Raw genomic sequence first — 288358 nt, forward strand, 5'->3', positions numbered from 1 at the left:
GGAACAGCAGGCTTTATCTATAGGACCTTTTTAGACTCTACTAATTAACAATGTCTATTTACTCTTATGTCCTGAGGGTATTTTGGCTATGTTTTTGACGAAACAGGTGGCTGTTTACTTTTTGGATTTACATCTATAGGTATATCAAAGCTTTAGCCATCTCAGACCTGAACCGTAAAAAAACCACTTTGTAAAAGATTTTAACACGCACAAATCTTTTCTGATTTCGTATCCTACGTAGTACGTACTAAGTTACTTCGAGATCGCAACAAAAACAGCAATGTGTCTCCGGTTGCCGAAACACTGTTTAGGAGTCCGTACTCAAAGGGAAAAACGGAACCATACTACTGAGTCTGTCTATCCGTCCGTACGGTCACCAAGTTGCAGTTTCAGAAACCGTGATAGATAGACGGCTAACGGCTAGCAAATAAATTTAAAGTTGATAAAAACGTCTTTACCACCCAGCCGATTTATTTATGTATATTTACTCTATTTATACGGAACCTTCCGGGCCATGAGTCCGACTCGTACTAAACCGGTTTTTATTTTCCAATTTAGTGTTCAAAGAACATTCCGAAGTTTTCGGTAAAACTCAGGTCAGGTCTTTTTACTTTGTTCCTAATCGAGTTTTTCGAAGTGGAAATGTCAGTCGTTAAGTATTAAACCTTGTATTTTAGGGAGCCATTTCCTAAGAATGTTTATTTAGTTGAATATTTTATGAGTATTTGAAGTTACATTTTTAGGATATTACCAAAACATTGACAACAAAATATGATTTATTATTGTACTGTTTTATATCTGTTAATAATGTGTGCCTTTGTCAATGGAAGGTACACATTTTTTTATGTCAGTTTCTGTTTCTATTTTTCAACCCACATGGACTCCACAGCGTAGGGATGTGTCGGACACACACTAACTAAAAACACCTCATCACTTAAGTACAGTTTACCAAAAAAATACAATAGGTAGGAAGACCAAACCTTTGATAAAAAAAATGTGTAAATCACAAACTTACAAAAATAACGTATTTTAATTTTAACATGCGCACACTTTAATTGTACCTACGTGTCACTCAAATCATCCTAAAAAGCAGGACCTTTTTTAATTTAATATCTTTTTTATATTTGGTTTAGTTCGTGAGGGCAAAGTATGCAAGATCACACTATTCGCACTTAAAAAAAATACAACACGATATCGAAGAAACATAAACAAGCGCTTTTGAAAGAGAATGAACATTAGAATTTTATTACGAGATTAGCATTGAAACATTTCAAGCGAACCAATATTTCCAATAACAGATGCGGAAGGGTGGATACTAATATATCAACATAATTTTTAACGATACGACTTCTATATGATAACGATCACAGAACAAACGTGTAGGGGAAGTGCCTTCACATTTCATATTGCCAAAGGCTCCTGTTTTAAATATTCATATCACAGTAGGTGGTAGTAGTAGATAGCACCTACAAACAAGGTGAATTTGATATAAAAATACAAAAAATAAATTGAAATAGCTCAATCAAGTGACAGGGAGACAGTCACGTCAAACTTATGCTACATTTATTTTTGGTATGGGGATTAAAAACACCACTCAAAGTAATATTAATGTAGTTGTGTTTGCTCTCAACCCACAGTGTGCACACAGTGTCCAAAACTATAATAACAATACTTTGAAAGATTGTGGTAGGCTTATTCTGAACAGCGACACCCATGGAATCCATTAGGGACGAGTGACTTTTTGTAATGCAATCTCTGAGGTTTATTTGTGTGCGTCGTTTATTGATGTTTAAACTAGACCAGCCACCATTTTAATATTTTACGAATTGACGGATGACTAGCGGGAGGAGAATCTTTTCAGACAGCGTACTCACAGAGTTGATCATTACCTCCTAATAGTAGCACGCGTGTTGCCCTGTAGCCCAGTTCCCTCATCGTTCCCTGCTTCTCCATGTTTTATTATAACGATACTACGTACCAATACTGTCAAATAACAGACTATAAAATTTTATGCAAAACATAATTCCCGGCTGAATTAAATTGCAAGTGGTGAAAGGAATGTCGAAAACAAAAGTGTATTATCCAATTTATTTTTGCGAAACGAGAATTCTATTGGTATATCGTTTTTGTCACATTTATTTGTAATATTAATTATTGTGAGCTTTAGTACAAAATAGTTTACCTACATGTAAAATACCTGCTGTAGGTACTCATAAAATGTCGATACAAAATCCAAATGGATACTATATTAATAATTACGACTAGAAATTATGCATTGCAATAATTAATAGTCATGGATAATTATTAATTATTTACAATTCATAGTAGTTAATCGAAACGTCATCATGTAGGTACCTATGTTTTCAACCGAATATTATTTATTACTTTAAAGCATCGGACGAAAGATCGGACGGCCGATAGGGAAGAAAAGTTCTGGAGTGGACACCACGTACCACCGAGCGCCGCGTGGGAGCCGGCCACCTGCCAGATAGACCGACGACCTGGTGAAAGTCGCTGGGTCTCGTTGGATGCAGGTGGCAATGAATCGGTCGCGCTGGAGAACGTACGGAGAGGCCAATGTCCAGCAGGGCACAGCTATAGGCTGAGATGATGATAATAACTTTAAAGCATTTGCTAGACAAGTTTACGAAGTTATTAAAAATGTGACACTGTTTAATTTAGCTTTATGCTATCTTTATATCTATAAAATAGAATATGGCAAAGTATATTTAAAAAAAAATACAGTTAACCAAAATTAGAACCAACTTTCAAATGAAAACTACTAAGAAAAACTTGGTGATATCTTTATGGGACCAAATAACTTTTTACTTTAACTGAAGAATCAACGGAATCACTCATCACTCATCCAGAGCAAAAAAACATTCAACGATCGTATTCAGAACCTCCTCTTTTGATAAGTCAGTAAAAAACAACGATTAATTTTGCTATGAAACACGGTATTCTCGTATTTCAATTTTTGAACACAAAAAAATAACAAAACAACCTGTTTTAATATCCTTATATATGAAAACAGTGTTTAAATGAATTTCAAATAGTTTAATAAACACGGAAAAGCAGAATTTTGTGTAACGTAAAACATTATCTACTATTCGCCAAAAAAATATTTTGTTTTCTTTAACGTAGTAAATTTCGATACTACTCTTTTGTCCAATATTTTCAATTTCATCGCGAACCGAGTAGCGATCGAGTTGATTTTAAAAATTTAAAACCATACCTGTCTGATTTATTATTTATTATAAAGTGTATATTTCACTTTTTATTACTATCGTGACGTAAGAGTGAAATAATGATATTTTATATAACTATAAATATATTTTATATTGTTAAATGATAACGGTTTACTCATGCGTATTTATAGGGATTGCCTGACTAGTTTCGGACCCCACCTCATGATTAAGGACTCTCGTTACGTTTGAAACTAGTCTGGCAATACGTGTGAGTAGTCAATTGCACCATTTAATAATTGAATTATCCTCACGAAAGTTCATTCATCATTATTGCCCTACCTTTATTTCAATTACTTTCTTTGGGGTCGGCGCAACTCACTTCTTCCATCGGTACCTTTTTATCTGACGTCATCTCACAAGAAACACTCTTTGCAGCCATATCGTATTTTACGCAATCCATCCATTGTTTCCTTGCTCGTCCTCTTAGTCTTTATCCATCCACATCCACACTCAACACCTATCTCACCACATGATTTTCATTCCTCCGCATAACACACCATGACAGCCGGTTGCCACGTAGTTTATCTGCAACCACTTTCAAACTTCCACTTTACATTCAATTAAATTAATTTCAGATATCCATATACAATAACTTTTATGATTACCTGTACTATAATAAGGAGATATGTAACTGAGGTAAAGGTCTTTGTTGTCAGAAGTGCCACAACAAAGTCATCAGGTAGCTGCCACATATGTCGGTACGATGACTTAATGGCCATATCGCATCATGGTTTGGGAGGTTTTTGTGCATACAGGTACATTTGTACTCATACTCGGTAAAACGCTCGTTTTACCTTTTCAACGGCAACGAAACACCTGAGCACTGCATTTCAGCCGAGTTTTTGGGACGATTGACGTCAAAAGATAATGGTGGAACGACACATCAACACAATACCAATTTTAAATCAAACTTATACAAGGATTTCTTTGACAAAGAACGCATTTAGTATGTAATTTAGGACGCATTTAGTAGCATTTATTATTGCTCAAAAAACCGTTTTAATGTTTACTTCTGTGTATTTATGGACAAATAGACAGACAGCAATGCCATTACAGAATTTCGTTTTCAGCTTAGGTACATAAAATTTAAATTTATCCCCAGTCAAATTTCTAAATTATTTGTGTAATTTGTCCAACTCTGTAATAATATGTATATGGGTTGTAATTTATTTGTTGAAATAACGAGTTGCTACCAACCTTTTTGCGTAGGCATCAAGTTATTAATTTCTATGAAATGAAATGAAAACAGTGTGTTACAAAAAGTGATTTCTGAATCTAACGCCGTTGTTATTGCAGTGAAATTAATTTAGTTTAGTAATTGTTTTCTTGCTTAGGATTCGATATAAGTTAGTGATATTAGTATTCTATTATTAGAGTTAGCAATATGGTATATTGTTTGATCAATATGTGATATGGCTTGTTTTCATAAATGTAGTGGTTTCTTGGGTAAACATAAAGCGACAATAAATATTTGCAATGTGGTATTGAAGGTATGGAAGGTTTTCATCAAGTAAAAATGGTGACTGATTGAATCATGCAAAAGGATGGGATTCTTGGAAAGGTTGTAAGAGAGGATCTAATTATAAGTTTTTATAACGTTACAAACATAAAAACCGATCAAGTGCAAGTCAGTTCCGCAATTGAGGGTTCCGTTCAAAAAGACAAAATAAAAACGATTAAAAAAATGGTCGCCCTTCAAATTGATAATAGTACGTTTGTTTTTATCATTTGTTGTATAATTTACCAAAAGTAAATAACTTCTGAAAACTTGAACAATTTAGCTGCCACGGTTCACGAGACCCAGCCTGGTGATAGCCGGATACACAGACAGCAGAACCTTAACAAAAGGGATGTGGGAGAGAGATCACGTCATTCAACGCCATGGATTTAAGTGTCACAGTCCAACAACTCTAATAATATTACTTTGAGACCTGATAGAGCCTCAGTTCCATCTTTTCAATCCTGGGCCCGTTTTTAAAAAAAATCTACCACGAACCACCACAAAACAAAACTGAAATAGCAAAATACCAGTTTAATTTGTTATACGCATCAAAAGGAAAACTATAATCTAATCAGAAAGCAATTAGTGTATCACTCATTTATCACCAATTAAAACTTTTTAATGTGATTAATGTTTCGTGTTTTGGATTTCGGAGCTAATTTGTAAAGTGGTGTATTTATTTTATGTGGAACCTAGTTCGTAATTAGTTATGTATTTGATGTTTAAATTCTCTGCACGCTTAAATTAGATGCTTTAATCGTATGTGATGATACGTTGATATTAAAGCAAAGTTGCTAGAAGCTATTAAAAATAATTTGAGAGGTATTATGACGCTTTTTAGTTTGAAACAGTAATCTATTGAATTTCTTGCCGATTCTTTGCCAACGGAATCTAAAGAAATCAGTTTAGAAATATTAGTTACTGGTTTGGTGACTCTAGGTTAAAACATCTGATTGGGCTACTAGTCAACTAATCAAATGTTTTTATTTCTAGTGGGCCTAAAAAGGCGCACAAGGAACATTTAATTATGGAACTAGTGATTAGTTATAGGTGCCCGGTTCCAAAATGTCAATCCCATTTAGAGGAATGTAGAAGGTCTAACTGCCCCAGATCACCAAAAGATAAATTATAATAAAAAGGAAGCTTTGAAAACGGTAATACAAAAATGATAAAAAATTCTATAAATTAAGAATTTGTAATCTATGTAGTCAGCTTGAAAAATATAATTTGCAATCCTCCCACTAGGTTTTCACAGTAGAATTCGTTGATTGAAACAACAAATTATTTTTTTCTGGTTAGGTTGTAGGAGTATCCCTGGGTATTAAAATATTATAATTCTGAATCTAATATCAGTTGTCTTTCGCATTTTATAGGTACTTTTTTGTTAATTAGTAAGTTAATTCACAAACTGATATTTACACAGTGATATGCATTGTTTATTTGAAGGATATATCTGCATACTTTGAATAAACGCCATATTATTCTAAATTTTTGATTCGGGTTTTACAATTTAATACATTTAGGATCGTCAAAAACGAGCATATATTTTAATTCGTTCCAATTTTCAAACTGAATCCGTGACTTTATATGCTACTTATAATAATTTATGTATATACAATTTATTTGCCGAATCCATCGATTATAATGTCAAGAAGCGTCAAAACATTTCAATAAATTTTATTGAGCACTGAACACAATACGGCGTTGAAAGCCATACGGAAATGACAACATTAAACCATTTGTAGCTCAAAATACGGCAATTTCCCCGACCAAGGTAACTGTCCCGTTTAATATTACCATGCGAGGTCGGTTATTGAAGCACTCGTAAATATTTCGTATTCGATTCCTGTCTTTGGAGGTATTTTTTCGATTTGTGCGAAGAGTGTGATATTTTAAGCAGAATTTCGAGTAAACTAGATGTTTTTTTAGATATTTTAAAATACTTGAAATATCTACTTGACTCCCGCAGTAAGGAATTTAATCCTTGTGTCGCGTGAGGTTTACAAACATACAAATCACATGTACAAAGACACCCAGACTCGGAACAAGTATTCGTGGATCACACAAATGCTTGTCTTACGCGGAGATCAAACCCGCGACACGATATATTTTATATTTTTTACATTTTAAATTTAGAGGCGACTACGTTCCAAAGAGACTGAATAGCTTAAATTAAACAAAGCTATTATCACCTTTAACGACAAACAATAGTGAATTGTACTCGATTTGAGAATACACCCTCATTTGCACTTCCCTGGTTAAACATTTGTTCTGCTTGCCTGGTGTATTCTAAAGGAGCTTTCACGAATAGGTGATTCGTTTCACCATAACATAGAAAAGATACGTGATATTTTACCTTCAAAGAATTGTTGTTACGTTTAGGCAAGTTATTGGGTCATATAATTCCAAAATATACGAGGAATTAGAGTCCAGACAAATTATTCTACTTATATTTTCCAGAAAAAAAAACATTAAAATCATAATATAGGAGAGAGGTGACTTAAATCTCTCTAACTCTTTAAATTATTTTATTACATATTACTGACAATGGCTGAATTCTCATTAACAAAATCAACCCAGCATATATTTCTCAATAACTTCAAGCAAACCAGACTCAAAAACACTTGGTATCCAAAATAATGAATACAAGTTCCATCTGGTACTTCGATGTATTTGCAAAAACATTTTTGTATACGAACAATATTGATGCCAAGTCTGATAGCCTACCACTATCTCTCAAATTAAAGCAATGCCTGTAGAGCAAGCGAGATGGAGCTCCACTTAAAGTATAGTGCTATCTCGTTTCCTTAGCTGCAGCGGTCTTATTTTTGGCGTTAATGGTAAGGTCCAATATTTCATGTATAGCATTCGATACAAGTAATTGTATGTATGGATATCATGTTAGGTCCAAGTTACGAGTTATCGAACATTGGAAATAAATACATTTTATGAGTGTATACTAGATGTTCTAGAATCATCGAAAATGATTAAACGGGGACATAAAATCGGGATAAAAACAAACTAAACTATGTTAATCCTATTTATAAACTGTTCACCAGTTTCGACAAATTCGTTCAGTGAAAGCGTGAAAGAGATACAAACATCACAACTTTCGCGTTAATAATATTATTAGGATGTGTTCAGTTATTTATTTTAGTCTAATCAGTATGGACATAATATTTTAAAACTACTGCAGAAAAAATATGATATTTTTACCTAAAATCATTTGCTACACTGTGATACAAAACTAAGGGTATTCACAAACGAGTTTTTCAAAATTCCAGGTCTAAAAAAATTAATAGTTCGTGTAACGAATAGAATACTTCAATATTCTACCTAAAATTCGAAAAATATGGATGGAATGGTAGAATATTTCTTTTTTTTTATGGTTCGGAAAAAAAGAGGAAAAAGGAGCCCCGTTCAAAACTAAAAAGCGAGGATAAGCGACGATTACTCCGGTCATAAATTTATTGAACAACAATTGACTACAAATTAATGGATACCCTGAAATTTCTTTCTCACCACCACTTTAGCCTATTTGCAAGGAGAAACGCCAACTTGCACTTTAGTTATTATTTTTAAATCCTAACAGTAATCGTAACAAAGAAACTATATTATTTCCAATTATCAATAAAGTCTTTCTAAGTGTATATGAGTGCTAATACCAGCTAATGAACAACTATTAGAAACAAATAATACGTAACCCTATTCACTAGATGGCCCTATATAACCTCTACCAAAGTACTTAGTTTGGTTAGATTAATGTATCACCAACATAATAAAACAAACAATCCGAGTAACAAAATACAACAATCTGTAAATATTAGACGTACAAACAAGACAAGACTTAGCTCTCGTTTATAGAAGAGAGTAATGCAAGGATTCTTGCTAATACAGTGTGAATGGGAATGACCGTGCAATGACCGCCTTTTAGTCAATATGTAGGTAAGATATTTAGGTGTTATAGGTAGAGGTCATCACGCCAAACCCACTGAGCGCGACGTGTCACGGATTCGATCCCCACGTAGGACAAGCATTCGCGTGGTCCACGATTGCTTGTCCTGAGTCTGGGTGCCTCTGTACATGCGACTAAAGTCCCTAAAGTTCCTTAAGGCCGATATAAAAAAATAAAAAACCGGATAAATTTGTAAAGGAAATTGATTACTCATTTTAATTCTGACCGTTGCTCCACCCTCGATGTTAATTTTTATGTTGTTCGTCGTTATTTTCATACTTTTTTGTTGCAGCGTATTTTTTTTTAATTATTACTGCCTAGCTATCATGATTCAAAAGATTATGTCTAATGGCTATCATGGTAATATAAGCTAAAAATAATATTTAATCATAATTTTTTCCATGTAAATTTCTTGACGTGGAGGTAGCGAAATGCGATGTTAAGATTTTTCTTTACTAGCCTTTGCTGTTTCTCTTTTCAATGCTGAGATGTGTCCTCTTTTGTAAAAAGATTTGAACAATTATCTCGAAAAATCTAATAAATCTTCATACATGGATACGTCCATGTTCAGTGAAATGTCATAATATATTGTTGGAATATTTAAAGTTAATAGTTGTTGAAAACTGTTTTAAAATCTACTGTACCAGAAAAAACACAGCTAGTTTTTTATCAAATATTTAGTTGCACAACCAACATTTTTCCTTCTTCCGAATCAGGGGTAAACTGTGGCCCAGACGTGTGACAAAAACCGCACTTTCCCCCTAAATATGGAAATAAATCCAATAAAAACAAACGTGCAGCGTGTATCCGTTGTTTCCCATCCGTCAGATACCCAAATCTATTTGATATGAATATTTCAAAACGGCATGGGAACGCGTAAGCTATAGATAGGAGAAACATATGTGCAGTGACGTCATCATATAGATTTCCTGACGGTTTTTAGCAACTGTTAATATAAACTTTCGAACTGAGATTTCCGACCATGGACGGCCGATAAACCCATGGAGAAACATTACCAACGATTGGTCTAAAATAGACTTCAGCGAGGCAGGCCCAGACGGAGGCGGGATGACTAAGATTCGTTACACATCATGTTACTTGCAGGTCAAGAGAAAAGAAAGCGGAAGAAAAGTGTTTGGCAGAAGCCGTATTTTTTGGTTAGATATCTCCTCATGTTTTTGATTAAAATTCTTAACAAGGCCTCTGCATGTTGGACCTGTATTTCCATGCAAAAGACTTTTTTTTTCATGAAGTGGTCCCGTGAAATGAATAGTTAAATAATCACTAACAATATTGTTGAGTATAACACTGTCTAATTAAAATTAAACCATCAAGTGCTGGTGATAAAATATGAATTAAATGAACCATATGAATTAAAGCATCATATTAATTAATTAAAATTATTACATTAAAGCTTTGTTCAATAAAACAATTTTTTTTCTCATTTCGGGCGGAATTGGCCGAAATTATAGATTAAAATTTTAAATCCATGACAAGAACAATGTATTTTCACATAAGAAAATTTCTAAAACCCGAACAACGTAACAAACACCCAAAAAATATAAAACAAAACAAAAATCCGGAAAAAACTTTGACATGTTATCCATCTCAAGACAAAATTTGCGAAACAAGTTCGTAATCAAATGATTGATACATTGACATTCGGAAAAGAAACAAAAATTATTGTTACATAGAAGCTACAAGTACAGGCGCGTTCATCAGTGGAACATTCGAAAAAGCAAGGAAAGGCTTTTAAATGTGTATTCGTTTAAAACACGCGTTTTTGGAGACGTTGATTGATGCCATCCTTTGTTTCGGCTCGGTAATGATAAGTAATATTATGATGAATGCTTTCTGTGCCCGTAAAATGTATTTTTTAAGAGATATGTTTGTTTACTAGGCTTTTATTGTGCTCGCGTTGGATGTACTATATATATCATTCTTCATTCGGGTACGGATTGGGGAGTGAAGATTAGTCTTTAATATAATAAACAATACAACAGAATAATGGAATGGAACGGTTTGATTTAGATTTCAGTGTACTATGAGCTATACTGTGTACGGTTTAAGAATAACCTTTTGAAGGGTCAATTGACAAAAAAAAACGATCAACACACTGCGGATTCAAATCAAAGTATAATATAATTTTAGTCTGAATTTTGCTTTGAATTTGACTTTTTATCATGAGGAATCTATTAAAAGTCAAATTCGAAGCTAAATTCGCCTTCCATACTGTTGTAAATTTAGTAACCAAAAATATTCCAATTATGATTAGCCAAAATAAATAAGTATCCACCTTCTAGACTTAAAATTGGTAAAAGACTTGAATTATTTTACAGTTGAATATTGTGTTTTTGTCTATTATCATTTTGGCAGATCGTAAATGTCATCGTTTAAACTTATTCCCTAATTTTTAAAAGACTTTATAAAGGAGGAGGTTCTTAATTCTTATTCTTTTGATTTCCTTCAGCTGTACCGTTTAGAGCGGAGTTTTTTGGTGTCAACACAACATGACAAATTAAATTAAAAAAATAAGTATCTTCTTCTTAAAGCTTACCGAGCGGACTGGCTCCATGCGGCCCAGAATAGAGAATCTTAACGATTTGCAGCAGTGGGACACAGTGGGCTAGAGAAAAAAAATCTTCTTGAAACAATTTTCGTCATTTTACCTAGATACAGAAATAAGTGCCACAAGTTGTCCGTCAATACATGTTCGAGAACTCGCTCTAACTATATTACTCACAATTCAAGTTTGTTCAGGTAACTTGCTAGTTTTTTAAGTGGCGCTACAAAAACTTTAGTATATTGACGTTCAAGTCGTTGTACCGTTGACTTTGTATTTCAGGGATATTTTTAGATCACATATTGTATGATGTTCGAAAGTAGCCGAAATATATAAAGACATTTAAGTTTTTTGTAGACAAAGCTTCGCATGTCTCCAAGCAACTATCGTAGTCCAAACAATAGGGATGATATATTATCACTTCGTTTTTAATGTTCGTCATTTATTTAAATGAATACTATAAATGTGAATATGAATGAAAATATTTATTGTCTTTTTTGTCTAACCAAAAAAAAATGATCAAATAACTGTGTATAGATTTTGCAAAGTCTTTACGTCACAAGCCAGTAAAATCCTCTCCTGAGCTTTAAAACAGTTTTTCTTGTTAATTTTATTCTGTTTCCATATACCGTCACGTATCGGATGAACGTTGGGATAGGCGTTTGATGCTTTCCTTTTTGTTGATTATAGAATATTAGACAATAAGGACTATAAAACATTTTCTCCCCAATCTCTCTGGAAGAGTATGACAGATACTCCAGTGCAAACATACAAAAACGACGTAAACTTAAAGTTCAGTACATAAACTCTTCATATCCAAAGTGAATTTATAGCGAAACTATTATAAGAGAATCCATAAAAGCTTCACTATTATTCTGCACTAAAAACTCGAGTGATTACTGAAACTCGCGGCTCCAGGGAAACCGCTTAGCGCTCAGGTGTTGCCGAATCCCCTTGACAAATAGATGGCTGAGGAAATTTACGGAGCCAGCTTTAGCCAACTGAAATTATATTCCGTTTGCCTTTTTATTACGATGGTGCTATTGGGAATGCATTTCGTGTGCAAACTAGCGTCGTTAAGCTTCATATATGAGTTATGCTACTCCTATAATTTAACCACGGCTGTCATTTATTGCTGTCCCAGTAAAAGTAGTTTTGATGAAGTTCTGGAATTGTTGGCTTCTAACGTACTACCCGTAATGGTAATGCTTCAGCTTTTACTGGTGATAGAACAACGAGCCGCTCGCTGTAATGTTCTAGTGTATCACCCTTTCACGAATCGAACATTTTTCGCTTTGCTATAAGCAGTTGCGATACTCCCAGTTTGGTACAGATGAGTTATTCGAATAGAAATAAAATGTAACAACTCTTATAAACGACTCCCGCATTAAGGAAGGAGAGTGTCTTATACTCATAGTTTTTTTATTCAAACATGACATCTTAATACCAAAGTAGGTTCTCAAATTTCAAAATGAGATACTGAACCTATATTTTTATTATTAACATCAGCTTAATAACATATTCTGCTGAAGAAAAATGTATTCCCATTTAAAAAAACACAGATAAAAATATGAAGCCATAATTTCGGTAGAGAAAACTTTTTTGATTTTACAATAATCTTTCTCTTTTTGCTTTTGCTATAATCTTTTATATCACTACATAAATATGTTATAAGTACATACACGTATAAAACTACTTCCCTTTTTTCACAACGTTGTCGAGTAAATAACAGTTCAATTCGCACATGGATTCGTTAATACCTTTACGTGAAATATTTCAATTGGAAGGACTAAAGGATTGCGAGCGATTTAGTTTTTGTTTGGTACTTTTAACAGCTTAACTTTTTTTATTTATACTATTGAACATTGGATTTCAGGTACCCCGTATATGGGGATTTCGTTGAAAGGCTGCGGTTATTTTGAGGGTATATATTCCTTAGTGAATGTTATTGTCCATTATTTTTTATTTGCTTTCCTGGCTTGTATTGGTTCCAGTTAAACCCATAGAAGTGGGTTTTGATGGAACAAGCAATACCATTTTTAAAACGTTTTTATGAATTCATATTTCTTGGTGTTGTATTACGCAAGTATTGGATTTTTGCTTCGTTCAGTAAATGAGCAACTGCAGGGAATAGACGTAAATATATGACAAAAACATGTTTCTATGAAAAGTAAACATTTTAACAAGACTTCAGTAAGTTATTTTGATGGAATATGAATGAGATTATGTCGCTCTATAGCAGTATGTCATGTTTATATTCACGTAGTGTATGTAGTCATATATAAAAGTACGTAAAATTAGCTGAAATCGAAAATTTAAAGAAATCGATTAACCAACATGTTTTCACTCCATTCAATTATTTTCCAAATCGGTCCAGTCTATTTTATTAAGTGTTAAATTACATTGTCATCGGGTTTGAAGCAACCCTGAAAAAATCAGCCGGCTAGCTTATCGGGAAGTGTTTCAAAATTGAGCTACAAAAATCCAATCAGAACCTCAAGCAAACGGACAAGAAAAGTGAGTGTATACAAACGTTAGAAAATAATAATTAATCTAGTCATTATCTGAAATTAGTTTTCCCCTAAACCAACTCCTAAATTATTCAATTAACGTACGACTAAACATTCTACATCTAAAAACCAAATAGCAAGAACACAACATCTCGGATACAATGTGTTGCATCTGAGACACGAATCGCAAACACCGAGACAGCGTAAACATGAGATGATTAATTAAAACATGGCGGATTAGGTTCCAAAACGTCTAACGTTTAGTCAACGTACGATACGGTTTGAGTAATCTTCTAATGCTTTAGTTTCAGGATGGTTAAAAGCTTTCAGGGTAGTGTATTTTGAAGAGGAAATAGGTTTAAAGTGAGTGATCTAATGGAGATTAGATATTAGTAAAGTGTGGTACTATTTCGGTATCAATCGTGGGTGAAAATAGGTTCTGATTGGGTAACAACTTAGCAGTCAGAACTGGGTCAGTTTAATGAGTAAAATAACAGCTTTTTGAATATGTATTTTTAAGCAGAAAAATCGTAAAGTTCACAGAATATTATTAAATAATATGATTTCAGATTGACGACTATCTCTAGAATATTAAAATAACGTTTTTTTAACTATATTTTTCCGCTGGCTGTGCGTCTGATCGTCCATCTATCAACAGGCTGCATATGATGAATGTTGCCAGCCAGAGAATCACCATTTTCTGAAGCAAAATTTCATAAAATAATAACATAAATAAATAAATGCGAACAACATCACATACATTGTTCTGAACCCAAAGTAAGTTGCTGAAGCACTTGTGTTATGGAATTCAGATACAACGAAGGTACCGCAAACACCCAGACCCGAGACAATGTAGAAATGTGAATTTTGACCGGGGATCGAACTCGGGACCTCAGAGCTAGCGACACCTTGAAACCGGTGCGTACGCCACTCGACCACGGAATGTTAAATGAAATTTTCTAATGAGGTAACAAACATAAAAAAACAAGACGAATTGATGACCTCCTCGTTTTAAAGTCGGTTAAAAATCATATCCAGCGACCAGTTACAAGTTACATACATCCATGTCTTAACAAAACAAACGACACACGATAATTTAATCAAAACTTCCAAACTCTGTATTACACTCGATCCACACACATTTAGAAACGTATCAATGATAAATGAAATTAAATTGTTAGTCAAAGTTGTACAACTAATCTTGTTTAACTCGAGCTGACACAAGCAGCGTGCATATTAAATGATTTAGACCCTTAGAAATGTGTTGTAGAATTTGATTTATGATGTTTTGTCTAAATGTTGTTTTCAGTTTAAGTTTGTAAGGTGATGAATGATTTTAAATAGGTTTAATGTGATCAAAAATGTGTTGACGAAAAGTGAAGGGAAAATATCGTCAGGACATCTGGATTTGAAACAACGGTACAACGGCGTGAGTAGAGGTTTTTTTGGGGTTGATAGAAACAAGTTTTTAAAAAGACAAATTATAGACAGATAATACGAAAATTCTTAAGCATCTTATGTAAGATAATATTCTTGACCCCTAAAAAAGACCATTTTCTATTCATTTCTTGAAGCTCTATTCACCCCGATTTACGGTATTTTAATGTGAAATCGTCAATTCGAGGAGAGAAGTGTGGTGATCAATGCTTAATCTTTCTCTATAAGGGAAGGTTTTTGCCAAAAACTGAAACGATTACAGGGTGGTACATTTTTTCTTCACTATTTTGTGTTCCATGAGTGGTTATCAAAACTTGGTTAGTTACAATTAGAATTTTAACATCACAGCGACGGTGACTGGCTACAAACATTTCATAAAAAATTAAAAAAAAAATATGTTGTTATGTTTAGTCATGCATTTAGTTTAAATTGTTTAATATTGGAATTATTTCTGTACCTACAATGTACAACGTTAAAGTTCAGAACATGAATAAAGTTAGTACCTAACACAAGTACATAAAGATCGTTTCTAAATTGAGTTGCTCTCAAAGGGCCAGTTACCCGACTATTGTTCACGTTATAACTCTCACTTGAAACTTAAAAGTCATTGACTTACGAGTATGTTCCAGTATTTCTTAGCTTTTATAAAGAAACTATGGTCTTAACTCTAAAATATTGTTGTTGTATTTTGATAAAAAGTACTTTAATGCGACGCTGGGGAATAATTTTAAAATAAATAAAAGTTTATTTTTAAGTAACTGATATATTCTTTTAACAGTTATATGATTATGTGTATTTGATACTTATTTTAAAACGCTTACATTACATTTATCAATCAAATCACAACATCTTGCAAAACGACAATAGCTTTTTTCTAACTCCCATTAAAACTATCATTCTATCAAAGACAATGAACAATTTCAATTATATTCAAGTATATTGTTTACAAATAAAATCGTTTGTTAAAAAAAATAGATTAGCTAGGCCATCACTATTTTATTCAGTACTCGAGGTGACAAAAATGAAATAAACGAAACAGTATACATGTATTCATTTGTCAAATCTTCATATCAAACAAGTGCGCTAATCTTAGCTATTTTCTTTTCTGTCGACCACTTGTTTGTAAATGTCGTAAATGCGATTCATTTAATCATTCATTCATTGGCCTAGCCTTTTCCCAACTATGTTGGGGTCGGCTACCAGTCCAACCGGTTTCAGCTAAGTACCAGTGTTTTACAAGGAGCGACTGCCTATCTGACCTCCTTAACCCAGTTACCTGGGCAACACGATACCCCTTGGTTAGACTGGCTGTCAGACTTTTTCAAGCTTCTGACTACCTGTAACGACTGTCAAAGATGTAGGAATAACAGCCGGGACCCACAATTTAACGTGCCTTCCGAAATGCGATTCATTTAAATGAATCAAAATTATAATATTCGATAATGTTTTATTATGTATCGAATCCTTAATTTTTTTTTTAAGAAATGGTAGACTCAAGTAATCTGGTGCATCTGGCTTGGTTGGGTTCCATCAGAACAGAATCACTCCACGTGAGTGCAGGACTCGGCAAACATTACATGGTGTCATACTTTACAGACAACCTTTGGATAGCATTCATTCAGAAGGAGCGCTAGGAGCAATATTTGTACAGAAATACTAAGTTGCAGCTCTTAGAGACGAACTTGAATTGAACTGTGTGACTTCGCCTTAATAATCGAAATCAATGTTCAATAATACGTAGATATTTATAAGGTGTATCAAAGAGCGAGTGGTATTTCGATACACGCCGCTATCTCTTGAGCTTGACTTCGGTAAGTTTCGGATAACTTCGTACCCGCTGAGATATGTCAATGCACCTGATAACTGTCGGGACTTGGAATTTTAGTGGTGGATAAGAATTTATTAAAATTTGTAGAAATTCAGTTTATGAAGTGATTTGATTTATTTATATATTTACTATGATCCGTTGTTCACATATATTAAGGTGCTTAGGCTGGTTCAGTTAAATTTTAAATACTGTTTCTTTTTGTTAAAATAATCAACTTCTTTTAAGATAACCATGAGATCCTTCTTTAAAAAGACGCCGAAAATTATATTAAAATCTGTGGGTAGTAATTGTGAGTAAATATTTAAATACTCGTGTTTATTTGTTGTTGGTATATCCACGTTTATCGAATCCTGATTTCATACAGTGTAGAGTCAATCTAAATAATGTACATGCATGCAGAAGTTTAGAGGTATACCTACATGTTGCAGACTTCGTATTAATTTCGGTATATCATCTAAATGCCAATGACGTCAATTGAACGCTTATGTTATGACGTCAGTAAAATCACGTGTCTTTCTTAATAAGTATTTTTTAATATTGATTGGAAAATATCGAAGTTACTTGGTTGTTAATACTTATAAAAGTGATTAATACGAATTTGATTTCTTTTGTTGGTTAAGCTTTTCTTTATTTTGGGCAACTTTGTGCATGAGAGTTGAAGGTATGTGAAACCCAAGCGACACATGGATTACGGAGTGGGGAGTTTATGCAATGGCTGGTTAGGTCATTTGGCGAGACGAGGTGACGATTTTTGTATAGTCTGTTTTTATTTAGCCCTAGTGTTGTGACTCGAACTCGCATTTGACTTTTACCAATAGAGAGCTACCTAAACAGTGAAAAGGACTCAGTCACTAACATGCACGTTTCTAAACCAAATTCGTTAATGTCATTATTTACTTCGGCATTCAAAAATAAAACTTCAATCTTAATATATATCAATCTCGTGTCACAATGTTTGTCCTCAATGGACTCCTAAACCACTCAACCGATTATCATAAAATTCGCACACCATGTGCAGTTCGATCCAACTTGAGAGATAGGATAGTTTAAATCTCTAGTTATTGTCGCAATTTCTTCTAACCACGCGTACGAAGTCGCGGGCAACAGCTAGATCACTTATAGTTTTTAGTAGAAACGAATGTTCTAGTAACATTACAGATATCCCGTTTCCATGACAACGCTGTAACTGTAATACTGATGACCGTATGAAATATGAATTAATCATTATAAGTTGGTCTCATGAATAGGTCTTACCTAAGTACTTAATGTAGTCTCGTCCTGCACATTCGACAGATTTAATTATTTAGTCAGGTTCTGAAGAAATTGTATAACATTTTATAACAACCAGTCCAGTGCAACTCGCGACAGTAAGTTCGTTAAAGTTTCGTAAGTGTATACAGGCCTGAGAAAAAATATCATCATCGGTTCTATGATACAAAGTTCTAATTTATGACTGTAAAATCCGTTGCTTAACCTCGGTTTTATTTTTTGTTATAAAGGTAAAGGAAATGTAATATTATGATCTGTAAAACATAAATCCCTGTGTTTATGTTTCTTTTTGTCATCTCCTGTCGCAGGTCTGCTGAAAGAAATTTCTTTAGAAATAAGCAGTACCTTTGTACCTTCGGTGTTTTTCTTTTTATACGTGTTTTACTCTGTGTTTGTTGTGTGTACATAAATAAATAAATAAATCCCTGAGATTTTTGCAACTGCACAACCATTCAAATATAGAATGAATCACCTTAGATTTTCATGAATAAATTTTATACTTGTTTTATAGATGTTACACTTTTCAAGTTCATCAATAAATTATTCAATCAAAGGTACAATAACTCCACGACACAAAGATAAAATTATCATAACAAAAACAAAACTACTACAAAAAGTAGAAAATTGGTTACTAGAACCAAAATAAATTAAATAGAAGAATGTTCGTTTGAAAACAGCAATACATTTAACTAAACTATTTAAGTTAAAAACACAAGTATTTAAAGTTTTAGAAACAGTTTTTGCTATTTAAAATTCCAATCGAAATCTCTTAAGTTTACAACTTAAATAATAATTGTAGTTCAAAACTGCAATTTTGTAAACACATCTGAAACATGTTTTTGAAATCAATTATCATTCAGTTGAGCTGTTTCAATTGTTGTAGTTTCGAAAACTTGTTTCTGTGATAGTTAATTTGATTGTTAGATACATTCCAAAGAGTTAGCATTAAAATATCTAATCGTTTTTGTGTAATTCGTTACTGAAACTAAATTTTATGTGACTGCTATACCGGAGGTCGGGGGTTTGGTGTCTACTCAGGACATTTTATTCGTGTGACTACGAAATTTTTTTTCTGTTTCAAGGTGTTGCTTAACCTTCAATTATGTATTATATTTAAAAATAAGTATGTTTATTAGTTATCTAGTACTCGTAATACAAGTTTTGCTTAGTTTGACACTAGACGACGTAGTGGTAAAAGTTATTAATATCTTGTCTCCTATCTCTACACTAAGCAACAGATATTTTAGCTAAGGTATTTCAATAATAATACGAGATTTATCAATTAGCTTCAAATAAGTAAGTGTTCCATGAATTAAGATTTTATTTAAGTGATTAGGTTAGGTCAGGTTAGGTTAGTTACGCGCGCGAGTGTCGACGCGCGCCTCTGAGGCGGTGCACGGGGTGGGCAAACACCTCACTACCCCGTGCACGAGGCGAGGCCTGGACTGACCGGGCCAGCACTAGTGCGGGGCTGCGGAAGAATTTGGACTCTCGCGGCCCCGCGTGCCCAAGTGCGAAGAGACACACCGCGCCGGGGAGTTTTAGCCGGTAAGAGTCCGGCACACCCCTCCGCCTCTCCCCTGGCGGAGGAAGTCCATGAGGATTTACCCGCGAAAAAAAAATGTTAGGTTAGTTAAAACTTTTTCGCGTTAAAAAAAAGAAAATGACACACAGTTTGCAAAAATGAAGTATTTATTATATACTATTTACTAATCCATCTTACATGGGTTCTTAAAAACAATCAGTCAAACAAATCAGTGTCCATTTGTTACTCTGAAAATATAATGATAAATGAAAATATATGCTTAAAACTACCATTTTTCATCCATACTATATCTGCCTACAATATAAAAAAATAATAGTATGAATATAATCCTATATTTTCCTCATGCATTTTAATTTTTAAACTTTGTCAGAAAAACTCTTTTTAATTCAATTCTATATGTTCAACAGTCCATAAAATACAGCAAAGGTTTTTCCAAACTACGTCATCGGTACGTAAGCAAAATCGAAGTAGTATATCCTAACCCCGTCATTTGGATATGGGGAACGAATTGCAGAGACAAATCCCTAACACATTTACCTTTTTGTTTACAAGGTAAAAAAACCGGTCAAATACAAGTCTGACTCGCGATATTGAGGAATCCGGGTTAAAAAAATCAAATAGCAAAAAAAATTGTCACCCATCTTGTTTTGGCATGAATTCAGGTTTAATAACAGCTTAACTTCGTCTTCTTTTAGTAGCGATGACAGAAATACATCTGCTGTCAAATTTCGACTGTCTAGCTATTAGTCGTAGCACGTTTATGAGATATTGCTTGGTGTCAAGCGTAAAGAAAGCCTACTTACCTAAGATAGAGTTTTGACCGTTTGGATTTGAAACTTTAAAAGCAAACTGAACGATAGAAGACAAATTTACAGAAAACAAAACATATTTTGATTTATTAATCAAAGTTTCTTTGTAAAACGAATTTTATTTTTTCTGTATAACTATGGCATTAGGTTGTAAATAACGTCTATGTTACAACAATCCCTTTTAAGTACAAATGTTTACTCTACAGGTTTCAGATTTATTTCGTTTCAGCAAAAACAGGGGTTCAAACAGAATTTAGTTTAATTTTCAGGTGGAGGTTTTGATAAGAAACATTAAATACTTTATATAATTACCTTTATACCTAAGTAAAACAAAGGCGAGCTTAAAGTCTTAGACAGTTACTATAACACAACTAAGACTATATTTATTAATTTTATTTTAATTATTTTAAAAACGACTCCAGTTCTAAAGAATTTTAATCCTTGTGACGTGGGGTTCCACAAACATACAATTCATATGCTCAAAGATATTCAAACTCAGAACAAGCATTCGTGGATCACATAAACGCTTGTCCTACGCGGGGATGGAACCAGCGACACGTCGCGCACAGTGGGTTTGGTGTGGTGACCTCAACCACTTGGCTATCTATATAACTTTCTTGATTCAGATTTATAATTATTTATAACCAGGAATAATAATTGGATAGCTTTACCCATATTTTATGATTTCGTGGGATCACTTTCGATTTGTAAAACATAAAAACGAGGTACAAATTTTAATCTTCATCAATGGCTTTTATCGTATGTGTATGTACATATATTATATGGACTCTAATCTAGACATTAATGTACACAAAAGCTGTATGTATGTATGTATACACATAGAATCTCTAAAATATCTCAATACACCGAGTAATGTTGTGCCTGTCTATTACAAGACGTATGTGTCTATCTAACTGTTTTAGTGGTCGATTCAATCGGGCCGTTTGCGTGCTTCCCGCTTTTATTGAGTTTGTAAATCTTGGCTTACTACTGATAAAATATGAGCCACATTTAAAATTCAATTTAAGGTATTGTTTTCTTGCTATCCCGAAATGTATTGGTACTTTTTGTTTTTCAATTCGGTGTAATGGGTTTGGAATTTAAATAAGTGTATTATTTACTTTTGTTAATGTTAAAATATTCTTTTCTGTTTTTTAAATTAGAACAAATTGGAAGTCTGGTAATGTAATTCTATTGTGGTCAGTAACGAAATGGGCACCTTTCTTGAAAAAAACTAATAAAGGCAAGAGACCGGTGCTGTCGTAAGGTCCGGAAAGAAGCCTTTGATTAGAAACAGAATACAAAGGAGGATTTAATAAAGGTCATTACAAGTTACTAATAGAAAAAAAAACTCCATCATCATCAGCTTTGACTAACCCCGTGGTCGGAGGTTTGTTTTTATTTGCGTTCGGAGGTTTGAATTTGCCCATTATTCTCTTTCTTTAGCTCTTCTCATCTATCCTATTCCTGCTATCTGTTGTATCATCTACTTATCTCATTCTTGGCCTGCCAGGATTTCATCGCTTCTAGTTTTTAACTCCATTCTATCATCCCCTAACATCATCAAGATAAAATAAGTGAAGTAACGACACCCACTTGTCAGTGAATAGAAGACGAAGACTATAAGGACAGCCTTCCAGCCTTTCGAAGAAGTGAGTAACACATACCAAACCAACCCTTTGGTTTGAGGTGGCGATGGACCATTTTTACGGGGATTTTCTCGATGATTATACAATCTATACTCTATACTAATATATAAAGCTGAAGAGTTTGTTTGTTTGTTTGTTTGTTTGAACACGCTAGTCTCAGGAACTACTGGTTCAAATCGAAAAATTCTTTTTGCGTTCAATAGATCATTCATCGAGGAAGGTTTTAGGCCACCACGCTGCAACTAATAGGAGCGAATATACAACGGAAAATGTGGAAAGAACAGGGTAGATATAAATCATAACTTATATATTCTAACCACGGGGACGAAGTCGCGGGCAACAGATAGTAAGAAATAAAATTGAGGAGTCTAAACACAATTCTATTCATTCTTTTGTTTTGTCAGCGAAAAATAAACCATTATTATATTAATTAACAAATAAAGATTTCGCGAATTCTACCAATAAGTAAGTACCGAACGCGAAGTAAGTAAGTCGTTGTTACGCCAATTGAGCCTTCAATTAAATAAATCATATTTCACAGTTAATTTCCGTTGAACAAGGGATGGAGCTTAATCAAATATTCCTCGGAAAATAAAGATGATGAGATTTATCATTTGACTAACAGCGAAGGAAGTAGCTAAACAATTGAATGTTGTGAAAATAGAAATTCTATTTGTAGATGATAATAATAACGACATTTATGCTAAGTACAAGGTTTCGACAGTGGATTTCGTCAGCAGAAATTATTTTTGGGGAAAGGGTAGTCAATAGCTCTTCTGTACCAATTTTGATTAGAATAAATGAGATGTTTGTATCCAATAATCGTAATAGTCAAAAAGACTAGCAGTTTTTATGACTTCTTTCTGCGGATACCACTGCATACGGAATAAAAATCATTCAAATCGGTCCAGCCTTTTAAGAGGATTCAATGTTATACACATACCGTCAGATTCTATAATTCGGTATAGTAAATGTATCATGGCTCGTTCGCGTCTCTGGACAACTAAATAACTAAATTCACAATACTCACAAACGTTTAGAAAAGAAAAAACTTACGTAATTTTTACCTAACCCTCTGTGAGCGTTGTTCTACAAAAACTAAAATAAAAATGCGAACTAAAGCGCGAGTGTTTTGGAAACCCATTCGCCCCTAAAGGCAAAAAGAACATAGAATTGTTTTAGCAGACAGGTCGCATGTTAAACTGGTGTTTGGAGTCACTAACAATGCTAAAAACCTTCCTTTGGAAATTCAAGTATGTAATATTAGCTTTGTAATAGGCACCCACTTTGAACTTTTTTCATAACAGTATGACTAATGTTTTTCTTTATGTTAGTAAACTAGATAGGATTAATGTGTTTTTGACTCGAATAGAACTCAATTTATTAGGACTGAACTAGTTAACTATTTTATTAATTTTAGCTAAGTTTACTACAGGAATAAAATCATAGCCTCATAATGAGCATATAATTAAAAAAAACATAATCAAATCAAATGTAGTAAGGTATAAAATGTCAAGAATATTTTGATAAGAAGAAAACAGTTCTGTGGGATAGTAAAGGCATACCCGCATCTAAAACTAGTTCTCAACTATCGACTGGTAAGTAAAAGTCTGAAACGAAGGCGTTGAAAACATAAATCCCTGCAGCACCCCTCAAAATCCCGAAGCGTTCGTGAAATTTCGGCCTTTTTAAAATGCACTAAAGTTGCACCGTGTTAGACATCAACTTAGCAAGTATAAGTTCAGAAGTTTACGTTGGTTAGCTAAGTGCCTTGGAGTTTGAGTATTCTATCTGAGGAACTTAATGTAATGTGGTGTTCGAGGCATTGTAAATGAAATTATAAAATGAAAATGTAACGATAAATACTGTGTTGAAGGAAAAGACTGCCAAGTGCAAGTTGCACTTGGGGCACCGAGTGTATCTATAAATAGGCTTAAAATAGGTCACCTATCAAATTTCTGACCGTAACAAGAACTTGAAAATTTCGATATTTATTTTATTTAGTTATGGTTATAGCGGCAACAAAAATGCGGATTTTGTCTACGCATTTTGGACACGGGATTATTAACTAAATTCTTTCTTAACCTTTCAGAAACCAAGGGTTTGTCCAGCGAGCGTCTAGTTGAATGAAAGATTAAATAAATCAACGAGAAACAATAAATTACAATCTATTAATGACCATTCACCCAGAAACCAAACCATATTTAATTACAAGCCCAAGTCCCCACACTCGTAAACTTGTGAGTCACAACGGATTCAATATCTATGATGAAACGGTCTCGATGTAGCAGATTACACTCGCTGGGTCAGACGCTATCTCAGAACAAACAATGATCGATTAACCCCATCCCGGTTAAGTAAGGACCATTAGCGTCGGCAAACATATTTGTATTATATCTTCAGACCATTAGAACTATCAACGAATATGGAACGGTGATACATTGAGATCGAGGGTGAATTTTGATGTGTTTAGTACAAGATTTTATGTCGCTTTAAAACTTTTTCAAAATCTTAATTTAGTCGAACAATCTGCATCTCCCTACCATGTAGTGAAGTGTAGTTTTTATAAAAGTTAACTTCAATAGAAAATCGTAAATTAAATTACACGAAGATGGCACGTCACATGATTTATCGAAATGAAATGTAATTTCCATACAATTTCAATTTCAATTACATTGCCACTCGCGTAGAGGAGCTGTGCCTTTCGGTAAGTGATATTCCTAAAATCGTTAAAGCTAATCATATTGATTGATCTTATGAAAGTAAGAAACCTATTCTATGAAACCATTAAAAATACTCGATGATATTGGTAAAATAATAATAAACGGTTTTTTTATTAACAATCGGTTACTCAAATGCCTAAAACTCAAACTCAGTAGGTACATTTAAATTCGTCTGTGCTAGGGTGGATGAGATATTTTTTGTAGTAAACTATAGATCACTATTAAATGTTGCATGATTTGCGATAATTTTGTTTCTATTTTCTTTTTTAGTTAATCAAAATCTTTTTTTTTTTAGAATACATCTGTCAGACTAATTAAATTTTCAGTTCATCAAACAACATTCCATTAAACTTAGAATTAGAATAACGTTCACCTAATTTCACTTTCCTACCTTCAACTCAACCGAACGTTCCAAAAACATCAACAAAACGAACATAACCTAAAAACATAATTATTAAGACTAACCAAAACCCATTTCCCTAATTCAAAATCTAATTACCTTAAAACATTAACCCAATTATTCCCGTAGAACTATTTCGTTTATTAACTAGTACATGTCCAGTGAATTATTCGGTAGAAAAGCTAATCGGGCTTTTATCCTTTAGTTCACTGAATATTTTAATAGCTTAGAACTGTGTTAATTAGACCAATGCGGAAGCAACACGTTTGTTTGTGTTTGCTTTTCAGCCGGGTTTGGTTGTAATATGCATTATTATTCAAACGGTGAGGGATTAGGCAATAATTGGAGGTGAAGGAATAAATTTGGGAAAAGAGGTCAAAGAGAGTTATAATTATTTGAGTTGTTTTTTTGGAAAAACAACTATTGTCACCGTTGTTGCTGAGACCATTAATTTAATCTAATCTAATATAATACATATTAATTTTCAATAATAAAGCGAATTCATATTAATACGAAACGCAACAACCTCCAAAATAGGAACAGAACAAAAAATACTTAATTGGCGCCCAGACAGGGGCACAGCGAAAAACAAAAACTACCCTCCTTTTCATAAACTAGACTAAAACTTAATCTCGAGCAGAAAACATTTACCTTGCATAAAACAACACTATTAATCTTATGAACCAATTCTACATGCACCATACAAACAATTAAACCACTCATACAAAGTGCCACATAACTTGCGTTCGCAAACAAAACTGCGACAAACGCTGCGACATAACCGCTTGAGTAATATTTATTGCGACACTTTTGTCGCAAAAATACGCGTATTACTTTTTACTGAACTAGTTTATTACAATTCGTGTTCAGTTTGTGATATTTGGACTGGACATGTAATATATTAGGGCGGCTGTAATAGTCATTTTTTATTAGTTTTTGAATAATAGAAAAAGCAAATCACTTTCGAAAGCATACAATTACGGGTAGTTATTATTAATTAAGATTTTAGGATAAGGTGGGTTAAAAATAACGACGATTAATCGCATCAACGTATTTACCATGATTCCTAGCTACACGAAGAAAAAACGAAACTAGCAGCTAATATTTAAGTAATAAACACAACAAACAGACCAACCTACATGCATTAATACACAATCATACACCTATTTCTAATTACCTTAATAATGTTTTTGCATTAGCTTATTTATTTTGTTGAGTACCAGGAAAATGGCTTGTTGTGTTCAAAAAGGATTCCAATCCTAACTTCTTTTCTTTAATAGATACGGTTTTTATACACTCACTTTCTGGTATGTTTGTTTGTCGTTCGTCGCCGACGGATTTTTACAACACAATTTTGAGGCACTTGCCGATAACTTAGCAGATTGAACTTTTAGGGTGACTTCAAACTCAACGACGATGCAATTTACAATTATAAAAACGGCTGGACCCATTTTGGCAAAATTTGAATGAACGATTAAAGTTTTTAGATTTTTAGATCAGTAAAGTTGTAAAGTCAGACTCTGACAGTGAAGAATCGAGACATCTTTATGCGTACTGTTAAGTGTTTTGCTTTTCACGTAAGCAAAGTCATGGTTCTAGTTATAGTAAATACTTACTTAGGCAAAGCTCGTCTCGAGTGTTTTGTTTTTGTTCACATTATAATAAGCAGTCTTTATTTTTAGGATTTAAAACCTCTTTGCAATGATGTTAGCAAAACCTTTTTAATTAATTAAGTTGGCACAAAGAGTGAACGAAGTTTCTAATTCTGAAACTTGTCATTAGTTTATGTAATAAGGTGACTTCTAACTTCTACAATAAATAACTTTTGATATTTATTTTTATTCAGAGATTTTTTTTTAGTTTTTGTCTGAACTGGAATCTGCTTTAATTAATCCTTAATTAATATTGTTTATATTTATCTAGTGCTGCCATATTTACGTTTTCATTTTTCAGTAATTAATTAGTGAAAATGTTTTAGAGTGACAGTGGTTTAAATTGATTTATGATTGATTGAGAATTAATACCTTTACGTTTCACAAATTTAGTTATCGTGAAACGATTTCTGTTGAATGCTGTAGGTTTTAGCTTTGGCTAAAAATCTCAAATCTAATCAAAATTTTCTCAGTTATTTTATATCCCTAACATGATAGTTAACTCGAACCACCTCAAAGGAAGAGCACTATCCTTCCTAAACGAAGACAGCTTTATAAGGGGATGCAGCAAATCATAACACTGTTCATTAAGATGTAAGCTCGATTGTAAAGCAATCCGCAAACAATGAACTCTGCATCTGTTACCGTCCTTTGGTCAGACAAAACAGTTTAACAATAAGCCTTTACATAAAACCTTCCGTCTCTAATATCCCTCAACTAGTTCCGCAGTCGCAAGAACCACAACCTCCAGTTTTTGCGGCATTTGGCTCAACTTTCAGGTTGGTAAATACGAAATTTGCAATGGAAACGAGTAAATAATATAAATTAGTGTAGGTACAGGATGTCTAGATGATAGATATAGGGGTAAAAGAAAAATGATATCTGAAAATGTGTTTAAAAATTAATGTTAATGAAATGGCAATGTTGAAAACTTTTTTTTAAAGTCAGCTATCAGAAGTGTGACTTTACATGGTTTCGTATGATCCGCTTTCGTCAGGATTCCAAAAACGCATGGTACTCGACTTAACCTTGTGATACATTAAAATTTGATATTAACAATTGCTACTGCTACTGATATAAAGGATTACCGCCATGGATGACTATGTAGGCCAAAATGTCAACCATTTGATTAAGAATCAACTGGGCACCTTTCTTCAATGCGTCCCTGATTACCCAGTCACCCTGTATACGGGGCAAACGTCCTATAAGTACGAAGTTCCCTTATCGCAGTATCTGTGACCTCTCAAAGTTATCTGAACGTAGTAACACCGGCTGACAAGGGTCTATTAAGTTAGACGCCCAAGTTTAGCTTTGAAACAACTCGAGCAATCATTTTTAATAGGGTTACGTCATTGTTACTGAATAATTATGATTTAAGATTCGGAAATCAAGGTCTGTTGTGAAGATTAGGATAACTTAATGGAGGTCTTTAATGTTTTAGGTGATTAAAGAATTTGGGGCAGCGGATCTTTGAGATTACAGTGGATTTTGGTGATTAGTAAAATGATTGGAAGTTTTTTGAAGGTCGGGATACCAGATTATGCATAATTTTATGTTCAAATGAATATTTTCGCTTTATATTTATTTAAACCGGCTACAATGACTCGTTTTTATAAATCGAAATAATTGGTAAAGATGATACGATAAGATGATGATTCCTGTCCAAAATTATCAAATCTCTTTAAATATATTAGGTTCATCATCATCATCATCATCATCAGCCTATCGCAGTCGACTGCTGGACATAGGCCTCTCCAAGTGCACGCCACTGAGATCGATTTTCGGCTTCTCGCATCCAGCTCCTGCCAGCCGCCGTGATATTAGGTTCACTGATCTTAAATTGAAATTTTCTGCATACTAAAGGGTCAATCGTTTGCATCAAACCGTCACTCAACTTCAAACGACGCCGCGACGCTTGCCTTCATAATTGAAAATAGGGTTGTAGGTTCAAGCAAGTAGTTTTTAATTCGTGGAAAAGCGTCGAGGAAATATTAAGAGGACTTTGAATGACAGGTTTCTGATTAAAAGGGGAGATGGAGTTTTGATAAGGTTAGATTAGCTTAAGATTAAGCGTGGGGATAAAAGAGACCATTTATCGATACATGTTTTTGAGTTGTTAAGTCTGGTTTATTGTTACTGGGAAACATGATAATTAAAAAAATACTGAGCAAAACAAATACCCATTTACATTTAACGAACAACATCAACAGAAATATTAAAATTGTTATTTAAATATCCCAGTGGCAGCTGTAGGAAACATTTCAACGAAACTAATTAAGGGTTATTTAAAAGTTCCTAGAAATTCTTAATTTTAATAATTAACCTCATAACTATTAAATGCGATGCATTTACAAAGATATACAATGCACAAATAAAGATCTTTTAAAACGTAAAATTCTCCAAATGGTTTAACGAATCAAATATTGAAATTCTCGTCATTACAAGTATTTTCCCAACCAATTTCACGTCTATCGGTTGTTCAATCTGTAGCAGCCATAATTATGACCACCCTCTTTACATGGGAAACTGAAAATAGGACGATCTAATGTCCTCTATACCCTGAATTCGCATTTTCGTTGAATAAGGGTTGCCAGATATTTACATAAGCATAGATAGAATGTTAACGGGATTTTGATCAAATTATGACAAGGATTTCTGTTTGGCCAATAGCAAAAAGGATGAGGAAGATGCGTTTTAATGTTATTACGAGTATATTAAATAGAGTTTTGAAGGACGTATGAGAAACTTTTTCAGTACAATCAGGTTTAAATAAAAAACTTGACTTGATTTTTTTAAGTGTTTTGAAATGAGATAGTGTTTGAATTACAAAAGTTTCAAAGAGATCTTACTTATTCATGTTTTGTTTAAAATTTGAAATAAAGTTTTTCATGCCGGTTAATAAGGAGACTTTACAGAAGTCAGAAACTAGTTATAGATGACAGAAACATGAGAAAAGAAAGAAGGAATATATTTCTTGGATCTCAATTATAAAATGTTATTGCAGCCATTACTTAAGAAGAAAAACGTCATTTGTCATGTATGCTGTCACGCTTTCACAATTTCAATAATACTAAGACATAGTTGTGACCCCCGGACTGATAAAAGGCAAAATAATATGTATATCCCAAATCATAAGAAAGTCTCCTATTTGAACTTCCATTGCACTATCATGGTAATTGCTAATATAAGTTACCTGAAACATTTAACAAAATATTAAAGTTGGAATATAATTCCGCTTAATATGACACGCTAGGAGCATTATTTATATGCATAGCTATGAGAATTCTTTTAGCAGAAAATTTTAGCTGTAAACAGCGAAGGCCCAAGAACTATAGTTACAGTATAATAAAAGGAACATTATGAATTCTTTTCCGCATTTTTGCGAACACGGTACGGCAATATGGAGATTTTAAAATTGAAATTTATATTCCTTTGGGAGCAGTTAAAATTGTTACTGTGGGTGTGTCTGTAATTTTGCCACGTATTGTATGCGTTGTAGTTGGGTAGTCGAATTAGGAATTTTAGGATGTAGCCAAATGTTAAAAGTACGGGCAGAATTTCTTCCTGTAAAATTTTCTTTAAATAAAATAACTAAATATAATATTTTAGAACGGATTCAAATTAGTGAAAATATAAGGTGAGGTTGAAATAAGGGAAACAAATTTTCTTTCATGAATAAGTGTATCAATGAATTTTCAGCCTTTACCGTTTAGAACAAAATCTTTGAGTTTACTTATAATAAAATAAACCAAATAATTCTAACGTAACTGAATACAAAACTGCTTTTTTATCTGATGGGTATTTTTTGTAAACACTTTTAGTAAACAACAACAAACAACCAAGTGGGTCAAAGTCAGGAAGAAGATTAAACAGTAGTTGAATATATAACTGTGTAAAAGAAAAACTTAATAATACTGTTTATTCAAAACTAAATTTCAAAAATATTTCAGAATTCTTGAATTTGACTACTCGCTAGCGTACCTAGTTGTCGTTATTGCATTTTGTGGAATTCATTCTCGACTGTTTTTTACCCCAGTGTAGTTTAATTATTGGACTCTATTATTCTATTTTAAAACTATTGGTGTGGTGCTTTTTTTATTGGTCGTATAATTTTACAACTAATGAATTATTTATTAAAATCATCATAGTATGCTAATTGATGTAGTTCATAATTCAAACTGGTTTTTCAATCTCTATGATATTTTACCGTTTATTATAAAGGACACAAGCAACAATCATGTTGCAGTAATATACATAGACTAGTCTATAATTCCCACAATGTTTATAAATTCCCACAATGGGAAATTGTCAAATCTAAAATGAACATAATCCACTAAAATTGTTGTATACATTCACACCAAATAGATTCAAGTTCATAAAGCCAACCATATTTTTCTACGTAGACAAGATTCAAGCCTCGTTTACTCTACATATTTAGGGCTCCCGAAAGGCAAAATATAAAAAAATACATATCTATAGATTAAGGTTTTAGTGTTGGTGTCAAAAGAACAACACTGTACAAATTCGATAGATGTATACAGCGGTAATGAGAGCGTTTCTCATTCGATCCGCGCGCCGCTACGTTGTTTTAGCGTTTGGCTACGAAAGTAGCGAGATTGTGGATTACTAAATAATAATAATACCAGTCCAATCCCACTGCTGGGCACAGGCCTCTTCCCGTACAGAGAAGGTACAAGTACAGAACAATTTGTTGCAAGGGTCAGATGTTGTGAGTCGGGGAATATGAGAAGCATATGGGACATGGGTTACCCTGCAGTGTGACATCATAGAGGGCACAGAAAAATAGAGCATATACTTGCTTTCTTTTTTGAGCACAAAAAAAAATATTTCGATGCATTAAAAAATCATGATTTTGTTGGACAAAGAAAAACTAAAAATATTCTTGCTTTGTTTTTTGACCATAAAAAAAATATTTCAGAAAAAATAAATGTATTAAAAATCTTGTTGTTGACTACTCTCTGACATAGGAACTCAAAAGATGTAACTTTTACTCACGCGAATTTTCATCTTTGATGTTCTAACCATCCTTAAAAAAAAACTTAAAAAAAGGGGAATCTGTTAATCTATCGATTTCCTTGCTCTGTATATGAACCAGATATACAAAGCGAGAAAATCGCCATATTCGCAATCCACGCCAGTTTCGCAACAGAAAAAAACCAGCAATATACAAGCAACGACGCACGTGACCTGGCGTTGCGATTGTGTCTAATGACGTTGTAATGTTTGTTATAAAAGTAGCACAAACAGATTTCGCGAGTGGTTGACTAATGTATTTTTTTGAGGATCGTATAAATAGTTGAAATGTGATTTGACGACGAATTTCTTGTGATTTATGAAGTTTTGCTTTCTCGGATATTGTTCTGTTGATCTTTTGTTTTTTTACCATCGAAATTGTTTCGTACTGGATGAATACTGAGTATCGAAGTTGGTTTGAAATGTTTTGCAGAAGGATTTATACTGAAAATCGGTTTTAAGCTTAAAATCTTTATGATATTTTTCTGTTCTTAAGGGATTGATAGGCTCTAGTAAAATACAAAGTAAACATTAGTCTAGCATTGAAATTTAATTTATGATAATTATTCACTGATTTAGGGTGATGTTAAATTTTACAATATTTTTATTCCAGTGTTGTTTTGAACCCTGAACTTTGTATCTATGGAAAAAAGGTGTGATTTTTTTATTCTTAAACATTCACTGCATTTAGTTAGTCTTAATGTACGGCGTTAAAAAGCAGAATCTAATAACGAGTTTTTAACGTTTAATATTCTCGATTCACCGTCGTTTGCGAACCCTTCCCGGAAGGGAAACATTGGTTGTAACTATTATGAGAAATTATAGACATTTTCCTTGCCCTAAGAGCGTTTGTCCACTGCTGCCGACATCTGAGTGATCAAGAAATATCGCACTGACTTAGCGACTCCCACTTAATTAAGGATACGGATGTCGCGGTCGTCGCGATGGACTTATTAAGCGTATCATTAAATCGGAACAAAATCGGACGCGGTGGACAAACTCGCTAATGTTTAAAATCCCATGTAATAACAGAGGTTTCCGTACCCAAACTATGGTGTAACGAGGGATTTATATTCTATTGAAACCCATAAAAGGAAACTACTGATAAAATTGGTGTTCTCATTTCGGATAGCATGTTTGGAACCGTTACACGTTTTCTTGATGTGGTTTTGTTTGTGACATGTATTTGGTATGATGTGAATGAATACCAGTTTTAGAAAGTGCCTTAGAATGCTAATTAAATTGTTCCAGTCTTAAAGGATGACGAATATTTTGAATACGACCTAATACTTGTCTTAGAGAACTAATTACGGTGTTATAGATTTCTAAGTATTTTAGCTGTATGAAAGGAAGATTACGTATAAATTTTGAAATTAATAATAATTGATTAGTAAAAGTAAAAATTAGACCATTTATTGACCAATTTAGACATTAGACCATTTTTAGTCCATAGTTCATTTAGAATATTGTAATAGTCCGTTTGTTGTACCGTTTATTATTGACAATGAATTTTGATTAATAACAAAACTTTCTTCAATTTTGACCGGTGGCACTAATAAACGACACTTAAAATACTGGAACCTACTGGAACCTACTGAACCTACGGAAAATTGAGAAAAACAAGTAGCTTACAGCTCTACTCTTTACGTAAGTTTTTATTTAATTTCATCTGTCCATTTGTCTGTCTATCGATAACCCATCAATTCTTGCAAGCTGAATTAGTTCCACTTTTCGGTTGTTATTTCCATTCGGACTACACATGCTCAATGCAATATTATATATTATACATAACATAGAGCTAATCGGATGCTTGAGCTGGAATATGGCAATAGAAGCTTTTCGAAAATCACCATCCAGTTCAGATTCGTTTGAATTTTCAAGGAAAGCAATCTAAAAATTTGTCTTAAAATAAATATTTTTTTTGTTTGGGTTAAAACGGGTAATCCTGGTGTAGAGCTGTATAACTTAAACTTTTTGAACAAAGATGGTAGCAAGGATAACAGCTTAATTACAACAAGCATACTTGCATATCCAGTCATTAAGACTACTTGCACTCCATTTAAGTTCTAATGCAACAAAGTTAAAACAGTATCTGTAAATTAAATTTCGCTCCACAAACATTTGTTTTTCTAAATTAAATGAAACTTATTTTGTACGAAAACGGGTAGGTATGAAGTTGTTAATTTATCGTTATTTCTGTTTAATCAAAGTCATACTCATGCATAAGGTATAAAATTTGGACTTAGTAATGACGTGTTCTGTTGATTTACAGAAATAAGTGAATATGAGTGTCAAATAACTATATTTTTTTATCCTTTATATCCATTTTTTCTTTGAAAATCGGAAAACCCTTTTTATAGTTGTAAGTTGCATTGTCATCGGGTTTGAAGCTGCCTTGAAAATTTCAGCCTACTAGTTATCGGGATCAAAATTGAGTTACAAATGTCCAACTCGAACGACAAACAAACAATAAAGTGAGTGTGTAAAAGCGTAGGAAAAAAATACAACCAATGAAAATAATCTTGATTTGAATTCAATATGGTAAAATTACTACCAAAACCAAATTCCCGTGTCAAATTTTCCCACACACTACTTTTTTGCAATGAAAAAAGTATTGTAAAGCAAATAAACCCCTAAACAAAACGCAGAACGAAATCGCTCACATTTGTAGCTTCAAAGAATTTTCCGCTTCACCGCGCATCGATGCGCCTCTCCTGTATGAATTGGCCTTTACTTCGGACTTAATAGTGACGTAATAGACGCCGAAAAGTCTGCAGCCGCGGGGTCAACACTCAGATAAAAGTGAGTTGTTTGTGAAGCGACCGTGAGTTCGAGATGTATTATAAGTATTATTAAGTGGTTTACGGATTTGGATGGACAAGGTTGTATGATGGAGAGATGGTATTTCGTTTATTATTAACGTTTATGTTCTAACTATCTCAGTCTAAGAGAATAGAGAAGTTGAAATTTACATCAAAAGTCTACTTAAGGTTCTTTAAAACTATAGTACTGAGCTTGTTTATTTATTTAATATTGGATCTTCAACAAAGAATACACAAAAATACATTTGCAAAACAAAAAATAATTAAGTTAAGTTGATAATAAGCAAAGGCTACTCTCCATGTACATATAGAAAGGGTTTTTTCCAATCCACGTTTCTCAGAACATCTATCCTAAGTTCAAGGTTTGTGCGACACGCTTAGAATAAATAAAAGGGTACTAAATCATTAAAACAATATAGTTTGTTGCCCACTTGCTTTAAGTTTGGAGTAGCCGACCCGTTCATAAATCCGCAAGATCGATTTGTTCTGAATTTTAAACGAAATTAATCAATCTAAATGCTAAGACCTTCTTTAGGAAGACGCCTGTGCCAAGCATTGGAACTATCCTTCTCTGGTATTATATGTATGTCTGTAAGATGTTTTATTCTAACAAATTATAGGCCTTATAGGCAAAACCCCGATCCTGGTCGAGCGATGACCCTTCACTGCGGTAGCCAGGAGGCATCACGTGGCTTTACACAAGTTACCTCATCTTGAAGTTAGACCAAAGCCACAGCCACCAAAGTTAGTAAAAGTTATAGGCACATAACCTCCTTTATCAGCCTTTTCCTTTTTCTTATCATAGGATAAAACAGTTACCTATCTTGCGGTTTCATCTATACATATGAAACTATTTACATGTTTACCTACTAAGAATATAATACTCAAGTGAACTTGGAAACCACCAAAGAAGGTTAAAGTACCACTCAGTGGCCACTTTGCGGTCAAACATACCTTTTGATATGAATAAATAAGCTGAGTTATGGAGAAGGCCCATGGTTTAATGATATGTTAGACATAGCTAAAAGTCGATTTATTTATACAGAAGTATTTGTGCAAGTGCGATTCATCTCCGGAAGAACGACAACAATGAGACCAGGGAATAGACGCGATGGAAAGGAGTTATTGTCTCTTGTTTATTCCAACTCCACACAACGATAGACGGTAACCAGCTGACCCACACTACTGGCCGGTGGAAGCCCGCGGCCGGTATATAAAGGATTGCAACGCATTGCCATACACCGACACAAAAATGCGGATGGCGTAGCGCGGCGGTTTAGGTGTAGTCAGTAAGAGTCTGAGGATGAATATGCGGATTCCCTTGCATTACCAGAAAAAGGAGGTGATTGGCACACGCGTGCTTACTATTATGTATAGTAAACTTATTTTAATTTAGATGAAAACTTAGGAGATTTAAGCTAGTTATTTAAGAAACAATTAAAGTGATATGACATCACCCACAAACTTCTAGCTCCATTTACTAAAGAAGTACCAAACTTTAAAGAAAAATATTGTAAAACAAAGTATTGTCGGGCCTAACGATGTGTAGTCATAATGTTGAATGCTGTTAAGACCACCGTCGGCGAGTCATACACACGGACGATAAATACGAAGAGCCATTAGTGATAGAAGGAATTAAATAAGGAAGCAAGCATTTAAAGACAAATTATTACTGCATTTAACTCAATCACGAGGCGAGAGGTTGAGGTCATGCCGCCAAAATCACCGTGCGCGTCGTATCGCGTGTTTGATCCCCGCGTAGTACAAGCATTTGTGTGATCCACGGTTGCTTGTTCTGAGTTTGGGTATTGTTTTGCACGTGAGTTGTATATATATGAAATCCCCGCCATATCTTCGGCCTTCGGGAATGAAAATAACTCTTCTTTAAATTTGATGAAACCAAGTTTCTTAATTGCTCAGATCTCTCGAAGTCTTAAAACAGCGTTATACTAGGTATGTCTCAAATACTTCTATCTGACAGCAGCAGTTTCATTAAAATCATTACAAATTTTAAAATTAAAAAAGTCAATTGAACCACCACGCCTCTCCCCGTGTGTCAGAATCTCCTCCATTGCCCTCACCCGCAGGAATTTGTCCCTGACAGTTGTCGCAGCTGCACCGACTTGAGACCCTCAACTCAACGAGAAAAATCGAATTAATTTATGCGGTAAAACTTGATAACGAGATGCAAATTGACCGTGTTTGTTATAAGAACCCAGATTTTCATGGAGAAATATAAATTAAATTCGTCATTTGAGACGCGGAGTTTTTAATCTGCTTTCGTATTCTGATTAGATTTTTGTCTTCTAAATGTTTTTGAAGAATTTCTTTTATTTATTTTCTTGACGACTGTGATGTTTTTTTGAAAGAATTTTGATTTCAATTTTCTTGAGAAGACAAACTATCTGTCTTTGGTTATGTATGTTTACCCAAATAATAGTATAAATAATAAATTTAGGGAAAGGATAACGTCAAGAATACCTTGTTTTTTTTTAACTAATCAATGTTTCAAAAACCTGATGAAACTGCGTCGTTGTTACAGCCCATTGCGGCCCACCGCTGAACTTAGGCCTATACCAAGATGCGACTCCGAGCCTATACGCAGACAAAAACAGTACTTTCGAATTGCCACAACAGACAAGGAAAACAAAATCAGTCGAAAGTAACGCAGCGTCGCGATTCTGAGGGTTCTGTACAAACAGGCACAAGAAAAACAGCAAAAAAAATAGATCACCATTCAAATTTACGACCATACTAACGATGCTTAACCTCGACATTTATAATTTGTTTTGCTGTCTTCCGAAAATCTTAACTGTCTAGCTATTAATGAGATAACTAGTAATTAGAGGGAAACTTACTAATATAGTTCCATTTTAGCCCTCTGAGTACGAAATCCTAAAAAACGTACGAAGACCAAAAACTATACCTTAAAACTAAAAAGAAAAATACCAACAACACACGAAAATTGAACTTACGTGTGTGGTTTTTGGGATTCGAATGAGCTAAATGGTCCCATCCCTCCTAGCCAGCTGTGTACCTTAAGCCTCGCTATATCTCGTCCTCAGATTTTATAAGGAACAGCTGAGACCCCAAGTGTTCCTCAGCGCAGATTATCTTCAAGCATCCCGCTTGCAGTATAAATGGAGTTTAAAGCCGTATCATATTAAAGCGCATTTCTGCTGAACGAGTTAACTAAATAGAGCGTATTAAGATGTTGAGGAATGCTTTTGAGATGTTGCTTCGTTAAGTGTTTACAAAATTTCGTAATTCAGAGTTTGTGGGTTTATATTCGTGTTGAATTACGGAATGAATATAAAGGAAACGAAGTTTTTTTTTTATTTTTGCAGAAGCTTCTGCTTTTTAGTTAGAATAACATTTTAAAATAGTTGCGACTGATATTTGCGCAGGTATTGGTGGAATATTACCATCTGAATGTCCACAATAAAATTGGTCTAGGCTGGACACAGGCGCAGGTTTCAAATTAAGGTGAATGCTATCTTAGTATGGATATTCTTAAAGAAGTTCAGAGTAGGAATTATAACAATTACCGGTTTATCTATACTAATATATAAAGCTGAAGAGTTTGTTTGTTTGTTTGAACGAGCTAATCTCAGGAACTGGTCCCAATTGATTGTTTTTTTTGTGTTGAATAGAGCATTCATCGAGGAAGGCTTTAAACCATAACGCTGCGACTAATAGGAGCGAAGATACAATGGAAAATGTGAAAAAACAGGGCAGGTATAAATCATAATCTTCTACCCACGAGGATGAAGTCGCGGGCAACAGCAAGTTATGTATATAACTATAACGACGACGACGAAACAAACATCACCAAATTTACCCCTTTTAAATAACCTTATTTAAGAACAACATTAACCTTGGAACATCAATACTTTTCAAGGCGAAAGTTCGCTTTAAGCGTAATTTAAGTTAACCGCAGGCCGGGTACGGGTGATAAATTACTTTTAAGCACCTATTGGTTTAAGAGATTGGGCCAATCTGAGAAAACTATTGCCGTAATAGCTAGCGATGCCCACATTTTGTTTCGACGGCCCATTTTTGTTGAAGGATGTGTGATATGTTATTATCGTCTAAGGTAGCCCATAAAGGAATACATCAATGTTAAATAAGTGACCAGTGCCCATTTTGATGATACTTACGAATATCAATTTCCAAAAAAGATTAATTATATCCTGAGGTTCATTCCCATGACGACATTTATCAAACTTTATCTCTTCAACATCATCGTCCTATCGTTTTCTGACTATAGCGTGGTCGGTCAGACTAACCAGTGATGTAGGTAGGTAACGAAGTCAAAGAGCGCCTGCCTATCTGACCTTCTCAACCCAGGACAACATAGGCAACGCGATAGCCCTTACTTAGACTGGTTGTCAGAATATCTAGCTTCTAGCTACCCGTAACGACTGTCGATGATGAGTTAATAACAGTCGGGGCCCTCAATTTAACGTACTTTTCAAAACACGGAGAAACTCGTTGTGACGTTGATGGTAACCCATCTTCGGACCGATCATGTTAAGTGTAGCTTAACATCTGATCGATCAACGATATATGAAATAATAGTCACGGATTTTCTTTCATTTCAATCTCGAAGTACAGTCCTTTGGCAAATAGAAATAATTGCTATTCGCAATCACTAGAAAAATCTATTTTTATTACTATTGTAACTCAGCAAGAGACAAGGAAATAATACGTATCCAGGATTGATGTAAATATTCAAACAGTCACGTTATCCTCAAATGTAATCCCCATCTATATATCCTCAATAGTTGTCGTTCGAATTTTATTTGTAGCAAAAAAATCTCGAGAAGGTAAATCTACAAGGAAACGACAACAAACCAAATCTCTTGCTCAACATAAAAAAGTGTATGTAATTTCGGCAATTTCACCTAAAAAGAATATTGTAACATAAACCGAATTCTTATTGTCTGAGTAGCTTTTGTCTTTGCTTCCTTCACAAAATTTGTTTTCTTGCCATTTATCATTGAAGGACCCCTTTTTTCTGAGCATTAGTACATCGTACTCGGTGACGTATTATGAATAGCGTCGTTTTCTTAAATAAATAAATGCGAACTTCGGGTTTCTCCGGACGACATCGGGATTCTTCGGGAAATTTTCACAGCGAACGACACTTAAATAAAAGTTGATATTTTAATTAATTTCCTCTCCTTAGAAATTCAGGTGGAACAATTTTGCGTGTTTACATTTCTGCTTGATGTTAAACGTGTTTTTGGAATGTTCTGTATATTTTAGTTCCGAATAAAGTCTCAGGTCTTGAGTTTATTTTTGGTTTTCAATTGATTTATTATTAGTTCGTGCCTTTGAAGCTTAGCAGTCTTAATTATTGGAAAAAAGCTTACCTCTTTTTCTCTCTTCATAATAATAAAAAAATACCACAGAATTATCTTAAGCATGTTTAACTTATAAAGTGTTAAGCTCAAAAAGCATTATCGAGAAAATAATGTTATGTAGGCGTAAAGTGCCAGTATTACGTAATTTTCTTGATACAAGAATGCTTTAGCGTGGTAAGCATTAGCTTTGTGCGTTTATTAAGCTAGCTACTACGTTAAAAGTAAGAAGCAAAATACAAAAAAATATCCACTTGCCTTTATTTTTAATTTCACCTAAATATGACAGTCAACTGTTACATACGAAAGTAAATCTTGAAATACTGTTATCATATAAGTAGCAATGCATTTTTGCAAGCAACGCTTGTTAAACATACCTTTAATGATTAGTCTGAACACCTATTTAATTCATGTACATATACTTCCAAAAAAAAACCTATAAAACCTATATACCTAAATCATCACAATATACATCCTCAGTCTGACCATCCACTATCATCAGAATTCCATCCCAATAACAATTCTCCTAAATCAAAATTCTGTTGCATTCCATCATTAGGAATTCTCTGATAGCAAGTCATACAAAACGTAATAGCTCAACTGTATATGCTCTCGAATTTCCAAACGTAAATTGAAACTAAGATAAAACGAGCAGAATGACTCTTCTGAATTCAGTCAAACAAATTCCGATGGTAATTTTAAAGGGTAATGTCTATAGATTGCTGAATTCTAAACGTGCCTTTGCTGAAAGAAAAGGGGAAAAATCTTTAAGATCTCCGATGATACTCAAACTACGTGAGGAATTGCTATTAGGGAGCAATGTTCTTATAACGTGAACTAAAGCGAATATCCGACATTTTCAACGATTAATTAATGGACGGTTATGATTTCTTGGTTATTTGGTGGAATGGATGAAAATTCGGATTCTAAATGGATAGAGGGATTCTAAAAAGTAGATTAACTTACCTAACGAGACTGATTTTTGTTGAGGCTTCATGGCCTATTTTTTAAAGAATGTGTGAATTAATTTTATCGTTGTACCGCTCGGATTTCATAAACTTGCAAATTACATGAACAAAGACAACCAGACTCTGGACAAGCATACGTGGATCACACAATCCCTTATCGGTACAATCGTTTTGACGAGGTGACCTTAACTAGTCGGCAATGCTGTTCGTTGTTCAATAGTTCCAACCCGAATTTGCCGTATTAGTGTCTGTTAGACCAAAAATGTTCTTCTTTCCAAATGTACTCCCTCAAAACTCAACACATTGTTAATCATTTTAAACATTATTATTGCAGTAATCACAACATCGTGATGTAAACAGTCGTTTGGTGCTTCAGAAATATAAATACTAATCAATATCTTTCAACTATACTTTTGTTTGCACAATAAAGTTCTCTCAATCGAAACCAAACGTCGACAAGCAAAAAAATAAATTTACTATCTCCAATATTCACACATCTGTACACAATGCATTTTAAACTTTAATGGTCTGGTTTTAAAGTGTAATATTGAATGGATTCATTACATTCAATATTATCAGACTTTCTGATTGGAAACACCTTTCCTAGGGGACTGGACTCAGTGCAAACAGCATTAACTATGAATTATTTCCTCATTTTATCTTTTTACAGAAATTGTTGGTAGAGAACTAGGATTGGTTTGATTTCAAAATTACAACTTGCTGTTTGGTTCAAGTTTATTACATAACATTATATTTTTCTTTAATAACGTTCCATTGTATAAACCTTCTTAATAAAGAAGGAGGTTTATGTTTGTCACCTCCGAAATTCGGAGTAAATGAACCGATTTTGTAGATTCTTTTTAATTATACGTGAAAAAACTGTCATTTAGTCCTATATATCATCAACCCGATTTCATTAAGTTTTGGCTCCGTAGTTTTGAGTCGGTGGTCCCATGAATTACCCACCTAATTTCTTTGAGTTTGGCTGTATAGTTTCATATGAAGTGCGGTGTATGTTTTGCTGTTAAAAAAATATTATTATCTGCTCTCAAAAATAAAATATAGTTTTAAATAAATTATTAAGTAGTGACAATCTTCTCAAACTTCAACCAATTACTGCCTGCAGGTAAAATAAGTTTTAATGGTGGACTTAAACAAAACAGACTCATCATCATCATCATCATCATTCCCCTGCCCTTATCCCAATTATTTTATTTGGGGTCGGCGCAACATGTCATCTTCTTCCATACCTTTCTATCGGCCATCATCTCACAAGAAACACAAATTCTGCCAAAACTCCCAGCAATATGGACAGAATAAACAAAACAGACTAGCTACCAAAAAAATAAGGACAACAGCTACTGTGAGAGGAGGACAGCTTACTACTCAACGCGTAGCGCCTTCTCACTCCTGTAATGTCGACATCAGAGCACTTATAGTGAGCGAATACAAATAAATCACATCATTGTTTAACAACCTTCGGTGACTGAACTTGTGAAAGTACGACAACATGCATATTTGAAACATTTTCGTCTGTTAATCAATTATTTTGTAGCTCGAATTGAATTGGTCTATTTTTAAAGCATCGAAAGTTCATGACATTAAAGGGATTTTTTTTTTTATTGAAAGCCTAGTCTATGTTACATTGTAATCGAAAAGGAATATTTATAAAAAAGAAGTGTTAACTGAACACTTTAGAAAGGAGTTCAGTTAGATACAGACAATCAATACAGACTTTAACAATGCTGTAGTCGTATGCCTGAATATCAACGGGACCATTTTTTTTTGGCAAGGGGACTCTTCATGTACACCCACCTCTTCGTAGGAGTAAGTGAGAAGTATCAAACTCTTAGGGACTAAAGACTCGACCATCTTGCAACATCTCCCGCATTCTAGCCACTGGGAGCAACACGTACCATTATGATCTTGCCCGCATTATACTTTCGACAACTTGCACACGATACGTATAACTTAAAACTTATTACTAAAAAGTTATTTATTATAAACAAAAAAATCCGAGAAAAAGAAATCATTTTTACATCTGATGAATATGTTTCCATTTTTACAACTCAAGTGACGTGACTTTGACTTGTCAGTTAAGTACATTTCAGCGATACATTAGGCCTACAGGCCCTGTGGGCTTGCGTGTGACTGTTGCCGTTATGTCAACAGTTGCCTTGGACCTCAATGGATCTCATTGTATAAACACAAGTATTACATTTCTAACGAATTGCTTACGAATGGAACTCTGTTATGCAGTTGATGCAGCATACAATTCAGCTGTAAAAGTTAAAATATAGAAAGCTTTTTGGAGCTCCCAGAGTCAAATGAAGCATTTAATATTTCTCTTGAGGTTAATTTCAAGCAGCCAAGTAAAATACCTAGGAGCCCGGAGAAGAATATTCTTGATACCTTTTTATTTTAACTTCATTATTTAAGTGCGGTTACAGACCTGTCATTTTGAAAATCATTTTTAAGTAATTGCTTTAAAATTTATCTCAAAATGAATCAAGGTTGCCGTTAAAAAACCAAGGATAGACCTCAATAATTAAATAGTGGGATTTTTTTCTATTCTAATAATAAATAATAATTCTCGTGTCTTAGCTACAACTGCACAAGATGTTCGAGCATAACTCGAGCTTCCCTTGATACGGTCGGTCTGTTAATGGGGCAGCATCTATGCCACATTAAGTTCTTCCGTGTGTCCTAAGGCGCGTTTAATTTTGGGTCCCGGCCGTTATTTACACATCTTTGACAGTTGTTACTGATAGTTGAAATCTGGAAAGTCTGGCTGAGTCTGTCTTACTAACGGATATCGTGTTGCCCACGTAGATAGGTTGAGGAGGTCAGATAAGCAATCCTTATATGCACTGGTAAGCTGCATTCACTTAGACTGAAAGTACAACACAGTTGTTAAAGGCTGGGATGAACATGTATCCCATCCAAAATATCCTCCATATTTTGATGTTTTAGTATATTTTACCGACGAACACTAAAGAATAAACACCAGTTTTGTTTTAAAAGCCAAAAATTAAATTTGAAATACTACGTCAGTACAGCAAGCTTACCGTAACTCGCGCTATCGCCACGCCTTCAGCAGAATAAATCCTCGCTAAGTGAAACTTATATACGTTTAGTGTGAATCTGTCCTCGATTGAATCGTAACTTGCAGACTTATCTATTGCAAAACCGTATTTATTCTAGACTGGGAATTGTATAGGATGTATTTTGTTTTTAAATTTGTTGAATGGATTTAGTCTTTGTGTGTTGTGTTTAAATTGATTTTTATTTATGAGATGAGGATGAAAATCACAGTAATAAACGCCTCTGCTGGTTTCTTTACGAATTTATCTTTTATCACCTTTAGTAAGTGATAATTACTTATTAATATGCATTGGACGGGATTTGATGCCACGAACTGTAGAAGTCTATCCAACAGACATACCATAATCTATTGGAGTAATGAAATTTCCTTGAAATTTCTTGATAGAATGAGTCTCATACTCACAAACAATTACTTTTAATATTAGCACCCTATAAACCTTACCAAGGGTGTTTCTAATTTGGGATACCTTACTTCTTGAGACCAAAATTTTCACACATGGTCAAGTTAATATTTCACCTCAAGTTTTTTTATAGCTGTGATCCGAAACAATGGAAGAAATGGAACTCTTGACCAGTGACCTTGATAGTTTAGTTGGTAAAGCGCCTGATGCGTTGAACAAGGATTCGCAGATTCAAATCCTGTCTGCAGTTAAATATTTTCCATTGTTTTATTTGCTTTCTATAGCAAACGTCCTTCACAAGAGCACCCTGTACGTATGGATTGTTTTGCATAGAATACCTGTTTCCGAACTTTATTTCAGCGGGAAGTTTTGGAAAGAGATTTTTGTTTGGTATTGCGTAAGTTATGCTTTGTTTAGCTCTCGTTGGCATTTTGTACGTTTATTCCACGTATTCACTGGAATTGGTATTCAGGAGTGAATTGTTTAACATTGGTTCAAACATTCAGTGTTCTAATTAAGTTTATATTAGAGCTTTATTAAACGTCTACTTTAATTCAGTTTTTCTTATACGTCTGTTTTATGAAGATCCGATTTAAATCATTGAAAATATGCACTTTATGTTAATTTAAAAGTTAAGTAAGTATTTAAATATTAATCTCGATTGACACAACAGACATGCAATGTGTCACTACATTTTAGAGCTAGATTAGTTTTGTCGAGAAATATGAATTTTAAGACCTGTCTCACTCACCATATAGTAGTGAGTGAGACAGGTCTTAAAATACTACTAAACTTAACTTGACTCTTAAACTACGACTACAACAAACTATGATCGCTACTCCTACTACAACTGGTATAATTAAAACTTTAATAATTACTAATATGATTGCTAAATCAGCTACGAAATTGCTACGAAACTGCTACGACTCCCTTGTTCTTGCTACATTTACTACTATATCTGACGACCTCCGTGGTCGAGTGGCGTACGCACCGGTTTCAAGGTGTCGCTAGCTCTGAGGTCCCGGGATCGATCCCCGGTCGAGTCAATGTAAAAATTCACATTTCTACATTGTCTCGGGTCTGGGTGTTTGTGGTACCTTCGTTGTATCTGAATTCCATAACACAAGTACTTTAGCAACTCACTTTGGGTTCAGAACAATGTATGTGATGTTGTCCGCATTTATTTATTTATTACTATACCTGCTATTTATACTATAACAACTTCACGGTATCCGAGTCGCGAAGGACATCAGATCCAATTGTAGGAGACATGTCATAGGTTCGACCCTCCTGTATGACGAGATTAGTGAGATTCGCAAATGCTTGCTCTGAATCTGTCTTTGTGAATGTGACTTGAATGTTTGTGAAACCCCCGTAACATAAAAATAATTATGGCAGCTACAGCTTCTAATATTAGTATTACTGCCGCTACTAATATTATGACTGCGACAACTACTAATGCTACGATAACTGCGACCAGAATATAGTATTCCAGTCTAAACTACATTCACTCTCATTTTTACTTTGAAAACAAACGACTGAGCTACTCGTGTCCAGTTCGCGTCACGAATTCATATTTTATACCCCTGTCAGGGCAAGAAAAGAATGTTTATATTTCGTAGAAATGTTCAAAGCAACGCCTCACGTTGTCTGCTACATAAGGTCGTACAAATATTAAACAAAGATTGCATAGTCATGATGGTTAAAATGGGAGAATAGTTACAAACTATTTTTTATTTTATTTTTATTATCTTCGTGAGATTATCAATTTTGTTTTTCTGAAGTCCAGTTAATTTATTATTAAATTATGTAACGGTTTACTCACGCGCATTTATCGGAGGTGCCCGACTAATTGCGGACCCAACCGGAGTCCATAATCATGAGCTGACGCGGAGGGATCGCGAGTTCGACTTGCGATCCCGCCGCGTCATTATTCGTCGTTACATCATTTAATAATGAATCAATCTCACGATAGTTATTATAAAAATACAGTTAATTTATTTATTATATTATACTAGCTGTTGCCCGCGACTTCGTCTGCGTGGTTAGAAGATATAATTTATGACTTTTTCTTCGCTCCTATTGGTCGCAGCGTGATGATATATAGCCTAAAACCTCTCTCGATGAATGGTCTATTCAAAACAAAAATATTTTTTCAATTTGAACCAGTAGTTCCTGAGATTAGCGCGTTCAAACAAACAAACAAACAAACTCTTCAGCTTTATATATTAGTATAAGTATATTAGTATATATGTAGATGCCAACGATATCTTCGCTACGTTTCATCGATTTTTAATTTCTCGCGCGGAGATTTTAATATTACGATAACTCATTACCTATTCACTTTTTTGGTGTAGTGTAAAAGGCAATTTTGTTCTATATTACATGTATAATATATCTAACTTATTTATTTGGATAAGGATTAATACTGTATTGTTAAAAATAGGTTCGTAAATAACCCATAATTTTACTGTATTAAGAAAACACATAAAAATGGTTATTGTGGGTTATCCTTGGAAGATAGACATATACCACCACGGACTTTTTTGTAGATTTATTAAAGAGGTACAAACCCGCCATACATAGTTTTGTTGTAACTCAAAAGGTTTTGGCAGCGTTCTCGAGGAAAGCTCTCGAATGGCTTAATTTTTTCCGACATGTTTAACTAATATCGTTGTAATATTGTCAGTTTACACAAAACCTAAACTTATTATACACTAAAACTTTCCTCAAGAATTGCTCTATCTATTGTTGAAAACCGCATCAAAATCCGTTGCGTTGTTTTAAAGATTTAAGCGTTCATAGGGACATACAACATGATGACAGAAAAAGCGACTTTGTTTTATACTATGTAGTGATGGTCAAATTTAATTACCAACAGACTTTTTTTAATAGTAGACAAACAAACCTTCGTGGTATTGGAATGGCATGGAGGTTTGTGGTTGTCTTTTCAGGGAAACGAGGATGTCTTACTAAGTACTTGAACTAATGGGATAGAATGGGTGAGAGATGAAATACACTAGCTATAGATAAACACAAATTTTACAGAATATCACGCTTATTTAAATAAAGATAATAGAGGCAATACCCTAACATATTAATTTACAAAATGCCTTAGTTAAACCCTAAACCAACGGTCGATACCAGACTAATTCAACAATACAGACACAATCTTCATACTTTAGATAAACCCTCTCTAAAACTGCTGACAACCACCAAATGCTTTGTTCCAACTGATATGGTTTTAAGACACTGCTTGAATACACACGATGTTAATATTTGGACACGTATTTTGATGAGTAAATTTAATATTAGGGTTCATGCGCAATATTCATTTTCGCAAGGTTAATTCAAATGTATCTATTACTATTGCAAATATACTAATAATATTTTACTAATTCATTTAATAGGTTACTTTCTTACATAAGCGGTTCCAGATATTCTTGAATAAAGCTTTCACCATGGCGAAAAATTGTGGTGTTCTAGAATAATAGTTTTGAATCTGCAATCTCAAGCGTTCATTGTACTTAAATTAAATGTAACCAAAAAAAGAACTCAAATATCTGACAGTCAGAATTTTGTACTCAACTTCAATATAAAAAAGAAAAATAAGTCTATATGTCAAAAAAATAAATTCATTGAAAGCAAATAACTTGTAGATCGAAATAGATCTCTCATTTTTATATCTAGACATTTACGAGTATATTGTATCTCTATTCACAAACTTTTGCATTTTAAATTTTGTCGATTCGATTGTCATTCCAGCTTCGTACCTACGTCTGGTGTATTTCATTACACACCCTGTGTATCCCTCAGGGTGTAATGAAGCGCTAACAAGCGAAGAGACTCGCTATTCGTTACAACTGCTCAAATTATTGGAAAACATCACTTGTAATAGTAAGGTATGTTGTTTTCGTCTCACAAAACTATGTGATGTTGGATTGGAGGATTAAAATGCCGGTTTGGCATCTGGCAGCTACTTTCAAATTTGGGTAAATTAAATGTTTTTTTTTCGATAAATGGTGACTTACTCTAATATGTACATATAATGTTCAAATCTTTGAATTGTTGGGTGCATTGTAATTTGGAGAGCCAAATGATTTTTTTTTATAAATATTCCGCCAGGCTTCTCATTTGAGTCTAGCCTTTTTATTGTGCACGTCGCTACATTGTATGAATATATACCTTTCTTTTCGCCTTTAGGCCTACAAGAATACTTCGTTCTTCGTTTCATTATTTTAATTCATCCACGGGTTGACAACTGGGTTTTCTCCGCTAAGAATGAATTCAATTTCATTACTTTAAAAAGTTCGATCCAACTGCAAGTTCCCAACAAGTATACAGCGTAATAAAAATATCTTGTCACCGTTTTCCTTATTGTCCTACCCAAGTCCCTTTAAGGGCCTAATGTTAAGAACGTTTACGTTTAACATAAATAGAAAACGTTGAGGGACTAAAAAATAAAAACAGATGTGACAACCCTATGTCATTGTCAGTGTGAATCAGAAGATCAACAAAGAAACTTAAATAATTAAGATTAAAAAATAACTTTATGACTAAGTTAATTCTATCCAATGGGTTGTGGAGGTTAGATAGGCAGTCAATCGATCTAGATGTAAAATAATAGTATTTATATGAATAACTCAATCCAGCCCTATAAAGCGAGGAATAAACGTAATGAAAATAAAACTCTACCAAAAATGTATGAAGATTTGGCTTCAGGTTTTCTGAATCTTTTAAAGTACTTTTTTTTTCATAGATGATATTTTACATCTCTATTAAAAATAATACAACTAGCAACAAATAAAATAGATTACAACAATAGAACAGCTATTCAAAAAAGATAAAGGCATTTTCAGGGGCTCTAACTCAAAACACAAATAGTTTATTTTAGGAAGCGTGGGTTTAAAAGCAAAGCAGCCATGAATAATTGTTTGAACAATAGTCTGGAAAAACATTTGACCTTGAACTTTGAGCGAAGATATTCCAAAGGTTATGCAAGATCACACCGGATTTGTTTTGTAATAACAAAAATAGGACACCTTTAAAAATTAAGATTTTTACCAAAGATTTAAAACAAATTGTACAACAAGCAAAAATATGAAAAAAATATAATATTACCTTGAAATTAAGTTAAATTTAAATCGTGTATAGCAATAGACCTTTAGGACAAAACAGGTTTGACAAAATACCTGAAATGTTCTGCTATACAGAAATTGGTAGACGTTAGTGCGAAAACGGCAACACGTGTCAAGAATTTAATATATGTAATAACCGAGAATAGTTCCAGGTACCCGCTAGGAAACAGCCAGCTATTATTTTCCGTATTACTGTTGCTATATCATTATATTTGCATGCTAAATATTTGTAAGCAGCTGCAAGTAACCATTGCGAATTGTACAAGTATTGCTGAAAGCTTTCTTAGGCGACAATGCCTTGTCTTGAACTGAGAAAAATGTAGAGACGATCGCAGAGAAAATGATTTGAGAAAATAATTTAAACTTGCACTATTTAATAGCATCCTGGACAAGTTTCAGGCTTCGAAGAAAGGCGAGGAAGCATCAAAGAATCTGAAAAAGCAGTGGAAACCAGCGCCAGGCAAATTATGTAGGCTTGCGTTTCCATACAATACCATGCTCATCGAATCGCTCGCAATAGAAAATGCGTGAAAATGAGTTAACAAATCTTTTAATGAGACGTGTGAGTGTTAAACAGTTTATAGTATTTTTACGTTTACTTTATTCTTCACACCTTAAAGACAATACCTTATCACGCTAAACATAGACGCTGACCAAAAATTACGCTGTATAAAACGCTGAACATTCACACTGGAGTCATCGTTCTCTTCACGTCATATTCGGTGACTGACTAGATGACTCTCCTTTAATAGCTACTCCCGTATTAAGCAATTTCATCCTTGTCTTGCTGTAGGTTTATAAACATTCAAATCACATGCATAAACACACCAAAGAGCAGGCGTTCGTGGATCTCAGTGCGCTTGTTCTACTACGCGTACATCAAATTCTAACAGAGTGTTTTGGGTTGTCAGGCCTTTAGCACTTCCTAAAAACTTCAAAGACATAACCGAACTGCTTTTCGTATTACTCTGTCGCACGTAAGGTCCCAGTGTCCGTTTTCACTAACGATGTTATGATCGCCGATCCTTGACGTTTCATCTTACTCTCCTTTCTTAGAGTGTGTGTCAGCTAATGTTTTGTTTTCATGTTTTTTTCCGGGTTTACAGACCTGTTTCGAGGGTATCATTTTCTGAGGAGATAACTATTTCAACGTGTATGTCCCAATATATGTTTTTCAATAGTGAGACTTAAGAATTATTATTTTGTCCGTCCGTGTGACTGCATCACGAATTTTAAATTTTAATCGTTATTTTATAAGCAAGCGATTTATATAATATTCTATAATGCTTCAGAAGTAAACATGTATTTTAATGGAAAAAATAGAGAAAAAAGCAAATAGAAATAGAGAAAGAATTGCACATTCATTTATTTTAGATTAGCTTCATTTTCATGAAATCTAACTGCCAATATATTAATAGTGTACGACATCAAATCCAAGCACTAAAACAAAATAAACTATAAAACAAATCTGAATAAAAAATACTTAATAACATCACTCGAACTTTGACCTTGGTATTTCTTTAACACTCGCGCTACATATAGTAAATACATCAAAAATATACCCCAAATAAAAGCAATGTATCATCAAGAAAAATAAGCAAGAATACTGCCAAGGGAATGGAACAAAACCCGTATCTATTCAAAACCAATGGACTATCAACCCTTCAATATATAAAAAACACTTTCATTTTATTCTTGCATGGCTGACTGACAATTTGTGTTTTTACAACTAAGTGTATTTTGCTTCGTAAGACTCGAATAGCAACATAAATCCAACAAACACTACACAGTTATATTTATATAGTTTTATCACGTATTTTTAGATAATACAGATGTTTTTGTTTAGAAAGTTTCGTGATGCGAATTTGTAATGCGTATTAATATTATAAATGCAATAGCAAGTCCGTCTATGTGTCTGTCTGTGATGCTTGCACGGCTAACTATGCGATAGATTTCAATTAGATGTCATGGCAATAATTTCTTGAAAAAACTGATTTTTAAGAGTGTAACATACCTAAATGGTACAACGGTTTATGCAAGCATATTTATCGAGATCTTCCGATTCCCTTAGTCATTAGCTTTCTTGTCAACTCATTATAATTTCTTACATAGTACTGAAAGTACTCTAAACTGATAATATTGTCATTGCCATTGTGTAAAGCAAAAACATCTGGGGGCACGGTAGTGCCCCCGCCAAGACGATCTTACTTACACAATAACAATATAAACTCATGGTGTAGGCGGAGTTGCAGTATTAAACAATACATGAAAGTTCTTTTTATTTAGTTACCATAAACATATTTACACAATTAAGCACAAAATACTTCGTAGACTAAAAATAAAATAAAGTTTTCGATATTTCTTAATATTTCAGGATCTTGTAGAAAAATATGATAGAATAGAAACCTTAGAAAGCAAAAAGAATATGTTTTCTTTATGTGCGATAAATGACTACTCAGATTTATACAAACAAGTTATTTGGCTGTCATAAAATGTGCCCCCCATATAGTGGGATCCTTTTTTATCTTGGGTTCCGTTCAAATGGAGCCGTATTCTTATGGTGTCGAACCATCAGGTCTATCCATCAGGCAGATGAGTCGTGATGACTAACACGTGTTTATGTGTTTGAGGGCACGTCAAATTGTTGGTGATGGCTGTTAAACTTACGTCTTTGACAACCGTTACAGGCAGTCAGAAGCTAGAAAGTCTGACAACCAGTCTAAGGGGGATCGTGTTGCCGTGGTAGCTGAATCCGTTTAAACTGGAAGCCGACCACACAACATAGTTGGGAAAAGGCTAGGATGATAATATTATGTGAGAATAGTATGAGCCCTTTTTTACGAAGTTTAAACTATATCAACTTATGTTAATGAGAAATACCTAACTTATAGGTATAATATTTCACCAACTTATTTTCATTCAAAATAGTGTATACAGAGGCACATAATATTGTTTTCTCGAACAAAATAACGACTCTTGAAAGCAAAACACAGTGTGTGTAATACATTATTTTTACCAACTGGTAATTTTTTCTCACGGTCCCTAGTCGCAAATTGATGTCAGCGTGTTTACTCCTACGGGGATCGTTTTGTAGTGGGATCATGCCACAGAATAAAAGTAAGGAGTTTGCTTACAGTGTGTTAATATACACTGTAAGCAAACTTTTCTCTTTTTTCCTAGACAAATGCTATTTAGTTTTTTAATGAAAATTAAATGATTTAGCCATGTTTTTAGGTCTACAATAAGACAGAAACATGGATTTTTAATTCATGTATATTTTTTAACAACTGAGAGAGCCTGTATTATCGCAAAGTATTTGTTGAAATGAAACTACTTTTACGGATTTTATCGCGGTTTAATTTTAGATTTTAGTTCCCGACGTTTCGAAACCTTTGCAGGTATCATGGTCACGGGCAGACTGAGATGGCGTTCGTCTTGACAGGAGATGTTGCTCGTTCTACCTTCATATTTTAATTAATTATTTGTGGTCCGACCTACGCAGTATGAGCTCACTGTGTCTTGATGTCTTGCAGCGCTGCTCTTGGGTTTGGCCTTGAGTTTATTTATTATTGGATCCCAAGTAGGTGATATCTTCCAGCCATCTTCTCTATTGAAATTAGGGTGTTTTTTAATCTCAATAGCCTCGCGAAACATCCTAGGTAGGAATTTGGATTCTTTAGCGAGGATCTGTGGTTGGTCAAATCTAATATAATGGCTGGAACCTTCAGCATGTTCGGCGACTGCAGACTTCGTTGAGCGGCGGTGTTTCACGTCAGCTATGTGTTCTTTAACGCGGGTCCCTATGCTTCGTTTGGTTTGACCGATGTAAGAGAGAGAGGGAGGTCTCTTACGGTGGGAACTAAAATCTAAAATTAAACCGCGATAAAATCCGTAAAAGTAGTTTCATTTCAATGTCTAATATTCGCGTAAACATAAGAAACCACTACACAAAGTATTTGCTTTTATGTCTGCCTTTGTTGTGGCTTATATACCTTAGACGAGCAAAAAATGTTCCAGGCAAACAAAATTTTTGTTCCCCTGATGATGCACTGGTAACACCAAACCATTTAAATAAAAGTTACACTCCTATACACATTTCTGACTGAAACATTTCAAGACAAATCTAGAACTAAAAACGATTTAAACTTCAAACTCACAACCAAAACCACTTTGAACCAAGTCCAAATAGAATCAATACATCAATGTTCTAAATGGCCAAGATCTTGATGTATGTTCGAATATTAGTCGAAGTTAACACTCGTTTACTAGATTAGTAACGTTGGCTCAAGGTCCGAAGCAGACGTGATTAATCGCCGTTAATGAACTGAGACGGACCAATGCTGATGCTGAAGTGGTAATGGTTGGGGCTGTGGATGCGGTAGTTTGGGCAGGCGTTTAAATTGAATGAAAGATCGCGACTGATGTGTTCAACGCCATTTTTGAAATAGGACTTATATTTCAGCTTCAGATCTCTTTAGATCAATTTTATTTTGTAAAAATCATGACCTGGTTCAGGAGTTAAATCCTTAGCGGGGGTTATTATAAACATTCAATTCACATGCAAAATACACCTGGACTCAGGTAAATCATTCCTGGATCATACAAATGCTTGTCCTAAGCGGGGATCGAACTCGTGGAATTCAGTTGCCTTGCCGTGATGACCTTAACTACTGCGCTATCCGTGCCAATCCGTCGTTGTAGAAGTGGTACGTCCAAAGCTGTAATTGATTTCCCCAAAAGGTGGTTATTAGCAAGCTGGTAATAGGGTTGATTTATTATGAACTGTTAATAATTAAGATAAATGAAAACACAATTAATTCCTGACCTGAGCTGGTTCTTTCATTAAGAATAATGTCCAAGAGTCATCAAATAGTGTGAATGAAACCATATCGAGGTCAATTTTTAAGCTAACTTCACAGTCAGATAAACTGAACACATATATAATTGAACAAAAGTTACAGTACACGAAACCAAAATGACATTAATATAGGTATTGTAAAGTTATCGAATAAAAGACATCAGATACCGCTATTGACTTGAATAAAGCCAACATAACCTTCAAATCCACCAGACTTATTAATGCGATCTCCAATAGATCTGATAACAAAAAAACCTTAATCTAACAAATTAAATTCAATATTACTTTTGGAGAAAATATTAACTATATTCTATTTAATTAAGAGATATAAACTTGGGATAGAATCTTTCAATAGTTAGATTAATATGATTCGTGGGCATTAGTCGAAATTAAGTTACCAGACCAATTACTTTTATTAAGCCAGAATACACAAAGTTTCTTGATAATGGAATCTAAGTAAGTCAATGGTATAATAGTCATAAAAAAATTGATGGAGATGGTTTAAAATACCGTCTTTTAAAGTAATGTATGTATTAACGATTAAAGCTTTTGCAATATGGTTTGGGTTTTACCCTTTCAGTACGAAAATTTAATGCAACACAAATGTATCTATAGCTATAATTCTATAAAACTCCTAAAATCAAGTTCATAGAAAAGCTCTTAAAAGCATAGTCTTCCAAGAACAGCAAAAGGCAGGAATTACCCTGCCTTTTACTGATATTAACCAATATCTGAAACGGGAATACCAAATCGTATCGATCCAGGGTTATTCCAAATATACCTTTCCAGGATGCGTCAGACCACTTATAGTGTATTTACCCAAGAATTTACAACTAACACTGACTGTTGTTTTATTTCGACGAGAAATTCTGGGAATTTCCAGAACCTTTTATAGACATAAATGAAAAAAGGAATTTGTAATGTATCTTCTTGGTATGTTCTTCGTATTCTGTTTAATGGTAAGTACAGAACTTACCATTAGAGATGAGATGAGAAGAGGAAATACAAAAAAAATCCTCGAAACACTATTTTTTATGATAAAGGGTTGCGAACTTCCAAGAAGCCTTCTGCCCTTTTGGAGGGAGTTTGGATGACTGGACTGAAAGTCACAAACAATGTGCCAAACTGGAGCCTAAGTGCGGACTAGGGAGCCCACCAAGTAGCAAGCGGGGATAAAAAAATATAAATCTGTATAATAATATCCTCTTTGAGGCTAACTTTATTTTTCGTAGAAGCTCTTCCACAGGTAGTAGTGCTGAAAACACATCCACTGTTTATAGTCCAACAATTCAGATCTCCACTGGATTTTTATTTCTCCTTTAATAAAAATCTCATAAAAGGAAATTTTCATCAACAGGAACAATAAAATCTCCTAGAATCTTATTTTCTACGGTAGCTCCATAACAATTCGTAGGTGCACGTCGCAGCCATCTGCACGGGTCGTCTAGTCGAGATACGTTCCGTATTTAGCCGAGTTCTCGACTTGAAAGAGCCACATTAGTTGGTTTTACTCTAAAATCTAAGTTCCTCTTGTTGCTTTATGGTCTTGAAAGCTAAGGTTGGAATTATTTTAAAACAAGTCGAGCTGTAATGGTTGTAATTGCTGTGCTGTTACGCAGTGTTGTTGTTACATTGTGTAGAATTTTAGCTGAGTACTCAACGTTATTAACTACTTTGTTGATCACGTGGAACATTTTTTGTTCATTTATTCTATCTTGCTCTGCTTATATTTTTTTACAGCCATACAGATTTAAGTGGTTATTTTTATCCGCAATTTACCTTCTTATTGGTTTTCGCGTCTGATATCATTTTGTTTTATCAGACAAAGTTGTATTTCGCTGCTTATGACCAAGATTAATGCAACCTGGTCGAAACGTCAAGCCATCAAAGCTAAAAGAATGTTAGCGATAATTTCCCGTTTACATAATTTAATATAACGTTATATTTTACTAAAATGATTCGAATTGTACTCACTTTAATATGTATTCCTGAAGTGGCCGCAAAATAAAGCTACCAGACTATTAAAAAATAACAACATTTAAAAATGTATTAATTATCTCAGAACTTTGAGATTTTACTAGATTATGTAGTTTTTTACATCATTCTATTTTTCAACCAAGCATTTTGAATTCAAACAAATCTCTGGATACATGCATAATGTAATTCATTATTTTGCTCCAAAGGAAATATTGCAAAACTTTTACATTTACTCATTGCCCTAAAGTTTACAAAGTTATCGTCTTAAACTTCAAACAATAAAATGTTTTGTTAAATCTTGCGTACATCAAGAACATTCATTTGAATTTCAAAACTTTGATGAAAACAACAAATTAATAATTTACAAATGAAATATGTAACTTACATTCTTGATAACAATGTATTTCATTTATTTGACTCAGCTAATTATTTTGAGTCGGATTTTTAATGCAACATTGGACAGGCTGTAAAAACGAATGCAATTTCTACAAATGTTATAGCTGAAAGCTTGTTCTAAATATTAATTTTGTACCTATCCTAGAATTCTAATGCAGTGAATTTTGGTTCTTGAAAAAAATTCACCGTTTCGGAGATATTATAGATCTAATATAATGAATTACTTATTGTTTATCATCAATGCCACTATAAGGTATACCCTACTCCAACTGTATTCAAAGCTACCTTACGTGAACAAAATAAATCTGTATGAAAACTATTCAAAGCAGTGTATTGTGAAACTGCTGACAAAAATACTCGTCTCTAGAGTACGACCGTCGTCGATGCAAATTCTGCAAATCTGAGCTTTGACAGACAGATAGACAGACGTCCTTTGTTTTCCTGGTTGGTGTGTTTCAAAAATAAGAATCAATTCCTCCTTTTTCGTATTTGTATTTATTGCTACCTCTTATTTCGTTTTTGCGTTTTCTATCCTATTTTTTGTATAACAGTGGCAGTATTACTGTGCCAATATATTTTTCCAATAATGAATACATAATTTAAGACATTTGACTGTGGAAGGAAGACTAATGAGTCAACCAGTCGGATTTTCGATTCAAAATTTGATATTTAATTTTTATTCTATTACGCAAGATAACAAGCATCAAATATGGTGAAAAGTGTGACTGTAAAGGACAGGTTTCAACTTACTGTGTCATCTTCATCTTGTTAAAGCGATAAATATGTAACTTACCAGGATATTCGTATCTTTTTTAAAAATCTATCTGACGGACTTTGTTTAATCAACTACCCAATTATATTAAGAAGAGTAATGTTTTAGAAAGATAAAATATCTGATGAAGTTGATTTCTAAACTTACTTGATAATTTTGCGCATAGTATCAATATTGTATACTAATCCATCCAAAAGGCCTTCGTTTTATCGTCCTTAACTACATTTTCCTCAAATCCCATCATTATTTCCTTAAAAAACTTTCCTCATTTAAAATGCAACAAAACACAACCGTTGTAAAATTCTCAGAGAAGTAAGCCTTGCAAAATCTTCAGCGAATCCTGTGTTCGTGTGGTTTTTATTGTTTTCGCAATCCTCGAAGCGAGTTGGATTAGTATTCTCTACGTACCCTCACAGCTAAAACGATTGTCTGGTATCTGTTTGTGTTATTCCATTTTCTGCAATAATCCTCGTGTTACCTTTTTCTATACCCTTTTACCCCATATTAAGGTGTTCAGTGAATTTGGGAGTTTTGGCCACAACTTTTGGGTTTGGTTACATTATAGGTATTGGACTCGGTTTTATGGTAATAGAGTTAGTCTAGTTCAGGTCGAATTATCGTAGCACTCATGCAGTTATTTCACTCAAGATACCCCGAGTGAAATAATTGCATGTTTTACGATAATTCTAAATTCTGGCTGCGTTTAAATGATCACTATGAACTCCTAATCCGGAGCTGTTTTTCAAGACATTGGTTGGTAAGGAAAAACCAGGCAACAACAATTAACATCAAATTTGAATTTGAGTTCAGTCTGGGCTTGTTCTTCGTGTGTCGCAGTTCTTGGAGTTGCCAAAGTTACCACGGTTCAGTTTAGGCTATAGACAGGATCCAACTCATAAAGTCTTTGCACCTCAGACTACAGGATGTCAATCTTTCTGGACTATCAGAACATTAACAAAATCACTTTTCAAACCAATAAACATACAACACACAACTGGACTAAAACATACAATATAATACTCGTTAAGTGATGAAACATAACAACTTAAAGGTTGGAATTAAAAGTGACAAATTTCGACATCATAACACAAACTCCCACACGCATATTTGTCTGTGAAACTCATTCTGTGATTTGTACACTGAAGGCCAAAAAAATATACGCCCCGGAAAGTTTTTGTACATTCATATTTTCGTACGAATATTTTTAGATTGTATTAAAGTTTATTTTTAGTTTAATTTCGGCTTGTTATTTTTGTGTACGCAAACGTCAACTGATTGTTCTTTATCTGCAGTGTTAAAGTTTTAACTAGTTTTCTGTTAAATATTTGGAATATAATTTATCACTGACTACCATTCTTGAAAGTGTCAGTAGGTTTTAATCATTTATTTATACTCCAGGTACAAGGATACAAGGAATACCACTTGCTATATATTCCTGTTATCTTTAAGGTATACCAGGAATTCATAGAGAGGAGTATTCTTACACTTACAATTCCTCTAACAAAATCAACTGCTTTACCTAGTTCTTATACATTATTTTTTCATTTGTTTTGTAGAAATACATTTGTACACTCTAGCCGTCACGGTTCATGACGGCCTGGTGACAGAAAAAGACCCGGAAAAAAACAACGGGACCGCAATAATACTCTTCAGTTTTCACCCTTTAGAGACGGCACCCTGAAAAAACAATAAAATTAAATTAAACCTACTTATTCTGGCCTCAATTGTAAAAAACGTAATATAAATAATGCGTACGGTTTGATTCACAGAAATTGTGAACATCTTAAGTGTTGTTTTGAATTGGATCCCCCGTTCTTGTTATTTACATCGCGGCTATAAATCTTGCAGTTGGGAGATACCGCTGTAGACCTCGTTATGCTAAAATGAACCATTTTTTAAAAGAGGTTGAGAGTTCCGATTTATTCCTTTATAGCTGGTCTTTATGTTTTTGTAGCGAAAGCAAACTGTCGGCGACTTTTCAATTTGTTTTTTTTTTAAGATTGTATTACATTCTTCTTTGCATCTAATTACAGTGGTTTAAAGGCAAATATGTAACTGTTTTGTTAGAAATTATCTGATCTGATCTTTGTATATTAAATCTTGGATAAAGTGTACTAAAAGAAAGATTCTATAAAGTCTTTTTAAATTTATTCTCACATCACACAATCAAACATTATCGGTGGATATTTTCAATAACACTTATACTGAACGACTATGAAAAAAAACCTTAATGGAAAGTTTTGAAAAATATACTGCTAAATAAAGTTGAGATAGAGCAACCGCCTATTTAAACCTCACATACCATTTACTGCTTTGAAAAAACTTTAGAAAAAAAAAATACTTTTAAGGGTCACTATGAAAATGGTTAAAAGGGAACCTTATTTCTAAGGTTTTGCTGTCACCAGGCTGTATCTAATGAACCGCGATTGCAGAATACCGAAGAAACAACAAAAAGTATGTTTAAAAGTGGAGGTTAAAGCAACGGTTGTCACCGAAATGAAATTGATGGTTAATCAACTTTCTAGTCTTATTCGTTTTTTCAGTCTATTCGTGCGGGACCCTCAGTTTTGCAAGTCCAAATCCCACTTGATCGGATTTTTTCGTTTATATCGATACCAAAGTCTTAACGGCCAACCTCACCTGACTATCTCGATACGATCTTTGAATGATCCATTTTATTTTTATCAGTAAACATTATTTGGAATCGTTCTCTTTAAATCTGGAGGATCTAAGAAATCCCTCATTTCAGTAAGGGTTACTATGATTGCGTCATTCGCGTTATGGTTAGCGATAGTTTTTTTTTATGTTGACTCTTGTATGTTTTGAATAATTGAATAGCTTATATATTTGAAACCAAGTGCTTATCTTTTCAAATTAAGTACCATGAGGTAAACATGGCACACCTGATAATTTTGAATTTGATGAGTTGGTAGTCGCTTTTGATTTTTTTATCACAGCATTCAATTTTTCAGTACACTTCTACTTCATTTCAAACAACACTAAAACTGAATCATCATTCAGTAATCTTAATTTCAAAGCATGTTTAGTAAGCATAATATGCTAACATAATATCTACAAGTATTATAATAAACACTTCGAGACCCAAACCGGCACCAGATACCGTACAAGCCATATCCTGACGTCATTCAACGTTGAAGTGTCAAACATGTGTACCCCGAACGTTTCAGGGTACAATAGACCAATATAACTTGAACTACCTCGACACCCCGCTAAACTATTTCAATACGAAGCTACAAGGGAACTTTGTACCGAACTAAGGATCAAGTTTAAGTGGTGAATTCAGACGTCTCCTGATCTTGGCAAACTTATTTTCTATTTCTATCTAAGCAAAATAGTTCTTATTGTATTTGTTTAAGAGTGTGTTTCGTAGCAAAAGTAAGTTGGTTTTCTGTCCGTGTCGACCGCATTCCTTTGGAAAGGAACTCAATTTTACGGTAAACATGCACTCACAGCGAAACGGAGATGTGTAAACTTTCAGGAAGTGTCGAGAGCAACCTTATGCGTTAAACTTACTAGATAAGAAAACTATTGATCGCTTTATCGATAGAAACATACTGCCTTTGACACAAAACACTCGAAATTGATTAGCAAATTGAAATTAATAATGCTTCAAGAATAGTTTTCAAACAATATATACTAACAATTTTCAAGTTTCATATAAACATGTCAGATAATATGCATCCCAATAAAAATCCTTGTTTTTGTTTCACAAACATTCAAGTCACATGCACAAAGACACCCAGACTCCAAACGTTCATGGGTCGCGCAAACACTTACCCTGAGAGGGCATGGGACCGAAGACACGACGAGTACAGAGGGTTTGGCGTGGTTTCCTGTTGTACGAAGTCAATGTTAAGGTGAAAGTTCAAATTACCTCCATAGTCACTAAGTTGACCTTAGTTAGTGCTATCTCTGTCACTGTGAAGTAGATTGTACAGACAAATAGCTTCTTAAATTAGGTTATGTTGAAACAGCGTTTATGGGTCTGTGCATGTGCAAAAATATGGTGCAACGTCATAAACATAACAACAACAACGTGCGTTTTAATTAATAACGAACGCCCATCGACGATATTTTTATCAATGCCAAAAAAATATCGAAATATCCTTCAAAATACTTAAAACAGTACAAAAAGGTTTGTCACCAATCCACCACTGTCACTTACCAACCACTACAAAGGTTTTATTTAACCAGCAGACGAGGCCTACGATTATTTCTCACTTGTTTTTACCTGGAAAAAGAGGCACTGTGCCAAACAAACAATACAACACTCATTGCCTAAACAATCTCATCTGGATGCGTAATGACGGAAACTGAGGCATTATTCCACATCATTCAGCGAAACGAGGTACTAACGAAACACACTTTTTTCTAGATTGGTTTTCACTTTCGAGTTTTGTGTTTGTGTTTTGATTTGTTTTTGATATAAGTTCTTCTTTTGTTCAAAATACAGAATTTGTTAAGTATGCGCTGTTTAATGCATCGAAATCGGCATTAAAAATATATGCTGAAAATAATTTTCATTAAAACAATCTTTAAAATTGAATCCATTTCGTTTTGAATAATCAACAATTAAATATTATAAAAAAAAGTTGATTCAAAAATATAAAATAAAATCTTTTTGCGTAGACTGTTTTCGAAAATACGTTGACTTTACTGTAAAATATCCCTCGTTTGCGACTTCAGACAAGAATTAATAAGCATTGGTATAATCTTGCAAATGACAGATGGGTGGCGTGTTCAAGTGACGTTTGATTCCATTATTAATGTCTATAAATAATTTATAGATCACTATCACTTCAAAATCAAGTGATGGTTCTAATTAATTAATGACTGAAGTGTGATATTAAAACGTCGTGTTTTCAATTGAGATATGACACTTTAGATCTGAGTAAGTTTTGACACGACTTTTTCAATGGAATTAATATAGTTCTTTTTATGACGTCATTCTGAAGTAGAGTTAAGTAGTGTTATAAGTTGGAATTGAAAATTAATATGTTTATCCTAGTTTAGTATGGTCTTGTTTTTTAGTATCGATAAAAATAATTTAATGTATTGACTAGTAATAAGCTTTAGCTGTTGTCAACGTTGCATATATCTTGACTAAGTTGTTTTAAATTCAGTGAATGCTTTCACAAATACATGAGTTGTGTATGTTGGTCATGAACAAAATAATACAATTAATTTTACTGAATGTAAGCCACTGGAAGAATTTATCAATAATCTTATCACTACGTAGTAGATTATATATTATTATGAATTGATTACGAGTACATAAATAGATATTTTTATCTGAACAAATACTTAATTTTCCATCTCATGATAATTCATTTTCCTTCTATTGATTTACAATTTTACGACTTAATGTTTGGAATCACTGAAAAAATAATTAAATACCTATAATCTTAAAAAAAAACTTATCATTAATCCTTTATCTATGTCTTTCCTCTACACCAGGGCCATCTTGTACTTCAACAAAAAAAAACGTTGAAAAAAATATTTCGTAACTCATTTCGAATTCGTATCACACGCTCGCAATCGAACCATTAGTAGGGGTGAAGTTCGGACGTTAGTGCCTCGGTAACTACTTGTAATTTGTTCTCTTCGTGGCAAATGAGAAACGAGTGGGCCCGTGGGCGAAGTGTGCGATTCTCAAGAATAACTCAAAAGGTATTACCGGCTGTGGGTAGTAGCTTAGTGGGTATAAATCAAGACAAGTAGGTTTCGATTCGAGATGTGAGATAGAATAGGAATGAAGTTTGAACTGGTGTATAGTTATGAATTAAGATGATGTGTCTTTGTTTTTAGTTTGCATTTCTAATGAAGGAGGCAGCATCACCCAATTGTGAATTATGCAATAAAGTTGAGGACGTGCAGCATTTGCTGATGGATTGTGTCAAGAATAAAAGGGAAAGGGAATCACTGATTAAGGAATTCAAATTAAACATTTTGGATGTTGGTCTTCTCATAATTTTTTTGTCAAATCCTGTTTCAGAAATTACTAAACGAATATGTGGTCTGGTTCGAGTATGTATCAGTGATTCCCTATTCAGTAGCGTGTAAGTAAATTAAGTATAAGGTACAATGAGGTTGACGTATCCGTGTGGATAAAAACCCCTTAAATATAAATAAAGATTAAAAAAAAAAACTCTCGACGCGAAAAAGCGACGTGAGGTGTATTATGACTGCTATCAGTTGGATATATCCATCTGTCTGTCTGACTGTCTGTGCGATCATAGCTCCCGCAGCAAGAGATTTCAATTTAATTGGTTTTGTATTAAAGGTGAATTATTTGTGTTGAACTTAAATAGCAGTGAAAACCTATCAGTATGACAATTGGACTGCAAAGTAAAATGTCGAAGGGTTGAATCCTAGCACACTGTCTTTTCGGATATGGGTATTAAAAATTGAGTATTAAAACAAATGTAAACATCTCTTCTTGTGAAGCAAAAATATCTAAACTACGTCATGATATTTGAAACAATTGAATACATTTGTCTATTGGGACGATTTTTGCAGGACTGGATTTTCGGGTTACATTCACAAAACATTTTGATTTCGTATCAAATTGAAATAATTTACAAAATACCTCTACAAAAAGAACGTAAATCAAAAGAAAAAACTGCAAACAAATAGCGTTGATTGTGAAATACATCACTCAATGGAAAATGAATGGCACAAAAGGCACAAAATACATTCGCGTACAAAAAAAATCTTTAAAAGCCCGTATTTTACCAAAACCGGGCAAGTGCGAGTCGATATCATGAGACAGAAGGTTCCATACAAATTGTCTAAATAAACACCAAATTACAAAAATATTTAGTCCTCCATTAAATTTGGGACCTTACCAACAGCTGTTTAACCTCATTTTTTTTTCTTTTCAACTGTTTTGCTCTCGGTTTATGCAATACAGTTTATCTCCGACTTACGGAGAGGACCAGACAGCGTTGCCTTAATAATATTGGTTTAATTTCACTTTTTGCGTATGGAACCCTAAAAATGGCTAACACGAAAAGCATGTAACTCATTAGCATGACGAAATATGATTGATTTATATTTCGCGTGTCGACACTCACTAATCAAAGTTGAATTATGTACAGCTGAAAGTTTCTAAGAACGAATTTCGACCGTCTTTTGTTTTATTTTTGGTGATGCTTCGTATCTTTGTAGCCATCAGAGGTAGGGCTCGAATAAATGTGCTGAAAAGTGATCGAATATTAATTTTAAATGCTAAAATATTTCAAGGTAATTTATTCAGTTGAAAAATAATATGCTTTACGCAAGTGGTAGCACGTTTCAAATATTCTTACATAAACTAGCGCCAATAGAATGGACCGAAAATTGGACCGTCCAATTGTAATATAGGGAACTTAAATTTCGTTACCATAATTTTTCAAAAAGTCACATTTACACCTGCCTACGTTTGGACGAAACCTGCAACATACATACAAATCCACACATACAACCGAAGGGCTATTACGTAATTTATCAAAAATAATCTAAAGAAACCGAGAACCTAGTATCTGATAAAAACGGCTATGAAAATGAATCAGGTAAAACATTAATAAACACTGAAGTGCTAGTCGACAATCTTTTTATTCAACACCTTAACTTAACCTCCGCTAAAGAAATGGTAATGCGGTTAATGGCAGCAACTTGTCACTTTTAATCGCCAGAGCTCAGATTTCTTTTGGCGAAGTTTAATGTAAATCCTCCTTAGATACCCACTATTTATCAGTGACAGGAATTAGGTGGCAAGGAGAAATTGCTCGTAATAAAATATTATAATTTGTGCCTTTTTATTTTTCAGTTTATTGACTTAGGTTTTGGTTCGACTGAACACTTGAATAAACTGAATGTGGTGAAATATCGTCTCATTACCTTTGGAGTTTGTAGCAGTTTCTAATCACAGTGATTTTTTTATTTGATTACTGGGTATTGGTGTTATTTCTTCACGCCTAAACCACTGGATTCATGTCGTCAACATCACAGGCTACTTTTAACAAATATAACCGATAATATATATATCTTCCTAGGCAAAACTACGGCCGAAAGCTAGAAATTCAATTATATCTGCGGCTACCAAGGCGCCTAATATCTTCAGTAAAAGCACACAATTATTATTTTTTTAGGTATTTCTGCTTATATTTCGATACGAACGACCATGACAAGCAGGCAAGAACATTAATAATTCTCCATTCATAGTCCAAAACTTAATACAAGTGAACAAAAAGCATCCTTTGTCTTCATTACAAAACAGTTACAAAATAATTACAGTCTAAAACAGTCTAATTTGAAGGTTAACACTAGTTCAGAATACTTTTGAGCTAAAATACCTCGTCATGCGGTTAGATGTACCACCATATCGTAAAATAAGACAAATGAAGGTGTGGGAGAGTGATAGCACTCTACATGGCGTAGCGGCGTCTCGCTTCCACAACGACAGCAGCGTTACTTTAAAATGCTGGTATTCTCCAAGGACGGACAATTTACATATAATTCAGACAAAAGCACCTAGAATTAATGCTTGGGCAATGTTGAAATGGAGATTTTAGCAATTTATTCTTTGGTAAGGATATTAGTGTGAAGCAGGAATATTGGATTAGAGTAGGAAGCAAGGTGCTTCTAGCTTTTAATAAACGTGGGAAAATATTTTACTTGTAGATTTTTTATTTTAGCTTTAGGGTTTGAGAGATTTTAAATGAATAGTTGAAATCACTCGTGTACGGTGATAGCGTACAAAACAGAATGTTATGTGACAAATATACGAGTAAATTAGTAAAGTTTCTGGAAAACATAGTGAAGAAAACTCGTAAAATGGCTCGTCTAACTCGTACTGAGAGTTCCGTACAAATAGGCTTAAGATACACAAATTTCCAAGAACATTGGGCACCTTTCAAATTCATGGCAATACCAAGCACCTTGCACATCAGTTATATATTATTTTTAACCGTCTAGCTATCACAGTCTCAAACAAACGGACAGCGGCAGCTCAGGAAGAAGAAGAGGATGAAAAAGAAAGCACGTAACAAAAATATAAAATTAAAAAGGTAACTCAAAGAAATCGGTTAGAAGTTAAACTGGCTGACCGAATACGGAACAGTATACTTCGTTCCAAATCTCAAATCGCTGACGTTGGTCTGAAAGCTGCTCATTACAATGGGAAAGGGCCGGCCACGTTTGTCGCTTGCCCGATAACTCCTGGGCCAAAGTCTGTACTGTCTGGGTGCCGTCAAACATAAACACGACGAGGACGGCCTCTAATGAGATGGCGCGACGAACTGGATGCATACCACAAACAATGGATGGAAAAAGCAATAGACCGGACAGACTGGAAGAATCTAAGGGAGGCCTTTGCCCAGCAGTGGGACAGCAACTGCTGAAAAAAAAAATCGCTAATGCATTGAAGTGGTCAAGCATGGTGGTAAATCCTCTCAAAAAATGTTTTTTTCTATTTAGGTAGCCATCGAAAAACATGACATAAATCGTTTTCAACAAAATTTATTTGCATTTGTTGTATCTCATCACAGCAGTTCACGACGAGCGTTAGTTTAAAATTGAATTACATTCAAACACTCTTCATTGAGAATTAAATTTGGTTTCATAGTGAGTTTTCCTCTATTTGTGCATCGTTAGAACAATATATTTATTTAAAGTGCTTATAATTTTTTTGAATTTGAATTCTTTGATTTGTTAGTAAAATTGTCAAACAAATATTTTTTTTGCAAAACAGTGTTAACAAGCATTTAAGTCAGTCACAAAAAAACCCTTAACTTTAACTAAGTATTTATGGTATATTCCAATGCCTATTACTTAGCAGGGATCGAACCCACGACACGTCGCGCATCGCAGCTAGAATTGTGACTTGTCCTGACTCTGACCTGTCGGCTACACAATCTTTTTAATAACTGATAAACCGTTTTTTCCGAAACTTTAAACATAAGGTCCTTATTGCTGGCATGATACATAAAATAAACCACAGACAATAAAGGTTTACTCAACGACAAAAACAAGTAAAATTCCTAATTCAAACTTGTGACATTATTAAAACAATTTGTTTTTATACATAGTACAATCAACCACACGACTTTTGTTATGTGCCAAGTAGCCTTAGTGGCATAGGCTTAAGGTCCATTTTTGTAAGTTTTTATTGATAGTTGTGTGGTCGACTGTACAAAGGTCTCTAAAAGAAGTTAGATCGTCATCCTTTATGGTTATTAGTGAAATAATGGCAGCTATGGTCGCGGTAATCTAATGCTGTGGAAATTAAAGACTAAACAGTCACTACATAAAAGTGGTACGGACGTGCCGACGAGGGAGAACTATGGAGAGTCCCTTTTTAAATATTTTATATTTTCTTAACTAGGCAAACTTAAAAAAATGTGTTAGAAGAGTCATCAGCTGTTACAATTTTGTGGTTACAACTGTTACAAGTTGGTTGGTTAAATTGCAATAAATGCGATGTTAATTCAATACGTAGTTTTATTATGTCTCCCACATAATTACATTACCCCTCAATATTGATAAAAAAATCTAAATAAGGCACCGAGAAATCTATCTACCACTCTACATTGTTAATAGACCGGATTGTCTTAATACAAAATATATTCAAATTTACTTTTATTATTAAGCAAAACATAACTCTAACCTCAAAAATCTCGATCACAAACAAAACTAAAAAAAAAAATTCACACAACCATCTCCATACATCTCATGTTCTGAAACACTGTTTAAAACATCAACCCCGTCCCGGGGCCATACAGTAGTTTTAAACTGTTCACGAACTCACAAATTGAGGTCTCTATAGCGCTAATGTACTCTAAATAACTGAGCGCTAGTTTGATAGTTGAACACAGGTGATGTCGACTCCTGGACTATGTCGTTTATGTAGATACTAATTATTATTATACTTTTCTATGTGGATTTTGATGTTCGAGTATTTAATTTGTCAGTCTAGTTGTATGTCATCACGCCAGACGTGATCAAAGAGTCGTCTCTCGTCGACTCATCACGCGTAGAGCAAGCATTTGTGTGATCCACAAATGTTTGTCTTTAGTTTGAGTGTCTTGTACACGTGTCTTGAATGATTGCAAAACCCCCGCCATTGGAAAAGAATAAGAAACAGAAGACTTTAACTGCCTTATATAGTAGAGTCTGCTAGAGGCTTACTAAAACCTTTGGGTCGCTATCTTTGTGATTATCAAATGGAATAGACATTTTAGAATATCACTTAGGTATGACGTTCTCTTTTTATCAGTACCGGTTGATTGTTTGATTAAATTCGTTAAATATAATTCTAAAATAATGTATTCCATACATAATATACTCATATTACTAGTGTAGTACAATAGTCGAACAATGAACGCATAAATAAACTCTATACAGTATATTGAAATGATTACCGAGAATACCATCCAATCATTCACCAAAGTTTGAAGGTTTTCACAAAACGTAATAGAGAATAAAACGCACACATCAAAAACAAAATTGAAACTTTACCCGTTTCCAAACAAATTGAAGTCTGACAAAAACCTAATTTATACCTTTCATAAAGTAATTTGTACTAACAAATTTGACCTAACGGAAGCCCATTGGGGGCATTGAGTACTAGCCACTAGTCACATAGTAAACGACCTTCACAGTTCATTCGTTCCCGCGTACCATATTTGAAATCACTCGTGCAAAAACCGAGAATAATTAAAGGGGTGCGCTCACAAGCGAAGCTTATCCCGAACCCTTGTCAGCCGTATGACGGAGTAGACAAAAACAGGGTGTCAGTGTGAACATAGCCTTTTTGTATGTCCACCCTTTGGCCAAGGAGAACGTTTGTTAGAAATTTTTGTTGTTCGCAATTTAGTACTCCCCTTTGCAGTAGCGTTCCTGGGAGATTGTTGAATTTGTTACAAGGATTTATGTGTTGAAATATTGTTTTGTTTTTGTTAATCCGTGTTTTTTTTTAGGCTGGATTATATTTATGTAGGTCACGGTAATTAATAAAACATTAGCTTATGAGAATTTGTTTTGATATTATTCTACTAATTTTACACCGAAATGATCTCAATATATGGCAACATATTTTGGCCCATGGCTTTAATTAGTTAATTTATAATTACTAATAACGTATAATAATGCACATTTTTATTAATACATACAAAGGTCAGTCCATGAAAAATACTTTGATTCTCGAAGCGAATTTTAAAGCCAGAAAACAGTTCAGAACATTGTCTACATTATAAATTTATCGCATATTGCATATATCGCATGGCATATCGAGCGCTGATCAATATGTTTGTACGTACACCTAACTTTCCACAATGCAATACGCTGATCAAAATCAAAATGTAAATGTTTTTATTTTCAGTAGGTCTAAAATAGGCGCTTCAAAAGATTGTACAAGTTCACGATGTTCCACAAAAACCGCAAGAAAGGGAAATGCTGGTGATGATATGATGTGATTTCCACAAGCAACAACAATCTTACTTAAAGTTGTCAGTAAAGCAGCTAAGCCTAATGTATCTCCCATTGTTCTGTATTCCCCCCAAAACTTGTTAACTATGTGGATGGTAGATAAACTTTGTGGGCTTCCCAATGGGCCAAAAACTAGCATTGATCAGACGCCTTTGTACGCACACAATTCACAATTGAAGGAATAGAGTTTATTGACTTGAGTACTTAGGCTGCCCTTTGTGTAAAGCTACAGGGTTGTCTACGACGAGAAGTGCTATTTTTAAAGCAGATACTTTTTCTTTGGAATAAATTTTGAGCGAGGCTAAAAGTGTTTAGAAATATGAGATATTCATATCATTGTCTCTAGAAACGACTCATTTCAGAACGTACTTATAGGGAATTATTTTACCCTTCAATTATACGACCTATCTTCAAATTAAGTTCGAACAAGAAGTGGACCACCTTTAGACAGATGTACTTTGGGATAAATTTCTCGTTTTTTGTACCAGATTTAAGGTTCACCTCATACTTGACCGGTAAAGGAAACCACAGGCATTTAATCTACTAGCATTGAACATAGTTCATGTGCAATAAAAAAGTTACAATTTTAATGTCAAATAACACATAATATTAGGTAGAAAAAAAAATGTGATTTCCATACTCGTGCCTATTTGATACAGAAATAGCTTTCTCAAGGTTTTATCTCCAATCAATTCTATTCGTCGCTAATAAAGTGTCTACAGAGCCTCATAGCGCCATCGTCGCCCATAACAGAGTATAATAAAAACACTTCTCTTTCACAATCTCACAGACGAGTCGTAAACCTCCTAAGGAATTACGTGGAAGTGACAAAAACACGCTCCAATTTTCAATCTCCTGTAATCTACTTCAGATTTAGTAGATATCAATATTATATCCATTAAGTTTATTGATTGTGACTTTTGGAAGGAAATTACATTAAATAGTATTTAGAAAAAGCAATTCTAAGTTTTCTTTTAGTTGACGACCTCCGTGGTCGAGTGGCGTACGTAGCTCTGAGGTCCCGGGTTCGGTCCAATGTAAAAACTCACATTTCTACATTGTCTCGGGTCTGGGTGTTTGTGGTACCTTCGTTGCATCTGAATTCCATAACCCAAGTGCTTTAGTAACTTACTTTGGGTTCTGAACAATGTATGTGATGTTGTCCGCATTTATTTATTATTAAAGTATTTTAATTAAAATTAAGATTCAATGAAGTAATTGTTATTAAAATACCATCGCATAATAACATCATTTTATAAAACGGGTGGAAGTCGTCGCATCGCATCAGAATAGATCACGAATGCACAACTTTGAATGTATGAGAATGGCATTCCTTTTCGACAATAACGTAACTTGTCCGTTGAATATATTGGATCGATTCAATAAGCGTTTTGTCTACAAAACAAAAATAAATAGATTTTCCTTCTAAAAAGTTTGATGGAATGATGAATTCTTATGAAGTTAGCCTTGTCAAGAATATTAATTAAAAATTTCAGGGTTTTTCCCATTTAAACGGATGTGGAATCTGGAAATTGATGCCTTATCAGAAGTAGATTTAAATCACTGTGGTGCAAACACTCACTTTTTATCAATTCCACTTTTATCTGAACGGAAATGAACAGTTGCCTTACAAAAGCAAATAATATAATATATACCTATTACACATAATTACATCCGTCCGTAGTTATCAATTAAAATATCATACAATTCCGCTCGTACGATACTATCACCACTTTGATCGGGTCACTAAAATGTCTACAGTCAATACCAAAACCCACATAAAAAAACTACTCCCGCACAAAATATGTAATGCTTGTATTGCGTTGGTTCCACAAGCATTCAAGTCACTTGCATGATGATATATTAAGAGAGGTATTCGTAAATTACACAAACGCTTGTTCGCTTGTCGCGAGTTCGCGACCTGTGAGTTTGGCCTAGTACCTCAACCAGTAGGATAGTATTGTTATGGCTACTATTAGCACTAGTTAGCTACTAAGGTAGGCACTTCAATCAGTGCCTACCTTAGTAAAAAGGAAATGTTAGGTCAAATACACGTGACTAATCGAACTAAAAGTATTTTTTATACATTTTTGTTCGGCTTCTGTTAATGTGTATTAATGTTAATGTGTAGCAATGTCACTTGGGAGCAGAACTGAAAGGTCAAAATCATGTCACTTGTGGAAAAAGAATGTAATTCCAAGACAATTAAAGTACGTACGTTACCTCCTCAAGGTCTTCCTAATTGTTCCTTAACATTATGACAAACGTAGAGTAGGACGCCCTGCGGCACGATGGACCGATGATTTGAAGAAGGTGGCTGGCAGCGGATGGATGCGGGCTGCCCAGGACCGGGATAGTTGGCGCTCTTTGGGGGAGGCCTACGTTCAGCAGTGGACGACGATAGGCTGAGATGATGATGATGATTATGACAAAGCAGTACAAATATTGCTAGGAGTTCTTAAGTCTGGTTTTGATGCAGACTGTACTGCATCAAAATATATTTTTCTCTTTCTGCGCTAAACATTATCCGTACGCAATATGGCGTTGTCGCCGCAAAACAAATTTACCTAGCAGATTGTGGCATGGACTATGAACGTTGGAAGTGCACGCGCCTCTGGAAACCGCTACACTGTATTTATTTTATTAAGAGCACCTGTATTTTATTTTTAGTTTTCTGTTTCATTTTTAGTTGAGATTATAGTGGTTTTTGTATGAGACACGGGGAACGGTGAAACCTTTAAATAGATGCTTATTTATTTAAGTAAATTTCATCTTTTGAAAAAGAATATGGGGGTAAAGTTCTCACTGGATTTATTGTGGTTCAAAGTTAAATAGTAACTCTTATTTACGGAGTAACACCAAAAAATTGGTTGGTAACACTTATATCATCATCGGCCAAGCCTTTTCAGAACTTCCCCCTATTTTGGGATTGGCTTACCCCTTAGTAAGACTGGTTGACATACCTGAGTTGTATTACAAACACTTTTATATACATAAGTTTATTCCTCTTGTAAAAGAGAGCATCTTTCTCTAATATATTTCCAACATAGTCTGGAGGAAGTCTTGGGGACGAAATGATAGACCGCCGCATTCTCGACAGCGCTATAGAAAATTTAATGAATATCTCATGGTGTAAATAAGCAACGTTTAAGCTCCACCTTTGCCTTATAACCGTATAAAAACCCAACAATATGACTCCCGTATAAAATAATGCAAATAACAGGTAAAGAAGCGAGGCACAAAATCCTACAAAATATTCCCGTATTTTTATTTCGTGCGTACGATAACCCTCTTTATATTTTTATAGCAGCGTCTAAACATTGGGGTCGAAAAGATCATAATGCTGGGGAAAAAACTAAAGTTAAGACATCCCTAGTTTCGTATCAAAACCGCGGAATCCAGGAAATCCCGGCCGAGGACTTTTGCCCATAACGACGTCCCAGGTGCAAACCCGGGCACACTACCCTAAAATTCCTTTTCAACCAAATAAACTGGGTAAGTAATTGATGACCTATATTTGGGCGAATGTTGTCATTATATGAACGTAATAAGTCCTAAGGGATTGTGATTTAGTTGGCTGTAAATTATTAGTTCATGACGTCATTTATGTTATATGAGATAAGAGGATTTATTGCGCGTGTGATGTGTAAAGTTGGTTTATAGGCTTCATTTTGCTGAGTTAACAATGCCTACAGAATATTTTATGAGCTTAAATCCGAAGAAAATAATATAAGGTTGAAACTTATGTTATCCATTTAAATACGAGCTCTTGTTCACAAAAAAATGTGATTATTAAATAACCTATAAATATTCTTATTTTATTTTACTTACAAAGTTAAGATTCTTTGAAAAGCCATAGATTTGTTTATGAAAGCAATTGTCATACAAATTAAAATGGTACCTATAAACCATAGCCATGAATAATTATAATACTCTTTGCGCTGTAGCATGGCGCGGGTGACAGTTACCTGTATGACGTTGACATCTGTCAATACCACATGACTAGGGATGTGACCTTATGCAATTCATTTTTATCGCTAACGATACTCGCGGCATAAACCTAGTTCTCTTTAAATATTGTTATGAAAATTAGTGTGTTATTCAGTTCTGCAGTGTAACTACATGTATAAACTTGTCAATATAAATGTTTTAAGGCTACATAATTATCTTTGTTCTTATATAAAATAATGAAAATCGGGTTTTTTTTTTTTTCGTGACAACATTTTTGCTCTATGGCGCGGCGGCCATCCTGAAGACTGGTCGAAGGTCGTGAATAAAACAAAAAGGGATATTATGTCTGATTGGGATCGTGACATACATATTGACAACATAATTGAGTCTTCGTTAATAATATCCGTCACAGATTCAGATGATGAATTGAGTGAGAATTCAGATGTTACTGACTCTGACATGAGTTTAGACGAATAAAATGTATTTTTTCTCTGCAACCATGCCCTATAAATGTTCTGTTGTATAATTATAGACCTTTTAACAACAAAAATTGATATACGCTCAATACACGTTTTTTATTATAAAAAATATCGACTATCCATCGTAGCAGTACATTCCATCACTAAATACGTCTATGGCGTTACGTTATACGCATAACACTTTGCTTAATTTTTCATTCAATTTGATTTTATTTATTTTATTTGTAGACTAGAACATTCTGGTTGGGTTTAATTTAATTTACTACAGTTATTAATGATTTAATATATTGCGAATGTGGTACAGCTGAAATACTAAGTCATAATTTGTAAATCGCGGCAACTTTCAAGAGTGAAACGAAATGTTACTGAAACTGTCACCCGCACCATGCTACAGCGCAAAGACTATAGTAACACTAAACTGCCGATAGATGTCAGTTGTCCGGCGCCATCTTTGGGAGGAGTCAGAAATTACAACACCCCAACACTTGATCCCAGTACTCTCAGTTTCCTTGCGATCCTATATTCCTTTTGATTCTACATTACTGATCAAGATGGCGCTGTTAACCAGTTACCGAGATTTTAGCCATTATAAAAGAGGATGTGTACCTAGTAGCCAAACCAAGGGTAGACACAAACAAAGTACAGGAATAGGGTGAATACGTGACACTTCCTTCGACTTAAACCAGACTGGAATTTCATCATTTAAAATCCGAAATAAAAGGGTCTAGAAACAGGAGGAAATGGGTTTAAGTCCTTGGTTATGATGATGATGAATTATTTTTGTAAATAAAATTATAATCTAAATGACGTGTTGAACCAAAATCTTTAATTTTAACTAAATGACATCCTTTTACGATAAAAAAGACACTCCCAACTTAAAGAATCAATAATCTATTTACTACTTAACAAAACACCGAAATAATGTGATATTATCTTCTGACTTTATAAAATTCTCCGAAATACATATTTTGATCATCTTATCTTCGCAACCTAATTCATAATAAGTCATTGTATCAATTGCTTTTTATCACACTGATAACGAGGTTGCAATCATCCGAATAGTTGAGGAGTCTGCTCTAACCGAAGGAAAAGTAATATTTGTCTACTAGATAGACGAGAGCGCAAATAGAAGCTTGTAAAATAAAATCAGACATTTCAGATTAAGAGTAAATTTTGAAAACACAATTCTATATAATGTTTTGTCGTCATATCAAAAGAGACATCACACAGTCTTGGTAATCTAACTTTTCCCGAAAAATACTCGATAAGGTTCTTTTTTGGTAAAAACATCCTTTATCTTTGAAAACTAGCTTTCGCTTTGCGCAGAAGACCATCACATTCACTAAGTAGTGATGGCTCCTACTTTCCCCTTCTTTCTTTCTTCCGTCGCCATTTTCTTTCTTGGTTTGTTCAAAGACAGTTACCATTACTAAGCACAATTTTCGTAAAATTTCCTTATTATAATCGGTATTTCCGTTTCTCACTTTATTTCGTTGATGGAGTTTAACTATAAATCAGATTTGAATCAACTATCAGGGATATGGAGTTCCGTTTTTGATAATACTAATCATGCAATTGGCAGGTAATTGACTGAACTTATCAGTAAATCATTAATGTATTCTATTTTTGTTAATTATGTTGAGGTCAACAATTTTAAGGCTAACTTTTTTCAGAAATTTTGATTCTAGATTTCTAGTCGTCCACACAATGCCGCTAGTATTATTTCTCTTAAAGAATACCAATATGATATAAATATTAAGAATAATCATCTGTAAGATTCAAGTACAGAAAACAAAAAAGGTCTTGATTACTTTTCAAAAAACTTCAAAAAGCAAGAAGATCTAGATTTGCACGTAATTTTTGCCGACAGCAACTTGATTTTTTGTATGAGTCATCATGAAACAGTTTGCAAAGTCGAGACCAGTGAAAAAATCTCCATGTGAGTGATTGGATAGATAAAAAAATGGTTGCCTGTAAAGTCGGTTTTACGGGTGAAGATTTTACGTGACAACGTCTTTTTCTCGGTAGAATATTTATTGATATGAATTTAATTAAATTGCACAAAAGGAACAAGGAATTGAATGAAAATAAGAATTGCACAAATTTTAACTATAGAAATATATTTTGTTTACTAAAACATTGTACATGTAAGCGCCGATTCAATGCGCCTAATTCTCTAGTGCTGCGCGCGCGGCAGACCGATCATAGTTGAGTGGGAGAGAGACGCAAGGCATTCGGCGGGCCTCTCTCTCGTTCGGTGACTCATCGTAACGTTACCGGGCGTTACACGTTATCATAAGTGACTCCCAGCCGCAACCTAATTTAAGACGTTGTCACGTCAAAAAATCCTCACTTAGAAAAAAAGACAAATTTCAAAAATCTATATTTTTCAAGAATCTCTTTGTGCTAGGCTGCAGATACCTACTACAGATAAATCAATCATATTTAAGAGAACCTGGCTTAGGGGATGTTCCATGGGAAATTCTCCTTAACATGTTAATGATGGAAATAAAAAATATCAAAAACACCGACCGGAATACGAAAAGACAAAAATAACACTAAAAATCAGTGGCGTTTGATAAGATAGGAACGAGATACGTTTATAACAAAAACGCATTGATTGTATCTAATACATAGATAAAGGCAAATAGTATATATTGACAAATGTTAATTATCTCTCATTATTTAATTTACAAAACGATACGATGAAGTTGCTAGGATTACTGGCGTTACTTCTTGTGGCATCAGTGTACGCTGATGATGAAGACGATGGTCTTGCAAAGGATTGTGACCCTGAAGTCTGTGTTCTACCCAACTGCAGATGTTCGAGCACAAACATTCCCGGAGGATTAAGTCCAAGAGATACGCCTCAGGTATGATTTTATTCATCTTCCCATTACAGTGTGTACGATATGAATTTCGGTCGCGGTTCGTAAAGTTGTAAAATACAAGCCACTTAGGACATAATATAGTGTGCTAGCGCATCTATACTTTTGCATTCTCATAGTATAATGTGAGACACAACTATTCTCCTAATGATTTGAAACTAGTCAGTGTGTCATTGGCTTACAATTTAAATTAGAAAATTCTTTTTTTTTCTTGATTGGGATAACAATTTTAATTCGAAAGTTCGGGTTGACTAAATTATGTAAACCTTCGATAAAGCTGCCAGCATGGAGAATTGATTACGGCTGAAATGTATGACTATTAAATCCAAAGCATTACACAGTACCTGATCTTTTTCTGGTACTAATTTATATGTTTCTGTTAGATGGTACAGGAAGGAAAGACCTTGATTAATTAGTTCAAAATCCTTATAGATGAATGTATCACTTTTCAGTTCGTCTCCGTGACTTTCGATGACGCCGTCAACGTCGTTAACATCTTGGACTACCGTGAGCTTCTCTACAACCGTAAGAACAAGAACGGCTGTCCCGCTGGAGCCACCTTCTTCGTCAGCCACGAGTACACCAACTACCAACACGTCAACGAGTTGTACAACAATGGATTTGAGATCGCTCTTCACTCAATCTCTCATCAAACACCTCCTGCTTACTGGGCGGAGGCCACCGAAGAAATCTTAGAAAAGGAAATTGGAGAGCAAAGAATTCTTATGTCTCACTTCGCAAACATTCCTTTTACTTCTATCAAGGGTGAGTTTTTCATTATCTTTGACAGTCGTTACGTGTAATAAGAAGCTAGAAAGTCTGACTAAGAGGTATGGTGTTGCCCAGGTAACTGGGTTAAGGTCAAATAGTCATTCGCGCCTTGAAGAACACTGATACTAAGCTACATCTGGTTAGACTAAAAACCTACACCAAAATAATTGGGAAAAGGCTTAAATGATGATTAAAGGAGTAAATGTCAGGGATCGGGTTCGGAATTTCAATGATAGTACTTTTAAAGGTAGTGCTAGGCTCCCTGAACTCGAAACTATTCTGAGTGTTTTTGGGAAAGAAAAATTGACGTAATTTGTTTACCGTATAGTAACACATTTCCTTATCTGGTATATTTACTAACGTACGAATTCTCAAAAATTGATATTATATCTTCATATCATGATTGTTTTTTGATATGATAAAAATGATTATCACTTAATGGATAATAAAGCAGCTACCTAATTATATATGAAACACTCTACTTCGGCGTAACAACAAAAAAAATTTAATATTTGGTACATCGGAACTTATATTACTCAAAATGACCAAATTTGACTCATGAGATCAAAATTATAATTAAATATGATAGATACTGCGTTTAATACCAATCCACTCTCATTTAAGCTAATTCCAGTCTCAAATACACACTTTAGTTAAAATCGCAGGAAAAGCGATATAAAAAAAAATATTTACTCAACATTAAGCACGCATATTATAATTATAGTTGGTCCCCAATTTGTAGATCTTGTCTTGAACACAGTCTTACTATTCTTCTGTTTTCTTTCTAGGTGTCCGTATGCCTTTCCTTCAGCTGGCTGGTGACAATAGCTTCAAAGTAATGGCCAAAAACAACTTGCTGTATGACCTGTCTTGGCCCACTGTTGCCCACACCAACCCTGGTCTGTGGCCTTACTCCCTGGATTATAAATCAACCCACGACTGCATCATTGGACCCTGCCCTACCGCCTCTATTCCTAACGTGTGGGTCTTCCCCATGGTGTCTTGGACTGACCTGGCTGGATTCCCCTGTTCTATGGTTGACGCTTGCTTCCAACCGTAAGTCTATTACTTGTTACATTTTGTTAATTAGTCAACTTAGCCTATCTCAGTTCGCATAGGCTTCCTTCAAGTTGTGTCACAATAGAAACACCAGTCTTCTACGTTCCGCCTTCATTTAAGGGACTATCAAAATACATGCTCGTTTAGTTTTTTAATAAGTTGTACTATACTCAGCTTACTTGATCAAATATAGATTAAATTTTGAAAAGGTAAAAAGAGCCTTTTAATCACATTTCTTTGAATTTACAGTGAAATTTTTAGAATTCATTAACGTATTTAAAAAAAATACAAAATCAGTCTCGCGCTCAATTATATCCCGCAAAACGTACTCTTGTTCTGACTTAGAACAATGACATTTTAATCTCAGCTCTAAGTTCTTTCGTATTCAATCTATATCCATCACTTTAAATAGCATTTTCGGTATTTCCCATTACAGTCCTGCTGATGATGATGAAGAAGGATGGTTGCGGTTCATCCTGACCAACTTTGAGAGGCATTACTTCGGTAACAGAGCTCCATTCGGTTTCTACGCTCACCAGCCCTTGATCAGCCAAGAAAAGCCGGCTATCCGCAGGGCCTTCAGTAGGTTCCTTGACATTATCAACAATTTGGATGATGTTTTCATGGTAAGTACTTGAGAATAGTCATAAATAATAATGCTTATACAAAATCCTCTTCGGCCTTGCCAGGTTACACATATATGAGAAGATAAATAACACCCATAATATAAAAAAGGATATATCATCACTTGACAAAACGTTTGAGTCTACATTTCCTAGAGATAATTTTAAATATATAACAAAGGAAAAGTGATGCTTAAGTTCCACGTGAATCATTATATCTACTCATACAATCGTCTACAGCCTGCGAAACAATATGAAAGTCAAAATCAAGGATTTTTTTTTACTAAGTGGAAATGCAAAAATGTATTAATAATGGTATTTATTTGATACTATACAATATTTTGTACTCCATAGCAAATAACAGTAATAGCAATAAAATATATTTCATCCCCTTCAATGGTATATTTTCTTCTTCAACAGGTCAACGCTGAACAAGTCATCGACTGGGTAAAGAACCCGGTACCCGTCGACGAGTACAAGAAACAGAGCTGCTACCATTTCGTTCCCAGCCTTTGCCCTCAATTCAGCTGTGGAAACCTCCAGTCAAGTCATAATCCCGTGAGTACCAAGCATTTTGTACAGCGCAAGAATCAGAAGAAGAAGAATAGTAGACCCACGAGCACGATACATGGCGTTTCTTGAGTAGTTCTGGGACTAGATATTTACTCTAAGGCCTTTCTTCATTTTTAGAATAATGTTGGTTGTCCTTATGCCTGTGACTTGAATATTTGTGAAGCCCTAGGCAATTTTAGGATTAAATTGGTAGGGCGTGAGCCATATTCCTGTAAAAAAGTGCTTTTAACAAACAGTAACACAGTAACCACATATTAGCAGGTATTACACTGTACTTCGCAAGCTTTGCTCACCGGGCGTTTCCGATCCTTAAATCTTACACATTTTAACAATATTATGATCATTAATGTGCGTCTTCGTCGGCATCTTAACTTATCTTCCACGTCTAACTATACGCGTTATTAAATAACTAACTCCGACAAATCCTTTAAAGTGTATCTTGTGCCATATTAATATAATTGTTTGTTTTCAGACTAACGCCTACTGGATGCAGACCTGCAATGTTTGCCCGGCCACGTACCCATGGGTCAACAACCCTCTTGGACAGTAATTAGGAACGAACTTGTTACGATTGTGTTAAAGATAATATATTCTTATGTTTAATTCATTTCTTTGTTTTATTTCAATAAATAACCGGTAAAGTGCTGGTACAAATAATCTTAGAGCAAACAAATCAGTTGATTCAACAGTTTTATGACCTTACTTTTTATTTTTTGTTCAATGGTCACAGAAATACATCAATGCAATTTTTTTTTCTGTCTGGCTATCACGGTTCATGAAATACAGCCTGGTAATGCTCGGATAGAAATCGGTGCCTCAAAAACAAGGGTTCGGTTTTACCCCTTGTGTAAGGAAACCTTAAAATCACTTGCAGCCTGCTTTTGTCTAGTATTTTAATATTGGTGATACACTTGAATACTTTCTTGTAATGTAACGTTCGTGTGAATGCTCGGCGCTCTTTTTTTAAACTGTAACATTTTCTTGCTCTTGTTAAAATATCGAACCTCGTACGACACACAGCGAATTCTCTCGTGCTGGAGTACACTCACAATATTCTTATGGCCAATATAAATTCACATAAAAATGTTTGAACATTGCCGTCGCATAGATACACATTCTTTAGCAAACGCGGTACCGTTCAAGGTATTGTAACAGTCGTCATTTTCTTGCACTTAATTCCACGTATTTGTAATTGTAGTGTAGGGTGCCCTTTAGCCAGGTGGAAGAAAATATTTGAAGGGTAGCACGCGGGGATTAGAGCGGGAAGCCTGAAGATCGAGCTCAATTTCGTTTTATGGAACACGCCTATGTGCAGCAGTGAACGGAGACCTGCTGATGATGATGAGAATGAATTACGCTTATTTTGCTTGTATTTTATTCTACGACTTCTCAACAACGAGCATTCACTACCTTTCTATCTAATATCTATGTATTTAATGATTCCCGCATTAAAAAAATAATCCTTGTGTTGCGAGGGTTCATCCATCTTCTAGTCATCATCTTCTTGTAGTCACAATAATTCACTTACTGGTCTATACTGTATATGCCGTCTGCAATGTATATTCTAAAGTCTTAAAAAGTTTATATAGCTCATGTCCCATCACCACTTTACATTTACATTTACTATTCTCATTCGAGGTCGGCTTACGAGATATAGCCAGATGAAAAGCTTAATTCTAAGGATCTATCTCAGGAGCGCAAATATTTTTCATCTAGTCCTTCCATTTTGCAAAATTCTAAATTATAAGTCACACTACCGTAAGGGCTTTATTAACCATCTTGCAATTTCACAAGACCTCAGTCATCTCTATCATTATAAGTGTCGCTATTGAAATCAACATTGATGACATCGATTGACACTAGTTCAATCTGTTGCTAACATTCAAACATACCTGGCTCCACAAAACTTCACAACTTTCCCGACCACCTTATACCTTTGATAAATCGATGACAATATACTTGATGTTAAGTGATTTTCAGGTACTTTTCGCGTAGCAAAATTAGTAAAAAAAAATCTCATCAACAACTTTGTGAAGAAAGGTCTTTTAATTTTCATTATCACTCTCCGAATCCCCACTCGCGTGCTTGGTGGTTTCCAACAATACCAATAATCCAGTTCTTGGTAGTCTTCATTTAGGTTTCCATTTAGATCAGAATTGTCACGATATGAAGATGAAATTCGAAGATCGGATACATCCTCACACCGATGATTATATTATCTCACTAGGACAAATTTCATGTAAGTCACTTGGGTATTTATTTTTAGGTCTCCGAAAATTAGTTTAGCCTGCGACGGTACAGCAAAACAAACTGACCTACTCGTTATGTTTTGCAAAAGCTTATGCAATATTATAAAAAAACGAAATTAGAATGCCTATCATCATGAGGTGCATTATTGGTTTTATGACTAATATTTACCGCGGCTATTCTCGTCTAACATTTCAATTTGATTTTAAGAAATGAGAATTCATTTAAAAGTAATTTAAAATTCAAGCAACAACAACGTAACTGTCAGTAGACAGATTCGGTCATTACCTATTACTACTTCGGTACTACCTGTATAAGACCTATAAAAAAATAAGAAATTAAAAATACTTGATGAGGAAAAATATAACACAATCACCAAAATGATTAAACAATTTAATTTGGTAAATACCTGATAAAAATATCCCAATTTGCTAAATTTCTGCGAAATGGAATCAATCAATCCGGCGTGAACATGTTATTTTGTATGTAACAGATAAACACACCCTAATTAGAAAATTATCAGGAAACTGCATGAAAACGCATAAGAATACAAAGATCGATGCGATAGTGGCCCTAATCACAAAGATAAATGGCCCATATATATTGAAGTGAAACCAGGATTAACTGATTTGTAAAGGAGTCGCCAAAATGAAGTGGTCGGTGGTTTTGTTGTTTGTGGGTGCAGCTGTAGCAGTGGCTGAAGAAGTAGTCCTAGCTAAAGACTGTGATGTGGAACTGTGCAAGCTTCCTGACTGCAGATGTTCAAGTACCAATATTCCTGGTGATCTATTGCCAAGAGATACGCCACAGGTAAGCGGTCCTTAGAGTAAATTGGTGTCAAATAAGTGGAGGCAGTGACGAAAAATGAATACATAAGTATAGGATTTGTTATTTGATTATAGATTAAAGCCGCATTTTTTTCCTTGATATTTATGATGTATTAGCATTTTGGATTGATCGACAGTTCAAAGTACCAATAAACCAAAAGTATTTTTTGTTGGTGATGAATTCATATTTTAAAATTTACCCTTATACAAATTCACTTTCGATAACAATACATAAAATTTGAATTTTACAATTAACTGAGACACGTGGCGTATCAAACTGATGACATACTATTCTTTCCAGTTCGTCACAGTAACCTTTGACGATGGCGTGAACAACTTGAACATCATGACCTACCGCGAAGTTCTCTACAATCGTAAGAACTCTAACGGTTGCCCCGCCGGTGCCACCTTCTACGTAAGCCACGAGTACACTAACTATCAGTTCGTCAATGAGCTCTACAATCAGGGTTATGAGATTGCCCTCCACTCCATCAGCCATCAGACACCACAGACCTACTGGGCCACCGCCAGTTATAATAGCTTGAAGGAGGAGTTTGCTGACCAAAGAGTACTAACATCTCACTTTGCTAACATTCCTATGGATGCCATCAAGGGTCAGTAAGAGTACTGTTTTTTTTTATTTCTATACGTTTTTGTTGACTATTGTATACACTGTCAAGAAGACATCGAGGAAAGAACTTGGAATAACTTTCAAATTCGTTCATTATTCATCATTTCAGGTGTCCGCCTCCCATTCCTGCAAATGTCTGGCGACACCAGCTTCCAAGTTATGTCTGACTTCGGCCTGGTTTACGACTGTTCCTGGATCACCAACAACTACTCTGACCCTGCTCTTTGGCCATACACCCTAGAGTACAAATCAACCCAGGACTGCGTAGTGCCTCCATGCCCAACTGCCTCCATCCCTAAGACTTGGGTAATGCCCATGGTCTCATGGACTGACTTGAACCACACCAAGTGCGCAATGGCCGATACTTGCTACTACACGTAAGTAGTGATTATGATAATATCTAATCTCTAATGCCTTTTAACAAATATTTAAAACACCGCAACATATCGTTAACGTTAATAATTATCTTAGTAACAAAACTGGTTCATACGCTAGTATGGAGTAGATGTTATCTGCTCATTTTGTCCAATAGTAAAACAAAACGAAAAAAGTATTCTAACAATGGAACAGCTATTCTCCAGATTCGCACATAAACTATAATTAAGGGAGTCGTAAATTTTACCAGCTACTTGAATGTACGTATCCGATTTACTGGTATACTTTAAATGTCAGAATCGAATACTACAATATTGATCTTTAACACTAAAACTACCATCTTCAACGAAATCAAAAGCAATAACTACAAGCAATATGACTTCTTAAGCTACATTATTTTTTGTTTCTTCAGTCCTGAACTCGATGATGAAGCCGGCTGGTTCCAGTTCATCCTCTCAAACTTCGAACGTCACTACTTCAGCAACCGAGCTCCTTTCGGCTTCTACATCCACGAGTGGTACCTCTCCACCAACCCAGCTGTCAAGGCTGCCATGATAAGGTTCTTGGATGTCATCAACAACTTGAGTGATGTTTTCATGGTAATTAACCACTTTGAGGTTTTTTTTAAGATACTATGATAATTCAAAATTATTAACATACTTAGCTATTGTGTAAGCTGAGTCATCATTAAAAACCTAGGAGAAAGTTGAAAATCTGTTGGTTTAACATCAATAGTTTTTCAGCATTCTCCTTTACATTACCAATTTATAAAAGGGACTAAGGTATATCGTAGATGCAAATATTTTCTAAGTCAATGTTGAAGTGAATTAAACACTTGTGACCTTTAGGTAAACTCCGCCGAAGTCATCGATTGGGTAAAGGACCCAGTTCCCGTTGACCAGTACAGAGAAAAGACCTGCAAATCATGGATCTCATCTGTCTGTCCTCCTAGCAGCTGCGGAAATGTACCCGCTACGCACAACCAAGTAAGTTTTGCACCTATTTTATAACAGTTAAGCATAAAGGCTTCAGCAAAGTTACCGATACGTAAGCCAGCCTGTAATATATTATAGATTTAGAATTTCTTAATTTCAATATCTATAATTAATTAATCCATTTCATTTAATCGAGCTCGATAATAGAGATCACAGAGTCTCAAAATACTAAGAAAAATAAATTGTTGGAAGAGTTTTATTCAACCTTTCAATACTACGAGTAACTCAGGTGAGCAAAAATTGAGACTAGTCATTTTGCTCATAGCCAATCCCAATAGAAATTTCATGCCAATTTGGTCATGGGTATATAACGCGTAAGGAAAAAAATTACATAAATAATTTCACACGGATTTCATCAGCTGTTTCAATTTCTTTCTAGAACACCTACTGGATGCAGATTTGCAACGTGTGCCCGAAGGTATACCCTTGGCTAGGCAATCCTCTTGGACTGGAGCCTGTAACTGAAGCACCTGAAGCTTTATAATTAATTAATTATTTATTTAACTTATTATAGAGTACAAATACTTTTTTTATTGCAATAAAAACAATCACACTACAAAACTGTTTTTATTCTCATTCATCAGATTTTAAGACACGGAAAATAATTCTGAACATGGCGATAATAAAATCGGGAAAGATGTTACGAATTCCCTGTCCAGATGTCCTTGTTGCAAGTGCCGTATTAAATTACTTAGTGATTATGGCTAGTTAAGGTCAGATATGTAATCCCAAGATTTGAAAAAAGTTATTCATCTGAATCTGTTAAGGCATCAAACTGATCAACAGCAAAGAATCTTAGGAAAGGGAGAATACTCCAAAGAAATGGAGGTATAAATTTACAATGTAGGTTGTAATGACTTGACCAAAAAAATATGTAATCGTAAAATGCGGAAGGCTTGATTCGAATCGTAAATTTGTGACTTAATTGATTGATATCACAAAACAAAAATCACGCCGAACTGATAAACACTTATAATTTTCAAGGCTACTGATAAATGGAAACACGTAGGAACTTAAAGGCGATTTAGACGGTGCGTAAAATTACGTGCAAGATGCAATATATTCCGATGATGATAATATTTTTTTTTTTATTATCAGATGTTATTCATCTGGCACAATGTTTCTCGCATTATCTAAATGAGCCTTTATGGAAAATGTAGTTATGTAACAATAGATCAATTTGGCAAAAGTGATACAAATCTCTAGATTGGGGTTTTCATGTAATATACGGCAAACGAGTATTTATTAGTATCCTCAAAATTTAACAAAAAATGAACTCTTTGGCTATTATAGATCTTCACATAATCGAAAAATATAATAGATCTTACCAATAATTACGTTTACGGTTACAACCTCGTAAAAATTTTTTTTTTGGGTTAGCCGGGGTCACCCTCGTGGACACCCACCTTCTCGGGGGAGGAAGCGGGTAGTGTCGGACTCTTACTGACTAAACATGCACCGCTGTGCTACGTCATCCGCATTTTTGTATCGGTGTATGGCAATGCATTGCAATCCTTCACCCACTACTGTACGCATCCTGTCTCATTTTTGTAATCCACAAATGCTGGTCCTGAATCTGAGTGTCCAGTGACTTTCATTCTTATGTTACCTCCCCACGACACATTTTCCAAGTATTGCGCAATATTTTCTGAACCTGAAAGACCTTCCAATGAACTTTGAACTGGTGCAACAAATCCTCTTGAAACTATTTAGCCATTACTTTGTTTTTATCATTTAGTTTGAATGGCGGTTTTCGTTTGGTGACAAAATCATGACAACCAGTATCGAATAGTGACAATAATGTCTCGTACTCAAAAATCAGTTCACAAAAACAAGTAATAAAATCAAAGTATTTCATAATTATCTTATCTTTATTATGAATTGATTATAAATGAATAATTATTGATAATTTTTAAAACACTGTAGAAATCTTTGAGCATGCCGAAGAAAAACAGGTCGGTAAACAAAGTCAAGGATTTTTCAATGACTAATTAGGTTTAAACAGTAATTTGGCAATTTGATTATTTAAAAGGAAGCTTGCAGTCGCCACTGGCCTTGACGTCAGACTTACTTAAAATAATAATATCATGATTAATGATTATTGACTTAGTTAAGAAAAAAAGAAAATAACTTGACTGATTTGGATAATATAATATTTTAAAGGACTAATTTTTAACTAAGGCTCATTATTTGTCGAAATACAGTGGACCCCCGGTAGTCCAACAAACATTTTGCAGGGCAGTGTCGAACTATCGAATTTGTCGGATTATAGAGTACTGCCTATGACCCCCTATAGTCCGATTTTTTTAACAAAAGAGTACCGTGTACTCCGACAAATTACAGATCTACGGATAAGATTACAAATCATACTTCGTTATATGTATATGTCAAATTAAAGTAAGTTGAATAAAGCATTGGAAAGAATAATTTGTATTATAAAATAAATGTCATTAATGCTATAGAATTTACTAGAAATATGCAATAACTTTACATTAGGAAATAAGTTATATACAAGTTGTAACTTGTTCAATCGTGAATCAAAGCATACACGTATGTTAAAGACGATGTCGGATTACAAGGGGTGCCGGATTACCGGGGTTCCACTGTATAGGAATCTCATCGGTTCAAAAAACTTTGAACTTTAAAATTTGGAACAATTGATTACTAGTATATCATAGGTGATTAACATACGTTACCGCGCACCGACGGGATAGAAGATTGAAGTTAAAATGAAAGCACCAAAAACAGATTTTGGGCATCTGCCGATATATGAGTTACCAATGACTAAAGATAAGCTGCACCAACGTGGTGGCAGTCCGCAGTGCTGTGTGTAAATCTCCTTACACAGAGAGTCGTTTTATTGGAGCAATTCTCAGCCAACTCCTCGTGCTGATAACTGGTGACCCACCAGCCAACATTACTGGCTGGCGGATACCAAGGGTGCTCATTAAGGTATGAAGTTTGATTTCACTCAATTGGATTTAAATGAAATAAGAACGCTGATCTAATACATTTACTTTATTTTCCATTTACATCAAATAGTAACTATTCCATATCCAAAATGGTAAATATTAAGTCTTACTTCGAAACAGTTTATTTAAAGTTAGAAGTTATCTAAGCTTTAAATTATTAAGTTTAAATACTGTTTGCCCTATCTTTCATTGAAGACGCTTTATATTAGAAACTTCTTTAATGAAACTAGGACATGGCAATTATCCGCCTAAGTTTTCAAGCCAAAAATATAAACAATTAGTGTTTCCAAAAACTGTAGTTTAATAGACAGAGAACTACTGAATTATATTAGAAAATGTTTTTATAGACGTTTTAGAGATGACAACAATTACTGTTCTTATGACAACATTTTGCGAAGTCACTGTGTCCCACTGTAAAGCAAAGGTCTCTCCCAAATCCCACGATGATTCTCTATCCAGGACCACATAAAACCATCTCACACAAGACCATACCGCCTGTGCATCCTAAGGCGAGCACAGGGATTTTTTAATAGGCTAGTTGACGCTTTACTGCGGCCTTTCTATGTATTCTTTAAGACAAATTTCGATGTGGAAGCGAAATGCCGTTATACGCAGTGTATCTCTCCATCTCTCTTCCACAATAACAGCAGCCCTACTTCAAGAGTTCATAATACTGGGTATGAGCCTCTGTCCAAGTTAAGAACAAGTTTATTGGAAACACTGTTTGACTTTCGTTCTCTACATACATATTAAGTACTTAAATATCATTGGTGATACGTTCGAGTCAATGAGAAAAATCACTTAAAACTAAGTTTATATTTGACACGTTATGTTAAGTTGGCAAGTGTAAAATTTTGATTCTTGCTGTCGTTGCCAAGTTATAAGAAAACGAACTAAGTATTGATGATGATGACTGTGAAGTAATGATAGTATTCGAAACAGATTCATCAAAATAACGACTTCATATTTGTGAAAAAAATGGGATTGGTTTACCCCCTTGATTTTGATAATCGATACCAAAATTTCCAATTCTCCTATAAATTGCTGTTTTAAACACCCCAAAATCGCAATCTTATAACTTCGCAACGACAAAATCTTATAAATACCATAAGTATGTTACATCTATTTTATGTTACATAATATCACTAAGAATATTTACAAAACACCGACCGGTTACATACCAAATGTTAGACAAAAACGTTATTTCTAAAAGGAATAAAGCTATCACATTCCTAATACAATAATTTACTAAAACTAACTTATTTATATTTACAAATGATTTAGCAAACAGTCCTGCTGTACCTAAGTATTTAAAATTTGAATTCAGATTCTGTATTTGAAAATCTTTTGGCCAACCGACATCTGATAAATTAGTGTTGTAATAGTAATGAAAGCGAGACAGCATAATTAAGAATGTAGAGTGCCATCCCTCTTCTACAAATGTAGAACTTAAAGATTTGGTGGTTTGCTTTTATTTTATTTGTAGTCTAGTCAGGTTTCTGCTAGTGATATCATTGATAGATGCTCAATCTGGGTTTTAGGCTCGTTAAATATCGACACAAATGTAACTTTACAACATTGGGTTTTGATCGTAGACATTTTCGCTTGAAGGACTGTCAGAACTGTATTTTAAAAGCAACTGTTTACTAAATCATAATTATTAGACATTAATTATATCATGGCATGAACGAAATCATCTTCCTCATGAGGTAGAAAATCAATTTGTGTAAACGTTTACACGATAAAAATATTAATATTTACATTCGGCATATAAATAATATAAAAAAACCTTAAAGTCTATTAATTATTACCGGAATATTAACAAAAGCACTATATACAACTTTGTACAATTAAAAAATAAAATAAGTTAGTAATACTGTAAATAATTTTAAAGCTTAATATTCAGAAAATTAAATGGTATCTAAAAATCTAATTAAAATTAATAATCAGTCAGCGATTTTAATTGAAGACGTTTTAATTGTTAAAGATAAAATAAACATAACAGGTGATAAAGGAAATTAGAAAGAAACAAAACTGATAGTAGTTCAAATCGATTTTGAAATAGATTTTAAATTTACTAAAGGAAAGACGCAGAAATAACAGAGAAGAAAAATTGAAACAAGTATCAAACGCTTCTTTAGCAATAGAATCAATTAATACAAAGATATTGTTACTTTCTAGAATAAATTATTTGATCGTTAAGTAGCAAGTAACTCGTATTAATAAGAATAGCTTCTATCAGCTTTACCTTACAACAATAGGCCTGGCATCCATAAATAAGTTTACAATGACAATTTCCCAAGTGAAATACACTCGTCGAAGTTTAAAGACATCGATATAAAAGACAATATTACAGATAAATATTGCATCTCGTTACAAACACTAAATTATTAACCAGTACAACCATTATTATTCTTTCAAATCTAGGTTCTGAAATGCCTGTCGTAATTTGAATTTATTCTTCTTCACTTGTAGTTTTGTCTTTACTTCCAAAATAAAAAGGGGTTTCCATGGCAACGACTGGATTGTTGACATCCTTGTTATTAATTACAAACGTGATGGTCTCGTTTAAACCGACAGATTTCGCAGTGTACTCTGCAACACCAGACGAAGCGGCAGCGGCATTTCTCTTCGTGATCTCTCACTCGCGTTTGATAGCCTCGTCCACAGCATAGCAACCGGCAGCCGTCGAGGCCAGCTGATGTTCTGTTGCATGTACGACCACGGGTACCGAGAATTCCAAGTCTAGAAAAGAGAAAAGTAGGTTAGTATAATATATTTATGTTTGTATTTTGTTCAAAGTACATGACAAAATATTGGAGGTGTGAGTATAGGCCCCAATACAAAACCCTGAAGCAGTCAAGATATCTTTTATGAATATTAAGATTGTTAAATATACGGTCTCATTAGCAGTCCTTGGTTTGAAGGCTAAAACTAAACTAAACAGAAACTGATTATTCAGCCAGAAGAATCCATTTTTAATCCCCTCAGAAATTTAACACACTCATTAGTTTTCATATTTAAATAATACTTACTCGTCGTTTGGTTCACAGTAATCAGGTGAATCTTCTAAATAAACAAGATCAGTTTTATTCGGTTTCTTCATATCCATGTGTAACGGTCGTAACTTCCTTATATTCTTGCCCCGTTTGCGTTCAACCACCTGCAATTGAAAGTTTTAATTACGTACTTTATCAATAGATGGCGCTGGCAGTCCTGTAGCCGTAATACACAAGTTAGGAATATTCAGTAGATTAAAGTGTTTTTGAAATATTTATAATTGGAAAATTAAATTAATGACCGTACTATTTTTTGTTTCTATAGCGATAACAGAAAAATATCACTTGTCACAATTTCAACAAGCTCTAACTGTTTATGAGATACAGCCTGATGACAGACGGAGAGATAATACGGACCCTCAGTAATGGGGTACCGTTTTAGCCCTTTGAATACATTACCAAAAAAAAGAGATCACACAAAAAACCACAATGATGAAAATACGGAAACTAATCAAACCACTATCTACATGAATGAAACAAATCATTTTACATAGTAGACCTTAACGTGGGAAGCTCCCTCGTATCTCGTGGACAGCGCGTCGCCGACCAGCCGGAGCTGCGGCAGGCGGCGCCAGCACACCCGCACCGAGCACGACCCGGACATGCCGTGACACTTGCAGACACGCTGCATGCGACCGCGAACAGCCTGGAAGGTAACAAAATATTGGAATTTGTATATTAAAGGTTTTATTTTCTTTTGACCATGTATGAGTTTTCTGAATGTAAAGATTGGTGGATGGTAGATTTTTTTGCAGTTTGGCGATGAACAGATTCCGATGGTCAAATACAAATACGTCATTAATGAGACACCGTCGTAAGTCTCATGCTGTCCCTTTCACTGTAAGGTCTGAGGCAACGAGAAAAAGTCGTTAAGAACATCTAAAGCGTTTCAGTATTTAGTTAATTAAGTCCCACTTATTGTTAATTCAGATTTCCAGTTCTTGTTTATAATTTTTGTTTGCCAATATTGCCTATAGATGTGACCTTAATTTCAAACTTGTGGGACAATGTCTTGCTATCGAAAATTTATACAAAATGGCTACTAGTTTTGTTGGTACTTACTCGACGCCCCGCCTCGTTGTTATGCAAGTTGACCAAACCCTCATCAGTATTTTTATCTTCTTTGGAATCCGAAAAGTCTTTACTGAACATTTCACCGTATCTTATGTCCTGGAAATAAAAAAAAAGAGCGAAAATTAGACTTCGTAAAAATAATCTCATTGGGGACAATTTCGGAATCATGTTTTCAAAATTACGACCTGAAACCATTTCAATTTTATGATCGAGTGGAGCCATCATGCTACATATGACACATATGTACATGATACACTAAATACACTTTCTGTTTATTTATCTGTTTTGTACCTCTCCAAACAATCATTTAATTATTTGGGATTAATGTAGATATCATAATAAATTTTCCCAATAAAGTGTATACCGTCATCGATCAGTGTCATATCAAAAGATGAATAATAATTACCTCAGAGCACCCTCCCCACTGCCAGTGTCTCGGGGTACGTTTCCTGACACGAGAGTCACAGGAGCACTCGTTGAGCTCCCCGCGGCTGCAAGCCCGGGCCACTGCATGCGCCAGCGCCGCCGCCGACAGCGCGTGCACGAATGCTGACTCGCGAGATTCTGAAATTGAAAGTCAAAGACTTAGAAACTAAGTCAAATTAAATAAAATTTGCTTTACGTGCGCTTTCATTTGGGTCTTCACTCGAGTTTAGAGATATTTGCAGAAATGTGGCTATTTTTCCCCATTTTCACTTACTTATTCCTGAATGACTCAAATAAGTGACTCAGTACTACACAACTTTAGTAGCAATGGCCGAGTGGTCCGTGGTCCTTGTGGCCTTTTATATCATGACGAATAAGAGAACAATACCATCCCTATAAGTAAAGAATCCTGCAAAAGTCTGTTTGATACAATATACTAAAGAGAATTTGATAATGTTGAATGCATGAGTTACGATTATTTAAAGAATGATATACCGAAGGGTGTTGTTATTACAACACTATCCTTAAAAATGTTAAACAAAAGACTTACAACATGAGTCAATAAAGTAAACTTCATTAAAGTGCTAGTCAGACGAGTCTTGTGAATTTTATATTTTTCATTGCAACCAGGTGTCTTTGAAATTCTCATAAGACATTACTAAGTACATCATCTTTACAGTCACGTGTAAAAATCACAACACTCAACAGATGATTCACATTTCATAACAGCCCGCAGCCGATAATCTAAGCTAAAGAGTTCTCGAAGTTAATAATAGCTTCTCAGAATTTAGAATACTTAAAACTGATGTACTTCAAGAACATAAATACGAAATTGAAAATTTGTACGAAGTTCGTTGACCACGACTGTAAGGAGCGACCAAATCTTAGATCCCTTAAAAGGCATACAAATACAATTTGGTACCCATGATCTCTAAGAAGCAAAGGGGGGATGGGAGGTCAAAACAAGTGGTTACGGTGCTTGTAGTGAACAGTAAACAAACTGAGCTGCTCCATCAACAACACACGCACGTGATCTCACTAAACGACATATGAAAATAAACATTTCACCGTCTTACAAGATGAAGTTCTATGAAATGGGTCTTCATGTAAACTCGTACACAAACGTTTGATTTTGATCAGCAACGGATGAACGCGTCAAATACTACAGTCGTGATGATTCGTATTAGTTCAGAGAATAACAGAGTGCATATCAATGTGCACCTTATCTATTCGCAGGTTGATATACAAAGGAAGCGGAGTGGATCAGCTGGGTAACGTCTCATTGAAGATAGAAATGGGTCACGATTCTAGTGCGTAAAGTTAGTACAAGTGCATGTTCAATGAAATAGTGGAACAGTAATACAGTAGGCAAGAATTAGAAATATAAGATTTTGTGTAAAGAAAACTTGCAGTCACTTTTTAGAGTATTGGGATTTTAAATACAACGCTAAAGGAATTCCATTTCTTTTTCTAGCCCACTGTGTACCCACTTCTGGGCAAAGGCCTCCCCCAAATCCTTCCACGATTCTCTATTCTGGCCGTCATGGAACCAGCCTGTGCAGTAAGCGTTCCAATTCCAATATCTTTGAATTTCTAAAATGTTTTCTTTTGCTCTTGATATTTAGATTTTTTCTTTAGATCTCATTTTTATTTTGCCCGCAGTATCCCAGGCCACTAGGCCTTCCCCAAAACATTCCACGAATCTCTATCTTGGGTCCCATGGAATACATTATTAAATGCTTCTCCAATAAATGCATATTTAAATGAAATCTTCTTCCCATAATCACTTTCAGCTCTAAGAAAATGTTTAGAGCTCACATCGTGACGACTGACACACGATTAATGGATCCCGACATCAAAGGGCATTCTTATGATATGTGAGCTATTGCAGCTCGCATCGAATGGGGATCCTTTTGAAGTAAAGCATTTAGCAGGATTAAATATTTCTCTAAGTGACTTGCGGATCAACAAACGTTTGAAATGTAAGAATACACCTGCTAGTAATGTAGGTTCGTTTTCCTTACTCGGGTAAGCTTGAAAAATTATAGATTCGTTTATATGGAATGGAATAGATCTAGACAATTAGCCAATGAATAATGCTAAATGTATTTGCATTGAATGGGTTAAAATAGTCGAAAATTAGGAGTGATGGAGTTATAAAAAAAACAAAAATAAGTTGACTGTCACCAAGAAAAACTAATAGTCTGTTTGCTGATTTTTTTAAATTTTCATTGAGATAGTTTATTGATTATGTGAATCGGTATATGTAAAATTAGCGTCTTAGTACTCTTTCATTATCATTAGCTACTAGCCCATCATCAAATTATTTGAAATCAGCGCTACTAATTTCATTAACTTCATCACTTTTTTATTTTTAACTTCATTATTTATGCATGCACTGGCTTTCTTTTACTAAGCTTATACAAACAATGTCATATTTGAATCTTCTGAAATTATTAATAGATATTTAAATTGATTACACATTGGAAGTCATGAGGTCAGTCTATTAACAAGATTGATGACAACAATGTGATTAATTAGAAATTCATTTGACTTTGCGAAGGCAATAGAATTAATAATCTTGGCCCTGACCAACAAAATGTTTTAACTGCAAATACTTTTAATGAGGTCCATAATGAAGTAATAATTATAATAACAATACAAGACATTTGTAAATTTCTTTTCGTTCATAGACAATCAAAAACTTTTAAATAGTTCTCTGAATAAAATCAGAAATGAATCCGATTTAGATTTGTTTTTCAAGTATTAAATCCTAAGCTCGTTATTTTTGGTGGTCGAGTGGCGTATGCACCGGTTTCAAGGTGTCGCTAGCTCTGAGGTCCCGGGTTCGATCCCCGGTCGGGTCAATGTAAAAATTCACATTTCTACATTGTCTCGGGACTGGGTGTTTGTGGTACCTTCGTTGTATCTGAATTCCATAACACAAGTGCTTTAGCAACTTACTTTGGGTTCAGAACAATGTATGTGATGTTGTCCGCATTTATTTATTTAAAAAAAAAAAATTTTTTTTTTGAAATATTGTTCATACATCAATATTAAAAAAAAAAACAGGTTTACATGTTACAGTCCATTGCAGAATTATAAAAATATTGAATGGTATCAATAGCTGTAAATATAAGCATAATTACAGGTTATATTTTACTGGGATTAGCCCGCCACACATACCCGTCATTGCAACGGCCAATAAGGCAAGCAAGCCAGCATTCACAACTAGACATTTTACATTTCGAAACACGCTATGTCTCAGGATCAACGATCAATTAGCTTGGAACCCGCAACGAAATTAATCAGTGGAATAAAAATTTATTCCACTTTACATAATTACAGGTTATAATTTTTCTTCTATGACTAAGTATACAAATGAAATAGAAACCCAATGTAGATCAAATACTTACTGAACTTAAGAACACCACCAAAGATATCGGTGGAGTTCTCGACCGTACTGCAATTCCACCTGCTGTGTCGGAACTGGTGCTGACACTCCTCAACAGACTGCTGCGCGCCTGTCTGAAGAACCTGGAAATGTGTGATGACCAGTTAGAGGAGAAACAAATGCAAAAGAAGCAGATGTGGAGATATTGATAGAGGGTAAAGGGAGTATTTTTTTCAGTGAAAACGAATCGTCTTGTAAAAATTTGACTTGACTAAAAGTATAATTATAATCACGTAAATGAAAATAAATATTCTTTAGTGTATACCATATGAGGACAAAATTTGAGGATATCTTATCACTAAGAGCGATCTTTTACGTACGTCACACTTCATAGGTAGATTCCAAAGCCAACCATAAAAAAATCTCAAAGTTTTGACCTAATTCGCATAAAATTCTCATAACACGTTACAACGCCCTTTTACAAACTTGTTCATTTTTATCAAGTATCTACTGCACATCAAAACGCCATAAAAATTCATACCATGACGTCACTTATATTAGCTTAAACGGTAAAAACTTAAATCGTATCCGTAATCGGTAGTTAGATACGAATACTTCGAAAATTTTGTTAAAATAATGTCAAAGTTGTACCTATTTGGTGGTGAGTCAGTTATGAATATGATTAATTTAATGAAACCACTGAATGATAGTACAATTGAAATCAGTATAAGACAAATGAGGCCAACCTTTCACCGTTTTTGCTAATAGAATAGTGTTGAGCATAGGTCACCACGCTAGCTTAATGCACGTTCGCAATTCCAGATTCAATTTTTTGTAACCCAAAATTCCTCACCATGTTTTTCTTCATAATGATGTTTTGATAACATTATAATTATAATACCAGCGTACTATATAATACGTCCTACTTCAGAGCCCTACAATGTCCAATGACCAACGTCCATCCGTTCATTGGCCATTGTGAATAGCGGTATGGGGAATATTTTCAGCATTGATCATCAGCTCACTGTTGTCTGGTGATATCAAATTCCGATATTTGGAATCTAGGTTTTCACAAATACAACATTATCAGTAGCATAAAATATTTAATTCAAAACTTACACCAAGAACCATTTATTTAAACCAAGTATTATCGTAACAACCGCCAAAACCTTAACCAAAAATGTACTCAACATAAATCAATACAAATACACATTAACTCCGTATCGAAATGTAAACGAAACAATAACACTTAAAGCGAAATTAAACAATAAATTAAATTATAATGAAAATATTCGTTCAATCCGTAACCACTTATTTACCCGGCGTCGATACTATAATAAATCAGATCGATTAATTCAATAATTCTTACATTATCTATAGTGAGATCTCAATTAACTTTGGAATCGTTAAGATTACATTTTACGACGGTATCGCAGTAAATTGCGAACGGTAATTGCATGTTTTTATTAACCAAAATAAAACTGTCATTATTGTACGTTAGGGTCGTCTTTGTTTTATGCGATCATTGAGTTTGTTATTGGTAATTTGGTCGATGTTATGTTTATGTTATATCTTAAATGTTCAAGGTATTATGTGAGGTATACGAGTGATTCTTATGTAGCTACTTAATACTACGGTATGTTTTCATTAAGGCTTATCTGTCCGTCCGTCCGATACGGCTGTATCTCATGAACCATGACAGGTAGACACTTGAAATTTTCATAGATATTATAAAAATACATAAATAAACACCTATCTATGAAAAAACCATTTAAGTCGGACTCGCAACACTCAAGGTTCCAATAAAACGGAATTCAAAATGACAGGTGACCAATAAATTTGTGGGTGGTACTCAAATTATTTGTAGTTATATCGAAAACTGAAATATCTTCGCTGAAATTGTCTATTTATTTATTGAATAAATTGTAATTGTAATTTGTATTTTAACTTGTTAAGCAAATATAACATTTGCGTAAATTAATCGTGGCCTTTATTTTTTAGTGGAACGATCAATGTATAAAGCTGTTCATACCATATTCGTATTTTAACGTTTATTTAATTTGATTTTAAACATGTCAATAAAATTATCTTTATTTTTTATACAGTAACAAATCGAACTGGTTGATACAAGGGTACATTTATTTATGTGTGGGAAACCAATTACGCATTACCTGTAGAAAGTATTTCACACCAGGAATCTTTGTATCGCAGGAGGTTTCACAATCTTGCAAGACATGCATAAAGACACCCAAAATAAAAATCTGAACAAGAATTCTTGCATCAGGCAAGTGCTTGTCCGACGCAGGGATTCGTGATGAATTGCTATGCCTTGCCGCGCACCGACTAAATGCGGAAGACGTTGCATTGCGGTTCAGGTTTAGTGAATAAGAGTCTGATACTACCCGCTTCCTCCCCCGAGGAGGAGGGTGTCAATGAGGATTCCAACTCATTACCAAGAAGCAAAATATGTGTGTGGAAACAGCGAACAGCGTCGCGAACGTTGTTTAATTAATTTGTTTTGTTTTTTCCTATTGCGAGTTCGACGTGCTAGTAACCGGTTTTGTATAATTTTCACACAACTACTTTCGTACACTTTTCATCATGATTTTTAGAACCTCCATCAATGTAGAGCAGACTCTCAGTTCCGTTTTGTACGATACAAATATTTTGCAAACATATCGGATGTTTTGGATGTATGATTGAAACATGACCGAGCTACAAAGGTTAAACAAATAGCATTGTGTAGGTACGAAATAGATACAATGTAGATTCCATTCTGAATTCACACTCATATCATCCGCCTCTAGGTTAAGGCAAAATTTATATTTAAAAATTGTTGAAAAGAAAAAAAAATATAATTATACCAGCCTTTATACGTCCCACATCTAGGCATAGGCCTCTTTCCGAGGTTTGAGCATTAATCACCGGGCTACCTCACTGCGGGTTGGTGATTTCAAATTCTAACATTTAGAATCCCGGTTTCAAAATAATCAAGAAAGTACAGTAACATATACAACTTTGAAAAAGAAAAATGATTGTTTAAAGATAGGTGTGCTATGAAAACAATTTTTAATGTTCAAAGGCAAAATCTCTAAACGAGAATCATTATCATCATCATCATCATTATCAGCCTTTAGTAGTCCACTGCTGGACATAGGCCTCTAACAATGAGCGCCATAGCGCCCTGTCTTCGAATATTGTAAAAACGAGAATGTTGTAACAAAATTTGGATTCAGGTACAAAGGTAACTAAGGCAAAATGTGAGTAACAAATCAAATTATTAATGCAGAAAGGATTGATTTGACACAGTAGTCTCGAAGTTATATGCGTAGGCGAGTGACACAGATTATTAAGTCACTGGAGTACTTTGAAATAATCAATGAAAGTCAAAAACTGTCATTTAAAAATGGAAATCCCGATCAAATGCATGTCGGACTCAGAATGCACAGGATTCCGTACAAATTAGCTAACGGAACAACAAGAGAAATACAACATCCATAAAAAATTCCACCGTTTAAATATTATCACACTATCTGAGAAACTACCCGGTGACCGACGGACATACAGCGGATCCGAAGAAATAGGGTTCCGTTTAGGTTTACTCTTTAAATACGAAAACTACAACAGACTTAATATTAAAAAAATCTAATTAAATACCGCAATATATGTATTTGCGTCAATTGTATTATTGAAAAACCCTAGGCACTAGTACAGTTGTAGCCTAGCATTACAAATTAGTATAAAGGAGGTTTGTCATATTATGCGATACTACTCCATTTATTACATACTCTGTGACAATAAGCCCACACATTACAAGTATTGAACTTAATCGTTGTTTATGCACGACCTGTAGTTACAATTTACTATCATGTGAAGTTGTTTAGCCAAGAGTATTATCCTATTTTGTTGTTGCGAGTATTTGTGTTAGTCAGAAGTCTGAATACAAAAACCGGGCAAGTGCGACTCGGTCTCGCAAGACTTGGGTTTTGTACAGAAAGGCTTAAAATTAACAAATTTATGTCCATAACCGTTGCTTTACTTGGAGACCGTATTTGTTGTTTCGTTGCAGCAAAAAAATACATCATCTGCAAGAATTTCGACTGTCTAGCTATATTGGTTTAATAGATAAAGCCTGAAGACACACGGACGTACAGACGGACAGACAGCGGTGCTTCAGTAATTGGGTTCTGTTTTTATCTAATATTTTATCATTTATCTCTTATTTTCATTTTATCTATTGGGTGCGCAACCCAAAAAAAAACATTATTTTTAAATATCAACATAAAATAAATAAGGCTCTATTAATTTTGAGTTCTCGAAATTGTTTCAAGTCGAGAATATTCCTTTCTAACAGAAGCAGACTCCTTACCTTGATCATAGTATCAGAGAGCATGCACAGCTGTTTCTGTCGCTCCACTAGATATTCTAATCTGTGGCAGGCGTCTTTGTGTAGCGCCGTGAACGTCTCCAGCGATGTGTTGCCAACCTGCGTGGTGGGGCGGGGGGCGGCTAGGTTCCTGAAAAAAAAGAAAAGGATTTTAAATACTTCGTGTTTGTATGTAGTCAGTGGAGATAAATGAGGTGTAATCTCATTTCAATTTTTTGATATAACGAGGGTTGTTGCTATTGTTGATGTCTTTTATTTAGCTTACTTATATTAGCTATTAGGTTTCCAATTAATTTATGAAATGGTAAGTCCTTTTTTCGAATGTGAATTAATGGAATGACTCCAGCCGCTTTTGGTTGAGTGGGAATTGTGTCAGACTTTTACTGAATAAAATCCACCCATTTTTGCCGTGTACACCAGGGCCGCGGTAACCCTTTCAGACAATCCATCTGACAAAACTTGAGTTCTTAAATGTGATTCTATTATTTCAACTATAAAGATTAAATTAGTTTAGCATGTGTACGGCCAATATTTATTTAGCTTAATTTTACAAAACATTACCAAAAAATCAAGATCACAATAAATTCAGTCTAAACTCACATCATTCACGAATAAAACTTTCTTATCGATCTGAAACACCTATGAATGTCAATTAAGAAACAATTTTGGCATATCTCGCTAATTAACCACGTAACATTGTAATTCTCAAGCCCGTTAGGGGTAAGGGTCAGTCGACAGTCCTCTCAATAAACGGTAAACTCGATATTCGAGCTCTCAACGTACTCTAATAATTATTATGCATCTCATAATTACTTTTTAAATTAATATTCTGTGGTAATTATGAACCTTTAATAGGGCATAATGATAATGAGTCTTGTCACGAAGAGAAATTGTTTTCATAAACTTCTGTTAAAACATACGTACATGTATGTTATATATTATATACTAACTGTTGCCCGCGACTTTGTCCACGTGGTTAGACGATCTTGAACTGTTTTCGTATTGCACGCAACGGAAGCCCTCAAAGATGAATAATTTTCCCCGTTTTTTCCACATTTTCATTGTATTTTCGGTCCTATTAGTCGCAGCGTGATGTTATACAGCCTATAGCCTTTCTTGATAAATGGTCTATTCAACACAAAAATAATTTTTCAATTCGAAGCAGTAGTTCCTGAGATTAGCGCGTTCAAACAAACTCTTCAGCTTTATAATATTAGTTTATATTATTTTTATAAAGGTAAATTAGCGTAAGTGCACTAGCGTAATTCCACTCAACAGTATTGTAGCCTTTAGTTTTGTAAACTAAAACCTGTTTCTGATTGAAATAAGAGTGAAATATCTTAATAAGAAATTCGTAATGAAAGTATATTTAAAAGGCAAACTCAAATATCTTGGACCCCTATTCCTAAATTTGGATCTTATGGTAGTATGAAAGTAACATCTTCACTGCAGTGAAATAGTAACCCTATTTTTAACCTGTCAACACTTATTATTCAACAGCACGGTACAAGCTGACGACAAGTTAAAAAAAAACTTGACCGAATGAAAAACCAGTATTGTTCCTTACAACCCTTCTGCATTAACATAACTATGTATGAATAGAGACGTGAAATGTATCCTGTGCTTTGACAACAAACACTTGAATAACGACAGTTCCTGACAAACACGGGATAGTGGTTAGTAAGAAATAAACATAGCTAATTTGCTTGTTTTGTAATAAACCCTCGCACTGAAGTACTAAACGAGTTCCGTGTAATAAAATAACAATGTTGAACATCATCGTCGTAAAATGAAAAGCCAGCTTAACATACGAGTGTCCTTAAAGAAACAATAGCAAAAATATAAGGTAATTAAAAGTCGAGACGTCCGCTCGGCGCGGCCTCTGCCACTCAAATGCGAAATGCCACTCGAATAAAACAAAACTCGCTATTACCTACCCTCGGCTTTTGTTCCATTTTTTGAAAAAATATTCTCTATTCAAACGGACCAATGCGAGGCGGGCGCGGCACGACCGTTGATTGGCCGACGACCTCTCAAGTGCAAGTGGAAATAAAAGTGCTTGGGTAAATGAGGCATACTGTCTCTTTCTTGCTTGTTGACTAAGTATAGCGTTGTTTCGCTCGGTTTTTCGTTTTAATTGCAAGCTTGAGAGGATGTGTAAAGGGTTGTGGGACCTTGAGTGTTGCACGTGCACCGGGGAAGCGCATTCAACGTTTAAATAGGGGGTACGGAACCCTGTTTACGTCAACCTTCTTGTCAGATAGGATTTGTGTCGTAATAATCCCGCGTATTGCGAGGTCAATGGTGCTCAACAAGGAGGTTTAATGTAGACTCTTTTCCTTCGTTTTATTAAGTGGTTTTCAGGTTTAATTAGGTACTTGTGACCCTCGGTATAATTGTTAGTGTAAATTGCGGTACGGCATGGTAATGGCTGTATTATGTATTTATTCCGTAATATTATGGTAGGCTGTTTTAATTTTTTCCGTAGTTTGTGTATAGTGAAGCGATAGCTAACGTAATTGCTAACGTTGCTCTTAAAACTAGTTTTAAATCTGACTTGATGAGATATTGTAGATAATTTTGCTTCCTATTTGTATGGCACCTTTGGTGCTTGAATTAGACAGCCTCAAATCTAAGTACAGATTTTAAATAACAAATCAATTGGATGTTTAGTCAAATATTAGATATAATTCTAAAACATTAACATATTTATGAAATACACATAGAACTTAAAAATAAACTATTGAGCAACATATCGCGTGTTAACAGCCCATCACGTTGGCAACACTGACTAATAGTGTTACCAACTTACAACCAACCGATCCATTTCCGCTTCTTAACATTTCGAAGTGACTTCCGGTCGTTTTTAATACTAATGCTCGTTAGAGGAAAAAGGTTTTTGTCCTACTTTTAAGTGCTTTAGAAATGTAATTATGATGTACCTAGTAAGTTAAAGACGTCAAATCAATTTTTTAAGTTGTTCATTATGTATATCTATGATTAAAATGCTCATAAAAATAGCTAAGTTGTTTTCATTGTATTAGCGTAGTTTTTAATTAGGAAAGAAAAGCGTCAAAATATTGTTTTATCTCGTAATTAAATGTAGACACAGATATTCACATGTTCTTCAGTTCTTTTTATAATCTTTCGCCTTCAATATTTAACTCATTAGTACACGCAAATAAAAACATATCAATAATAATTTATAGTCAATATCCCTATTAGTTATATCAAAATTCGATTGAATAATTATCGATGAATACCGGCTAAGCAAGTCTCAACTGTGAACTACCAAAGGGTCAACAAAAAGTTCCCACAGCTCACATAAACAAAACGCAATCGTTTGCTCAAACTTTTAAATATTGGACGTCATAAAACTGTATTACCGGTATCTTAAAAATAAGTGACGAGAGATAAAAATACAAGTTTCCCAAGACAAGCGATAAACGTGCATTCACACTGCAGTCCTTTTGTAAAGCAAGGCTCAATGAATGAAAATAAATAAAATAAAAATTGTTTATTTTTCATTATTCAAACCTTCATATTTAAACTTACGTAGAGAAATTCTTTTAAGTAAAAATGTACTGTTAGGAGGTCTTTGATTTCTTTAGCTTTTTGATTCATCATTGTTGGCGTACTTAGTATACCTATTGCCAATCAAATAAATTAATAAAACATAACAATGGCTTACTTTTCTACGTAAAAGCTGTTACTGGCATATATATAAATTTCAAACATTTTTGACAATTAGTCATTCATCTGACTGTACCAACTATGTGCCACCATTAACACCCCGACTCAAAATGAGGATTGTTATAAGTTTGACTTATAATTATCTGTCAGTCTCTAGTCTGTCTGAAACATCGGTATCTGCAATATAGATACACCTTTACTCAGTTCACACGTGCCGCTCTCTGCTTAAGGCAAGGCAATTACTTAAAAATCTTTAAAGTAAATATTGATAATGTATGACTTTCTTATCAGCGAGGTGCGCGACGAAAGTAGAGCGATGTTCGAGTAAAAGTGCAGTCTGAAATGTAACTAGGGAATTGGTTAAGAAAGCCTTCGATATTTTGAGGTTTTTGTAGGTTATAATTTAGAATTATTTATAACAATTATTCAGGTGCACATAAATTCAATTTATTTGTTGTAAAAGTTTGCTTGGAAGTGTTTTTGATGCACGTGTGATTGTTACCTCTTCACGCCTAAACGCCTGGACCGAATTCAATGAAATTTGGTATGGAAGTAGCTGACACCTTAAATTAACACATAAGCTACTTTTATCTGACTTTGTTAGGTTAATAGTTTTGCAGCTATATAAGCTAAATTAAAAGCAAACACGTAACGAAATTTCATTATTCTTAATAAAAATCTCACCAACATCTAAACAGGTAAACGATGTACTGACAAAGTGACATAAAATGTATAAGCAACTTAACCAAATTATATTTTCAACCATCACACAATTAAATTAGTGATCTCACATTTAAGACTGCAATAAAAAAGAAAGTTCTCATTCTCTAAATTCATTATTGTATCCCGTGTTGTACTGTCATCAACTCATCTGTGCTCGCGGGTCTATGTGTGCGTGCGATTGATTATTACTAAAGCTATAGTTTATGCGATAGTCACACACAAATAAAAGTTATATTAGTACGCAAGATCACTAAATATATACAAGGGTTACCCACACATAGCGCCGCGCGCAAAGTTGAGTTGATATGACTGACGTAAATAGTCGATTTAATCGAATAAAAATAATCGTAAATCGATGCGTCGGTGTTGTTCGATTATCCGTGTTTATTCGATAGCTGTGTAAGAGTCAATGCTTACAATATTTTTTTAAACTTAGAATAGGTGGCTTTGAACTTTACGTTGTGACATGCTGCTGAATAGAAATGCGGTTTTTGTCTTGTTTATTTTAGAAGCTTTACGTATAGTTAAAGTAAGTCTAGAATAAAATATGCAAAATTATTAGGTACTTTCCAAATGGAAAAATCAAAATCAATGAGAAAATCACATCGATTTTTTTAAACTTGACTTTTAAAATCCTAGTGCTGAGGAAATGCCTGCCCCATTTCATTGTCTTTAAAGTCTTTGTAACTTCCCGAATTTTGTTTCAAAATAATTCACTTTTAATTCTTTTGCAAAACTTCGCAAATACCTTAGTGTATTATACTCATTTTATATTCACACTAGCTGTTGCCCGCGAGAAATTGCGACTATAACTTGAGATTTAAACTATCCTATCTCTCAAGTTGGATCGAACTGCACATGGTGTGCGAATTTTATTATAATCGGTTAAGTGGTTTAGGAGTCCATTGAGGACAAACATTGTGACACGAGATTTATATATATTAAGATAAAAGTTATGATATGTAATATTACTTTCATTTTATCCAAAACCCTTTCTTACTATGGGAAACAAAATCTTTATCCTATTTCTATTCACTTCTGTGACCGATTGTCTCTTTTCTGTCTAATTCGTCACACTAGCCATTTACGTTTCATAAGTTACCTTTAAAACGAGTTTTTCAGAAAAGGCCCTTTGAAAGCCAAATATAGGTCGGCCTCAAAATGGCGACTCTTTTGTTTTTCAAATTCATTGACTGGTAACGAGTTTACGCTATGATATTAAAAAACTGAACTTAATAGTGTAATTAAAAAGTACAGAAAAGTCTGTTTTTGTTTTGTTTAGAGATCCGTGTTAAGTTTGTGACTAATCATGATTTGTTTTAGGGATTCCATAGGGTTATCGGTGGTTTTCATTATTGGTGGATGACATAAAAAAATAGGATGGCTTGTAGAAATTTTTTTGGCACCCAAACGATTTTTTCGTCTTAAGCCTATTCCTAAGGAACCCTTCAATGTCGCGAATCCGACTCGCACTTGACATTTTTGTTTTATAAATGAAAGAATCTACAATTTATCTTTGTTGCCAAAATAATAAATTCTTTTAAATGATAATAATACAAGTCTTGTCTTAAAATGTCTTGAAAAGCCACACCTCTACAATTTTCTGTATAAAACGCGTCGCAATCACAAAAAGCTGACTTTACCTTACCTTTTATCCCTAAAGTCATATCTTTAAAGTGTCGTCGTGTGTCTAATGCCTTACGATCCAGACACAAACTCTATTAGAATGTGTCGAGGCGTGAAATCGGTTTAACCTGCCGATTACTGATTGTTGCAGAGTGCATATTACCACCCACACTGGTGAAAGTTATGTACCTTTGAAACCTCTTTAGTATATTTGCTATATTTTTTTGCGTTTTTCGATTTGATTCCGTGGTAGGTGGTTTGGTTTTTAAGGGAGGAAATTTTAGTTTAAAAGTTGTAGGCTGTGATCGGGGGTTGGTGAAGCTTTTGTAAGATTTCTGAAAATAATGGCTGCTAAAGATGTAAAGACCTAAATCACAGTTGTTGAGAATAATCGCATAACAGAATAAAACTATTTTATATTACACTTACTTGTGGGATGATCTTAATATGCAGTGATTTTGAAGTTGTGTCCGTGTTATGTAATTTTGAAGACTTGAAACTTCTGACAATCGATCCAGAAATATTATGGGTCGGAATTCATTGTTTTTCAGGCAGATACTTCCTCGACGTTTTCACATTAAGACACCAGCAGTCATAACAGACAGCATAATTTAAGAACTGAATCCAATATCAGAAAAAATAAAATCTTTATCAACCCGCCAAGAGAAAGAAATTAGCCAGGTAACCCGATATTGCAAGTACGGCTAACCAAAAACCTCCGCAAACCACATTGTTACGTGTGTGATCTAACCATGAAATCGAAATTACTACGCATCCAAACGTGCCTGAATAGTGCATAAATATTCTTGGAAGGCAGTAAGGAAACGTGCCACATTTTGATACAAAACGCTTCGGCAAATCTTTGTGAATTACCAAAATTTTATAGTGACATTTTCTTGGAACTTTCACTTAATGGGGGTCTATCACCGTATCACCACATCTTAGAATTAAATGTGGAAGCGAGATGCCATTTTTTGCGTAGAGCGGCATCTCTTTCTTCAACTGCAAAAGTATTTAAGAGTTGATGATAGGACCCCAGGATAGTTTCCTGAAAGCCTTTTTTATGTTAACAATGCCTGAAGCGATATATCGGTATGCTTTGTTATTTATTTTATTGCTTTATTGTGACTTTTCGTGTTTATCGATGTTTAAATTACATTTTGTACGTATTTGTTTGTTGTGTTATTTAACTCTAGAGTGCAAGCGGTGCTTTTTGTAATTACCCAAAATTGTTTACTAATAGAAGAATTTTTTATGACTTTTATAATATAACGATTAGAAGAAAGGAATATATATATAGTCCTCCTTATCGTTTTCGATAACGGCGACCATTGGCAATTCACCTCCTAGCGTGAGCCCTGATGTGACTGGCTAGACCGAGTTTGGATCTAAACACTCGGTCACAAGCGCTGCAGTAAAGTTGACCCGCAGAATTGAGAGTATAGGTGTACGACGGCTTAGGCTTCTCTTTTTGGGCTTGGCGCTTTTCGTCTAGCTTCTGGAGTCGTTTTACATCGAACGACTTGACGTTTTCAAAAACAGTTTTGCGCCAAGAGGACCTATTTAATGCAAGCCTCTCCCAGTCCTTAGGATCAATAGCGCAAGCCTTATTAAGAAAGGAATAACTCTTTGCATGTATGAGTATTTTGAAGACATTCAAATAACACGCACAAGAACAGTCTTACAACCAGCATTCGTTGACCTTTGCAGATGATCTTTTTGACTAGTGTTGGTGTTCAAAATTTGCAAGGCTAATTTCCCAAATATTCATATTGGTAGTATTTGGATATATAATTCCCAAATTAACGTACGATACAGCGGCAACAATTCACAAGTACAACATAATTTCATACAACAATATAGCACATGTATATCATTTTAATAATATATAAAAAACAATCTTAAAAGCCTTAAAATAAAGCCTATAATTGGCGGCAGCTACTGCCAATGTTAGATGATAATTAATCACTTCACTTTTCACTGAACCTTTCAAATACCGCCTACATACAGATTTTTTGTATCGCAACATTTATTTATTGTCTAAACGTGTCTACAAGCATACACCAACTTTTCTTTTCAGTCCATTTTAATTAAAATCACCTTATTTCAATGACTATAAGGTTGAGACAAAGTGCAAAGGTTTTTCGTGTATGTGTGACGTTTCGACACCGGACGCAAGTCAACAATTGCCTTCCTGTTGTGATAACGGTAAGTAAGCTAATTACCTGCCAAGTGTTACAGTTATAAGTTTTAAAAAAAAAAGGTTGAACTGGTTTCAACATACGGTTTTCCTTAAGAGATTCCATTTACTTTACTTTTACATTGATTGGTTGTATAGACTTGAATTTGTGTATGGTAATCAAAGTACCATTTTAGGACTTTAAATGATTGTAAATAGCCTGTTTAATTATTTTTTGTTTTCCTTTTTTTACTTTATATCAGAGATATGACGGATCATTTTTTTGTCAAAATCTTTAACCTATAAAAAATAACTCCCGCCTAAGAAATGTATCCTTGTATCGCAACTGGCAACTGGCTTGACAAACGCGGGGCTCGAACCCATGACACGTCGCGTCGTGGGTTCGATCCGATCCGTTCGCTCAATCTTCGGTGCGCGGAAAGTGGGTGTGGTCTTAGTAACTATTATACCAGTCAGCTATCCATGTAATCGAATTTTAAACAATCCCTACTAATATTATAAATGCGAAATTAACTCTGTCTGTCTGTCAGTCTATCTGTCTGTCTGTCTGTCTGTCTGTTACGCTTTCACGTCTAAATCACTGAACTGGTTTTAATGAAATTTGGTACAGATATAGAGTTGACCTTGAGAAAGAACATAGGATAGTTTTTTTCCCGGATTTTTGAAGACTTCTCTTGGAAACGCGATATAACCGACCTCGACGCGGGCGAAGCCGCGGGCGAAAAGCTAGTATCATTATAAAATCACCTTATGGTCTAAGGCTCTTTAAATGGCCTATGTCTCTAACTACGTCTATCGCCTGAAAGTGTAAAGTAGAGACCGCTGGATCCTGGTGTTACCTCTAGTGTGAAGGGCCAACAACCTACCTATAATAATTCAAAATTATCAACAATTTCCATGATGGAATGCGTCGTGAATGACGGTCAGTAAATATCATAAATTCAAATAATTTTATTCAGGAACACAATTCACGTTGCGTGATAATGCGTTTGTTTTATTTATTACTGTTTTGGTGACTTGTGTTTATATTGTCATAATTTTTATGCTTTATGACCGAAATTCATAATTTTTTAAAAATATAAAAAGACTAACATCAACTCTTGAACTCTTGGTAACTTGGTTTAGACCGGCGTTCCTCTTCCAGAACTACAATTATAATGTTACTTTAGCACTGGTAGCTTTTGCCGAAGTTTTTGCCTGCTGTTAATGTCTAAAGTATTTTCTCTATTTCTCATTTTAATTCAACATTTATACAACTTTTATTCATACATGTAGAATGCCTGTAAATTATTCCTGCAAGTCTAATTAAAGATTGCTTACGCATATAATACTTCAACACTACCGTATAACACCTCACTTAGAAACACTTAACTATACTTATGCAATTTAAGGCTATAAAGTAAACTTACATAAGCAAGACCCAGTTCTTTAGAGTACTGTAGACAAAAGACCCGGCAATTGTAAGTTGGACATGCGAACCTGAGGGTCTCGCACAAATAAGTTTAATTTAAAAAAACAGATAGGCAAAAAAGTTCATCCATCACATTTCTGTGGAAAACGCAGCTTAACTTTACTTTGCTTAGCTTAACTTAACTTTTAGCAACGAGAATACATCACCTATAAAAAAAAATCAACTATCTATCTATTAAAATACGTAAAATACTGTAAATACAGCAGTCCATTTGAGTTCCGTTTTTTTCCATTTGAGTAAGAAACCCTAAAAAAATATTCCGGTATCCAATCAAGATAATAAACAGTAATCTAATTTATAACAGATAATAGAATCAAGTGCAGCTGTTAAGCAATAAAATAGCCAACTTAATAGCCACGCAAATAAAACTTATAGGCGGGCCAATTGAAATAATGGCTGTAAAACTAGGTATGCGTGCGTCTTATTTAAGCATTTATTGACTAGAATTAAAACAAATTAAATTTCATGTTACAGTGCCATTAATAGGAATTATGCATGTTTTTGAGAAGCAACGTATGTATACGATGCCTTCATCTCTAATTATGAGAAATGGTTTTTGGCATGAATCGTTAATATTGTTGGTAGAATATTTAAAGTAAATAGTATACTCTATTAACGAACCAGCTGGGAAGAAACCTTTTTCGATTTAGTGAAGGTTTGAGCTTTCATCACCACGCTAGAACACTGTGGATTGGCGATTCGAGACTTCAATAATTGGAATCTTATATCCCTTCCGATCTTTTCCTTCGCCGTTTGTCAGTAACGTTTTAGAATTAAAAAAGTCCAAATGGCTTGGAAAAAGTCAAATTGTAACCTGTCTCTATTCGAATCGAACGTATAACCTCATGCATAGAAATCTGTATATTATATACTGCAAGAGAGAAAACTAATTTGCGAATTTTTTAGTCAATACTGTACATAGATAGACAGTAGTTACCAGGGCCCCAATTCTGCTATTTACAATGGCCAATGAATGAATGAAAATTGGCTTAAAATTACACTTTTCGTATTCTTTTAAGCATTTTTCATCCACAATATTTGGAAATTATGCGCGGTACACTCAAGATCAATACAAAGAATTTCCAATGATTGTGTTGGCAAAATGCTTAAGAGAATAGAAATAATTTCAAATTTAATCCAATTGTCATTCATTCATCGCCCATTGTAAATAGCAGAATCGAAGCCCAGATAAAGTCTTCTACACATTTATCATCGAAGCCATCACTTTCAATCTCATTATTCAAAGCTTAAGATTAAGTCACTTTATGTAGTGATTAAAAAGGTTGTAAAGTGCGATCAAACGCTCTTGAATTTATGACCAATCATTAAATGGGTAATTTTGGTTACCCATCAAACTTTCCCCGTATTCAAGGCATTTAAGTGAGTCACACTCGTTCATCGATTATGAGCAATTTCCTTTTTATTGTTTCCTTTAAGTTAAGTTATTTCAGCGTGTGACTCAAAGACATTGTGTCGTTTGTTGTTGGTCAAGAGTTTAGAACTGTTCTTCTTTTCTGCTATGATTTTTTTTATTAATTCGTCTTGTATTATCTATTATTTTGTAATTTCTTATCCATCATTTTGGATTGATAGAAGACTTACATTTACAATTTTAAAGACAAATATGTCTACTATTAAGGCCCCTTGATTGAAAAGCTTATCAAACCTACTCATGCTTACCAATTAGCACAATCTGCACTTAATAAAAATATGAAAGAACATTTCCATTACCCACCTTAGTCAAATTTGGCTAACAAAAATAAAATCCGAAAAAAGTCATGATACCGAAGCACCTATAGCAGTAACAACATTGTTTCATCAAACCAATCGATTCAAGTCCCCGCCATCGTTAAACCACCATCAAACTGTACAATATACTCAAAATCTAACGTTACAACGCCCATAAAGTGAAAAGCCAATAAACAGTTTATTGAAAAAAGTAAAAAGCCCCATCAAAACGGTTTACGATTTAATAAAAGGCGATGAAAATGACTGGTTTTAGGTCGCTACTGCTATAGGTGATGAAATCTTCCCTATGTGCCCGTTGCGTTATTACACAATTTGATGAAGCCTTATCTAAGGCTAGACACATTATGAAGACAATATCATTGATACAATTTTTATATCAGATAGTGTTATTTTCTTAGACATTTTTTAAGTATATTTTTTTAATAATAGGTCTTTAGTGAAGGCGCTTTTCAATATAGATGTAACGGTTCTATGTAATATCCTTATTTGCATAAAAAATGCATTTTCAAGAAAAAGACAAATATGCACTGCCTAAACCTCAGAGTTTTTCAAATTTCTACTCGAAACCAAACCAAGAGAAAAAACAATATTTTTTTGAAAAAAAAAACGATTAATAAGACGTAGCTGTTAAAACGCCTATAAACGATACTGATGTTTATAAAAACACGCGTCCTAACAAAACTAAACACGACGTTCCAACAACCAAAGAAACAAAACACGTACGAAATACAATACCCATTAAACAAATGAAAGAAGACCTTAGCCCCACCTGCCTGACACGATTAGAAACGATAACTATTCATAAGTACCACTAAACACTATGATTAACAATTAAACTTAAACAATATTAATAAATAACGAGCATTGTAACACGATGTCTTCAGGCCCACGCCTTCGACTCAGGTAATAAACTTAATATATGGCTTTGATACCACGTAAAGCGTTATAACTATCAATAATATTATGTGCGTGCCGAAAATTATGCTAAAGGCGAGGTATACGGTGTTCATTTTGTTTGTAGTGACAGTGTTATTAAATTTTGATTAAATAGATACTTACAAATAATTGGGGTTCTCCAAGGCAACATTTTTGGGCCTGTGTGATAGCTTCTTAAATTTTAAGTAGAAATTATGTTTCGGTAATTAGTTAAGTGCTGTCAGGCCAAGAATAGTCCACTTAAATATTTATTTAGGTGGTAAAATAGTTACACAAAACACTTTTCTTAAAAAAGTAAAATTCAAAGCCTAGGATTACATTGTTAAAGAAGTGAAAACAATTCAAAAACAGTTAATTAAAATACCATCAAAATTTTTCGAACAATATTCTTATCTTTATCTTTTCATAGATCAAAAAAACTCTAACCGTCTGACTAAGCCCCAAGAGTGCGTAAAAACACCGTTATAAAATGTTAATGAGATATTAGAAAATATTTTGGAAACGCAATTTGCTGACCATAATTAGTAGGCGTTATGATTAATGAAAATTGATTTGATGATGATAAGCCATTAGCATAACATTTCGTCATTATAAAAGAACATCTCAGGTAGCTTGTGTCCAAATAACTTTAATTACATCAATATAATACGTTATTTATAGATTTTTATTGATTGCTTTCGAAAGATTTTCAATAATTTCATTAAGAGGAAATTTTCGAAGCAAACGACCGATGCGTGCTGTATCATTTCTTGTATGTTATTATTTTATTACTGTATTATGACAATTAACAGTCAGTGCCTAAACAATATAGAGAAAAGGCGACGGTACCTAATAGGCCACCTTATTGGTCAAGACTCAATTATTACTAACGTAACAGAAGGAAAGATAGAGGCTTGAAGAGGCATTCGAAGGCTAAAGAGGAAAGACCAGCTGAAGGAAAAGACCGAAGGGTCAACACATAAGGAAGTGAAATAGATGACACACGATCACAAAGTTGGGCACTTTTTTATTTTTCATTCTATTTATCTTGTTTTTCTTATTCGTTTTTGGCATAACTTTATTCTATAGGGAGCGCGATATACCGGTTTCACACCCCATAAGTCTCAAGCTGCACTGACGTTAATGGGTGCTCATTTGTAATCAAATACACTTGCAGTGTCATGTTTAATTATATTGGTCTCTTTATAGCTTCAGTAAGTATACCGTCAATGGAACTAACATGTGATTGACGTGAAGATTTTGGCATTCTTACAAAATTCGATCTTAATATGTTTCTGATTAGTGGCTGAAACTTTCCGTTCACCGGTTCATTGGATGATCTGATACCAAATGCCAATTAACATTACCAAGTTTTGGATTCAAGTACTCCAATCGCCGTCTTTACAAACATGATTTAGTTGAAGGTCGATCATAACTATCATGCTTTAACTAACAACTGAACAGGAATCTTAAACAAATTATAACACAGCACCAACCAATACTAAACTAAGGGCTAAAGGCTTTATAATACCCTATTTATCTTAAACATTCATGAAAGTATGAATAAATACATGAGACACGACGATATTGGCGCCGAAATATTAGACAAACCAGGCTCTTTATCATCCGTTACTGGCCAACCCTATAATTTAAGTGTTAAACACAAATTGATATTTATGAGTCAACGTATGCGAAAATTACATGGCTCTCGAGTGCGGTCAATATATTTCATCCGTTGAAATTTTTATGGATTACGAACAGTTTTTGAGAAGATAATTGCGGGTTTTAATTTAATACTTAACTCGGATTTGAGAAATCTGAACGACCTTTTCTGATAAATGGTCGTTCAAAAGTAAATTGGACTGGATTTCTTGTTAACCGATTTTACGTGAAAATAAGAAATGTAGTGAAAGTTGGTATTAAGATTAATACAAAATTATTGTTAGTCGGTATCTAAATATTTGTATATAAATTCGAAAATACACGCTGTGATAAAAGGTGTTGTATTTTTGTATTCGACGTAAAATTTCTTACAACGCTTGAGCAACTTTCGAGCTTACAACAAATACTCAAATTGAAATATTTATTTATTCTGGCTTAACTTAAACCTTTACAAAATAAAGATGTTCTTGTACACAGGAGTACAAATAGAAAAAAACGAACTTTTTCTTTAACTGTCATCTTTTGATGGATCGCTGTATGTTGGGATCAGATTTCATAATTTGTTTAGTGAGCATTCAGTTTTGATTTCGATTGTGTTTCTTGATTAAATAGTTTTTTGTTAGTCCTGCTTCTTTGTTCGTTGAAGGAATTATGATTGATATTATTACATGGATTTATTAATTTTCTTATCTTAGAATCTTAACTTTACCTCTGTCATATAATAAATCTTTTCCACATAGACCGTCAACTTTTGGTTCACTGCCTTCCACATTTAGTGCAATCGTGCAGCGTTTTTCTTTTGTCTGTACATTCTACTTTCCAATACAAGACAACATCACACTCAAGCGCAATATTTTCTCCGCTTACTAATTGATGAGGTCTGTATTTTTTGAGATTTTCATCTTTCATTTCATAATAATGTCTCCATTGCCAGCTTCCACTATTTCAAATGCACTCTAACTTATATTACTCCCAAGTATACGTTTATTGTATTCATAATACGGTTTTAAATGACTCTTAAGATAAGTTAATTCCTATTTCCCAAGGCCAGTGACAATGGCTCTCCGATTTTACAGCCAAATTAAAACGTTCGTCGTAAATGCCACCATAAACGTCTTATTAAACTGTTTCAACGTATTTTATTGTAGAAAGCAGCTTAACATAATTATCGTAATGTGTTATAACTTTTAATTCATTTTTAATATCATTATTTTCTTCGTCTTCTTTCATTTTTACTTCTATATCTACTGTTAGATTAGATGATTATAAAAACCAGTCCTTGCTGCGACTTTTAAAAGCATGTTTCTTAGCCATGTGGAAGCGAGATGCAGGTCTACAAAATGTAATACGCCATCTCACTTCAGCAATAGCTTCTATCGGTCTTTGAAAAGTTTAACTTTGGACCTTGGTAATTATGTTGCAATTAATGGATTACTGTGGTTCAAGATAAGGTGTAATTTTAAATCATTGATAGTGTTTAAGGGTATACTTATGTAGCAATTACAGTAAGTGTATCCTGTCTGTCGCTAACCACTTACATTTCTTTAATTCAGGTTTCGTTTTAGCTTTTTATTGCGTTTTCGATACAACTTACTCAAAGCGGATTTCATTTGTTTTAAGTATAACTTTTTATTGTTTACCTGACTGCAAAAAATAGTTTTTTTTAAGTTCCTGTACTTTCAGTCGGTTATTATGATAATTAGTATTAATGCTTTCGTCAAATACAGTACAGTTTCTATATTTTTTCAGCATTACCTATTCACGTGAAAAATGTTTTTTTTTAAACAATGTTTTTGGTGTTAAAAAAAACACTATTTGCTTCATCTTATTAGAGAGGTATATATATATATATAGGTAGTATATTTACCATAGTAAAAAACGAATGACAAAATATTGACACAAAAAATTACCAACTTTATTACCAATCACCCAAAGGTTTACAAAACCGGTTCTCCCTAAGCAATAATACTTGGCAAGCAATAGAAACATCCTTTTAATTCCCAGTGGACGTGGAATGTCCTTACATATTTGTGGATATATCAATCATTATAGAATATTCGATGTGGAAAGGAAGCGGTTACGTAATCTCATTCAAATGTCAGAGATCAACAATCGGTGCGGTCGCTGGTAACCTTTGTACTGTCGAACGCAAAAGTCTGTAAATATAAACAGACACATTTGTATTTGTGTTTTCCATGTGTTTGCGTTTTTGATTTCTTGAGAGGTTTATTTATTACATTTTTAGCTTAAAATACAATAAAATAAAATACTTTTAGTTTACTGGTATTTCGTTTCTTTTTTCTCCCGAATATGTAAGGTAATTTGCAGTTAGCATGTTACTTAAGTCAACAAAGGTAGATGTATTTAAAGATTACGTGTTACATATGTAATTATTTTAAATAATTTGTTTATACGATATTTTCAAGTGCAGCGCTAAATAGGCAGACAGGCAAACTAGTACAAAGTTTATTTTAAATATTAAACAACTGAAACAGTAAAAGCTTTTCTCCTCGACTGTACAATTGTCATCAATCTCAAACGTCATTACATTATAGTATTTGGTTTTTTGTTCAAATATTTAGTTTTGTTGAAAGCAACGCAGGCAGGTGGCCAGTTATAATTCATAATATAGGTTTTTTTTTTAAGTATGGATGTCATAACCAAGCTTTTTTAATTGATGGATTTTAATCTTATTCGAAGGGTGCATGACTAACAATATAAAAACTATTTAATAAAAAAAAAATTTAATTCAGATTTTGTACGTTTTCGTTACGATAGTACCGTGAATTTTAATTATTTTATTACAAAAAATTAGATCGAAATAAAATTTGATAGCAAAAAGTTTATACCGGAACTTATTTAAATGAAGTTGCCAAAACGATTATAGCATGGTATAATAAATTTGATTTTAACGATTAGCTTGTGAAGTATTGCTATCATCGGTGTAGAAGTGAGATGACGCTATGAACAGTGTAAAGTGCTGTCCCGCTTCCACAAGACTAAAACCCGTGATTTTGGAGTTTTTGGTACGGGGACTGTAGTCAAATCTGGGCATTGAATAATAAATTATTCTTTCTATAAGTATAATATATTTTTTATAACAAAAACATACAACCGACTTAAAATAAAAACTACTGAGCTGAAGTTGATGAAATTTTTATGGGATATGACAGCTATTTCACGTCAGAATCTTCAGAGAAAACAAACATAAAAAAATACAGACGAATTGAGAACTTCCCTTTTTTAACGTCGGTTGAAAAAACAGAAATAAAGTCGCATTACTTAAACCAAACCTTAAACTCAGATAAGACTCAAGAACATAAGCAAAACCGTTCATTTCACTATTAAATTCATACCCTTGTTAATCCGACACATGAATGCTTAACCATGTACTTTAGCACCTCGTGATAAGGTCGATTATTGCTCATAGCTACGCAAACGTCACCTCGTAAAATCATTCAAATATTTTCATACAAAGGAGGTTTGAAATAAAATATGCGTTTTATGATTTTCACATGAGCCTGTTATCCGTACTTGCGATTTGCTTTGACAATGTATTGCCGATATAATAGTAAGGATTTCATAAAATAATATCTTAAATATGCTTACAATGTCATGGATGTAAAACAAAAAAGGTCGGATGTCGAAAAAAGAACAGAGTGCTAAAAGCTATCGATATAATTTCAGCTTGCTTGAGGCACATCACTAACAACGTAGTTGAGTCAAAGGTATTTGATCGTTAAAAATATATTTTAGATGATAACCCAGAACTATAGACCAGTGTAGAACAGTAAGTACCTTGGATAAAAAACGACGGTGTTTTAGCATCATCAGAAATACAGAATCTGTGAAAATTTCAATTGTCTAGTTAACACGGTTCCTGAGATACAGGCTGTTGAAGGACGGATGTATAGACTATACATCCGTCCTTCACCAGCCTGCATCTCCAGATTGGCAGCGGTGCCTCAATTCAGGGTTCAATTTTTACCAAACGGATACGGAACCCAAAAACAATATTTTCTTCAACCTATTACAGTCTACAGTTAAACGTGAACCTCTTCTTACACCTTTGCCGTAATTTCAAGTTTTATACAAAAAATATCAAATATACAAACAAACCAGCCTATACACTCGTAAATAAATAATTAAGCAATACAAATTCAATATAAATCAATCGTGAGATACCATAAAGTGATAAAGCATAGATAACAACAGATATTGATAATATCTTGCCGCTGGGTCCCGATTTACTCAGCGCAGGTCAACTGTTTGAGTTCAAACTTCAAACATGAAATAGGTAAACACTAGGAAGTAGATAATAAACCTCGATTGTTGAAAATTATGGCATAACTGTAAGGAAACAAGGAAAAAATTACAATACAATACATACAACTTTGTAAAAGTGACATTAGTATTTGCCTGCATTGGGATCGAACTTGCACCTCGTACGTCCATAACTGCAAGGATATGACTTATATGATCAGGCAATCACAAATCACATAATGTATGGACTCTCCTTTTTGGGTCATCGTATGGAAAATATGTATGCTTATTTTTAGAAAATAATAAAATAATGTAATAGTTGTATAGAAACAAAAACAAAACACTATCAACGTCATTTTCAGAATTCTATTAACATAGAACAATTTCCCTTTTAAAGGTAACATCAAAAAACAAAGGACAAATTGCATACTAAATAGACGCATTCATATGAAAATATGCATGAATGTGACCATTCAGATTTATGCATACGTACATCCATGAATATGCGCATGGTGCGATTAGCGAAAGTATTTAAGGTTTGTCGTAAGGGACAAAAGATTCCAGACAAGATAAAATGTATGGAGGTAATAAAATTAGTATTTTAATTATTTTGAATGCCTTAATACAGAACTCATTATTAAGTTTCCGAGAAATATTTTTTCCTTAAAGAGGTTTTTATCAAAGATCAAAACACAACATTATTTTTTCGTAATATAAGTATATAAGTTAGGGGCCTAAGAGTGGTTTAAAAGTCTGACAACAGATTGTTCTTCGACGATACTATAAGAAAATCTCAAAGTGATTTTACGGTGTAAAGTCGAGACAAACATAATTTTTCATACACTGCAAATGCAAAGTTAAGTCACTTTTAAGCTGTACTCCGTCACAATGTACTGTCAACTTGTGAATCTTATGCAAAAAAAGTGACTATGTAAGTTTTGTGACATATATCAAAAGTCTTTATTCCATTTCGATTATACCAAACAGCTTCAAACTCAAATCGCACCTGATCCACACAACACGTCATTCTATCCGCACTAGTGCTGGCCTCGTAAAATGCGGTGCTATCAGGAGGGCGTCAATTTCCAATTTATTTTTTCCCCACCGTTGCAGGCCCGATGCAGTAAAGTTGAATCGTAAAGTTACGATGTCTGGCCCCTGCGTTCCCTCACCATGCGATAGAGCTGTTTGTGGGGTATTATTTTAGTGATTCAGTCGCGTTTGGTGAAGTTCGAGTTATGTGAACGATTTTATTTTTGGATGTTGTATTTTTGCCTCGTTTCGCATTTGGATAAATCAGTTTTAACTTTCCTAAAAATAATTTAACTAGAACGAACATAGCACCAGAATTTATATTGAGGTACAAATTGAAAACCCTTACGACATCTATTTAAGTATTGTTAATAAAATATTTTCGAATCCTTGTCCCGTATTTGTATCAACATTATATTACTCATGTCAGGTTAATCCAATATTACACAACCTATAAAAAATATTTCCATACAATAACGCGATTAGCTACCAAAATCCGTGTCTCGATCGCTGACGTTCGCATGGTACAGGGTGGTCCTACAATAATTTAGTAAGGATAATAGACATTCATTTTTCACTAGTTCAAATTGGACACGGTGTCTGCCTATTTTTTGTTGCATCTTCGCTTGGAGGGGGCTCAGTAAATTACACCTTGGATTATATATTTTTTATGATGGGGAATAAGAATTTTAGTGTTTTTTGAATCGGGAAGTGGAGCAGTTTTTGTGATATCTTAGGTAGCATGTCTTTTGATGATATTATAATTTGTAAATGTTAAGATGACGGATGCTCCAAAAAAAAATGTGACGAATGTAATATTGGTGCTTGAAAAATATAGAGTAGACACTGTAGATGTAATATTTACTCGAAGCAACAGCTTTAATGACTTTCACATTGTGTTCATAATCAAATGGCAAAATAATAGTTTTAAATAAAGGACAAATCCTAAATATACATACATCAAACTAGCTGTTAGGCGCGACTTCTTCAATTTTCAAATTGGGACCAGAAATTCCTGAGATTATCGCGTCCAAACAAAACAACAGGCTCTTCAGCTTTATAACATTAGTATAGACATATCCTTCTCAACGAATACATAGGCACACAACTAGTCTTACGCATCGCAATAATAATACAGAAAAGGAGACATTTCATGTTGAAAGTGACGAAATCTTACCCCTAGCTAATAAAGAGACCCATGAAACATATTTCGATGTTCAGGGGTAGAATTATGAGCAGGGGATGTTTACGATCACTTACGTTTTTACAAGCTTCGCGTAACGCAACGAATCTAAAGGTATCGTCTGTTGACGGTATAGCCGAGAATATTACGTTATCAACAGTAATTTTTTCTGTATTTGGTTTGGGAGTCTAAGAAAAATGTGAAATCTGATCAAGTGCGAGTTGCACTGACACAGCTGTTGGTGTTGTATCTTAATAGATTTAAAAGTTTAAATAAATGGTCGCCCATCAAATGTTTTGTATTCACTTCTTCCTATTTGTTGTTACAGCAGCATAAAAATACATTATATAATTTTTTAACATCCTAGCTATCACAGTTTCATGAGTTACAGGCTGGTTCAGCAGTCAGTATTTCGTTTAATCCCTTGAATATTTTGGAGGCTCGAAGAGTTAAAACAAGAGTTGACAAATGTATGGATGAAACCAATAAGTATACAAAGATTCTAAACCAAGCAAATCACAGCAATTACAAACCAAGGCAAAAAACTTTTTTTTTTATCATCACATACATTGTTCTGAACCCAAAGTAAGTTGCTAAAGCACTTGTGTTATGGAATTCAGATACAACGAAGGTACCACTAACACCCAGACCTGAGAAAATGTAGAAATGTGAATTTTTACATTGACCCGACCGGGGATCGAACCCGGGACCTCAGAGCCAGCGACACCTTGAAACCAGTGCGTACGCCACTCGACCACGGAGGTCGTCTGTACAATAAAATAACTTCTTACACCAAAAACAAATCACACCATTTACTTCCTAAAGAAACTACAGTCCTATACATGTCTTCAAACTCATAAAACAGGACAGAGCGGGACAACACTATACTGTGCCTATCGACGTCTCACTTCCACAACAGCCTTAAGAACCCATAGTAACTGATATAGGCACTATAGACAATTGAATGCCAAGGATCAACTAACACGATTTTACTTTCAATATGTACCTGACGCCTACAATCTGCTTAACCTTTAAGTTAACGTGTAAAGTCAGGTTAAAACGATTTAAACTAGGTAGTATTACTGATAATGTGTCGTTTAAACCTAGTAATGATAGTATTGTTTTTCATTGGGTTTAGTGTTGTTTGGTTAAGAAGGAGCTTGTGGTGGTGTAACACTTAGGGTTAAGTTATTGAGGCAATACTTTTGTCTAACATCTAAGAGCAAGCTCATTTGCGACCGTTTCATATAACTAGACTGTTATTTGATTCTTCTTCTTACAGTATATTTATTTGCTTACACAATATTAGTAAAAAGATTCCAACTACATTTATTTCTTAAGAAATCTTCAACAAACCCCTCTTGTTCTTAAAGATAATAATTTTAGATATTAGACCGTATTTTTCAAATGATTATATGTTAAAAAAAAATTAAATCTGTTTATTTCCATGAAAAAAAATCTAAATATTACATAAGTAGCAAAAATCTACGTCTAGATTGTTGTTAAACTTTATGTCTTTAAAACGTTTTGCGTTAAATGAGAACTTGCCGTTACTTACGGAGGCGTGGTCGACGATCATTCGTCACTTGTTACTCACTGATTTGCACACAACATGGTTTACTTGTAATTACAATCCATTAAGTTCATAAGTTTAAGTGTTTTCTTGCATTTTTCTTGCATGTCCGACAAGTAATTTATTGTTGAGACGTTTACAAATAATTGTTGCTTTAATTTCATAATTAGCTTTTACATTGCGGTTGCATTTACTTTTATTTCTCGTGTTTTATATTAAACCAGCTGTTGCCCGAGGGACAGAACATCAAACCGGAATAAAAACTGTCCTGCGTTAATTCAGGTTGTTATCTATCTCTGTACCAAATTTCGTCTAAATTTGTTCAGCGGTTTTTGCGTAAAAGACTAGGTAACGTACATCCATACATCCCTATTATTAGTACGATTTTATTCCGCATATTTTCGTCTGTATTAACCGTTGAGTTCCTAAAGAGCCTTCTTTCACTCAGTTGTCATATTACTGTTTATAAGTCAACAAGTTAATTGTTAATCTTTTGAAGGCAACCGCTCGGAATACAATTAATACGACATTGCTCTTAATATTTCCATAATAGAGGTCCGTTTTAATCTCCAAGCTTTCGTTTGGAGCGACTTCGCTTAGTGGAGTCTTAACAATTTGGATCTTTAAATTCTGAAGTTAAATCTTTTTTCTTTCAATTTGTATTTTAAATCAAAAAGATACATGGGTACTTGGTTCCAGAATTGATTCTGAACTTTTGACACATCTTCTAAAATCTACTTTCTACTCTATTTTTTCAATGAGTTTTTAACTTTAATACTTTAGAATACTAAAGTAAATAAATGAGTAGAAAATAAAAATCTACGATTTAAAAAATTGTCTTGAGTATCAAAATCGTACAAAAATTTTTTTGTCAGCCCAATTGTCAGCAATAACATCAGTCCAAATACAAACGTTTAATCCGACATTAATTTCGAACTATCCACTTCAAACCATCTTTATAAAACACTTAACACTAAAACAAATCTCAAAGACAAGCACTTTTGAGAGCAATAAATCAATTTTATCAATTGTAACAGCGAGGCAGTGGAACCTGTTCAAAAACCAATTAGTTGATATCAGGGAGCCTTCTACCAATTCAAAGTAACATAATTACGGTTGCGGGAAAGAGACGGCGTTCTATGTCGAGTAGCACTGTCCCACTTTCACGACGCCAATAATATTACTGCTTAAAGAAGTGGTAGAAGGCCCAAGTTGATATCAGAATCGAACTAATTAGGACGCACGCATCAATTACTATCCGACTGCCTTGTGAATTTATTGAGAGTTCGTTATTATCGGATTTGAAATTCATTTCATAGAGAGCTTTTAATTATTTGGGTCGGTTTAAGAATGGTTTGTGTCTAAGAGATGGTTGAATGGTCTTTGTGGGCAGATTTATGGTTGGAGACTGCGGTAGGCCGTTTGATACTTAACACAACTTTCTTCATTGATAATTTGCTTGATTTCTTCTTTCTTATCCTAGTTCTCAATCGTTTCATATTGGGGTGTTCATATTTATCATATTTGGTTGCGAATTCGTCATTTTTCGTGTCGTGTTCATCAATCATGTAAGTTCAATCATTTCTTTCGGCTAATTTTTCATTTTTTATTGCAAGAGCGTTGTTTTTTAACTTATTTATGTTAGTTTAAATTCTAGAATCAAAATGTTATACTCCAACAGAATTATACTTTCAGATTTAAGTCCCACGAAATCGAAGGACAAGTAATAACCACTTTGTCTGTCAAGTCCAGTGATTTGAGTGACCATTTAAACCTCATTATTAACAGATAAGATTGGACAAATACGTCACCGTTATCACTTAATACTACAACTACGAGACATAGTGTATTCAAAGCTTTATCAATTCCAATATCTTTGAAATCGAATAGATCGTATGCCAATTGAGCACAAGTCCGATCCCAGATAATAAATTTATTAGCCAATCCTTGACGAACTACAGAATTTGCGTTCACTATACATAATCTTGACACTTTAACCTTCCCAAAATGGTTGTTTACGCACCATTATGGCGTATCAATTCGGATCTTGCTGTTTGCACGCAAAGCGTAAATCTTCTGAATCGACGCTTAAATCATAAATCCAAGTCTGTTATTTGTATTCAGTGCGTCGATAGTTTAAGATTGATTAATCTTGTTTAAGTATAGGATTATTTTAAGTACTTGATGATGTTTGGTACATAATTTAGTGATTTTATAGCCTTTTCAAGATTGCGTTGGTTGATTTTGTCTGCACGGGTAGCCGAGTGGGTCACGACGCGAAACACACTATGCACGACGTGTTGCGGGTTCCATCCCCGCATAAAACAAGCATTTGTAGCATTTTTGAATGTTTATCCTGCGTCTGGGTGTCTTTGTGCATGTGTCACAAGAATTAAATTCCTCAGAGCGGGAGTCGTCTTTTTTAAATAGATCTTTTTAAAAAATTGTCATTAAAAATTCCTCATGCCTCATACCACTGCACTGATATTAAGAACGGTAACTAGAAGTTAAGTTAAGAAGTAAGACACCCGCATCCCGATGGAACGATGACTTAAAACAGGTAGCAGGGTCGGACTGGATGACGGAGAACCAGGTGTTGTGACGCAACTTGGGGGAGGCCTATATCCAGCATTGGACGTCGATAGGCTGAATTGATTAATTGAAGTGCAGTGGAAATAACATTGTTTTTACAGATTTGATCCGATCATTTGTCACTTTCATACATTTAGATAGAACGCTTGGAGTTATCACGCTTTTCTTAAAGCTCGATTGTCATTTTTAAATTAATTTTAATTCCTTCGTGAATCGTTCTTCTCACGCACATTACCATTGACAGTTTCCGCCAATGTAAAATTAATTAAATTTCCAATCACTTTGATGTATAATGCGACTACATTAATATTTATGTGCACCTTTCGTTGACACAGTGGTGCGATGCCGGCCGTTCCGGACAAAAAACGGTTTTAAAACGTTTTCATTGTAACCGCAATGTGCCGCCGTTTACTGGCATACATGGTCTTGATACTTGAAAAGTTGAAAGATTTACTTAAAGCTTTATTTTTAAATCAATATAACAGGAACTTTTCGTCCTTTGTAACAATCTATAAATGTCCCATATTTATAGATTGATATTATTAATTAGCTAAGCTTATTTATGAAAGCATCATAAATATCCTAAACTTATGTTAAAGTTTGCTGATATATCAGAACTTTAAATAAACCAGGAAAATATAAGAAATATTGTCTATATGACTACCAATGCCCTTAAGTTACAAACAGATAGAACTTTGAAAAATCACTTTTGCAAGTCCATAACTTTCACCTTTAATTTCCTTACAAATCAAAGCGAGAACAAACGACCAAGACGGCCCAGTTGCCCTAACCAACCCACTGGTCAACATATTCGATGATGCGCACAAAAAACATCGGACAAAACCGCCGCCGCCGACAAAGTGACGAGCGCATAACTCGGAGCCCTTACATTGTGAGCCTGCGATTAACAGTTAATAATACGGTGCTACGGTGCCTCGAAACTTTTCAATGACCACGAATAATTCAAGTTTTTGCCCACTATTTTCGTAACAATGAACACTGTGCGAATTGAAGACGTGCTAATCTAAAACCGTGACGGTGGTAAAAAATTGAATGCAATTTGAAATGAACATTTCAATATGCAGCCTTCATTTGTTTTGTGTGCTTGTTTCCGAGTCGTCCGCGTCGGTGGGAAGAAAGACAACTATTGTTTGATCAGTTTCGCTTTGATTTTCTCACAAAATTGTTTAAGAGAAGCAAACTTGTTTTGAGTCTCTTGAGATCTTTTGCAGAATTAAATATGGCGGCGTTTACGTACCTATTTTAGGCAACCAAAAATCTATACCAGTATATAAATTCGAATTATTCACAAAAGACTTGCTAACAGAAACCAGTAAGACAAAGGCAAACAAGCTTTGAAAGAGATAACTTTTAAATAAAAATGTCTAGTGTAAACAAATTAATTAACAGTAGGAATTATCATGATGGCGTTAAGAAGGGTCGAAGCGAAGCGAACTAAAAAGGTTGGTACCATTGGTAGCGAACAGCTTTGAACGTTGTTGTTATATAGCAAGGCGGATGATAATATTAAGGAATATAGGAATTAAGAAAAAAGACTATATTGTGCTAGCTATTGCTCGCGGCTTCGTTCGACTGAATGTTCGTTATAGCTCCAAAACCATGATCCGACTTTATTAGAGTCGGTTAAAAATAGCCCATCCTAAATACCAAATTTCATCGAAATCGATCCAGCAGTCTTGCGTAAAGAACTAACAAAAATGTACACAACAACAACAACAATATTTTCGTTTTTTAATAAAATTGTGATACAATTTGGAGACACTGCAAAATCAGTAGTTATGGTAATAATTGAAACAGTCAGTTCCTAAGAAATTAGCTAGAAAATGAATGAATCTGTTAGCTGGCACGGTTCAGAAGACACGACCTGGTGAGAGACGTACGGACAGACAGCGGTACCCGAAAAACTCAATATATCTTTTCCGTTAGGCAATCATTTCAATAAATTATAGAGGAAGCAAAACAGTTACATTTTATTCTCCAAAAACCCTTTTGTCTAAACAAATTAGCGCTACACCCAAGCAAACAGTATTCTTTCACTTTTTACGACTTTAGTCCGTCAATTCAAAAAGTATCTGTAATTGCTGAACATTCTTTGAAACAACTTTAGCTGCATTCACCGTAACGCGGGCCTCGCTAAACGAATGACAATGGAACGATTACCTCGACGAGTTTTGTTTTCGCAAGACCAGTAATAAAGTTTTCTTTGAATTTTATTGTGAGTTATATCAATGCATTTTTATATTAATTATCAGTTTACCGGTTTTGGTTATACTGTCATACTAAATGCATTTTATTGTAGTTTTATTTACAAAAGTAATTATTGAATGTTTATTATTAAAGACTCGCGATGTGTGGGTGAAAATTATTACACTAACTATGTAATAAAAAGGAATTAATCTCAGTAAGCGAATGTCTTAAATAATATTTGGAAGTGAGCAAAAATAAATGGCATTTTCAGAAAATTTAGCATTTGTCATCAACTTACAAGATTTCACACCAACCAAATATGGGAGACATTGCACGGCGGTTCAGATTTAGTAAGAGTCCGACACTATCCACTTTCTCCTTCGAGGAGGTTAGTATACATGAAGGTTTACACGCCAAAACAAAAATCAGGTAGTTCTAATACATATCTGCTATTTAGCACCTAAATTATGCATAGGTATATGCACTTGACAACGTTTTCTAAATTCTTTCAAACACGATATCTCTTCATAACTATCTACCATATACTAGTTAAGTCTCCTAACTTTAATACCTGCTTCGACAGAGAAAAACTGCAAACAGGACCACCGCAAAGGACTCTTAGCACCAAACAAATCGCTTGGTCCAATTCACAAGGGCTGACGTTAATAGCTGCACAATGGCAAGACTCCTACCGAAAACTTTTAAGGTTACACTGGCAATTGTGGAAGCGAGAGAGCGCTACTTTATGTAGAGCGCTATCTCACTTATACATCTGCAACAATATTACTTTAAGCAACGATGGTAGTGCTTCCGGTCGTATTGTCACAAGAAGTTAGCGTTTTAAGGAATGTGGTAAAAATGTTTGTAAAGCCTTATTTACTATGGACAATATTGTGTTTGATGATAGTTCTTGGTTATACCTAATATTTATTTTCAAATAGTACAATTTTACGATACTTGAACTAGTGTAACGGTACGCATAAATGCCGACTCAGAGAAAACCTTATTTTTAAAGACACATACTAAACACACAGTCTTAAGACAAGCATTGGTGGATTACTCAAACGCTTGTCCTACGCGGGGATCAAACCCGCGTTCAGTGGTTTTGGCGTGACCTTTACCACTCGACTGTTCGTGCAGTCAATTATAACTTATCTTCAGATCATGGGTATCATTATCATCATCCAAAATTCGTCCACTGCTGGACATAGGCCTCCCCAGGTATATTTACATTGTATTTGCTACAACTTCAGCAAAAACCAACCACCACGTCGACAAAACCACAAGTTAAAACTAGAACTACTAATAAACTTAATACTAAGCCAATGTTACGCCAGCATCAGAATAAAGCACTCGATTGCCACAATCATCAACTGCTAGTTAGTCACGAAGATCACGACGTTCAAGCCTTATAAGTCAGTAATATATACCACTATCTCTTACAATAAGACTTGTAGGTGTGCAAGCAAGACAGCACTCTACGCTTCAGTAGCGCTCTATCCCGCTCCCTCAAATGCAATTTTTTTTCTTTACTATTTTGTGGTACAAGTGCACCGAAGTAATCTAAATTATTGTATTATGCAAGGAATTGGTTTGTAGAGGTGTAAGTTTCTTTTTATTCGAAAAGAGGTTAAAAACCTTTAGGACTCTTTGGATCGAATTTGTAATTCTTATGTTTTACACCTACTGACCCGCCAAACGTCGTTTTGTCATACAAATATTTCGAGGTATATTTGGTGTAGGAAAAACTATATGAATAAAAATAAGTTCATTTTAACAGGGGTATGAAAAAAAAACAGTTGCCAATTCTCAGACAGGTAAAATTTCATAAAAATCGGTCAAGCCATTTCGAAGGGAGTGTAACAAATACAGTGACACGAAAATGTTTTGTATAAGATTTTACATTTGTGCACCTCCGTTTCCATACACACTTTTATTTAAAACCATCTTAATATAAAGCTATATTTGTCTTATAAGGTTTCATTTGAATCTAAATATAAGGTTACTAACTTAATTGACCCCTTTTATCTATTTTCATATTTCCGTCTGACATTTAAGATTTTATCAGTATATCTCTTAATTATTAACATATTACCGTCCCTTACTAAGTAATTTCTGAGGTTCTGTTGCATCAGTACCATACAAAACGACCATGCAACACACATGAAAATAAACCTTAATGTAAAATGAAAAGAGATGCTTTTTGTATGAATATATCCCATTCACAATAATTAGATACAGTCAGCAACGAAAGTAGTGAACTTAATCAGATTTACGATTGCGTTGTTTAAAATAAATAACATTATTGTTCTGTAAGTGATTGGTAGAAATCGGTATAGCTTAAACTCTTGCATAATCTGTGATTTTATATACATAGTATGTTTTATGTATTCTTTGTCGTTCTAGTGTATGACAGGCGACTGCCCATCTGTCCTCTTCAACCCAGTTCTCCAACCCGAGCAACACAATACCCCTTAGTAATTAAGACAGATGAATAAATAACAAGTGGGAACCACAATTTAACGTGCCTTCCGAAACATGATGGAACCCGTTATGATATAGATGGTCACCCATCCACGGACTAGCCGTATCAAGTATAGCTTAACCTATGATCGATCAACTTGTACCGTTGTAGCTTAGCCACGAGCGCCTCCTTCCTGGTTTCAAAATCCTCGTATCTACTCAACTGCCACATATTAGATGTCATACGGCGCGCTACAAGTTCCAGAGAGTTGGCTGGCAGAAGCCTTGTAAATCTTATAGTGTTAAATGACTTTCGTCGTTGACTATACAATGGGCTCTTGAGCATGTAAGTACTGAATGCTTGAGATGTAATATATTGCGGAATGCTTCACCTATAGCACTGCCTATTGATTTTAATACAAGTTTAGAAAGTCTAGAAGATAAATAATCAATCAGTTATAATGTTTCTGGTTTTGTATTCAAGAGGAATACTTCATCAAAGGTTTAGTAGATTTATATTTGAGGAAAATACTCTACTTTTGCTTGAGGGATTGTGGAGTGATTATCTGTGCAAGATGGCTGGCTGGAGCTGGATGCGGGCAGCCGAATATAGATCTCGATGGCGTGCAATTGGGGAGGCGTATGTCCAGCTGTGGACGAATATGGGCTGATGGTGATGATGACTCGCATTTATAGTAAAAATAATAGCAAGAGGACTTTTTAATATCCAAATAAAATAGTAATCATTTTTTTTCTTCGATTAAAGATGTTTAAAGGCTTGATAAAACAATGCATTCATGTCGTATGAGCGGAAGAGACATTATAACAAAAGTCTCAATTATCAAACAATTGACAACTATAATCGGATCTCTTTACACAATGACACATTAGTGACACCGCGTGTTACAATAGGTCAAGTTCGGTTATGTAACTGATGGCGGATCGGATTTATATTACAAGATTAGTATTCCTAGGCCTAATGCTGGTAGGATGTCAATACTGATTTCAGGAATACCATAAATAAACATAAGAAACTTAGATAGTAACCATTGGCAAGTCATTTCAGCAGATTTGCGAAGATTGAGATGTTGTAATCATAAAGCACGAAATACAACTATAATACAAAACAAACTGAATTGAAATCGCTCAATCCATTCGCAAGCTATGATGCCACATAAAGGCAAACTCGTCAAAATTTTTGTGCTTTTTTGCGTCGGGGATTAAAAACTAAAAATCATAATGACATTGATTGACTGTCATCGTCAAAGTTTAAAAAAATATTATTTATCTACTGTCTTACAATCCATCTGCTTTGAGTTATTTTAATTTATTTGTCTAGTTAAGTAGAGCTGTTAATATTGATATAATCTAAAGTGTTATCAGTTAATCACCAAGTTATAAAACCGGGTTATTTGCGTAACTTAATAAGTCTTATAACTCCACCTGTCGCATTACGTTTTGTAAGTTTATTTTAAAATTACTTGTTTCCTGTAAAATTATGCTTTAAGTCATTTAAACTTAGATGTATTTATTGATAGTGCTAGTAGCTTTACCTACTTAATACGTTCTGTGTATACTATAATCCAGGTATGAATGTAATAAGGTCACCAGTAATTAATCCGGGATTTAATCGTCGAATTTTCAAAGTAAATGGATTTCTATTGGCTATACATCTCGCGTTCACATATGCAATATAGGCCCCTGCACATAATCATTTACAGAAAACGTTTTAAAGCCAAATAAGCAATCTATATCTATACTTAATATATAAAGCTGAAGAGTTTGTTTGAACGCGCTAATCTCAGGAACTACTGGTCCAAATTGAAAAAATATTTTTGTGTTGAATAGATCATGCATCGAGGAAGGCTTTAGGCTATAAACCATCACACTGCGACTAATAGGAGCGAAGATACAATGGAAAATGTAAAAAACAGGGCAGGTACAAATCATAACTTATATCTTCTACCCACGGGGACGAAGTCGCGGGCAAAAGCTTATTTAAAATAAAATTAATACAGCTATTAACAAACATCAAATTCCACCTAAACAACAACCCTTTAACATCCAAAAACGAATTGTTCCCAATAAAAGCAAATCACCGGACATTCTGGTTGCAAGGGATTATAATTATGACGGTTACATAGGCGAGACATGAGTGCTAACATCCACCTGGGTCATTACATAGGGTCATAGTCCCCTTAATATCACCGACGAGGTCGTAGAACGATGATGGTAATACACAATTTCACGGGCCACCCTAGGTGTGCGGTGTAAGTGGTGAAGCGGTAGCGGGTTTGGAAATTGCTGCTTTAGCTCTCTTTCTCTCTCCCTTACATTTTTTCGTGCCCAATAGGGTATTTATTGATCTTAAACCAGTTTTTTTTTACCACCTCTGTAATTTATTCAATGAAATAAATAAATAAAAGATAATTATATGTTAAATAAATTCACCTTAACTTTATCTTAAATGAATTGAGTGTTGATGTAAATTATTAAGAGTTTGGACTTTATATCTAGCTTATTGAAAATTTCATAAACAATGTGATCACACAATTAGATTTTTTTTTTAAATAGAAACTATTTAGCCAAACTTGATAACACTTTTATATAACAAAATCGGCTTACCCAGTTTAAAGTTATGAGGCAAAAAACATCAGTTAATATAACATACCATTATACTCTCTACTCGGGTCAGAAATATTCACAGGAAACCAAACTACCATAAAAAACAAAACTAAACTAAAAAGTATTTACCATAGCTAATCCTCTAAAATTAGAAAAAGTGTGTACTACACACCTCGCTACCGCTTATGCCTAACGCCACAGCCTGACGTATGCACCGTCACGACCCGCCCGCCACCTCTAACGTAAGTGTGTATTTTAAATAGCCCAGCGATACACTGTTGTTATTCTCAGTTCGCGAATAACATACCCAACCATACATAGAAATGGCTTCTTTAGATTTCAGCTTCAAACTATTCGAAACATTCGTAAGAGACCGTCTTTACAATAGAATTGAAATTGCTGATGTTCTGTAAGCGTTGTTTTTAAATGTACGTTTTGCATTTTGAAAATAATATTACAAACTGTTTTGCTATTTGTACCGAAGGACCTGTGTTTCTATTAAACACTTGTCCTTCGGTACAAATAACAAAATTATTAAATAGCCGGTAAAGGATATGACTCAACTAATGTTGCATTAAGACAAGCGTGACCCGCCAAAGGGTTCATTTTATGCCATTCCTACTCCTTGAGATAGTATTCGATAGTAACTGTGCTGGATGAGATCAAACTAGTCGGTCGACTAGCTTGTTTAACTTCAAATATTGAAAATGAGGGTTTTAGGGAGGCTTTTACCTAGAAGTGGGACACCGTGGGCTACAGAAAAAAGTAAAGGATCTAACAGGATGGCGCCTATCTGCGATTCTTTTTCGCAATTGGCCTACGAAACCCTAACAATGACTTTGTGTCAGTAATGCAAAAGTCAGATTTATACTTAAAAAATTTACAAGAGTATATTTCAAGAATCAAGAATTTCAAACTTATTCAAACCTTAAATTCGACAAACTATAATCTTACTATAAATACATAGATCGATATCCATTAGCCTCTAACTCTCGTTAATAATTATAATTACGAACTTACATACTGACGATTATAATTACCAAGTCATCAACAGAAATCATTCCTCTTAAGAATATCTATTAGAGCACTCGAATCACTTAAAGCGATAGTCAATTATTTAACTGTGATTATAAGTATGAAAAGTGATTGAGGAAATAAATATTGTAATTATTATTTGGAGGACTTGAAGGTCGGTCTTGTTGAATTGATTTTTTGTACATTGATATATGATATGTAAGGAAAAGTGTTTTATAAATGAAACAGTTCTAAATAAGACAGAAAAAATTGCCGGGAAAACGCATTTTTTTATGTACTAAATAACTTTTGCGTTTTGGATTTTTACAATTCCTATTCTAGTTGTTTTCTTTTTTAAGAACTTTTGTGAATAGTAAAATTAAATTTGAGAGTTTGAAAATCGTGGACTTCAATAAAAAGGTCGTGCTTCAACAAAACAAATGTCACTATTTATTATACGTCTTTAAAATTGGTTTTTTCTGTGCTTTATTCGAAAATGTTAATGTACTTCGAGTTAAATTTTATAAACACCATTTTAGCAGAAAGACATCCAACACAAACACGATCCATCAACACAATGGAGCTCGGATATTGTCCCAATATTGGTCCAATGTTTGTTCCAACATCAAACATTTCCCAACAAGTCAATATGTTTGGATAAAAGGTTCTCAGTACCAATCATCCATTTTAAATTGAACTTTGGCTTCATAAAGTTAGTAGCTGCAGGTAGGTTTAATAAAAATGGTAGTTTTGTATACTTAGTCATTTAAATGGTTTTAAAGCTTAAACAGATAAGTTTGGTTCTCAAGTAAAATGTTCGATGTTTTAAACCTATTTATCGTGAGATAAACGACAGTAAAACGAATGGAATAGCACTTTTAAGTGTCACTCAATTTATTTTAGTTTTTGTGGCACTTTACACTAAATGTTTACCCTTTTTTGATTCTGTTATCTATAGCCCGAACACTAATCTTCAGTCAATGTAAACTGCTGGTGAGTATAGTTCTGTCTCTGTCATTTTAATAACTCAAATAGAGACAGATGGACACGTAATAACAAATTAGCGATTACTTTCATACATAGTATTTCAATCTAAAACTTCTAAATCAAGAAGCAATAGTAGAAAGAAACAGTAAGCAACGTTATTCCTAAACACTAACAAGAAGACCAAATTAATACGCTTCAATTGTTTAAAATAATCGAGCCTAACAAATCGGTCCTTCGGTACGGCTAAGGGTGTGGCCACATAAGCGAAACAATACAGCAGCGACTAAACAAATCTCTTTCGCTTTCGGCAATGGCAGCTCAGCATTCAATGTCGTGTGCAGCGTATGACTTTGTTCCTGTTGTAACGTCACGCTGAATGAACAATGTGTCTGCAACTTTAGGTTATAACAATAGAATGTCTATTGTGTATAGTCGTAGGTATTTTAATAAGTTCCTTGTGTTGTATAAGATTTTAGGTCTGTTATTTGATACAAACGGGTATTTCTACTTTTTAATTTTGTAGAATTGTAGAGCGTTCGGTTCTACTTCACCACTAAGGACCAACTTAAAAGTATGAAATGTAGACCCTAAATTATAAATAAACTACTCAAATAACAGGGACAATAAAAGCTACATTTTATACAAAAACAATATTGCTATTACCATTCACATAAGTGAAACAGCAATATCACAATAAATTATGTTGTTTGTACAAGAAATGCGACAAACCGTGGCACTTAACCTAAAAGAAAAAAAAACAAACCTTATTATCCCTCAACGAAACAAGTAGTCCATTAATAGCCTCACTTACATTCAGACAGCTTTCTCCCTAATACCTTTATAGACTGATTAGGTCAACACACTGAGCGCAAATCGACGATACTCGCCCAGTCAAAACAATCGACAACCGGTTTACAGCTTGTGCACTTGGGTTTGTCTGTCTAAGATTTATTGCTAACTTGTTTATTGATGACCTAAATCGCAGTCTGTGTGAGTATCTTGTTAGTGTTAAGTGTTATTATTAATTGTGTCCGCTGATGCTCGATGACAGGACATTCTTGTGTAATAGAATTATAATTATTGTGATATTGCGCGTTTTTGGTCCCGATTGCTGTGTTAACTCTTGGTTTTTTGTTAGATTAAAGGACCAGGTTTGAAGTAATTTTGACAGACTTTCTTTGTGTAGCTTTCGGTTGTAAACCTTACCGAATTTAAGTATTAACAGTGCAGCAAAAAAAACACGAACTAAAACTGTGCTCCAAGAATTTTAATCTAGAATTGTGAACCTACAATTTATGCTTAATCTTCCTCTATGGAAAAAGGTCTGCCAGCAGCGGAACATTTACAAGTTAGTATCATAACAGCCATGTGGAGATTATTTCCTTCTCTGCATCATTCCTTGAAAAGTAGACCGCGGGAATACAGACACAGATGAAATTATTCGTGCCAATAAGTATGGAATATAGACTGTGTTCTAATTAAATTAATGAATCACGATGTCAACTGTGACACACATATGTTAGTGTTAAATAAAACAGATACATTCTTTAGACTCCTTTTTGTAATCTGAAGATTGTTTTTTTTGCAAACATAAACGGAATTACCTCCTTCTGTTACCTCGTTCATTAGCCTATTTTTCTTGTTTCTATTCTCCTGTTCATTATGTCCACATTGCTAAAAATGCATAAAAAAGTAAAAGCTGCAATTACAGCGAATTCACATTTTCGATACTTGACAGATACCAGCTGTATACGAATAGCCGAGTGGTTGAGGTCACCACGCTATAGTTACTATATGCACCGTGTCGTGGGTTCGATCCCCGTGAATCAAAACACAACAGCACACTACCTGAAGCCATTTCTTGTGGCTTTATTGGATTTAGATCTAGTATTTCTACTTAAGTTCTAATCTAGTGAGGATTCGAACATTGACTTTAATACTTATGGAGCAATTGTCTTACATATCGTACGCAAGGACCAAAAAATTAAAACCGAAAAACAACAACACCAGACCTGTGTGAAATAGCATTAACATTCTAATTATCTGTATGCTTTTTGGTTTTGCAAATAAAATATATAAATGACCAGTTTTATGTTTAAGATCAAATCAGTTTTGTCAAAATAAATATACTTATACAACATCCAAAAACAACAAGCATAAAACCTGGTAGAGTACGAGTTACAAGCGACATTCAGGGTTCCGTACAAAGAGGCTAAAGAAACACAATTTAAGTAAAAAAATTGATCACCCATCAAATTTATCTTTTAAATGACATACATGCACTTGATAACGGATAGTGACGCCTTAGCAATAGGGTTTTATTTTACACTTTGGGTTCCGAACCCAAGAAGAAGGTACAGTTCATATTGAATCCCGGTCTTTATAGGTCCTTCGCGTCAGACATCTGGGCACTAAACACGGCAGTCATCAAATGATTCACATGCACTTGTTATTGTCATAGTAATACGATCGTTTTATGTCAGCTGATTAAGCCCTAGTTCGGTTTGTGACTCATACAGTCATATGTTCTGGAGATATGGAAAGTGCATGCAATATGCAATAGCATAACGGTTTCGGAATAAACTTGTAGTTGGGTGTGTTTGAGAGGGAGAAGCTTTTCAGAACTTTAGCAGTGTGAGAAATATAGTGTTTTTAATATGACTGTGATTTGACAGTGATTTGTTCATAAAATCATTTACTATGGGTCTAAAACTCATATTTAACGGCATTTTACAAAAACTAGCAATTGCTTGGAATAGACAGACAACAATTGTACATACTTGTTCATTTTTCCTTTGCTCATTTAATTTATGTTACTTATGAAGTGTTTTACGTCCTTTTAATTATACTTTAAATTCCAATCAACAAATAATCATTTAAATTCAAAGGCAAAGTGTATTGAGAGCACCAGTTTTAAATTACATCGATAAGAACTCACAAATATTAAACTTGTCAACACAAACCTTTCTTTGTGTAACCAATATACTAATCCTTAAAATAACAAATGCTAAAAGAAACTTCCCTAAATTCAAAGGTAAGGTATAATACAATAGAGTAACAAAAGGACCCTATTACCTACTCTTAAAATAGTACATTCAATTGTGTGAGCAAGATGCCGTTCTACGCGTTGTAGAGCACGATCCCGCTTCCATAATTGCAAGTATGTCTTTAAGAGGAGGTAATAAGCTCCCTTGGTCCTTCTGCGTCACAAAATTGTATACTTATCGAAGTTAACTCATGGGTATAATGAAGATGTATAGAAAGTTTAGAGACCGGTTTTAATAAAGCTTATTATGAGTTGATACTTGAATTTATAAATTAGGTTGTTTAAAGACGTGTCTTTATACGTAAATATAAATAAGCTTTTTTTCAAGTGTTTCCGTACTCAAAGTTATCAGGCTCGACTCGTAAGTAATAATAAGCGATTCATTTGTTTTGTAATAAATTAAGTTTATTTATTTATTTTATCAAATAAATACCTATTAGTATTTATTAAGTGTGAAAAGACAGGCAGTACAGTTGTAAAATAATATAATTAAACTAAACTGCTATGATTTAATATTCGATATTGAAATTTACAATGCTAAAGAACCTGTTTGATTCTTTGCTTTGAATTATTTTGTACCTAATCTTATCATCCAGATGTTGTCACATCACTGCCATCATGTTAGCATTCCCCCTGTACAGACAATTAGCAGAGGATTAAAACCACAACTATTTGCATATACAATACACAAGGAGGGTTTAGCTAACAGTAATAACAGTAGTCTACCAGCAAAGCTAATTTAATACATCTTAATAGGCGGGATTTGGTCCTTTGAGACGCACTGTATAGCAGGACCAACATAATTAAACAAGACATCGCAAGATATTTTCCAATCAGTACGATGATAAGTCTATTACATTAAGTAAAGAAAATCATGCAAAGTATGACTAACACCAGTCATGTGGAGATGGGATAAATTATGCTATCAAAGTTTTAATACTTCTATAATATCTAACGGAAATAAGTCTAGAGAACTTAGTTGAGAACGAGTTTTAATGTACATGTAAAATGGGCTTAGGCTACGTTGCTCGCTGAGCGGTAAATTGTAGCTTATGTGTTTAAGTTTTAATCCTTATAGGATTTATACTGTCTAGTATAAATCCTATAAGTAGGATTAGTAGTAGTAAGTATAGTAATTAATATTTTTAAACACGCTATATTGGTTTTATATCTATATACTTAATATATAAAGCTGAAGAGTTTGTTTGTTTGTCTGTTTGAACGCGCTAATCTCAGGAACTACTGGTTCAAATTGAAAAATTATTTTTGTACTGAATAGACCATTTATCGAGGAAGGTTTTAGGCTATAAACCATCACGCTGCGACTAATAGGAGCGAAGATACAATGGAAAATGTGGACAATTATAAATCATGTGGGTAGGTACCACGCGGACGAAGTTGCGGGCAACAGCTAGTCAACAATAAAAATAAATACATTAGACATGCATAGAGCTTAAAAGACCAGGAGTAGAAATTTCGTGGCGTTATTGCTAGTTAAATATTTAAGTAGATTTGTTAAAACAAAATAGAACGATCAGAAACCGGGAAATAGACAAAAATGAATTGCGACGCTTGAATGCTGGCCGATATACATACAGGCAGACAACAAGACAGGTGAAACTAAATAAAAGCTTGTAATAAAAAGCACTAGTATGTCAATAAAAACTTTTTTAATTTTTTTTAATTTTTTTTTTAATTAATATAAACATGGTGGGTATTAGGTTTATTTAGCTTCAACTTATTTGAACATGGAGAAATTTATTTTAACTGTTTGGTCAGATTTCCTTCTGTAATGAAAATGCATATAAGAAAACTATAGCTGTTTGTTAAAATGTAATTAGTAACATAATTAAATAGTCTTAATTACATAATGACAAAAAACTAATAACCTTTTTCAAATCACTACACTATCGCACACAATCAAAGCTTCCTGCACACAAATTCTTAAGGACCAAAAAAAGTTAAAGGACCAAAAAAGTCCTCGATCGGGCCCCCATAATTTTTACAATACATGCGTTGTATGGGAAAATCTCCTGTCTCCCTTACACAAGGGGCGTGGCCACGTAAGCATTTAATCACATACATACATTATAATTACCGGTTGATGGTCTTACCTGCATGATTAAGGTACGCGTCAACGTTTCGGGATTTTCGTTTTTTACTCGTTTATACTAATTATTTCCTTACTTAGGCTGGGTATAAGGACCCATTAAGTATCGAGTAAATTAATGGGAAGCGACGTTTTAAATACACGGTCGTATTCTTTTAGATACTTTGGAGATTCGATTAATATGAATTAAGACTTGGGCCTCATGAATATCGCAAATCTGGTCCTTTACATTACTTGTTCTCCGTCCATTTATTTTAACTTATGTATGTTAATGAAAAACAAATTAAACTGTACTAACCACGTGAAGACAAACCTTTTACAAACAAATAAAATGAAACATGAATTTATCTTAAAATGAACTTCGTATATTTTGATGGAACAATAAAACAAAATTAAATTGAAATCCGCTACGTATTTAGATCGAAGAAGACAAAGAGGTCGCTATCGAATCCCGGCAGTTGTTTAATTATAGGTTAAATATAACTTGGCATTAACGAGATTATCTGAGGCGGTGCTGGTTATGTTTTGCGAACTTATCTCGTCTTTTGTTAATCTGTGAATTATTTTGATGAAGATTTGGTACATTCAGTGCTAATTAAGATGAGACGGTATCTACAGATGATGAGCGTTTCAGTTGATTTTTGTTGAAAAGAAACAAATAATGTCTTATTATAAAGAGTTATTGATGAAGTGAAATTTCTAAAAAATATGAATAGAAATAAATGTCTAGATCCTCAATCATTTTTGTCTTGCCTTTTGCCTATTGGTTAAAAAACGAATTAATAATTGGTTAAAGAATTGATCTTAAGATTCCTCCATTCTCCAGTATAGAGGTTGTTTAATAACGTTTCCAACTTATCCCTCAACAAAGTACTCTCAAAATAAAACGAAAGCATCTTATTCTATAGAAATGAGCTGGATATTGAAAATGTATAGAAAAGCGTAAATTTACAATTAACATAGCGAGTGCCGCGCGTCGCGACTGCCTGTTGACGCGCGATAACCCTCAGCTGCCGCTTAAATGCACTATTCTTAAGATTAGGGCTGGCACGCACGACAAGACATATTATTTAACATGAAAGATTGAAAAGTGTTTTTAAACCTAAATTCGTTGTTTGCTATAATGTAATGTGATTTTAAGTAAATCGTCATTTTTTTGTTGCTCGAATGTTCTAAGAGTAAAAAAATAAAAATAAACTGGTTAAACATTATTAATCTGGTTTATTCCTAAAAAAAATGTCATCTTTAAAGCATCCTTCCTTTTCCTTTCTGTTTAATGGCATCGGACTATTCAGGCGCGATGGTATATGTTTGGCTGTGGACTGGACTGTCTAATTGAATGTTATATAAAAATAAATACAGAACTTTTAAGTGCCATCCTTATTTCTAACAGCCAACACATCGAGCGTCTGCACTTGCCTCAATAACTGTGTCTTTGTATCCGCAGAATTTATACAGCATTGTCGTGAATTGAACATTCTTTACACAATCATGTACTAAATATTTACTACCAATATACATGATAATTTGAAAAGCTATTCGTGAGGAAATACTTTCTCCTGCAGAAGCTGGAATGGTTAGCCTGGATAATAACAGGAGTTATTATTATTCGGTAGCTTCGTAACTGCTTATTATTTGCATACAACTTGTAGCAAGGAGAGAAATCTTGTATGATTTGTTTGTTTTGTTGTTAATAACAGTTCTGCATACCTATATAAGATAAACTCATGTACAGATTATTGATTTTAAGAGTATTGATTTTTGATGTCCTTTCTTTCCCTCGAATATACATTTATTTGTCGAAAGAAACTGTACATTGTTTTTTTATCAAATCCTTAGCAGAATATGTTTTAAGTAATCATATCATATTTCTAATTATATTTATGAAACTAAAGCAATCCAAAGTTTCCAAGCTAACTTTATAAAAAAAAAAACATTTTAAAACTCATAAAAATGTAATTTAGCTTCGGAATTTAACATCCCTGCATACCAATCCAATCTAGATGTTATCTGCGCATAAGGGCAGCTAGGCAACCTCAAGAATTCTCGCATCAACCAGTAATTAACACAAGCGCATATAATTTCGCATAATTATTTAAGAAACTGTGTGGTCCTTCTGTCCGCGAATGCAAATAAAGTTTTTAATAAAAATAGTTTTTGTATTACTTGACTTGAAGAAGTTATAGGAATCTACACTAATGATTGCCTGCGACTTCCCCTTTGAATATTAGTAGTATTCAATAAAATTAACATACCTATTTATGATTTGCATAATGGAGACATTGGAAACTACTACACGGTAATTATAGCTATGAACTTAGATATTCATGTATTTAATACACAAACTGTTAGGTTGCTGTTTTTCGAGAACGTTACAAACATTCAAAAACTTGGTCGTAGTTGATGAGTTATAGATGGTAGAAGTTGTTGATGTTATATCCTACAGTCTTTATAAACTAATAATCTTTCTAACACTGGAAGAATTTTCACGTAGGACGAGTATTTAATGAAATTAGCTCGTTCAAACAAATACTTTAGCTTTATAATATTCGCATAGACTACCTTAAAACGTATTCAATACCTACATGCTCATAACTGATCTTGTAAAATCTGTTAACTTAACCGTCATTTACAAAGAAACTCGAATTCATAATTAAAACCTAATACTGCCAACAAGCCAACCTCTTTTGAATAACTGACTTCATTCAGTAAAGTATTCAAAATCTAAAATCGAACTAACTACATTTTATTATCGTTTTGTTTGTATCGTTTTCACGCCCAAAAATAATTAACTGATCTTTATAAAACTTTACACATACACTTTGAGGGATTAGAAGTAACATAGGATATGTTTTAAGCAACTTGAAACGGGAAACGGGATTATTCTTACTACCATAATCCACGCAGGCGGAGCTGCGTTCGACCGCTAGTGACTTATAAAACAGCCGGTCTACACGGACCTTAACCGATAGATTCATAAGACGAACACTGATAATTAAGTCTTCTTCGTAATAAACTACTTAATGGAGAATTTATACTATCCGGCCGGATCGCAGCGGTTAAATATATAATGTTAATATATCCATAGCATGATGGAGGCTTGCCGCGTTTTATCGATGCGTTGACATGCGTTTAGTTTCTTTATGTTGGTATAACGTTTTGTTTTTAGTGGTCCTGTTGGTAGTATTGACATGTCTGGAGTTTAAACACTGTGGATATGTGAATTGTGTTTTATTTATTGTTATTTTGTAATATTAAGAGAATCGTAAGTCTGTTTGATGTAGTTTGGTTATTTTTTATGCGTTTGCTATTTTTAAACGACTTCAAACATAACGTTTTCTCATTTCAGCCTCTATTTCTTAATTTAATCATTTTATTCTAGAAAAAAATATCCAGCCATCTAGTATTTTTTATATTAACTAAACATTTGTATGACCTTTTATGATCTTTATGTAAGTCTTGTCCTTCAAGTATTTGACGGTTAAATGCCCGATCAGTTTCAAAATTTTACGAGTCTTCATAATCAGACGCCATGTGAATAAACTTTTCTTTATGCACTATTCAGACATAAATTTAAAGCCTATTATCGACTAGCCCGTTCTTGACTAATACCTTTAATAACAGTACCCAAAGGAATGCTTTTCTTGCTATGTTGCTAAGCGACCAAGGACCAAAACACCTTGAAATAAGACATGTGCGAAAGAGAAGTTGCTCTATCTCGTGTATCGTGCCGTCTCGCCTCCGCAGCTGCAATAGTCTTGCAGAGAGGATGTCAGTAAGCCTTCAAGACATTTCTAAGGAAAGCCAAAGAAGTCACATAATAGCCATCCAAGTTTAGAATACTTATGCAAATGAAAGTACCCGAGCTTAGACTTTACTATAAATAAATGCGAAATCTTAGTTAAAAAAAAATGTAATAAAACGGTCGTATAAATGTTGAAAACCTCTATAGTCCAGTCTTAGTAATTAAGTTAGGATTGCAGTATTAATAATTTCTGTATCGTAAAAGTAACGTTAGGAACTTCTTATAATTGTATATAAATAGTTTACAACAAGAAAACCTAGCGTAGAATGAAAATATTTGCATATTCAAAGAACAAAAACATTTAAATAAACGAACGTGAACACCCGTTTTCGATTGCTGTTATCTAAATGACGTGACTTAAATGCAAAATTATTTTTATTAATTTAATCAAATAAAGAACACCTTTTAAATATACAAAATAATAAGAATACTCAACAAACACAATTAAAAACATAATTATTTTTGCTAATTTATTCAAAACGAAACCAAAGCGTTCTTTTTTTCAAAACGATCGATAAACAACAATTAGTGACATTACAGAAAAATAAAAATAAATGGCCAGTGTTTGCATAAGCCACACACAGCCAACACTCCGTCGGTAAGTATGAAACCTCCTTCACATAACCTGTTGTGTAAAATAAAGTCTATCTTATTGCTGACGAGTCACTCAGCTTTTAATACATTAGTAGGCTGTAATAGTTACTGAGCTAGAATATTCAGTATTAAATACTAACCTAAGGACTTACGTATACGAGGCAACTTAAATATTTAGCACTCGATGACTTTTGCACGCATGCTTTTATCATTAGAGTTAAAATCGCTGAGTTTCAAAAACTTTTGCTCGTGTACAAAGGGGCTTAAATGCTGGGTATCGAATTTCAGTGTTCATATTAATATTGGACCGCAAAATATAATGTTAAATGTAAAAATCTTGGTCATTAAAGAAATATAATTAACTAGGTATTTTTGTATTCCGCGGGTTCAGTAAGATCTTTTAAATAATATGTACGCGAAACATTAGTCCGCTGAGTATTTTTTTTTCTATTTTATTTCGTTTTAAAGGCCAAGTTGTATGCTACTTTTAATTTTATTTTTTTATTATGAGTTGGTATTTTGTATGTTGCTGTGGCCCGATGTCCATATACTTGAAGACAATGAGAAGGTTTTTAACAAGCTAGCGCTTGTGACATTCCTTTTTCATATATTCTCTTCTGACATTCCGTTAGACTTGTCACTAATGCATTTGTAAGATTCACTCAGCGTTACATAAATGTTTTACTCCGTTCTTAGGAGAACCTTTTGACAAGTCATAAAATTGTCCAAAAAGTGTTGCATTGTGTATAGTTGCTGATTATACTTAAAGTAAAATTCAAAGCAAAGCCTTATTTCACTTAAAATCGAATCAACAACAGGTTATGTGAAGGAGGTTTCATACTTACCGACGGAATGTTGGCTGTGTGTGCCAACATTCCGTCGGTAAGTATGAAACCTCCTTCACATAACCTGTTGTGTAAAATAAAGTCTATCTTATTGCTGACGAGTCACTCAGCTTTTAATACATTAGTAGGCTGTAATAGTTACTGAGCTAGAATATTCAGTATTAAATACTAACCTAAGGACTTACGTATACGAGGCAACTTAAATATTTAGCACTCGATGACTTTTGCACGCATGCTTTTATCATTAGAGTTAAAATCGCTGAGTTTCAAAAACTTTTGCTCGTGTACAAAGGGGCTTAAATGCTGGGTATCGAATTTCAGTGTTCATATTAATATTGGACCGCAAAATATAATGTTAAATGTAAAAATCTTGGTCATTAAAGAAATATAATTAACTAGGTATTTTTGTATTCCGCGGGTTCAGTAAGATCTTTTAAATAATATGTACGCGAAACATTAGTCCGCTGAGTATTTTTTTTTCTATTTTATTTCGTTTTAAAGGCCAAGTTGTATGCTACTTTTAATTTTATTTTTTTATTATGAGTTGGTATTTTGTATGTTGCTGTGGCCCGATGTCCATATACTTGAAGACAATGAGAAGGTTTTTAACAAGCTAGCGCTTGTGACATTCCTTTTTCATATATTCTCTTCTGACATTCCGTTAGACTTGTCACTAATGCATTTGTAAGATTCACTCAGCGTTACATAAATGTTTTACTCCGTTCTTAGGAGAACCTTTTGACAAGTCATAAAATTGTCCAAAAAGTGTTGCATTGTGTATAGTTGCTGATTATACTTAAAGTAAAATTCAAAGCAAAGCCTTATTTCACTTAAAATCGAATCAGCATCTCGTTGCACGTCGCTTTTTGGTCAATTCTATGACCTGTCAAAAGGTTGCTCTTAAAACGGACAAAGTTTTGATTTCGGAATATCTGCTTGTAGAAAGCGTAGCGTGTATTACAAGACTTGATCTAAGCGTTCCTTTACAATTTCTTCGTAGGCGTAAAACTACTATGCAAAACGTTACAGTCATGACATTATGCCAAACGAATATACTGTATTAGTCAAATAAATAACATTACAAGATCTTTATTAGGCTATGAAAGTACGTTCAACCATACGAGTAAGTACTTTTAAAGTTGCAGAAAAGAGATGCTGCTCTACAGGGCGTATAGGTGTGTCCCTCTCGCACATCTGCGATAATATGACTGTTAGGTATCGTGGTAGGTACTAAGTATTGTAACAGGTAACCAAATAAGTAGTCACTTATATTATATTACTAGGCAATAGGTATTGGTTAATAATATTGTATGGTAAAAATAAATATAGAGTTTGTTGGCTTGAATTAACTAAATGCAAGTGCTTAAAGACCTACTTTTTTCATGTCATTGTTGAACATTCATTTTTTTTTTGTATGAATACTAATTTTTCTTTAATTGCTTCTCATAATTGTCGAAAAATATAATTCCAAATTTCAGAGTAGAATGTCAAATATAGTATTTTTGAAGCAAAAACGACTCTTTATTACATTATTTGACCTAAGATAGTTATAGCTTAATTGTACAGATTTTAAGTCTCATCCATAACTTCTGAACCCAACAGTTTGAGTGCAAAAACCAGTATAAACTGAGCCATACTACCAAAATTGTAACATTTCATTCAAAGACCTTTAAAATACATGATAAGCATGTCGTACGACAACTCCGGAAACAACAAAGCAAGAATGAGCCTATTTAAATGATGCAACGATTTACAACACGCGTATTTATCGGGATTGCCCGACTAGTTTCAAAACCAACCGGAGTCCTTAATCATGAGCTGACGAGGCGGTGTAAGCACAACAGTTACTATAAAAATATTTAAGCTTCTTGGCTATCCTTAAGTCCTCGTAAACGCTAATAACCATATCATGTCATGATAATTATAGATTCAAAGATTCTAAATGACAATGTTGCGTCCTACTATAACTTTTTAAACCTGATCATGAGAAAATTATTGACGATCAACTCTAACGACGTAATTAAGTCATAATTATGGCGATAATTCTGAAAACTTATTACAACCTCTTTTGTAGCAGAGGCAGAAGCGAGACAGAGTACTAAGTCGTAGAGCGCCATGTCTCTTTCGCACTTATAATCATTTCTACTTTAAGAGCGATGGTAGAGTCAAAGTCGTTATCGCTCTCCAATCGTGGAGGCATCGATATCAAATTATGATGTACTCAGATATGTTAATATGCATGATGGACATTATTCCCGATGCATGATTAAATTCACTACTAATTACACTGTAGATGTTAGTTGCTGATAATTAAATTGTCCGGTGTATCGATTTTGTGTGGTGTAATTTATAGGCGTTTAGTTGCAAGGATTCTATTAATAAGATTTACCAAATACAAAAGCAGTATAAAATAAAATTACTCTTTGTAAAAAAATGCATCAATATGTGCAAATGAGATTAAAAGGATTTTCGCATCGGTAGTCGTAGTGTTGGAAAAGGAGAGCTGAAGATTGACCTCAGTGACGTGTCATGAGAGAGGCCCAGGTCCAGCAATGGACTGAGAGGGGCTTGTCGAAGCTGACGATGATAAGATAAAAAACATTTTTCTAAGATCTTTCGCATTCAACTAAAAGCTTAAAGCAACGTGGAGTTAAGCTAGTTTTTGTGGAAGACAGACGCCGTTGTATCGCCTATGTAGTGGGTAATCAGGACTTTTAAATTATTAAGAGTTACTTTTGTAGGTATTTCAATTATTATAATGCCAGTATGAATATTATAAGCATCGTAAGAAATTATAAAAAACAATGCCGCCTCAATCTTGCACCAGCTTCTAACTTAAGCTAAATTAAGTATTAAAATTCACAAGAGCCCACCTTAATATCGGATGCACAGTAAATTGTGAGCGATGTTATCAGCTTAATAACTTCTTTGGTAGCCAATGTTAAGAAAAACGACTTAAAAACATGATGGAAGTGGAATTCTTGAACATTACGGGTCCAAGGGCCCAGGTTTGGGTCCCAGACATTACTCATTCTTGATAAGTGTTAATGGGTGTCCGTATACTTTTTTTAGGCAATAAATATCTTGAAACTGTTAAGGAGTTGATGATTTTAGTTGTGAACAAGAATTTAGGAATTGATTGGTTTCATTAATTGATTAATTAAGTTTAGGTGTAGCTATATGTAAATACAACGCATGGTAGACGCATAGCGCAATGTCAACCTCCCTGTCTTTATCATAGTCCAGTGGAATGTAGAGTCCAATGCGAGTTGAGGAACTTTACTTATCTAAGTATCGTGCTTGTGTACTACGCATTTGTATACTACCCATGCCAAGCCATTGAGTAAACTACAACTTATCCCGGCAGTGGACAAGTTTTTGTGTGATCCGCTAATAATTTTCTTCTCTAAATCTAACAAAAAGTGATTTTTTGAAAAACAAGAAGGCTTTCTAGTCGCCTGTCGACATGCGTATTTTATTCCCCCATTCTAGCCATTTTTTCTATAATCAGGATCCGAATACCTATGTTTAATTAAAAAAGGGTCGTCTCCTGCCCTCAGCAATTTAATTCTTACTCATACTTAAAATCCAATGAAAATTCTTTGTATCGTTTTATATTAAACCAAAACTGAATTAACATTCTTAAAAGTATATCGATAAACATCATTTGTTTAAAGCAATAGTAAAATGAGGTCATCGCTAAAAAAACAAAAGAATCTTGTTGATTAAAACAAAAAGTAATCTCATCTTAGTAATGAGGTTTTAATAAAAATACCTGTATTTTGTATGACTCACTACCTGTGTTTAAAAGGACATGACATATTATAAAAATAAAATTTATATTGTACAAAAAACTGAACGGGTTAAGTGCCTAAGCCAAAGTAATAAAACTAATAAAAACCTAATAACGAAACATGAAAAATAAATTAATACGAATTCAAGGAACACAATCAAAACACATAAATCGTGTAAAATTATTATCGTGAAAAAAAGACGTTGGCCCAACTGTTGACAACTACTGACATCATTTAAAATTAATGGCGGTCGTAAGTTAGGTGGCTACCAGAGACAGGGGTGGTCCACCTTTTACACTTTTATGTAAAAAACTACAGTAAAAAAGACATTACTTGTGCGTGTGGGTTCCGTAATTTCCTCGTTTAACATAAAAACCAGTAAATTACATACTTGTACGAAATTATGTTGAAATTTGATCTCGTGGACGATTTTTGTAAGCAATTCCTTTTCAATCAAGTTGTTACTTACTTGGTTATTTTAAGGAATGTTGATAAAGGCATTATTTTTGTTAACAAAATTGGATATTATTTTTTCATCAGAGGACTTACCACCAAGTTTTTAAGTAATATAATTGTACTTCTAGAATGGAGACAGAGCACCACGCAGCCTACAGCTACAAATATTTTTAAACGAAAACATAACTATAAGATGTCGAAAAATGTATCTAGGAGTAATTTTAGTTAGGACACGCAGTGATTTCACTATTACTTATAAAACCAGGATTATAACCTCTGTGGGAGTGAAACAGCGCTATCCGCAATCTAATCCACCATCTCGCTCGCACAAGCGTACAAGCACAGAGCAATAGAAACAGTCCAGTTTCAAGAGCACATAGTACAGGCACTTCCTCTTGCGGTTTAAGAATAAGTTTTCGTGGTCGCGGTCGATTACTATCGCCACGGCCAAACAATATCCCATAGCTTGTGCTTTGATAATAAAACACGTAATTGATTTATGAACTAACCACAAATGTAAAGCTCTATGCACACAGTGCATACGAGTCAATGGAAGAGACTACGATATAATCTCCAGAGAGTATACAATATAATAGTGCTGGGCACTTCCATTTTTTTAATGCAAGGTTTATTTTATTCTCTTGTATCACTTCTGCCTATTCTGACTGAAAATTATTTTTGAATTCGTAGCTTTAATAGCGTTTTTGTAATAAATAAATGAGATCAACTATACCCGTAAACAGCTTTATTCGCTTTTTTATTATCAATAATGTATATAAAATATATCCAGATACAGAACATTGATCTTACGCATGTCATATAAATTTGACATAAGTGTGAATCGAACCCACGACCTCCGTTACAGGAGTCAGGGCCAGTAACCACTAGACCAACAGGCCAGTCAAATTTAGGGGATTTGTAATTATCCAATCCTTTGATGTTAAACTTCTACGACTGGTTTCGGGACAGAACACAAACGTCTTTAATATAGGGATATGTATTTGAATCAAGTTATTTTAGCTTTCTTAGTATCTTATTTTAATTTAGAAAGGTATTTATATATCAGACACTTTTCATTTCAGATAAGAAACAGCAGAGTACCAGTACAATTATCATCATCATCTCAGCCTATAGCTGTCCACTGCTGGACATAGGCCTCTCCATAAGTTCTCCAGCGCGACCGGTTCACTGCCACCTGCATCCAACGAGACCCAGCGGTTTTCACCAGGTCGTCGGTCCATCTGGCAGAACTTTTCTGCCCCATCGGCCGAACAATTATACATTTGAAAATAAATAGAAAAATTAACAGGAAACGCATACAATAACAAAATTTTCGTTCTGTTATTCACTAGGCGTAGGCAGAAACTAATAGGTTTTCGCACTACCCACACAAATTGCAAGAAAATGTTAAATATAACAGTTTTTAATGAAAAATAACGTACTGCGGTCTTTCAAATAACGAAAACCGCTATTTTTATGAAAAAATACTGTTAAAATGAAATTAAAATTCGGTCAAGTGGGAGTCGGACTCGCAACATTGGTTCCGTACAAATTGACCTAAGAAAACCAATCTTAAAAAAAATAGATTGGCTCAAACTTAAACCGATTTTTTATCAAAATTTCAGCAGTATACACTGTTCCAGTTCATGAGATACAGCCGGGTGACAAACAGGTTAATGGTAGTAATAAGGTTTCTTTTATGTGCGGAAACCTAAACATTAGATGTGACATTTGTGAAAGCATTCCGTAATTGTTCCATTAAATTCAAACTTAACTAATAAAAGTAAAAGTACAGGATGTATTAATTATATACTAATGAAATCCTATAATTACCTGCAGAAATACTGCATCCTCTTGAATAACATTATTGCAGTTGAAGAAGCGAGACAGCACTATAATCTCGTAGTGTCTCTATGTCTTTAAGAACGACAGTAATATTTCTTTAGGAAGTGGTGTAAGCGTTCTCTAATTACTTGTCTTTTAAGTTTTAATGCTTACTGGAGCATAAATCTATACAAATATATAAAGTTGAAGAGTTTTTTGTTTGTTTGAACGCGCCAATCTCATTAACTACTGGTTCAAATTGAAAAAATATTTTTGTGTTGAATAGACCATTCATCGAGGAAGGTTTTAGGCTATATACCATCACACTGCGACTAATAGAAGAGAAGACACAATGGAAAATGTGGAAAAAATAGGGCGGGTATAAATCATAACTTATACCTTCTAACCACGGGGACGAAGTCGCGGGCAACAGCTAGTTTTAAATAAATTAAATTATAATCAAGTAATAATACCAGCCTATATATGGCCCAGGCACAGGCCTCTTCCCGTATAGAATAGAGGTTTGAGCACTGATCACCACGTTAGCTCACTGCGGGTTGGCGATTTCAGATTCCAATATTTGAATCAAACATTCATTAAAAAATACATCTAATTTTGAAAACTACCATTTATTATTAATATATTTATAATTATTAAATACAGGAAATATAAAACTTATGTTATTAGCATTAACATATTTTCTGCTTTGGGATCGAACCCGTAACTCGTGCGTACAAATCCATGTATAGAACCGCAAGGCCACCGCGACACCAATGTATAACGGATAGTGCACAGATATTCCTAGATTTAATTTAGTGATTAAAATAAAACTATAATCGTCGTAATCGTTGGGTCGTTATTTAGAAACTAGCTCTCAATACAAGTTTAATGATAACATTGCAAAACAAACTTTCGACGTCTGACTTTTCCAAAGACGTCGGTCTTTGGAAAAGTCAAAGTGGCTTGTGTACAAAAGGTGTAAGCGCTACGTATAAGTACCATAAAATATTAAACATCAAAATCAGATGAAACATTGATTTAAATAACGGTCAAAACTTATTTGCTACATAATACAATATAACAAAATAAATTACATTTTATTTTGACAGTTTCACAAACTGGCCAGATAAAATTTTAAACGAATTGTCTCTTTAGAACTTTTTTAATCAACTCTAGACTATCAAAGAAAAGAGCAAACTAATAAAAATCTATACATTATTAGCAAAAAGGAATCAAATATTGAATCTTTATTTCTAACTAAGTTTAAGTTCGTAAGTATTCGACTTCAAAAGTTATTGTTTTTCTTAAAGCTCCCTTTATAGACTGGTAAAGTTCCTATTCATTTTGACTTCGGTTCAAAGACAAACAGAGTGCTGCAAACACCACAAGTTATGGGAGAACTTTAGAATCTTTGACTTCGTATACTAATATTTTCCGATTGGTACAATTTGAGTTTTATTAATGAATAGGTTTAAGTAAGAAAGGCATTTATTGCTTCTGTTTAATACTGGTTTATTGTTTTCTAAAAATATTGTATGTAATAATAATAATACTCCACAATACTCCACAACTTACACACAACGCCATCTAGCCTCAAACTAAGCATAGCTTGTATTATGGGTACTAGACAACTGATAAACATACCTATATATTTCTAAATACATACATAATATAGATAAATTACACCCAGACACAGAACAAATGATCGTGCTCATCACACAAACATTTGCCCTGGGTGGGAATCGAACCCACGGCCTCCGATATAGCAGTCAGGGTCACTAACCACTAGACCAACAGGCCAGTCAAAGAGGAACTTGTTAAGATAAATTATGTGTGTTCGTTTATCCGTAGCTACCTAATTTACAGTTTTCTGTGTGATTGGACTGTCTAAAACTTTTGAGACCAATTTTTTTGTAGTACTCTAATTGTTGAGACTATGGGTTTATTCTGCTTCTTGTTACTTGATGCATTAAGGTATGTTTTTTTTTATTGTATCATTTTTCTTAATGAATGAGAGACATAAGTGGAAGAAGAGTGGGGAGGCCTTTGCCCAGCAGTGGGACATACCAGGCTAGTAATAATATTTTTTCTTAATATTGACTTCACAGACAAAAAAGGAAGTCAGATTATTATTTCAAGTTAGAATGGAGCCCGTGGCACATTGCTTTTAGAACAACTTTTTATTTTCGTGGTTACCTATGGTCTTTCTCACGACTCGTCGTTATCTGCTATTTTAAAAATGTTTATATTATAATAAACTATATTACTCTACCGGTAATAAGCCCCTTATATCTCTCTTTTATTAGAAAGATACAAAAGCCCATCAACTTGGTAACTCAGTATATATTTAAGTATTATTAAAACCAATGGAAAATTACACTCCCAGGCTATTTCTTTAGGAAATACTTAGGTAACTAGCCTGACTACTTTGTTTTACGAGACATTGTTTGAACTCGGTAGTAAGTTCTATCTTACAGGCTTAATGAGAAAACATACGTTGAAAGATATATAATGGAAATGAAAGAGCTTTCCGGACTATAAATTTAATATTTTTTACAAATTACTTTTTGGTTCTCGCATCCAAAAGGTAAACGGAAGTCTATTACAGAGAGACCAGTGACAGTCCGTCCGTCTGTCACTAAGCCGTATCATATGGAACATGATATTGGTACTCAATAGAAAGATCGGAAGGGCGATGATAATTTAAACGAAATATATTCAGAAGTTTATGAGATAATTTGAACTTTTCTGATAGATATAAAAGGCTTCTGCTCATCCCCTGCAACGAAAAGCGAGATAATAAGTAGAAAGTATTTTGACCGGACGTCTTGTCGATATTCTCTGATGTTTTTCTGTTGCCGTTATTACAACCAATACTCAATAGAAAGATCGAATGGCCGACCACGCGCCCACGCTCTGGCTAGCAGTTTAATAGAACATCAACTATCGGTTACCATATAAAAAAAAACTAAGCAAAATATATTGAAATACCAAAATGTAACAGTGCAAAGTTGTATTGAACGCATCCCAATCAAAATTCAATTTATTACAACATATTGCCAAGCAAATAAATTTTATGAATACACACCTAGATTAATGATTAAAATAACTCCCAAATCATACAAATAGTTGATCAAAATAATTAAATGTTCAATCAACCGGCAGTATACATGGATGTATGATAATAATAAAATAGTGAGGTGACATGCAGGACGCATATCGCTTCGATATATCGACCGCAGGACATTGGGGTTTAGATAGATTTGCATTCCTAGATACGGCTTGTACTTTATTATAATTGGCCGGCTTTAAGTCGTTGCAGAGTTAAAGTTTATTGTGGAAGCGAAAAATAAATTTTAGTTTTTACTGCTAAAATTTGAAATGTCTGTTAAAAATACAGTAGCTGCGAGTCAGACTTGCGACATGATTGGTTCCGTACATTTAAGACACAATATTGGTCACCCGTCAAATTTATATCCATGACAACGTTGCTTAACCTTGTTCTTTATTTGTGGTATTTGCTGTTGTAGCGGTAAAAGGAATACGTCTTCTGTAAAATTTCAAAGGTCTAGCTATCTTGGTTCATGAGAAACAGCCTGATAGAGACGGACAGACATGAGCGCTGCATACATACGGGTCCGTTTTTACCGCTTGGTTAAAGTACCTACCTGAAAAACTAACTTAATAAATAGCCAGCATTTTTTTTTTCAACACATTTAAATGTATGTTATCTTACACACTTATTTCTTAAATGCAACATTACATTTAAACTTTACGACTACCAATTTTACTTCTACCGATATTCTCTTTCAGTATACATACTGGTTATAATAGCTTCAACCACGTCCACTGAAAAAACTATAAACATTTTTCTTATTTTTTTTATCTAATGTCACTTCTAGCAATTGTATATCTCGTCACCGTTATCTACGTTTATTCATTGCAACAGAAGGGCACCCCAGCATAATTTGGACAGCGTACACTAACGCGGTAACGCATGCAAATTCAACCCCGGCCCATGAAATATACGACCAATAAATAAACACGCAGAAAGGGGTGAAATTAAATATTCATATACGGGTGATGGGTCGACTATTTGATTTTGGTATCGATGGTTTCTTTTTATTTTTAAAAGATGGAACTGGGGATTTTCTTATCTTTGTTGTTAAGGTCGATTATTATGGACCAATTGTGTTAGATTTTTTTTTTAACTATGAGGTGCTTTTCATTTACTATATCAGTGACTTTACGATCTACATAATTCAAATATTCAGTGACTTTATGTGAACATACATTAATATCATTCGTATGTACGAAAAATCGGTTCATTTAATTGTGACATCGTCAAAATTAGTATTTTAAACGACCAAAAATTTAAAACAATGTAACAGAAAACCTCAACAAAAACAGCACAAACCTTTATCTGTCAATTCCCATCAAGTCGTCGTGAAAGTATCGATAATCATAAAACAGAGTACATCACTAGGGCCCAATATCGTAATAGGCAGACTAAAGAGTGAGTCGACTTGTATAACATCACCAAATTAGCCAAGCGATGTGCAATAGCCCTTAGGCGGTGCTAGGGTTGTCAATGTACACTATATTGTATTATTATTTGATTAAAATATAAATTGTCTTGTTATTTTTCTTTTGTCATGTTTAATGCGTTTTTTATATTATTTCTTTAGTTGTGTAAATTAGGGTTTCCGTTGTAACGTATATAAGTCAGGATACGCCACGTCGTACGCCTTAAGGAAACGATTCAGAAAGCGTTGAATTAGACTCACAACATGCGTGCATAAACTATCACCTAGAACGTCCCATCAGTTGCACACCCTTCATTTGTATTTGATACACCAGGTGTTTCAAATTTCAACTGCCTAGCTATCATACTCCATCAAACATAGCCCGATGACAGGCAGACAGACAGACGGACAGCGATGCCTTGTAAATACTAACGTCTAGTCCCATTGTACACGCCAAACTTACTTTATTGAGCTATCCAACAACTATGTATAAAAATTTGTCTCAAATATTGCTAAGAACTTAACTTAATTATTTTCAATACAAAACTACTTCTGAGTAATGCAAATAAAGAAGGATGCAGAAATTTATTTGATGTTATTTCATTACTGACAATGCTTTCAAGAACTTTTTCTTAATGCAACTGTCAAAAGTGCTTTTAATAATTGTTGTGTTGATATGTTTTGACATGTATTTATAGTAATGTTGACATTACAATGTTAGACTATTTTTGCTTTGATTAAAAAGGAGGGGTTATATTCCTGATTGTTTTGCAATTTCACGTCTTAAAGTATAATATAACATGTGCCGGAGTGTGACAAACTACACTGTATATAGCTTCATCTCATTTCTACATTTGCAATTATATTACTACAAGAGATATTGAAGTTTTCGATAATATTGAAAATTTGCTTCATATTATTTCATTTTCCCATAACAATATAAAAGTTGTAAAGTATCTTTCGTCAGTATGTTTCATTCAATGATGCAACTGTTTACTCACGCGTATTTATCGGGATCGCCCGACTAGTTTCGGATCCTACCGGAGTCCTTAATCATGAGCTAATACGGCGGCGGGCGAGCGAGTTGCCGGATCAGCAACGGTTGTATCATTTAGTGATATTAAAGTTTTTTAAGTGAAAGCTGAACCTGAGAATGGACTACGGTTTGCACCGGAACTTTTCCAAAGCATATTTCTTAATAGATCCGAGTAACACAGGATACTACTACAAATTGTATACAAACATCACTCTAGTATCGAATCTTAAACATCCGTTCTGTTTATTTAAATATAGCTAGATTATTTTTAAATATTCATGCATACACATAATATAGTGTATATTTGCATAGCCATGTTATGAAATGGTACTATGGTTGTTTTAACAAATTTAGTGCTAAGAGTGTAACGTAAAACCAAGTATAAAAAACCTGAAATGCGTTGAATCGTTTCAGAATCACAAGGAAATTCATTGATATTCTAAGCTTTTTTGCTGCGTAGTTTTTTAAGTAAAAGAAAAATAAACATTTTCGCACACGGTTTTTTACTGAGACAACACAACTGGTTTAGGAAATAACGGTCTATATTTTTTTTTTATAATGTTCCCGAAGTTAAGAACCATCATTTTTTTTTAGGTATATCAAGTTGAATTCCATTATAAACGACATTAATAACAAAAGAAATATAATAATCGTATCGGCACAACCCTACAACAAAATACATCGCTTAAATGTTTAGTGACGCCTTACAAATGATTTTATCTGGCGAGTTTTGTTGATATATTACACAAGTAAATTGAATAGACACAATCTGGACGACCGGTGTAGCACACATGTGCTTTTCAAATCCCCTGGGTAATACAATGTTTAGGTTAATCGATTGGCAATTTATTTGGAGAGTGCAGTGGGATTTTGCATACGACTTTTTTGATATTGACTGACAAAGTTTGTTATAATGAATGTTATTTTATATATACCTGGATACTAGATGGGTGCTAATTTGTAATGAGATTATCTAGTGATCTACTTTCATTTTTGACTGTCAATAAGTTATCTTTTCGCATTCGTGGATCACACAAACGACCTACGCGGGTATCAAAGCCTTTACATGTCGCGGTCACTGGGTTTTGCGTGATTTCCGAGATTCCTAAGGCTGAACCGCACACGCAGCGGTCGAATTTAAATATCTATAAAGTCTATGTTAACACGCACCTTTTTTATCGAAATGAAATAACAATCCTCTTCTCCCATCTACTTGAGAAGTAAAGGGTTAGTGTCAGAGTCTTACTAACTAAACCTGAAACGCCGGTAGTCATTGGAGGCCGACGCTTAAACTGTGTCAGCCTATTCACCAGGTACTAGGCTACATCCACTGCATAACATGGCCTAACCTCGCACACCCGCGATTCAGCCGATTGCACGACAACTGAGCCGACAAAGTCTTCATTCACCTAAAGAATTAATAAAATAAATTCAGTACTTACATTCACCATTAAAATCAACCACACCTCACAGTAATAAAAATAATTAATCCATAAATACCTCGGTTAATATGATAACAGTGTGATATATCAATAATAAGACATTTGCCCAGCGTGATATTGGTGTGTAATTGGAAACTGCTCATTCCTTTGATTAATTACATATATGCTTGTTAAAATGTGATTATTTATATTCCTATAAAAACCCTCCACCACGTCAGCTCTACACCAAGACCTCCAATTTGTTCTAAAATAAGTTTGACTATCTCGATAAATACTCGTGACTAAACCTTTTTTTACCCGACTGCCAGGAGGGTTATGTGTTTAGCGCGTATCTTGTATGTATGTAATATTCTTTATTACCTTGTATCTCTAGAACCGTTGAATGGATTTTCACACTTGAGGTATCGTTAGATTTGTCTTAATAACCCGAGTGTTCTTAGGTAGTAATAACATTTCTGTTCCAATTTTAATGGAGATAAAAACTCTTTTGATTTTGCATCGTTTTTTGCCGGTTTGCTTTAGTATTGTAAGTCTGCCTGACTGCCTGTCTTTAAACGTAGTGGTATTTATAAAACACAGGAATTCAACCTCTTTGTGGTGGGATTAGGAGACAAAACAGTAATAGCTATAACCACTAGTACATTGTTTGTACTGAAGCCAAGTTGAGACTCAAAATGTCACATATTTGCTGGTATTTTGTTATTCGCTTTTGTATCTGATTGTACTTCGCGGTTGACTAATGTTGGTAAAAATTAAACTTCTACACTTTTAATACAATTTTAATTGCATTTTATTTTTCCACTCTCATCCCAAATGCGTTGTAGGCGTATGGGACGTGTAGGGACACTATTGTGTTTTTTTTTTTAATTTTGTGCCTATATGATCACAACTGCATACTATAGTTACAATATTTTATTATCAGCAAAAACCTCCAGTTTTAGCACTTTTACTAACTTCAAAAATTATGTTTAAAATATTAAAAAAAAACACAGCTCTACAAACTACGCAATACGCAAGGGTTGTTTGATCAAACATTGGGCCAACATTCACAATGCGTCTCTTTGTATTGTAGACAGTTTGCATGTTATCGCTTGTTAACATTTATCATAAAAGAGAGAGAAGGAAGCGACATTCACGTTACTCACGCGCGGCCATGTCAGGAGATGACGATCAACTTTTTCAATACCACAAGAATTAAAACACATTTTTATTGCTGCCATCGCGCTTGCATATCAAAACCGAAAATCAAGGTTACATTTTAGAATATTTATGTATTTAAACATGGGCCAGATCAGAGAGTGAATGAGTACATTCCCATTCTCAAATGTTAGTCAAACTCAAAACACTTGTCGAAAACGAATGTCATTCGCGTACATTTAAAACTTTTAGATTCTAATCCGATGCATCATTGTTTAGACCTAATCATTCACCTTTTAAACTAATATAATTTTAGTAATGAAAGTGAGACGGTGCTCTACATAATTTAGTACACTATCACGCATTGCAGTCGAGTGACTGCGATTTATTACTTTAAGATGTGCTGGTAGTCCTCTGTACGCTAATGTTGGGGCACTTCCCCCGTATATCTCTTATGTTCCTCGCTTGTAACATTGTTCGCAACCATTGTTGAGTCTGCTCACATGTTTAATGTCAAATTACGGACTAAATTATAAAACAAGGGTTCGTGACATACGATATACAAAGTGCATGTTACCCTATATCGCTTGGGGCATTCTGTTGATTGATATTTGAAACAGTTTTGTAATGAAATTTTGTTGTATTGATTTTTAATTTGTTATTTTACCCTTTGTGAAAAATGCTTGTATGCAAAAAAGTAGGTATTGATGTTTTAAACATTTATTTACAGAAAATGCTTCTACAATGTTATCTGAGTTTAATAATTTATAGAAAACGAGTTTGAAAAACACCCTCTTGAAAAAACCTCAGTTGGGCTGATTTCCTCCACCGTTTTTAGCAAGTGATGATTTTCTTCTAATAAATACATAATATAATGAATTTGAAAAAATAAACACTTATCCCTGCCCGGATTCGAACATAGGACCTTTTGAACAAAGCTAGCTGCAAGACTTGAGCTAAGTCCATTCAACCATCTCCATAAAAGATTTCTAGATTACGCAATGTTAAAAACAAGATAAAAACCATACTTATTATTAAATAGGTTTATAATTACAAAGTTTAATCTTAATTACTACTCATATTCAAATATACATTGAAAATGCAGAAAATAAACTTTAAGTAAACACAATAATTACTATTTACAATAAACATTATTTGCAAAGCACTTACAGTACTTGGCAATGTAATAATAATTATTAAAACCCTGTACCAACACCGCTTCAAAGAAAAAAGTTTCACTCCTAGAAAAGACATGCCGATATGCCGCTCTACACCATGTAACTTGCTGTCTCGCTTCCGCAAATGCATAAATATTACTTTTTGATGTCGTGGTACGCGGTCAGGTAGTCATAAACATAATTAGTTGCGATACTAAAATAACATAGTACTGGATGAGTAAACTATGTATATATCAAAGTAACTTAACGTTATGGTTGATGCTTTCGTTTAAGTATTGTAGAGGAAAATGTTTAAGATGGTGATATCTATACAACGAGCTTAGAAATATATGTCACATTGGAGATGTCGATAATTTTGTTGGGATTTAAGAATTTGCTCTAAGAACTTATCATTTAGCAGAAGCAGCTTTTGAATTCTTTAAGAGAAATTTAAGACCATACAAATATTCTAAGAGAGCAGACTTTTCCGTGGAAAAGCTGCCTTAAAGAAGGTCAACCTTTTTAACATAGGCATGCGTTCTTAAATCCTTTGATCCGTCACACATCACGTCGAGATATTGCCAAGAGATACTCAATTTCTTCTTCTTTTTCTATTATAAAGTAAAAATAATTCCAAATTAAATAGAATATTTCCAACTCAGCCGCCGCATCAGCCACTCATTAAAGACTCTGGTTAGGTCCGAACTATTCCGGCTATCGCGATTAATACTCGTAAGTGAACCGTTATCAAATAAAGGATCACGAAATTTATTATTACAAAATGGAATATTTAATTAACTACACAGATGGAAACTAGAAAGTAATTGAAAGAACACGATAAACAATAGTAATTTCTCGAACATCAATATAAAATTCAACAATAGTATTTCCAACCCTAAAACGCGCCACAATTCCGAACCCTAGTGAACATTAAGTAAATAATTAGTCATACCGCCAGTAGGTGGGCTCAGTCGCAATACACCGCTCAAAGGGGAGCCGGACTACGTCATAATGCAAATTTCAAATGCTCTATTTGCTTAAAACGATTTGATTTTGATTTGAGGTTATGTTTAGATGCGAGTCATTGTTTAAGAGCACTTTACTATACTTTTGTTATAGTATATGTGTGTATATAAATTATCGTCTTATAATGTTTTTACCGTACTCCTCCGATACAGCTTGAACGATTTTTAAATAATGTTGTATTTTTCATATCCCTAAGGATTGTCCACATCTATCAAATTATTATATTGTTAATCTTGCAATATGTCTTTCGAAGTCTAGAAATAATTGGAAAACATCTTTTGCAGTTTTTATTTGAGATAAATTAAATATATTTTTTTGCAATTGGTCGTCGTAATTTAAGATATTTTCCGCGTGGAGCTTTAAAAAGGGCCAGGTCTCTTCCCTTGAAATTATCTCCTGAATGAAAAACTTTCTCAAATATTGCCTGTCCATAAAATACAAATTCAACCACCTTTCCAAACAAATACCAATTCCCTAATTCTAAATAATTATAAATGCCAAGTAAGGATAGGCAAAATTAGTATAAATTCAACATAAGACTCTAACATTAAATGTCGCAACAAGATGGTTACTCGCAAGTTCGCAACAACACAATAAAATATCCCCTTTGACATTTACCTAAAACGTTAAACATGTAAATAATAGTATAAACCTTCCTTATACAATGCAAAGAACATGCAAATCGCTAATAAACCTTTCAAAACAATATCGGACACCTAATTTTAAAACCGACCTGTACTATGAAACCGTTAAGTAAGATTGTTTTAAGATATCATGGTACAGTGTCGTTGTGGAAGCAAGATGGCGCTCTACACTTGAAAAAGCAGCGTTTCATTCACACAACGACAAGTCTTGTCTTATAAGCTCATTGTAGAGGTAAATGATGTGCTATCGTACCCAAATAAGCAATAACGAGATCGCAAAACAGTGTCAAATAATATTCATAAGTAATCACCACTTATCCTATATTATCAGACCCTCAATAAAGTTGTCAGTGCGAACATCTGCGGGTCAGCATATTTTGGTTATATAAACTAACTTAATAATAGGTTGATAATTTTGTTATCTCGTGGAAAGAGTTAACTTGTGTTTGACGAAGCTCTGTTTTACATTTCGAAAGACTTGGTTGAGCTGCTTTCTTTTAATTCTAGAGAGATATCCGTAATACAGGAGACACTCATAAAAGGCAACCAAGGATAATTTTGCAGGACTTTCTTCAATCAAGAACATCTTAAGATTAAAATCCTTGGTTTTTTCCAATCGTGAGCTTCCGTCATATCTCGGCGCAAGAAGAGCCAATCGAAGACGATATAGCTAAATAACAATTGGACTGAAATATTGGAACTCCTTGCCATTGGAAAGCGATGCATCTACTAAGGAAAGAACGAATGGTAAAAATATTGTTGTAAAGATTCCAATTTGTGCAGTTTACACTAAAAAAAAAGTTTTTTTAATATCGCATCTTGGACTTTTTACTTATTGGTGGTAAAAATGTACCAGCTGAATTAAGAAACTCTACCTTTTGATGTCGCTGCCGTACCAAAAGCCAATGCATAGGACTATAGGAGCCAGGAGATAAGCTTTATTTACAAGATCTGTCTAAACATGACAAAACAAAAGCAAAACGTTTTTATTTATCTCTAACGCTGTTTCATTGTTCAATACAATGCCAATTTGAATTATAGTGACATGCTTACGGAATAGTCACTTATGAATACCCAAAGGATTCGAGTGCGTCGTCGATAAAGTGTCAGAAATAGTACCTTCGAGGGATTTGGGTGTTCACTTGGTTAATGCAATTTCTGCAAGGATTATAGAGTATTTCATAAGCTTAGGTGTGGTTGAAAATAATTTGGTTCTATGGTCGTCTTGTGCAATCCTGTGGATGTTAAATTTAGTTTGAAATGGACTTGGACAATAAAATAAGATTTTCTTTTAATTTGGAATAGTTACGAAAGTTTGATAATAATGTTGTTATTATCGCATTGGACTTAACATTTTTAAACTCCTCCCGCAGTAGGGAGATGAATCTTTGTGTTGCAGGGGGTTTCATTAATATTTAATTCACATGCACAAAGACACCCAGACTCAGGACAAGCATTCGTGGATCAGAGAAACGCAACGCGGGGATTGAAACCGCGACATGTCGCGCACAGTGGGTTTGGCGTGGTTACCTCAACCACTCGCCTAACCGTGCAATCAAACAAATATTTTCAAACAAATATTTCATCATATCGTCCACGAAGTCCTAGATTAAGTATCTTCATTACTGATAGGAATTCTCTGATTAAGAAACTAACTTCACTTATCAGACTCTTTACCAAGAATTGCAATTTCATTTCCAAATTAGCTCTAAAAAGGACAGAGAAAAACAAAAGAGGTCCCACGAGAAAAGATGACGTCACATGACACTAAATACCAATAACGTAAATCAAGCAAACCTAAATTGATACGCTTAATACGTTAGAACAACAAAAAATACTACGATTCTTAGTAAAATGTTAGTCGCGGTCCGTTTGAAGTTAACGTCCCGTAACAGCATGTGTGTGCGTCTGTCCTCTTGTTTATACTTAAATATTCCCATTTATACTATTATTAGAGCCGTACAGGATGCAAGTACTGTATTGCCGTCTAAACTATGCTAAATACAAAATGGAAATGGTGAAGGTGGGTTTAATAAAATCAGGCGGCGTAGCGAGGGCTGGGTTTTTGTAGTACATTGAGAAAAAAACTAAGTGAATTTTTAGCTATGGAATTTTTAACACTTTTTTTATTAATTTCGGGATGATTAACCATCTTTTGGCTGTCATTTTGCATCCAATAAAATTATAACGACGTCAAACGATTGGTTTTCAGCAAAATATTATTAATTTACGTAGGTTTAGATCCATTAAATGAGAACCGTTATGAATAATCTGGTCGTACTATATCATCTTTTCTTGATTTGAGAATACATGCCAGTCACACAGACAGCTTCGTTATGCCATACAACTTTATCAAGATGTTATTCTAACTTATTGTGCACCAAAATTGCACTAAACGGTACTCATAAAAAATCTCTTAAAGGACATTCGTAATTTGCTATAAGCCTGATATACTGATCGACTAAAACCTCATTACAATTAAAACTTCTTTTTGGGTAATCGCGCGGGCGTAAGCATATTAAACAAAAGACTGTCTTGCGATCTTTATACAAATTTTACGAAAGGATAAACGTTTTGGGATCATCATTTACCATAGTAGGTAAATTAGGCCATTTCGGTTCGATCCAAGTATTTAAATGCGGTGATTTGTGCACTATTTTTGGTACTTAAGGATAAGACAATAGACTCTAAAAAGTTATTTGAGATCCTTTTTGGATGGAAGATGATTTTGCAAGCTTTTGGCGAAGTATTGAACCTATATAGATACAGGTATCTAGACACATTTTGCAATTACAGTTCCTTCAATATTATTCAACACATATCGTATGTCACGAACGTCTTTAAGTAAAATATACCAATGTCTAGATTTTTTCTGTAAGCCCCGCAACAAAAAGATTTATTAAATACCTTAGAGCGAAACTTTTTTTAAAATGACAATTGTCACCCACTAACAAATGTATGACCATCGGCACATCACTTGCACCTAGAGTAATTATTGTAACGTTTTAAAAGTGCCTGGAAAACAGAAAATTTTAAATTTAAACTTCTGATTTTAACCTTGATTGTTGTTATTACAGCGGATACAACGGACAGCGAAGCCTCAGTGAACGAGTTCAGTTTTTACCCTTCAGCTAAGGAACCCAAGAAACAACAGGAAGGTTTGTTAATAGCTAGTGTAGTATGTAGTAGTAGTAAAATGTGTTTATCACTAGAAGTAATTAGAATAATTGTTTTACTATTTAAGAAACGTATCGTGATGTTATCATCTTTACAACTGTTTGTAAATAGCTTACGTTTATGTTAAACGAAAACATCTGTACTGTAATGATTTATCAGTTGACTTGCATTTTTCGATTCATGACGTCACAAAGTCTTTTTAAGGTAGGGTTTTGTAGATAGACGCTGTTCTTCACTGTCTTTATAATAGTTCTGTGTGTACATCAATTACAACGCCTTTTCTTTGTGCTGTAGTAGGTATATGTATAGCCTCGGATGAGTCTCTAAATTTTGTTAAGATTTGAAACCATCCTTAACATGGTTCATTATGAAACTAAGAAGCAGAATTAATACCGTGATGTTTGCCACTAGGCCGTTTCTCAGGAATCGAGATAGATAAAATGTTAAAAAAGATCGTATGATGTTTTTGGCTGTATTTTTTTTTACTTTAACTCATTGTACGTAACCCTCGGTGCCATGAGTCCGAGTCGCGCTTGACCGTTTTTATTCATTATGAATTCTTCATGTATTTTCAAAATAAAAAAGAGGAAAAACATTAATCTTCTAAGGTAATCATGCAAAAAGAAAAACATTACAACAAACAAAAGCAACAGCACAAAATAAAACAAAAGCGAAAGTTATCGTTCGTGTACAAAGGTATAAATAATTTAACTAATCGGTGTAACTTACAACTGTAAGAGAAACATCAAAGGGACACTCCTTACTGCTTATGTTAAACGTCTGGTGCTCCCAGTTTATTAGGTCCCGTACACCAGACAGATTTAGCAAAAGGGATTTGGTCATTTTGTTCCATATTCACCCGTTTTTGCTAAATATGTAGGAGGGCTAATGTGGAAACTATCAATTCACAATAGATGTAGTCTGGTTCGAGTGTCTAATCAGTAATTCAATTTTCAGTCGCATTTACATATTCAAATAAATTGTGTGTAAGTAAGTGAATTTTGTATAAGGTCCAATGGGGTTGACGTATCCATGTGGTTAAAAACCCCTTAAACATTAATAAAGATTATAAAAAACAGTGTTATTTTGGCTTGGGCTTCTTTTGAGGACTAAAGTTTTTGCCAACGTTTAAGCGTCAGCTAATATAGAACGTACTTTTTTAGATTTGATGCTATGTTTATTATCTTTTGACATTATTATTTTGTCAACCAAACAACAAATTCCAGGACAATCCAAATTTTCCTTAATTATTTCTCCGAACCACTTCAGATGCTGTTCTAAAGACAAAGTTACTGGCCAATTAAAAAATAAACTTATATTCTGAAACACATGATGCCATTAGATACATGTTCCTCGAAGCGATTTTTATTTCATGCTGTAGCGATTTCCTATATGTCATACATTTTTTGCCAATTAAGAACATGTGCTAAAATCACCAAAAACTAAAGGAAGTAGGTGAGACATAGACATCCTGCACTCTATTCTAATTGCTTTTACTGTGTAACTTAATTGTAAATAGGTGTTTGACACTTAAAACTTACCTAAAGTGTTTCTGTAAAAAAACTTGACATAACGTTAAAATGATTGAATTTCTTTTTTAGAGTCTCGCTTACCGATGGGGTTTTAAAGTGATGCCTATTACAAAGGCTCCGCAATATTTACCTATGTAACCAGAAGTACATATCCAAGGAAATTCATAGATATATAGTTAGATATTTAGAGTATCAGCTGCTATTAGAGCATACAAAAAAAATAGTGTTTGGTAATCCTTAATAGGATATAATATATGTTGAATTTCTTTCGCAAGTTTGATTTTCTTCAGCCTGTTTATACGGGACCATCAGTCTCGCGAGACTGACACGCACTTGACTGTTTTTTTTATGTTTTTAAATTAAGTTTAGATTAGGATTAAGTTCACACCCATTTTCTAATTTATGATAATCTTTAATTCGTCTTCTTAACACCATGTTTTGATTGCAAACGGCTATCTCAATAAAATTGGTTTTAATTTAATCTTTATCGACATAATCTTATAATCTTTTATTTCTATCTATTAAATCATTTTTGGCAATCTCAGAAAGTTCAAGTTCTTCAGTACTTTCCCTTTCTTGTTTTACTTTATCGACGGGTTTGGTTGCTACAGATAGAATTATGACACAAAGAATGTTATAATTAGGAGAAGAGAAATTTCAGTCCCATATTTGAAGTTTTCGATCCGTTTTCTCTTCTACTATGATTTAATCCGCAGTCTTGGTCATTTCATTCTTTATCATATAAACTTCGGCATTGCCATCTTTTGTCTCAAGATTCTTAATTATACTAAGTTTCTAACTATAATTACTGTTTCTAATTGTTTGTAGTTCTCATCTTTATGAAGACATATTTAGGTTTATCCTGCCGATGGTCCGTATTGACTTTTACGATACAAAAGGATTATTTACAGCCGTCGTTTGTCTTGATTTAAATGTTGCTTTATTTAACCTTATTTATTAGTTGTCTTTCTAGATCATGATCCTGGTTTCACATTACACTGGTAGACATACTTTGGTTTTAGAAAATTGTTTTTAAGTGGGTATTGTCTCTCTGCTAAGCACAGGCCTTTTTATGTAGGCAACTGTTGAGCATTGATCACCACGATTGCTCACTGCGGGTTGGTGATTACAGAATCCAATATGTGGAATCTAAGTTTTATCCTATTATTTTACTTCACCGTTTGTAAGAAATTCTTCTATAGCGGATAAATTAAAACTTTTAAACAGATTCTCTTTATTTCTGTAGATGTTAGTACAATAGTCACACATTTTATTGCTTCATTGAATACTGACACAAAAATGACTGAACGTCAAACAGAAGTCTCGGTTGTATTCATCAAATAAATCATTGCACCAATAAATTATATGCATTTGACATAAATCAAAAACGTATTTATGCCAATGTAAACCCTAGTGCGTTACATAAATCTGTTTTGTTTTTCAACCAAATGTCAAACAATGTTCAGTGCAATGAGAAATGTAAACAAATATTATTTATGCTAGGGATGTGCTATTTTTAGAACGTTAGGAATATATTTGGAAATAAAACAAAACGGTTAAAACACAACACGTACGCTGTTGCGACATCAGTTGTTAAACAAATATGTGTTGCAATAGTTCATATTTTTAGTTTGTTTTTGGGAATATTTTAAATTGCACATAATTATATTTTTTATATTTTCTTCAGTGCGATCATCTATTATGACAGTTGATATTTTGTATCATGTTCTTAGACTTATTGTTGAAAGACACTGTTTTAAAATTAAATAATATTGTCATTAAAAGAACCTAGAACATTATTGCAATGGATTAGATTTGAAACCAGTATGCAAATAACTTTGATATCATAAACGACTTATTTCAATTATTTTTAACTCCATGCTCAAAGATAAACTAGCAAACTATTAGAAGAATTCAAAATAATATATTATATCACACTCAAAAATGGTTCTTGTAGAGGCAGATTATTTTTTAATCAAGTTTTTTTATTAATATTTTCGACATAAAAGTTAAGACTTTTGCAAATCTTAAAGGAAGTGACGGATAGACGAAATATGTATAATGATAATAGTTTATCTAGCCTCGAATTTATAACACGATGTACCGTTAAGCGTACTAATAGTTATAATATCAACATTAAACATGTCTTTGTAACTATTGATAATATTGATAAAACTATTTGAATAGAAGATGCTATTGAATGATCTTATCTTTTACCAACTGACAGAATATGCATAGATGCCACATTATTGCAGAAATGTTTGTATGTAGAGTTGGATAATTTACGTTTAGATAACGGAAGGCAAGAGTTAAAGATATTTTTGGTGTATCGTAAATAATAGTAACTTGGTGGACGAATAAAAAGTTTGAAAATTATAATTTGGTCTAGAATTTGACCTGAAATGTCGAAACGATTTACTAAATTACTTGAGTAAAAAGAGAGTTAAAGAAATATTAATACAAAACACTTTCTATACAAATGACACGATTTGCGCTTGCGGTAAGTACCGGGTTCGATCGTAGTCAGATGTAAAAACGTACTAACTAGAATTTAAATTCGTAAATTAAAAAAAAACATATTTTTAAATGTAGATTTAAGATTATTAACATTAATAATTGACTTACCACCAGTTCCCCGTAACAGCTTGGATAATCAGTAGCAAAGTACACAGAACTTTCCAAATAAGCTTCATGGTGCCAAAACTTCAACGTACAATGTCACTTAACAAACATCCTATTTAGTTAACCACAAAAGTTAAACTCCCAACACTTCACATTAACACCGCAAAATATAAACAAACTGAAACTTTAATTTTTAACCGCCAACTTAAATATAAACAAAAAACAACCACCAACAAAACCACAAAGTCTAAATAACAATGTAATCACTGTAATGCAAACAGAAAAAAAAATACCAAAAAGAAATAAAAACTTTTTAAACAAACTTTGCGAAAGTTTACTTTTTCCAGCACTTTTAACAAAAACAAAACTATCGACTCGAGATACCATAGATCGTTTTAAAATTCGAACTGTTAGAAAAATCGAAAAAAGATTTTGTGTGCAGTCGCTTACGTTTGGACGCGACGCGCTTGCGATCCGCGCGCATTGAAACACAAAACCAGACTGGCTTGCTTTAAGCCGTTTGTAAGTATTCCATAGGATTCTCAGTAAGGGGAAGGGTCGAATCGGAGGGCGTGTAGATGCAGTACACTGCTGCACGAATTCATCCTTCCGAGCCCTTACTACGAACCACGTAAACTTTAGAGACCGGAATGTCGGTCTCGCGAAATGTCAACGGGCATTTACACGAAAATAATCATCGAGTCGTGTGAAGTTGCGACAACTTGTAGTAGGATTGTGTGCAGCAGAAAAATGTCTGCGGTCATCAATTGTAGGCTTATCCTCAACTCATGAGGTTAATACCTTGAGTTATTATCATTTTTCAAATTGATTCGCTGATCGAAAGATATGATTTAAAGGCGTTAGTGCCAAACAAATTGTATTTATTGAGGAAATTATGAGGACCTTAAGGATTTAAATCCGAAATATATTTTGTTTAAGCCTTTGTGTATGTTTATTTCTTTAATAAAATTATCCCAGATAATCTTTTGGGTTCGACTATTTATTTTGACACTAAAATCTAATCTTGAATAATAACAATAAACATTACAATCACTTTGGATTTATGAAAACGTCCTTGAACCAATTTGCGAACAGGAATCTTTATTTAGTGCAGTCATTACGGTGGAGTTGCGCAAGGCTGCATTATGGGCCCTTTATTCAGAAAAACGTTTTGTTCCACAATAAATATCTCACCGTTCCGAACAATTCTAAAATGAACGCTAAACCTAATTTGCTTATCTTGGCGCTCATATCTATTACAATCTATGCAAAGCTTATTAATTAGTTTGCCCATTTATGTAGTGCGGACGTATAATTAATTTAGATCATTGAAAGAGTTCGTCTACTGTCCGTCATATATTTATTAATAATAGCGTCGAACTTATGTCTTAAACAGACTCTCATGATAATACAATATACGTCGTGGAAGTATACATAGATGTTTGACCATAGGCATGATAAAACATTAATTTATTCACTTGAGTCATACATTTTCATGACTATAAGAGATATAATTACTAATAGTTAGTTTATCAAGTGTTAGTAGAAGTACTTTAAATGTTCCACTTTTTATCAGTTTCAAAACCTTCACTTCACACTACATTTTAACATGCGAAGCTTTTAGCAGATAAAAACATTTAGCAGATGTCTTGACATACCTTCACGACTTTGCCCATAACTAATTTTAGAGAGCCGATCTAAAAAAACTCGTGGAGGGTAAAAAACGATAACAATAGGGTTTACCTGCAGCCATTTTGTTTCCCGTGTTTACGATCGCAGTAAAACTGTAATTGAAGCAGATCAAACGGACCGACGGGCTGACTTAACTGTATAGAATATTGTAACTAATATTTTGCGGTCTATTTTTAATAAAGAAAACAATAATGACCCTAATGACTATATTAATAAGGAAAATAAAAATTTGGAGCATCCGCAATTTCAATTTGGTTCCATAGATGCAACTGATGCATTGTTCAACGATTTTGAACTTTAACTGAATGGCAGTAAGATTTATAGTGCCGTCAACATTAACAATGATATTTGCAAAATGATCGCAAAGATGTCAATTCGGATTTAGATTGAATTTTATCAGGATTAATTTCAATTGTGTCCCAATGAGATTAAAGTTGATAATTGAATGAAAGAATTGGAGCAAGTGGAAAGAATGTTATTCGATTTTCTTAACAATTTAAAGTATTTAAAGTCATCATTTAAGTTGGAAGTACGGTATGCGATAGGAAATAAATAAAGTGATTCAAAGTGATTGTACGGTGTCACTGTAGTATGTCATTCAATTATATATTTTTCATTTGTTTTGTAAGGAACTGTGGACATACTCAAATAGTTGGAGAGGTGTTAAGTTGAACTAAAGATAAATCGTTGTACTGAATAGAATGTAAAGGAAGTATTTAAATGCAGTGATTACTTAAGGATAATAAATATTTTTTGGACCTTTGTGACTAGAAAAACTAGGTACCTACATTCGTTATGATGATGTTATGATATGTTCGTTATGATGATGAAGAATTACTGATGATTTAGGGACATTAAAAAAGTGACATTATGAAATAAAAGCCATCTAAACGCATGCCGCGTGGTCTGGTCCCAAGTAGAGATAGGGAACCGTGGGAAGATTTGGGGGAGGAATTTGCCCAGCTTTGGGACACAGTGGACTTGATACAAAAAGTCTAAAAAATCATCAACCAATTTTACCAAAATACAGAAAAAAACAACATTAAAAACGAACTATCAAACTTATAGTTTTAACTGATTAGAAATTCCAATAGAAAAACCACACGAAAAATTTATCACCGTAATTTAGACCTGAACGTTTCCAAGACAATTTTACTCAAACCAACCTCATTCAGACTATCTCAACGCGTCCTACATCAGATCATTATTATAGGCCGGTCTGCAGACCGATCTTAACTCCTACTTCCCTTTATATTTATAAAAGTAATCCAAGGTTTGTGCGAGGAGTAAATAGTCTTCAATTGTTACTAATCTGTGTTAAAACGTTACAAGAATTGTTTTGCACCATTATTTCATTAGCTAGAATATTTCTGCAACTATGTCACTGATGTTCTTGTTCGTTACAATGTTTAGTTTGTATAAACTAACTACTACAGGGACGTAGGACGTATTCAAGTTTTTTTTTTAATTTGACCTGAATATTCAGTTATGACTTTCCTAAGATGGATTCATTATATTTTTTTTCAATAAAGGATTTTCTACATTCCCGCTTACTTGTTGGCATCGCCGTCTAGTTTCCGGAGTTCTTAATCATGAGCTGATGCGGCGGAGGTTTCGATCGACGAAGTTTTTAGGTAAACATAATATATTGGATATAATGATTAATGGGATTACTCCATAGACTCCAGTTCCCGATTGCATTAAAAAATTTGACTGTAGGTCTATTTAAATGTCTCCTAATTAAAATTGAGATGGTATCCTTTACCTACCATTGACTCATACAATCTACAATTCCTTCTGAAAAACATCGAAAACTGTATTAATAGCCAACAATAGATCCAAAACACATTCCATCGAACGAAAACGAACAAATCCTAATAACTAACATAACTCAATACATTTAAGTTGTTAGAAGAAAACGCATTGAAACATCTGCCAACTTCATTTGCGGACGATATAACATGAATCGTTCACAAACTGTTTGAGATAAGGGTGGATGTGACAGAAAAATATAAGTTTGTCATACGGTAACTGGCAATTACGTTTGATATCTGTTAAGGAGACAGAATGAACAAAACAATAACATAAAAGAATCGATATTGCGAGATACAAATGAATAATCTATAAATGCCTTTAAGACATTGATTGGCAGACTTAGGAATGGGATAGAGGGGGCGTTTACAATTCTATATTCTTTTTTTTTAGATAGACTTGAGCGTGATGTGTCGTGTGTATGAGTCTGGTGCGTGATGAATTTCCCTGCATTCCCACGAACCGAGCAAATGCAGTAAGAGTCTGACACTACCCGTTTTATCCCGAAAAGAGGTGGGTTTCATCGGAATTTAAGAACTCGTAAGCCGTTACTCTACCACATGTATACATTTATTATTTCTTGTGTTAGCGGCAACAAAAATACATACATAATCAGTCTTTTTTTTTATTGTCTGGCTATTACGGTTTGTCAGATACAGTCTGTTGACATAAAAGAAGCAGAGCGCTGGATTCCGTTTTTGCCCTGAAGGTAAGGCACAAATATATTTGTGAGCATAGATAGAAAAATACGGACAGTGGCTATCTTGGACTGATTTTCATCAAACAGTCAAGATCACCTCGACTGATTCAGTTTTTAAATTCCCCAAACGAGATCAAAATTTGTGCATCCATGCGAAAGCTATGATTCCGCAGACAGACACACACTCGTAAAACTTATAACATCCTATCCTTTATACGTCGGAGGCTAAGAATGTTTAATGATGATTGAAATCAATTTAAATGTATATGAATAGAAAAGTCAGTAAGTTATGCTTTAAACCTTACCATAAAAACTGTCGTTAAACAAAGTAAGAACATAAATAGATAACAGGATATTTTATGAAAATGTACCTTTAAAGAAAACTTGTGGTAGTAAAATATTTGCTTAGCAACTGAATCTCATCTCTGTAAATTTTATTTGTTTTAAACAGTATGCTTACCTGAAAGGAACATTTTCATTATTGTCCGTATTATAAAGAATACCAAATAATCCTTCAATACTGACGGCCCACCGCCATTTCTAAAGTAATATTATTTCAAACGTGGAAGAGTGACAGCGCGCTACGTGGCATAGTGGCATCCCTTTCCCACAGCGGCAATTTTATTACTTCAGTGGTGGTACTCTCTGGAACCTCTTGGTGACGGAGAGAACTATCGCTTAACCATCTTAAGATGAAACAAAATATTAATTTGTGTAGAGTATTCAAACTTACAGGCAACAATAGTCTATTGCTATTGATAGTTGAAAGTAGGAAAGGCTATCCGCAATTGGACAGAAGTTTATTACTCCTGTTGCAAACATGTAGATCCTTGTGATCTTAACTTTTTTAAATCTTTTGTAATTTTCCGTGTGGGAAAAACGTTGGAATACGATTTTTCATTGATTTAAACAAACATTATAATATCGGTGTGAAAAGGTCTATCTTTCAAAATAAACTTCGTAGTCGTTTTTCAGGGATATTGGTAAATTATAAATGCGGTTGACGTCGCACGGCGCTTCGGGTTTAGTCAGTAAGAGTCTGATACTACCCGCATTCTCCTCCTAGGAGGTGGGTCCCTCCCTAACCAAAACAATGGAGAACTCTGTCGAGTCTTATTGGTTAATAATCACCCGAGAATTTTACCCTTCTCAATAACCTGGGCTTACAAGAATGCGGTGCAAACCACCACAATAAAATACCCATCCGTTGCAACATCACTCATTATATTAATACGCTAAATGTATAAGAACAATTTCCTTAAATAAAATTAAGATACCTCTTAAATCCGAACGTGCCATCTCTATCCATTTCGAACTCTTCGCCCCGAAGTTAATACGATCCAGTTATTAGGCGAATAATAACTCGACATATTCCATAGTCAGCCAGTTCCTTCGATATCATCTCTTACTATTTTTATTTTATTCATAGGGATTGTGTCTTTATTCTTTTGTTTACTTCGAGCGTTCCCGTCTGCGTTTAGTAATATGTGTGTTTTTGTTTTTTGTTCGAAACTTTCGTCAGCATATTGAAGGTCGTTGGTAGAGGTAGATCATTCATCGGTAATGGATTGCGTATGACCTATTTCCGTGTCACTGGATTAAGTGATCTGCGTGCAATAAGTTGTAACTGCTATTACTTGTTTGATTTTGTAGTTCGGAACTGTTTCTTGGAGTTACTTCATGTACATTCATCCTTAGTGTACTTCATTTTTGATCCTTTCAACTATTTATCTATCGGTAAACTTGGTATTGAAAACAATCCGAAGGGTTGAGGCAAAAAACAGAGTACCTCTATACCTTGCTTCAAATAAAACCTACTTGCGTGACGTAGATACAAAATACGATACGTTAGTCATACATATTTCTATACTACATACTCTTAGTCAAATTAAATTTTATGACTAAATCCAATAGAAAAAATATGTGAAATTTAAGATTGCAAAAACTTAAATACTAGTTATCGAAGCGAAAACTATTCAAATTCGGATTTGAAAATTAAGGCGGAGTAGATGTTGAAAAGAAAATAATCAGAACCTTAACAAGATTACAACAGAAAAACCTACATCAACAATAAGTAGTTATTTTCTTTTCCTAGATCTCTTAAGTCAAGGAACGCTTACCCGGAAACTCAAAAAGGACATTCAATTAAATAATTGGCCATAGGACATTAGGACCATAACGAGAAACATTTTAACACTCAAAGGACGGACGCACGTCTTCAATTAGGTCGTTCTTTACCAGGAACCAAAGAATTACTTGAGCACAAGATCCCATCTAGGTTTAAAGGTTTTCTAGGAACAGCTAGCTCATGAGGTCTGATAAGGTAGAAAGTGCCGACTTAAAAGGAACATTATTCTAGTGACATGTTTCGATTAGTGCTAGCTATGAGAAGGGAGTATGTACCTAAGGTAATGAATTTTCGCTAACCTTGACTATTCATATTTCTCCTCACGCACAAATATGAGTTAAAAGAAAATTAGATGAGGTACAAGAGCTACTGCAGGCATACAACTTTTATCACAAGAAATTTCTGCTAGCTAACCTTTTAAAGTTAAAGTAGTGACATGGTTATCCTTGTGTACAAAACAAAAGCTTAATGATACCTTTAGGCGGGTCCTTAAATCCAACATGATTTCTAAAGGACCAAAACAATACGCTGTTATTTTTAATTACGTTTCTCTGGACAAGTAAGTATCCTCAGTGTACACGCGTACATTTCTATCTACAAATCACGTGAAAAACGTAAAGAATTCGAGGCCAATGCAAGACAGGAAGAATAACCAGACTAAAGAGGCGTTTAAATACTTCTCAAAATATATCAAACATTCATTCACTGACTCAACAACGAAATGGAAATAGAATCACAAACATATGACGGCTACTCCATCTATTGGCAGCATATGGACAGCTACTGGATGGTATTACATGCGGTTTAACGATGGCCTGGCGAGTAAGTATGGCCCGAATAATAACACAACGCGCAGGTAAACGAGTATCGTTTACACTGAACTGATTTTTACGCTAGTGATGGGGTAATTTTTCGTGGAGAAATATCGATAAATTTATGTTCGTTACTTCGTGTAGCATCGAATTGTTGTATTTTAATATACCATATTTTTCAGAAATAATTTTGAGTAATGTTATACTTTTTTAAATATTTATACTATTCCTGTTTACATTAAAGTAAATCAATCGACTCGACACAATTAACATGCACTTATAGTGTTGGGCAATAGGGTAATGCAAAACCCAGTCATGTTTATCGACATTTTATTACGTCTATTTACTTCATTTATGTTTTGTGTTAACTCGTAACATTTATTTCTTGTGAAATTTATCGATGAGAAACCATTAAATCTAGTTTAAGGAATTTAAGCGAGAATTATAAAATGACTAGCTGTTGCCCGCGACTTCGTCCCCGTGGGTAGAAGATATAAGTTATGATTAATACCTGCCCTGTTTTTTTTTCACATTTTCCATTGTATCTTTGCTCCTTTTAGTCGCAGCGTGATGGTTTATAGCCTAAAGCCTTCCTCGATGAATGGTCTATTCAACACAAAATTTTTCAATTTGGACCAGTAGTTCCTGAGATTAGCGCGTTCAAACAAACTCTTCAGCTTTATATATTAGTATAGATTCCAAATACCGAATAAATACTATAGCTTCCGAATAAGTACTTACATCTCTATGGGAGATTGAATAAAAAAGTCATGTAGTAATATAGTGGTTCATGGTGGAATTAAAATAAAAAATCTCCAAGCACAGTTAATGGAATACACATATATTTTCTAAGTAACTGTTATTTAAGTTGAAGGAACGTAAGCCTACAGGTTTAACTTACAAAACGTCTAATGAACATACATACATACATATGTACATACATCAATATCAACGCAGGTCTCTGTATATTAAATTCTACTCTTGCCTTACCCATCTTACTTCAAGTTAGTATTACTACTTGTTTTTAGTACTTCTGTGGTATTCCGTATCTGTATTCTGCTTTGTATGCAAAAAACCGGTCAAGTGCGGTCACCCGACACTGAAAGATATGTACCCTGTCACCCCCACAAATCATTTAACGCAACAAACGTTGCCTAACCATGAACTTAAACTTTAGTATTTGTAGTTAGAGCAGCAACGAAAACTTTATCAATAAAAAATTCAATAGTCCAGCTACAAAATGTGCACTCCTTTTAAATAAACAAACACCATGTAAAGCGAACAGTACCTAAAATAAAAAATCTAAACTATCGATACAATTCCCAAAACAGACTTTCCCAACACTACTAGTCTATTTATTTATCAAAATACTGGCTTGTATCAGCGCTCAATCATCGCACTGTTTTCCTATCAATCAACGCTTCGAACCAGACCCATCCGTCTCTATAAAACATACGTGTAAACTTTAAAATGTATATTGTACGTTTTTACAACCAATTAATATGTTTATTCCTATAAAACCAAAGTAATTTACAGCTATAATAAAAGTCGCTGTGAATTTGTTTAGCAGAATTTTTAAGTTTTCTATTTTTTGGTAGCGTTGATTGGTATGACCTTATTAACTGGTGTTCTTTTGTTATTGTAGCGATTTATTATTAAACTTGGTCTTTTTGTGTGTTACGTTTGGCTTCAAGTATCATTTTGTTTAAGGGCTTTCTAAACTCATATCGGAAATGATAGGTCACTGCCTGGCAAGATATTTGCTGAATACGATTGTTTCTTTGACTTCGTCGAAGCTTATTATTGTATATCATTTTAAATCGACTCAGTAATGTAGTGATCGTATTTTTTTTGTAAATTTTATTTAGAAGAAAAAATATTTGTACGTAAGTACCGTAACAATATTTTTTTGAAGTTCTAATATATTTACACAATGATTATTTATTTATACAATGTATATCTTGCAGTTTGTTCTTATTTTATGCATGGGAAAAATCCAAAACATAGACAAGCAACAACTCATAATTAAACTGACAGCTAGATTTGACGTAAAACATTTTCGTCAGAACTAAAACAATAAACGTTTTAATACGCAATCGAATTGTGATTTTAACGTCACACGTAGTAATGTTTACAAGAGTATGAAATATTTGGCTTCAGACTAAACAATCATGAAGTGTCTGGGCATTTGACTGATGGATGTTTACTTAAATCTTAGCTCATTACTGATTGATTGGACAGAATGATTTGGTTAAGTTTTTGGTCGACGTTTTGTTAGATTCAGATGCGTTTTTTGGGATCCGCTAACGCTAGGGTGAAAACGGTAAACTATTCAATGGAGGGGCACTACCGTGCTCCCAGATATTGCATCTCAATCAGAAATCAGAAATCATTTATTTTTCTTAAAAAAAAAATTGTCTATTTTCTAACCTTTTATCTATTTTTCTTATTTTTTATCTATCTTTTATCGTTTTTTTTTTCTTTTGGATAATTATATGAATGAGTGAGTGTCGCAGGTCCGACTCGCATTTGACTTGTTTTTATTGTATTCCGTAGGATCGTTTTTATATGTTCATCGGCTAATAACTTACTTTCCAATATATTTTACACGTTTTATTTTACGCAAGATTTAATAAACGACCACTAACCATTTACCTATAAATAATTATTGAACCACAATAATATCAAATAATTAATTAAAACAACCCGACGTTCCCCTCAATACCTATTAAAGTCGCTCAACGTTCAAACAATAACCGTCCATTCGGCCATGTTGTTTCGTTGACGTTTCGCAGCCGCCATTTTGCATCGGGTTGCATTTGAAACGAGAACAAAGCACATTGAGTTTCCACACAATAGATTGGTAAAGTGATATGTATGGGCGCTAATTTGATGTTTAATTTGTAAGACCACACACACACACAAACATTGTAGTCATATTGCTATAGTAATGTGTGTGAGTAGTTTTGTTTCAGTATATTTGTAGCGTGTTTTGTACTATCTATTATATACGTATTATAAACTTTTTGTTAGAGAACTTGCAGTGTGAATCATGTTCTTTTTTTTCAATTTAAATAAAATAAAATTAAAATTCGTTTCATTTCAATGTCTAACATTCGCGTAAACCTAAGAAACCACAATTTAAATAAAGTTACGATCTTTCACTTTATAAAATTAAAAAACGCAACAGTTTAAAGATTGCTTTGGTTTTAAATCCCACTAAACGTTTGATGACAATATTGGACATCCGTATTCTTAGCGGTTGATGATTCCATAAAGTTTCCATCTTTATATTGCTTAGTAGTTTTTTTTTGAGCCAGTCAAATATAAATTTGAAAAAAAAACCATAATCATACCGGTTAAAGATTGAAAACATTCTATAACCTACAGTTACAGGCAAAAATTGTAAAGTAACTCTTTAAAGTGCTACAAAACGTACATATGTTATATCTTACTTACATTCCCAAGCAGGTAATTTACGCTTTGCCAAATGCCGGGAAAACATATACACGTCGTTAATATCATAAAACGTTTACAAAATACTTGGTAATAAGGTAAAGTGGCCATTAAATCAGCGATTAATTGGGTAGTTTATTGCGATTAACTTGTTTAATACTTTTAGAAGGACTACGGGTCCGACCACCGTCGTTGTACATTAATTATGTTATGCAATGAACTTTCAATACTTTGGTGTATGAGTGAATATTACGACAGTTTTCTGTGTTGGGGTAAACAGGTGTTTATAACATACAAATGTTGTATAAATAAAAAAATGGTATTGAAATATATCAATCAAACTCGACAGACTGTTTCCATCACCTAATCAAGAATGATATATTTAAATCTTCATGTCCAATTGTGATACACAAGGCGGACTTAATGCCGCAAGGCATTATCTACCAGTCAACCTTCGGTACTAATGGAGAAGCAGCTGGAATAGGTACAACAGTACATTATCTGTATTAAATACTTTGTTTTAATTATTTTTACTTAAATAAGTTAACCTCTCAGGTTAACTTATTTAAGTCGAAATCGACTTTTCGAAACAAATTAGGCTACAGTTTTTTCCTTTTGTACCTGACATACAATATAATTAGTTATCAAATAGAAAATGTTTCTTGTTATAATTTTCCTTATCTCGTCACGCCCACGTTCGGAGTTATAATTAAGAGGCTGATAACTAAGATAAATACCTGCGAATGAAAATTTAAATAGCTTTTGAAATGGCAAAATTTACATTGTGCGTACTAAGCAATTTATTTTGTAAAAATTCGAGTATCATGAGGAAAGATTTGGATACAAGTGCACTGAGATACTGTCCATTACTGGATCAAATATTTTTTAGTAATTTTGTGATTGGAGATATTAAGTAGATAAATTAAATGGAAGAAGGAAAAATTAAACTTTAGTAACAAAATGGATATTTTCTCGTAACTAAAACAAGATTTTTTATTACAATAAAACAAATATAACTTGCTACCTATTCGACAACCAAAACGTAAGCAAAGTTAGCCAAAGTTAAGTTTTAAAATAGAAAAGAAAATAACGACGCATAATAAAAAATAAAACAAAAATATTTCAGAAAATCTTCAGTATTTTCAAAATATAAATTTCCTAAAGCTGTCTTTGTTTCAGACTGAAAGCAACTAAACTTAACCCTGCAGTCACCTGCTAGGGGTAAGACGGGCCAAGTGCGGTTATGAGGGGGGTAAGTTTCCCTCTTTACGGATCTTTATGTCCTTCGATCCCCACTTAAACTAACGCTATCACGATCTAGCAAGTTCGGTCGCAACACTAAAATACGCAGGTTATTGTAGGACGTCCCTATCGGCGGACACCGGCGGATATTATCCGCGAGCACCGGTGCGATATCCGCGCGACCGCCGTAATAAGAAGTCAATATTAGTTGGGCGGGCGGATTTGTGCTGGCTGTTTGGTGTAGAGTAGCCTTTGTAGGGTTGCATTGTCTTTCAAATGTTTAATTTTTTTTAATTTATTAGCTAAGGTTGGTATTTTCTGTAACATATTAAGTGTTTGATAACTATCTTCTCATGGGGGTCAATTTTGTAGAGAATTTTATATAAAAATAGCTTAATAATTATCTTAGGTTGTATAAAATTAAATTTTGAACTTACCTGAAAATATAGAATTGAGTTTAAATAATTAATTTTCATCTATTTACCCTATAAATAGGTAGCTATTTACACTACTTTCGTCCATTTAGACTTAAATACTCAATACAATTTTTCATTCTACTATTTAAAGTTATATAAATGTAAAGTTTGCATTTAAGTAAAGAATAATATATATTTATTTTTCAAACGTCAATCTCCAAATCAGCCTTAAACAGAAGCATTCTCCACACTACCTAAACCCAACAGAAGCTCGGGGCGCCCCGATAACAGGACGAGTTTACACAGGGCCAATTAGACTGCCCCCGCGGCATCTCACTGTTTTCACTAGCTAATTGTATCTCCCCGTGTGCACCGTACCTGCTCTGTTTACATCTATGTGCATACAGCCTTACTCCGTCTACTCGTTGGGGTAATATGTACTTATGTTACATATTACCCCCTTATTAATTAAAACTTTGTTTTAGATGCGTAAATAATTATGTTGCGGTAGAGGTTATTACGTCATGTGAGTTGTGGATGAGGTTATTTGTTTGTTAAAGGGTATTTTGAGTATTTGCTGTACGTGGCTTTATTTTTTTATATTTTGGTATTTGGATAAAGAGTGGGTGACACATGTATTTAGGTTTGTTCTTCTTTCGAATAATTGTTGGAGATATTTTGTCAGGAACTATTTAAAGCTTGTTCGTATCGTATCCACCTTCTAATTATGCACAGATATGATAATGGAAAATGATACAACAGTCGTACAAATGTGGACATCGTCACCATCAGAAAATTTAAAAGTATGTGTACAAGTCTATATGTAAAGTATGTTTTGGAAAACCTGTCCCGATCAATTAAGGGGTTTTAGTGTATTGTGAGACGATGAAGTGCTTGTTATTGAAAAAAAAAAGAATTTTCCCAGATGATTTTAATTGATACCGTACTAAGAAAACACAACTAAGTTATCTTAGTTATTAAATTCATTTTTGTTAGTTTATTTATATTGATGCCAAATGTTTAACAATTTTTTTAGCACTTCTCTAAAGAGACTTCTATGTCCTTCAAGAATCGGGGTTTTTCCTTCATACTGAATACTTCAAGGAAGATCTCCATATTTCAAAACAATTGTTTTATGAATCTATTTGAATGGACACAGGAGACGGGACAAACCTGGCTCTCAGTACAAATAAAGGAACATGACTTAAAAGTGCGTTTTAAAATGTAAAGGTGATTTCATACATTCACGGGCCGGGGCAAATGCTCAAATTCTTCAAGGGTTTTGATTATTCTTCTTCCTTCACATTAACATCTCCTTAAAGGCTTTTACTTATAGTATCTAAGTTGACCGAAGAATTAATTATCATATCGGTAGCTTGAAATGCGTTCCCGAGTATCACGGAAGATTTATGTACTTTTTAATATAGATTTCTTTTCACAAGCATGCAAGAGTCCTCTGTCTTATAACTCTCCTACTTTGCCAGGACAAAAGAGTCTGCATATAACGCGCCATCCAAAGCTGAAGGAAATAGATGAGTACCTAGTTTTGCTACTCTTTTCCCAAGGCGATTAACACATAGCGCGGTTGTCGTTGTTGTCGATTGTGGTAGACGTGATACCGCCGCGCCGCTCGGCTATTCACATTTTAGTCATTAGTATATTTATTAGACACCAATGCACCATGAGACAGTTTTCACCGCCTCAATCGTTTGAAGATCAAGCACGGATCGCGTTGGATCAAAGATATATACTGCTTTCTAAGGCATCAAATTACCAAACCACTAACAACCAAGTAATTTTACGAATTAAATCAGCATCCTAAGGTCAAAAAAGCTTAGATACACATCCAGCTGCCGCTAAAAAATAAAATATAAAATGTGATTATTATCACCTTATCGTAGTTATTCAACACAAGGTGCACACGGCTTTACAACTCAAAGTGCATTATATTTGTCATAGTTTAGTACCTGCAAGCGGCACTTTTACACTTTATCGGTACGACAATATTTGCTCGTTCGCCCTCACTGTACACATGGGCATACCTTGGTACAGTGGTGCTCAAGGTTTTATAGAAATATTTTAAGAGTTGAAAGATTAAAGGAGGTTTAGATGAAATAAATAGATTTTAGTAGTTTTTTTTATGCTTAAGTTGTTTTTATTAGTGTGCTTTGCCGAGAGTGTGATGGTAAAGTGCGCCTGTTTATTTCTTTTTACATTACACAAAGATCAAAACTAAAAACTTGCCTAAATCTCGTAATATAATGACAAACCTTGCAGACCAACTACCAAATAATGTATGTATAAGGCAGACATACAACTGTCTACGTGGGGATCTCGCAGTCCAAGGCCTTATATGGGGCCCTAGTGCGTCCGGTTACCTATTACTGCTTCTTGTCGAACATTATACATTTATGGACGTGCCCAAAAGAACAATTATCAACAGGCTGATTTGGGCCACGCAAAAAATACCTACAACTATGCTTGTCTGGTATATATTATTTGACCGTCTTGAAAGCCCTTTAATTAGCGTCACAGGTTTAATGTCTTCTAATGTTAAAAGTTTGAGTGCCACTGCATCAATGCTTTCTATGATTGCCGTCATTATTACATAGACGTGTAAAATGTAGATTGTTATGTTATTACATTCCTTATTGGTTTATCGGTTACCGCTACAAGGGATCAAGTTTAAATACTTATGACGCTTAAGATTATATCCAAGCGAAATGATTTGGTGGGCTTTTTTATAAATTGTGTGAAAAAGTTACATTGCTCAATAAACTGGGCGAAAGCCTGGGTAACCTGCGAATACACCTGCCAAAAAACCCTGTTTGAAAAGCATCCAACCTCTAGTAAATTACCGAATAATCTTTTTTCTGTTTAAAAAAACGACTCCCGCAATAAGGAATTTGATCCTTGTGTTGCGGAGGGTTTTACAAACATTCAAATCACATGCACAAAGACGCCCAGACACAGGATAAGCATTCGTAGATCACACCAACCCGCGGCTCGCGCTCAGTGGGTTTGACGTGGTGCCCTCAACCACTCGGTGCAGTCAAAATTTATGTTCTTTGGTAGATATGATGTACCTAGTTCAACTTAATTCGGTAATAGTGAAGTCAGAACACAAGTGCTTTCATTTCATTTCCCGAAAACCGAAAGGTTTAAAGCCGATTTTTTACTACTCCTAGTTTCTGTCGAAAATATAGTGCACGTGATGTAGGTGTAAATAAAACCATACAATATTTATCACTCATTTTTATTATCACAAAACAACAGCAATTAACAACATACTTACACAACCGACAATGTATTAAAACTAAACAAGTTACAACGAACTTATGTACATTTATTTACATTGGCAACTAGGGTAACTATAGAGTCAGTTTACATTTAGAAAAGGATAAATAATATCAAAAATCTCTACGAGTAAAAGAGATGGCGCCATTTCATGACAATTGACATAGACATTGTACATATGTTGTTGCCATCACAAAAATGAACCGAAAATCATCTGCTATAGTTAAAAATATATCCTAAGTTTTAAAACCAACTAGGACTTAGGTAGCTGACTCTATAATACCCATACTATCTATTTTACTCATATTTTAAGTCACACTCAATACTGTATTGTTAAAGCCGTTGTTGACAAGCATGTCAAACACACAAGTTTCCCCATTTACTCACTAGATTAGGAAAGGCGCTAGTGTAGTGCTAGTTACATTTATTTCTTTCTTTACCTAAAACTGTGTAGAACACACTGCAAAATGCCCACTTAAATTAAAAAAAGACTTGCATTGTTTAAAAAGTATTTTTTGCCTGTCTCCCGATCATATCAAAGAAGTAAAATAAGTCTGCCTAACGACATTAACTTAAAAAACAAAATAAAACGAAACTTCCTCACACAAAACAAAAAACTGGTTTCAATTTGTATTCAAACATTAATTTAATCTAACCTCACAATACACTAACGCCATCTATTGAACACATTCAATCTAGTACAATGACAGTATCAGTCCGCGGGTCGCTTGGTCAGCTGGCGTGGTAGAGGCCCGCCAGAGCGTCCTGCAAGGCACGCAGGCATGGGAGGGTTGAGTTGTAGCCGCCAGCCTTCTCGGTTTCGTTTTCGGCTCTGTAAATAATTAAGAAAATTAACTATTAATTTTAAACTTATTATGTAGGCTTTTGAAGGTAGAATTCGAAAGGGGAGATGTTTTTAGCTGTATAATGAGTATCTTTGTATTTATAACTCAACTATACATCTTTAAGTCACTGAACTTTTAAAACAGGTTTTTTTTTCTATGACGCACTGGATAGTTAAGTGTAAATCCAGTCTATTATTTATTACGAAAGCATATGTATGGATCATTAGCATGAGTACCCCAAACTAACTAACCTGACATGCTTCAGATACCCGCATCCGACAATATCCTCGATGGAAGGCGGCTCGGGCCCACAGCGGTCGTACACGGCCGGAGGCTCGTACTTGTATAGTGGACCCTCTTCTATAAGAGGCAGTGCTTGCTGTGCCGAAACTCGCGTGAATTTTACTCCCGTTGAGAATTGTGTTACCTGCAAAAAGATATTTCTATATTATAGTGGTGTCAATACAAATGACTCAAAATCTTCCAAATCTATTTTTTTTTAGAATGCTTGATTCATAGGGTCATGGGATAAAGCAACACAGTAAACTAGAACACTGTATATCAAAATTGAAACATTGGAGAATAGCTGCCAAGCTAATAGCTGGGTAAGAAAGTGCACATAATGGGAGCCATCAGGTAGGTAGATCTGAGTTTGGTAGTGGAGCATATAGTGGAATGTCTCAGATTGAAACCATAATAAGAAAATGAATCACAATATGCTTTGGTACTAGGATTGAAGAGAGGTAGAGAAGTACCCACCTTTGGTAGTGCAGGTAAAACATCCTCTTGCTTGCTAGCTTTATTTTGTGCAAATGTATTTAATATATCTTTGGCGTCACCCTCGGCAAACATGAGTTCATCAATAAGGGCCTCCTTCTCTCTAATCTTCTGTTTCTTAGCTTCCTGTTCTAAGCGGTTGATTTCCGCTCTCCGTAGTTCTTCCATTTGTTTCTCAATTTCTAATATTTCTTCAAGTTCTACTTCTTCTCTACCTGCAATGTTTGTTTTTAGTTATAAACAAATACTATTACAACATTAATCTTTTATAGAACTATGTAGTTGGAACTTGTACACACTACCACTTGCAATATGGTAATGCTGCTTTTTTATAGAGGTTTTGATGAAAGCGTAAGGATTTTCTTCTATAAAAGTAAAAAATCGAACATAATAGAGGAAAAGGCGAAAAACTTAACATTGCTTTGCAGAGCAACCTACTAGATAGGTAAATCAGGCAGGCCTATAAAATTACTATTTATGTTTGATTAATTCAAATAGCTTTTTTTTCATTATTTTTGGTAAAATGTGACTGGACTGTATTCTTTGTAAGTTTTTGTATGAATAATAATATGAGCCAAAATTTTTGTTTCAGTTAATTACAATGTTTAAATTATCATCTGTCTGCTGAATAAAGTACCAGAGATTAAAGTCATGATAAACTTGTATCATGAGAACTAGCAATGGTGTTTAGTTATTATTATGCACACATGTTTTAAGCTGACAAGTAAAAACTTGCCCAAAAAAAATTGCAGTCCCTTCTCTAAGTTTCCTCGCTTGGCACAATGTATTATTAGAGTAAAAGGCATGTTGTTCGATTTAAATATACTACAAAAAATAATGTCGCTCACCTATTTTAGCTTTATTCTTCATAATAATTTCCTTATTATCCTTTTTGTACTGTTCTATTCTTTTATTAGTGCCCACTATATCAATATTATTTGTTAGATTGTATACTATTGTTTCAATCTCCTCTAAATAGTCATTGTATTCACGTAAAGATGCAAAGTCCTCTTCTTTTTTGTTGTAATCTTTGAGAACCCGTTTTCGAATGTCTATTTCTTTTTCCACCATGGGGTCTTCGAAAAGCTGGACCCTGAAATTGCTTCGTCGGAGTGGTACATTGCAGTCGGGGCAGGAACCAGATCCTAAGTTGAAATAAGTGTGTTTTAAAAGTTTGAAAACATGATGTGATCAATGAATCTTGTCACTAAGGTCGTGGAATTACAAGAAGCAGAATATATAAGCCAGATAAAAGTACGAGTTGTTAGTATAAGATAGTTTAAAATGTTTACCTTTCAAAAACAGCAAATCAACACAGCTTTCACATAACGCATGGCCACATACGTTTACCATCAACTTCAGTGATGGATTTCTATATTTTGTTGTTTTGCACCGCGGACAAGCTTGGTCATCCATGTTGGTGTTGTAATTTGTTAGTAATTACCACCAAAAACAATTATTTGTAAGAATAATTGTGGCAGAATGAGTTTAGGGTATTTTCCGCCAAATTCCTAAAATGCCGATTTTTCATATGACAGCAGTTAGCAGATTCCTTTTGACAACTTTTTGTTGTTATGTCAATTTAACAGAATATAAAATTTTGTGTGAACGCAAACATAAATTGATGATACTGGTATCAATCTATAAGGAAAACTTTTTCTCATGACACACATTTAATCTGTCACAAATTAGCAAAACAATGTTTCTTAAATTTTGTAAAAATTAAATGTTATATATTTTTAATGAACATCTATTTTTTATTTGAAGGTTAAACTAAACGAAGCCGCAGTAAGTCTGTTCTTTAAAAATAAATATTGCATTTACCACCAATGAGGCTATGTAAACAAGAAACATGACGTTACCTTAGCCAATAATATATAGCCCAAGTGACAGTTTCAAAATAGATAAGCAAATGGAAAAATACTAAATAATTTTTAATTTGAAAGAAAAGTTATATTTTTATGTTTTACTTTTCATATTCCTAGAGTAAATAGCATAATTTAGTCTAAAAGTTACTGTTAAATATGAATTTAGCTTTAAGGCAGGTCTTGACGAGGCAATCTTTTAGATTATGTGACAGATTTGCGCACAAAAGTTTACCCAAACAGATACCCATAACCTCAACATGTCCTGTTATACAATTAAGGAGTTATTGTGTGCAGCGAGAGGAGGAGACTCGCAGGTTGCCGCAGCTCATGGAATTCCCGCCAATAATATGGCCTTCCATCATAAAGTTCATGAAAAATTGGATGTTTGCTAATTTAATTATCCGGCCGTATTTTGAACCGGAATTTAACTTACACGAGTTTATTGAGGCTTCCAAGCATGCAGTTCAGGTATTTATAAAATCTTCTGCCTATTATCTATCTAATAGAAATGCATAAGATTCTGACGATAGCTGAAATTCCATTCTAACTCATTATCTAGGTTGACACCTGTGAAGTTTATTTATTTACATCTTGTGGCCACAAAATGAATTTATGGAAAATTTACGTTACGACAAAATATAATTAACATGTAAATGATGTGTAGCCAGTTTACCCTTTGATATTTTGGTAAATAACACGAAAAAGAAGGAAAAAAACATTGTGAAACAGGTCTGCCAAACAGTCTAAAAATAAACACCTACAATCATGTTTTGCGTTAAGTCTTTTATAGTTTCTATGCTCTGATAAAATAGAGCAAATTTTTTAAATAGAATTAGATGAAGGTATTAATTATGTTATCTTTATAAAAATAATATTCAATTAAACTGAGTGGCAACTGTAATTTTTATTTTGTTCATGATTGTGATTATAACATAATAATATTATGCTCATAAATTATACAAACCTTTTGCAGTGACATGCAATTAGAGTTGTTCAGAATGAATTATTTCTTCATTTCTAGAAAAATATACAATGTTTGAAGGTGTATTTCTTTATTTATATCTATAAAAGGACTTAGAAAATTGGTTGAAGAGTAATCCACATAATTACATATTTTTCTGTAAATAAAGAGGTCTCTAAAATCCCTCCCTGTAAATGTTGCTGTTTTTTTTTTTTTTTTGAGAAGCTATTGTGTTTAACATCCACCGTCAGGTTGTTTCAGATGGGTTACAAAAGAGTGATTTCAAGTCTTTAGAAGGCCTAGTCGATAAGGATGCCATAGCGGCGTTAAAGACTGCTGTATCAAAGCTATCCGTTACTCAACGGCAACTGTTGTCTATTGAAAAAGATGATATATTTTATGCTTTTCCTTACCAGGTATGTTATTTATAGTGATTTTTTATTACTGCCATCACATTGGAAATGTGCAAACCATTTGATTATTGTTGCATATTTATGTACTTTTTAGTTCAGAACTTACTTGCCACTTTTTAGAGTTTCGTAACGAAAAGGTACCCTAACTACTGAGGCTCCACTGTCTGTCAGTCACCAGGTATCTCCTGAACAATGATAGCAACACAGTTGAACTAAAAATAATGCTTGGAGTTAAACAACAAGTGTTGTCATAAATTTGTTTGGGCAAATAAATTTTTACCTACCCACAAATTTTAGCCTAATTGTACAGAACCCACTGAGGGCAAATCTTGCATGTGATCAAACTTGACTGGTTTTTTCATAGTTTTCACTGTAAATTAACCTAAACCTTATGACAAAAACATATATTTCTTTTTAACTTAGCAAATACTATTTCTTAGTTAAAAACATCATTTTAATTGATACTCCAGGTTGGAATTATGTTTGACGATTCGGAAAAGCGGTGGGTAGAGATCACGATGTGCTACCATGTTATGAGAGGCCTCAAGCATATGAAAGAGACTGGTGATCTACCTCCAATATCATTAGGGTATGTATATACTAGTTACTTTAATAAAAAGAAATCCTCCTGCATTTAGGAACTTAATCTTTGTGCTGCTTGTTTCACAAGCATTCATGTCTAAGAAGCATCCAGACTCAGAACAAGCATTCGTAGATCACTTCTTTGAGAGGATAATACATCAAGAAAAGAATAAAAGCTGTTTATCATAAACTGTGACACTTATTATGAATGTTAGTCAAGATATCAAAACAAATTTGTTTATCGTGGGCTAGTTTGTCCTTGCAAGCACCTTTACAATGGTTTTTAGTCGCGTTTCATTTTGAAATTGAGTCTTTCGACAAAAAGACATTGGCTTTGTTTTTTTTAATACCTTAACCAATGGCGCAAAGATTTTTAATTTAGTAACTCATTGTTTCAGTGTACAACCAGAGTACCAAGACAAGATATTCATATTAAACTACAGGTTTATTCGGGAGTTTACTAAAGGCGTTGAGGACAATTGGTGCGTGAATATAGTGAATCATTTCCAACCCCAATCGCTCATGAAGAATTAGAAAGTGCTTGTTTCTGGGATATGAAGCTTCAGTCAGTGTAAAATAAATGCAGTTATTGTTTTAAATTGATTTTTATTTTTCCTATCTGATTGTTCCTTACCTAATGCATACAAAACGACGTTAATCTTAAATGCAAGCGTAATGCGTAATAAGGTAAATGCTATATTTAAAATACTACACAGTTGTCTTTGTAATCCTGTGTTGCCTCTTGCAATTTATTCAATAAAGTTTCAGTGTCGCCTGTAAGAAAAATAAAATATTCTCAATTTGGCGAGTTGTTCTAGTCCTGTTAGTACAAATTCTCAAGTTTTTATGCAAATAGGTTTTATTGCACAATACTTTTTATTATTTTATACTTGAATAATATATTTGTTCATACCTGTACAAGGATCATAGAGTGATCTCTTCTCAACGCCACATTGTATTTTAATAGGCCTTTGTTTCTTGAAGGACTGTTCAACATCTGTAATGGGTTAAATTATCTATTGATTAAGTATTTCTTTCTTTCTATTAAGCAAGTCTTTACACAAGCTGGTAGGAGAAAGGCGGTTCTTGCCTCAAAAAAGAGGACTGGTTTCAAACTAGTTTACATAAGCGCTACTTTTATCAAACTCACAACTCGTATGAAGATTGACGCGATAATTAATGCGTGCGACGAAAAATTTTAGTGAATTACCGAGAACGATTAAAGGGAACTCGCCAAAAAAGAGTAAGAAATATAACGCGTGTATATGAGTGGGTATTGCAACCCTCAAAAAAACAATCGAAAACCGCTCATAGCAGATAACAGGTCGTTTTATAAATGCTTTTTTCCACTACGAAGGGAAGACCCAGTTATTCTTATGAAACCAATTAAACTTTAAAAAATATAAGACCTCACCTTCATGCACTTTATCAAACAAACTGCTGACATCCAAATCTTCGCCCAGTCTCGTACACAACGCATTTACATACTGACTGGCATTCGGCACGATTCTATCCATGTCCTTAGTCTTCAGTTCATATGTGACGTCATTATCAATGCTTGTTGAACATTCTATTTGGAGTACTTCGTAGGCAGCTTGCGAAGACTGCGTCGAGTACGTAATTAAGACGTTTTTGTGGAAAGCATAGTCTTCTACTGTGTGTATTGATGAGTATATGGATGGGTTGGATTCCCTGTTGATAAGAGTATATATATTAGTGTTACCTTTTACATATAGTAGAAGCCCCTTTAGTACCTTTTACTTTAAGAGCTCTTACACACCAGGGCCATCTAGTGGAAGACAGCAGTTAACGCGGGTCTGCGGACGGCATTATATTGTCGGCAGCTGGCTTTATTGATTCATTATTCTGTTAACAATAGGCAAGCCGTAGCCTTAAAGCGCCGAACTTTGGAACGAGTGATTTTTTAAACAACTTCAGGTGTCATTGGGTTATCTTGAATTTTTAATCCTTTTCTCAAGAGTGTTTCACAAACATACAAGACACCGAAACTTAGAACAAGCTTTCAGAGATCAAACAAATATTTGTCTTACGCGGTTATTGAACCCACAACAAATGGCGCACAGGGTACAGTTTGACGTGGATCCTATAACACTTGTCTAGTCATGCAATGCTAAATCAAGAATAATGATTGTCTTACATTACCTATCTAAATATACTCTACACATATCCATGGTGATAATGCAGAGATCTGGCTTAAACTTCTCCATGCCTTTAAGTACAAAGTTTTCTGTAACACATTGTTCCAATTGCAGGTTTTCCGTGGGACAGTCTATGCCTAACATACATTTTGTGTTGCATAACTGGCAACCATGCCCTGCATAGAAAAAGAAGCCTGGAAATGAAAAACTTGAATATACTTTATAGTACAGTTGAATATAATGTTATATAGGAAGAAGGTTGTATATATATATTGGGAGTTTCATCTTCTCATTTGATTTTTTTTCACCTCTCTTTGTTGATATTACAACTTTTAATTGAGAGACATTGATAAATTGACTGAATTGAAAAGACTTGCCACACATAAGTATCTTTGATAAAACTAAATAAAAGTCCAGTTAATAAAATTAATGATAGATTGAAACAATTTCATTATCATTACAGAAAACTAAAGAAGATGAAATTTATACTTACAGTAAGAATTTTCTTCCAACAAATCAAATATATCTAAAAGAATTGACTTCAAATTCTTGCTAATGGTGTTCTTTATTTTAATAACAATAAAACCAATTGTCTTCAAGTGAGTGGCTAAAGAGTCACAGTCTATAGACGGAGTGGCTAATTTAGACATATATTCGTATTGATCATTAGCCACTAAGATCGCCACTTTAGACTGTGGTTTGTAGTATGTAGATATTGTTTTCACATTTAGAGAAGCAGTTACAAATTGTTTATATTTATTAGCTGACACGCCCCACCGGTCTAACGATCTGATTAACGTTTCGCCAGGCTTTTTGTCATTGGTAAAAGATATTCTGAAAGATTATAATAATATTTAATAATTTGCGCAGAGTAGAAAGTTTAAAAAATATAAGTAACTTTAAAACATACTTAAAATTTGCTAGTTTAGCAATTATTTCGCATTGATGCATACTAAATTCTAAAGCATTTTGATAGTCTTTGTACGACAAATTTTGCATTAAAGACATGATGTTTAAATTATTAATTATTCAAACCAATTCTTTTATTTACTAAACACCTTTTCCAGCTGATTGGGCTGGTACGATAAGTTTGTCACATTGACAGTAGCTACTGTCAAATATCTTGAAATATCAGCTGCTTATTCCTACCTTTGGTTACTTTTATGAAGTAGATTCACGCAAATCACAGGAAGAGTATTAAAAAACCGCAAGATGAACAGTATTCTCTTCATTTACTGAGAACGCATATTCTTTGCAAAGTATTTATTTCATAAAAGATTGGATTTTTAAAGAATTTTAGACCATAACAATTCCGTTAATGTCACAAGTCATCGTTAGTCTATTATTTTTTGCCAAGACGAAACGAAACGTAACGAAATTTCAAACCAAACATGGCGATTGGCGTTGATACGTCAAAATGGAAACCTAGAAAAATAACCGGAACTCCTGCATCCAAGTTTAGGAATATACTTGGCATTGGTGTATTAAGTGTTGGAATAATAACCGGGGCAATATTCCAGTATGTGAAAATATTAATGTTTTTTATGTAATTATATTTTTGAGGTTATATGACTTCACATTCAAAATATTTTGATTTTTAAACCGTTAATTTCGCGCAAGTTTTCCTATTGCAATGGACTTGAATGGACTCCTTGCAATCCGACCCTTGCTATCTTACTTGCCTATGATTATTATTCTAGCTTGTATAAATAAGATAGCTCAAAAACCATGTTTGTTTTAGTTATTCTTCAGTCACGGCTAACTTGCGAGGAGCAGTTGAAGGTTTATATGAAGACCCTATAGAGGAGGTGGAAAGGAGGATAATGATTGCCAGCGGGCTGCCAAACAGATCAGGAGATGCCATTAGAAAGTTCATGGAAGAAAGTAAAAACCCCAACCAGCCGGGCATGTAACAATATAGGTAATAATATTATTTAATATATAATTATGTTTTAGTTAATAAAAAAAATATAGTACACATAATTTGTTTCATTTTTTTTCCTCTTCCACAGAGAATGTAAGAAGCAAATATTTTGTTGGGAATTCTGGTATGGATGAGAGTTTTTCCGACTTTCAGGAATCAAAGCCCAAATGTGCAGGACCCAAGCCAGTTCAAAAGCCTGTTAAAAGGAGACAGACTAAGCGCATCAAAGGTCAGAAAGATATAAGAACTGCTTTAAAAGGAAAGAAAAATGAGTTAGTAGCTTATACTAAAGAGTTTGATACTGTCTGTAAAAAGTCTGGCCTTGATGTCGACTCAGAACAATTACAACTAGCCATAGCATTGTCTAAATCACTTCAAACTGAATCTGAGACTGCCATTGACTGTTCAGAACCACTACCTACACAAGCAAGAGTTGCCAAAATAAGAAAGACCTTACAGGAATATGGTTTTAAAGTACCAGAACCTAAAGTAACAAATAGAAAAACTAGAAAACTAAGAAAACATTACAAACTACTTACAATAACAGAGGAAGAGAGACATCAGACTATTAGCGGGAAATATTCTGAGGTGCTTTTGAATAATCTTGATTCTAATACTTTACTAGGTCATAATAGTAGCAATAATCAAGATATTAATTTTAATTTGTATGATATAGCTACTAAAGTCCCATATGAGTATATAAAAGACAGTACAGTATTTTATGTAGACAATTTAGTTCAAAAATCTAGAACAACTGGTTCCTTATTACGAGATTGGTCCAAAATTCCAGGCAGACCTGTGAGTCCTAAGCTTGTTGAAACTGAAATGATGAATACAGTTATAGATTGCTCACAGGATGAACTGGATGTGGTACTTAGTGGGCCAATCACACTAGCTAGAGATATAATGGCTACTAATAATAAAGTAGCACCTATTAGTGTAATTCCTAAAGTAATTATAGATGAAGAAGATATTGTAAATTGTGAAGAGGCTGATTGTAAATCTGAAGGATTTGACAGCAGGAATCTTGTTAAAGTAACAGAAATACAATCTCCAGTCAAAGAGCTAGAAATCATTGATGTACATAATTCATCTACTCAATACAGAAGCCGCTCTCCAGATTTATTTGATGATGAACTATCATCTGTCATGGAGACAAGTAAACCTATAATTATAGGATCACAAGAACATAAAACTAAAGTATTTGCAGATAATTTTATGGATTTAACTGAATGTGCTAATCCTGTTTCGCAAAAATCTGTCAATTTCACCTTATCCCAAAATAAAACTAAAAGGAAATCGAATGATTTAATGGAAATGACTGAATGTGTTGTAGCTTTATCACAACCTATACTTGAAGCTTCACAAGAAATAGATTTAACACAAAGTCCTGAGAATAAAACGATAGAGAATCATGATGTCAGTGAAAGTAAAGAGAATACTTCAAGTTTGAATCATGTTGAACAAAATTCATGTAGCCTTGAAGAAAATGTTACTTGTATAGCTAATGAAGTACAAAATGATAAGTTAGATACGGAAGATATTGATTTGACTCAAAGTTCAAATGAAGAAGGCTATGTCGAAAAAAAATCAAAAGATATAACCACTGAAAGTATGGATTTGACTCAATCTTCCAATTCTAATGGAATTGATGATTTGCCTTTCGTTTCTATTGGGAACACACAATCTGAGGTATCTTTAGATGAGACCATTATTGTAAATGAAGAAGAATACATATCAGCCATAATTAAACCTAAGAAGTCTATTATTCTTGGAGCAGCGAATAGTGAAATTTTAGATGTTACTGAAGATGCTAAATGTTGTCGAGAGAGTGATCAAAGTCTTGTTAAAGAAACAAATGAAAAATCCAAAAGCAGTAGTTTTGAAGAATTTGAACATGACCATTCAAGAGATAGTGATATTATGGATCATGGTTCAAATCTATTAGATGACGAAAGTGCCCATAATACTAGTAAAGAGTCTAATGATATAGATTTAACACAAAGCTCTGGAGAAACTGAAGAAAGCCTAAAAAGTTTTCCAAATAACAGTAGTCTTGGTAAAAAAGACGATGTGTCTATAGATTACGATGAAATTGAAAATAACAGTATTAGAAAAAGTGCAAATCACAGTAAACAAAAAATAATTGATGCTTCAGAGTCAGTTATAGATGAAATCGAAATTCTAGATGATAATAATGAACCTGAAATTAATTCGAGTCAAAACTCAGAGGTATTCAATATATCAGATAAGGAATTAGATTATTCCCTTCACCAATCAAGATTCGAAACTCGTAACGATAATTTCGATTTTGGTGGGATTTCTATATTGGATAACATTACGAAAATAGGAAGTTTTCGACAGTCCACTAACGTTGCTCGCATTAGTAACATACCAAAAAATAGTACACTGTCTGAAAGTTTTCTTCCTGAACTTAAAATTAAGAAAAGTATAATCAAAGATGCAAGTCCTGGAAGTAACAGACAATTTCCTGAAATACCTAATAATGTTGCACAGGATATCTTAAATAGTAATGGAGAAGAGATTTCAATCAGAACACCTAAAAACAGTGAATATATAATTAAAACAAGTAATGTTACGCCCATGGCTGATTATGCGTCAATGAGTACGCCGCAAATGAATAAGGAATTAGATAAATATGGTTTGAAACCTTTTAAAAGGAAAAGAGGTAAGTGAAGCTATTTTCAATTGACAAGTTTTAAGGATCCAACTGTCTTAGTATTTAGCTTGCCATTAATTCTAATCAACTCTGGCTAAAGGCTTTGAAATTCGCATAAGCTGCCTCTGAATGTACCCACTTGATCCTTACACATAAGACAACGCAAATATCCTAGACCCGACGCTGTATGTCTCTCCGTATTATTAACCGGATCATTAACCTCTTTTCAGCCATAAAAATCCTCACTCACCTTTACAACCAAACACATCCAACGATACAGCAGCTCGTCGAAGAAGACGAGCCATCGCCAAAAAAACCAAGGACAGAAACAAACACACATCATTTATCACCAAGGAAACTCTCGATATCACCTCAATGTTCCCCAAGAAAGGAAGGATCCAGTCAACTAACAGACCAAGTCCTTTCTCTAAATAAATTAGCATCGCCAAGTAAATCTCCTGCAAAGACATCGAAAGCTACGAAAAAGACTGATGTAAATAATTGTGTTACGGTAGAAACACATGTCGATGTCAATGTGTGCTATGAGGTGACAAGTGAAGTTGCTGTTATAAAGGGTGTTGAGTGTGATCCTGAGGATTGGGTGTTCCAGAAGCGGGAGAAAGCTAAGGTAAATTATTTGCGTATTTGCGTTATAGTTCCATCTTCCTTCTGAATTTAGTCTAGCTTCGATAGTGACGATCACTTGAAGGTAGTGAAACACATATCGCGAGAGTTGAGGCGAGGAGGTAGGGGTAAGTGAAGATATATTCAATGTCTTGTCTTGCCCCTACCTTCTCAGGATTGGTGAAACTTTTGCTTAGTAGTAAATCAAGGCTAGAGAAAATTGTTTTATAAATATACTTACTCTTTATGAGAATAATTTAAGGCAAAATCATCTACGCACGCAACATTTAATTTTGATGCTTAAAAAATGCAGAATTCTTCCTATATATCTATGCTTTTGTTAACACCAAGCCATTTATTACATTCCAGGTACATTCGTGCCGCGTACCGCTTCACATTGCGTTCCACAACTATGTATCCAGCCGCCGTGATTTAAGAGAAGCAATACTTAAATATGAACCGGTAAATATTGACGTCATACACAAAGATTTGGTCGGCTATGGGCATAGATATGATCCGAAGGTAGGTTAAATGACAATGATACTGTTTTGTGAAGGCTTATGTATTTGGTGCTTGATGAATTGCAATGCATTACTAACTATCAAAACCTTTCTCCTCTGACGGCTGTTATGAAGATTACCTAGTCTTACAAAACGAAACTTATATATTAAGTACAGCTTCTCAAAAAGTATATATGCAGAAGGGTTGTTATAGTCAGGAAACATAATTGACGACAATTAGTAAGTATGTAGTCCCTATGCGTAAACTCGGTTAAATTCTTGTATCAATGGCTTCAGAAAAAATCTGTGTCGTTCATGAACACAACTGTCAGTGGTGTAGGGCAACTGATAAAGATCTATAAAGTTAAAATACAAGTAAGCACTCAAAATACATTTAAAACCTCATTTATTATCTCCATTTCACAATATCAATATTTTTCGTTACAGGATCTCCTAAAATACTTGGACAAGAAATGTATAACAGTGAAAACAACAGACAACAATTCTAGAAACAATAAGAGATGATACAAACTAAATCATGATAGTTGTAACATATTGAAATAAAGTATTTTATTTACATATCCTGTTTTTATTAAACCTCCATTAGGCGTAATAAGACATATGACATAGTAACAATACTTTTCTGGTGATTAGGGTTACCAGGTCAAATCTATGAAAAAAGCCAAACATTGTTGGGGGTTTCGAGTAGAACAAAAATAGTTTGTTAGATCAACAGCTTTTATTATTACCCCAAAATCTTGTTAATTAAGAAATATACATAAAATAAAATAAGTCAGTCTAACAACTAGTAGTGATGATTTATCACATTAGATACCAAAGCTACACAGCAATGCAATGTATAGGCCTAATTTGAGTATTTTATCTGTATTAAAGTAATGTTTATTATTATGAAATTGTATGGATCAAATAGGTATACTAGGACTATAATGAAGCATTGATCTAAAAGTAAAGCACAATTTCTTATTTCAGAAACATGAATGTTACATTGTTGAATCAAGCATGAATTTTATTTGCAAAATCATTAAATTAAAGCTTGACATCCGTAATAAAACGAATTGGCTTAAGTTCAAATATTCTCGTAATTCTGAAACGTCTACACAGAATATTTTAATAATTAATGGACAGTAGACAACTACAGTACAGGACAGTAGATAAACATAGATTTTTATTTATTAAAACTCCAAGATTAATATTATTTACCATATATATTTTTCATTTTGCAACTACATATTATCCAACCTTAGGCCTAACAATCTAATTTTTAAAATCACATTATAAGATTCACGTTTACATATTATACAACTACTAAAAACATCCTACCATATGGGTATGTGTATGAAAATATCCAATTAGTGTTCATATACAAATAGCTTGTGATAGTATAGTTCCTGGAAAACTGATCAATTTAATCTACTGCCTCTTATTTATTAGGTAATAATATTCCACAAAAACAGCGCCATCTAGTCTCAAACAAAGCAAAGCGTGTAGTATGTAGTAGGTACTGATAAGTATGCCTAAATATTTAATTTTCTATACACTTATAAAATATTGAACTACTCCCAGACATAAAACAAGTAATCATGCTAATCACACAAACATTTGCCCTGGATAGGAATCGACTCGACAACCACCAGGACATCAGTCAGGGCTACTGACTACTAGACCAAAAGGTAGACATTGGTGAAGCTATTAAATCAGGGCCAGGCATTGTGGTTTTCTAATAACAAAAACAATATGTTATTAATGTTTGGTTTGGTATAATTATACTCTTAAAAGCTAATGTAACAAGATCACATTATGTGGGGACAGATTTAAGTCAAAAATAGGCTCTGTCAATTTAGGAAGCAATTTCGCGTTTTATTTTTAATTTGAGTTTAAAGACAAAAAGACATCAAGATTGTTTTTATCTTTTTTAAGTACCCAAAAAAATGGAGTATTGTCATGGTCAAAAAGTTGGGATTCGATTGACAATAGATTGAATTGATCAGATTTTCAAAATCAGAAGTCTTGATAGAAGATTGTCTACTATTTCACAGTCTTAATAATAAATTACATTCGAGTAAACAGTTTGAAGGAGAGGTTTAATTACAAAAGGGTATCCAATGAATATCAATTGAAATCTAAACGGCATAATATTTTACTATAAATAGATTTTTTATAAATTTGTCTTTTAGAATTCGAAGTGTAACGAAGGCACTCTAAGCCTAAGGGCCTTTGTACAACAAGCAACACAAGATTCCGATGCGACGATAATGTTCAAGGTTCTATGACTATACATTTTTGTACTTGGGAATTGAAGCCGTTGGAGGGCGGGAGGCTTGCGTTGCTCCGTGTACAAAAGATCTTACACATACTACTATACACAGTGTATACAAATAGACACATCAAAATATTATAGATATATACTATACCTATTGAAAAACCGGTAACACAGCTTACTATTTATCATCAAACTTGAATGTAGAATTTATGAAACTCCATAATATTATCTAGCCAGCCAGATTAAACAGTTATAGTCATTAAAGTAAGCTCTGATTCTCTCGAAGACTGCCTCAGTCATAAAAACAAGAAACTAATATGGGCCCCAGTCGGGCGCCACTACCAAAAAAAGTTTCAGTTTTGCAACTGAAGTAGACATCTGTCATTGATACTATGAAGTATATAATCATAATAATATAACATTTATAATGAAAGGAGTGTGGCAGTGTCTATGCTGCTTGCTTGACTGAAGTCCTTAAAAGTAAGATTTATGCTAAATGTCATTTCTTTAATAGCCCTGCTTGCTGTATGACCTGTCTTGTAGCGTTGTTGATGTGTCTAAATCTGTCTGGACCGAGTTGTATACCTCCGTACCTATAAAAAATAAAGGTCATGAAATTTAAAAAATGTTTAATAATTCATTTTAATACTTGAGCTTTGGTTGTTTGTGTGGCTTTCTCAATGGAGATTTTTTCCTTTGTACGTCAAATTAGATAAATACGATTGCTGTCTAGTTTTCGTCTATATCGCCTATGAGTTTCAACTTCTGGGGGGAATCGAAGTGACGACAACAGACAACTGAGGCTGTCTTTTACTAAAAACTGTATGAGACAATGGTCAGGCTCAAATTCAGGAGAATCTTATAAACAGCCGAAAAACAAAGTTAAAACACATGCACATAACAAAACAAACAACGCTTACCATCTAGACACAACAACCAACGTATTCTTCTGGTCCAATATCTGCAACAGATGCAACATCCTGCCGCCGGCGTGCTGCTCGCCATCATCGTCGCAGTCCTGTAGTATGCTAGTGCCTTTAGCCGTCTTCCTCTCTATGCGGTACGCGAACATGTTGTGCGTAGCATGGAGGATCTTCTTGTTTAGTTTTAATTTTGTTAGGACCGCACTGGAAATTGTAATTCATTTTTATAACAAGGTTACAACCTCTTTTTTTATTGAAATGAAACTAGTTTTACGGATTTTATAGCGGTTTAATTTTTGATTTTAGTTCCCGACGTTTCGACACTTTTGCAGGTATCATGGTCATGGACAGACTGAGATGGCCTCATATTGGGCAAAAACTCATTTTGTATTATGTGTATGTAACTTTTTGTATTATTGGGTCCAAAGTATATCGTATACTTGGGACCCAATAATACAAAAACTCAAGGCTAAACCCAAGAGCAGCACAGCAAAACATCACGACACAGTGAGCTCATACTGCGTAGGTCGTACCACAAATAATTAATTAAAATATGGAGGTAGAACGAGTAACATCTTCTGTCAAGACGAACAGCATCTCAGTCTGCCCGTGACCATGATACCTGCAAAGGTGTCGAAACGTCGGGAACTAAAATCAAAAATTAAACCGCGATAAAATCCATAAAAGTAGTTTCATTTCAATTTCTAACATTCGCGTAAACCAAAGAAACCTCTTTTTTTTAATTAGAGTTTTTTTCAGCATAACTCACATAATATATTGTTTACCAGATTCATATGACAGGATATATTACAAGTGATATGTGTTATATTTAAATAAAGTCATTGAGTGTGGTTTGAAATTGAGAAAGAATCGAACGATTTTCAAAGGATTTTAATGGTTGTAGGAAATTTCTGATTTTGTAGTTATTTCAAAGTTAGTAGAGAGTGTGAAAGGCATATGCTAGAAATCGCTCCTTTTTTGAGCCAAAATACGATTAGGGCCCTGAGTCATGGGTTACACTTGTGATTAAAATACTATAGTATATGTCCTCAAACTATTATGATTTAGTTAAATTACTCTTGGTATCTAAAAGGCAGCCAACTCAAAATCCCTATACATATTTGCAATGCAAACCTATGTCAAGTGCTGCAAGTGGTTGTCAGTCATTCGGTCAAATTTCTACATATGACAGCAAATTAGACGGATCAGCTTTTCAGAAACCATTGTCTAGGATACAATAGTTTACTTTTCTATTTAATTGGTACTTACTTAACATCCTCAAGACAATGTACTTCTGCAGCGTGACCTTGGAAGGAGCTCTTCCTGTCTACAATAACCTCACCATGAGTTATGGCCGGGCAGTTTATTTCTAACTGTAAAAAAAAAAGGATTATTGAAATATTTTTTTCTATTGTACCTCAATATTGAAATAAAGTACATCTAAAGTCCTATGAGTAAGTATAAGTAATTATGAGGTATTCACCACTTTATTAGTTCTGACTGGACTTCTGCATTTCTAGAGGGAGTTTGGACGGCTGGACTAACCACATCCCAAAGCTACCCTAAGCACAATGGGCTGATTTGGAGCCTAAGTGCGGAAAACAGGAGCCCATCACCAAGTACCAAGTGGTATTCACCAATTGATAAACTTGCTTGCTTGTTTTTTTGGTAAAGATTAATGTTTTTCAATAAGTAAAGACATTATACAGCCTAAATAAATTACCATTTTAAACAGTAAATAAATTAAGCTTACCAATTTGAGATCCAATGCCTCAATAGCTGCTGGTTTCTTTTCAGTCTTATTTTCAGTTGGTTTTATAGCTTGTAACACTTCTCTGATTTTCTCCACCCATTGGAACACAACATTTTCACCAACATTCTCTCTGTAAAAGGTAATTAAATACTCTAGAACATAGTGTATAAAGTTTTAAAACAGTTAATGTTCATTAATCTCAAGTCATGGTAAGAAGGTTTGACTACAGGGATAGCCAAGTGGTTAGGTAACAGCATGAAAAACCCACTGAGAGTGATGGGTTGCGGGCAATCCTCCCATTGGACAAGCATGTGTGTGATCCACGATTGGCCTGAGCATGGGTGCATGTGACTCAAATGTTTGTAAACTTCTCTGTGACAGAAGGATTAAAAATTGTGTAGGAGAAACATGTGTCTTGTCTAAGTGAGGCAAACTTACGGTTGTGTTTGAAATTTAACTTACGACAAAATGTTATTTTATTCAAGATAGACCATAATAAAGTAATTGAAAGATAAGATAATAATTTAAAAGGCTATGAGCTAGCAATATTTAACATTAAGCTAAATACTTACAAGTAAACTTCCTCTAACGCATGTAATAGTTCTGTTTTCGCCTTCCGATCCATCCAAGGTGCAGATATTTCATATTTTGGCGGGGCCAATGAAGGATAGTCACTGGGCATCGTAACATACAGGCGCACTTCATTTTTATTCTCTTCAATTCTTATGCTGTACGACCTCGATACATCGCTCTCTGTAGTCCAATCGTCACCGTATATAGAGCTCAAAGCCTCTACTTCCTCTGCCTATAGGAAAAAAAAATACCACGCGAAAGTTTATTTATGTTTTTATGTAAATATGTGATAAATTTGAACCAGACTTACCTGTTTGGTTAAATTGTCTGTTTCCATGGTTCTCAGACTTTTTAAGGAGTAATTCAATTCACAGTTTTTTAATGATATCAATTTGATTATTGTTTGATAATTTCATCATTCACACAGTCAGAAACAGATGATGTGATACTGATAATGTATAAAATTGTAGACTGTAGTGATGTTGGTTGACAGTAATGACAGTAATGACATTTATTACATGTCAATAATGTACTTTAGTGATGGGAAACTATCACTGTTTAGTTTGGTTATCAGTGAAATCGATTAAATATAATGTTGTAATTATTTGGGCTTTTTAAATATAGTTTAACCATATAACCCACAAAATACTCTCGCGTCAAGTTAAGGCATATACCTATACAAATAGAGTTTGATTCTTTTTTATAATCATTCCTTGATATCCTTTTTGGTAACATAAAATAGCTAGTTGAAAGACATCAGCATAAATACCTACTTATATAAATTTCTAAAAGGAAAATATTAATTTATCCTTCTCTAGCCTTCTATACAGAGACCAGAATAATAATCAGCTAACATTAAATATTAAAAAATAAGGTTACGAACTGGTACTATACATTGTTGGATTTGATTGGATATCGTTATTGAAGTATCATACACCATATTTACGCGACAGGTACAATCACTTAAGTTACAATTTAAATTACAACACCACTCAATTAGTTGCAGAACCAGCTTCTATTACCAGTAAAATATAGTGCGAACTGTCATACATAAATATCGACTAAAGTTAATTGAAATCGACAGGATAGTAAGTACTAATCATTCTGCAGTGTCTCCGATGCCGCGAAGGACTGGATCGGATTAACTATAATTAAATACATAGTAAGAGGGTAATATGGTGATACGAGATGATAATACAATCAGCATTTTTTATGTTTGTAGGTAGGTACATTCTTCCCTCGCTCTCTCTGCTTCAGACTCCCAGATACCATTAAGTTTTACATCATTTATTAAGTATATTACTATTGAAGCTATCCAAAGTGCCAAAATGATCTTTTTTTGTGTTCGTAAACATTAATAGAGAAATATATTGAAAAGTTTTATAAACAGGATTGCTCGTTCTTTTCGCATTGTGTTTCTTATAATCTACAATTAGAAAATGAACTTACACCTTTCTGTTTTCTTGTGTTCGAGATTATACCATGCGTAGGTAATAACCCCCATAATATGCAAATTGTGTGTAATAGATGTATTATGGAAATACGCTGCCGAACGGAAACTCGGTAATTTCATAGATTTTGTTTTGCTTCGCTCGAATTAGTCATTTCACGCGACATTTCAAGGGAATTAGAACTTACCTAGTTATTAAGTTCTAGGATTCATTTTAATTTCAAATTTGGTTTGATATTACGTACACTTCAATGCTAAAGGTAATTCTGAGTAATGTTTATACCTACATGTACGTAATTATTTGTAACTAGTTTTCGTAAGGTACCTTTCAAGTTATTCTATATTCTATTCAAACCCTGACACTCACAGATTCGAAATAAGGTAAGTACCCTATCTCTGAGAATAACCGCTACACAATAATATTTTAATGTCCAGAATTCTCTTTGCAGCCGAACTTTGCCATTGAAAAGACAAAGACAGAAACAGTGGCTTATAATTTGAAGAGCTAATATAAATTTGTATTCCTTTAGCTTATGTGTGAGGAATCCAACTGTTTGCGAATCTCAATCGCGTGTGTCCCTTTACATTTTCATGTAAACAGTTGTTAGCTCTTTTTTTACAATTTGAACCCAGAAGTTTTAACGTAAATAATGTCACAAACAGAAGTACTTACATCATACGATGAAAATAAAAGACATCATTAATTTGTATTTGGTTTATTGTGCCATTTCATAAATAAACAACTACTGTGATTACATTATGTACACGTTATATCTATTTTACTTTAAAATAACTGTCTATATCTATACAGAAATACTAAGGACATAAGGAATGATTTTGAGAAGAACATTGAACTAAATGTACAAATATTTTATAAAATATCACAGAATAATAATTAATTACGCAATTATTGGGCGTAAAAGGTGATTGGCTGAATGCATAATGCAGTTGTTTAAAAAATATGTTATGATGTTCCAACCATAAACTATAGACAAAGAAAATGGGGAAAATAAATATTTCCAGATTATATTATAAGTATAATCATGATTCTTAACATAGAACTGATTTAATATTGTGAACATAGGTTAAGTCCAACATTCCATGACTTATTAAAATGATTAAGTATTTATAAAACCTACTTTGTCGGAAGTTATGCGTAATTATGTAATATGAATAATCAAAGTAGTTATTAACTGTCATCACCTAAATCTAATGAAAACATTAATATGACACGAAGTGTACAATCACCTTTATTATTATAATAAATCTAATAAGGAATAACTATAATAATTTCTAATAACTTATATAAACAACAAAATAATTTATTTTAAAATTATGCCTGTACTTATTCCAATAGCAAGTAGTGTATCTACACTACTTTGTAGGCACTAAAAGTACCTACCACTAACTCGAACTAGAGTTGAAAATTCTCATAACGGGAGATCATTTTCTGAGCTGTTTTTAGATAGTTTTCTGGCAGAAAACTTAATGATTCGGAGAATAAACCTTCAAACATTAATACTTAATTTATTTATCTAAAACGTAAGAAACTTTTTACTAGATACAATAAAATGACACCTAACGATAAAATTACACTATATTTAACATTAATATGGACACGTAACTTAATATTAATTGTATTTTAAATATATGGCAATAATTATTTACAACATAATAAAATAATTTATATACAAACATAATAGTGAAATGTTACATTATTATGACACATGAACGCATCTTAATTATAGTGAACAGATTTATCGATAGATGGCGTTGCGCTGATTATTTGAGCGCAAAGATTGAATGTCAAGGGAGCAAACCGTTTCACTCAAACACAAATTATTGGTTTGACTAATATAGGTAAGTATAGTACAAGAAAATATCAAACAGATTTTGAGTTTCACCTATGGGAATGTTTTTGAAACAACCCAAATCTACGCCTTTAAGTTGAGTTGTCCCTATGAGTTGAGCACGCCCAGAGCTAGATACTAGAGGTAATCTAATTCCCTGGGAAAACTAAAAAATGTGCATGATCAGAATTAAATAAATTTTTAATGACATAAAAATTGAAAGAGGACTTCCTTATTTAAATCACGATGTTAACGGTCATCATCCTTTTAATGCCACCATAATTGTTTGCAATTCCGAACATGTATATTCTCCTCAATATATATTTTTAATTGCCGGCTTTAATTTCTGAGCTAGCAGATTCAGAGAAGCCATCATTCGAAACTCCACTTTGTACGGAACAGAAACTGGCTGGTGAACTTCTGTTGCTTAAATTCTGACTGCTCTCAATCATACTTCCACTGGGTTGCCTTAAGAAGTTAGGGAACCCTATAGGATTAACATTTACCATTTTATCCGGTTTCTTTAACAGCTCTTCTATCGAATAAGGATTCTTCTTCTTTTCTTTTTCTTGAGATTTCTGGTCGTCATCCACATCTGGCCTGTCCGTGCTATCATCACTGGCTTCAACGGATATGTGTTCAGAATTCTCTGACTTCACTTCGTCTGGGTTTATTCTGTTTAGAAGATCATTGTGAAGGTTGAGTGCGTAGGGTGAGAAGTTCTTAGTGTCGTGGTATGGCATCATGATCCTCTGCCAGGGGTTTATTGGGTAGGGTTTTAAGAGCCCCTGAGCTTGTACTTGGTTGGCTAGAAGCCATGATGTGGCGAGTCTTCTGTCGTATAATTGAGTTGGGTCAGGATGCTGTGGGGGCGGAACCCTCACAGCTGAGTGGGCGAAGTATGGCGGGCTCTGTTGGGTTGGCATCGGTGTTGGAGGTAAGTTTTTCATCGACATGTAATCCATCACGTTTGGCGGCAAGTCTGATTGAGCGTATGATTCTGTGAACAATAGGCTTTCATTAGATCGATATAAATAGAAATAAATAATTAATTGTTGTAATTAAATACTCCAAATATTAATGAATTTCTGCGAAATATAGGACGAACAAAAGGGACCGACTACAATTATTTATTTGTTTAACTAAGATTTAATTAACACCGTTAACGATCACATAATTCAAATACGTCACAACAAGAATGTTTAACACTTCCACAGCTTAGACTGCGTGTATTTAATGTGTTTTAAATATGTCCACACGAGATTTAAACGTAATTAAATGAAAAAATATAACATTTTATATTCCTAGTGACTTCCTGACACCTGTCGCTGAGAATTTACGCCTATCTGCCATTAATTTGTTAATGATTCCGTTTATTTTTAATACTGGCCGCTTAGGAAGGTTCTTTATTTGAATTTGATGTTTTAAACAGCGTTCCATTGCTTCCATTTATGTTTTATTTGGTTTTCGTGTTTGAATAACGGCCTTTTAGCTGAGGAAGAAGGTGTAAATGTTTTAAAGTTAATGGCGCATAGTAAAGTGATAGTTAGGTTATAAAAAGTAGTTTCATTACCGTTTTACGTCTGTAGACTGTGTTGGTACGAGTGCGATAAGGATCTATATGGAATCATAGTTTCGTTTGATTAATAATTACTTAAAATAAAATTACGTGAAGTTACCAAAGCATTTATAATTATGCTCACCAGTACAATACTTAATTGGAAATGAAATTTATTATCATTGGATAACTCAAGCCTTAGAACGAATAAAGCTATCGCCATAATAATGGCTTAAACACATTTAAAATTTTGAGTGCTACTAATAATCTACTTTATCGATCATTTTATTACGTAAAATCTGTTTACTTAAATATTCTTCCAAGATTTCAAAGTAAAAGGCATGCCTGCTAAGGCTTATATGAACCTAAAGTAAAAGGCAGGGTATCTCTAAGCCAAGCTCCTGAACCGTTATAGCTAGACAGTTTTTCTACTTTCTACTTTTTCTAAATTTTCTACTTAACAATGAATCAAAATCGAGATTAAGCAGCGATTGTTATAGTCATCAATTTGATAGGTAACTATCTTCATTTGAAAATTTATTTTTCTTTAGCTTTTAGTTTCCAAAAATCAGCTTCGCGAGTTCGACACACACTTAACGGGCTTTTTTTACTTAGCTCAAACCAAAAGCTTTCCCTTTACTTTTAAATCTTGACTGTTAGAAAACAAATTCTGCCCACTTTTAAACACTCAAAACCTAAGTCCCTTACCATGTGCGCTCCTAGTGTCATCATCACTCCACGCCAGCCCACTGTTCCTCAGGATCCTGTTCACGCTGGAGACTGATGGTATGGAGTGGGGCTCACACACCCTCGCGCTCAGCAGCCTCTCTCGGATCTCCCACGCGAACATGCCAGGGTTCTCTTGCTTCAGCCGGAGAATCTTCTTCACGACGGTCGGTGTTGCGACTTGCTGGAAACAAAGGGCTGGTTAGTTTTAATTGGAATTGTACGAAGAGTAAATAATATGAAAAATAGGTGTAACATGGTAATCAGATTTGACCTGAGTGATTAAATAGCGGTGCATAAAAAACATCAAGGTTCTTAACGAGTTGAATTTTCCTTTTTGTTGAATTGTTCCTAAAAAGGTTGATCACTTGATCACAATTTTTATGTGAAAGCCAATTTTTAGGGTCTCTTTGTGAAGGGCAAAACGAAGCCTACTACTGACGGTTCAATGTCGGTTTGTCTGTACCCAATCTGCAGGTATCTTAAGAACCGTAATAGCTAGATATACTCTTGGGTTCAAATCGTAATTGGTGATTTATTCTTCTGAAAGTTTATCGAGTGCTCTGAAGATTTTTTATCTGATCTGTTGAACGCTTTGTACCTCTACTTTAAGCGATCGACTCTTCATAAAAAGAATCTCGTGGTACCTGGACATAGCTAACTAAGAACCCGCACAGTAAATAAGTAAAACGGAACTACAGGTATTACAGTTAAAACCGTAGATGACATTCAGTTGAGGAAGCTCTTGCTAATGACAATATAATAACTAAGCGCGATGATGCACCTCTACTAAGAAACCGTCATTTATATGGAGCTTACAGTGTGAAAGCGCCAGTTTTTGTCGCACGTCATTTGTCTGCCCGATATGTTTGTGTAAAGAAGTAATTAAAAAGTAAAATAAACGCTGGGATTATATGCCCCCACACGGCGTGGCCCGGATTGATCGAGGTTTTTGCTGTCATTTCTAGTGAATGCGAAAGATAGCCAGGGTATTATGCAAGAATGTTAAATAGTCTAACTGGTTCAAATTTTAGGTAGTAAAAATGATAGATTTTTTTCAATTTGCTACATGTAAACTACGATACAGTTAAATCGAACTGTAAAAGCCCATGTAGAGAAAGATTTGGCGCAGATTCAGATATGATAAGCATTTAAAATCAATGATAAAAAGACGGCCAGAGCAATTCCAAAAGAAACAATAATAAAAATCAAACCTAGGATCGTCGATCACTGTTCAAAAAAACAAACAATGTTGCCAATATTTCAAACGCAATAAAAAAATCCCATGAAAAACATGATAAGGCATCGTTTAATAAACCCGCTGTCTCTCACGCCATTGCGAAGATTAAAAGCGATAGAGGACCCCTTTAGTCGAATCGAATCTGATATATCGAGCACTCGACTAGCTACTAATGAGCAAAGCCACTGGCCTAAGCTAAGTCATTACTGCCCACATCTGGTTGTTCGCACGGACTTTCATTTTGCTGATATTGCTAGAGAAGATATACTATAGTATACTTGTAGTGGTTTAATGAGAATTCCTACACTAATAAAGTTCGGTAGTGTTTGCTGTTGTCCGATTCTATGTTGTGGTTGATAACGAAAGAGTTGTGGGGAAAAGATTGTGTGAGGCTAAATGATCGGCACTTGTTTTGGAAAGATTTGATTGAGTAATTTCCAGTTGAAGGAGGAAACAAAATATCTGTATTCTGAAGCGTTGAGCGTTAGGTACAAGTCTGTCATTGGTTGTTCTAAGGCAAAATCGCAAGTGCTGTATTTTTATTAAAGTATCCTTCCGTTAAAATATTTTGACAGTTGCGTTTAGAACGCATCGAATTATAATTACATAGGCGTATCGGCTCTACAATTATAATTTACCTGATAAACCATTTCTTTCACAAAACACTTATTTCTAACCTGGGAATCGAACAGTCAAAATTCGTCTGACCGACAAAGTCATAATGGATGTTTCGCAAAAAACATTTCTCCCAAACCTCATGCCGAAAAAAGTAAGCTTTCTGTAATCGTTACAAAGGACCCATTCCCGTCGGCCGGTGGGCAACGAAATGCATCGATCGTTCAATAGTGAGTATCGATTATGTATCTAATGGCGTAATAATCGGTTTCCCTTCGAAATTGACGCCTTGCGTTCACCGATTCTTCGCCACACCTCTACACTACAACCTACTATTTACACATTAACTTTGACAGGCTACTTAAAGGCGCTATAATTATTTTTTTAGAACACCATGCGTAGTGTCGTTTTAAAAACGGTTCGTATAATGGATTTTCGGTGGTTCGAATTTAGATAATTGTTAATATTGATAGGATTTGAACATTTTCGAACAGATGTTTTGATCGTGCGGTGTTAAGGAAATTGGTGTTATTATGCTCGCGTTTTGCCGATGTGTAAATATCTTGACGTTTATTTTTTTTTTGCTATCTAAAACGCTTCCGACGGACAGTCACGATAGTTTCAAGTCTTTAAAAACCATTATAAGAATATCCGAAAGTTTACTCCCATAGTTTTGTCTGAATTCAAATCTTCAAATGTCTAAATATCGTATCAGTTATCTACCTTTATAATATATTGTAGGTGTCGTTTAGGAGAAGTCCAGTGACATACACTCGTAGACCAGTTAAATATGTAAGGATATCCAAAAAAATGCTCATTTATGTTGTCTAATCATAACTACGTGTAGGTGCCATTGACTGTTAAAATCCAAGCAAAAACTGCATTAGTCCACCACAACCACCTCTCCACTTACAAAATAATAATAGAAAAGGTCATGTGCATCTAGGAACGATTCGTATAAGTTTCTAGTATTCTACTTTATCTTTATTATAGTAAAAAGCCTTTACGCAAAGATGATTCCGGAAGAATGGTGCATGCGTTACGACTGTGGTGAAACCTCTTTAATGTGGTTCAAACGATTCACTACATATCGCAATATTTACGCTCTTTATTGTTGCTTTCGTATCGACACGGTTCGCAAAAAGAGCTTGGATATCCATTTGTGACAAAAGACATGTTCTTCCTATACAATTATTGCGTGAACATTTCTAGGCTTCTATGTCCTATTCATATAGATCGTTGAGAAAAACGCAGAGTTTGGACAGATATTCAAAATATGCTCGAAAGAAAAAAACATTTAAGTATATTTTTTGACATATAACTCCCAATTAGATTCCTCAAATCAGAAACAAAATAATTGAAAATACCTAAGTTCTAGATATACAAATATACATAGAACTAGACCAATAGTATACCGATCTATTGTATAACTATATTCGTCCTTCTTAGTATCCACAAAGAAACAAATAGCTTCAAACATAATATACATAAATTGATTGATTTATTATATTTATTTCTAGGTGAAGAATTCTGCAAGATTTTAGTTCGCTTCAATCATAGATGGCGCTAGTAGTAGTCAGAGCTTACAAGTTCGTGTTGCAACGAGATATTTGATTGACAACCATCAAGCCGACTCACATTCAATTACTCTAACACTATAATATACATTTTTACTGTATTTTTTAAACAAAACTGAGTATATTAATATATTTTTGTTGTATACTCCTTCCAACTTAAATTTACATTCGTAGAAATATCATTAACCCAGTCCAAGTCCGAAAGTGTACTAAAACGAAAAACCTATTTAATTTTCAAATGTAAAATGCCTATGGATGTCAAAAACAGAACTACTCTTGAACAGTAATAATCTTTCTAATCTTAATCTATAAAACATTGTAGAAAACAAGTAGCATAGACGAACTAGAAAAACAAACTGGCCGGCTGTATTTTCGGAATTTTAAACAGTCAACCATCGTCATTCTTTTGTTTTTTACCGCCGTACTGCATCTAAGTGGGTTCGCCAGCCACGCATGTATCATCTCAGATCAATATCACAGGTCTAAACGCTAGCACACGATCAAACGAACGAACGAATGCAACTGCTTCACATTCCCCACGGCGCGACGTCACGGCCCGTTCCGTTGGACACAAGTTTTTGTTCGGTTGGCGCATCAATCATGTCTTGACACATCCAATATGTGTTTTTGCACGATGCCGCAACGTACTAACTGTGTACGCGTGCGATTAGCCTTTCTTATTACGTACTACGGATTTCTATTAGACTTTCCACATTTGATGGGGTGAAAGATAATTTGCTGGGGCGTGAGACCGTTGCCTTAATACCTTAATGGCAGATTGATTCGATATTAATTCCAGGGATGCAATAAGCAGGTGTCTAGGAGTTGACATGGTGGTTTTTTCTTGTGTAATAAATGGGTCAACCTCGTGCTCATTAAGCTTGCATCCTATCAGGAACTAGGGGGTAATTATATGGTGCTGTACGGAAGCTATCAGCGTAGATAGTATTAAAGTAATCTATATATCATTAGGTCGAGGTTTTTGTGAGGATATTTCGATTGCGAATAATTAATGTTTGTGTCAAGTTTCCATGTAGAGCTTCATAACATGAATCAACTTTAAACATAGGCTGTGGTTTCATTAGTCTAGTAGTGAATGAAGTTCGCCGGATTTGGTCGGCAGGTGTAATAAGCAAGGATAGCAATTGGTTTTTGGAATAATACCAGCCTATACGTCTCACGGCAGGGTACAGGTCATTCCCTTATAGGAAAGCCTCGAGCATGTGGCGGGTTTTCGGTTTCGGAATCTAATATTTGAAATCCAGGATTTCCTCTCAATGTTTCCCCTTTCAACCGCTTTGCAAATGTTGGCCTTTGGAATATTGAGTTTGATTCGATTCTTTTATCACGTTTTATTAGCGAAGCCTGTTCATTTCAGGCGTGACAGCTTTGTATGTACAAGCTTTAACACGGCTCGAAATGGAAAAATCAACAGAGGGGAATGGATTTTTCCGGTGACCATAGCCGATGAGTCAACACAAATGCAAATAACACCACGCTTGTGATATGACAGGACTGACATTATTACTGGACATCACGACAACCCTGTTGCACTTTCAAATAAGGGTAAAAATATGTGACGAACGCTGAGCACGACCAGTCGAGTTAGTTCCGCGTTTGATGTTCATTTTGCAATACAGCATTTAAAGCGGTTTTTAAAAACCGTTTTAAATGTTTTGTCTTTAACCTCTACTTGTCACCAAGAAAAGATAGACTTTAGAAAGATGTCGAAAAACCGCTTAAGTCTTTTAAAATTCAAGTAATCATTGTTCATTGTGTTTCGTTAATTGACTTCCTTTTTAAGGGATTTCATTCTCTCGCTTGGGGTTTCACAAATATTCAAGTCACATGCAACAAAGACATCCACAAACACTTGTGCAAGGCGGGATCGAATCCACGAGACGTCGGACACAGTTAGTTTGGCTTGTTGACCTCAACCACTTGGGTATCCCTGCAGTCGAATTTAGTAACAATATTATTGCAGCATAATATAACATGCACAAAATCTGTTCACATGAACTAATAAAACAATTAATCAAAGATGATTTGCTTCTAATGAATGTATCACTATAAAAGCTGATGTCCATTGCAATACAAGTAGGTGTCAAGAATTCTCATAATGAGCTGATCAACATATTTCTAGGTAGCAAGTTCCCTTTGAATAGTTTTGCGGAAAAAAAGTGTATCCATGACTAAGGAGTTCGAGAATCCTGGCTATGCCTATTGGAGATGTGTATTGAAAGTCTTCTAATTTAATTAGTGATGGCATGAATAATGCATGGTCTACGGTTCTCGGTAAAACTCATTTGCCATTGGAAGGTACTCGTAGCAATCAATTTGTAATTTGATGTTTGTCTTTTAAAATTTTGTAAATAACTTTTTGTTGCGTGGCGTGGATAACACCGTTTTTGTTTTTAATATCTAGTTTTATACAAACAGAACGAAGATAGAAAGAAATTGGAGCTCTACACTCTATTTTCTTTATATTTTTGGACCCTTATGATAGTAGTTAGCTAATTTTTTAAGCATTTGTGAAAATTTGGTCTTTTATTTTCTTTATTGTGTTTTTGTGTACCGGGGCTACAGTAGCCGTTTTGGGCAATCCCGCTGCCCCGGCAGCCATTAAGTGAAACTTTAATTTGTATTGTGTGAGGATATGAAAACACAAGAAGTGATTCTTTCAAAACAAAATAAGTGAGAGGCTGAATTTGTTATGTATAGCAGTGAAAGTAAGAGGCGATACTGTGTTATTTGATCTGTTATAAAATACATAATAGCCTGATACATCTTCATTTTGTAATATCGTTCGATGCGTTATTAAGAGTAATAATGTTTCAAGAATTGCTAAATTTATTAATGCTACGCTCATACGGAGGATAGCCAAATCAATCATTTCTTATTGAGTAGTGAAACGAGTATTAAGAGACAGAAGGTTATCATCAAAACAAAAGCTCCAAACCAAAACATTTAAATCATTTAACGTCATTTCCGGCGCCAACTTCGCATCCCATTCAGGAGAACACTTAAAACGATATAAAACCTCTAATTAACTCCTCCTTCCGTCAAAGAGGTAAGGCACGTTAAGTTGATAATTACGAGCACCGATCGGAATCGCCCTGAGGCATACCACCGTCCTCTAAACTAAGAAGACCGCTTGTACAAGCAAGACAGCACTCTACACGGTGTAAAGCGGCATCTCTTTTCCACAACTGCCTCAGTGTTACTTTGTGGTGTAGTAGTACGCTCCCAGTAATCACACACGACCTTGATTGCCTTCCGAAATCCTTGACAGGTACGTTCGCCCGAGTCAAAGGCCTTCGTAAGATCCGAGAGACAGTTTTTGCGAAGATTAATCTGAGATTCAGTCGGTTTCGAGATTTAAATGAGGTTCTGAATGGGTTTGCTTGTTGTAAGGTGGTGGGTTTAAAACCAGCCTAGAGATATTTTGTTTATTGCTTATATGAAAAGAGAGTAATAACAAAATGGTTATTTTTGAAATTGTGTCTATCAGCATTTTTTTAAATGTTATCCTTATCGTTCAAGTAAAACACCTTTAAACGGATTTTTTGAGGATTGAATTTCAATCTCGACTTTTCCATTTAGTGTAAGTATGAGTATATTTTTTTGCATGAAGTATTGCAACGCAACGCATTGCCATGCACCGGCACCAAAACTTGAGTGAGTCAGGACGCGTAACACTTCGCACTTTCGTCCCCGAGAAGTGGATGTCCACGAAAATTCTCCCGCTTAGCCAAAAAAGAATTTATGTTTAATTAGATTGGATTTGCAATCTTTTCAACTTGCGGCTGAACCCTTATACATTATTCTATTTATACTTTTGATGTAAGTCCCCTCCCTCTCACGGAAATATATAAGTCTAGCTCGTCTTAAGCATTAAATAAATACATAACTATTACGATTATGTTCATACTAATTTACAGTAGAATTTTACAGCGTAATAACACGACCGTTATATTTTTATATTTAAAATCATTTTCTCCGAACCATAAAATTCCAGACTAAATATGAAATTCTATCTAGACACTAAATAAGACATCTCTCGAACGTGCAGGGGACAAAGCCAGCAATTTCCAATACCATGATAAAGTAGACGTATCAAGCTATAATTTCCAATATGTTTTATGTATCAGCTTTACGGTATTAAATGGCGAGTAATAATATTGACAGCGTAATCCATGGCCAACATAAACTGAATGTTATCGGTGCAAATCCGACTTAAGTTGCGAAAAGCCTGACGATCAATTCCGTTAGTGATGCGACTGTTCTGGTGATTTTAGTTGTTCATTCAATTTTGATGTTTGGAATGTTTTCATTTGTATAGCATAGTTTTTTAATAGGAGTCGAGTTTTGAATGGAAATTGTCAATTTGTTTGTTTCTTTTTATCTTTACAAAATTAAAATGTGTCTGTTTAAGTGTCGAATAGGTATTTATCGGGGCGAAATAATGTAACGCATCGAAATTAATATAAAAAAGAATTTCGAATATATCAATCCATAACACCAAAAAGGTTTAAACGTGTGAATAAATCAGAAACTCCAACTGGTAGTTCACAATAGAAAGAAAACAAAAATTCAAAAATCGAAGCAACAAATCCATTTCGTAGGAAACCCCAGTATCCTGTGGAATCGTCCCCACGTGTGGTTATTAAGGCCTCAGATAACAGTCGCGATAGTTTGACATCGGTTGACAGGTGCCCTCCGCTCCCATGACCCGTTTGACCAATCGCACCATTATTGTTACAAATTACCCTTTGATCCGACCCCTGATTGTGTACGGAAGAGCTAATTACGTATTTCAGTGTGTTTCCGAACATATTTTTATGAACTGTCATTTCTGTTAATCAGGTTGGGAGTTTTGGACGTGTATCGTGTGAATTGAAGTAATTGTGAATAGCTTTTGCATGAATTTAAATAAGTAAAGATATTTACTTAGATCTTGCTTGAAGTAAAATTGGAGAACAAGAAAATATGAATAAAATGAAATAAGAAACCTTTTTAGAGATTTTGGTTCAATAAAGTCTGGCTCAAATTGAAACAATACGAAATATATTGTACTGTCAGCCAAATCGGTGATTATTGAATACATTCACGGAAATAACTTTATCAATAGGCTATACGTAACGCACTAGCGACTGATAGCCTTACCCGTAAAACTTATCTTAAGCTATTAATCTCTTTTTATCGAGAAATGAAGCGAATCCAATATTATTATCATTGTTCTAGAGCAAACTTATACGTCGTATGCTGTATATATTAAGTATAATGTTTTAGACACAATGAAAGTAATAATTTGAATAACTAGGAGCATTATTTCAAAGACATAATAGGGTTATGACGAGCCATCGAATGTATCATTTTGCTACTACTGATACACCTATTAGTATCATCATCCTAGCTTTTTCAGGTTGGCTTCTAGTCTAACAGGATTCAGCTACCAATGTTTTACAAGGAGCGACTGCCTATCTGACCTCCACAACCCAGTTACCTGGGCAACACGACACCCCTTGGTTAGACTGGTTGTCAGACTTTCAAGCTTCTGACTACCTGTAACGACTGTCAATGATGTATGTATGAATAACAGCTGGGACCCACAATTTAACGTGTCTTCTTAAATACTGCCTTCTTATTAGTAAATATAATCAGCAGTAATCAAATAAGAAATAGTGTTTTTCTTGGTAAGGTTGCATATGTATATTTAGAGACAGTTGAAGATTCGCGAGGAGACACAGAAGTATAATGTGCTTGAAAAGCTATCTTGTATCTTAAATTAGATTGCTTCTTATAGACCAGGGTGGTCTATTAATATGTCAATTAATGGTTCAGCAAGATACTGAATGTCTAATTTCATAACTTGATTAAATCATTCTTGTTTTACATAACAGATAATTACAACAGAACTGAATTTATTAATATTAATGTTTTCATCCCGAACAATTTTTCGGTATTGCCAGATCAATTAAAAAAACGTATAGGGAATGTGTTGCCAGCATTGAATATTTAATATCGCCGCGTTATATTGTTTGACAAAGCTGTTAATGTCAGTTTGGCATGTCACAGCGTTCAACCGATGGTTATCAGTTTTTTCAATAATAAAAGATTATTATTAAGCTATTTAAATTCATAGAAATCGATTGGTTTTCTTGTTAAACAGTTATTGAGTTGATTGTGATTTTGTGTTCAAACAAATTTAGACAAGTATAATTATTATACTAAAATTTAATAACACTTAAACTTACCGTAATTCTGCTCTATTGTGTGAAAATAAGATACGAAATTGAATTGATAAATTTTTACATTAGTTAAAACAAGAGACGAATTGAAATGCGAATAACAGTGTAAAAAAAAACAAATTTGAAACAAAGAACAAGAAAACCTTACTTACAAATACCAAAAAATGGCCAGTATCAAAAGACAAAAGAAAAACGAAACGATTCCCATACGTTCGAGATTCAAAAGATACCGCTAATATGAACAACCTAATACAAAGCAACTACTTCTTAAATGATTGCAGTTATGAGAGAGATGCCGCTCTACACTATGTAGTGTTGTCTCGCTTCCTTAACTTCAATTATACTTTAACAGGTGGCGGTAGGTCTACAGGTAAAAATTAACCCCTCGATCGCGGCACTCGATGTATTAACATGTTATTAAGATAAACGGGGTCACTTTTACCCCCGGATATTAGGGTTGATCGAATGTATTGTGTTTAATTGGTTCCCCGTATTTGTTGAAGTTTGTTATACATTTGACATTTTTGTAATCGATTTGAATTAATTATAATTGTTCGGATTTGTTGTGGGAATTTCTTTGTGGGGAATGTTATGAGATTGTGTTTTAAATGGACGTAATGAAAGCGGATATTCGAAGTATTATGCATTAATTTCTTAATTGTTAGTAATATTTACGTGCATTAATAGGTTTGTTATAAGTGTACACGAATGTCGAGTAGACAAATTATAATTGCCATTATTTTTTTATACCCTTTTTGGTATCCGTTTAAGCAGGCTAAAAATCTGACACATCACTAAGTAAAAATCTCAAAAAAGCTTTTTTAAATGAATAACACAATAAAAATATTCATTCAAACACCTATCAAACTTTCAGTACAAGTTCTACAACTTTCCCTAAGAAAATAACCTTAAACAAAACATGACTTTCTGAACATTGACAGCATTGAATACCATTCATATATAAGGGCGGGAGTACACTGCAGTAAACGTCACAGCTTAACGAATATCGCGAATGTGTGCAAACTTCCTAATTGGCCATAAACAATGAATGGAAGTAACACCTCGGGTTGTCGGGGCCTGCAAGCAATATAAGTAATGTAATATGTGGAAGAGGGATGGCGCTCTACGCTCTGTAGCTCTTTCTCGCTCACACAATTCCTGTAATATTACTTTAAGACGTGGCTCATGGCTGTAGGTATCCTGTAGAGTTTATAGCAGTATCACTGTTTTCTGATAACATTTCTTCGTTTTTAGTAAGTTTTTTTTTCTGTATGGTCTTCGTAGCTGTAGGGAAAAGGTCAAGATGTGTGTAACAGCTTGATTTTCGGAAGTCTTACCTCTCCGTTTCAGGTAAATGTTTATGTTTTAAAGAAATTGAACAATTAAAGAGATTCGCAGAGTAATGTAAGCAGGTTTTTTGTTAATATTGACTCCGGAACTAAGGAATTTTATTCTAGTGTGAACATTCAAGTCACAATCACAAGGACATGGATTGACCAAGCATTTAATGCAATCACACAATACAGTACCAGTATTACTATACAATACTTCTAGAAGCTCCCGTAAAACACATTATTTCATAATCTACAACATTGAACATTGGAATCCAATATCACATAAAGCAAATTAGGATAACATTACTGCACAAATTACCTCCATCATTTGTTCTGAGCATTGTTTTATTGGTTTCAAGGCCAGAAGTTCCAGTTCATAAAACTAACACAACACGGTACAAAATGCATGACAGAGAGTAACGTTGCGTATTTAGTTTAAACGTATCAACTCAATACCGTGTGACGAAACAGCCCGTTACATTTGCACGTCTAATGGCGATTTGCAGTGACGGTAACAAATACTGTATGACTTGTATGGGATTGCGCAAACGATTCATTATGATCTCAGCGATCGGATTTCCATATTTCGAAATCATTTTAGTAACACAAGGTTTGTTTTGGTTGTTCAGATTTGTTCTGCGTTTGAAAATTGGTATACAAGATGGCCGTTTGACAGTGTAGTTCGTTTTTTATTTGAATCGGATTTAGAGGTTTTTTGTAAGTAGCTTCTTTGTGGTTAGGTTGACGCCAGTATGAGTACATGCGTTAAAAGAAGAAGGTGAATGCTTATCTTAATACTGCTGAAAGGTTTCATAAATTTATATTAAATCTAAAATACAGACATAAAAATCGCTGGGCCATTACCTTATTTGCACTTATAGCTACCAGTTCAAGTGACTCCCTTACATAAAAAAGTTAAACGTTAGATAGCTAACCGATCAAAAACAGAAACAGAAAAAGCAAAGTTAAAACTGAACGCAATACGTTCAATTAAATTGTACCGTGTAATAAGTACAAAAATACCCTTTTAGAACAAATATGGGACGAAAGTTAACACTCGAATGCAGTGTGAAAGCAATGTTCAATCGCGCGCCGCCCCGCTATAAACTCCAGGGGTACTCGGCCCACTAATTATGGTCATTTGGCCATAAATACTGGCCATCGATCATAAAGACCATAACTCGCGGTCGTAAACTGGAGATAGGGACTATATGCACGTATTCCATGCAAATATCTTGGTTAGTTGGGTAGCGGGCGCAGGGTTGACCTTTGTGAACGTTTTATTACGTTTCCGCGGAGTACGATCCGGATTTAGATGACAAATGTATTTATTTAGGATTTATAAAATGATTGTAACTGTTCGGTTCTGGGTTTTCTGATTTGAATGTACGTGGCATGTTTATGGTACAGTATAAAGCGGTATTGTGGGGACTACACTGGTTCATTTGCATGATGGGATGCTGATCCTGATAGGAACAGATTGTGACTGGATGTGAAAAGACGAGGAAGTGACTCTACGTTTAAAAGGAGAGTCATATTGCGATTAAATGCTTGTATTCTGGCCGTGATCAGAGAATCTTGCACTTCTAGTAAAGTTCTTGCTGATGGCAGACGTAAAGCGAGAGATATTGGGTCCATTATGGCCAAAGGCTGAACAAAAAAGACCCATAACCTCCCGTTTTTATTTATCAAATAATATTATTTAGTTATTTTTGCCATTCGGTTAGATTCTATGAAGTGACTGTCGTTAGTACTAAAATCTTTTAATGCTTAAACTTTTTACTATTTACAACTGAGCACGGACATAAAAAGTTTTCATTTCATTAAATTATAAAAAAAAGAAATACCGTCACTAATTTCCCTGAGCAATTAGTATTAAAATTTCAAATCGTTCTACATTATTTAATAAGTTTTAAATTTTTATACGTGTTTTATTACGGATTATCATAATCCGACGATTAGTGAGCGATCAGACGCAATTAGGATTGATCCCACCAAAACAGACTCAGCAATATAATAATAAAAACCCATAACCTTAAATGATATTATTTTGTTGATACATCTGTTTTTTTTTTCACTCGCTGTGGAGTATTTTGAGCTAATTCTGCTGTTTTTTAAGTATGTTCTCCCATTACTCAAAGAGGGCTGAATCAATTTTGATTATTCTTATGATGTTTGATGACGATGTATCTTAGATAGCTCCTTAGGATCTCATGATAGGATCCAAGAGAATAAGAATTGTATAGATAAGCTTAAAATACTTTACTTACTTTTCAGGATCAATAAAGGAATAGTTGATAGATCACTATATTCCAAAAATATAACATTGAGATAAGTCTCATAGCGCCATTTCAGTTACACGAATTTCAGACTATTGATACTGTCGTATTGTCTCAAAGAAACCTCTTTAATTTGATCTATTCTTCTTTATTTAAGACTGGAAGCCCGTACGGATGACCGAGTGGTATAGGTCTATCTTGTCAAATCCACTGAGCGCTACGTACGTGTCTGGAGTTCGATCCCCGTCTAAAACAAGCATATGTGTGATCCACGAATATTTGTATTGAGTCGAAAAATCGGTATAAGCAACGGTACTCATAAAAAAATCCTTTGTATTGTCTTTTTTCAGGTCTATTCATTTAGTCTGAGTGGAGACTTTGGCATTTCCTAGACCAGTACCTTAGCATACACTTGCTAAACACACATACACTAAGATCAGTACCTAGCACAGACAATAAACAAGTGAAACTCAGCCGATTCATTTGTTTACCATTAAGTTCTCCGCGCGGCGGCCATTACGGATGGTAAAGTTTCGTGCACAAAAACATTTAATATTAACGAACGTTAGGAAACGGCTCGTAATAACTTAAATTTTAATTAAAAGTGGAAGCTAAGCCAGTAAAACTATAGAAGTATGCTTCTGTAGTGATCACCAATTACGATAGAAAAAGCGTGGCGTAATTTTATAATGATTGTACGGTGTAATCGAGCCGATCGTTTAAGACTTTAACTCGAGTTTTCGCTATTCGAATATAAAGTTATAACGGTAAATATTTGTTGGAAAAAATATTCGAATCGTATAGCGTGGTTTCCCACACTAGTGCTTTGAATTGGTCAAATTAAAAAAGATGTGTACGATTTTTATGTGTTTCACGTTGCTGGCAATTTAGTGATTTGTATCGTTTTGTTTTTTTTTCTGTTTTCGTATTTATAGAGTTGGATCGTATAGAACTGTCGGTAGTAAATTAATGCGGTAGTTTTTCAGCCAAGTGTTGTTCTTGTCATGACAATTTTCGTAGTAAGCTATTAAAAAGTATTTTGTTTGACAATTCGTTTTAATGTCATGTTTTTAGAAATTTCGATGTGAATGCAAAATTACTAGTTTTTATTATTCTATAATTTAAAAAAAAAACCGCTTGATATCGTTTTTGATATTACAATAACTGGCACTAGATAATAATTATGATTTTATTATGACAATTCATAAAACAATAATAATAAGATCTTATTGAAATTACTAGAACAGTACCAGCATTTCACGAACTCAACCCAAAGCGGGATGAGGTATTCTAGGATTCCCTAGTGGAAAGTTTATCACAAAGTTTAGTCCCACTGCAATTATCAACAACGACGTTAGCACCAAATCCAAAACCAATATAGAATTGAATCAGCTTTTTGCTTCAGGCATGAATACTTTATGTATGGCTTATCAGGGACATCCTCATATGAATCCTCTCTCGATGAGTAGAGCTGAAGAGAGTATCAGACTTAAAACCCACCCATGTTCCTTTCTTCACCCCTTTGTATACTTCAGCCGCGGTAACTCTTTCCGACAATCCCGCTGATTAGTCTGTACTCCCAATTAAATAAATTAATAATTAAAAGAGTAAAACCAATTAAAATTGCCGATCAACCTAAACAGGGTCGTAACAATTCAAGGTGCCTTTACAATATAGTTTTGACCTTTTAAAATCGAAGGCTGGACAAATTGTCCAATCAAACGATTTTTCACAGAGAAATCGTTATTATTGAGTCATTTATATCCTTGATTTAGATTTGTTTTATGATTGAGGTTATCGCACTTTTTAATACAAACTGCATGATTCATGTTCTGAAAAATGTCCAAAAAATTTTAGAAATAATAATAAAAATGTTCGTCATATGACTTCTATTTTAATTATTAAACATCACTTAATATTAACATTATAAACAAATCTTATCGAAAGTATAGTTTCTGACTAAGGAACTTTATCTTTCATAAATGTAATGTGAACGAAAGATTTCACATTATCTATACATAATGTTTTCATCTAAACCTTATCTAAATCACATTAACCACGACCTCCTTATTCAGGCTTCTCTTTTTGAAATTCAAACATTTTTCTTAATCGTTTCGAAACCGCATTCAAACTCTTTCCCATGTAATTTTGAAATTATATCATCTACAGAAAAAAAAAATCTACACGAAATCGTATTTACAACAATAAATAAGGACAATCGATTTAATATTCGATATGATGTTATCGAGATACATTTAGAAAGTGAACAACTTTAAATGTTAAATGAAATATTATTTCCCATTATTTATTCAATCAAAATATAGAAGAGCAATATATAACCATAAAGTAATCTAAAACGCGAAATAATTTAAAACGAAACGTTTTACATAATTCACAATTGGTTCCGTTTTTTTCGTGATGAGATCACTGTCGTATAATCGATTCTATGTATATCGATTATAATCGATACGTATCGATGTATCGAGAGGTACGTGACGTTTGAGCACCTTGATTAGTAGTCAATTAAGTGTTCCCATAACACCGTCAATAAAAGTATTCGGTGATTTCGAAGTATTTTGTTGTAATCAATTTTTTGACGTCGGCGTCCGTTTGTGGAAGAACAAATGGTCGTTTTATTGGCGTACCGAATTTAGTGAGGTCGGTGTCGAATACGCTTACCGGACTTCGCTGTGGGGTTCCGCGGGTGATTTGGAAAACGTTTGCCTTTAGACTGGACTAATTTTTAAGGATTACGTCGAAGTGTTGAGTTTTACGATTAAAAAAACGGTTGTAAATTAGATTTAGACAGAAAGTGAGACATTCTGTAAATGTTTTTCAATTTCAATTTGCGTACTGTTTCAGCTTAAAACGGAAATATTTTTCATTATGAAACATTTTAAAGTGATTGCACGCTACAATTAAATTCAATTGAATTTCGACGTTATTTTTTTTTATATCTCTCCCACGCACGCATACTATGTATTCATTTTACTGCTATCATTTTTCCCTTTGTGTACGGAACCATACCGGCTCCCACTAATCGTTGGTTTCGGGCGTGTCGAAAGGCCATCTCAAGAAGCTGAAAGTCGGTGCCGGTTAAAAATTTTATAGTTTATAATTACTAGTGATTGGCGGCGTGACCCGCTCGATTCGCTGGCTATCGAACCTGCTACACTGTTGATTTACATTTTTTTTTCTACGTCTAAACATTTGCTTAGATAGTCAAGGATGCTTTAGAGAGAAAAATTTGCTAAAAGGAACAATGGTGCATAGCCAGTGGTACAAAACAGATATGGTAAATAGCGTCAAAGGAGATCACAAGTCTTAGTAATGAGGATGCTTTCAAGGAGGAGGAATATCTGTACATCCGTTCGTCCCCTAAACAGTTATTCAAAACAAAGTCACTCCAAGGATGTACCGTCAAACAACTAATTCGCCTCATTTTATGTTCAGGATAAGGATCATAATTCTTAATTAAGTGTAATATCAATCTCAAATTACCGATTCCATCGTGACCGTTCACCGTCAGTCGTGCTTCAATTATTTATTTTTTTACTTTCCATGTAGGATGCAGGTCTGCCATCACGTCTTAAAGTAGTATTATTGATGTGAAAGAGGGACAGCTCTATACACAGTGTAGAGCACCATCTCTCTTTTACAACTTCAATAGTTTTCTTTAAGATATAGCGGTAGCTCCTCAGACCAGATTCTTGGATTCCCGAACATTCCGAAAATGGTTCTGAAGGTTTGGGAATTTTCCATCAGAATCTTAGAATAGCTTTTTTTTTTAAGTTATTCGAGTTATGTGTTGTGACTTCCGATTAAAGTTCTGTTTTCTATCTGAAGTTAGTTATGAAATTAGGATTTTTTTGGTAATTTTGACATGTTTTATCAGTTATACTGACAAACTAAGTACAAATTCCTAAGCTCATTTTTTCAAATCAATACTTCAAGAACACCCTAAGTTCCATACATTATTTTAAAATCAACTCCTGATCACAGTAACAAGGCTATATGACCTAGGTATTCAAACAGACACATGAAAGTTAAAAAATCGACTAAACTTACCTTGGTCTTACTTCCACCGATAGAACCGGGTCTAATGGACCCCGTCTCGTAGAACCGCGTGAGGATCTTGGAAACGCAGCCATGGGATACAAGGAGTTGTCTGCTGATGTCACAGGGCCTGACGCCCATTATGGCCAGCTCCACGATCCTCTTACGTACGACGTCGGGGAGGGGGCGGCCGTTCACGAACACGCCCCCCAACTGGTTGACGCCGGCCTGACCTGGGGACGACATCTTCATTGGTTATGCTCGCCTGGTACTTGCGATTAGAAGTTAATTATTGATTGCAGAGAAAGGTGTACTTGTGTGAAGTGATTATTGGTTTGATGTATGTAAATATGGTTGGAAAAAAGATCAGAAGTCAGATTTTTATTGGTATCGTTTACAAATTGCGGTAATTAAAATCAGAGGTCGGGTTTTAGCCTTGATACAATGAAATACTTTAGTGTTGAATACTTTTAGGTAGAAACAAAATCTGACCGATCTTCCCATCCCACTTGAGTCAAAAATCCTACACCAAACGCAAGCACGCCATTGTCAAAACAAAGAAGCAGAACATTTTCACAATTATCAATATAAACGCGGCTAAAACACCACACATGCAACAAACAATTCAATTTCAGTAGTTGTCCAAATCTTAACGGTTGTAATTAGTCGTGAAGCGTATGTAATTGACCATCGACTGCCGGTAATACTTCACGCACGACAACTGGCACGCAATGTGCAGACAGACACACAGACACATATACACGTAGGTCTAGTCTTCTAGTGTTGTCTGTAGTGTGTTGTGACTTAGTGTTAAAAAACGAATATATACTAATAGCTGCGTGTAGACCTGGTGATTTTTAATGGTGATAAAATTTTAAACATGTAATTTAGACATGATAGAAGTAAACGGTCGCTGGGGAATACTTATGTGTGAGGCGTGAGCGCTTCATGATGTTTAAAAGCCTGGACCAATATTGATAAAATTGTGTATAGTAGCTGAAATTCTAAAATAGCACAAGCTTATCAAAATGAAATGTTTTATTTCAAGTAAGCCGTCTTCCAAGCACTGGTTTTGCTTTATGGAGTTTCCAGATTTCTTAGTAATGATATTTCGAGCCGGTCTAAGTCATTCACAAGTTTAAATGTGTCTAAAAGTTTACTACCGATGAAATCTTCTTGATTTTATAATAATGAAAGCCAGCAAATAAGGTAGCGATGACAGTTAACCATAAAACTGTTATATACCTATGCATCCAAGTAATTGCCATCAGCCTTGCGTCATGGTTGCACCTTAAAACGCTTTCCTGGAGGTGGTTTTAATGACGTAATCGAAAACGATTGTAAGCATTGATGACGATATTCCTAATTCGGTAAGTTATTAAGTTTTATTGGGAAGTTCTAAGCAATTGTTCATGGCTGGGAGAAATGGCAATGAAAGGTTTACAAGGAGTCCTAGCTTTAAGAGACGATCAAATTATTGGTTGTTGGAAAAGTTGTTAAGACTGGGTTTTTTATGGGTGAGCCGATGTAGAGTTGAAGTGAGCTGAGTATGATGTGGTATGTTTCGACCGGTGAAGCCCAGTTGTAGGAAAGGTTTGTAGATAGTGAGTGATAATTGGCTTACTGAAACGAACACCTTTTAAATATATAATTCTGAACTCCAGAGAGTTTTTCGTTTATTTCGATGCACAATGACAATAATTTCATTAAAGCGACACAAGCCTTCTGTAGGCTCCCATAGGCTTAAAACTTTGCTGGCGAGTATTTTTCATCAGGCTATTTGCTGGACTTCTAATTTGCAGTTTACGTAGAACAACAAAAACATTTCGAATACGTCAAAACAGCTCTTATTTTCTCAATTCAGTCACATGACGCGAACTTAAACATAAATTTATACACGAGCATTATTTTGCAGTCAATCAAAAACGGACGTTAACAACTCAATTCCAATGTTCCTTCATATTCTGTCGTTACCTTACACCTGCCCCAATTTCCTTCTAATATTTATTTGATTGCCAAAATTGTATCACCACTCACCCTCCACCAATTATACAAAAAAAAAAGAAATTTCGTTTTTTAAATATAGATCTGAAGATATGATAAAAATTATTGTTTTAATCGTTAATAAGGGAATAATGAGATCCGTTATCTATTTTATTGTATTTTTGTTGTTTAATATGTATTAATAGATGTCGGAATGTAGTTTTATTTGTTGTTTTAGTTAGATTCTTAAATATTGGAAATAGTTTTAAAGAATATTGTAAACGATATAGTTTTTATATGAAAATTTAAACAACCATTAAACCGATACGCGATTAAATAAATAATAATCTTTATGCCGAGAGAAAAGGCCAAATGTCAAATGTATATATATATTAACAACAATAGTAATATGGTGTTTAAAATATCTGAAATGTGTTGTATACCAAAGAAATTTAATATGTTTGATAATCTTGTCACACTAATACCCATAAAACAATAGCGTATCTTTGATTAAGACATTCAGTAGCAATCAGTTAGAATTAAGGAATCAATTTTTGTGTAGAAGCACTATTTTTAGCCATCATTATGGAAAACCCGCTCCAATCGGCTCGGAATAAATAATTATTCGAATATGTTACGCAGATTTCTTTCCGAAGTATCTTCACACATCCTTATATGGGATAATCCGATTATCATAATAAAAATCACGAACTAATTTAGCAATAAACCAGCCCACAATATCCATACATCATTAATAAGAAAAATCAATCACTTTTAATACTTCCAATCTCTTTCTAGACAACCTTATTTCAATCCTTGCACCCAAGTTAACCGCTACTGGAAACCAGGACCATTATAAAGAAATAAACCAATCGTGCATGCCGAACGGTTTACGGCCTTAATGCGTATAAAATTAAAGTTCTAATTTGTCTGCAGTAATTTGGTTTTATGACGTTTCTCTTGGAGGTAGTGCCGCACCCGCCTCTACGCTATTTCACGCGTATTGTCGCGTCTAGAGGACCAAGCAACGGATGCAAATTACTTCCCTTGCTTTACGATTCCTCTTTCGAACCGCTCGTTGTAATGATTATAAAGTTTCAAGCTAATTTACTCTTTAGCGGTAACTATTAAAATTTAATTTTGTTTGACAGTGTTTCGTGTCATTAATAGTAAGTACAACGGAAAGGTTCTTGGTTTAACGATACTTCGATTGGTGTTCGTCTGTTCAGCGAGATGTGTACACTTACTTACGTCTTAAATCTTAAGCCTGCAAATAAATGATTTTGATTTGATTTAAAAGGCTAGCATAATAACAAGCTATTTTTGTGCATTGTAAACTTACTTAACACTTTATATTGTGGTCTATTTCTATTTGAACTATGGCATTAGAAAGCAAATCAATTCTTTACTATGATAAAGCTTCCGTCGAATTGTTAAAAAAATCTATTGTTCCAATTTAATCCGATGCTTAAAGTGTATGCTAACACATGAAACCTTATTTTTCTTTTTATAAAAGTATAAGCCAGTATGAAAGTTTAAAAAAAGAACAATAAATTAAGGCGTGCAGATAAAATCTCATTTAGTAAAAGGATCGTAAACGCGGTAGGGTCGACGTGCACTTGCCGCTGTAACCGCTCGCCTTGTGCAATAGTGACGGTGATTTGTTTAATAATGATCGATTATTTCAATAAAAATTACCGTTGTTAGATAATATTCAGATTTTTCATGCTTTTTCTGGTTCTCAACTATGTTTTTAATATACTTTACAAGAAATTAAGAACAAACATACTATTTAAGATAACATGAATATAGAGCGCAAAATGTATTACTGTAACTCAATCACTTATACCGATACAGTGCACTCTAGGTTACTTCGCAGTTAATATCAATAAAACAAGCGGTTTTTAGTCGCTGTATGCGATCACCCTAACCAATACCGGTAGCTTTCATTTCGCGCCAATCCGCTGCGTGATATTGAGCCCTCAAATGGCTGCCACTTCGTGTTAGCAACAGAAACATTACCACGTCTTTTAGTTATATTATAAATGCGGAAAAGAGATGCCGTTCTTTAGCGTGTAGTGCGCTGTCACGCTCCCACAATTGCAATATTATTTTAAGAGGTAGTGGTAGGGCAATAGCTCCCGTCTTACTAAAATTATTATAGCTTTATTAAAGTACTTGTAAAATGTGCCTCTACGTGTCATAATAAATAGCACAGGTTATGTGTGGAAGTTTATAATAATGGTTTTAATATAAGATTCCTTTTTTTTGTTTCAGGTTGTAACTTTCGATGAAAGACTGAATCTTTAAAACTATACTTAGGCTGGTGCTCCCGGCTTCTTCCGCGTGAGTAATAGCTGCAAAAATATCACAGTCCTTTAAAATGCTTGTAAATAAATATGGCCTTAGGAAAACGTTAAATTGTTGTAATTTAATGTTAAGCATTGCAGTTGTAATTTTAATGTTATTAAGAAAATTATCAATCAATGTTTAGTTATTTAGCTAGACTTTTTTTTTAAATTAATCTCACGAAATTGTATCACTGTCTGTATTGAAAATTTTAATTTTTGCGTTACAAAAGGAATTTGCATGTAGTATGTTTCATATATAAGCCCTGAATTGATTGAAAATAAATAATCAAATATATAATTATATTACACGCTTGCATGCTAGTCATTTTATAAAGTAAGTAAGTGGTGAGATGGAGAATACACCTTAACAAGAAGCTCATGACGTCTTAGATTGTCTTTTGTCTATCTTCGACCAACCCCACACATAGCAAAAGAGGTGACTAGCACTTGTACGCACACAACTGTCCATCAGGAATGGAAACAAAAGTTACTTGCAGCAAAATCGATCGTAGAAATAAACAGCTTCTAACGTTCATCCACCAACAAATCGCGAATTAGTCACGTGCCCATATCAGACGGAGTGTTTCGTCTGATCGAACGTGCTTGCAACAATAAAATGACAGATACACGCGATACATGAACGTCATAAAGCCGTTTTCGACCGCTGTGTGCGTTCGTCTTAATACCGGTAGCATTTATTCCTCGCCAATCAAATTGTACGTTCAACTTTAAACATGGATTAAATTTGTTTTATTACTGGCCAGTAAAACACATTTATTGGAGAAATTCATAAGAATTTTAAGTTAACTTTTATTATTATTAAAGTTTTTACGTCTTTCCTTGGCTAGAGAGTTTTCGCTTTGTTTAGTTTTAGAACAGTTATTGGAAAGGTTGTTATAAGTACAACTAAAATTCAGCAAAAGGGAAAAATAAACTGAATTAAAAATCACATTATTATATCAGCTCGACGGATTCAACGCCACCTCCTTTCTATCAGTTAAAAAAAAAACATTGTCAGAAATTCTCAACACGTTTTACTGTCGCGTCCACATTTCTACAAACAAAAAAACCTATTACGTAATATAAGCATTAAATGCGCTTAAGGCTCCTTCGGTTAAGAAATGACTCTATTTATACCAAAGGAGAATATAATAACTTTATTTTCATGTATAAAGTAGGATAAGGTTGACGTTATGTTAGTTTTACTCCTCTAGGCTGTAGGGAGTAGGTTTTATTGCATCAGTAGAGTGTTATGAAAATTAATAAAAAAAATTATACAAATTTTCTAAATAAGTACTTCTTAGATGACGAACATATACGAGTGTCTTAGTCCGTTTAGTTTTAAACTATTACAATTTGTTAATGCTTGGCTATACTTTTTTGTTTAACTTCTTTTAGAGAAATAAATGACGTAATTTTTCATTTATCATTTTGTCTCTTTTTAGCCATAGAGTGGAATAATAGGTAGTTGCGAAGGAAGGCCTCTACCTTGAAGTGGGAAACTAACAACTAGCAATAATAATTAATATATTTGCGAACATAGCAAGAACTTTCGTGATGACTCCTAAAGAAAAAGGCGTTCAAAATAAAGGTACGTCCATACTACCAGAAAAAGTCATCGCAACATTAAAAAGCTAGTGTAATGTAAATTTCGTGGAACACATTTAAAAGATACGAATTGCACGCGTCTGGGGAACGCTTTAACGTTAATACGCTTCCAGTTTTACTGGCCGGTACTAAAAGTCGCGTTTTTTTTTCGCCTCGCCTCCTGAGCGCATATCGGCCGTATATCGCGCAAGTTATTGCGGTTTTTACAACTTGTGACTGATTTTACAACGCCGCCGATTGCCGCGGTATTAGGCGTACGGGAGCTACGATTTTTCGTTCCATACTTTTAGTATTGATGGGCTTTTGATGTCAGAGAGCCCAATACTATATCTTAAAGTAAGTAAATTTGTAGGTGTGTGAAAGAGACGTCGATATTTTTTCCCGTGCGTTGTATAGCGCTGTCACCCTTCTTCCATTGGAATATTAATTTAACATGAGGTGATAGGACCTTAGCATGTTAATATTAATACTTTGTAAAGGTAAAGTGAGATGTTCAATGTAAGATATTAAATTTGTGTGCAATAAAACTTAAATTATTTTAGCTTATAAAGTATTTCATCGTACTAGAGAGAATTATGTCTTATATTATACTTTTCTTTTATTTGCTGTTAACGACTCTAGTGTTTGTGAATTTCGTACCCGAAGATGCGGATTTGAGAATTAATGAAGTTCCACCGACTGTTTTAATTTTTCAAGGATAAAACTTGTTATAAATTCATAAATTGAGTCTACATCCTGTAATAAAAGCATCCATCAATTGAAATCAATAACGAACTACCAAAACGTAACACATAGAACCATACTTTTTGGTGACCAAAACACAATACAACCTTTTTTTAGCTGAAAATTAAGACATAACTTGACATTGACAGTTTGTCATATTCTTTGTAAACTGTGCAAGCAATAATTGCGGAGATTTTAATGGTTTTGAGCGATGGACCGCTGTCGTTGTGATGACTACAAGGCAGCCGTCGAAAAATTAAGGTTCTTCACAGTCGGCACCCACAGGCCGGACATCATTGATAACTATCAGAGTAAGTATACACATATCCGTACTTTTCAACAGCTGGTTAAGGAGAAATTTTAGGTGACGGTTAGAAAATAATAAGGTGTTAAAATCGAATCTAATCAAAATCTTTTATTGCAATCCATAGTACAATTACAGGTGGTAAAAATAAAATAAATTTAAGAAACAATTATGGTGCCTGTCGGGCATAGCAAGAAAAGCGCTTTATATATTTGTCTTCTAATTATTATCATTTATTTTAATGTTTGTATTTTTCTATTCATTGTGGTGTTATAGGTATAGAGCACAGTGCGCTTGATGTAACTACTTAATAATATTTTATATTCATCTGACATCCTACTAATATTGTTAACGTGCAAGATTGTATGCATCGGTCTAGTGGTTGGTGACCCTGATTGCTACACCGGAGGTTGTGGGTTCACACAAATGTTTGTGTGATGAGATTGAGAGATTGTGTGATTAATAAATGAGAAATGAGACTGATCGAGAGATGAGATTTGTTCTGTCTGGGTGCAATTTATCTCCTTCATTGTGAATGTAGGTACTTGTAAATACATAAGTACGAGTATTAATTAATTCTATTACTCACTATACAAGCTTTGCTTAGTTTGAAAGTAAGAAAGAAGAAAGTTCCGAAACATTATTACATAATTATTTTTCAGAGGGTGATTACTACACGAGGTGGGTGAGACACGCTGTGGACTACCACGACCTGAGGTTCATGAAACCGAAGGCGTTCAGGAAGCTGGCCCCTCACGAGCTGCCTGAAAACAAGATGTCGAAGCGAAGCTATCAGATCGAGAAGATGTGGTGTCCTTTCATGACACCCGTCAAGAAGTAGAACGTGGGTTGAGGTTCCTTCAAATTAAGGCGGGGGGGGGGTGCAGCAGTACCGCGCTGCGTAAATAATGTTAGGATACTATTTAAAGAATTGTTAAAAATCATGGTTGATATTTTTCAATATTTTAATGTTGTGACATGCAAAATTTTATCTTGATTTAATCGTGTATTATTTTCTTTTATGATAAATTATTAGAAATCGTTATTAAATTAAATTTATTTATTATTTAATTAAGAATGTTGTTTCAATTTATGTTTGTGATTAACTTAATGTTGAAATTCATTTATATTATAACATTTCAAAAAGCTGCTATTTGTTGAAACACACGACAATCGAAACTCAATACCGAAATCAAAATAAAAAAGCCAGACTATGATTAATATCATCACAGATTCAGTAACATTTACACTACACATGTACGTACCGTTAATACGTCGATAAACATCTTTATGACGAACCCAATACCAGTTTCTTTAATAATTAATGAACAATAATAAAAGGAAATAAAGTTTACGATATAAAATTGTAACACAGTTGTAAACAGCGAACTAGAAAATCGAATCTGATGTGTAGATACATTTGATATAGGCCCGCCTATTAATGACTGGGTGGGCTTAACATGGATGCGACTTGTAATTTAAGGGTTGTGGTATAAACATTTGTTGTCTGTCTCGTTGCTAAGCAACGGTGTCTTCTTGCATTCCCGCCTTTTTAAGTAATATTTCTTCTATTGTTAGCGTTTAAAGAATTAGGAAGAATGACATTGATGACTGTAGAAATACAAAGGTCAACACCAATCATAGTGTGCGACGGTTGGTTGACTACTATTTATTTTAAGCATTTTATGTCACCGCTCCGGTGGTTAATAACGCAAAAACTACTTAATTTTCTTTCAAAAATATTAACTTATAAAAACTTTACATCTAAGCTAGTCATGAGTAAAAGTTAGTCTATCTGCTGAACGTATCAAAATGAAAGAAGATTAAATTATTGAATTGAATTAATGATTGTGCTCTAATTAATAAATCTTTTCGATTTATTTAGATTTTCTTAATATCGCACAGGAAATGAGTTTACATTAATTATAGATTGGCTGCTTTTAGTGTTAAAAAACCCATAATATATTGATCTTGCAATGGATCAAATCATTCACAACTTGACAGTACAAGTTCGCCGTATATTGATATGGTAATTTCAATCCTCACCTAATCAAATTAAGGTATATTTTACCATAATCATTTATACATTTAGTTAGCGGTATCTTTCACAACATGTTAATCAAATTGTTGTTTTTGATGATTCATAAATAATGTACTATCCTGTAGTGCATCTAGATATACTGAATATTATTCGTAAATTGTATTTTACAGTAGTTACCCAATACTTAAAAAAGAATTTGCCTCGTTGCTAAAAAAAAACTAGTCTTTACAGCGAAGTAAACTCTTTCGAACTACACCCGACAAAAATACCCATATTGACATAATACATGCAAATTATGAACACAACATAATATATTTAACAACGTAATTGTGAAGGCATATCCACATTACGCTAATGAGTGACCGACGTCCGTCGGCGGTCACACGACAAGTTAATATGGCGTCAAATCTCAACGGTTGACTTGTCGCGTTTAAATACCGAACGTTCGTCTATACTCTATAGATCTACACCTGATAAGTGTAGGTGTTGCTTAATGTTCGATATTTAAATTATGATTTAGTTTTTATTTTATACGGCGTTGGGAGATTGAGTGATGTTGTAGAGTAGTGGTATTTCGTAAAAGTTGCATTAAAATTAGCAATTTCGTATTTCGAACGTTATTTTGACGTATGGATTAAATTGTAGCACCAGGGCCCCGATTCTGCTATTTACAATGGCCGACGATTGACTTTCAATTTTATTAAATTTGAATCTATTCATATTCTCTTAAGCACAATGCCAACTCAATAATTGGAAATTCATTGTGTTGTGATTTGGAAAAATGCTTAGAATAGTAAAATTAGTGCCAATTTAATCGAATTTCCATTCATTTATCGTCCATTGTAAATAGCAGAACTGGGGCCCAGGTTGTGTTTATCAATCAAACGAAAAAGACCCCATCTTGTTGCAAGATATTTTATATGACCGATTTAAGGTAGCTAACTGTTATGATCTTGGTTTAACCATTATTCATCTCATTTAATATTTGCCGCAAAACTCATCTGTAAATGTACCGATGTTTGTGAGTCGGAATGTGAGTCTTGCACATTGCTGCCCCTACCTAATTCCAAGTGGGCGTATGATCATTTAATATTTCGCGTCTGTTTAACACGCCCCCTGTACACAGAGAAATGCAAATATTATCGCATTTTACACTCTTGTCAAGTTGTGTTAATTAGTTATAACTCTTATAGAAGCTGCGAGGTAGCAAAAACAAAAGTTATTATTTTTGATATAAAATATATAAAAATATAATATTGTAAAAAAAACTATTAACAGTTCTGAGCAAAAATGATAATAAAGTGCAATTTAGTAACAGCTTTCATAACATCTTAAGTTTGCTTACATTAATCAAATACGTCATAGAAAATTTACACAATTATTGTTCACTATGAAACATAATAAAAAAAACTGCACGCATATTGACCCGTATTAAAAAATAATCCAAAGAAACCATGTATTACGCCTATACTTAAGACCAAACTATAACGTTGGGATGAATGATAAACGCTGGCGCCATCTACTCGTAGAAAACAAAACTTTTTTCCATGCAACATTAAGTCTGTCGTAATTAAAACACACGATAGAGCAAATCGTGTAAACTCACCATTATATGCATAAAACGGCTATAAAACCACAATTTAAAACTTATTTCCGTCAAAGCACAACTTTTTCAACACAATTTCCAATAAATATCCCGCAATATACCAAGCCTCTCTTAATTAGACAACCACCAATTTATACGTAAAACGAAACGTACTAACCTTGTTTAAATTCAAATTAAGAATCCCGGAAACTTCGTGTGTGATCTAAGAAATCGTACGGAATCATTCAAAAATGTTTTCTATATGCTCTGATACTATCACATTTACTAAAAATTATTACTATACATGAGATATGTATCATGAAAATGATATTTTATTGCTAATAATCAACTTTCCGAATTTTTTGACTCTTATTTCTTTAGCGATAAAGTTCAGAATATCGCGGGATGTTGTGTGTGACATTCTAAGCGGGCAATTCGGTGCCAGCTGATGTTAATAAGGAGCTAATGTGGCCGAGCATGTATAATGTATTAGAATCGAGTAAGTGTTGATGCGGGTGGGCCGACTCGATACGGATCCGATTTTATCTCGATACGAGATTTGGACTCGATTGCCTTAATTACCGTTAATGGTTGTGGACGGTAGTAAGGTACCAGGGCAGCCATGTTTTCTTTTTAATTTTGAGACAATTCGTCGTTTGAAGATTTAGGATTTTAGTGTTTTATTTGAGTGTGTATTGTTGAATGTAATTGGGATGGAGTTTTGTTTTTATGGGTTTAGGAATATGATGTTTAATGTAAATTAAAAGCGTTTTTATAACTTGACTTATTTTTAATGACTTGGGGATGTTAGAAAGCTTTTGCAATTACATTTTAATAGGCATTTTTTCTCGTTTAAAGCGAACTTTATACCTTCGATCACATATTCTTAACAGTTTTTACATTCTTCACCTAAAGTCCTTCAAACCAAATTGCCAAACCAGTGCAAGAAGAATCACACACACATACAACTTCAAATAGTCTAAATCTCTTGGATCAATTTACTTGTCGCTTCACAAGCTAAGGTACCTTAATCTTTGACGGAGATTTGAAATATTCCCTTTAGACTACTGTCCCGTTTTACAGCGTATATTATACATATTTAAATCAAACTTATCCTTCATTAACCATATTCCTGGCTACCATTCTTCTGGGTTCTTTGAAACGCTTATGATTTCAACGCGCGAGGTAAATTCTTGTTCCCCAGATAAATTCGGTTTCTTTAATGTTAAACGTTCGGGTTAATTAAGATCTGAGCATTTTCGTATCTGCCGTCATTAGCTACCAGTTGCCTGATCCCGACGCTTGATTTAATATACTACTTAGCGGCGTATTTTACTTAACTTGATAACTGAGTTAAGATTTCAGGGGAACACTGTTTTCTGCGTGTGTGTTCTGTATTTGGACGAGTTTGTTTTTTTTTTTCATTAAAATAATATTTAAATTTGGAATATATAAAGAACAAGAGATGAAAGCTTGGGGTCCTATTATGACCTCTTAAAACGTCTTCTACATGGGAGTCAGTAATAGGCCCCCAGATCTTCATATGTCTCCCCAAAAATCAGATTTCCAAAGCAGTTGTAACCTTACATTCTCTCTAGCTCTATTCCAGTCGGCTTCCAGTCTAAATTCAGTAAACTACCGTATTTAACAGCTACCTATCTACAACCCATTTGACTGGGTCACACACCATCCCATAGTAATACTGGTTGCTAACTTGTCGGGATAGTAATGCCTTAACGACAGTCAAAGATCAACATATGACAGTTGGGATCAACGGCTTCATGTGCCTTTCGGAGTACGGAGGTGTAAACACCGTCAAACTTCCTGAATCCAAACTCTATTCAATGTTCCTTTTGTTATAAGTTCCTATTTTTAAAACAAGTAAGTGTCATGCTGGTTTTGTCGTAAAGTGGAATTATAGAATGTAGAGCCAAAATACAATCCTGTGATATTGTGTGATAATCCTAAGCTGAGGCAGATTAATAAGCTTTAAATACTTAACTCGAAAGTACTATGAATGTAGTTAATTTAAGAATAAGTCACAAGATAAATAATTTAATGTATTAATTAATAGTCACTTGGGCGTTAATATTTTCTTCTTGGGTCAATCGCTTCTTCTTTTAATAAAAACACAACAAAAATCACTCTTTCTTACCTTAACAAAACAACCTGTGACAACATTCAAACCCACTGATGAATATACCCTAATAAAGAAATTAATTTATATTACCTGTGTGTGGCATTCCGGCGTAAGATATTCTGTAAAAGAAAAAGAGGGTGATTAATATGGATATACATGATAATATTAATTAGTGATCCAGTGTTTACGAAAGAAAAGGGAATGTGTCAGCTGGACGCGCTTTACTACGTAAATGTCGCACGGGGATGGTTAAATAACGTAGATGTACAGTCAGTGGCAAAACAGTTAGAAGAAACCTTTAAATTTTTTATCTATAATAGATGGAGAGTTTTGTATCAAAGAAATAGTAAGTTTGTTTTATTTGTGACAAAATCAATAAGTCTAAGTTCTAACTAGGATACTATCGTTTTTTTTTTATAAGACCAATAAATAAGAACATTATAGAAAATGTTATAGATGGGAACAGAATTTAATGTCACTCGAAACAGTTCCCATATTCATTCTTCATATTTGAGACAAATCGAAAATTTACATACTAGCATTTACTTCATCCGCGATCCGCGCAAAGCCTTCCTTCACATAAAGATAAGACTAAACCATTGATGAAAATGAAAAGTGTTAAAAAAGTTCAATATGTGTTAACATTTTTGTACATGACTGTACTGTCAGCTAGCAATACAGTTATTATGTTATTTGGGCACAATTTCGCAACCAGTTTTTCTTTTTTCATCCCTGTTTTTCCCATGTACATGATAAAGGGTTGGTTTGACAATACATGGCTTTGTTCGCCACATAATTATCGGAGTTGACTTTTAAGAACTCTATTGTAATTATTATATTGTATTAATTGATGAAGAAATATATTTTGTCTTAGAATTCTATTCGTTAATTAAGTGGACTGTTTGGTTTTAGAAGAATTTTCACAATTTAAATGGAATGAAGTGTGATAAAGCATTCTGCATTGTCTATACGAAACCATTACTTTGATGTTTATTTCAAAGGCCGACCTCTCTTTTCATATAATAATAATAATAATAACACGTTTATTTCTCTTCACAAAGTTAGTAAGGTACATAATGCATAGGTATTTAATATATCATATGGGCATCATATCATAGGGGCATTGTGCTATTATATGTTTGATGAATATTTGAAAGGAAGACTAGGCCTCATTTATCCGATTTATTTGTAGTTGTTAGGTATGTAAAGAACGATAATGTTATTTTACATGAATTCATCTCAATTCTCTCAATATTGTATGCAGCAAAACATAGGTGAAAATACTGTTATTGTCACAACCCGTAATTATTATGTGACAAATAAAGAATTGTGTTTTGATCATTTTCGCATCCTTAATAGCGAAGAAGCCTACCGCCATCTTAAAGTAATATTTTTAAGGTTGTATGGTAACTAGAAACTAACTTGAAAAAGGTGAAATAGAGCAACTTTTTGGTTTATTTACGACTGTTACAACTAAATTCTGTACTCCAAAATCTAGTTCAGCCTTCTAAACAGCAATAATTTAAACAATATCTTGAAGTCAATAAATAAAAAAACAACTTCCTACAACTACTCGAAGTGCCTAACATTAAAAACAACGTGAAAGTCGTAAAAACACCAAGAGTTTATAACTGAAAAACAGTCACTTACAATTTATACGGCAGACTAATATTGTCCCCTAAACACGAACCTTTACCACGATGTTGTGAACTCCTGTCTAACGTGTTGAGGTATGGAGGGAGCGAGAGAGCGCGGTTTTCGTATAGCGTTGTCTTGCTTCCACAACAACTTGCTTTGAGAATGAACAGTAGGTGCGTTGGTAATCGCAGTACATAATCGGTGGCCAGTCAAAATTATAAGCCGCTGTGACATCTTTATCGGTTTCTCGCCGTAATAACGGGGACCGCGAGCAGTGGTGGGGTTGACTACTATTTAAAGGAAAATATTTTCTTTCGGTTGGAAAATATGATTTTTAAATTATTAATGTAATATAGTGCTTTTTTATTTCTCATTTTATTTGTGAATACAAAATCGGCAAATTGTAATTTAAAATTGATTTAGTTATAAAGCGGTTTGAGAAAATTAAATTTTTGGATGTAAATAAATTGGTAATTTGATTGTAATAACTTTCATAATAATCGTCTGTGAAAATTATAACTGTCTAGCTATCATGATTCTTGACATACAGCCTGTCGATGCACAAATAGACTGACAGACAGAAGGACAGACATTGCCACAGGGTTCGAATTTTACCCTTTGAGCACATAATCCTAAGGTTTACTTCTGAACTACTAAGAGGTATCACAGTAATACGACGGAACTGAAACAAAAGAAACTAAGAACAAAAGCTTTTCGTTTCTCAAAAAACATCACTTCACAATATCCGTCAACAAACTAAAAAATACAAAATCACCATTTCCCAACCCTATTCAGCGTGACGTAACAAAACGAAAGCACGGTTATGATTACAAGCCGGCCATTACGTCCCGATAACACCCTTAAATCATAATTTATTCAAATTAAAAATACTTATCAAAATGTGATGCGGTCCTAAATCAGAAATTAAGTGAGTGGGTGCGTGCTTACTGGGAAAATCGATGGTATCAGAATGGCCGATCACCGTGAAAATTCAAAAAGAATTACTTACAATAAGACGGTGCACGCAAATATCATTTTGTAATGTACTCCTTCCCTTTAAAAAAATAAGTAAACCTCTTTCAATTGCGAAAGAGAGACGGTGCTCTACAGCATAAATAACGCGGTCTCTTTTCCTCTTCTTTACTGAAAGAGTTTGCGTTCGGCCTCCTTGCTGTCTCGGCGTTGTCACAGTAGTACGTGTTGTACGGTAACACGTTACAGACGATTTATTTGATACCCTTATAGTTTATGTTCGCCTGGTCTTAGAAGCTAGGGTTGTGAGCAAAGAGGTATCCAGGTAAAAAAGGTATTTCCTTACAAAAAAAGGCTTAGCGCAATGAATGAATTTGCTGATTTTTTCAGCTGACTTCAAAAAGTGGGAGGTTCTTATTTGGTCTGTTTGGACTGAATTTAAAACCGATTTTGTTGATTCTTTTTCCATTAAACACGGAATAAATTTCAATTGGTCCCCGAAAATTTATCAAACTGGACTGAGTAGTATTATTTGAAGTCAGTTATATATTTTCGTAATTAAAATAATATCTTCTACTTTACTGCTTAGGCGTATATTGATTAAGGAAGTATAGAAAAAAACATAATAAATTGAGCGATAGCAAAACTATTGAAAAAGGAGAGCAATCTCTATCACCACTAAAAACGTTAAGAAATCTTAAAGAAAAATACAATATTACTTAAATATATATTGACTCGTTTTGTATTAATATAGCCCTTCCAAATGGAATTATCTCTTAGCTGGGCACGCTACCCAATAATTTCTTAGGTTTACTGATAAGCCACAGAGCTAGATAACGCGAGACCCGGCTATATCTCTTAATTAAGATATAACATTATCTATATTATTCATTGCTTTTGTATTTGAAAGAAATCGCAAAATATTTTGGCAAATTTTGTGTATAAATGTGATATAAAAGATTTAGAAAGAAATTGAACAAATAAGGGTTTTAATTAAATATCATTCCAACATGAACACATATAAAGCGCTCGCTTAAAAATATGAGAAAAGTGGATGAAGCAACAAACAATTCCAGGAGGAGCAATGATGGGCATGTGTCTCAGGCTAACTTATTGCCTATGCATATCAGAATTATCAGAAAATTACATATTAAAACAGTTGCTGGAATTTAGACCTATGTGCATAATAATTCAATCTTTGAAACCCTAGTTCACATAAATACTTAGACCTTTGTTTAGTCCTAGCTACCGCATTAGGTTAAGTAACCTGTAATGGTAGATTAGTGTGATAATTAAATAAATAAATAAATAAATAAATAAATGTATTTTTACGATAAAAGTATGACTAATGACGTATTAAAAAAATGGCTATACAGTTAACATTTCAGAATCAGATGCGTACCTCTGTACAAATGAAAAGCGAAAAACGCCGTGCATTGTGTCTGTTCAATATTATAACTGCAAAAGTTTTTTATCAAGTTTTTCAGAGCTTCTAGACAGTAAAGCAAACGGGAACAACCTTCAAAAAATCAAATAGATACAGACATATCTACTATTTTTCTTTTTTTAACATTCAAATCACAGTCACTAAGACACCCAGACTCAGAACAAGCATACTATTTGAATCCAAAAACAAACTAAACTACTAATACATACAAATTAAGTATGAACGCAGAAAGCTGTAACGGTTATAAACAATTTAGTCGATTAAATTATTAGGGGCTAAATAAGTGTGGCCAGTGTAAACTCGGTCACTGATCCGATAGTGTCCCTTGTACACACTGCTTTGCATAACAGCATTGTTTAGTGACGTGCAACGCTTATCGATACCGATATAATTAATACCAAAACGGATTTACCGGATTTGAATGGTCATGGAAAATGTAGATGATTTTGAATATGGTAACTTGTAGAATTTAAGGAAGTTGTGTGGTCTATGTTGAGTTAATTCATGTTTGTGGATTATCTGCCATTTAGATGCATACGTACGACGATACATGTCAAAGTTGAAATACCTAAAAATTGTTTTTTATCTTATTAAAACATTTCTTACTAATTGAAACTACTAGTTTTTTCTTGCGTCTTTACCCGCCTGGATATCGGTTACAGCTGCAAAAACACAACCCTTCGTTAGCAAAGCCAGATAAAATTAGCCTAAGACGGTGCCAAAGTATTTTTTTCTGTATTATTTTCCAAATCGAAATGAATCGTTAAATTAATCATTAATCGAAACAGTTCAGCCGTTTTAGATTGATAAAATAAACAACGTTGAAATCTATACAATGTCACATCACTATTTAAGAAGTGTCACGCCAACTTTGAAAATACGTGCACACATCTAGGGGCCGGATTTTAAAACGTAAATTAATTTAATGTAACAATTTATTGCATTTGTTTTCTTTGTTACGTATGTATTTGAGACATTTATTATAATGTATGGGTTTAGTTGTGTAAAATGGATTTATATATCAACAGGTAGATTGCGTAACTTTGAGCTCGTGACTAAGCTATCACCGCATAAGTGATTCGATCACAGGTAAAGCTATGCTTGACGCGGTTGGTCCGTAGATGGGTGACCATCTTTGTCATAACGAGTTCCTCCGTGTTTCGGAAGGCACGTAAAATTGTGGGTCCCGGCTGTTATTCCTACATCTTTGACAGTCTTTATAGGTAGTCAGAAGCTTGAAAAAGTCTGACAGCCAGTCTAACCAAGGGGTATCGTGTTGCCCAGGTAATTGGGTTGAGGAGGTCAGATAGGCAGTCGCTCCTTGTAAAACACTGGTACTTAGCTGAAACCGGTTGGACTGGTAGCCGACCCCAACATAGTTGGGAAAAGGCTTGGCCAATGATGAATGAGATTGCGTAACTTTATGTGTAAGGGGTCTACCACACGTCTGAAAACTATAACGTTTAGTTATTGAAATGAAACAATACTCAATACCCTTTAGGGGTTCGTCTTTGGAGTCTGCAAGAGCAGAAGCAAAAGAGGTTCAAGAATAAACGGTTTGTACCTTTAAAGCGATGCCTAAAACCTTGATAAGGCAAGGCAAGGACTACTATTGTTTAGAGATGTACTATAACAGCATCCTACTGATATTATCAAAGCGAAAGTTTGGGAATACGGATGGATGGAAGGAAATTTATTACTCTTTGACTCAAAAACCACTGGACAAATCATAATAAAATTTCGTAGACGGATAGTTTTAGCCTGGATTTACACATAGTTCTTATCCCAATTTTATGTTTCCGTGGGATCATTTCTGTGGTTGGCGTTAATTCCCAATTTAACGCGTTAATGTCGATGTATTATCCGTGCTGTTATAAACTACAGCCTTCTAACTGTATTTGCAAGTACATTTTATTGTAATCCGGTAGCTGTTTGCATGATAAAGTTGATAGATAGGAAAATAACGAAATGGTTACGTATTGATTCTATACTGGTTTGAATAAATTTAAGCTTTAGCAAAAGGTGTGTTATAGTTAGGTTTTTTTTTCTAATGGCTCATAATTCTATAATAGAAGAAGTGGAAGGATTTGGAGAAAGCCTTTGCTCAACAATTGGACATAGGGGATAAATAAACAATACATTTTTTGTGGTTACGATAGTTTCTGTATGATCTACTTTCAAAAAGATCATTCATTACAGCAAGTTTAAGCAATCGCGATCTCGTGTAACTAAACCGCGTGGGTTTAACTTACTCAACCATATTTTGCTTATCAAGGTTCTATAACCACTGAATCACTTAATTCTATATCAGTAGCGAATGTTTCTAGAGAAAAATAGCCTTGACTGAGCCTACCAAGTTTCAAAGTACGAGTATTACAGGTGTGGGAGAGAGAGGTCGCTCTACAATGTGCAGTGCGCTGTCCCGCTTCCACAATTGTCACAGTTTTATTTAAAGAAGTTTTAGTAGGTGCCTTATCGAAACTTGAATAAAATCTTTGAAATCTTACATAGATATGTTAGCTTACGTGTGTAAGTTTCCAGACATTATGCTATATGATAATGTGCTTGAAAATTGTGCCAAGTCACTTTTTGTTTCTTAACTAGTTATCACTCAGATGACCATAAGGTTTGAACATTAAAACTATTAAATTGAGTATGATGTAAGTTAATCTCTGAATGAAAATAATACTCAAGTAAAAAAAGAAATAGAAACAGTCTTTCAAAAAATTAAAAAGAAAACTTGCATGCAATTTTTTTTTACATTACAGACTGCGTTTTTTTTTTAAATTTATAACACACCTCAAATCAATCAAACTGCAAAACCTCAATCCACGTTCAACCAAAATATATTAACAAGAACATAAAAGCCCAAATCCGTGCCTAAACACTTACAAAGGGTGAGCGTATCAAAAAATATGAAAACATTAGCATAATGTCCCTCAGAATGAACCGCTCATATTACAGGCCGCTTAGTTTGACACGCCAAATGCCGGCAATAAATGTCCGAGACTATAGACATTAATTCTATAGGATAAAGTTAACACAAGGATTATGACGTCAATGTTTTTTGGTAGTCAAGGGTTGATGAGAGACAGTTTCTGTGTTATGATAGCTCTTAAGTGTTTATTTATAGGGTAGCTGTTTTAAAAGAAAAAAAGGGAGGAATGGTCACTTGAAAACTTAGGAATGCCTTCTAAGTTCGTTTTTATTTCCAATCTTCAGTTCAGTAGATGCCGTAGAAATATGTAGAGAAATGATGTTGTTGTTCCGGTAATTAGCGTAGATCAAAATAAGAAATGCTTAGGGTTGAGGAGTTCAGATAAATTTAGGTAGAAACATGGATGGATTTTAGCATAAAAGTCTAACTCTCTCTTCCAACCCAAAGCGGGAGGAGTCTTTTGATAGGTAATTAAAATGTTTAAAAAATCCTAACTACTTAAGAAAGACGATACATAAAAAGATAAAATAAAATTTTAGATAGGCATATATAGCATGTATGTATATAAGGCTATTTGTTACTGCTTCCTCTCTCCTAAGAAATTTGCTGTGCCCGACAGGGTCCATAACTCTCATAAGTCCATGGTTCTGTATTATTAGATTTTAAGACCTTGATGTACATTATGGAACGCAATAAATAATTGAGCATCGAGTATTGATTGCTATAAAAAGGTTTTGCTCTCCAAATTGTTGGCAAGCCCTTACTAGAGCTGTTTAATATTTATGTCGAGTAATCTTGCCAGAGGTCAGGACTGCCCAAAATACTTTAGTTCCGTTCCCAGAAATCCAAAGCAGCCTAAATGAAGCGGCCATATTTGGAAAGTGGAATTGAATTTCGAGTTTTCGTCACCGTGTGAAACGAATCGACACTTTCTTTGTATTTCGGTACATTACTTGGACTGCACCATAGTATGATATACATACAGACCTGTTAATCTATTTTTAATCTTTCTACTATTAATGTTATTGAAAACAGATAGAAATTAGACTTATTTGCCAAGTTTCGATATAAATTAGATAATATGTATAAATATGAAAACTTTATGTGTATAATTTTTTTTCTCATGTTGAGATGTATGATCGATCTTTATTATATCATTATTAATTATTAACATATTTGTTTATAGTTAATTAGCTGTGATGTATATTTAATTCAGGGCCAAGTTTGTGTAAAGTAAGTAAATAAGTTTTGCTTTATAAAAATCCTTGCTAATCTTATCTCTACCAATACGGAGTTTTCGATAAAACTATTCGCTTATAAACCTTTCGCCTTAACTTTTTAGGATTCCGTACCGAAAGGGTAAATACAGATCTTGATAATTAAAGCTTTGGTTTCCGTCTATCTGTCTGTTATAAGGCTGTACCTATCCCATAAGCCCTAATAGCAAGACAGTTGAAGTTGAAATAAATGTATATAGAGCAAATTTTTACCAAACAACTCTGTGTTTCTATAATTTAATCATTAAAAGAATTAAATTATCCACCACAAAACCACAAGTTTGTCGTTAGCCTATTTGTATGGAATCCTGAGCGTCGATAATCCGGTTCGCACTTGACCAACCTCATTTATAAATACTCCTTGGAACATCAAGATAATTCATACAAAGCGCGTGACCACCGATAAAATAAAGTATCCGTATCAACAAAAGTTTTGCGTGAAACGTCGCGGCGCTACGCGTGCGTGATATTCATAATTTGTGCATATTTTACACTTGAACATTTTATCGCGACTGTACCTACCCCCGTTTCGGATCTGACTGATTACTTGCTTAGTCAGTCAAGGTTTAGTTTCAGGGTTAACTTTATATGATAGAATGTTGTGTGGAACTAATTACTTATTTATACCTATTAATGTAGTTAATTAAGAAATAAGTTGTTTCATTGGTGTTTTATATGGATGTAATCTTCAGTCTGAGATTGTTAAGTTTTATTTAAAATTACACAAGATTGCTTTGGTCTCAGAATTCAGAATAGAACCTTCACTTTATCAAGTCATATAAAATAATGACTTCGTGTTTTGTTACTTTTCTTTTAACTTATTACCTATTGTACTCCAATATAGAGTATTTATATTTTAGTCAAATTTTTACCCGACTGCGCGACAAGAATTTAAGTCATTGAATTCATAAACACTTCAAATTCTTTTAGTAAGGCTCAATATATCTAACACTAGCCCAATTTTTCATGTTTCACTGACAGAAAATAGAGGAACAAGAAAAACTATAGTCGCTATATAATAGACAGGAAATATACCAACCAGAGTCAAATGCGATACAAATCTTATAAAAAAGTGGCACCCACATAATTGACCGCAAAATATGCAAGCAAAGGATACCAGCTTATCTGTTCTTAGTAGTGGCTTTATATGTCATGGATGAAGGAAAGTGTAGATGTGGTAACTTTTAAAACAATTAAAAACCTATAGGGATGAAATTACTGAAATTTTCAGAAGTTGACTCTTTTTTTGTTCTCAAAAGTAAAATAACAATTTAGTGGATGGAAAAACGGTACAGTATTGATAAATAACTCTTTTTTAATGTATTTTTATGGAACCGTTATTTTGTCGAGTTTAACTCACACATGACCTATTTTTAGTACAAGACATCTTCAAGGCATTTTAGGAAACTATCTTTAAGAAACTTAAATTCTAAATATCGCTCTTTGAAATCGCATATCCCCGCAGAATAAGCGCAATGGTTAATCCAGGCAATTCTCTACATGCAAAGAGGGTTATGCCTGGCATAAGAATGTTAGGTACATGTATTAAGTAAAATATCATAAAACTAAAATCAATTTTAATTGTAAAATGAAATAATTAACTGAATACACTTACAGTGCTTTTCATTTGTTAATACCATCGTAACAGCTTTATGTAGCTATATTGAAGAGTAAAGAATTTCTAGATGCAAATATTTATCTTTAATAAATAAATAAAATATATTTTTATACAGCTGGCTTCGCGTCCTACGCATATCGCTTCATAGTTTACCATGCAGTAACATAAAATTAAATAATAAAATATATATTAAATGTTACCGTATCTGCATAATTTCTAACGTTATTGGTTAGGAAGGACCACACGACGATGGCGGTATCACCCTGTCTGCAACTTAAATTATACGCTCCGGTAAAACACGTGCGTTTCGTGAATGGTTCCGTAGTTTTATACAAAGCTTTTTTTCGTCAGATAATGTGTTTGTGTAGATAGAGAATGTAATTGAAGGTATTTTTTAACCAAAAATAAACTGCTATTCGCTTTTAAATTCATTAAATAAAAGCTACAATCTGGATAAAAGAAATTTAAGTAATGGGTAATGTACAAGGAAACAACTTCGAAAGGTTTAAATAGTATGTAGAAACTAAAAAAAAAGACTAATAAAATCCTGTCAATTTACTCAAAAATTCAGAAAACAAAATCCACAAAAAACCATCCCAAACGCAAAATTAAGGTCACAACACAAAAACCCTTAAATCAATCAACACGAAAAGTTAAACAAAATTAATACGCGCCACAAAAAGGGTAAACCCCGATCTACCGATTGTGGTTTAAAAAACAAACTGCTTGTGAATTGATTAGCATAACCAGGGGGCCTACCACGACACCTTCATATATTATCATGGATATTGTGGGAGGGAGATAGCGCTCTACGTAGCTCTACGTTATCTAAAGCGCCGTCTCGCTTCCGCAGCTGCGACTGTTCCTCTCCGCCTGATGGTTGTGGGCCACCGGGGCCGGGAACTCGGACCCCCCACGGGTTAACTCTCAATTAAGCCACTTGTCTTTTCACTCGCCTCGTGTGCCAACAGCGTTATCATGATTCTCTGGGCTAACTTTATTTTATGCTGAATTTTATACTAGACGCCTCGGAGGGAATTCGTTTTGCGTTTGTTTTTGCTAGTGACGTCATTGGTTAGGGTTTTTGGTTCTGGATGTGGAGTTAATTGTCTGTGATTGTTTGTTGATGATTTTATAAGATTTTCTATCGTTTTAAAGTTGAATGAGTAAGGAGAAATCTTTGAATGTCTTTGTATTGTATGTATGTAGGTGACACACAAACTATATTCAACGATTTTTAATAAACCGTAGAATTTTATGGATTGACCGTACACACATATGTGTGAAACATTTGTAAAAAGACAAGTATTGGCGCCAAATTACAAAAACATCAGAGTAATAAATGAGCAAGAATTTGCGTGTGATGGTGTGTATTTGTTTGAATATAAAATTGCAATAAAAATGGTATCTAGGAAGCTTACACCTGAACTAGACAAGCTACTTTATGAAAGTCAGGCTTTATTTTTTTCATCTTTAAAGCTAACTTTCTCCATGTACTACATTAACAAATATCAATAGGTTATCTAAATTCTAAGCTAAGTCTACATACGGAACAGAATCAACACTATTTGAATTCTGTCCACATAATGATAATAACTTAAAGTTTCTTATTAACCTGACAATATGTTGTGTGAATCAAACCAGTCTGATTTTCGATCGGCGTTTATCTGACATCGCAGACCTGATCCGAACTAAGAACTTCTTTATAATGCGACCCTGAATTAAATTGTAGTCCTCATAACTTAGCTCTGGTTAGGGGTGACACTTTTAACGTATGACTGTTGTGTGTATAATTAAAGTAATCCAATCTTTTTGGGAAAAAGAGTTAAAACGGAAAAGCTTAGGGTCCGCTGTTTCTATCTTATAAACCTTTATAGCTAAAAGGTTGAAATTTTCACAGATGATGTATTTCTATTGCTGCTATAATCTAAAAAATATCAAAGTTAAGCAGGTCATATGTGAGATAGATACATTCAATTCTTTTATAAACTTGGGAAGATTATTTTTGGATAAATGTCATTTATTCAACAGTTTGAACATGGACAATTATCCAAAAAGGAATTTCTCTCAAAGAAAACTTTTATTCCATTGTAATTTGATGATGTTTTTTGGAAACCTTCCGGCAACTGTCGACATCACATCCGTCAGAATTCAACTCATCTCTTAGAACATAACTAAGTATGAAACAAAAAGATTTTCTCTTCGTCAAATGAATTTATTAAACCTGATTGGGGAGATTCAAGTTTTGCAGAACACTTTTAATTGTGGGTCGGGTTTGCCCAATAAATTATGGAAACTCCCACATGAGCGCCATATTTGAGTCTTTTTGTTCATATCCTTAGGCCACGCCTCAATAACGGATGTATGATGGCATTGTTTGGTACATCTATAGAATGTCAATAGACCAATAGTCGAAATCTGGGATGTGAGCGTTTTAAGTTGCTGTTAAGTTTATTGTTGTCTCTGTCATTTTGAGGAGAGAAACAGAGATGGATAGACTTCAGGAATTATTTGGTTTATGGAGTAATTTTTCTTTCTTTTGATGGAGAAAGTTTTAAATTTTTTATCATTATTTTATCCATGTTATCTTCCGTGGTCATAGTTTTAATTTTGTGCGCTATTAAATTTTATTTTATCCATTGTTATCTAATCACCATGATATTGAATCATTAGCCTAGATTGTACGTGGTGTAAAAAGATGTATTTAATTTTTGTTAATGATTAGGTATTCTCAAAGAAATCTGTTAACATTCTTGGACTCCTGACTCAGTCCAAACGCATTGCTGTTGTGCATATATACTTGATGTTCCTTTCTTATAGATGTAAGCAATTTCAATTACAGAGAACTCCTACTAATGTTTTAATACAAGATGATTGACTGTGATGTTCATTGGAAAATCTTGTTACTAGGCGGAATCGATTAATGTTAGTAGGTTCAAGACGATTAATAATATCTGTATGTTTAAATATGTTTTTGTGCCTGTTATCCTCAATTTTATCATTAAACAGTGGGACATTAACTGATATTATTACCCCACCCATTGACACAATTTTCTCTCTAGCAACATTGAATAATTTTTCATCATTAACGATTGAGCTGGCAACACCTAATGAGAGGTGCTAATAGGCATAAGGGGTGAGGTTAGCACAATGATCATTTAACAGTAACTGTTGAATATATCTTCATTACTGGTACTAGTTTGAACGCCAGGCAAAGACTCGGCGGTTGGTTACACCGTAGCGGTGCGAAGAGCGAACTTAGGAAATCGATGGTGTATGGTTTGTTGTTACATAAGTTGATGCTATGTAATTATTTGTTATTAATAATATCTTTGGTATCTATTATAATTATAATTAACATTTCCAAGTAATACAAAATGATTTTAAAATTGAACAAAATCAGAATATTAGGATGTATAGGTACTGTACAAAAATTTTCCAAGAAATATTGTGAGTTGACCATTGGACTCAAATTAGAAAACTGTATAATATAACTATAAAATAATTGGTAACATATCTAATTAGGACTCAAAATACGTAAAACGCAAAAAAAACATTAACTCATTACCTCAACTCAACTAAAAAGACATCAATTCAAGCCCACAACCATCATAAGCTCGAAATTAAGTACAAACTCCAATCAAGCATTAACACGAATCAAACTAACAAGACGTGCTACTTACTCACTAATTACCTACTTACAATTTTCCATTCGATTACACTTCGGTGTGACACACGGCGTGTTTATACCGGCCAAGATAAAGATAGTGCGACACCGTCGTCGGCGACGCATTTGCATTTATATGCCACACAGCGAGACCACCCTTGGTATGGGTATCGGGCAATTTTCACCTCTTTTAGCACTTCAACTAACCAAAGAGGTTTTTGCTAAAAAACGGTCAACCTTTTTACGCTTCGTCATTTTGTTGGGCTTGGATCTGAATGAGGTTGCAATTCGAATGAGGTTACATATGAAATTTGGTTGTCTAGGTTTTGCTTATATATTTAGTACATAACTCTACCTACCTAAACTTAAGGATATAGAAAACAATGTAGAAATATATACAAAACTACTATTATTATATATACAAAACTAATATTGCATATACAAAAGTACTATTAAAGAAGGTTGAATGTTGACATTAATAAGGAAATTTGGACAATATTCAAAGAAAATACCATTATAACTTAATCACAAAAAAAATGAGCTCTGCCAACCTTTAATCACCACAAAAACATAACATTCTACGCCACCTACTCAATTAAAATATTTAAAAATGAACGTCAAAGGCACCAAAATGTAATATAAATACGTCACTTAGCAAAAATTTCGTATCGTAACTCTCATAAAAGCCAAACTTCTAATTAAGCGACTAACAGGAAAAAAAACCCACTCATTATTTAGTTTGACATAAGGAAAACTTCGTTGAAAATTTGCATTTTCGTGCTGCATGAAACAGCTTGATACGGGTAGAAGTTTTTAAACACTAAAATTTTTTAAATGAATTCGCACCAGTATTTACATGCGCGGGCTTTAAGCAAGGCTCGCCGCTCCAATTTCATAATTAATACAGTACTGTCGCGGGGAAATGTGTTTAAGGGTTATTTTACTATTTAAAGTGACAAATGCGGTTTTTTAGGGAGCTTGTTATATTGTTGACGGTCAAAAATTGCAGCATAGTACTTATGTACATACGTTAGGTGTTTAAATAATTAAGTATCGCGTCGTAAATAATAACTTATAGATTTTTAAGTAAAAGTTTTTAAAAAGCAAAATATGTAAGTATATAATTATTTTATACCCGAATTGGCTACTTTTTTATTTTACGATATCTCTCTCTTCTAAAATATTTTCACAGAACAAGGAAACCACATTGAAGATTCAACATTAAACTTCAATTCAAAGCCTATTTCCACAAACACTTTTTCATTTTGTGTCCAAATATGAGCAAGGACCAGAAGCCCCATTAGGACCAAGTCCGCGGCTCTTAGTCCCAGTTCAGCATTACCCCACGGCCCCACGCCCCACGGCACTCATCATTACACTCCAATTATTTAAACAAGATGGTAATCAACAACAATTCCGATTTGCCAGTAGCTAAACACAAACTCATTCAATTTGTTTTTATTGAGAAGCTGAAGAAGAATTTTGACTACTGTTGTTTGGTTTCCGTTTATAATGTTTTTAATTTTAGTAAGATGTGTTACATCAGTTTGTGTTCTTGACCTTTCCATTTTAATTTATGTTTCGTAATTTTGTGTGAATTGATTCTAAGAGTGCCCTTTTGAATTTAACTGTGTTTAATTTTAATTTCACCTCATCGTAGTGTGATTACAAATTTTCGTCTCTAAGTAAGTTCACCTCGCCAAATTGTGAGCAACGTGTCCGCACGTATACAGGACAAGCGTTGGTGTGATCCATGAATGCTTGCCTTGAATCCGAGTGTTTTTGTAAATATGAAATGAATGTATGTGAAAACCTCCGCGGCACAAGAATTAAATTCTGTAGAGAGAGTTGCTTGTTTTAAAAGCAAAGAAAAAGAGAAAAGTAATTAGGCTATCATTTGATGTCTTTCAAATCTGGATAAGGCAAAGATTTATTTCTAAAAACGACGTGAAAATCTTATGAACAAAACACGTCAGCTATGAGAATTGTTTCTTCATTTACACCATCGTTACTTGTTCATCCTATTAGTTCATCTTAACTTAAATTTGAGAAGCCACAACATCAACTTTATTATAACTTGCGTAATAGCTAACGGTGTTTTAGTTACTATTTCTAACTGTAAAGTTACTGCCGATTTAGTGATACTCATAACATTAGCTAAGAGGTATACTAGGAGTACTGATCATCCAATCATCATCATATTGTTTTTATATGTGACCGTATTTAAAAATAATATTATGGAGAAATTTTCTACATGTATTGTAAACTAATTTAGACTTGCGTAGTTGATAAAGGGATGAATATTTTGCCCGTTTCCATACAAAAAAAAATCAGATTTGTTATACTGTCTCAATTTTGTTTAAAATAAGCATCCATCCATATAAACACTTTTATCAACTCCTTGTTTATTTAAATAATAGGTATAACTTCTAGAGTTCTGGTATTCTGCAGTTTTTACCTATATTTACTTAATTAAGTATCTACTATTTTTAATATCTGAAAAAATTTTTTTTCTTCTTTTAAAACGAGAATTTGTTGGTTTTAATATGCTTGTAGCTTTTGAATTATATTATTCGAATATCTCAAATAGCAAATCTGATTAGAAAATTAGATTGATCTGAATATACTGCAGATTTGCTGTAAAGGATTCCCGCCCTATAATCATAAACTAAAGACTGTATTTAAAAATTCGGGAGTACATTCTCAAAGGCACACGCAATCAATAATATCATAAAAATATAATTAAATAAAAATACAATCACGTACAGATATCAAACGAAGATCTTAATTTATTTAATAACTGCGCGTGAACAAGGACTCTACTACCGACACTAATAATAAAGTGGAAGCGAGATGGCGTGATATACGTAGAGCGCCATCCCGCTCGCACACCTGCAATTATCTTATTTTTAGACGTGGTAGTACGAAGGCATTTCGGGTGCGGAGTCCTTAAAGTAATGACACAATTGATTCCTTATAATGACGGTGCAATTTTATGACAATGGCACTTAAGCCTCTTTGGAGCAAAACAATGGAAAGAAATTTCGTATTGATCAAATGATTGCTTTGACAGCTGTGTCGTATCTGAAATTGATATGCTGTAAACTAATTGGGTTGTTGTGTCATGTTTGACGTAATATACAATTATTTGTACGTGGTTTTGGCTGACGAGATTTTTATTGGAAACAGAATTAGTTAGACATCGCCTTGTTCAGTTTTTGGTCTCGGCTTTGATATCGGCTTTCAAATTCACTGGTCTTTTTGTAGTTTTAGGCCTAGTTTCATGTCATTTAACCTCAACTATATCACTTACTTACAATGTATTATCTCTAAACTTTGTTTGCTTATATTAATAGCATATCTAAATCCCATTGCTTGGCAAAGACATATACCTATTTGATATTTCGGTCACTTTTGATCTAATTAATGGACATTCAACTCATTCATTCATATATTTTGTCTGAACTTTATACTTCTTTTCTCTCTTTAGTAATTAGCCGTAAGAGTTTTGCGCTCACCAGTACTTATTCCTGTAAGTTATTGCCGGACTGATATCTTTGCTATACATTTCCAGCGAGTTACGTTCGCTACAAATTTTCTTAATTAATATGAAAATCAAGAAATAGATCTGTTGTGTCAGATTACCTGATTTTACTTCTAAACTGGTTCGTTTATTATGTTTGTTGGGAATTTAGTTTGTGCTAATTTGAAATAGGTTTACTTCTAGACATTTAATTTATGATAGTTTGAAGTGGCCTCAAGACAACCTCAAAATAAATGTAGGTAATCTATACTAATATATAAAGCTCAAGAGTTTGTTTGTTTGTTTGTTTGAACGCGCTAATCTCAGGAACTACTGGTCCAAATTGAAAGATTATTTCTGTGTTGAATAGACCATTCGTCGAGGAAGGCTCTAGGCTATAAACAATCACGCTGCGACGAATAGGAGCGGAGATACAATGGAAAATGTGAAAAAAACAGGGTGCGTATAAATCATAACTTATATCTTCTAACCACGGGGATGAAGTCGCGGGCAACAGCTAGTAAATGGATAAATGGTCGATACCTAATATAAGACAATTTTAATATTTATTCCACATTAGCATTGTCGTTTATTTACAATTACAAATACATGATATATAACACATGAATACTATTTCCTTTCATTGGAAATCTTCAATCGTAGTTTAAAATACGCAATACATTTAACAATATCACTGCTAAAGTTTTATTACAGAAATTGTAACTTCTAGTGTAGATCACTCATATTACTTAATCATACATTGCCGACAATCTTCCATCTCATTCCATAACACATCATCTAAAACCAGCAATGTACTAACATTTAACAGAATCAATTGTATAATTTAGCTGACATAGTACCAAGTTTTTAGTAGTCTTCCAAAGCCGTCACGGTAAGCTTTACTAGATCTCCGAACACCATGCTTTTGTTATGGGAGGCAGTCACGAAACCATAACACATAGAAATTACACGACCCGTCAAGATGGTTTGTTTTAAAGAACTAGTTAATAGTTAGTTCTTTATTAAATTAGACTAGTTGCAACGAGTGATGGTTGTAATTAGTTTTTTGTTTGATGTTAGATGGTTTTTAGTGTTCCGTAAATGCTGGAAGTATGTTAATGATTCATCGCTGCCTGTTCGTCTGTTACCAGGCTGTATCTCAGGAACTGTGATAGCCAGGTAGTTGAATTTAAACATGGTGTATTTTTAATGCCGTTTTTAAAAGAAAATACTAAAAATAAAGTTCGACGGTTTGAACGGTTGCAACGGTTTTGTTGAAACATCTCAAATTTCAACTCGTAATATTCTAGCGCAATTGTATCTATTTTGTTTTGTGTATTTTTCATGTAATATGTTGTCTATGATACTCAAAATTAATGTGGATTTTGCAAATAAGATTTTTTCCCAACTCTGTTCAGTAATTTCTGAGATTACGTCACGAACATAGAACCTTAATCATTTACTTTTACAGTTTATTGTATAATATGTCTTATTTGCATAAATGGTTTATATGAGTTCGTTGCTACGTCTATATTTGACTCCACATATTTCTATAATTAGTGTCAAATTAGGCTTAAAGTAATAACACTACCATCCTAAGTGCATCAGTTAAAGCTGTCAGTGAGTGTAATTTTAAGGAGTAATAAATGGCTTGAGGGGTTTCGCAATTTGCTCCTAACACATCACTTCCAACACCTTTCCACTGTGATTTTGACGATATTTTACCTAATTTGACAATCACCTGTTAGTTGACACCATACGAAAAGCCGACGGAGCCTCAAGCTAAATACCAAAAAACATTTGCGTGTGCTATAAAAAAAAACCCATTCAACTGAAAGGGAAATTCGATTTTCGCGTCAGCAGAAATAAGTTTGCAAATCAGGGGCGGTATCCTCTTACTTTCTTCAAATTTTGGTCCATTGCCTCGTTAATGGCGATGAGGAATCATTTAAGCCGTTTTGCCTCACATTTGGTACTAATTCTGCCGAATTACAGGGCGAGGTGCGTACAAAAGTGCGAAAATTGGGTGCTAAAAGTGCGAGCCGGTGATTATAGGCTCGTTACGTTAGGGAGTGAGGAACACGCGACCGACGCGATGGACCGACACCATACTTGATTACAGTAGCGTATTGAACAACGAATTATTAAATCGAAATTAAGGAAAGAACGAAATGAGTTAAAAAAAATGAACTAGTTATTTGCGTTGTGCTTATGCGCATGGTCCGTATTTTTTAAGATTTTGGCACTTCGATTTCATGCGTTTATTTCCTTTCTTACATTAAATAGTTATAATGATTAATTCGATACTGCTATTTAAATGCTTTTAACACCAATGAATGAGACCAAATGACTATTTCAAGTTACATGCAAAAAGAATAAGCAAAATGGGTTCATTACGTCCGAAGTTCTGAAAAACAAAATACAGACGAATTGATTACGTCATCCTTTTCGATATAGGTTAAAAAAAATTACGTAATTGAAAGACACTATCGCATGCAAAGTAGACCTTATTTTCTGGATAGAAAAGAGATGCATTACTTTTGACATATTCACAGTGATATCTATGAGTGAAAAGTTAAAGGCTTTTTAGAGATGTCAGGGAAAATTCAAAGCTGAAAATGTCACTGACTGTAGAAAATCTTGATATTGTTAAAAGGGTAATTTTCCGACATATGTTCCGAATTGTGTTTTTCATTATATTTCTGTTTCCTTAAAGTTGAGTTACGAATTGTTTGTGAACGATCACGGCTCATGTAGCAGACACGCAATGCTTGAATTAAATAGAATTTGTAAATGTATTCGAAGAAAAAAATGGAATAAGTGTAAGATTTGATTTTTAGACACCGATTATAATTATTTGGTCCTTTCAAGTTATGTATTAACTTTAGTTTAGATTCATATTATCTATTTCTATTATTGCAAAGTTGAAGAGTCGTTTGAACGCGCTAAAGTCTGGAAATTCTAAGTTCATCTAGAAGGGCTACATGATCTAATATCACGCTATGATTAATAGGAGCAGGTCAGTAATGAAATTGGTGATAAGAACGATGTGAAATTTCTGTTTTTATAATTAGGTAAAAGCTAGTTTTGTAATATTTTTTTTTATCGAACACACACATATTATTATAAATTATACACATTGCTTCTTTAGTTAGAACCATATTTTCCGAGCCTTTTATTAATGGAGAGATTGATATTATTAGAGGTAAACTTTTACGAAATATGAAGTAAACGAACCGGTCCTGGCAAAATAATTACAAATTAATTAATTACATAAACTTAGGTACATCTGCATATTACATATCAATCCTTACTTTTACGAGAATATCTAGATGTATATAGGCCGGTATTATATACATCTGCACACTGATAAATAACTTCCTGCTATCAGGATAATAGTAAAAATGTTTTGTAAAGGCACAAGCCATAAGAACTTCAATTTCCATCCAATATTTAGTAGTTGTCTAGCCAACTAAATGACTTGACCATTCTCTGTTGATTTTTATGATAGAAACACTCGTAAACTCGGTAAATATCTAATAAAAGTAACATGTACAATTACACGGGAACTAGTTGCATGCCGCGACTTCGCTTGTTGTTTGTAACGAAGTTTTTTATATAGGAATGAGTGGTAACGCTTTCTCGAATATAGTGTATTGGCTTATGTTCATCACCAAAACTATGTGTCTGTTAAAATTTTAAAATAATAAATTTATTTAAAAAATAATAGAGACAATATTGACATTGGGTTACTGGCAGCTGACTGAGGGATTTGTTTGATATCCCTATTTTTAACTAAGGTTTTCTAATTATTTTTACTCTTATTGTACATTTTAAAAGTATGTAAATAAAAACTTACACACTAAAACGAAATTAAAACCATTTTAAAAGCGTCAATATTACTTCTTCATAACAGAAAATAGCTTTAAATAACACAACGAGACCCTAGACCCTTTTAATAAATACTAGTATTAAATTAACAAATTGTATTTAATCTTTGTCAACAAAAAATATAAATCTAAGTAATATTAATTAGTAATTACGATACACGTAACATGTAAGACGAACAGACAGACACAAGGACACTTTATATATATTAAAGTAGATAGTAAAGTCATTCACACTGGGGCAATTATTAACGTTTTCTTTGGCGGTGGGAACATTCTGTGGGATATCAAAGCATGCAAAGTTGAATGATTCGCGTTTATCCAATGCGAATTAAGAAGCGGCTAGATCAAAGGAAACGCACGCTTTGAAGTGTGGTGTGAACATCGAGAGAATGTATCAGCCTCACTAGTTTAGCATTTCAACTTTTTTTTCTCAGTTATTACGCACATGTAATTTTTGAACAGTTACTTTTTATTATAATTGTAATCACAATTATAGTATTTTGAAAGCTTAGTTATAATTATTTTTAATATTTAAATGCCTCGATGCACTTTAAGTAAGTTAATTGAAATATAAAATTAACGATCGAAGGACCAGCTTTTGTTATCTTCTGATTACAAAAGACCACCTTTCTTGACTGGTCCTTTCGTCCCCGTTTATGAATCATTTAAGATGATAATATTTTAATGTTGTAAATATATTAAAATGCTTGTTTATTAGATCTAAATTAAGGTATATGCATTTGTGTTCGAATAAAAATTGTGTACAATTATACTTAAAGATAAACAACAAGGATTAATTTTACAGCAATATTTGTTATGTAGAACAATAGGCAATTGCTGAATAGCTCGTAAACGTTTGCTTTTTACACCTTTATTATTTAAGCACCTTTAGCTGAAGTCACACAAGTGTCTATCATTAGTTAGTTCATTTCTGTCTCACGATGTTTGGCACCGTGACCGTACATAGCTATTATGTCTGTCTGTCCGTCTGTATATAAAAAGTACGTTTTACGCTTTGTGATTTGAGAAGATTTATTAGTTTAATTGTTATTTTGATGCTTATTTTTGTTATGTTGCTTGTTGGTGTGTGATTTTTGTTTAATTTTGACTAACTTTTAAAAGGAGGTGTTTTTCAATTCGGCTGGTAGGCTTTTTGTATAATATACTCGTATGTGTACCAATCACAAAGGGAATTTCTAGTTTTACCTTGCATTTTTGCTGGATGTAAAACACAAATATTTTTGATGAAGGATTCTATCGAATTCTTTTTTTTGTTTTCTGAAATCGTTTCCTAAACTTTTTTTAAATAAATTTTTGGTACTTTTTAATAGCATCGTTGCTTTTTGAGGATAACATTATATTCTTATAACCGAGCTAAAATCATGTATAGTCAAACTTTATTTAGCTCAATTTAGAATGTTTATTTTCTTCTCTTCCTTTCGTGTTATATAGTATGTATGTTATAATATTCAAGACAATAGAACAAATGGTTATAGTATTAATTCTAGAAAAAAATATAATAGAACTTTGATTTCATAACACTATATTTCACACAGTTTTATCATTGATTATGCAAATATATTGTAAGAAAATAAGAACGCTGCGCAAATAAATAAATTAATTATTTTATTGTTTGCCATTGTTCTGATTAACGGTAATGTTTCTTCTATAAGCTTTTTTTAGATTGAGTCTAGGTAATATTAAAATAAGAAAGACTAGAAATATTACTAGCATCTTGAAGAGATAATATTCTTTTATTTAATAAGATATCACTGACAAACGGTAAAGGAAAACTTTTTGATAAAACCTAGTCTACAAATTTTGGAATCTGATATCGTCGACCGGCAGCGACTTAGCATAATGATCAATACCAAACCATCTCATCTGGGAAGAGGTTAAAGTCCACCAGTGCTTCATTTCTAGACTAGAATAATTGTACTATAATAAAATATAACACACAAGCTACCAGCTCTTTGGAAAATAATTAAGTAAAGAAAATGAATTCACCGAATAGGCTTTAAGTTTCAGTAGATAATGTTTCTCTATAAAAATCTTAGTTAAATTAAGAGGATATAAGGTAATAGATAAAGCAAAATGTTAGATCATAAGGGTCTTGTATCTAAGAATGAATGACTTAAAAAATCGTAGTAAAAACATTTTTCCAACGTTCAAAAGTATAGTGAAATATGCATCAAGTAATGGTTATTCAAATTATGTTGTTAGTTTGCTTAAAATATTAAAAAAGCAATATTTAAACTTCAGATAATACTCTAAACCATCTCTTCAGGCAAATAAGAAAGAGTGTGTAGAGTAATTTAAATAAATAATTAATAAGCTGTAAGTAACTTTAACAAAATCTTCATTTATGTGAGATAAGAAATTTTATCTTCTGTAAGAAGTTTTGATAACCGCGCGTTGATGTCTTTTCTTGCCTAGAAACAGAATCTCGAAAAGTCTTAGCTTATATTAAAATAACTTCAGCCTAAATTAAGGCTAATTTAGCGTTAGATTTCAAACACCATTAAAGTTCAATGAAAGCGTTATAAAGTCCATCTGATGACAGAAACTAGTTGGGAAATTGTGCCACTGGTTATTTAAATATATAGAGAAAAACACTTAACAAAAATATAAAAACACATAACTCACCTTCTTACTCGAAAATAATCAGTTTCAACTCTTCTAATTAAAACATAAATAAGTCCATTATCATAAAATTACACTTCTAAAACTCTACAAAGAGTCCTTACAAAAAAGTTTCAAACACACAACAAGAACTGAATTCAAATTTGAATTAGAATCACTCGAAAAAAACACTTGAAAAGCGCAGTTCCGTATTGAAAAAGCGTGCGTTCGGTTGTGCTTCACGCGTAAGCTCGGCGCGATGCGTGGAGCGGTTGTAACGGAGCGACCGTGTCCGGGGCCCCGCCCACCGAGACCGACCGGAGGGGATACACCTCTTAGCTTCTTCACACTTCCCTCATACCTACTAGAAGGACCAGCTTAACTTGACACACCCCGCCCCGAAGGACCGATATAACATACGACTTGTGAGACGAAAACCTTTAGTAACCAAAGCTCTTTATTGAATAGACGACGTTTGTAACGGATTAATAAGATAGTTTAAGCGATTTTCAACTTTATTCGCGTCAGTTTAAAGGTCATTTGGTTGGTTGTTCGGGATGGTGAGTGAATGTGTCTGGTATTCTCGGGGCGGAGAGCTAAAGACTGTTAAATAGATAATGTTTATACATGTGTAGGTAGTTTGCGAGTCGAGCTTATAACTAAGTCCGTGTGCGAAGTTTGATATGCTGACGGTATTTATATTGGGAAATATGAATGCGATAGACTAAATGTACTAATAATAAGTTTCCGTCGTCATTACTGTCTCCTTTTGATATAATGGTACATAAAATGAATCTGCTCAACTTAAAATGGACTTTAATGAAGAATTCATTTTTTCCTTCTTTATTCTTTATTATAAACATGAAAATTCTTTGATGTCTTCCGAGCACCGGAGGGCGTCTCTCATCTGTTATATCGAAGATAACGCAACAAGGGATCTTTTGGTAGACGAGCTTTCACAGGAACAGAGTACGGGACGAACTCAAATCCTTTGAATGGAGAATATGATACCCAAGACCTACAAACAAATAGATTATGATGTGTGGATAGAGAAGAGATTATCCTTGTAATGAGATACTAGCACACAAACGAGATTTTTCGTTTTAGATATTCATTTGTTTCTACATTTTGTCGACTTTTTCTGCAAGCATAGCTTAATGGTTAAGTCACCACTCCAAACGATTGATGTGTCACGGGTTTGATTCCCGCGAAGGAAAAGCGTTCGTGTGGTCCACAAATGCTTGGGCTGAGTTTGGGTATTTTTGTGCATTTGACTTAAATGTAAATGTGAGTCAAGGATTAAATTCCTTAATGTGAGAGTAGTTTAAAAAAGCGATACTTTAAAGTTACATCTATTTGAGATTACATCGGTAACAACTATTAATGATAATAGCTATAGTTAAAACTGAAATCATATTTATAAACCACACATAGAAAGTATGCGAGCACCAAGGCGAACCATCAGAAAGTCATTAAAATACAAATCGCATTGCTCGGTAAAGCATGGTCATTAGATATCTTACACCGATGTGAAATGGTAATGATCATAGAAATACGTTTTGATATAAAACAGAAACTTATTTGCTATGTCAAGTACTTGTGTATGAACGGGAGTTAGTTTGTTAAGGTATAATGTTTTGTAAAATGTTAGATTGCGTTTGGATAAACGTGTAATGAAGTATTTTATTAGGTTGTTGTCTTTCTCATTTGTAGTTAGAAAAGGATAGAGCATTAAGGATGATTTAAGTGCGTAGTCTTGGTGTTGAATTCAAAGATGAACCTGTAAGGAAAGTTACCAACACAGCAATGTTTAAGGAAACCAGTTCTGACCAACAAGGGCCATGTAGCCCAATATGATATAACAAAATTTTGTAAAAGGTTCGGAATAAAAAATGATCTGGTTAAAAAAAACCGGTCAAATGCTGGTTGGACTCGCGACACTAAGTGTTCCGTACAAATAAAGTGAAAAATTAACCTTTTAAGTAACATATGTATTACATTTAAGAAAACTGGTGATAGATGGACAGAAGCGGTGCCTTAGTAAACTGAACGATACTTTTTTATCTTTTGGTTACGGAACCCAAAAATGGAAGTCAGATATATTTTCGTTTTATAGCCCACTTCCTTTTTAATATTACTGTGAGATGAATATAGAGTGTGTGAAAAACTACTTTTTACAACTCATTTATATTATTTCCCTAGTTTTATGACTGACGTTCTTGTTCACTAGTCAAGAACACATGCAAATTGTGTGAAAAATACTTTTTACTACAAAAACTTTAATTAAAAGTCGTATTCACAGTTCTCAATCTACATATTCGTATTTTTTAACTTGAAACTAAGTAAATATATGTGAAATTTACATTTTAAAACTTTAAATAAAAATTATATGTATTATAAAGTACAAATCGTCAAACACCCTGCGGTAGTTTTTTTATGCAAGGCAGTTGCTTGCAATATGTGAAACATATAGCATTCAGCATGGATTGATGTACAATGCTAAGAAGAGCGAGTACATGGTTTTCAAGGCCCCCGGTAAATGTACATTGAATGTGCCCGCAATAAAGCTAAATGGCATTGAACTAAAGCGGGTAGAAAAGTTTAAATATCTTGGACATTACGTTACAGAGGACCTTGAGGACCAGGTTGACATAGAACGGGAACGTAGGGCATTGGCGGTTAGAAGTAATATGCTGGCCCGCAGGTTTGTGCGTTGTAGTAAACAAGTTAAAGTCACTCTATTTAAAGCCTACTGTCAGACTTTCTACACGTGCAGCCTGTGGTTCAGATATACGCAGAGGACGCTCAATGCCTTACGTGTCCAATATAACAACGGGTTTAGGATGTTGTTGGGGTTGCCCCGTTTTTGCAGTGCCTCCGGTATGTTTGCGGAAGCCAGGGTAGACGGCTTCCACGCGGTAATACGCAAGCGGCTCGTATCACTACTGAGCAGGGTCAGGAGCAGCACCAACAGCATCCTGCAGGTTATTGCGGAAAAGCAGGACTCAGACATCCTGAAAAGCATTTATACGCGCACAAATTTTACTATAAATCTTATTATTTTGTAATTATGTATGGACATTGTTCTGAAATAAAGATTATTATTATTATTATTATTATTATATTTCAGATGCGTAGAGGTAGGTATCATGAATGGCGTTACATTGTTTATCAAGCGGGCACTCTAACTGGCCGTCATGCGACACATCCGATTGTCTGCGTCTGTTAGTTGGTGTAAGTTATGAGTTTTTAGAGGTTTTAGCTAAATTAATGTTGAGTGAAAATGTTTGTTATGATATTCTGCAAAAAATTTGACGGTTTGTTAAACGGTATTTTTTATCAAACATTCAATTATGATGTATATTATATCGGCTCTGATATACACTAAAACGTTGGAAATGGAGCATTTTGGTAAATAAAGAATTTCGTATGTCTTTTCACCAAATTATTATGGCTCAGAACGAGGACGAACTAAGTTTTTTATTTCCGACTTTTTCTTTTATCATGAAATAGCTGCCATTTGGTCCCATAAAAATATAATTTTTTACAGTAGTTTTGATTTGAAGTCGGTTGTAAGTGATTGTTGTAAAAAAAATGTTATATTGTGTCTAACGTTCTTATATATAGGGTCCATTCTTAAATTCCAGCCGCTGCCTCCTATGTTTCAGACCACACACACGACAGGACATAGCTACAAACATCACGGTATTTAAACACCCTTGAAACGCGCTTGTCTCGTCTAATGCGCGTCTCGGTGTATCGTACGGTCTGTAAATAGCGCTCATAATTACCGCACCGATGTATTAACTATAGCATTTGACGTACAAGTATGTCGGACTTGTTTGTATATGTATAAGCAAGCTTTTGTTGAAGTAGCCTTTCAGAAAATTGCTATAGTAATTTTCGTGAAGATTATTTATGCTCAATGTTGCAATGTGTCTCTCATGCGTATTTATATTGATCGTCCGACTAGTTTCAGACCTTTCGAAGATTGAGAAGCCAGGTTAACGATGCGTCAAGTCATGATTAACGGGTTCAGCTCAAGTTAGGGTTTGGTCAAAAACTATTCAGACGATGGAGATAAATACGTGTAATAAAATTGTTGTATCATTGAAGTACTTTACTGAATATACATTTTATTAGTTTAGGATGATAATATAACTGGTTCTTGAATACATTATTTGAAGACCGTGGAGAAGTGGAAGTGTTAAAAACACAAAATCTTCAAGGTTTTCATTTATAACGCACAAATTGTACTTTAACCATTGAAATTTTACAAAAAAAAAATGATCTTCTAAATAATGATCTTTCATTCCATTGCCACATATAATGTATGTGGCAATGAAATGAAAGTTGGGTATCAAAAGTTAGAATTAATCTTTAACCTTTACAACAGTACGTTCAAATTGCATACCCATTCCCGAACATTATTCTATACGAAATCATTTAAAACATTAACGTCATAATACATCAGTCCCTTAATATTTCAGTTACAAGTGACCACAATTGTTTTAAAACGCACTCACATAAAGGTAATGAAGGTTTTCCAGGTGTAGACAATTAGTGCACCAATGTGTACGGAGGCGCGTCGCTCTATCTCGGGAACAATCTGCGCTTGTGGCCACCCTCAAATTATAGGGGAATTACTGGACATTGCGCACAGGTGATACGTACACTATAGACTTGGGACACATTGAGCTTTTGTATTTTACCTGTCACTATTGCTGGTGTTTGTTTTAAGTAATAGAGGAAGCTTCACTCCTCATAATCATGCTATAGTCAAATATGGGTAATTATCGTTTAACAGCAATTATATTTTTAGTAGATTTAATTTTGATTTATTGAATGGTTATAACTAAGAATATTTGAAGGAAAATCTGTGGTATTCAAACTTATAACGTCGTATAAAAAATATTTCATTTAAATCATCAAACAATAACAATAACACACTTTTAACCCATAACAACATAGCACCCACAGCCAAAATGTTCCAAGTCCCAACTCTCTGTGGTGCACCCAGCAGAGCACGTAAAATTTGAACGTAGTCACATGCATCTGCCTTCCGTCTTCAGGTAGCAATTACACACAAATGACAAGAAAACATAGCCATTATAACAACTTTCTTTTTGCAATGACGTATGCAACTCAATAATACTCATTTTAGTATTATTAGATAGGCTTTTAACTTTCAAAAGGATTGCTTGGAAGAATTATCTGTGTATAGTGTGTAAGTGAAAAACTGCAGAAAGAAAAGTTTGCTTAAATTAAAGTCGGAAACTGATATTTTAACGCAGTTAATGGAAAATTTATGATACATTGTCCAAAAAAACTTAGGCTATCCAAAAAATGCTTGATTTTTTTTTGCCTTCTATGTAAAAGGCATTGGTAATCTCTAATTTCAAAAAAATTTAATGAATAGTTTTTTAATGATTCTGGTGGAAAAACTAAGCTATTAATAAGTATTTCAGAAACTGATTAATCCTCGATGCAAAAAGAAGGTTCTTATAATTTTGATGTGTCTGTATATCTGTACTCAAAGCTCCTGAACGGAATGTTCGATTTTTATTTAGTTTGTTTTGTATTAAAATTGAACTATGTGCAAGTGTTGTTCTTAGACTTTTGATAGAAATCGGGTGAGCCATTTAAAATTTGTGGGATGAAAGTGGGTAAGAATATTCAAATGTCTGCAAATGTACTAGACCGTGTACTGAAGGGACACGAGGGTTTAAAAATACCTTTACAAACCAAGCAAGTCAGCTGTACTATTTAGTTAAATTCGACAAAACCTTTAAAACTCTACATCAATCTAGCACTCTCTCTCAAATATTGTTTACTCTCCTCAATAGAATACATTATATATTTCTTCATGGTCAAATTTTACGTTATATAGACACAATGGTCTGCAGTAAAACCTGTGTAGCAAGCATCGCCGGAGGCATTGTCAAGTCTTGCACTAAATGAGTTATTCTTACGAAGGTCTCTGTTTAAAATGCAGATGTTTCGAAGGTAATAAATGATGTACTGATTACGACGTTAGCTGTCACCCTCTTTATTTTTTTGTGGTTAACGTATTAACTTCATTTTGAGGCAAGACTTTTTTTGCATACTGCAATGGATTTTTATATATGTATTTTACAAAATAATTATGGGGATTTTCGATGGTCGTGGTTTTGGTTTTATCAAGTCAAAACTTTAAATGGTGATAAAAGTAAGAATTTATAGCTGAGTGAAAATTCTGCTTAAAAAAATGTGTATTTTAAATAAAATTAAAATCAGCCTGTCACATTACTAAACCTTTTAAATCACTATATGAGAGAATATCAGTTTCGGAATTACTACAAATCTTAGTAAAACCATATCAAACTACAAGAACCTGCAAACAATTTTATCTAAAGACCACAGTATAAAAACGCACTCTCAACTTACGACCTTATTCAAAACCGTTGCAACTAGGTCGCGGAAACGAGACAGAAAACCAAAGCTCTATACGAGAGAAAGAGATACTTATGTTTTTGTCGCTACGTTACATAAAAAGGCGTGTCTAAATAGATAAATTGTGACGTAGGGATCGCATCGAAACGTGTTTTTATTTACATACGATACGCTCGAATAGAAAAAGGCTTTTAATTAACAATATTCAGTAATAGCGGGCTGTTATTGATTAATTTTTGCTGTTTTTATAGGCTGTTAGGTTGAAGTTCGTGATGTATCGGTAATTTAAGTAATAGGTACCTATATGTACCTACTACATTTATTAATTTTGATTTTAGATTTTTACTTTTTTTTCTTTGGAAAAGAAGTATTGTTCTAAGATTAGCTTAACTATATATTTTAAACTAAAAAAGTGTACACTTATAAAGTTATAATATAATTAAAGACGACTGCTGCGACGATGCAACGATGCCAGAAAAAGTATGTTACAATAAACGAATATCTGTCATAAGTATGGAAATGATAAGTAAAAGTCCCATGACTTATGAATAAGAAATGTCTTTGTTATAACTTATAATAATGTCAATTCCATGACACAATCCATTTTCTAATAAAGCACGAAATAGTAAAAACATTTTAACACCCTTAATCACAATCACCAATTCGAATAAAAATATAGGCAATACTACCTATGCCTCTAGAAAATTCAAAACATTTGAGCGAAATCAAGGTGCGTGCTTCTAAAAATCACACTTCACTTGTCCTGTACAGAGAAACAGAAAACAAGTAAAAAAATCCTCACTTAAATCTAATATCATCACTTTACTTTAAAACTGTGCGTCCTTCTTAGTTATAACCGTTAATGCACCTTATTTTTTCTATGCATCATAGTTTTTTTTTTCCATTAAGCACGTGCTGCGACAAAAACTACGCATCAACGTGCGCACGCGCACCTTGATACCAACGCACTAATTGATTATAAATTACGTAGTTTTGATAGAAAAGTCGCATCTTTTAAGATGCCCGAGGCTTTTAAAGCGCTTTTTTTAATGTCATTTGGGTTTGACAGTGGTTTTTGATTTTTTAGGAGCTGTTATTTTAAGATTGATTGTGTTTTTTTCTGTAGTTTCTGGGGTTGGAGTTAACTTCAGCACATTTTATTAACGTATCGCAAAATCTACTGGCATTTCTATCATCCATTCATTTCTTTATTTAGCAAGAACATGTACCTATATATGTATTCTAAAAATATTCGCTACTATTTCATAATTTGGACGAAATATGTCCAACAAAAAAATATAAAACCATTCATCAGAGTCTATTCTCTACATTGTGACAGATACTAAAAATTATTCCAAAACTTTTTCCTCGCGCACCTCTTTATTCATATACTTGCAAGAAAATGTCCAATTTACCAGTACTTTTTACTGCCACTTATTAAGAATACTCCACAATCAATTCGGCTTAACAAAAACATTTGAAGATCATCTGTCAACAGTCACCTGTCAAATTAGTCCCCAAAACATTTTAATCTGACGTTTTTAGCGTTTGCAAGCTTATAACTTTGGTATTTGTGCGTTTAGCGTGCCTGTTTTATTGCTATATGATTGTTTAGATTTAAATAGCCAATTAAAATTGTGGAAAGCACCTGTTGGGCTGAGTTGTTCTTAAGTGAAAGCTGCGCTGTGGATAAGTGTATTGATTTAAAGTCGTCAGAGTTTGCTGTTTGTTTCTTTAACTGAAATGATTATTATAATAATTTATATCTTTTAGATTATAATCCTTGGGAAGTTTTTTCGAATTATCATTATTATGCCAGGCATTCAAACAGAATAAAATCTTTTTTTCGAAAAATATTTATTTAAAATTTAAGAACAATAAACCAAATAAATAACTGAATGAATTACGTAAAAAAATAAACACCAAAACACTCTAAAAACAAAACCAACAATTTAATTTAACCGCTTTTTAAGTAACACTTAACAAATCATTGTAAATTTAAATCAAACCATCACCCACCGCTCATATGCAAATACACCCGCGAACAGGACAGTCGCGTACAAAATTACAGTGTGTAATAACACTGGGCGCGAGCATGCGACTGCCACGCGTCTGCGGGAACGCTAGGGCTGTCCAAATATGCAAAGTTATAATGAAATATGATTTCAATGTAATGGTATCGGTACTTGCAGGTCTTTTTCTTTCATGTATATTCGCGAAGATACATTTTAGTCATTTTATTGAAAAGGACAAAAGTTTTAAGTATTCCATTTAAGTTAACTTTTTACAACTATGTTGGAGTCTTGTCGTATTCAGCTAATTAGCAGTGTTTTACATATCTGACTTCCTCAAACCTGAGCAACACCATAACCCTGAGTAAGACTGTCTAACATTATCTTCTTAACATTATACACCGTGATTTTTTAGTCGTCTTACAAAAGCAGCCCAGTTCATGTATCCAATGACTAGAACACGTTCATGATAAAAAAAAATAGGTATTTATGAGATTTGAAAAAAAATAAAATGCAATTTTTATTCATTATTAAGATGCAATTCGTAGTTTTTTAGAAACACAATGCAGCTCTGTTGCGAGCGCGGTCCGAGCCTTGTAACAATGGTGAGGGGCGCGGGCGGCGGCGTTTTTATCATTTTTAAGAGTATATTTCGGATTTCTCTTGTTTAATTTTCTTCGTACTTATTATCTTAGTTGATGATAAAAAAAAATCACTCCTAGGGGTATTTTACGTCGTATACATGAACTGGGCTGCTTTTGTAAGACGACTAAAAAATCACCGTGTATAAATACAATATTCTAAAACTTTACTGGATTCGCTTTATAGTACATTGTTTACAATAGTCGAATATACTGGTTTTGTAGCTTAGAAATAAATCTGTTTAAAACAAGCTGAATTCCTCTCCACACGCATTACCCCATGATCTAGCAAGTAGGTACTATTTCAAACAGTTGACAACCCTAGTTACATCGAATTAAGATTAATGCTACCAGCAAGATAATAAATTACCTCGAGGTACTTTCTGCCTACCTACCGCGACTTCTTAAAGTAATGTCATAGTCGTTGTGTAAGCGTGACAGAGATCTACATGCCGTATAGCTGCGTCTCTTTTCCACATTCGTAAAAATATTACGTATAGTCGTCGGCTCTCTGTTCCACACTACGTTTAATTATCCTGATAGATATTGCCATTTTTTTGCAAACAATATAATCAATTATAGGCACACCTGTTCTATTTTAATGGTGGTATACTTTCGTATTAGGATGATGAATGGCGTGATATTTACAAGTATATGTTAAGATTGAAATATTACTGTACTGATAAAACCAGCCTATATACGTCCCACTGCTGGGTACAAACCTCTTCCCACATAGGGTAGGTTTTAAGTATTGGTCAATACACTAGCTGACTGCGGGTTGACGATTTCATATTCCCATATATTTTAATCCAGGCTACCTAATGAGCTCTACCTTCACCGTTTGTCAGTGATGTCTTAAAACAATTAAAAAGTACAAATCTGTATTTCTGTATTAATATATAAAGCTGAAGAGTTTGTTTGTTTGAACGCGCTAATCTCAGTACACTAAACTAAACTACTGGTCCAAATTGAATTTTTTTTTTTGTGTTGTATAGACCATTAATCGAGGAAGGTTTTAGGCTATAAACCATCACGCTGCGACTAATAGGAGAGAAGATACAATGGAAAATGTGAAAAAAACAGGGCAGGTATAAATCATAACTTATATCTTCTACCAACGGGGACGAAGTCGCGGGCAACAGCTAGTAATTTGATAAAGTAACATTGGAACTTTGACTACGCTGGGCTCGAAAAGCGGCCTTCGAAGATTAACAGTGCTTACTTAAAAGGAGGTCTCTACGTAAGGTTGAATACAAAAGTTATAATGGTATAATAAACATTTTTTAATTTTTATTATTAACTTTAATCAATCTTTTATTTAAGACTTCTGCAAAACGAATACATAAACTATTACTACTAATCAAATAAATACAATAAACTTTAATTAAAAAGTTTATCATTACAGAATGGAAAGCAGGTGGTCACCCATAGGTTGTAGGTTTGAATGTTATCCAATGAATATAAGCCTCATTATTATGCGTCGAAGAAAGCTTAATTATAATTTAGGTAATTTAATTCAATTAGTTTGGACTTCACTGAGTTATGGCCGGGGAATTACGAAAGAAGTGCGTTTCATTTAAGTTTTTAATGTAAAATTGGGCAGGGGAACAGTGGCAAAATGATGTCGATCACAATAATTTGGATTTGATTGGAAATGACGGGTGCCGGGAGTAATTCAGAGAACTTTTTACAATTTTGGAAGAGTTAGGGTCTAAACAGACGGACTGCATTTCATATGAAAACCAACTGCAAATTTGCAGTTCAGATCCAGTTTGAATGCAGTTGGCACGACTGCAATAGAACTGCAAACCAACCGTCACACGACTGCACGCCGACTGTTAATGGACCGCACGGATGGTTTGCGTCTGTTTAGACCCTTAAAGGGCAGCGCGAGGCTCACTCACACTTGACAGTTTTATTTTAAGCTATATTGAGTACTACCATTAAAAAGAAAACCTTTTTCCTTTAAACAACAACCCTCATCGAATATCACTCTATCACCTACAGAAAAAACGTCATTGTAATTAAAACTCTTTAATACAAATCCACCATTGACCCAAATGCACATAATCTCAACTCCAATTCTTCAAAGGCAAACGAATCCACAGCCAGTTGACTGAAACAGGTTTACAAAACAAGTATTTATGAGACACTATTACGACGAATTATGGAATTAGGAGTGAGCGACGAAGCCGCAATTAAAGGGCAAACGCTAAGCAATTTTGGCCGCGCCAGACAAATTACCGATACATCCGACAACGAATTGTACATCTTATTTTATTGAACACAATATAATGTTTATAAAACGAGCAAAACCTCTTTGGAGTTTGTTATTTAGAAGTTTGTAATGAAAAAGCTTACGCGGTGGCTACGTTCTGTGTTAGGTCTTGAAATAGAAGAAAAAAGTTACTGAATTTAAGGTTTAACTACTCATTAGTATATTCGTTTGCAATAGATGTTAAAGTTGACCTAACCAAAGCCCAAAATTTGAGTATATCTCCTGATTATACCACTTAAAAGTTGAGAAGTTTTCTTGTAAAAATTGTCACCTTATAATGCAATCACCATTTCTTATATTCTTTCACGCATAAAGTTGTTTAAGTTAGTGAATTTATATAAAATGCGGAGTAGGTTATTTGAATACTTGTGATTAGTACTTAATAGTATTAAGAACAAAGTGAATTAAAAACAAATCCCAAAACATTTTTGATAGATAACACTCCAAATTCAACAAAGAAATTAATATTAAAACCATGTCACTCAAACCTCAATACTGTAAAATACAATTTATATCCTCAGCAACAATACACCGAAGACTTCCCATAAGGAACTTGAGTTTTTCAAATTTCTTATAATAAAAAGCTGTTAAGTACTTAAGAAAAGTTAAAGTGTCTCATTAGTGGCAATAATTCTGATTGCAAACCAACGCGGAGGCACGCCGACGCACCAAATACTGAAAAAGACGATGGACTGCCGATCCGCTACCAGGTTCCAAAGTTAAAATCTTGTTGTAGTGAGAGCGAGACAGCACCCTACACAACGTAGAGCGCCATCTCCCTTCCACTTTTGAAATCAAATCACTTTTTGATCTGGTTGTAGGCCAACAGGATTCTTATATACAGACATAGGAATATTTTCGAGTTCAGTATGAATTAATTAGGAGTTCTACTAAAACATTGTTGGTACATTGTTACTGGTGTCTTGCGCGAAAATGTATCGTTTTTTGTTAGATTATTTGTTGATGCTTGGTTTGCTTCGTGAAAATGTTTGAATGAAGAAAGTACGCAACAAGAATATTTTGGGATGCTTTTAAGATTTTGTGTATTTCGTATTGAATATGCAACCTAGAAATAGTTTTCTAGATCAAAACTAAAAGAATTAAAATATTTACAGTCGATAAAAATATTGACAAAAAAATTACGGACAATGTTCGTTACTCTACATATATAAGACTCGAATTATTCCAAAAGTACCTATAGCGTGCGCGCAAATGCTGCTATACTTCTGAGGCATGTAATTGTAAGGAGGAAGGCGCCATTGACACAATGCACACGACGTCATCGATTGTCGTTTGTCTGTAGACCCCCATCCACGACTCCAGACGGGCGAGTAGGATTGCCCGAAAGAGCTACCGCAGCCCCGATTCACAAAAAGCTAAGGAAGGAATATGAGTGGGTTTTTAGTCAGTAAAAGTCTGACACTCCTGCCGCTCAGCCCAAAGCGGAAGGAGTAACCTAATGATTTTCCATCGGAAAAAAGCGATCTATTAGAAAGAAAAACCCGATTTTCTATTTTTTCTGTAACAAAAATATATAAGTTATTAATTATCTTCAAGGAACCCAGTACCTTTCAAAGCTCACCAACCAAAAGTGAGCTGTATCTGCGGTCGCACACGCAGCACCTGCGCACGCGCAGCTCCCCGGATTACAAGCCAGTAATGAACTGTGTTTATAAGCACTCATCTTGTAAATTAAGGTTTTGATGCATGTTCATAATTTTGATAAATGTGTTGTGATCAGCAATCGAACCTCTCTTGAAGAGGTATTTGCCCATCAGTGGGGCAAGTATAGGCTGTGTTTTTGAATCTAAATGTATTGTTCAGTTTTTCTTTTCTCGTGCCTACTGTGATTTTGTTCAGAATGTTTTTCATGTATCCTCTGTACTGGTCATGATTGCTGGAAAGATTTTGATTATGTGTTACAATATATACGTAGCACACATTTTCATATTATGAAAACTCTGAAAGAAAAGAAATTTAACATCATTGGCCTAGCCTTTTCCCAACTATGTTGGGGTCGGCTACCAGTCCAACCGGTTTCAGCTAAGTACCAGTGTTTTACAAGGAGCGACTGCCTATCTGACCTCCTCAACCCAGTTACCTGGGCAACACGATACCCCTTGGTTAGACTGGCTGTCAGACTTTTTCAAGCTTCTGACTACCTGTAACGACTGTCAAAGATGTAGGAATAACAGCCGGGACCCACAATTTTACGTGCCTTCCGAAACACGGAGGAACTCGTTATGACAAAGATGGTCACCCATCTACAGACCAACCGCGTCAAGCATAGCTTAACCTGTGATCGAATCACTTATGCGGTTATAGGTTAGCCACGAGCTCTTCCTCAAAGAAAAGAAATTTAACAAATCACTTTAAATACTTAACCATAAAATCCCACCCCAAAAATTATCTGTGCATCTCAAAATAACTGCTATTAAAACTACTCTTAAAATCATAAAAAGCCATCCGTTATGATTCGTCCATCAGACGCCCAAAGCTCACCCACCGTCGCACGCGCCGCACCTGCGCCCGCGCACATGTCACCGCGACTTACGACTATGGCGACACATTAACATGACTCACAGTAAATTAGTGATCTTCATGAAATAACTGATTTATGTTAAACGTGTGTGGTCTTTTTAAGTAATTTATGAAAAATTATGAATTAAATGCATGGCCTATTGGTTATTTTGGTATATGCTAATTATTACTAATTAATAATGGCTTCATAGATTATTTAGTTTAGTGAGCTGTAGGCGTTCTATTGCTAAGGGGTCTTTGACCACTGTAACATAATTTCTGTGCACGTTTTTGAATATGAAATTCAACTCAAAAATTACTATTAGTCCCATCATCATTTGATATGCAATATTTCATATTTTTCTCCTTGTATATTGAGGAGAGATTGAGAGATTTTCTCCTTGTAGATGGAGGCTCATTGTACATTGACAATAGACCAGTAAAGTAATAAACTATAGCAATTAGTTCCTGCGCTCAGGCTGTACGCATGAAAGAGTAAATAATAATTTTCAATCAAAAGTGATACTTACCATTTTCTTCTGCACGAATAGTCAAGTGGCCTTGGTCACTCATATGTGTGAACCATGAATGCAAGTGACTTTAATATTTGTGACACAAGGATAATGTTCCATAAGGCGGGAGTCGTCAAAAAGAAAACATTTTGGTTCTTCCATTAAATTATGAAAAACGTAATCAAAAAAAGAAAGTTTATCCCATCATGCTGTTTAATAATAATACATATATTATGCTTAAACATTGATATAATCACACCATTTAAATACATCACACCACTAATAACTTGACTCCTAAATCTCCCGAGAAATTCTTCCGTTTCAATAACTTGCCACGCGACCAACCTCCTTGTATCAATTGCATCACCACACAATAGCTGATCTTCTGACTTGTGTAATCCTTGTCAAGAGTTTGGTGGGGTGTGAGGTTTAAGGGGAAGTGCTAACAACAGCTTTAGATGGTAATCGGAGCTATGGGAATAAGGGGGTATAAGTGGATTGAATAGATAACGTATTACGATTTTATGTAATCAGAGTATTAATTAAATTTGTGTAACTACTAAGTTGTAACTACTAAGTGTGAACGCAAATTCTTACTAGTTTCAATATGTGGATGTTTGTTCCTCTCAATGCTGAAATGGCTGCACATATTTTGGTGACATTTGGTATGGAGTTACCTGACGCCTTTAAATGTGTATTTTTGCGCGTCCACGCAAAAACACCACAGAGTCCAGCAAGTATTTTATAAAATCTGATAAGGATCGGATAATCAGATCGAACAAAATTATATCTTGTTCTTTTTTTAAGAATTTGATATTTGAAAATTCTAATGATCACCTCCTAAAGCGAGACCATCTGTTCTAAACTTCTAATCAAATCTAACCAGAAAGTGTGAACAGATTAATAGCATCTATTATTTTAATTTTGGAACACCGATGTTTGAAATTTGAAGACAGAAGTCGACCAATCGCATGCGCGTAATGGGCGCGCGCCAGTCGCGTGCGCACGCCTCAGCCGCGGGCGTCAAGTGTTGCCAACTTAAAAATTATCAACTAATCATACAGGGTGGTCACCCGGACCGATGTTTTTTTCGACATATTTAATTGCTTCTTTAGAATAATTTAGCCTTAAACGCTTGTTTCTGTTCCCTTGGAGATATTTTGAAATTATTTCCTGAGTTCTAATAATGTGGATGGCAATTTTGTTAACATTTTTGGGTGCGTTTCTTTAATGAGCACTGTACAGGTGATACGAGACTCGTGTCGCTAAAATTGGCGAACTAAGGCAAGTTGTTCCAACACCGAAATAGGGAAAACGTATGAAGCGTATATGGCGAAGACACACACAAGGTATTGCCTCGACGAACATTAAATTAACCCATTAATAGGTTACCTTACCACTAAAGCTTTAAAGTGACTCATTATTAAACGTATGTTAAATATGTCAAATTATTATTCTAATTAGCTCTTTTGAAAGTAAAAGTTGGCTTTCATTAGCACCCAGGTTTGCCCATAGTCATGATTAAAATATCTGTCTATCAAATATGTATTAAAACCCTATTGAAAGTAAGAGGCATGATACCAATGAGCTAAAAAAACGTAGACAATAAATAAAACAAAACACCTCATTCACGATTCCAAAATCTGCACCCCTATTATCATAAATACCTCTAATAATCGATTACGAAATAAAAATCGATATAATCATAAGCAAACAGGTACCATGTACTCGCGTTAAACAAATCACCTCTCGATCAATCGAATAATGATGCGACGTCGAGTACTCGATTATGTCAAACTTTAATACGATGTTGTTGAAATTATTATGCCTTCGGGATATCGATTGCGTACAGTGTATAATATCGATGAGCTTCATGATCGATTATCGATTATTGCTACGTTAGTGAGGGCTGTTTGTTTTAGTTTTTTAGAAATTGAATTAGGTCTGTTATGGACAGGGCTATGAATGATGACCGGTAATTATTTTGTTATGCCTTACTGTAGAGCAGAAAATTCTGATCACGGTGGAATTAATTTAGGAATTACATAAGGGTATTATTGTATACATGGTTTTCTCTAGACAAACTTCAAATTAATTTTATGATCTAGATATCTTTAGAGAGTTTTCTCGATAACTTTGTCTATTCATTGAATACATTTGGGATATTTTAAAACTAAAAAAGGTAATAACCTAAAGTTTTATTATCCATTTCTCAGATTTCATATAATCGAATTGAGAGCCTTCTTATTTCAAAATCTTTTAAATACATTAAAAATCACTATTAAGGCAGCAACACTGGATCTAAAATTAGCAAAGAGTTAACAACAGAAAAAACTAGTTTCTATATCAAACGTACCCTTGTTAAGTGTTTATCTAAATGAATGCAGTAGCGATGTTATCCCGCCCACTGTCGCACGCGTGACAGACATACAGACAGACGAACATACATACATGCATGCAGTTGTGACGCGCGTGTGAAACTGGAAGGATTTTCTGGTTCAAAGCACTCGTTTAGGTAGAGGGGTGATTGAATAGAGGAGTTTTATTTGGTATGGGATCATAATCTTCGGAGTTGATGGCTGGAGTATTTTGTATGAGAGAGGTTTAATAATTGTTGTATTCGGAATATTAAAAGGAAGGAAATTAAAAGAAAGGACAAAGGAGTTATAAGTTTCACAGTTATGTGTGTGTCTCTGGTATGGTAGAACTCAAACAGGCGAATTAATTCAGTTTTCGTGTGGAAATAGGTTTTGTTGGCAATGTTTTTAGACATGTTATATATGTTACATAATCAATTCAACATTTTCGAAGATACAGAGTATAAACTGTTGGGGTAACGAATTAACTAATCATTTACGTAAATGCAAAATCACATAAAAAGAAATGTGCCTCATTTGCAATTAAGGTATAACTGAATGGACTATTTTTACGCAAAGCGTGCTTTTAGATTGCGTACAAAAAAATCAACTTTTACAAAAGAAACTCTATAATCTATAAACTCTATAATATCAGTCAAGGTCCATATGAAGGAGGTTTCATGAAGACATCCCCTACATATGAATAGAGTCATAAAACTTTGTTGCACAACGTAATGTCCACAAATTGCTACCGAGACACAACGCGTGCCAGTCAGGGATCCCAAAATTTCGCACGACGCAAAATTAGAACAGGTTCTTTTAAAATTATGGTTGGGTGTGACCATGATTTGAGGCATTCATTATCGTATATATATATAGTTGTTTCAGATCTCGAATGTTTTAATGTGAATATCGAAAAGCGAAAGCTTTCATGCATTTGTTCACATTCCAAACTGTAGGGATATGAACCGTAAAAAGGTAGATCCATTGCTCGAACTGCATAGACAAAATCTACTATCAGGTTAACTTCAAAGCTATGTTAGAGAAAAATTGCTCGTCCTGCCCTGAGTCTCTTTCACTATCCAATGTTTCTCGCATTAAGCCTAACTTGCGACTTTCATCATTCCCCTAAAATTATCTCAATTATTTTATTTCGGATCGGCGTAACATGTCTTCTCCTTCCATACCTTTTTATCTAACATCATCTCCCTAGAAATACTCTTTAATATGCCAGAATCAGATGTCAGAAAACAGAAAGCTTGAAAAGAAAATGTACCCATTTTAGTAATTCTTTAACCTAGTCCCGTCATCTATTGCATATTTACAGAGTGATTCGTGGATCACACAAAAGCGAAACAGTGGGTTAGGCTTGCTGAGCTCAACCACCTATCCTTGCAAAAACCCTACATATATGATGTATATCATATAGAGAGCCGCTGAGTGCGAGCGTTACGCAGATAATTATATTTCCATACTTGTTCTTTGTGGTTTTAATATGACTTTTTACCTTGATCATTTATATGTTACTATACCTTATACCTAATTATTTAATTTAATAACGGCTTACTGACGCATATTTATTGGGATAGTCCGACTAGTTTCGGACAAAATAGGAGTCCTTAATCATGAGCTTACGCGACGGCAGAGGCATGAAGTCCCGATAAATACACTATTTTTTTTAAATCCTAGGTCACGAACATTTTTATCCCTATAATTGACCACCACACTATACATTTTCATTACTTAGAGACCTCAGGGCTACGTAACCCCATTACTCACAAACCACGTATCATTGTTTCACTATTAACTCTACCTTATAAAGAGATCTGTATAAATAAATTTACCGCTTATTAAAACACTTTGAATTTCACAAGTTACCGTTCGACATGAGGCCGCTTTACACCAAACGTCGACGGTATTATGTAACTCGCAAACGCATCGCTATCGCAAAAAAAACGAGATATCGTCTGAGGTTAATCGACAAGAGATTCGAGAAAAAAAATCACAATCATATTCCAAACTTTTTGCTGTTATTTTGCTTTTGCTTGTTAGGTAATACCAAGGGCGGATTTGTTACGAAAATGAAATTTAGTTGATTGTTACAATAACGCTTTGTGGTGTAATTATGGTATCGTGTTTACGGCGATGTTTACTATAAACGTAGTTTTATTGCGATAGTTCTGTTACATAATATTTTTTTTATTTCTTTTGTTCGAGTGGACTATTAAATTCGTCACACGAATAGAGTGAGATGTCGAACATTTGAGTCGAAGGAAATTTTATTTACGGGAAACATCGCGGTGTTTGACACACGCACGCAAAAAACAGCAAAGAACACAAAACCGCTGCGTACACCCCGTACGTAGCAATGGGGCATTTATACGGTGATATGTAATTATTACAGTTTGCCGGTCTCTATGATGGAGCTCGGTACACCAAGCCTCTCTAGACAGTCTGTAGCTGATAATATTTGGCCAGCGATCGTTGTGATTATCATGGTCTGTACTGGCTGAAAGATATCATGTGTGTCAGGTCGTCTTCTGGCCTAATCTTTTATATCTATGCCTGATAAGCAAGACCAGCTGAATAATAATCGAAGTCTCTGATAGCAAAGAGTTAGGGATCCTTGCAAAAATTACTTAAGCAATCACAAGTTCCCTACTCCTAAGTCGTTCAAATCGCGTGCTCTAAAGGGTCCTATATAAATCTGTAGAGCCACACTTAACACCGAGTTCCTTTCTCAATCGTACAGCTCAGTTTTTACAGTTTAGCTTCACAATCGGTATTCACAATACAAAAAGTAGCGAATCAAAATTCTTCAATCCCATCTTTTATTTATACCCTACGTTTCGGCTAACAGGCGTAATTTTTTCCGGTAAACAATCAGTTTTGCCAGAAAAATGCGAGACGGGAAGAAGCTATAAAAAGATCGGTTGTATTGTCGACGAAATTTTTTCGCTTCTTGCGAATTCGGACTCATAAATATCGAGATATGATTGGCGATGGCCGCGGTGGAATGACCGACGCGCCGGGGACGCTACCGCTGGAACGCGATGCTCTTATTGATGATTATTGTTTCTGAAACCGTGTGGAAAGGTTATTTTATTCTCTTTTCTTCTGAAATGTGATTTGGGAATTCATAGGTCGATTTTTGCTATGTCAAATAAACATATATTTAAAAGCAAATAAAACTTGGAGAAGTGCATATCTGTAGAAATCCTTTGAAAGCCTGTATAGATCCCACAACTGGGTAAAATCCTCTTTCATTCTTCTTTTAAACCTCTATCAGTTGCGATTCCTGGCTTAATTGTACCACCTTACCAAAAAATTTAACTCGACACTCTTGCCATTATTATTTTTTTGACTAATCGTTTTGAAACCTCATCATTTAAAATCTCACACTCACTTCGCCCAACTAACTAATCCCATAGTAGTACCCCAGCCTCAAGGTATTTTACTTACTTGGGTGTGTTAGAAAAAGTAACAATCGATTGTGTTCAGTAAAGCCTTAAACATGGACACTGGCAGTGTGGGAATGACCTGGGACTAGACAAAAACCGATGCCAAACATTACTTGGAGAAATCTGGAAATATTTTGGATATTCCTGTATTTTTGTACACGAGTATTGTTTACTGTTCGGCGGTTTGTGGAAGCGCTGTCTGGAGGCTGAAATACGTTGTTCTGAGGTATACTTCTTCTGCGGATCAAAGAATAAGAGCCTGCTATATGTATTTTTGTAACCTATGTGTTTCAATAAAAATAATCCTATGACAATTATTAATTAATCAGATAAGGGAAATCAAATGACCTGATAATTGTTCACTTATGATTGTTTGCTCACAAGTTAAGACTGGTTTTTAAAGCTAGCTCGATTCGACATTACTTAAATGATGCAACGGCTTACTCACGCGTATTTATCGAGATTGCCCGACTGTTAATGGAACCAACCAGAGTCCTACATCATTAGCTGATGTAGTAGCGGGGTTGTGACTAGCACTGGCGATTATAAATGAGGTAAAAAACCCTTTTCTCAGGATGTTATAGTGACCGTACACGAAATACGTAGGTTTTTTCTTCTCCTGCTGGTAAAGACGATATCATAATACTAAATAGATTTAATAACAAAAATAAACCAATAAAAATAAATAAAAAAAGGTAACAAAACTCAAATAAAACATTCCAATGTCGTCTCATCAAAATACCAATCAAAATATCACATTATAAGGGCACGGGTATAACTTAAATATTGCAAGTGTACCGGCCGACAAGAACCGGCGTGGAATATTGCCGTGCGCACTAATGATCAACGTTTCTGCGCTTTAATTGCGATCAAACAGACAAACAAACATAACTAGTAACCCAACAACTCTTAACTCAAACACATAAGGTTCAAACTCCTATAATATAATGTTGAGTTAAGTTTGCGTCGAATGTTTTGCCACATACACGTTATGAAAAATGTATGAATGTTCATCTGAAGTAAAAAGTCCGTATTCAAGTTGATTCTGATCAGCGTAGCGTTCGGTGAGGTATCATAACAAACGTGGCCTGCCCTCACAATGACATAGATTGTTTGGAGATAAAGTAAACTAAAAATATGATATTGCATTCTCTTATAATGATTTTTGAATGTGTTGCAATTGTGGCTTTTCTTGTTGCGAATACAGTTTTTGATAGGTAGGTGGAAGAATGGTGTTCCAGTTTTGTTCTACCGAGCGGTTTATTATGGTCAATCACAAAAAAATCCCGGTCAAGTGCAAGACGGGCTCGCGACACTGAGGAATCTTTATTTAAATAAAGGTTAACTTATTGATAACTGAAGTGTTTGAAAAATAGTTTTCTTTTCAATGCGACACGAGATTTCCATATTGATGTGAAGAACTTACCACAGTGTAGCTTAACCTACTTTCGATCAACTTGTGCAGTCATAGTTTAGCCTATCTGTCAGTTACCTTTAGGCATGCTTAGATTGCTTTGCTTTGCATTCGGTGCGTAATGAAATGCTATCCATTGCCGCGCACCGACTAAATGCTGGAGACGTTGCATGGTGGTTCAGGTTTAGTCAGTAACAGTTCGATACTACCCGGTTCTTCTCTGAAAAGGTGAGTGTAAATGAGGATTCCTCCGCGATACCATAAGGCTTTGACTGCTTTTCCGGACCTATAAGCAAGTAGAATCTTATTACTTCCATATCTTCAAGCAATTCAATTAGCGTTAAAGCTTGTATAAATTTACAATTGCTAAATAAGTTCTATGAAGATTAATTCAATCTAGACGACAACCATTAAACATTTATCGTGTTTAATTTGAATCGTTATGTCGTCGGGTTTTCACAAACATTTAAGTCACATGTAAAAAAATACACCCAGACTCGGAACAAGCATTCTAAATCACAGACATGCTTGTTCTAAGCCGTGATCGAACCCGCGGCACATCGCGCACAGTGGCTTTGGTGTGATAACTTTTACCTTTTTTTAACTACATTAATTTAATCATAAAACAAAGTGATTTGTTAATTCAACCCCGGACTGAGGTAACTGAGGTAATTACTAGCACTAGTTAACTGTAAGACGCGTTCTAACTTCATGGAAATAATAAGATAAAGATTAAATGCGGCGATTAGAAAGTAATAAAGGTTAACACTAACCACTGTGATCGTTGTCGGCGACATAAAAGGCTGACGAGTTGACGACATATAAACGGTAATGAGTATTCTAAATAGGTGCGTGTTGTTTGGTAGCGAGACAGGAGGTATTGGGAACGGGGTACTGAGTTCTATCACGATCAAGTCTGTAGAACATCTGAAATAAGAAATTAATAGAGAACGTGTTATATACGAGAGGGTAGGTTTTGCGGAGAAGTTTTTTTTTATTGACATGCTTGTAATTTCATGGAAATAGATAGCAGACAGAGAACGCTGTGTTTCTAAGAGGAAAATTTAAAAATTTGATCAGCAAATTTATAATCGTAACAAGGGTAAGCAACGCTTAACAAGGATTTTAATTTTTAGCGGCAACGAAAACACATCATCTTTAAAAAATATCAACCTGTCTAGCTGTCGCAAACCATAAGAAACAACCGGGTGACACACAGACCGACAAACGATTGCGTTGTACTCTTTGGGTACGGAATTCAAAAGCTATGAGAAACAAAATAGAAGGAGATAATATTGTTTCATATTTCGAATGTTACTGTCCATTTCCTAGCTGAACAAAAGCCAAAACTCTAATTTCAAAATCACCTTCACACATTCAGAAACAAATGATACATTGACGATGAATGATGATAAACGTCTTCCTGTAAAAAGGCCATCTAGACGATTTAGACATCACACATTCGTATTAAGCAGTCGTGTACAGGTGTTAAACCTTTATCATTTAGGTGCGACCATGTTTTAATCTTCGAATACTAGTAAGTACTAACTTAAGATTAATTGTCTCTTAGAAAATGTTCAGGAAGATGTGAAGGCTGTGTGGTCCTTTCCATAAAGTCGAGCCGTGTTTGGTGCGGTTGCCTTTTAGATTGGGCGTTTATAGTTTTGGTTTAACGTGAAGCTATTGTGAATGTGATGATGTGGTAGTGGCATTCTTTTAGCCAGGGTTGTTACAAGAATAAAGCATGTGGAAATGTTAGTATTTTTCCTTAGATTGATGTACTTATTGGTCTAGGCCTAGGCAATCAAGCGAATGGTATTTTTTCAAGAAATTTATCGCTTACTGTTTGTAGTATTATACTATACTACTTTTGCAAAAAAAATGTAAATCAAGGTTTTTAAATTCTGTGATTCAGTGATCGTCCTAAACTAACGCAAAACCGATTCAATTTCATCAAAAATCCACAAAACCTCAAACATATTAATGAGATCGAATGAAAGGAGGTCTAATCAGCATTCTCTTAATACTTAATAAGTTACACGTGGACCATAATAAGGCAGTATTTCTAAATACGTGAATAAACGTCCGAATTTTTGGCCAGTCTTGTTGTTTGATGTCATTATGAATTTGTTCCACGTACGAACGCCGCTAGCGACAAGAGCGCTTTTGTTTTAAATTATATTGTGGAAACAGACTTTGAATACACATTTTGTTTAGAATATTCTTAGATTAACGTTTTTGAAGAACGCGGTTTTAATATTTTTTGTAAAATTGTAAGGTGTCTATTTTTGTAGATGCGTTTTTTGATAAGACGCTGCGCAGAACCCTAACTCTCTTTATCAGTTCACACTTCACACACACACATCACACATTTTTTATCAGTCAATACTGAAAAGAAAATAAGCGATTAAACAATATTTCTAATAGCATTCTTTATCGGGTTTGCATGACTAGTTTCGGACCCAACCGGAGTCCTTATCCAAGACAGGCTAGGGTGAAAATCACCAAGAACAGCGTGATAAAAAGACCTACACATGACGACAAATTCTACATAATAAACCATCAAATTCACCCAAGTCCCTGGATTCTCCTAACTTCGACTCAGAAGCCGACTTCACACCACACAGCGTTACTCCAAAAAGGTTTCAACCCTCACAATTCATTGTCTCCATCTTCAGTTCTCTTATTAATCAATACCTAACCCTACGGCGCTGCCATTCATTACAGGCCCTTTGTCCAACCGTTTACCGACACTGCTATTTCATTATAATTGTATGGAGTTAGTATTACTAGTACCCTGCCTTGTTTTTAAGCAAGTACCGCGGTAAATAAAGGGTTGGGACATTGCAGGAGGTAAATTATAAGTCTTTAACACGACGAGGATTGGATGCCTTCAGGTGTTGAAATAAGGAATAAAAAAGTTGGCACGTGAGGCATATAAATCATTGTTCTGCTTAGATTTCAGTATCTAATGATTTTTGAGGGTCGTGAGATTTATTGCCAAAAGGTTGAATGCCACTGCGTTTTAGAAGTGGACACTGTCTTAGAAGTCCGCTAGTAAAATGTTGTTGATACCTATTAAAATAAGACTCATTAGCTATTCATTACGAAACTATGAACTATTTGAAGAGATTCCGCTTTCAACGTTTGA

The 288358-nt window shown here is 34.1% G+C and overlaps 9 protein-coding genes across 11 annotated transcripts; 4 read left to right on the forward strand and 5 right to left on the reverse strand.

Annotated features, from left to right (window-relative positions):
• Positions 1–77531: 77531 nt before the first annotated feature.
• Positions 77532–81367, forward strand: LOC113499229. The gene is made up of 6 exons (XM_026879624.1): positions 77532–77719; positions 78187–78499; positions 79294–79561; positions 80001–80190; positions 80608–80745; positions 81233–81367. Exons 1-6 carry the CDS (start codon positions 77552–77554, stop codon positions 81308–81310), a joined length of 1155 nt encoding a protein of 384 aa, XP_026735425.1. The 5' UTR covers positions 77532–77551; the 3' UTR covers positions 81311–81367.
• Positions 81368–83625: 2258 nt separating this feature from the next.
• Positions 83626–86387, forward strand: LOC113499228. Its single transcript, XM_026879623.1, has 6 exons — positions 83626–83817; positions 84136–84448; positions 84575–84842; positions 85253–85439; positions 85689–85826; positions 86215–86387. The coding sequence occupies exons 1-6, from the start codon at positions 83656–83658 to the stop codon at positions 86317–86319; spliced, it is 1173 nt and encodes a 390-aa protein (XP_026735424.1). The 5' UTR covers positions 83626–83655; the 3' UTR covers positions 86320–86387.
• Positions 86388–90753: 4366 nt separating this feature from the next.
• On the reverse strand, positions 90754–170415 carry LOC113499194 (protein Wnt-1-like). 2 transcript variants are annotated; one of them, XM_026879567.1, is made up of 8 exons: positions 169903–170415; positions 101130–101277; positions 96783–96903; positions 93347–93504; positions 92929–93036; positions 92357–92512; positions 91843–91970; positions 90754–91552 (listed from the first exon to the last, which is right to left on the reverse strand). In XM_026879567.1, exons 1-8 carry the CDS (start codon positions 169968–169970, stop codon positions 91351–91353), a joined length of 1089 nt encoding a protein of 362 aa, XP_026735368.1. In that variant the 5' UTR covers positions 169971–170415; the 3' UTR covers positions 90754–91350. The 2 variants fall into 2 exon arrangements, with proteins under 2 accessions (XP_026735368.1, XP_026735369.1); XM_026879568.1 differs by having other exon boundaries at positions 92366–92512; positions 169903–170413.
• Positions 170416–185397: 14982 nt separating this feature from the next.
• LOC113499156 (CDK-activating kinase assembly factor MAT1) lies at positions 185398–188642 on the reverse strand. The gene is made up of 5 exons (XM_026879504.1): positions 188369–188642; positions 187925–188221; positions 187059–187291; positions 186551–186726; positions 185398–186286 (listed from the first exon to the last, which is right to left on the reverse strand). Exons 1-5 carry the CDS (start codon positions 188490–188492, stop codon positions 186187–186189), a joined length of 930 nt encoding a protein of 309 aa, XP_026735305.1. The 5' UTR covers positions 188493–188642; the 3' UTR covers positions 185398–186186.
• A 304-nt stretch (positions 188643–188946) lies between these two features.
• On the forward strand, positions 188947–191499 carry LOC113499158 (m-AAA protease-interacting protein 1, mitochondrial). The gene is made up of 4 exons (XM_026879506.1): positions 188947–189412; positions 190157–190321; positions 190789–190907; positions 191299–191499. Exons 1-4 carry the CDS (start codon positions 189101–189103, stop codon positions 191432–191434), a joined length of 732 nt encoding a protein of 243 aa, XP_026735307.1. The 5' UTR covers positions 188947–189100; the 3' UTR covers positions 191435–191499.
• Positions 191500–191576: 77 nt separating this feature from the next.
• LOC113499154 lies at positions 191577–194360 on the reverse strand. 2 transcript variants are annotated; one of them, XM_026879503.1, is made up of 6 exons: positions 194209–194360; positions 193553–193893; positions 193064–193253; positions 192315–192592; positions 191814–191897; positions 191577–191674 (listed from the first exon to the last, which is right to left on the reverse strand). In XM_026879503.1, exons 1-6 carry the CDS (start codon positions 194289–194291, stop codon positions 191601–191603), a joined length of 1050 nt encoding a protein of 349 aa, XP_026735304.1. In that variant the 5' UTR covers positions 194292–194360; the 3' UTR covers positions 191577–191600. The 2 variants fall into 2 exon arrangements, with proteins under 2 accessions (XP_026735304.1, XP_026735303.1); XM_026879502.1 differs by lacking the exon at positions 194209–194360 and adding an exon at positions 193970–194176.
• A 66-nt stretch (positions 194361–194426) lies between these two features.
• On the forward strand, positions 194427–199366 carry LOC113499153 (structure-specific endonuclease subunit SLX4). The gene is made up of 6 exons (XM_026879501.1): positions 194427–194578; positions 194801–194980; positions 195072–197672; positions 197894–198291; positions 198657–198809; positions 199235–199366. The coding sequence occupies exons 2-6, from the start codon at positions 194917–194919 to the stop codon at positions 199310–199312; spliced, it is 3294 nt and encodes a 1097-aa protein (XP_026735302.1). The 5' UTR covers positions 194427–194578; positions 194801–194916; the 3' UTR covers positions 199313–199366.
• LOC113499157 (protein IMPACT-like) lies at positions 199177–204820 on the reverse strand. The gene is made up of 6 exons (XM_026879505.1): positions 204628–204820; positions 204317–204549; positions 203745–203874; positions 203261–203364; positions 201989–202195; positions 199177–201661 (listed from the first exon to the last, which is right to left on the reverse strand). The coding sequence occupies exons 1-6, from the start codon at positions 204652–204654 to the stop codon at positions 201568–201570; spliced, it is 795 nt and encodes a 264-aa protein (XP_026735306.1). The 5' UTR covers positions 204655–204820; the 3' UTR covers positions 199177–201567.
• A 2629-nt stretch (positions 204821–207449) lies between these two features.
• LOC113499438 (paired box protein Pax-9-like) lies at positions 207450–227529 on the reverse strand. Its single transcript, XM_026879918.1, has 3 exons — positions 227266–227529; positions 209884–210085; positions 207450–208617 (listed from the first exon to the last, which is right to left on the reverse strand). The coding sequence occupies exons 1-3, from the start codon at positions 227503–227505 to the stop codon at positions 207944–207946; spliced, it is 1116 nt and encodes a 371-aa protein (XP_026735719.1). The 5' UTR covers positions 227506–227529; the 3' UTR covers positions 207450–207943.
• Positions 227530–288358: the final 60829 nt, after the last annotated feature.

Source organism: Trichoplusia ni, chromosome 12, assembly GCF_003590095.1.
Source record: "Trichoplusia ni isolate ovarian cell line Hi5 chromosome 12, tn1, whole genome shotgun sequence".
Classification (NCBI taxonomy): domain Eukaryota; kingdom Metazoa; phylum Arthropoda; class Insecta; order Lepidoptera; family Noctuidae; genus Trichoplusia; species Trichoplusia ni.

Coding starts and splice junctions, on each gene's coding strand:
- LOC113499229 (XM_026879624.1), top strand. CDS start 77,552: ATGAAGTTGCTAGGATTACTGGCGTTACTTCTTGTGGCATCAGTGTAC. Junction 78,500..79,293: donor TCCTTTTACTTCTATCAAGG/GTGAGTTTTTCA, acceptor TTTTCTTTCTAG/GTGTCCGTATGCCTTTCCTT. Junction 80,191..80,607: donor ATTTGGATGATGTTTTCATG/GTAAGTACTTGA, acceptor CTTCTTCAACAG/GTCAACGCTGAACAAGTCAT.
- LOC113499228 (XM_026879623.1), top strand. CDS start 83,656: ATGAAGTGGTCGGTGGTTTTGTTGTTTGTGGGTGCAGCTGTAGCAGTG. Junction 84,449..84,574: donor TCCTATGGATGCCATCAAGG/GTCAGTAAGAGT, acceptor TCATCATTTCAG/GTGTCCGCCTCCCATTCCTG. Junction 85,440..85,688: donor ACTTGAGTGATGTTTTCATG/GTAATTAACCAC, acceptor TGTGACCTTTAG/GTAAACTCCGCCGAAGTCAT.
- LOC113499194 (XM_026879567.1), bottom strand. CDS start 169,970: ATGAAGCTTATTTGGAAAGTTCTGTGTACTTTGCTACTGATTATCCAA. Junction 93,505..96,782: donor TGGTGGTGTTCTTAAGTTCA/GTAAGTATTTGA, acceptor TTTCAATTTCAG/AATCTCGCGAGTCAGCATTC. Junction 91,971..92,356: donor CCCACGTTAAGGTCTACTAT/GTAAAATGATTT, acceptor TTTCAATTGCAG/GTGGTTGAACGCAAACGGGG.
- LOC113499156 (XM_026879504.1), bottom strand. CDS start 188,492: ATGGATGACCAAGCTTGTCCGCGGTGCAAAACAACAAAATATAGAAAT. Junction 186,727..187,058: donor TTTTACCTGCACTACCAAAG/GTGGGTACTTCT, acceptor ATCTTTTTGCAG/GTAACACAATTCTCAACGGG. Junction 186,287..186,550: donor GGGTATCTGAAGCATGTCAG/GTTAGTTAGTTT, acceptor AATTATTTACAG/AGCCGAAAACGAAACCGAGA.
- LOC113499158 (XM_026879506.1), top strand. CDS start 189,101: ATGAATTTAGCTTTAAGGCAGGTCTTGACGAGGCAATCTTTTAGATTA. Junction 189,413..190,156: donor CTTCCAAGCATGCAGTTCAG/GTATTTATAAAA, acceptor ATCCACCGTCAG/GTTGTTTCAGATGGGTTACA. Junction 190,322..190,788: donor TTTATGCTTTTCCTTACCAG/GTATGTTATTTA, acceptor TTGATACTCCAG/GTTGGAATTATGTTTGACGA.
- LOC113499154 (XM_026879502.1), bottom strand. CDS start 194,067: ATGTCTTTAATGCAAAATTTGTCGTACAAAGACTATCAAAATGCTTTA. Junction 193,254..193,552: donor GTTGGAAGAAAATTCTTACT/GTAAGTATAAAT, acceptor TTTCATTTCCAG/GCTTCTTTTTCTATGCAGGG. Junction 192,593..193,063: donor TGTAGAGTATATTTAGATAG/GTAATGTAAGAC, acceptor TCTTATCAACAG/GGAATCCAACCCATCCATAT.
- LOC113499153 (XM_026879501.1), top strand. CDS start 194,917: ATGCCATTAGAAAGTTCATGGAAGAAAGTAAAAACCCCAACCAGCCGG. Junction 194,981..195,071: donor CCGGGCATGTAACAATATAG/GTAATAATATTA, acceptor CCTCTTCCACAG/AGAATGTAAGAAGCAAATAT. Junction 198,810..199,234: donor GGCATAGATATGATCCGAAG/GTAGGTTAAATG, acceptor TTTTCGTTACAG/GATCTCCTAAAATACTTGGA.
- LOC113499157 (XM_026879505.1), bottom strand. CDS start 204,654: ATGGAAACAGACAATTTAACCAAACAG. Junction 203,365..203,744: donor AGGCATTGGATCTCAAATTG/GTAAGCTTAATT, acceptor TTTTTTTTACAG/TTAGAAATAAACTGCCCGGC. Junction 201,662..201,988: donor TTGGTTGTTGTGTCTAGATG/GTAAGCGTTGTT, acceptor TATTTTTTATAG/GTACGGAGGTATACAACTCG.
- LOC113499438 (XM_026879918.1), bottom strand. CDS start 227,505: ATGAAGATGTCGTCCCCAGGTCAGGCCGGCGTCAACCAGTTGGGGGGC. Junction 210,086..227,265: donor TCGGTGGAAGTAAGACCAAG/GTAAGTTTAGTC, acceptor CTTTGTTTCCAG/CAAGTCGCAACACCGACCGT. Junction 208,618..209,883: donor TGACACTAGGAGCGCACATG/GTAAGGGACTTA, acceptor TATTGTTCACAG/AATCATACGCTCAATCAGAC.